Consider the following 288,358-nt stretch of genomic DNA (forward strand, 5'->3'; position numbering starts at 1 on the left):
TGCCAGCTTGGTGTCATCTGCAAATTTGATGAGTTCCCCATCTATCCCTTCATCCAAATCGTTGATGAAGATGTTGAAGAGTACTGTGCCCAGAACAGAGCCCTGGGGCACCCCACTACACACTTCCCTCCATATAGATGCAGTTCCATTGAGAACCACTCGCTGAGTACGGCCGGTCAGCCAGCTACGGATCCATCTGGTGGTGGTTCTGTCTACCCCACATTTTTCTATCTTGTCAAGTAGTAGGTTGTGATCTACTTTATCAAATGCCTTACTGAAGTCCAAGTAAATTATGTCCACGCATTCCTCTGATCCACTAATTTTGTCACTTGGTCAAAGAATGCAATAAGATTTGTCTGGCATGATCTATTTTTGACAAACCCATGTTGGCTTTTAGTAAGGACTTTGTTTGCCTCTAGGTGTTCGTTGATTCGTTGTTTGATTATCTTTTCCAGGATCTTCCCAGGTATTGAGGTCAGGCTGATAGGTCTGTAATTTCCTGGATCCATTTTTTTTCCTTTTTTGAGGATGGGAACTACATCAGCTCTTTTCCAGTCCTCTGGTAGTTCCTCTGTGTTCCAGGATCTTTGAAAAATATAGTTCAGTGGCTCCGATATTACATCTGCCAGTTCCTTGAAAACTCTGGGGTGTAATCCATCTGGTCCTGGCGATTTGAACTCATCTAGGCTGGACAGGTGCTCCCTAACCATTTTCTTGCCTATCTTAACTTGTGTTTCTGTTTTGTTTTTTATGGCACTATTTTTGATAGATTGGTCTGTTTTTTCCCTTTGTGTAAAGACAGATGCAAAAAATGAGTTAAATAGTTCTGCTTTCTCCCTGTTGCTTGTCACCTTCTTGCCACTTCCACCCACTAATGGACCAATCAAAATTTTCACTAGTTGATTCTAATTGAAAGTAGCCCTTGATATAAGCTATTATAACTCTAAACTCCCATTCTTATGTAACAATAGGATTTACATTTAAAATGCAAAGTCTGCTGTGAGGACACAGCCATTGTGGTTTAGAAATCATAGTTTATGGCTTAATATATGCCAAGGCAATGCTTTTTGATTTTTCAATAAATTCTGATTAAACAAATATCCCCTGGCTAAATGTGATATGTTAACACAGCCCATTTCTCTTATTCTTTTCCTATTCAGCCTTTTGCTAATATCCAAGGAGCACTCTTCAAAAGCCCCTAACTTGATATAAGGTTAATCAGGAAACATGGTGTTAAACATGTGGGGGTATTTTTAATCACAATTACAATAAATAGTTTCATTCTCAACATGTTTTGGATGAAACAAATATTAGTTAAATAATAATTATTTAAGTAACTCCACCTTAATTATGCTAGGTATAGCTGATATGGAGAACTGCTTTGGCAGTCTTTCAAGATCCCGCTCCATTGCTCTACAAGCAATAAAGATCTTTTGAGGTTCTTCTTTCCTGTCTTTGCCAGTGTCCAAGAACTTAATATTAATCTTGAAATTCTGCCAAAACAACTCTCCATCTTATACCTAGCATAATTAAGGCAGAGTCATTCTGAAGCTCTTACACTGCAAGATGGCTGGATTATTGGAAGGAATAGGAAGGGAGGGAGATTTAACTATGTTCCCACAAGGAAACTCATAGGGAAGGCAGCAAGAAGTTGGAAGTCAAAAGAGACAATGAATCAACCAAAAAGGGAACAAATAGACCAAAATATCTCCCTACCAGCACCCAGATGAACATAGCTTAACTCCAAGATTAATATCAGAACAATCAAATAAGATCCTAATCAAAGAATTGCCAGAAAAGCCAACAGTAAACAACCCAACCAGGGAAAGCTGCTAGAATATAAACTGAGACCAAACCCACTCCTTATTAGCATTAATCATGTTACCTAGTTTAGGTAATGAAAAGTCTGCAAGAAAACAACCAAGCTCAGAGAGCACCAAGGACCCCTCATTTCAACCTGAGTTACAAATATTCTCCTTTATTGAAAGTCACTCCCACTGCTTTTTTGCCCACTAATGGTCTCTTTCTCTGTTTGAGGAAATACCTCTGAACTGATGACCTAATGGGACACAGTTGTCTAGTTCCACTGTAAACCAATGCTCTATCTACTACAATACTAAAATATGAGAATCTTTCAAATTTTACTGAAATAAAGCTGTTGCACCTCCATTAGCTGGCATAGCCAATAATGTAGCATGGCAGTAGTAGTAGTTGAGGAGCAACTGTAGGCCCACACATTTCTATCTTTGATCTTCATTGGCTGAAACTAAACATCTGTTCAGATTTCAGAGACTTTCACACCCATACAGGAGATATTAAGAATGTTAGTTTGAACAGGTTGCACTCAGCCATTGAATAAATACATGTTAGCAGCCCAACCTTCTCTTGAATTCAAGGTAAAGCTTGAATCACACCTTGCAAAAAAGTTAGACTAATTGGGCAAAATCTGCAATTGCAGCACTCGTAAACAAAGTGATTACAGAGAAGAAATACCACATTCTAATAATGCTAAGTTTGCATTTTGCTTTATGCAACCCAGCACAATGTAGTTAAAGTACGGTAATTTCAAAGTAAACATTATATTAAAATGCTAAAGTAAAACTCCAATAATATAAATTAATATCTGTCACTCTGAAACTTAATGGTCAAGAAAATTGTTGGCAAACTTCAGTAAAATGCCATTTATTTAATGAATAAAGTCCACCAAAAAAGATATGGATAGTTAAGAATTCTTTGTTTATAGATGTGAAGGGAGTCCAGAACACAAATAACAGAACAGAACAACAGAATAAAAGAAAATGAAGGCAGATTTATCTTTCAGAATAAGACTGAATAATATCATATTCTAAAAAGCGCAATGATTTATGAAAATTTTCTTCAACTGGATTACCCCCTCCCCTAAGAACAATAGATTATTGTACTACCACATTTAAAGACAAATATAAAACCTGTGAGTTTGGAAGATTTACAGATTCCATGAAAAAAATGAAAAGCTTTTTAAGAATTATACCATAGTTTGAGAGAGAAATTGTTAGGAAATCAAAACTTCATTTTAATGAAGAGTACAGAAAGAACACGGTCTCAGTGCCAAGAAAAGGATTAGATGAAATAACAAAAGATCATAAGGAGAGCCCTGGTGGATCAGTCAGAGATCCATCTTGTTTTGCATCTGGGTTCCCTCGGTGACTAAGCAGCTACATCCAAGAGAAACCAACAAGCAGGCATCACAGCAATTAACTTTATTGCATTATAGTTGCCAGAAAGAGATATTAGACAACATTCTGCTTCTGAATGGGAGATTCCATATCAATGTTAGGACTATTAGCCATTGATAGATTTATGACATATTGGTCTGATCCACTTTTGCAATCACATAAACCAGATTAAGCAAATTTAGGCACACTGGGAATTCTTGGTGGATGAAATTGTCAGGAATCAAGTTTTGACTCCAAAGCATGTAATAAAATATTACAAGTAGGATGTAAATGATGCCATTGCCCTGAAATTTGTAAAAAGCTCAAGCTTCTTTAATACATAGTAGAATGTCAACATGTTTGCATTTGTACAAAATCTATAGTATTTCTTGCAAATACTTTTCAAAGGATGCATGACCCTGTTAACAAGATGATTCAACTATCTTATTTTATAAATATCCAGATATACTAACAAACTTTTGACAATCTCCTTGCTAAAGAATAACTTACACATTTCTAAAGAGAATATAATAATATTGGTATTAATGATGTTTTGCCCAGAATGAACACTGCTCTAGAAAATGCTTGATATCTATCTAGCATTACTATTGACTGTTTTTATTGATATTTCTATTACTATATATATTACTGTCATTACATCTGTCTGTCTGTCATTATTGTATTATTGTAACAAGAGAAATGCACGAGTTCAAAAGATGGTTTGAAAAGAAAGCCATAGGATCTCATTTGTGCATTTCCAAGGTGGGCTGGATTGCAAGATTTCTCACGTAGCAAATAGTGATGAAAGTATGTAAATATTTCCATCTGTTGGCACAAGATATTTTAATATTTTAATTGGTTCAAGGAATGAGAAGAAAATTGATGAGAAAGGGAAGAGATTATGGTGAGGAACAGAAGTGATACAAAAAGCTTGAGGGCAAGTGGAGGCAGCCAAAATCAGAATTGCGCTGATTGTACAGGTTTGCTGAGGCCCAGGTCGAGGAGTTTATGTGTGTTAAGAGTCAAATGAAAATGTGTCAAAGAAACCAGGAAGTGCTTTAGTTACGTCCTTGACAAGGAAATTTCCAATACACATGTGGCCTTTACACAATAAAGTTTTTATTTGCAATTGTAAAGCAATAAAAATAAATATTATTGTTACCAGCAAGCATGTTGGTCCTTTTTGTTCTTGCATTTTGGAGGGTGGGATGTCTTTCAAATAGGAACTAGGTAAAAGTTTTTTAAAAATAAAAATTTAAAACAAATTGGATGTACATAGAATTCTAAACCAGATGGTATTTTCTGAATGTGGAACACTGTCATTAATCTCTAGCTTTTAATGATGGACACTTAAGATGGAAAGATGCTGCCTCAGACTATTGATATAAAACCCCAAAGTGTTGAAACTGAAGGATAACATTCACATGGTTACACCTGATTATCATCTTGATTTTTAAAAAAATCAAGGAAGCTAAACTATGTCTAAGTTAGAATACTTTCTTGTTACTAAGATAATCCCAGGGAAAAGTAATTCAGCTGACAGTATTCTGTGGTATAGACCATGGAATTTTACTAGTTACTGTTATGTCCCGAGCCTTGCAAACGGCTCGGGGCGTTTGCAGGCAGTCCCGGGCAGGTACAAAGGTGCCCGGGACCAGACAGGCTGTCGTCAGCACCGTGCGCATGCGTGGGTGCTGGCGCGGGAAAAGTATCGCATTTACCCGGGAAATGTCTATATAAGAAGCTGGGAGGTTTTGGGAGCTGCTGAAGCCATCTACTTGTGAGCTGAACACAGAATAAAGGAAACTGAGAACTACAACTGCTTCTCGTGTCTTCCTTTCCGCGAGGGACTCAACACTGGCGACGAAGGTGGGATTGCCTTACATCACCTGGAAAGGAAGAAGTGTAAGCTTACCCAAGTGAGTCCTGAGCGGCGGAACGGCGTTGACTCGGCAGCTACTTGCCAATCCAGTGCGCATTCAGGGGTAGGCTGGCTGATAGACCCGTCTCCTGAAGATGGCAAAGGTTGGAAGGCTTTCGGAGTTCGACGTCTCACATCCAGAGCGGTGTGAGTCCTACGTAGCCAGGGTGGAGAACTACTTCAAGGCAAACCAAGTGAGGGAAGAGAGCTTGAAGGCTGCCACCCTGCTTTGTGTCTGCGGTCAAGACGCCTTCGAAATCGCAGAGAACCTTGCAGCACCTGTCCCATTAGAGTCTGTCAGCTATGCAGATCTAAAGAAGCTATTGAAGGAGCACTTCCAGCCCAAGATGTCCATCATCGCATGGCGCCACACCTTCGAGCAGAGGGATCAACGATCCGGAGAGTCGGCCAAAGAATACATCGCCGCATGGAGGAAGGCCGCCAAGCACTTCGAGTTCAAGGACCTCGAAGAACGACTGAGGGACCAATTCGTGTGCGGCTTAAGGCATCGAGATCTACAACAGAGGCTTTTCGCCAAAGAAGAACTGTCCTTCCAAGATGCCTTAAGAGAGGTCACCGCAGAAGAAGCAGCAGGCGGCGCCGTCAAAAACATGCGGCCGATCAGGAACAGTCCAGAAGTTGCATCCGTGCACCAGGAAGACGTCCAAGGAAACTCCGAGGAGGATCCGGACAAGGAAGTTGACCATCTCCACCCCACGAAGGAAGGAAATCAGAAGGGAAGCTCTTCAGCTCCACTCAAGTGCATCGGCTGTGGAGGTCGCCACAGGAGAACCGACTGCAAGTTCCGCTCCGCTACCTGCCGGGCATGCGGCAAACAAGGACACATTGCAGCTGTGTGTCTGGGCCGACGAAAGGTACAACCTCAGGAAGAACTGCGCCTGAAAGGTACCGGGGTCCCCAGCCAGAATAGGGTAGGTTTTTGCGCTTCGCGAAGAAGCATCTTCAGGACAGGCACACACAAGCCCATTAAGAAAAAGCTGTCACTTAAGGTGAAGCTACAAGGGGTTCCATTAACTATGGAACTAGACACAGGGTCTGCCCTTTTAATCATCTCCTTGCATACATTTAGGAAGATTTGTTCCGGTAGTGGAACTCAGGCCAAGTTAAGGCCTTTTGACATTGTGTTAACAGATTTTCAAAATTCAAGAGTGTGTGTTAAGGGGGAGGCCACCCTTAACGTACAGTATAAGAATTTTGAAGGTCCACTAGACATATTAGTAGTAGGGGGTGAACGAACGAGTCTCATAGAACTCGATTGGTTTGAAGCCTTGGGGATACACGTCACGGGGCTCAACAGCTTACAAACACTCAACCTACAGGAAGTCTGCAAAGAATTTGCAGATGTCTTCAGCCCCCAGCTGGGCACATTCAAGGGAACTCCTGTGTCCTTAAAACTAGACCCCACTGTCACACCCATTAGAATTAAAGCAAGAAGGGTCCCTTTTGCTTTAAAGAGTAAAATTGACACTGAGTTAGACAAACTGATCCAACAGGGAATCCTAGAACCTGTTGATTCCAGCCCTTGGGAGACCCCCATTGTCACGCCTCTAAAGGCAAATGGGGACATTCGCATTTGTGCTGACTACAAATGCACTCTTAATAAGGCATTGCAGCAACATGCCTATCCTGTTCCTGTGGTCAGTCATATTCTGGCCTCCCTCAAGGGGGGGCGCGTTTTTGCAAAGCTTGACCTAGCTCAAGCGTATCAACAGCTGCCTGTTGATGATGCTGCTGCTATAGCTCAGACTATTGTGACCCACAGGGGAGCCTTTAAGGTAAAAAGGCTACAGTTTGGAGTGAATGTCGCTCCTGGGATTTTCCAAAGCGTAATGGAAAACACACTACGGGGCATACCGGGGGTTTGCCCCTACTTTGATGATGTCTTAATTGCAGGAGACTCCACACACATTCTAGCTGAAAGGCTAAGGGCTGTTCTGTTAAGATTCAGGAAAACAGGCCTCAAGCTCAAAAAAGACAAATGCAAGATTGGGGTGCCTTCTACTGAATTTCTGGGGTTCAAAATTGATGCTGCTGGGATTCACCCTGCTGAATCCAAACTAACTGCTATTTTAGAAGCACCTAGGCCAAAGTCTAAGGCCGAACTTCAGGCCTTCCTGGGCCTCCTGAATTTCTACAATTCCTTCCTTCCACATAAAGCCAGTGTAGCTGAGCCTCTTCACAGGCTACTAGACAAGCAAGCAGTGTGGCACTGGTCACAAACACATGAGGCTTGTTTTAACGCTCAGATAGACAGGGAGGCTCTGGCTGTTGTTGCTGGAATTAAAAAATTCCATGATTTTCTATATGGCAGGCATTTCACGGTCTTCACTGACCATAAGCCTCTGCTGGGACTGTTTACCACACGTAAGCAGACTCCCCAAATCATTTCCCCTAGAATGCTTAGGTGGTCTATTTTTTTGTCTGCATGTGATTTTTCTTTACTCCACAAGCCTGGGAAAGAAATGGGCCATGCTGATGGCCTCAGTAGATTGCCTCTGCCAGTAGTAGAAGCTGACCCTGCGCCAGCTGTCAACATTCTATCTATCCAAGCCTTGCCGAGCTCCCTCTTAGTGCCAGGGATGTTGCCGCTGAAATAGGTACATATCACACACTTTCACGTGTCCGTTCCTGGGTTTTGTCTGGTTGGCCTGAGCACTGCCCTAGTCCTGAGTTTCAGAGTTTCTGGTCCAAAAGGAACGAGCTGTCCCTTTCTCAGGGTTGTCTGCTTTGGGGAAACAGAGTTGTCATTCCCACCTCAATGAGGACTAGGGTCTTAGAATCCCTCCACGAGGGTCATCCTGGCATTGTTCGTATGAAGGCTCTTGCGCGCAGCCACTTGTGGTGGCCTGGTTTAGATAAAGATATTGAGGCTAAGGTGCATGCATGCCACCTGTGCCAACGATCTCGCCCAGAGATGCCCCAAGCTCCCGTGCATAGATGGGAGGAAACACAGTCCCCATGGTCTAGGGTGCACATTGACTACGCTGGGCCCTTTCAGGGCCAGTTCTTCTTGGTCCTTGTTGACAGCCATTCAAAATGGCTTGAGGTTGTGCCTGTCTCATCCACCACCACTGCAAAGACTATTCAGGTACTGAGGGGGATTTTTGCTGCACACGGGCTGCCAGATGTCATTGTGTCCGACAACGGCCCTCAATTCACTTCCTCCGAATTCCAAGCTTTCTTACAGGCAAACATGATTCATCATGCCACGTCTGCACCCTTCCACCCGTCCACCAACGGTATGGCTGAACGTATGGTGCGCATCACAAAGGACGCATTGAAAAGACTCACCTACGGGGACTGGCATCACAGGTTGGCTGACTTTCTCCTTTCTTATCGCACCACACCATCCACTTCTACAGGGAGAAGCCCAGCTGAACTTCGTTGGGGGCATCAACTTACTACTAAACTTGACCGGTTGCATCCGGACAGACTGCCTTCATCTACCTCACATCCTAGGGCACCTAGACAACTATTTGTGGGTGCCCCGGTTTGGGCTCACAATTACGGGCCTGGTCATACATGGGTCCCCGCTTCTATTTCCAGGGTCACAGGTCCTCTCTCCTACGAGGTAGCCCTGGACAACGGTCGTGTCCTGCGTCGGCACATCGACCAACTCCGCCCTAGGCGGGACCTTTCAGATGAGACTCCTGGGTCTTTTCCAGGGGGGGAGGGGGACCCTTTGGAGCAAAGGGAAGGGCACGAGTTGCTGCCCATCTCCACTGATGGAGCCACTGATGGCCCATTTCAAGCTTCCGCAAGTGCTCCGAAAAGGAATTCATGGAGCTTACCCACACAACAGGCACTCATGCCTACTCCAGCCAGGGAGTCGCCCGGGGGGCATACTCACTTTCCACACACATCACACAACACTCCAGTCACGCCTTTCGCGCACGAATTCTTCAGACCTTGTTTTGCTCTACTGCTATCATTAACTCTCAATAAAAGTTCCTTTTGAAACGATGCCTGTTTCAAGAATTCTGCTTTCTTGGGAGACCTAGTTGAGGCAGATCCTTACATAAAGCTAGGTCTGAACAATTTGAGCATGAAAGATTATATTGTATGGCACCTGTGGATTGCTATATGTTCTGTTGTTACAATAGGGATATATTTCAAAAGGCAACTGGAGTTTCTTGTCCGGTTATCAAAAAAGTCCAGTTGCCTTTTGAAAAGCACCTTTGGGACTACCATGACCTGTAAGATTGAGAATTTCCATAGATAATAGAATACATATAAGGATACAGAAAATACTTTTGTCTAGATATTAGAAATTTTGTTATTCTCATAAAAATATATTTTGGTATTACCTGATTTTTTTTACTAAGGAATCATACAATTCTCTTTAATTTCATTTTAGCCAACATTCATTGCCATACAACTTATCATATATCCATTTTTGGAGGTTATTGATTTGAATGTTTAGTGAAATAATTGAAAGATGACTTGACCAATGAAGAAAAAAATATGCCTAAAATAAACCATTTTTTTTGCTTTTTTCCTCTTTTTGTTCTAAGCCTAGTATTTTGTAACTGCTCTCTGAAATTTCAGGTTTTAGAAATCCTTCACTTCATTCAGCCCAGTTCTTCTTAATATAGATTTGATCAAAATGCCTTTATCTCTAGTTGGTATGTAAATTGACCATAGATGTACACTTGTTAAAGAGGGATGAGGCAAAGGATAAGGATTTTAAATATTTTTCCACTGGGGAAGAAGGCTCCTCTATTTTATACAATTGTGCGTGTATATAATTAATAGTGGGTTATTTTTCAGTCAAAACCAGCATGCAATAGGAAGTGATTTGTATCAGAATCCTTCCACATATAGAATAGAGATTTTTGTGAAGAAGGTGTAACCAGGGAACTACAGACCAATCAATGTGACATCAATACTTGGAAAAATTCTAGAAAAGATAATCAAGCAGTGGATTTGTGACCACCTAGAAATTAATAAAACAATTAATAGAAACCAGCAGCAGCTTGTTAAGGTTGTTTGCCAAACAAACCTATTCCCTTCTTTGATAAAGTGACTAAATTAGTGGAGCAAGGAAATGCTGTGGATATTGCATACTTAGACTTCTGTAAGATAAAAGTAGACCACAGCCTATTTTTGGTAATGTGCAATAGATGGTATCATCACCAGCTGGGTTCACAATTGGCTGCCCAACTACACTCAGAATGTAGTCCTCAATGGAACTACAACTACAGAGAGCAGGCATATCAAACTTGTGACGTTATGTGATGTCGCACAACATATTGGAATGTTTTCCCCATTGCTGGCAATGGGGTGGGCGCGGTTTCTTCATGACATCTCCGGCCCATGGGCCGGCAGTTTGACACCCCTGACATAGAGGAAAGAATGCAGTGAAGTATCTCAAGATTCTGTCTTGGGCTCAGTGCTCTTCAACATCTTCATAAATGATCTGGATGAGGGGATAGAAGGAGAGTTCATCAAATTTGGGGGGACACTGGGGGGAATTGCTAACACTTTGGAAAATGAAGATGGACTTGAGATTCAGAAGGATCTTGATAGATTTGAGCATTGGTGCAGTTCATTGGTTAGAAAATCAGGTCCTGCACTTAAGCAGGAAAAACCAAGTATACAGTATAGAATAGGCAGTACCTTGCTCAAAAGTAGTAACTATGAGAGGGATCTAGGTGTCCTAGTAGACCATCACTTAAGTATGAGCCAGCAGTGGGGTGCAACTGCCAAAAAAGCCAATGCAGTCCTAGGCTGCATCAACAGAGGGATAGCATAAAGGTCATGAGAAATGATAGTATTGCTCCATATTGCACTAGTGAGGTCACACTTGAAATACTATGTCCATTTCTGTGGTTGCCACAAATATGCTGACACCCTAAGAGTGCAGAGAAGAGCAACAAAGATATTAAAGGGTCTGGAAGCTAAACCATTCGATCATAGTTAAGGCAACTAAGTATGTCTAGCATAATGAAGAGAAGGTTGTGGGTACATGATAGATGTGTTCCAGTAGTTGACGGGCAGTCATAGAGAGAAGAGGGAGTTGACTTATTCTTCAGAGCACCTGAGGGAAGAACAAGGACAAGAAGCAATGAGTGGAAGCTGAAATCCAACTTGGAATTAAGGAGAAATTTCCTAACTGAGAACAAGTAATCAATAGGTCAGTTTACCTCCTAAAATGGTGGTGCTCCATCACTGGACATTTTTAAGATAAGATTGAACATCCATTTGTCTGGGATAGTATAATCCATTGGGCAGGGTTTGGACTAGAAGACCTCCAATATTTCTTCCAGCCTTATGATTTTATGTTCTATGTTTATATCTAACAGCTTTGTTATACTGGCATTACTTTTAAAGATAACATGGTCTATATTGGCACACAGTGTGATAAAATTATCGTATTTCTGCAATAACAAAACTTAGAATTAAAATAATCGGTCTTCATTGAAAATTACTAAGCATACTGTACAGCAAACAAGGAGGACATCACATATCAGGCTAATCTTATACTGGGAATATAGTTTTTAAGAAAAAAGTTAAAATATTAATTTAAAAATACCATACAACAGGTTTAAATAAATGTAAGCAACAGTTTCCAAAATTTTAAGAAAAGGAAAAATGCTTTATTACTGATTAATAGCTGGGGACAATTGAAGGGAAAGGGAAAATGAGTTACCAGAGGTTCCTTCTTTAAGATTTTTTTAACGTTTTTTAAACTTTGCTTCAGTATTTCATTTTTCTATATCTACATTACTTTTTGTTATCAGCTTGAAGAATGTAACAATGTAAAGTTGTTTTTGTTGAACATGAAACTTAACTATATGTTTATAGTAAACATAGTAAAGTTTCATGTTAAAACAAAAACAATCAAGGAAAACTAGTTTAAACATTTCATCAGCTTTTGTGGTTTTCCAAAATTGCTACTTGAATTGGGTCAAAAGTATCTATTCATATTCTGGGAATATTTAATCTGACAAGAATGGACAAAGATTACAATAGTTTACAACAGACTAGAAAACTGGTTTTGAAGATTTTTTGAGGATTTGTCTATTGACAAGAAGGTCACCAACCTAGGGGCCAAGCTTTGGACATTACTATATAAATAATTGTCAAGAATAATGAAACAAGTTGCCTCTTGAATTGAAGCAGGTGTCCCAGGAAAAAAGTTGAATAGGTGATAGCTGATAGCCACCAGCAAGATTAACAAAAATGTTTAAAAATATGTCAAATAGATGTTGGAAATGTAAACATAACATAGGCACGTATTATCACATTTGGTGGACATGTGGTAAGGCAAAGGCCTATTGGAGAAAGATTTATATGTGGTTAGAAAAAATATTGGGTGAACAAGTGGATTTTAAACCCGAACTTTTTTTACTAGGTATTATGCCTGAAAAGACTAATAAGCAGAAATTATATTTAATCTTAAACATTACTACAGCAGCGAGAATAATTTTTGCACAATACTGGAAGAATGAAGGACTGCCATCAGAAGAAGAAATAATCAGGAAAATATTGGAATGTGCAGAGATGTACAGATTAACTATGAAGTTGAAAGATAAAGAAGTTACAGACTACTATCAAATTAGGCACCTATTTTATTCTTGGCTAGAGGAAAGAATGAAGGATTAGGAATTGAACATGTATTAGCATAGCAAACTCCATACAACTTGTTGATTGGAAAAAATAACATATGTTGATAAAAAAAAATCAATAAAATCTTTACTCAAAAAAAAAAAAAAAAAGTACAGATTTGGTTCTCCAGCACTGTGACATTTGATCTAGCAGAGCTCTAGTAAATAATAAAGTATACATTAAAGTATGCTGGTGAAAAAAGTAAGGTTCTACATTTAGGCAAGAAAAACCAAATGTACAGGTATAGTATAGGCGGTACGTTGCTCAATAGTAGTAACTGTGAGAGGGATCTCGAAGTCCTAGTGGACAATCACTTAAATATGAGCCAGCAATGTGCTGCAGCTGCCAAAAAAGTCAAGACAGTGCTGGGCTGCATTAACAGAGGGATAGAATCAAGATCACGTGAAGTATTAATACCACTTTACAATGCCTTGGTAAGGCCACACCTGGAATACTGCATCCAGTTTTTGTCACCACGATGTAAAAAAGATGCTGAACTCTAGAAAGAGTACAGAGAAGAGCAACAAAGATGATTAGGGGACTGGAGGCTAAAACATATAAGGAATGGTTGCTGGAATTGGGTATGTCTATTTTAATGAAGAGAAGGACGAGGGGGGACATGATAGCAGTGTTCCAATATCTCAGAGGCTGCCACAAAGAAGAGGGAGTCAAGCTATTCTCCAAAGCACCTGAAGGCAGGACAAGAAGCAATGGATGGAAACTAATCAAGGAGAGAAGCAATCTAGAACTAAGGAGAAACTTCCTGACAATGAACAATTAACCAATGGAACAACCTGCCTCCAGAAGCGGTGAATGCTCTAATACTGGAAGTTTTTAAGAAGAGACTGGACAGACATTTGTCCGAAATGGTGTAGGGTTTCCTGCCTGAGCAGGGGGTTGGACTCGATGACCTCCAAGAACCCTTTCAACTTGATGATGATGATGATGATGATGATGATGATGGGTCCCAAGAGACATATATAAACATATTCTCAGGTCAAAAGGTATAGAGCAGGGGTAGGCAACCCGAAACACTCAAAGAGCCACTTGGACCCATTTCCCATCGAAAACAAAACACTGGGAGCTGCAAAACCCTTTTGATATCTAAAATGAAGATAACACTGCATATATCCTTTTTTACCTTTATTATAGGTGTGTGTGTGTGTGTGTGTGTGTGCGTGCGCGCGCGTGTGTATAAAATAAAGGTAAAAAAGGATATATGCAGTTATCTCCATTTTAGATGTCAAAAGGATCTCTCTCTCTCTCCCTCCCTCTCTCTTTCCATTTTCCTCTCCCTCTCCCTTTCTCTTTCTTCCCTTTCTCTTTCTTTCCTCTCTTTCCTCTCACTCTTTCTCTCTTTCCTTTCCCTCTTTCCTCTCTCCTCTCTCTTTCTCTTCCCCCTCTCTCTTTATTCTTTCTCTTTCCTCTCTTTCTCTCTCTCTCTCTTTCCTCTCCCTCTCTTTCCTCTCTCTAATTGTGTCGGATATGCACTGAGAAATCTATTTGCAGATTGACAAAAATGTAACAAGAACCTATTTATTGTATATAATGTTTTATTATAAATTGTGAATTGTATATTGCATCTGTACATCTGCTGTGGTTTTGTTATGTGCAAATTTCAGCATGAGTTTCATTAAGGTTTTCACTTGCTTTTCTATTGTTTGGGGGAGTTTAAAAATTGTTTTGGGTTTGTTTGGGTTTTTTTTGGCAGGACACACACAAAGACCCAAGTTTATATTTAAAAAAAACTAGGGAAAAAATAGACAAGCTAATACACCCTTTCGCTGAAGAAGGGGGAAGGAGGGGGAGAAGGGAGCAAAGTTTTCTGAGTTCTCATTGGCTACCTGTAAGCCCAAATGAGAACAGCATTCCCTCCTCCACGTGCCTTTATGCCAGTGCTAAGCTCAGGGTGAGTGCGTGCGCGTGTACGCATGTGTGCGACTCCCCGCTTCCCCCACCCACCTTTGTCCTGCTTTCTATTCCCTCCTTTTCCTGCTTTGGAAACTTTCATACTCCAATCCTCTGGATTGGCACCATCTAAGCCGCTGCTGCTTGCTTGATTCCTCTCCCTGGCCAAAAAAATCATCTTCGTCCAGCCCCTGAATCGCCCCCACTCTTTTTTTTCTTTTACTGTTCCCTCTCCCGCACTCCAGTTGGTTTTTTTGTGTATTTAGGAAGGAATTTTTAATAGACACTTTTTATATTAAAAGAAACCTATATATTGAGTGACGAGGCTGCCTCATGTGCTTCTGTTAGCTGTTTGGTTGGATGCTGCTTGGGGGATCTGGGGGGGCAAAGGGGGAGATGGCTTCATGGCGAAGGCTTCGCAGGGCACTGTTGGTGGGCGGGACAAGCAAGGCGGCTGTGAGGCTTGCTCTTGGCTGTGCCCCGCAACAGCTCCAGGGGAATTGAGCCCACTTCCCAGTGCTGGCATCCAGGAGGCTGATGTGGCTGAGTTCGCGCTGTGACAGAAAACTAGCCAAGCACTGCAGGTGTAAACGCAGCCACGGCAGCAGCCTTTGCACATGGGGTGGCTGAACGCCGGGCCGAGATTTGGGGTGCTTGTAAGGCAGCGTCCCTGAAAAGCAGAGCCTCTCTTTTCCCCCATTGACTCTCCTGCTCTAAAACCTCCAACCCCTCCATTCTAGCAAAGCGCTGCCTGCTTTCCTTTTTTCTCCTCCTTTCCCTCAGTCCCAACTCAGTTCAGCGGGATGGATGAGATTTCTCCTGGCCCGCATTTCAGAGGCGTGATTAAATGCACAACAACAAGGATGCCCACAATAATTGGGCCACAAGGTGCAACTTCCCCCAGGAGGCAGAAAGAATTTGGGCAAGTGGCATTTTGGAGATCAGGCCAGAGTTCAGTTGGGCCCTCGCAAGGCGCAATTAGGGCTGGCTCTTTGGAGTCCTGGGAGCTTGACTCATGGAGGAAGCCAGCAGGGAGCCCACAATTAGCGAGCCCACCAGGAGGCGGTTGAGGTGGACACCCCCACGGCAGTCAGGTGGCCCCGGAGCTTCCCGCCGAGTCGGACGGGATTCCTGGCCAGCCGGCCATAGGGCGGGAGCAGCTCCCTCACCGGGGCTGCTTGGCCTCTCCATCCAGCTGGCCGTCCCGGCCTTCCCAGGGCCAAATCCTGCAGGAGGGTGAGCCGGGCCAGGCTGGGTGGTGGGAAAGGAGGCGCGCTGCGATTCACACAGCTTTGAGGGGGAAGTCCCTTCCAATGGCCAGAAAGCAGCACTTCCTCTCCTGCTCCAGGCATGGAAAAATGTGCAGAGGTCCTGGGAAGGTCAAGTGTGGGGGGGAGGCAGCAGAAGGTGCCCGGGGCACCACGGACCAGCCCGGGGAGACACATGGCTGGCTCGGCTGCCAGGGAGCGGCCCGGGGCTGTCCCAGGGAGCGATGCCCCCACTGCTGCCGGGACTGCCGCCCTGCCCCGCCCGGTCCAGCCCAGACTGGGGAGACATGTGCCTGGCTCGGCTGCAAGGGGACGGCCCAGGCAGCGATGCCCCCACCGGCCATCACCTCCACCGGGACTGCCACCTCCACTGGGACTGCCCAGTCCAGCCCGGGGAGACATTTGGCTGGCTCGGCTGCACGGGGATGGCCCAGGGAGTGATGTCTGTGCCGGCTGGTGCCCCAGTTGGGACTGTCGTCTGGCCCAGCCAAGTGAGACATGTGGTTGGCTCAGCAGCTCAGAGAGTGGCCTGGGGGCAGCCCAGGGAGTGATACCCCAGCCGGGACTGCCGCCTGGTACAGGTAAGCCGGGGGGGCACCACCTGCCCCACGGCTGCTTTGCAGCAGTGCTCCATGGACTTGGAACCCCCTCCCCCTGCCACTGACCCTCCATCTCCGATATTGCTTGGTGAATGGTCGCGCTGGCTGGGCATTGCAGGGGCTGCTCTCCCTCAGGGGTGGGCTGACCGGCTCAGCAGAGGCTCTGGCAGGCCACTCACAGCGGGGATCTCGGGGCTTTCCCATGTGGCCAGCCCGGGAAAAGGACTTCCTGGCTGCTCTTCTTCCAGGGGGCGGGGCACCCGGACACAGGGCCAATCAGGAGCCCTGCGAGGGGGCAAGTCCACATGAGAGAGAAAGAGAGAAGGGAAGCACAAGTGCTTCTCTCTCTCTCCTTGTCTCTCTGCAAATGCCAGAGGAGGCTCTGGAGCCACAGGGGATGGCTCAAAGAGCCGCATGTGGTTCCGGAGCCATGGGCTGCCGACCCATGGTATAGAGGTATACTTGTTCAGTTGTACTAAATAAATTTGAATCAATACCACATGAAACTGTATGCATGTATTGTCTATTGGAGATTTTAGATGAGTTTTCATAGATCAACGTGACTTAGAAATCCACTTTTTTGGATCTTAAAATTGGAAGTGTGTTGTTTCTTCTAGATTAAAGGATACTGTAATTTATACCTTGCAGAAAAATTACTTCTTTTCTGATATACTGTATACGTATTATAGATAGGCATGTGATTTGATCCTTTTGAACCTGCATAACTGAATGTGAAATTCAGAACAACTTTACCTTCTTTTGGAAAAGAAAGATTTCTAGAACTCATACAAATTTGATTCAGGTCAGATCAAGGAGCTTATTTATTAGCTGCATCACATATAACATTCTGATTATAATCCTCTTACAATCTTGTTCTCATTTATGTTTAATTAAGTATTTTGTACATGAAATCTTGGCAAATCTAGTAGGCAGTTTTACGTTATATGACATCATGACATTAACTGCTTTTAGCTGATTACCTAGATTTTATTGTAGTAGTTTATTAATAGACCTGGGCTTCCTTATTATTCTTTTTTCTGATTTTATTTTAGCATTCTGATTTTTAGCTGTTCACACTTCAAATGCTCATAGTAGCATAGAACAAAATCAGTTAATTCTAAAGTATAGATCATTTGAAATGTATGTTTAGATTCATAGGTATCTGCTAAATTAAAAATATAGGGAGGTATATTTTAAAAATACAGGGAGGTAGTCAAAGTGTTAGAGAATTGGACTAGAATCAAATCTCTATTTATTTATAAAGCCCATAGCTGTATATTGCTCTACCTCAAAAAATCTTTACTGAAGTGAAGGAACATGTAATTAACTCTGACGTATTATGAGGTAGAATGAAATAGCAAATAAATATTTGTTTAATAAATTAGAGAAGAAACCATCAGGTATATAATTATTTTCAACTTTATTTCCTCACAGTACAATTATAGACCTTTCTGTATGAAAATATTGTTCTTCAGCTTTTTCCTGATGAAATGTCATGAAATTAGAGTATAGTAAATAAATGATTTCCACACACTTCTTAAACAGAAGCTTTCCTCACTACTCTTTTGTTCTTTTTTAGAAAAGGAATGAATTGCTGACTATGTTTACTTATTTTAATATGACATGCAACAAGGGCCTGCCAAAAATTTGACCTTTAAGAATGCGTCATGGTCTGTTAAAAACTATAGAACTGTCTCTATTGTTTTCCCTCAGAACAGAGTTCCATTCTGATGAGGCTTTAGTGTCTTCATTAAAGGCCAGAATGAGTACAAATGCTCACATTAAGATTATTTAACTTAGCACAACCAGTATTGCTTCTGTGACTCTTACTTTCTTCAATGTCTTGCTATTATAATATATAATACATTATATCACATTGTAGAAGAGCCAGGTAAAATAAAAACTAGGGGCATCTTACTAAGCCAATTTAGGAAATTAGTGTATTACAGTATATTTTGAAACACTATTATCCCACTGCCAGAATCTGGCAATAAAATAGGTTTATCAATAAGATGTTTTTTACATAAAACCTTATACATGTAAGGGTAAGAATAGAAGTGCAAAGTTCCTATTACAACTTTTAATAAAGTCCAAAGCTCTAATAGCATGAAAAAAACTTGAGTCGATTTTTTTCAGCCTCACATGTTTGTTTATTCATGTCTGAAGAAGGTATGCTACATGACATAATTCCCAATATTCTATAAACAATACCACACAATTCCTGGACAAGCTCAAATATTTACATATTGACAAAGATGAAACAATGATATCATTTGATGTTATCACATTATTCACATCGGTAGATCTGAACCTAGCAATTTACCTAATCAAAGAACTACTGGACAACATACAACCACTAAGAGGACCACTCACAACAGAAAACACATGCGATCTCCTCCAGCTATGCTTAACCACCTACTTTAAATTTGACAGAGAGATCTATGAACAACTGAAGGGATCGCCTATGGGATCTTCTATATCTGGCCTGGTTGCAGAAGTTATCACACAGAAAATCAAAGAAGTTGTACTTCCACAAATAAATCCCAAGCTATGGGTATGTTACGTGGATTATACCTTTGTGATAATCAGTCGCAACCTTGACCAAACCTACTAAGGAATCAACAACATCTTCACAGACATTTGATTTACAATAGAACCTGAGAACAATAATGACCTGCCATTCCTGGACATCCTTGTTACTAGAACCACCAATGGCCAACTTCTAACATTCTTGTACAGGAAGACAACACATAGAGATCAAATCATCAACTTCAACAGCAACCACCCCAAATGCCACAAACAAAGCTGTGTCAGAACATTGTTTGGGAGAGCAGAATCCCATTGCAACACCAAGGAAGCCAGATCAGCAGAACAAAAACACTTATACAAAGTCTTTGAGAGAAATGGATATCCATGAAACTTCATCTGGAGATTATTACAGACAAACAATACAAACATCCAAAGCAACACAACAACTACAACAGGATCAACAACAACCAGATGAATCACAATTCTCTATGTACAGAATGTTTCAGAGATGATAGCCAGACTACTACACCAACATGTCCTCATAGTAGTCCACAAACCATCCTCAACACTCAGACAGACCCTGTCAAAACCTAAGGAGCAGACAGAAACAAACCAAAAATCAGGCATCATATACTGAATCCAGTGCACCAACTGTGAAAAGAACTATGTGGGCCAAACAGAAAGAAAGTTATCTACCAGACTACACAAACACTTTCTGATTATCAAAAGACATGACCCATTATCCCTCATGTCCATCCACAAAGATTCAAAAGGACACAAGTTTGATTTAACCAGGACTACAGTTGTAACCCAAATGAAATCAAGGGAAGAAAGAGAATTCCTTGAAGCCTGGTTCTCCACCAATAAGTCAATAAACAGACACATTGACATCAACCCAATCTACCAAAGTAGAAAGAATTACTTCAATCCCAAAGGAAGCATTTTAAAATAAACAAACAGGTACCCCACCACACAGCAATAAAAATTACAACCTCCCCCACAAGAAACCAGACCACATTTCAACAACAACAACAGTTAGCCAGCCAACCAAATAACCTAAAACCAAATCATGACTCAGAGGCAACCAAACGAACAAATACGATTTGCATCACACAGACAAAACTTAAACAGCAACAACAATGAGCCAATCAAACAGACCAAAACAGACCATGACTAAGAAACATCTGGACAAATAACACACACACCAATTTACATCACACAAAAATGTATTTAAAGGCTAGTGCTCTGACAGATGAGCACAATTCAAAGCACACTGAAGATGTCCCTCCTGAATGGAGATGAAACATTTGCAGCCAAATCACCAAGCTCAGAGATCAAACCAACAGCCCATGTAACATAAAATTTAAAATATAAAATTAAAAATTAAAATATGTACAAATTAAGCAGATCTTGCCCAGAAACCAGCAACATTAATTGTATTCTGGGACTTCCGGTTTAGCGTTCGACAAGACGGGTGGAAGAAGCCGAGGGTCTGGCTTCTTAGCCTGATTTTGTTCTGCCCGGCAACCCCAAGGGGTCGGAAAGTTGTCCTGGAGGGGCAACAAAGAAGGAGGGATGCCTCCTTGGTATCAGTGAAAATGAACATACTACCGAAAATATCATTCTTATTCCAAACAACATCTATAAAACATGAGAAAAAATTCTTTGAATACTTAAATTTATTAAACTTGAAATTTATTTGGCAAGGAAAGAAAGCTAGAATTAAGATGAAAATGTTACAAGATGCCAAGGAAAATGGAGGTCTTGGTTTACCAGAGTGGTTTTTATATTATCAAGCATCTGCATTAATATGGGTAAAAGAATGGATAACTCTTAGAAATGAAAGGCTGTTATATTTGGAGGGGCATGATTTACAAATGGGGTGGCATGCTTTTTATGGTATGGGAAAAATAAAGTTCATAAATATTTCCAAAATCACTATATAAGAAATGCATTATTAACAATGTGGGGAAAAATAAAATGCAAAATATATTTGAAAATTCTAAGGTGGTTGTCAACAATGGAAGCATTTGTACACTGAAATTTAGAAAACTTTGAAAAAATCTATAGACATATAGAGATATTTTAAAATCTAAACAAGAAATGGAAAATCAGAGTATCAATTTATCATGGTGGGCACATTTACAAGTGCAAGCTAGATATGATAAAGATATTAAACTGTATGGATTTTATAAGGAACAAACTGTGTTTGATAAGACGTTAACTTCTGATGAGAAACTAATTAAGAAAATGTATAATTTTCTATTAACTTTGAAAATGGAAAGTGAACAAGTTAAAGAAACAATGATAAGATGGGCGAAAAATTTTGGATACAATATAGAATTAGAAAAATGGCAAAATTTATGGGAAAGAAATTACAAACTGACAATGTCAACTTCCTACAAAGAAAATTTATATAAAATGTTTTATAGATGGCACTTGCCACCAGCAAGACTAGCAAAAATGTTCAAAAACATGTCAGATAGATGTTGGAAATGTAAACATAAGTCAGGCACTTTTTATCATGTTTGGTGGACTTGTGACAAAGTAAAGAGTTATTGGAAAAAAATACATACCTAGCTAAAAAAGATGTTGGGAGAACATGTAGATTTTAAACCTGAACTTTTTTTTATTAGGTATAATGCCAGAAAAGACTAACAAACAAAGCATATATTTGATTTTGTATGTCACAACAGTGGCAAAAATTATATTTGCGCAATACTGGAAAAATGAAGAAATACCATCAGATGAAGAAATAATTTTAAAAATACTAGAATGTGCAGAGATGGATAGACTGACTATGAGACTGAAAGAAAAAGAAGAAACAGAATATTATCAAACTTGGGACTTATTTTATCGATGGCTAGAGGAAAGAATAAAGGATTAGCAATTAAATATGTATTAGTGAATATAAACTCAGACAGCACGTTTGTTGAAAAATTATTACTGAATGTATGGGGAAAAAAACAAAAACTTTTACCAAAAAAAACATTAATTGCATTCTGTTGCATTGCCATGAGGTTCTCAAGTGTACACTATTCAGGGCACAAAGGGCAGGTATACATATGTGTTGTTGTCTGCATGTCATCACAATCAAAAAGAGCAGAAGCAACTGGAGCCTCACATGAACAACATCTGCATATTTCAAACCACCCTTATTAAGAAGTTATAATGCTGATGAATTATAGCATACAAGACTGGGTAGAAAATGGATGTCACAATTAATAGGAAGAAGTGTCAAATCATCTAGAGAGAGAAAAAGAGAAATGTTAAGGAACATAAATTTTCAGAAGAATGAATTGCAAAGAGTATGGGATGTTCTTTGAACCAGATGTCAGAGTTCTGGTGGTACACATGAAACACAAAGCACAGTCCGAAATCACAGGCCTTGGCATTCATTTTATTCACTCCCAATGAATCAACATAGATAACTCATTCCAATTTTTTTATTCCTATGTATAGGGAATCAATTTTAGTTAGTTTTATGGAATTTATCATTGTTCTTTTTTCATAACATAATGTAGAATTTACTAAAAAGCCTACCAATTATTTACAGAAATTTTTCAAATATTTTATTTGAAATAATTGCCAAATAATTTATTTTGGCAATAAACCAAGCTTCTGTATCTTGTGTCTTGTTCTACTTTTATTTGTGTAATCATTAACAGTAGTTTTAAACTATGTAAAGCATGACCCAAAAGAAAAAGTGTGGAGAATAAGATTTTTTTAAAAAAAAAATCAAACTCTTCAGATTAGGTGAAAAGAAGGCTATGTTACTGTGGTCGATTTTAAGCTCTGGCATTTTCCATATCATCCTCCCTAAACTGAGCAGGAAGATTTGAAATTAAAACATGACCATGTTCAGTTTAATGCATCTGAAAGCAAACTAGACTTGGGCTAAATAAGCTTGGGCTGTAAGGAGTTTCTCTCAAGAGTTATAGTCTCTGCTGCAACAGACTGACATAGATATCCTCCCAGAATCTCTATCTAACAGAGCTACAGTAGTCACTGTGGTAGCAATACTGTATTATGAAGCCAGCAACCTAAATTCTGTCCAGCCATGATCGATCAAATAGCAGCCATTGAAACAAAAGTGCTATAGATCAGCAACCGGGCTGCACAAACAAGCAAAGCCCCAAACATGGGATACAGGTACCACACAAAACCATGGCCCCTCCGGACCGTGGAAAAATCTCTCTCCACATAACCTGGTGTCCAAAAGGTTGGGGACCTCTGCTATAGATCATCCAGAGCATACTTATTGTAACCTTGTAAGATTGGACAGTTGTTACTTTCAGAAAATTCTTCTTGATATCTAACCTTGACTTCTTTGTGGTTTCAACTCATTGCTTCTTGTTTTGCCCACAGTAATAATAACAGAGAATATGGTTCTTGTTTTACTCACAGTAACAGAGAACAAGAGAGCCAGTTTGGTCTAGTGCAGGGGTCTTCAAACTTAGCCTTTTTATGACTTGTGGACTTCAATTCCCAGAATTCCTCAGCCATTGTGCTTGGCTGAGGAATTCTGGGAGTTGAAGTCCACAAGTCATAAAAGGGACAAGTTTGAAGACTCCTGGTCTAGTGGTTAAGTCACCAGGTTAGAAAGTGGGAGACCGTGAGTTATCCTGCTTTAGTCATGAAAGCCACTGGATGATCTTTGGCTGGTCACTCTCTCTTAGCCAAACTCACCTCACAGGGTTGCTGTTGTGGGGAAAATAGGAAGAGGAAAGTGTATTGGGTATGTTCACTGCTTGTAAAATAATAGAGGCAGGATTCAAATAAATAAATAAAACTGTTCCCTCTGCTATATGGTAATCCTTTAGGTAAATGATCACTACTGCCGATATCATATCTCCTTTCAGCATTCTTATCGATAGACTAAATATACCTGATTTCTTTCTTCTCAGGGATTAGTTTCTCTTTACCGTCTTCACCTTGCTGAAGTTGTTAACATCCTTTTTTAAAAGGATTTTAAAAAACACAATGCTCAGAACTATTCATAGATTTTCAAATGAAGCTTGGCAAAGTAGTGGATGATCGGGAACCCAGGCTTCTGTTAATAGATCATGAAATAGGAGTTGCCTTTTTAAGCAACTGCATTACATGACTGGTTTTTATTGCAATCTGTTAGAACACCCAATTGCTTTTCACACATATTACTAACAAGTCAGGTCTCTCCTATTCTTTACTTTTGTTTAATATTTTTTCTCCCCAGAGACAAAACTTTATATTTCTCCCTATTAAATTTCATCCTGTTCATTTTAGTCTGGTATTTAGGTGTACATAGATCTTTTTTCAACTTCTAAAATGATATTTTAGAAGTTCTTATCCAAAGAGATATTAGTTCCTCTGAAAGTAATTATTATTCTTAGGCATGTGCATTCTAATGGGAAAGAACAAATTTTAATTCATATATTTTGTAAAATGTTTCCAGAAAATATTTTCTTGCTTGTTTGGGATGAAGAGTGTTTCCAGTAACAAACAGTTCTGAATCACATATGTTCCAACCTCTGTGAACTGGGTTAAAAGCAAAAAATACAAAGAAACAGTTCAGTAACATCCAGAATTGAAATCTGCCAAGCCTTAATTTTTGATTGAAGTATTGAACTGGAATGCTTTTAAAATTGCTTCCTTTATAAATTAGAAGCCAACTATTTTTAAAATTTAATGCTGAGAACACCATATCCCATAGGATAATTACCAATTCTCATAGCAATATGATCCAGATGCTGTATAAAAGTACTTTTTCTATTATGAAGGAAGATAATGTATGTAGCTACTTTTTTTTCTAAAAAAAATTTATTTTCAATTTTGCAATGCATTACATTCATAAAAATACTTCAGATAAAAAGTAAAATAAATTGATACACACAACTTTCGGTATTGCTCACCCATTTCCCCCCAAACCGCATCCACCCTCTAACCTACTTCCCTCTTTCCCTCTTCTTCCTCACTCTCCCCCTCTCCTCCTTCTCCTCAACCTTCCTACTTGCTTCTCCCCTTCTTCCTATCTTCTCGCTCCGGATGTGGTCCAGGGGAAATGCCCGAGCAATTTCTCTCTCTGGATTAAAACATCAATATTATATACAATAAAACTATTTCTACTTATCTGAACTACTTAAACTTCAACCCATCCTCCCCCCACCCCCACCCCCTCCCCCACCCCCCTCCCCCTCCGACTTCCCAGAGCCAAGTACAGGTTTATACAAACGTATTAAACATAATCTATTTAAGTTTACTAATTATACAATAACCAAAATCATACTAACCCTTAACTCTCTTCAAACTTTAACATCATAAATTTATAAACAAATTCATTACTCATAAAATAAGTGAAACGTTGTAGTTCCATACTTCTTCTGAACATATTCTATCCATCTTTCCATACATTAAAATATCTCTCTTGTGAATGTTCCTTTAAATAAGCAGAAATTTTAGCCATTTCTGCTAAATTAGAAACCTTAAATACCCATTCTTCTAAAAAAGGCAGAGAATCCTTCTTCCAGTATTGACCCACCAGTAATATGTAGCTACTTTTTTAAAACTACAGCCCAGAATCAGTTTGACCCAAAAATGCTTCACTAAAATTGTTTTACCAAAAATAAAGTTCAGAGGATAACATTTATGGCAGCAAAGAGCAGCTGCAGAGTAAAATGTAGAAGTATACAGATAGAAGCAAGGATGCACCTACATGTACATCAACTGTATTTATGTAACAGCTATTTTCCTATAAATACTTGGGTATCTGGAAAGAAATTTGGTAGGAGGAAAAGACAATTATATTTCACAAAAAATTGCAAGATCAATTCCAACATAATAAAACATCACTGGACTCTGCTGCTGAACATTTGGATTCTCTTCCAAATAATCCCTCAGAACTCCTCTAAAGATTGTAGTCATACTGTATGATAATTTTGAATGTGTAGATTTTTTTAAAGAAATAAGAGAATATGCAACAATGTTGAATAATTTTGAAATATAAAAACGGATAATGGTCTCGAGATATCACAGCCAACTTTTTAACAAAATGTTAAGAGTTAGAAATACTAAGCTAGAAAATATAAAGTAAGAGTTGAAAATATTAGCATTTCTACAAAAAAGTATTTCCAAGCCACACTGGTAAATAATTGAAACCTACAGTTCAAACACAGTATAGCATAAACTCTATACTGTTTGCTACAGGCCTAATCTGTTATCATTTGTCTAGCCAATTTTGTTTGGAAACCAGACACTTTGAGTTCTAGTCCCACTTTAGCTATGAAAGTCAGCTGGATGATCTTGGGCCAATCACTCTCTCTCTCAATCCAACTCACCTCACAGGATTGTTGTGGGGAAAATAGGAGGAGGAAGATGTGTTAGATATGTTAGCTGCCTTGAGATATTTATAAAAAAATAATATAGGCAGATATAAATAAATAAATAAATACATAATTTAAGGTACTCTAAACAGCTTCAGACTAGACCTGATTCCCAAGGAGAGGTCAGCCACCACCAGTTCATAACATTGTAGTTCTATTTTATCTTTTTTTCTTTATTATTATTTTCTTCCTGGTAGTAAAGTGAATAAGCAAATGTATGTGAATAGAAAATTATCATCAGTATTTCTCATGAAGTACTGGCTGGGTGGGTTCTAATACTGTAAAGCTCTCAGAAACATGAGTGGATTTATAAATGGAAGATTAATTCATCTGATCTGCCTGTAAAATTTCATAAGACAGAGTACAAAATTCAAAATAGAAGCCATGTCCAGAAGCACTCCTGAAGATGTTAACATGCCTTCTACCTGATCTGTTTGCCGCTGTCTCCTGTCATCAGTTGAGACCTATTTTGAGCCTATTATAGTTCAAGATACCAAAGAAAAAAATAACTAGAGGTTTTTAAGAAGAGATTGGACAACCATTTGTCTGAAATAGAGTAAGGTTTCCTGCTTGAGCAGGAGGTTGGACTAGAGCACCTCCAAGATCCCTTTCAACTCTGTTATTCTGTTATAATATCTCTCCATTATGCTTCAGTTGGAATGCTCTTCATCTAGAGCATTTCACTACATATCTGCTTTGATGTTTTTATTTGGAGGGCATTCAAGTTATAGATTCCTTTTTTTAATTCTCAGAAATGCCATATACCCAGTTTTGGGAACTGCAATCCGTACAACTGGAACACACCAAACTGAGATGGATTATTGTAATTTCCTTACCAGTCAGTTACATTTTTATAATGTCATGCCTAGTTTAGGGGTTTCTTCCTTGCAGATTTTATGAATAACATGGACCAATCTTTGTTTTAGGATAAGCAATTCAACTTTTGCTAATATTTCTATTGTAGGGTTTGGGAAAGCAAATAATCAGTTCTCTTTTTATTTCTGAAATCACACTATACTTTTCATTTTAAAATGGAAAAAAAAACAATTATTAACTCTCTTGACTTCATTTGACCATTGGTATCCCATATAGTAGACATCTGAATTACATCATGTCTATGTCTGCTAGGGTGATAAATTGAGAAACAGTTGGCTCTTAAACCAAGGAGCTCAATTTCCATTAAGATATGCTAAAGGTATTTAATAAAAAATGTCTTTTCCTTTAAAAAATGTATTTTCCATTAATATTGTTTAGTATAGTATTCCATATCTACCTGCTTCCATCATTTTATGGCTGCCTAGAATAATTCATATAATAAACTGCAGCTCCTTGAACAAATGGAGGAAATTTTAACTGCCCAAAAATCTTAATTGTCTCATAAATAAAACTGTGATATCTATTACTCACTGGATGTTTTCAGCCACTCAGTTGCCATTTTATGAACTGAGGATGACCTGATGTTTGGATGGAGAATGTTTGTCTGAAATAACCCTTACAGGGTTAATATCCTGGTAATATAACAACTGTATGATCTGCTGGTTTTATAAGATAATTACTCATAACAAAAGTAGTAACCATATATTTTCCTAGATTAATTGGCTTATACTGAGTATTAACTTTGCAGTAATTGTACTTTAGGAACAAAAATAATTCCCAAATTGGTTTATGACAGTATTTATGGCCTATAAATAATATGCTTTATTATCATTGCTATTTTCTCTCATAACAAGAATAAATTTTTGAAAAAGCTTATTCTCTTCTACATTAGAGTCAAGAACTCGTTTAGAAAAATCATGGGGCTGTCTTTCTTGACTAAGCTTTCACATATCTCTAATTTAGATGATCTGTTCAATAAAAAACATAGTCTATTAAAAAATGGTTGTCTAAAGTTGAAATAAGGAATAATTAGACATAATGTTTTATCCTTAGCTCCAGAAAGACAGGATAAAGGGTTTTATTCCCTTTATAAGTTATAAAATTGAAACATGTAAATACTATCTTTGAAAATGGATAGCAGATAAGTGAAAAGCAGATCTGAAATTATAGTCACTTCTCCCAGACTCTAGAAAGCAAAAAATATATAACTATATTATAAGGTGGTCAAAAGCATTTCTACAAACTTTCAAGAAATCCTAAATCAAGATTAATTCTCATATAATAACAAATGAAGGAAATAACTTTAAAACATTCCTAGCTAGGGAGATTTGTAAAATAAAGCTCCCTTTCCCCCCAAAATGAGCTAATTTTTATTTGTCACTAAATAAATTGCATTTCCGTAGTTCATTTTTTAAATGAGATAGGAATAATATTGAACAGTATGAAATACTCTCCCCCCCCCCCCGACCCAATGCCTGAGAGATAATAAAGCAGCAGGTCAGTTAATTTCAGAGAATTTTCCATAAGTTAGTACCTGAAAAAGTCAACCAGAATTTGATGTGAGATGAACTCCTTGATGATCAAATGGCATTATAATCTGGGACAGGTTGCTGTTTTCCAACTGCTTTTGCATCTTTTTATATATTTATTGTTAGTTTTTTATAAAGTCTTTGCTTTGTTTTTGTTTTTCTATCATTGGCCTAAAATTCCATTGTTCTGATAGAATATGGATGATAAATATATAGCAAACAAAATATTGCTTTGTTATATTTTTCCCCCCTTTGGGTGGCATTTTTCTGCTATATAAATAACTTCACATTAAACATGCTATTTTATTCCTGGAAAAATAGTACTTCCAGCTATTGTATTTTCTATAAGGTCAGAAGGAAGAAATCAGACAACATATATTTTGATTGGTTGTTAGATATGTAGTAGATTTCAACTGCCATGCTGACAATTTGCTGTCATTACAGTATCAGATTGAGGAGTCTGTCACAATTCATCAGCCTTGAACTGGATTTTACTAACACTAAAAAACAAATACTGCTACCTGACATTTATGCAAATAAGGGAACATTTGATACCTCAGATTCAATATCTCAAAATGACTTAAAGAGTAAATATCATTCTACCAGACTGAAAATCTTATGTTATTAGACATGAATTAAAATGTTTGTGATTTCCAAAATTGTTCAGATAGCTTATATCATCTCCCCCCCCCAAGAGGGTGCTTTGCATTTGTGTTGAATTTTAACTCTCATAATCAGTAAGTAATATGCCTTAGAAGCTGGGGATAATGGGGTTGATGTCCAGCAAATCTGGAAGAAGAACATCAGAGAGGTAGAGAGGCAACTCCTTTCATAAGGTGGATTACCTTCAATATCTTCTATTATTGGGCAAGAAGGAGGAAGAACATGACTATTTCTGGAAGTTTTTAAGAAGAGACCGGACAACCATTCATCTGAAATGGTATAGGGTTTCCTCCCTTCCAACTTTTTATTATTGTTGTTGTTGTTGTTGTTACTGATCATCGCACAGTCAGCCAGATGTACAGACTGGATTTGGAACTTTTGTCTACCTATTGAGTCGCAGGATGGAAGCAGTTCCTAGTAAGGCCGCCTTTTGCAATTGACTAATGGCAAATTTATCAATGCCAATGGTGTTCAAGTGGTGCTCCAGTTGTTTTGGGATTGCACCCAAGGCTCCTATTACTATTGGTACTACCCTTGCTTGCTTTTGCCACAGTCTTTCTACTTCTATTTGTAGGTCTTTGTATTTTGTTATCTTCTCCAGTTCTTTCTCATCTATTCTGCTGTCTCCAGGCACTGCCACGTCCAGTATCCAGACTTTTTTGTCTTTCTTATCGACAGTTGTTAAGTCCAGGGTGTTACGTTGCAGGTGCTTGTCTGTTTGAATTCTGAAGTCCCAGAACAGTTTAATTTTATCATTTTCTATGACTTTCTCTATTTTATGATCCCACCAGTTCTTGCTTATAGGCAAATAATATTTCTTGCAGATTTTCCAATGTACCATTGTTGCTACTTTGTCATGCTGCTGCTTGTAGTCAGTCTGTGTGATCTTCTTGCAGCAGCTTACCAGGTGGTCCACTATTTCTTCACCTTCTCTGCATAAGTGGCACTTACTGTCTGTTGCTGTCTTCTCAATTTTGACTTTATATGCATTTGTCCTTAAGGCTTGGTCTTATGCAGCCAGAATTAGTCCCTCGGTTTCTTTCTTCAATTTTCCTGCTCTTAGCCATTGCCAGGTCTTGTTATTAACTGCTTTCCCAGCTATTTTTTTAACGTACTGGCTGTGTACTGCCTTGTCTTCCCATGTACTGTATTCTGTTCTTCATTTGGTCTTTCGTGTAGGCCAGTTTGGTCTCTCCAGTTGTCAGTAAACCTTCCTGATATACTAATTTCAGTGCATCTTCATCATTGTCCTTCAGATATTCTTCCAAAGCCATTTTTTCTTTTTCAATCATCTGATGTATTTGCAGCATTCCACGCCCACCTATTTGCCTTGGTAGATAAAGTCTATCAATGTCACTGTGTGGATGAAGGGCATGATTCACTGTCATTATTTTTCTGGTCTTCCTATCCATTGCTTTTAGTTCTGCTTGAGTCCAGTCCACTATTCCAGCTGTGTATCTAATGAGTGAAATTGCCTTCATGGTGTTGATAGCCTTCATGGTATTTCCTCCATTGAGTTCGGACTTTAAGATCTTCTTCACTCTCTTGATGTATTCACCTCTAATCTTTTTCTTACTTCAGTGTGCTTGATGTTGCCAGCTTGAAGGATACCCAAGTATTTGTAGTAATCTTTCTCATCCAGAGTCTTAATATTATTTTCGTGGGGCATCTTGATTCCTTCAGTTTTCACTATTTTTCCTTGTTTGATAGTAAGTGTGGCACATTTGTCCAAGCCAAATTCCATTGCAATATCTTGGCTATATATACAGACAGTGTTGAGCAGTGATTCTATTTCAGATGGTGTTTTTCTATACAGCTACAAGTCAACCATGTAAAGGAGGTAGGATAGTCTGCCAGATGTTTTTGATGTTTGATAGCCATGTCTTGAGTTGTTCAGTATTGTTGACAGAGGAAACAGTGCAATAACAAATAGTAATGGTGATAATGATAATGAATCTCCTTGAAATATTCCTCTCTTGATGTTAACCTCTCCCAGTCTCTCACCATTGATCTGCATCTGTGTCTTCCATTGTGCCATTGATCTTTGCACAAATTCTCTGATGTTTCTACTGACTCCTGTTATTTCTAGGCATTTGATTATCCAGTCATGTGGTAGAGAGTCAAATGCCTTTTTGTAGTCAATCCATTCCACATTTAGGTTGGTCTTCCTTTTCTTGCAGTTTTCCAAGATCATTTTGTCTATTAGGAGTTGATCTTTTGTTCCTCTGCTATTCGGGCAGTTTCTTTTCTTCTCAGGTGGAAAGAGATTATTTTCAACTAGATGCTGATGTACTGCATCAGCCACTACACTAGTTAGCAATTTGAAAATTGTTGGTAAGCAGATAATTGGCCTGTAGTTGCCTGGTGCTGCCCCTTTTGCTGGATTTTTCATTATTATGTAGGTTTTCCCAGTTCTTAGCCACTTTTCAATTTCTTCTCCTTGTAGTATATTGTTGAACTGCTTGGCAACGAGTGGGTGTATAACAGTTAGATGTTTCAACCAAAACCCATTATTATTATTATTATTATTATTATTATTATTATTATTATTATTATTATTATTATTATTATTATTATTCTATTGTTGCAGGGAGCAATCTATCATTTTCAGCTTTCACTCTACATTTTATTGGAATTCATGGTGAAAGATTGCTTTTCTTGTGTCAGGTGCAACCAGAGAATTTCAGGGAATGACTTCCTGATCTTGGAATACTCTGCCACCAGACCATTTTAGTAAGCTACAGTAATAACCTCTTTGTTGTATGATCAAGATGCTTCTCCAGGATCATGAAGATGACCAATTGAACTGACAGTTGAATCACACTTAATTCATTAGTTACATGTATTCCTGCATTGAAGCTCAAGGTAATGGTCCACAGTATTTCCTTCACCTATTTTTCCCACATCAAGCAAATGAGGTATGTTAGTTAATTTCATAAATTAAATGGCCCCATAAGTTTTCATGGCTGAAGCTGAACTAGCCATGGCATTAAACTAGCTTTCTCTTACTGTTCCTGAGAGAAGCACGCCGATTAGGAATTTGTAGTAAGTCACACAATACATGTATTTTTTCCCAGCATATCATCTCCATTCTTGCATATTCCAACTAAGACTGCTTTGTTCTGTCTAATAAAACTATAGTTTCTATGAATGAAGATATTAAACAATTTAACATATTTTATGTTTTATACCTATGTATGGACTCCACAAGCATTGTACTACTGACTTGATGTGATCCTCAAATATTTTGAATGATGATATGGGTTAAGGGTTAAAAGGTTAAGTTTGGGACCAGTGTGTAAAACTTCCTGTCCATAACTGTTCTGAAGTCTACATATCTCTTATAATTGTATTATCATTATATAATTCTTGTTATTATTTACTCAAGTACTTGAAAAAGATACTGGCAGAGAATTCTTGTAATTTATTAGTCTCATCTTGTGCACAGAATTGATTAAAAACCTTTTATTTTCAAAGAAATTGAATGGTATTTCATAAAATACAGATGCTTATTGGTGAAACTTGTTTTATTAATCCAGTATGGATATAATAAAGAAATGAAATCTTGCTAAGGCCAGCACCTTAGAAGCATAGACTTATAAACATAACCCTAAATAATTTTATTCAATGATTATTTTTCTCTTGAATTTGAGTGGTACTAGTGTACACTGATAATGCAAGCTTTTGCACCTTTCTCTCCCCCACCCCTGCCTTCCCACTCTGATTTCTGTTAATTCTGTGCTTCTTAGTAAGGAGAATTGCCTAGCAGTTTACTTCATCTGTGGCTGCTTCCTCTAGTCACTCACACCCCTGCAGTTCTGCACATATTATATCCAGACCTCTGCTGACTACTAATGAAAGGGTACACACTTTTAACAATAGTGAAGAAATCATTAAACGCTTTTAGATTTGGCAGAATTGGTATTTTTTAGCTGATTCACAGCAATACACCCACACACCAGAAGCTGCTATGCAGCAGTTGGCAAAGAGGAATTAGCTTCAAAGATTCTGAATTAAATAATTTTTAAAAATAAAGAGCATGCAAACCCCCCCCCCCCGTTTTAAGATTAGCAGTCTTCTGCTCTTCTCTAGGCTTTAGGGAACATTAACTTCCAGCCATGACAATGGTTTTGTTTGTACATGCTAAGTTTCCAAATTACAAAATAGATACTAACAATTCAAATCAAATAAAGGTGAGAATACTTTTAAAATATTTGGAACCTCAAAGTTCCATACACAATATGCTGCTTCCTAGAATTGTGATCCTTTCCTTTCCTGATCTCCCCTATTGTGCGCATGAATAAGCACAAAAATAGCAGTACTCGGCTAACTACAGCTTAAAATACTTCATCTCACAAGACACCGATGAAAATAAAAACAGCATGCTGGGTAGATGCAAAGTACAATGTGTATTATTATGACTCAATTCCTCCACGTCCCTTTTATCCGTCAGCAAAGCATCTACTTTGGGATGAAAATAGGGGCACACAGCTGCCTGGGAAGATGTGCCCCTTAATCCTCTATAAGTCTGCAAAATGTATGGCTAGTAAAAGTTATTCTCTATACTGTCCAGTTGGACTAATGTTGTAATGGAACTATTTTATCAGGGAGACAAAGTGCCTGGACTTAAAAATTGTATTAGCAGGGGTAATAGCACCATCTACCATTCTGCTCAGCCTTCCCTATTTCTTAAACTTGGCTGCATTCCTCACAGTAGCTGGAAGCAAAATAGACAGTACTTATGTCTAAATACTTTCAACAGCTATTCTTGCTGCAGTTCATAGGGTGGGGCATAGTTTTGTATTGAATGGGAGTAAAAGTTACTAGGAATTAAATAAAAAGAAAATTATTTAAAAACCCAATTTTTGCAATGTCTCAAATGTTTTCTTATCCTAAGGGAAGCACCCCATTTTTTTCCTTAAGAGTTTTCTACCTTTTTCTCATGGTGTCTCAGCATTTCTTTCAAAATTCTCTAAGTGGTGTTTGTCAACGCTGCTAACATCAGATGTTCTTGCTTTGACAATAGATGGAAATGCAGCCATTTTTCACTATTGTTTTTAGAGTTAGTTGATGTTGGGAGGGGGAATGTAGATGAGAGCCCAGCTAGTCTTAACAATAATAACTCAGCTGTGGGAACCCAAGGTCATTGGGCCCAGAGCTGATAGAGTTTTGGCAGGCTGGAGAGCTGGGAAGAAAGCCAGCTAAATTGGGGAATATGATTTATGACTGTTTATTGGAGGAGGGAATTGTGCTTTGTTACTTTGTATCCAGGGGAGGGGAATTTAGTTTTTGGTTTCGACTATGTAGTGCTGAGACTTTGTTTCTCGAATAAAAGATTCTTTAAGGTAAACAATACCTCAAAGTTCTTTTGAAGAATTTCATCTGTCGGAACCATGACATTAAACCAAAAACTACAATTTTTACCTTACTATCTTGGGGTCCCAAGCCCCAGTCACTGTCCCTAGAATTGAGGGATAGACTGACAAAGATTCGGGAAAGATCTCAACATGGAGAAGGAAGGAGTGCCTGAAACCAACATCCTGGCACTGGCTGCTACCTCAAAGGAGGGAGCGCAGGCCAGCACGCTGGTGGAGAAGGAACATTTTCAAGTCTCTCAGATGGGGGCAACACCCAAACCACGAGGACAGCTGATCTAGTCATTGAATGGACCTTGCCCAATGGAGATTCTAGACACTTTAAGACGGCCTTGCCACAATCAAGTGCTTCAAAGGCAGACGAGGTCGAGCTGCAAAGAGGGGCTTCCTGCAAGTTGTGTTCCCTGGACCGGTGGAGAACCACGAAATTGACTACTGCTGAGGAATCTAGTGAGTGGAAGTACCTGTCAGCAGTCTGTAGTCAATCAGTGGAGAAGTTGGTGGAAAGTTTTGAGGAGCTAGAGATGAAAAGTGGAGAACAACCCTCCCATTCTCCATACGAGAGCGATCATGATGATCGGCAAGGCAGCCACCAACTCATGCCACGGGGAAACCCCAGTCCCACCTATGCAAGTCAAGCAGCTTCCCCATCCTCGAAGCCACCTACCATGGCCTCCAGTCCCGCGGGGAGAAACAGTTCCAGTTGTCGCCCCTTCAAAAGCCCAGATCACTGCTGGCGAGATAAGAACCTGAGCCATCACCGAGACAACTGAAGCACGGATTGATGTGCTTACTGGCCACTCAGCCTGGGGCCCATACAGCAATGAGAGATGTTGCAGCCCCCACAGATGGGAGGCCAGCAGTCGCTGTTGGTGCAGCAACCGAACTGGCAGTGGACGCAGCCCCTGAATGTGCAGCAGCAGATGGAGGCTTTGTAGCAATCGGGGTTGATGCAGCCACCAGGGGTTCAGCAACCACTGGAAGTACAGCAGCAGCAGTGGGGCTGGCCACCATCTCTGAATGCTAAGGGGCCTGCAACCAATGGGGATCCAGCAATAACCACCTCTGGGGCCACAGAGAGGCCTACAACTGGGGATGCCAGAATCACCCGCAGGTCAGTAGCAGTGGGGGTGCCAACAGCCCCTTTCCAGCAACCACTGGAAAGCCTGCAGCAACTGGGGATGCCATTTCAGCAGCCGCTGAGACCGTTGGGGATCATACAGTAATTGGGGATGCCACAGCCACCAGCAATGCAACAACAGCCTTGGGGGTGGAAACAGCCCCCAACGTGCAACAACCACTGGGAGGCCTGCAGCAACTGGGGATGCAGCAGCCACCATGGAGACACCAGCAACCATTGGAGGTGCAACATCCACAGTGGGGAGGCCAGCAACCACTGGGAATGCAGGCTCCCTGGGGAGTGCAGCAACCACTGATGGCGCCACCTCTTAGAGCAGTGGTGGAGAACCTATGGCACGCGTGCCAGAGGCGGCACTCAGAGCCCTGTGGGCACATGCACCATGCCCTGGAGATGGCAATCATCCCTCTTCAACCAGCCGCCCACTAACTTGCTGAGGTCCCATGTGGCCAGATGCATCCCAGCACCCATGCGCTCGCTGGCCTGTGTCTGGGGGCTGATGGTGTGAAGCAGCAGCCACCCCAGCCCCTGCCTCACCTCGCCCTGTGACAATGGCACCGCCGCCCTGCCTCACTTTGCCTTGCCTCATCATGCAGGACGAGCTTCCTGCCTAACGCCCCACCTGCCAGAGACCCCCTGGATCTCCCCTAATCCTGCCCAGCCTCCACAGGCATCCCTTGCCACAAGCAACATCAAGGTGATCATGCCTACCTTGGCCACACGCACCCAATCTACCATGACCACCACAGCCATACCCACCTAGTGGGCCATGCCCACCTGGCACCTGGTGATAAATAAGTGGGTTTTGGGTTGCAGTTTGAGTGCTCAGTCTCTGAAAGGTTTGTCATCACTGTCTTAGAGCAACCTTCGATGGAAACCCAGAGAAGCTGACCTTTCTTCAACGAGGTGCATTCTCACTTGAACTGCTGTGCCTATTTCTACCTGAACCCAGACGATGTGGTTGCGTCCAGCTTAGAAGGGGAAGCATCTGAGTGGCTGAACAACTTATACAAGTAAGCACCTGAGTTGGGGATCCCCATCTCTTCCTCCTAGGACTGAGAGCAAGGTTCGAGGACCCATCCATTGCCCTCAAAGCGGAGGAGCAAGTCCACAAGATAAGGCAAGCCAGCAGGCCTGCACTGGAATATGTATGTTTTGCATGATAGCCAGCCAAATAGAGAGGTGGCCCAAGCAATCCCTAGTTCATCACTTCAAGGAGGGACTAGATGACCACCTCTCCCAGGCTTGTGTCTATTGAACAGTCCCTAATCAGTTGCAAGAATGGTACCAGGCAGTGTAAGACTGGACGTCCAGCTTGCCCGTTGTAAGAAGTCACCTCCCCCTAAGAAGGCACCTGGACCTCTTGTAGTGGCAGGACAGACTCACTATGAAGTAAAGTGTATTCTTGATTCTAGAATTTTTAAAGGGAAATTGCAGTACTTAGTGCAATGGAAGGGATATCTGTTGTCTGAGGCCACCTGGGTGAAATCTACCAATGTAAAAGCTGATAGACTTATTAATAGGTTCTATAAAAAACACCCTAACAAACCAAGAGGCAACCCCTAACCTGTGCTTTTGTTTGCATTACAGGATTTGTCCTTTTTGTAAGGGGGGCCCGGATGTCAACACTGCTAACATCAGATGTTCTTGCTTTGACAACAGATGGAAATGCAGCCCTTTTTCACTATTGCTTTTATAGTTAGTTGATGCTGGGAGGGGGAATGTAGACTAGCCCAGCTAGTCTTAACAATAATTCAGCCATGGAAACCCAAGGTCATTGGGCCCAGAGTTGATAGAGTTTTGGTGGGCTGGAGAGCTGGGGAGAAAGCCAGCTCTTCAAGCTAATTGGGGAATGTGATTTATGACTGTTGGAGGAGGGAATTGTGCTTTGTTACTTTGTATCCAGGAGAGGGGAATTTAGTTTTTGGTTTCAACTATGTAGTACTGAGACTTTGTTTCCCGAATAAAGGATTCTTTAAGGTAAACAATGTCTCAAAGTTCTTTTGAAGAGTTTCATCTGTCGGAACCATGACAATGTTTTTGAGTTTATCTTGTTGCTGGAGGAGATTAATGAAGTTACTGTAGAACTGACATTGTTTTGTTAAAGATCTGTCCATCACTCTTCCCAGCTTGGGGGAAAAAAAATTGTGGGAGGAATTCCCTTGAATATTTTCCTTTAAATGTAACTAAAGCATGGAACCCAGGAAGGAGACAAACTGTTACAAAGAAATCTGTGTAATAAAAACCAGGACATTTATACATACAGTTACCCATTATGAACTTAACACATATGAAGGACCATATTGCCCCAAGAGGATTTCACACATATTTACTTCACTGAAATAACATAAACTAACTTCATTGCAGTCATTAAATAGCACAAGGTCACTGAAATACATTTTGAAACCAAAATTGCTATCATTAATTTACTACCATGAAGCTGGTATAAAAGTGCAGAAAAGAATATTTTTAACAACTCTAATTAGAAATAATTAAACATACACAAAATAGTTAGAGTTGTTGGGTGTCAGGTGGCATATACATTTAATAAAGTATAAATTGCTATTATTAAAATACAGGGAACTGACATTGGTCAGTCTAAGATTAATGCATGAAAAGATTTTGCAGCAGATTATAAAGAGGTGGATTTAAAAATATTTTGAAAAAAAATCCCTTTTAATCAGAATTCATCATGGATTTATCAGGAACAAGACTTGCCAGACTAACTATATCTCATTTTTTAGCAGTAACTTGTATGATATGTATTGTGAGCATTTTGTGGTAAAGATGGATGGCTAATACCTTGGAAGATATACTATAAAAAATTCACACTTAGGAAACAAAGATCACATACATAGATATTGTGGGAGAATCTTGTGACAAATATTTCTGAATTGTAGATTGCATACTGATGAATAGTTTGAAGTGGCTGAAAAAAAAGCAAATGCATCCACAGAAGTATACATTTTCAGACCCAAGGAAATTATTCACATTTTATTCTAAATTGGTAGATCCCATCATACATTTTATGTTCAATTTTGGGCATCACACTTTAAGAAAAATTCAGAAAAACTTCTAAAGATTGAGATGATAAAGAGGACTTTACAAGCCTATGAAGACTTTAATGATGAATTTCATCTGGAAGGATACTTGGTAGTTAAAAATTCAATTGCATTATGTTGCTTGAAGCACAGGAATATGTACTAACTCCAGCATACCACTTCATAAACAATAACAACACACTTTTCTCATATTAATTTTCTGCCAAGTGAAAGAACAGATACTAAATAACATGTGAGAGTTTAATGCACATCTGTACTGCCACTTATGGACTCATAACATTGGAGGCATTACTTTTCACCCATCTCATATCTATGCTATCAAAAAACCAATCTAATGTGATGAACTGTGATCCAAAACACCCTTTATGTTATAATAAATGGGTTATCTATGAAATAATTTTTTAAAAATCTGCTGTTCACTTCAAGCCCAGCATGCTTTGAAAGCACCTTTACATAAAGAAATGACCTTTATATAAAAGATATTGCCATCATAAAATATTGAGTATAGGGATTTGTATAAAAGTGAGATAACCAAACTGACATTAAAATTTTGTCATCTATTAAGATCAACTTGTAAGCTGAATTTGCTACTAGTTTGCAGGATACAAATAATGGAAAGCCACTGCATATGTTTTGATAGTTTGGAGGATTTTGCAGGATTTCTGTGATATACAGCTGTTTTCTAATTGTTAATTCATTTTGAATAAAGCTTAGCTAACTATTATTATTTCACTAGCAAGAAACTGAGAAGTACTATAGCGAAGCTCTAGTGTTACAGAATTTGATGACTGAGAAATATGAAATACTGACCGGACAAAAAATTCTGGTAGCAGAACAATGCACACACAGCTCTTTCATTGAGTAATTTATCTATATTTCTTAGAATTTCCTTCTATTTGAGGGCACTGCTTAATTTTACTATACATTCCTTATGTCATTATTTTATATTTCCCCCCACTTTTTTTAAAAAAAGTCTATGCTAGTAAATTGTCAACTAGAAAACTACACCCCACACAGAAATTATGCACATACCAAGCCACTGTTTATTATTTCATAGACATTCCAATTTATGTTTAAACATATACAGTTATCTCAAGACTGGGTAGCAATCCACATGCACAGTAAGATTTTCCTTCCCCACTATGGTCTCTTCTGCACATCCCTCCCCCCAGAACAAAATCTGTGGAATAACATGGGATGAAGCCAACCAGCGGCAACGAGGCAGAGAAACTGGACGATGTTCAGAGTGTTGCCTATGGGTAATGTCAAGTTATTTTTGGAGGAAACTAAGATATCAGTCAAGATGACACAGTGATATGTCAATATTCGACTGGCACATCTTTCACAATCCACCTCAGTGAGATGCTTTGCCATCAGAGAAACTGCCAGCTCCCCCTTTGCATTTCAGCACCCATCAATATGTGCATAAAAGTGCTTTGTACTGTACTAGAATCCAAATGCATATTTTGGTTAGCCTGTGTGGCTCCTTCCATTCAATACTTTAATAAAAAAACTGAAATCTTTGTCCTGTAGAAACTACTAGGATTTCCTGAGCTTGTGACACATCTTTTTTTTTAAAGTAACAATTCTGATTGTTTTGGAGTTCATACTAACCACAACCTATGCTAAGACATGTTATGAAGAAAGGGGAAAAATAATAAAGAATTCAGTAAGTTTGCTCATGTAAACATTTCTTCAACATCCATGAAGTTAACATATTTGAAAAAAAAATGATTAAAAATAAAATAAAAACAAAAACACTTTTAGGTGATCCAGAGATAAACTGAGGAAGAATATATAGCCACAGATATAAAAATGATGAGTTCAAGTTTCACATAAGAGATTTAGTTATCTTATCCTAACAAAGCTGTTAATGAAAATCATAGGAAATTTAGCAAAACAAGTATTTAATTACAATGCCCAAATTTCTGCAACAAAAATGGAAAATTCATGTTTGGAATTACACCAGAAACTTTCAAGCTGAAAAGAATTTCTGAATTTATACTGAGATTTAAAGCAATAAGTAATCTTTGTGTAAGTTACAAGTATGATTGTCACATGACAATCTATTATGTGTAACATGATGATGGGGAGGAATACACCTCCAGCTATTAGCCTGCTAAGGCATCTGAAGAAAAGATGCTTCAAGACATGAATTTGCTATCAGACTTATTTCCCTCAAATATAAGGATTTATTTGCAGGCATATGTTATGGACTCAGTTCCTACAACTTCCAATTCTAAGAAAATCCTGTTGTTTATTTGCAGCCAAGAGACATTTCTTTCACCTTATCTTTTGTTTCTATACCTGTTTTGTTTCTCCAAACAGGAACATAAGAATCTGTCTTATACCATGTCAGATCATTTCTCTAGCTAACGTATACCATGATAAAGCTTTTTTTCCAAGATTCTTTTGCAGGCGTACCTTAAGTTTCTGGGACTTTCAAAATGTCAAACATGGTTCCTTGTTGCAAAAGATTTTATTCGGTTTAGATAAATCCTGCATTTTACCAAGGAGCTGAAGCACTCCCTCCTCTCTTTTCAACCTTAATCTTCATAGAAGTCACTTAAGCAGTTGGTAGCTGATATTATGTGGTTTAGGTCTACATTTTCTATATTAAAACATAATTACCGTGATTGCAAATAAAACTGTAATGGTTTGCCATTCCTTATAATGCATTATCACAGGAAGGCAATTTAATCAGTGAGGAGCTTAAAAAAATACCTAGTATATATTATGAGATGTTGCATATCTATTATTCAACCATAAAAGAGGTAAAAAAATCCATCACCTTAGAAACGATCCCATATGTTTTACATTGATTTCTTAATAAACGGATGACAGTTCAGAAACAGTTACATTTTTCCTATATTTGAAGCATCACAGTATGGAGCTGCCAAAAAAAACCCCAAACAAACAGGGCAAAGCTTTTCAAGAGGGATTATCTTTGGGGGATGAGTACTCCTGCTTCTCCCCGTGATACGGAAAATCACTGTACCTGTAGTGATTTATTGAAGTTTTTTTAAAAAAAATAATCAAATGATTGCATGCACATACAGAAACACAAGTGGTATTTGCTAATTAATTCCCAATTCATTTGGAACATTAATACTTACAAGGAAGCAGGAGGACAAAATGGGAATGTGCCATATACATTTACATAGAAAAAATGATTTGATGTATGAAATAAAAAAATAGTCATCCAAATTTGCAATGCTCAAATACTCAGACCCATGGTTTTCTCTAGTAAAATTAGTCTGGTGACCAATATACCTGAGGCTCTTTTTAATATTTATCTATCAGCATTTTAACTGTTCTTTGAGAACAGAAAGAACTGAGCATAGTTGGTTGCAAGTATTTTGCAGCCAAGCCCTAACTTGCTTACTTTCAAATAAGGAGTTTAATTTAGTGGGATTTGTTTCTGGGCTAATAAGCTATTCTTCTAACCAGCAATACTAGAATATAGCTTCCATTGCTGGAAAAGTCCTTGTGTGTCAATTATGTGCAACTCCTTAACCAAGCATTCTTGGTTAAAAGCCATGGCTTTTCCTATTCATTGTGTATCTTCTTCAATTTTAGTTAACATTATGATTTCAATATTGTTTCCAAATTCAAAAGCACCCTGTGGTCACTTTGACTGAAAACACATGCAATGCACATGTAAAATCTGCAAAATAGATGCCAGTTTCCCTTATAGTGGTGCTTTAAATAATTATTCACCATTTAATATACGTTCAATCTCTTCCAGTCTTTTCAGTGCAGCAACTCTTTTTTTCTCTATCTCTTTTATCTCTTTTGTCGATTTCTTTTTTGTCTCTTTGTCTGTAGTGTTTTTATTTCCATGTTTTTTGGACTTCCTTTGCTCCTTGCTGACATTAGTGTTTGTGGTCTGAGGGCTCTTCTGCTCTTTTTTTACCTCTTTCAAGTGTTCAGATGGAGTTTTTTTTCCTTCCACAGATGCTACTTTTTCTGTATGAGTCACACTTGTGTCCCCTAGTCTGAGGGAAGCAATTTTACTTCGGACAATGCTTAAATGGCGTTGGATGTATTCCTCATGTGGGGCTAAGGCCAGTGTTTCCACTAAGCATTTTTCTGCCTTTAATAAGTCTCGCTCTTCAAAGTAAACCACACAGAGGTTGTGTTTTCCTTGCACATTGTTTGGGTCCATTTTCAGAATTTTCTCAAAACATTGTTTTGCTCCCTGTATATCTTTCTTTTGGTTCATCAAAATGTCTCCCTTCAAAATTAAACCTTTGGTATGATCTGGGTAGTACCTCAACAACTCCTCCAACACTGGTAAAGCTTTCAGTTCTTTTGCAGTCTGAGAATAAAGCAATGCCAAGTTGAACAAAGCACTGCGGAAGCCTGGCAGTAACTTTATGGCTTTTTTCATCCACATCTCGGCTTCATCATCTTTTTTATCATCCATTGCAAGCATGCCTAAATTAAAATAACCATTTGCATCTTGAGATTCTTCTTTTATATAACTTAGAAGTCTCTTCTTGGCTTCAGGCCTAAGGCTGGCCTCACCTAATGCAACAAAAGAACATTAATATGGACTATCCAGTGCTGTACAAATAGGACAGTATTAATAGTCTTTGTTACTTATGCTTGTAGTTTTAGATTCATGATACTATAAATTTTACAATTTGATATAGGATCCTTCTTAGAGTCTGAAAGATCCAGAGGAAGCATATTATATACCCACTTTTTTCTCCCAACATCATTACAGTAAATTTTTGGTCCCACTGAGGTAAATGGATTTGGAAACCAAAATAACTATATAATGTTTGGGATTTCAGTTAATTAATTCCATTGCTTTGAATGGAAAATAACAACTGATCCTTTCAAATACTGAAAAATAATTGGTTGTGGCCCAGGAAAATTACCCCACTGCTTCCATCCCAAAGCCTTTAAAATTATTGCTTCAAATCTTGTTTGTATCCCCACACTGGAATATAACTTATTAAAATAATTTATTAGAGATACATCTCACCTTTCCTCAGAACTCAAAATGGAATATATACCACTTCCTCCTCCCTACTTTTCCCTGTAACAGCAACACTATGGGGTAAGTTTTGCTGGGAGACAATGATTTTCCATGACAAAATGTTCCTTGAAGCAGACTCTCCTAGGTGCCTATACAGTATCTTAATCACTGCATCAAAAATCACAATCATTGCAGAACAGCACTGAAGACACAATTCACCATGCAATGACACTGTCTTGTGTTTAATTGTAAGGGATCCATTTCTTATAAGCTAGAATCTGACTTAAGAGAGAAGATTATTAATATGAAGGAACTCAGTTCTTAAAATATATTCTTCAAAGCCAACATTTTAGACAAACCATTCTGAATGGGAACTATTTAACTTGCTTAGAATTTGTACTCCTGAAATAGGATTGTGTTCTACAAATTTGTTACTTATCCATTTTTGAAAAAGCAAACTTGATTATTCATTAAATGAGTATAGCATAGATTTTATAATATCAATTTGTGATTTTATAATGCTAGAGAGTCATTGATTATTACTAATTTTGGTTTGACCTTTTGTTAATATGTGACATATATCAATCATGTTGTTTTAGTTTTGGAGTTTTTCATGTATTTTTTTCCTGGTTTTTCTTTTTTGTATTTTTCCCAATAAAACATGATAATAAATAATAATAAAATATAATACAACTTTTAAAATTTTGCTTTAAAGTTCTAGGTATACATACCAGATTCTTGCATTAATAGTGCAGAATTGAACAAGGCTAGTTTGTGACTAGGATTCAGTTCTAATGCCTGATTGAAGTTCTTCAGAGCTTCAGATGGATCTTTCAATTCAATATAAACAATTGCCAAGTTATACCATAAGTCTGCATTGCTTCGATCCAATTCAAGAGCCCTTAGGTAAGCTTCTTTAGCTTGCAAAGGTTTGTTCATCTTTAGAAGCAATTCACCTCTGTTGAAAATCAAAACTTTAAATTATATGGTTTCCATTCCCTCCATTTTCTTGCTATTAAAATAGCACTTGCTTTAGACAATAGAGCTGCCTACTCACATTTGACATTTCATTATGAATATAAGATTATAAAGTACCTGCTAATGTATGCCTGTTTGAAATCTGGCCTCATGCTAATGGCTTGACGATACAATTGGTCTGCTTCTTCAAGACGAGACTCATTTGCCCGAATCAGGTTTGCAAGGTTTATGTAAACATTCAGATGGTTAGGAGCAACTCGCGCAGCATATTTTTTACCTGGAATAATCTGACAGCAGAAGAAATTGTATTATGCTTGGAAGAGCATTAACCATACATTTATCAAAACTATAACACAATGAAAGCTATAACAGTTTCAAAGACTGTAGTTATGAAATGAAATGCCTAAAGTATAATTAGTTTAAAACTAAGTACAACTTTCATTTGAACTGAGAATACATCTTTCTAATACAAAAGCAAGCTGAAATATAACTGCAGACAATTAATAACCTACAGTATATTTTTATTTTTTTAAAAAAATAAATGTTATAATATTATGAAAATACAGACAAGACAAGAAAAAGGCTGAACTAGACTGATTGCTAAAATTTCCAGCAAACTAAAAAAGAAAACTCCTTGTGACCCCAATATCTTTTGCTTAAAAAGACATTCCAAATCTAATGAAACTTCCCAAATAAGCAGTTATTTCACTTACCTGTGGCATCAATGATTTTGCAACTAAATAGGATTCTTCTGCTTCTCTGGTTCTGTTTAAATTTTTGTAAGTTCTTCCTACATTCATATGAGCACCAATATCATCTGCAAATTGCAAGATAAGCAATACCTTCAGTTCTTTCTTATCATCTAAAATTCCAGTCTCAGTCACAACAATTTAAACTGGAATCAAATAAATATTAAATCCTCCCCACTCCCACTTCCATTTTTTCCTATTTAAAATATGACTGATATGACATACATTCAAGAAATTTCAAGACATTTATTTGATAATACAAAACCACAAGAATTTTGCAATGTTCCAAGTACAAAACACAAACACACATATTGTACACATTACAGAAAAAAATATGGTTGCTTTATTGTTGCTTGGGCCTCTTGGCTGTTTAATTCAGAGGCAGGCAAAGGATGCTTTTAAGTTATCTCTGGATTCTGTCAGCCTAGGTCAGTATGACAATGATGAGGGATTACAATCTGGCATCAATTGGAGTGATGTACATTGCCGCCCAAGTTACTTTGATAAATACAATATTCCTATAATCTCATGTAGAGATCTTTCTTGTAAAGCATTACCCATTTCTTTTTAAATTACATTGTTAAGGACTGAGCATGAAACTTTCTGCACGTAAAACATGTGCTCTGCCCCTGAACTACAGTGCTTTCCCTTAGGAAAATCAGCCATGAAAGATTAATATGCAACTTAATAATACCTAGATGGAGCAGTTTTTAAAAAACATTACATTTAAGGACTCAGGATGCAATCAAACTTTTCATACTTATATAAGTTCATAAAATTTTATATGTTTCTAAGATTTCACACTAACATTTATTTCACTTACACAATTTATGGTATTACTCCAATGTATCACCCTAGGTAGTTAACAGAAAAACACAAAATAACATTTCCTAGTAAAATGCAATAATTTGAGACCACAATAACCTAGCTAAGAAGAGTCATCCTATCATATTAGCTCAGAACAAATTTCTGCTTAAAAAGAGGGGTCTTCAGGACTTTCTGGAGTGCCAAGAGAGGGAACAGACATATCTCTGCAGGCAACAAATTCTACAATGTTGGAGCAACCAAGGAGATTGCTTGTCCTTCTGGACAATGATCCTTCCATCTCTTGCAATGACAAGAAAAAAAAAACAACCCTCAATGGTCTTACAGATAAAGTGATCCCAAATGCCATCCAGTGTAGCAAACATAAAATAGTTATTAACCTGTAATGACCAACATAACTGCCTATATCAGTGGTAATTGCTGAGTTGTCTTCAAAGGCAGCACCTTCGAGGGAGCACTGCAACATGAGTCATTAAAGCTTTCTGGTCCATGTTGCAGTAGCTGTATGCCAACTAATGTTAGGCAAAGTCTTTGTGGTTATAGGGAAAATATTATGCAAAGAAAGTTCTTATATTATTGCCTTTCATGCTAGGTATTTCTTACAACTCACCTGGCTGCACTTGGGTGGCCTGTATGAAGAATCTCAATGCTCTTTCAAAGTTCTTTTCATTTTCTAAAGCATGACCCACATTATTCCAGAGTTTAGCATTGTTCTTATTTACCTGAACACAGAAAACATGTCAGAAACAAACAAGTCCTATGCAAACTGAATAATTCATTTATGAAAGCATAATCTATTGATGTGGAATGTTTTAAGGATGAGTGTATAAGCCTATGCATGTACTAAGAAAATGTATAAAAGCTTTATGGGCACTCCATTAATGTTAGAGACATTTGGAACTGAACTCATTAATTTAGAATCTAAAATGATAGCTTCAGATATTTAGAATCTTATGATAGATAGTACATTGCTTATTTCCCCAGCTACATGCTTTCCAGGTGCACGGATGTCAACTTCCAGAATTCTGTACCTGTCATGGCCACAATGAGAATTCTGGCAGTTACAGTTTGCATCTCTTAAGACATCTGATTTGGAGAAGGCTGCTATAAAAGATTGAGATGGTATGATAGTGGATACAGTCAGAAAAATTGTGGGTGGAATCAGGACAAAAGGAAAATTTGATTTTCAGTAAGTTAATATTACTGTCTAGAGGCACATTTAATAATTTCTAACTTCCAACACACTAAAAATGACTGGGCAACAGAAATTTCTCAGTATTACATATACAGTTTTAGCTGGAAACACCTTAGAACCTCTGTTTCAGTAGAATGACTCGGATTTTTCGTCTACAGGCAATCTCTACTGAATGCCACAATTGGCACTGATCAATCATCAGTTGTTAAGCAATGTGGTTATTAAGAGAAACATATGTGTCAGTTCCCAAATTATATCAGTTCTGCTGTGGTTTAGAAAATAATCTGAAGTCCTTAAGCACAATGTCATATAACCATGACTTGTAGATTTTCCCTGGCTTCTCCGTTGTTTTGCTTGTCAGAAGCCAGCTGAGAAGATCACAAATGTAAATCACATGATTAAGGGATGCTGCAGCTGTCATATATGCATGCTGGTTGCAAGGTGCTCAAATAGTGACCACATGACCACAGAGACACTGTGACAGCCATAAGTTCAGGGACCAGTTTTAAATCTACTTTTTCAGCAATGCTGTAAGTTCAATGCTCGCTTAGCCAAGGACAACCTACATTTATTAATTCCCAGTATCCCTCCTAGAGAGGAAGGGAGAGCTCTGAAAACTAAGATATCAGAGGCTGTCAAACCTGAAGTATTTTTTTTCCTGACACAAGTCCTTCAAGAATGCATTACGGTCAGAAATAAGAGTTCAGAATAATAATACTGTACCTTTAAAGCAGACATAAACAATGTATATTCCGATTCCCAATCCCAGTTCCTCTGCAATGTTTTTAAGGCATGAATGAACAAAACCAAAGACAAACAAATCCATGATAGCTTTCTCAGGGTACTAGCAAATAAAAATGAAAAAAAGTTGTGGTTAATGTAATTCCTGAATTCCCAGGCTAACATAGACAGCATATTTCCCAATAAGGGCATTTAACTCATAGAAGCTCAGTTTACAATTCTGGATCCAATTTAACATTAACCATATTTTCACAATAAGCTGCTTCAGGAAGCAGAACAGATGCTGATAGGAGAAAAAGCACTAAGGCAGTTTGCTAAATGCAATGTCATTTTGCATTTAGCACTTTATTACAAATAAACAGTAATAAGATATAAAGAGATAATGAAACCTATTTAGATGGAAGTTGCTTCTGTTATCAGTATAGCTACTGACTATATTTGTCATTCAATCCATTGAGCTGTTCTTAGCTTGTTTGAATCATTAGAAACTTGATGAATTCCAGTAGTAACTAAATATCACTACTTTGAAAAATAGGGCTTATTATTTGGAATAACTGGAATCTAGACTTTATTACCAAAATGAAGAAATACAGCTGCCTATACATAACTGGCCATATGAAACACTGGAAAGATTATCTATCTATCTATCTATCTATCTATCTATCTATCTATCTATCTATCTATCTATCTATCTATCTATCTATCATTATAGTTTCAACATTCATTTCTAGTTTGTTGCTATGAAGGCATAAAAGATAATGGAGAACAAAACCATGAAGGCAAACCTACCGTAAATTTTATTTCAGGAAGCAATATTTATTTATTAGAGAGTGCTTGCACTTAAAGCGGTATATAAGTCTCATAAATAAATAAATTCTCATTCTTAAGAAGAAAGCAATGCAAAATAAAGTATTTGTTTCTTTGAATAAAAAAAGAAGTCAAACAACTGATGATCACTTTCCCTCCAAAGGAAAATCAAAACTCTACTTTAAGCCCTGTCTGTGAATTTACCTTGGATGTTTAATATAATAACTATTTGCACAGCTATAACTGAGGGAACAGAAAGATCAAATATTTTATTTTAGAAATACATCAGAGTTGACAGAGCTTATGTGTTAACAAGAAAACATATTAAAAGTTTTGTTTTATAATTACTAATTAAAGCAATAATAATAAACAAAAAACAGAGACTTCCAGTTTGCCATCGTGGTGCCACGGACGCTGGAAGACGAGCTCCATCTTTCGTATCTGGTTTCATCCCGCTGGGGGATCCTGGAAAGGGTCAAAAATTGCCCTGTAGGGGTGATGAGCACGGAGGGGACCCCCACTTGATTGCAGGAGGGCGGCGGCCCTTCTGTTGGATCCAGGGAAGCCTTCCAAAGTGGCGGGGGAAAGACTGGCCTTAGCAATATGGCTTATCACTAAGCTGCTAACAGCCAAAGTCAAAATCACCACCAAGCACCTTTAAAGCATTGCGGATGAAACTGGGTGAGATCTGATCTTCTCTTTAAGACTTAAGTATTTTTTCCTGCAAAAGCTGCCCAAAGTATATTTCCCCCTGTGAGGAGAGAGGGAAGTGAATTTCTACCCGACCCTCTAAGAACTACCCAGGGGAAACAGAGCAACTATAAGAAAATTTTTAATCTAATTGGATGTATATGCTTTTGAAACTTGGGGATTAAAAGTGTTCCTACTCTTACTGGAGATGTTTGTTTTTATCTAAAAAAAAAAAAAGAAATAAGACTTGAAAACTATCATAAAAACATTGGACTTAAAAACTTTAAATAGCATTGGTGACATCTTGTGGCAAAGTATGTATTGCAACTTGTTATTGCATAAAAGAGACTTGGCTTGAAGCCCAGACTCCAGAAAAAAAACTTCTCTGACCTTGACAGCTATCACCTGTGAAAAACTCAGCTGCAAAGAAGGAGCTTTTGGGCAGCATATCTGGCCTGTTTGAACTATGAATGTAAATTTTTACTGACTTTCAGAGCTATACATGGGGAATTGCTTTCCTATTTCTTTACATGAGAAGCATATGTTATCACATGAGATGATGGAATACCCTGGACTATAAACTCTTACTTGACAAACACTTTCTACTATAAAGACTACCTATAACATGTGAAATAGATGTTCCATATCTAGCTATCAAAAACAAAAAACTATTCTTAATGTTTGATTCTGAAGTCTTCGACTTAAGATACTATCAAGAGAATATGGATGAAGATCAGGAAAAAATCCTTTCCATGTTGAAATCAATACATGAAAGCATTCTTTCAGCTTGTGACAAAATAAGATGCAACATAAAGGAACAAGATGCCAGCTTAAATATACAAACCCAGATCTTGACTACAACCAAAGAACTAACAATGCAAAAAATAACAGGAGAAGTGAAACAACTAAATATTAAGACAGAGGACTCAATTGACCAACAGATCCAGCCAATGGAAAAATCAGAAAAGAGAGTGACAACACTGAAAATGAAAAAGACTTTTTACAAAAATCAGAAGAAATTTGAGGAAAAGGAAGAACAGATTGAATGGAAGATAAACCTATCAGGACAATTGTGGGAAATTGGAGTAATAGGGAGGCGATCTAATGAATACAAATGGGCTAGTTCTTCCAAAAAAACTGCAACCAACTGGTCTTTCTTATTCCAAAATAATATATATAATAATAAAGGGAGAACTATTTGATGATCAAAAGCATTGACATGGACGGTTAGTTGGCAAAGGAAGAAAGCCAGAGTAAGGCTGAAGAAAATAAGGGTTTTGATTTATTAGAGGGTATTTCATATTACTAATTAGAGGGTTGAATATGGTGGAAAATAGATAATTTTTAGAAAATAAAGTAACATTATAATTTAATATGTATGATGTGTAACAATACTAATAGACTTTGGTATGAAAAGGGAAAAAGGGAGAAGTTGAGATAAGGGAAATTTTGGTCACCTAATATAAAATATTTGGAAATCAGTTGAAAATAAGAATTCTGTTTGCCCAATATGAGATAATAGATATTACCAGAAAAAGAGAGAGAGTATTTGAGCTTTTAAAAATTAGATCTAAACCAAAAAAATATGTATATTACTGATTTATTGGTTAACCCAGACAATACATATAATGGTTTTGCTCTATTAGAGCAGACATGTCAAACTTGCGACGTCACATGACATTGCGCAATGTATTGGGACTATTTTGCCGGCAATGTGGTGGGCCCAGCTTCTGCGTGATGCATCCAGCCTGCGGGCTGGCAGTTTGACATCCCTGTATTAGAGGGTATACTGTATTATTAATTAGATGATTTAATATAGTAGAAACTTTCAGAAAACAGAACGAGACTATATTCAAATAGATAAGATGTGCATTTAGAATATTAGATTTTGTTATGAAAAGGGAAAAAGGAAAAAGTTGAGATAAAGGAAACTTTATCTTGGAAATTATAAGTATCATTTGAATATTGACGGGAAATTAAAGCTTGGTAAGAAAGTAATAACAGGACATTGATTGTATATAAGGATTGAATGCAAACACAATTAAAATATGTATAAGCTAAAAATTATTGATAAATGTAACAAAGATGTTTTTACTTAGTTGATAACAATAAGAACTGTATTAGCCTAATATAAGATAGCCTAAGATAATAGATATTAAGGGAAAAAGAGAGGAAATATCTGATGTTGTAACTTGAGATTTATACTAAAGATTTATGTATGTTATTGAACTATTGATTAACCCAGTCACCACGTTGCTTTTTAAGTACTTAATTGTAAAATTAGAAAACTAATAAAATATTATTAAAAAAACAATAAACAAAAACAGTAAGAATTATTAAGACTGAATTATTCGGAAAAGATCTCCATTTTTAACACTAAAGAAGCAAAAGCAAAAGCAAACCATATAAAATTTCAAAAATAAAAAACTGCAATTGCTGAACTATCAAAGCATTTTTAAAAGCCCTTAATTTCTCTCTCAGGTGCTATAAATCTTTAAAACAAGCAGATGTAATAATAACAGGAAGTAAAGAAAACAGAAAATAATGCAAGGAAATTTAGAAAATCCTTTTCACTTACTCTCAAGTTAAGGCAGGGGTGTCAAACTACCGGTCTGCGGGCCGGTTGCATCATGCGGAGGCCGTGCCCACCCCAGCTCCAGCAATGGGAAAAAGGTCATGATATGTCGCAACATGTCACGTGACATGGCAAGTTTGACACCCGTGAGTTAAGGGATCCCCTTAGGTTATTTTAAAATATTTACAGCATTACATAAAGGGACTGATACCATGACTGAATTGATGAAATATAAAATAAGAAAAGTCTTGTAAATCATTTAGAAAAGTCTTGCAAATCATTGTTTTCAAGAAACATTTAAAATAGTACTGTAGAGTGTTCTTTTTAAAGGTTCAGATCCTGAACACTCTGGGAAATTTCAATTCTAATTAGTTTATTTGTTTTATCTACAGTAATTGGTTTATTTGTTAAAACATTAATGACAACTTTAAAAAATATAACAGTTTTTGAGATATATTTTTCTCCCTTTTCTACATTTTGCTGATTATGATGTGGAAAAGAGGGTAAAAGCAAGTAAAGATATTAAGCCACTCAGATAATTCTTCCATGTAAGCAATTTCACATTTAGTCACCATTCATGCCCCCTCCCTTTTCCCCAAGCAATAATTTTAACCTACCTGTTACTTGACAGCTTTTTCCACCCATGGGCAATTAGCATGCAGAATCCCATGCTGGGAACATATAACACTCGTTCTGCTACTACGAAGCCAACAGGGAAAAAAAGGTTTGATGCTGGGATGAATGGCAAAATTATTAAACAAAGAGCCTAAAAGAGCAAAAGAAAAAACATACACAAACACTAGCTAGTAACCCAAAGCAGAAAAATACTTAAGCATTATATACACCTACAGCATATATGTCTGTGAAAGAGACACTGATTTAATTTTACATTTATATCCCTATTTTCTTTTCCTCTAGAGTTCTGATGGAATTGGTAACTTGTTATTCTATGGCACTTATGAAATCTAGATTTATCTTGTGTTCCTTCAAAGTATGTCTACAAAGCATGTCTTTAAAACTACTTCTTAAAAGCTATATAAACTCTATTACTTTATAAATCATATACAGATAGTTGACAGTTCATTTAGTGAAAAAAATGACTTATGACAATTTTTCACACTTATGACCATTGCAGCATCCTTATAGTCACATGATCAAAATTAGATGCTTGGCAATTGGTTTGTATTTATGACGGTTGCAGTGTCCTGGGGTCACATGATCAGCTTTTGCAACCTAATGCTGATGCTGACTGTGTGTGTGTGTGTGTGTGTGTGTGTGTGTATGTATTTATGTGTGTGTGTGTGTGTGTGTATATATATATATATATATATATATATATATATATCTGTGTATGAATATATAGCCCATATATATGTGTGTATGTATATATAGCCCTTTTTATGTAGCAAATAACATTACTTGGGCTCCACTATAACTGTGATCAAGATAAAGCATAAAATTATCCCAAGGACTCCCCTTTCTATTTAATTGTATTTGTTTTCTTGGATTATTGCTAGAACAGCAATAGTTGTTAGAAAGTAATCAAGCGACTTCCAGCATTTTTGCTCCTGAAAGTTTTCATTTCATTCATAAATCAAGCATTGGATGGGGGTGGGGTGGAGGGGAGAGTCCTTTAATCCAGAATCTATCCAACACTGTTAACTGCGTTGTTTTAACCTTGCAAAAGAGCCCTGCTGTCAATAAAGCCCATATATATTACAAGAGCCTCATAAGCACAGAGGAGCAAAATCTGCAGATACAAAGTTACACTGTGAAATAGAGGCTCCAAGAAATACTTTTAAAAATTCAGCAAAGAAATAGAATATGCAACCCATTCTTGATACATCCAACGTTCCTCACAATTTTAACTACCGATAAACAATGTACCAGCTTGATGAAGGCCGACAACATTTTCCTGAGTGCTGAACTACCGCAACTCAAAGTGTTGTAACAATCAAGGACAAAAAACAATGTAGGGATGCAGTGAGAACAATAATTAACTCCATACAGAGAAAATTATGTACAATAATTAATTCCATACCTACAAAAAATAATTATTGAAATGTACCCAGTGCTAGTATAGCACAATACAACATGCAACAGAACTTAGCTAATTCAATCAAAAGTGGTGATAAATAGGATCACTATTTTCATATATGCAGCAAAATTGACTTGGGAATATTTCTATCATACTGAACTGGGACTGAATTGTAGCTGCTGAGAAAGAAAAAATCAAGTCTAAAGAAAATGTGCTGAATGAAGAATAATCTAATTCAGTGTATATTTAAACCTGTCTGTCTATTAGCAAGTAATACAAGAGGAGCTCCACCTGTGGAAAGAGTGAGAGCCAAAATACTACAGGTCTCATCACTACCCTAGGCCACTGTATCTGGGCTGTGTGTTTGAGATGGAGGATCCCCCCAGGTAAGGGAATCGGGAAGCTGGGGTTAGGGAGTTAGACAGGATCATGCCTTTGCATCCTCTCTTAGCCCATTACTCCTGCTGCTCCCTGTGATTTACAGAGAGTTGAGGGAGTTGAAAGAGGGTCAGAAAACACCTACAGGAGCACTTGAAGAAACCAAAAGCGAGCTTGACCAAACACAAACTAAGGTCACTATTAAGATTTATCTCATGATTGCAGGAGCAGAGAAGTGTAGGATAAAATCGCTTGGATTCATTCCCAATTGAATACCAAGCATGGTGCAAGTCCTATGGAGATGCCCGGAGAATGGACTTACCCAGTTATCTGGGAAGGGTTTGATTCTGTAGGACCTGAGAAAATGGATGGGATCATCTGGAATGTAAATGCCATCACCTATACATTAATTCCATACCCCTACTGGCTGGTAAGACTGCCCAGGAAATAGATGGTGAATTCATCCATGTTGGCAGGAGTGTTCCTGGATCTTTTTAAAGATTCTCTTCAAGAAGCCATGTTACTATACAATTATGGACAATTTTTGTCCAATCTTCAACCTCCCCTTTTTAGGGAAGATGGTTGAGAAGACAGTAGTCTTACAGAGGAAATGTATTGTCTGGATTCTCTTCAGTTAAGTTTCAGGCTCAGTTATGGGACTGAACTGGTAGTGGTTACACTCATAAGATGATCTCTGGTGGGAGCAGAATGGAGGTTGTGCATCCATCCTTACTCATTTTGACCTCTTGGTGAATTCTGATACCATTGACCATGCTATCTTTTTAGGCTGATTTAGTGAGTTGGGGATGGGTGGCACAGTTATGTGCTGGTTCACCTCCCTTCCTCCAAAGTCGGTCCCGATCAGTCTTGACAAACAGCCCCATAATGTCACTTACCATTAATACAGTCTTGGAGGAATCCCCAGGATACCAGAGACTGAAGACTACCAAAGTGCCCAAAAAACAGAAGAAGGTGACAGTGGCAATATTTCGTACATCTAGAATGGATTCTACCAATGGGATGGTGCCCATTGTCCAGTCACAACACAATTCAGAAGGATTTAAAAGCAGCCAAGCATTTACTGGAAGGAGGTAACTGAAAGTCAGCTGCCTCACAGGAGATGGACTTACAGCAGCTGGGTTATCAAACCTAGAAAGAGAAAGTTGAGGTGAGATGCAGCCATATGACATGGCACATAACAGGAGACATGTTAAATTTCTGGACTAGATCCAGGATCAAGTGAAAAAAGTATTCTGTGAAATGGATGATCTAAAGAGAGAGGTTGGAGAGAAAATTTTGATATTTTTTTTCCAATTCCCTCCTCCTTCCTCTATAATAATGCTGAAGGCAGAAGGCTCATTCAAAACAGTGTGCAAAATGGGACAGTAGAAATGGTGAAAATTGTGGCACAAACCTATCTGGACTCATATGCTCTTTGCCAAGGGAAGGAGTCCTTCCATTCATGAAGGGTCAAGCCTTAGTTAGAATTCTTGCAAAGCTGCCTTGACCTTTCATTAAACCAAGGAAAACAATAATTTATGCATTTCTGTAATTTAACAGATACAAGCTGAGGTCCAAAACAAACAAATTAACCAGTTAATATGTTTAAACTGGGTTAGACAACTTCTTAAAAGGTGGTGCAAGCAGAACCTTACTGGGTTCATGATTCATGTATCATGTACAAGCCCTGAACAAATTGGGAGGTCAGGATGCCCAGCAGATGGCTTTGCTGCTACAGACATAATTAACTGCTGGGATCACTAAGGAACTTCTATTGCATATACTCTGGACTGCAAAGTGCTATCCTGTAGTCATGCTTGTAATATTTTATGAGAAATATGTTAAAAAGCTCTCTTTTCTGCCAAGCCTTGTTTACAGAAATGTTTCTGCTTTTTGTTTCTGCTTTTTCTCCTCACTCCTTCTTACTGTAAACGGTTTTTACATTTATTGCTTTACTGTATAGTTTATATGTTATAAACTGCTTTGAGATGCTTTTATGTAGTAAATAGTATAAATTGTATTAAATAAAACCACCACATTAGTGGACTATAGGGTATATTTAAGTCCACTCAAAAATTATGCAAATAAATACTCAGGATAGGGATAGCAATTAACTCAAAAGCCAGCAACTGCTTGGCTGAAAGCCAGCAAGTGCAGAGCAAAGAATCCATTAAAATATGGAAAAGGGACCAAGGTATAAACTGTTAAGAATATAAGAAAGAAGAATAGTTAGGTTGACAGAGAAGCCTCAATTGTTTAATACAATTTCAGTCTATTCTGCAGTAGACATTCTTATCTAACTACAGCACGTCAAAGGTCTGAGAACCTCTGCTTCAAACCTGCCATCCAAATTAAGCTGTGAATAGTTGACATCTGAAGATCTACAACTGAATCCTGGATCAGAAACATGACAGAAGAGGGCTGCATGCATGCACCCTATCTTTTGCAGATGAGCAAACCTGAGACTAGCAATGTATACTTTACCCAATTTCAATCCCTATACTTACAAGGTAATCCCTGAGTAGGCTTTTGAGTTTGTTGAAACAATAAACAAAACAAAAGAGCAAAGAATGGTTAATGCATAAGTAAGATAAAATATATATCCTGAGTGTGAAGGAGTAGAAATACTTATTCAAACAGAATATTTATCTACTTTTCCCCAAGTTCCTTCTCTATTACAAATAGTGGAATTTACCTTGTAAACACCGGTAACTGGGATTGAATAATTTGGACTCTGATCACAACAAGTAGTAGGGTACTGAACATCAGAACTATCAGTTTCAATAGCATTTGAAGCATACAGTAGGGAATGCTGCCTTTGCCTTGAAGAATTTGTAACACTGTATACCAAAGAACTGGCAAAGTATACTGGACAGGGAAATAAGAACATAAACAATATTCAAATGAATCTTCTGACACCATGTATCACACAAGCAAACTTCTTCAATATGATGCAAGCCAAGTGTGCAGGTCTACAACACCCCAAATTCCCAAACAAGGTAGCAGTAATTCTGGGGACTTCATTCAACGGAAACTCACCAAATGGAAAAAAGAACCTTCAAACAGGATTCAAAAGCCTTTCTGCCCCCTTTATTTCAAAGGAAAATCTTTAAACAAACTTTTTTCATGATTAATGTGACCAAATGTATTTAAATTTTATTCACTGATCATACTGAGTTCTGTCATACATCAAAATATTTTTCAATTCAATAAGCTATTAATGTTATATTAACTGCCAATACATTTAACATAAATCCAATGTTTAGTGCATTTCAAGTACCCGTTAACACAACAATGGCTGTTATGCATACTAGGATGCTTAGGTCAAGCCATACTCTTCACATATCTTGTCTCGTAGGAAATAATTCATGTCAGCTCCTAGATTTAGAACAGCCCTAAAAAGTGGGTTATTATATTATGACTAATTGTACCAGAGCCTCCTCTGAGGTTTGCTTGTTCTGTACTGATCCATTTCTTTTTCACTGGCTTGGTTATCATGGAATGGCCTCCATCTTAAAAAAATATTATTTATAGGGTTGATGTTGTCAGAAGCCTCTTCAATGTTTCTTTTCAGGGCTCTGCCATTCTAGTGAGGGGGAGGTTTTTCTCTGCTGGGAGGGGGGCTTGTGACTGTACTTTCTCTACTTTGTTCTTCCTCAACTTTGATGTATCTTTTTGGGTGTGAAAAGGGGAATGGAATGTGCCAGGGGCCAGGAGCCATCTGCCTTATCTCCAGTCTGCTGCGAGATCCAGTGAAGCGCCTGGGAACCATCCCTTATCAGCTCCAGTTCCCATAACAACTTTGTACCTGTGGATTGGCTGGATGCGAACTGGACAGTTGGGCTCTGGGATGGGGTTTTGTGAAATGAAAGTTTTAATGTAGCAATTCGCACGGGAAAACTTTAGATCTTGCTTTGCTCTCTTGCTATCACTATCTCTCAATAATTTTGAAACAATGCCTATTTCAAGAGTTCTGCTTTCTTGGGAGGAATAATCGAGGCAGGATCTTACATTAAGCAAGATCTGCAAAAAGGACAAGCCAGAGAGGCAACTACCCTACTGTGAGGACCTTGCATCATGTCCCTCCATGGCAGTGAACAAGACAAGACCGAGTGCCGGAGAGAGTCCGCTGCAAAGACCCACCAAAAGAAAGCTCCTCCGAATGGATGGAAGAAATGGTAAATGAAGAAAGCTCCACGAAGCCAAGATGGTCAGTTGGAGTAGGGAAGAGAGAAGAGTGGAAAGATAAAGCTCAGCGAGTAACATTCACCTGAGGCAGGTGGAAGAAGGGCTGGAAGTGGGAGATGGAGCTGCTTTCCAATGATAGGGACAAATCCGAAGGAGAGCAGGAGTCGATTAATCAGATCTTGAAACAAGCCATGCAACACATGGTGAAAGCCTTTCAGGACCTAAAGTCAAAATCCAAATGACACAGGAGCAAAAGGAAGGATCAACTGGAAGAAACCAAATGTGGGAGGAGTCGGGAGCGACCAAAGCCACGGCGGGGGCAACTGGATCTATGGAAATGGTGGCAGCCACCCCAGTGGCATAGCAGCCTGTAGCTCCCGGAGGGAGGAATGCTCCACCAGCCCCTAGAGGGAGAGTCCTACCGGACGAATAAAAACTGGTACCCCTAGGGGTGATATTTGATGGAGACCCCCAGCAATTGGGCTTCTTCCTGGCTCACGCATTCATCTACATGCAAGTGTATGAGAGAACCCTCCCCAGTAGAAAGCCAGAGTCAGGGTCATCACCCTAGCCCTGGAAGGAACTGCAGCCCGATGGATGGTTACCCTGCACAAAGTGCAACATGCCAGAGCTCTGAAACTTTAACCACTTCATGACCGCACTGAGACAGAGTGGCTGATCAGAAGGCACGGGATCGAATCAAGACTGTGAGGCAGGGACATCAACCGATAGCTGAGCTCACAGAGGAGTTCCAAGACCTGGCATGCCACCTTAACTGGCCTTAAGACATCTTAATCAGCTGTTTCCAGGATGGGCTGAATGATGATCTGTACAATGCATGCATGGGTAGGGATGCCCCGTTCCATTACATGACTGGTGCTTCCTGGCCGAAGAGGTAGAGATCGACCAGCACAACCCGTACCGCTCTGGGAAAATGTGAAATGGCCCCGCAGGAGAAACAGCAAAAAACCTTGGCTGTGCCCTCTGGCTTGACAACCTGCTTCAAGTGTGGCAAAGAGGGTCATCATGCTATGGAATGCCGCAGCAAAACTCTGTTCAAAAGAGGTGATCGGCAATCTGGAGAAAAGCTGACTAAGACCAGCTAACGTTAGAAGACATGGCCTTGAGAAGCGCGGAGGTTGTAGAGTTCCGTCCCACCCCAAAATCAGGGGGCGGAACTCCGACTCCACCAGAAGATGAACCCAGGATGCCAGAAAGTGACTATAATGACTCGTTGGTAAGTAACCGATCACATTGATGACTATGCCCATAGAACTATTAATTCCGGGCAGAGAAGGAAAAGTAACTTTGACTGGAGAGAGGGACGATTGAAATTCCCCAGAGAAAAAAAAACCTTACCAAGCAAACGAATCCACTTGGGAAGGGAACAGATCAGGGAGATAGAAGCCATTTGAGTCGCAAGGCCATGCAAACCATACCCAGGAGCTACCGGGATCTGGCTGAGATTTTCAGTGAAAGGGGTTTGGACGAACTGGCCCCCCACAGGCCCACAGACTGTGCTATTGAGATCATTCTTGGGGCAAAGTTACTAAAACCAAAGCTATATTTGATGACACTCAGGGAATTGAGCAAACTATGTAGGTTCATCGACAAAAACCTGGCCCGTGGATTAATACAGCCAGCCAGACCCCGGGTGGCTGCACTGGTGTTGTTCAGAGAGAAGAAAGAAGGGTCTCTTTGTCTCTGTGTTGACTATAGAGGTCTGAATGCTGTATGTGTAGGAAATGTGTACCCTCTGCCTCTCATGAAAAATATACTATCCCACCTATTGAAAGGAAACATATTTTCTAAATTGGACCTGCGGGAGGCGTATTATAGAGTTAGGATCAAGGAAGGGGACAAACGGAGAACCGCTTTCAACTTCCCCCTCAGTTGTTTTCAATTTAGAGTGCTCCCTTTTGGTCTGTTAGGGGTCTCAGCCATATTTATGCAGCTGATCAATGAGATGCTCCATGAGCATCTGTATAAGAGAGTTTTGGTGTACCTGGTGATATATTAATTTACACCAAAATGAAGACGGAACATGTGAAGTTGGTTCGAGTGATTCTAAATAAACTCCATGTGGCTAAAATCTATATGAAATTGTCAAAGTGTGAATTCTATAAGGAGAAAATCAATTACCTAGGCTACAGGATTTCGCACAATGGGATGGAAAAGGACCCAGAAAAAGCATCTGCTGTCTTAGATTGGGTGGCTCCCCACACTAGAAAGCAACTACAAAGCTTCCTGGGCGTAGCCATCTCCTGAAGAAGACTATGGAATGTCAAATGGTATTTGAAAAATTAAAAAGATTTTTCTTGGCAGAGCCAATTCTGAAGCACCCAGACCCAGAAAAGGCATTCATAATTCAGCGGTGTTACTCCAAGAGAATGAAAAGGGAAAACTGCAGCCCTGTGCTTACACCTCCAAAGAGTTACCAGAGACTGAATAACATTGGCCAGTTTGGGAGAAGGAAGCTTATGCAGTACGCTGGGTCCTCCTGACCTGGAGATACTTTCTGGAAGGACACAAGATTCCTTTCCAAGTATGGACTGATCACAAAAATTTTGAAGCTCTAAAGACACCTAGGAAGTTGTCCCCCAAACAAGCGTGGTGGGCCCAACACTTCCACTGGTTCAATTTTACTCTCCATTACTTGCCTGGGGGGGGGGGAAGAAAAGAATTACTTAGCTGATGCCCTATCTAGAATGCCGCAATAATAACAGCACCAAAGCAGAAGTAGTCAAACCTCTATTACCAACCCAGCAATTGGCAGCACCAGTCGTTACAAGATCACAGAAGAGAACCCTCACCCAACTGAATGGCGCTGCCTCAATAGTGTTCAAGCAGGCTCTAGAGACAGAGGAATGGTTCTTAGAGCACAAGAATCTCTGCTCAATGCAGGATGGACTGGCGTGGATGGGAGGAAAACTGTATGTCCTAGCTATGCAAAGACTAAAAACTACGCAGGCCTCCCATGACTCAAAACTGCCAGGACACTTTGGGTTTGTGAAAACCTTTCATCTAGTAAAGAGGTAGTTCTGGTGGCCATCATTGAAAAAGGACATTGGAAGTTATGTAGCCAGCTGCCCCATCTGCACTGCAGCGAAACAGAGGGAAGGACAAATGCCTGGCTTTTTACAGCTGGTGGTGAGCCCTTTTTACAGCTGGTGGTGATCTGAGAGAGATCTTCATGGACTTTATTGTGGAACTTCCAGACAGTGCAAGGGAAACAGTTATTTGGGTTGTGACTAATTTATTCTCAGAGCAGGTCCATTTCATCTCATGCCAGAAGATCCCAACCACCAGAACCTTAGCTAAAATGTTCCTCCAACATACCTACCGATTACATGGAGCTGCCCAATGCATAATTTCAGACAGAGGTGTCCAATTTACTTCCAAGTTCTGGAAGGCCTTTTTGGACCTTTTGGGCACAGAACAAGACTTGAGTTCTAGTCATCATCCTCAAATGAATGAGAGGACAGAATGACAAAACTCAGTTCTAGAACAATATCTTAGTTGTTTCATCAACTATCAACAGGACAATTGGACCGATCTCCCACCATTTGCTTAAGTGGCATATAACAATGCTATCCATTCTAGTACTGGATACACTCCCTTTCAAGTAGCTACAGGGCAGATGTTTAAACCAATGCTGGAACTGTCTACTAATGAACCCACCATGCCTTCCCTTAAGGAATGGATGAAGCAGCTACAAAACACATGGCCAATAGTAAGGAAAGCTTTGGATGAAGCTAGGGATGGCTACAAAACTCAAGCAGATTAAAAAAAAGAATAGACCCCTAACCTTTCCACATTGGGGACAGGATTTACCTATCCACTAGGTCCCTGCAGTCACTTCAACCTTCAAAGAAGCCAGGTCCTAGTTTGTAGGGCCCTTTCCCATCAAACGTATTATAAACCCTGCCACTGTAGAGTTAGAACTCCCCAAACCCTTAAGACAAATCCACCCTGTGTTCCATTGTAATTTACTAATACCAGAGATAACTTCGCTTTTAAGGTCAAAAGTTCCTCCTGCACCACAACTTATTATGATTGAGGGGGAGCAACATTTTGAAATCAAAGAGATCCTACATTCCCATACACACTGTGGGGCTGTCTAATATCTGGTGGCTTGGAAAGACCTTCCAGCCTCCCAAAATGAGTGGGTACATAACATATTAGAGCCCCTAGATTACTCAAAGATTTCAATGCTCATTACCCAGATAAACCTGATTAACCTATTGTTCTCTTTTTCCTGCCTAAATGATTTTTGTTTCTACAGATGAACTTCTCTTTCTTTTAAGGGAGGCAATATGTCAGAATCCCCTTCAATGTTTCTTTTCGGGGCTCTGCAATTCTAGTGGGAGGGAGGATGTTTTTCTCTGCTGGGAGGGAAGCTTGTGGCTGTACTTCCTCTACTTTGTTCTTCCTCAACTTTGATGTATCTCTTTGCATGTGAAAAGGGACATGGAATGTGCCAGGGGCCATCTGCCTTATCTCCAGTCCATTGTGAGATCTGGTGAGGCGCCTGGGAACCGTCCCTTATCAGCTCTGGTTCCCATAACAACTTCGCACCTATGGATTGGCTGGACATAAACTGTGAAATAAAAGTTTTAATGTAGCAATTCATCGGGAAAACTTTAGATCTTGCTTTGCTCTCTTGGTATTGCTATCTTTCAATAAAAGTTCCTTTTGAAACAATGTGTTTCAAAAGTTCTGCTTTCTTGGGATGAAAAGTTGAGGCAGGACCTTACAGATGTAGTTATACCAGGAGTAATGGGGTACAGGGGAAATAATTTTAATAGATAAGAACTGGGAGGTCTCTATATTACTTTGTTAGTAATTCAATAATAGGAACAGAGTTTTCATTTTGTACTTTTAGCTTTGGACAAAACCTATTGGCACATGAGATGTCATTGGTATCTTGCATTTGCACATGCTTTGGGACTCAAGTGAGGTATGATCTAGTCTAATGTTTCAAACTTGACAATTTTAAGATGTGTGGATTTCAACTCCTAGAATTCCCCACCCAGCACGTTGACTTGGAACTCTGAGGGTTGAAGTCCACACATCTTGAAGTTGACAAGTTTAAAAAACCCTGATCTAGTCAGTCTGGAATACATTCAAGTGTCCTCCTTTAGCACAAGAGCTCCCAGATAATCTTTATGGTACTATTCTGCAATATAAATGTTGGGACTAAATTATTCATCTAGATATATTTATTAAACCTAATAAGTGCTCCTGTGAATGGAGTGTGGTATCACCAACTTGAATAAACACATCTAAAGGGAATCATTCAAATTCCATAGCCAAGTGTCTCCAAGTGACAAATTTTAATTTCAGATTTGAAATTGAATCAAATAAATTCCTTACCCCTTGAGCAATAAATACTTCATAGACACAGCATATCCCCACCACTGTTACTCCTTGTTCCTTACATAATGTAGCAACAGCCACCAAAAAAACTGTTGCTGCAATAGGAGTCCATACTGCAATGTAAAATACAAAAAAAGTTAGTCTTCATGAAACTGGGAAAAGCAACATTGCAATTCAAATGTCAGCCTGCAAATATTTTCTCACTCTCTGAATACTGAATGTACATTGTCTTGCCAGATGGTTTGTTGAAGCCTGACCACATTTTATAGCTATTTAGGAATAGAACTACCATCTTATACTGTAACAGTCATTTGTAGATGCCATGCCAAGGTATAGCTCTCTAATCTGGTGCCTTCCAGAGGCCTTGCCACAACTTCCAAAATCCTTATCACCTTTGCTCTCATTTCTTTAAATTAGGCTTAGGTGACCTTTTACAGATGTGGGCTTTCCTTAAAAATATTTTTTATTGTGAGACATGTAGTGGCAGAGTTGCAGTAAGGAGTGATTGATTCCAGTGCTAAGGGTATGATTAGACATATCTCTCTCTGGCACCTCATATGCTTTCATTTTAATATATGCTTCACTCTTATCCATAAAACATGAGAAAAGGAAGGGATAGATCTGAACTGACTTGTTACACAGTGATTTGAAATCACACAAACCACTGCAGCTTCCCAGTCCTACATTGAGGGTGGGGTGGGGAGGATGAATTATTGAGCACTCATTGTTTGCTTTACCTATTGTGTTTTCTGGCCCTCTGGATCTGGTATAGGACAGAAAAGCAGCTAGAAAAAAGATTGAAGAGAGAAGCTCTGCTCTGCCCACCACACCAGTTACCTAAATAAAAGATATAGCAATAGAAATAATTTAAACAAAATGAGATAAAGTATTAAAGTAATGGATAATTTATATATGTATGTATGTATGTATGTATGTATGTATGTATGTATGTATGTATATGTATATGTATATATGTATATGTATATATGTATATATATACGTGTGTGTGTATATATATATGTATGTATGTATGTATGTATGTATGTATGTATGTATGTATGTATGTATGTATATATATATATATATATATATATATATATATATATATATATATATATACTTGTATTGGAGTTCTGACCTTCCATTGTTTTGAAGTATGCAAGGAGAGAATTAGACTGCCATCATGTGGCTAAACAAGGAAGTGTCCATATTCTAAATTAGCATAAATAAAACAAAGACACTGTGGTTAAGCCCAACTCCTGTTGACTTACATTAACACATCCAGTTGCCCTTGCCTTTTTCCAGGGTGCTTTTCCAACTCTCAGCCCTCATCCCCAGATTAATCAGGGCTGACTTATCCCAAAGGAGATTTTTCACAAGGCAACTGGACTTTCTTGTTTTTCTTTGATGACAATTCATTTCTCATCCAAGAAGCTTCTTCAACTCTGACTGAATGGTGGGAAATGGAAGGATTTATACTTCTTGCAGACAGCTGGTCATTTGCATTCTTTTAGAGAGTCATTGAGGCTACCTGGAGGTATATCTGTGTTGTCTGGGTCATCTGAGTAATGCAAATGGGTGTACAGCCTTCTTGGAACTGTTGAAAGGACTGTGTTGTTAGACTGGAGATAGATATTGTCAGATCCCTCGCCCTCTGTTGAGAGAGGGCTGTTCAGTTTTGATATAGATGGCCTTTTTGACCCCTCTTTCAAACCAGTGGTCCTCTCTGTCCAAAATGTGGACTTAACTGTCTTCAAAAGAGTGCCCTTTGTCTTTTAAATCCAGATGGACTGCTGAATCTTGCCCTGATGGGTTTGTTCTCCTATGTTGTGCCATATGTTTATGAAGTTGTTGTTTTGTTCCCCAAATGTATACAACTGCACATAGCTGACTCCAGGATTTATATTTATCAAATGTCTGCAAGGAATATAAACCATTCCCCACCATCCAGTCAGAGCTGAAGAAGCTTCTTGGATGAGAAGCGAAACTTCTTCAAGACAAACAAGAAAGTCCAATTGCCTCGTGAAAAAGCACCTTTGGGATAACTATGACCTGGATGACTGAGACTCTCCATAGAAAGGGCTGATTTGCTTGGCTTTAACTTGCAGAACTTAGGAAGAAAACAAGTTGCCATATCAGAGATGTTTTATTTTTAGTCAGAAATGAATCTTGAGGAAAAATGTGCATTATCCCAAACAAATGTGACTTAGAATAAACTTTTCTTTCTTTCTTTCTTTCTTTCTTTCTTTCTTTCTTTCTTTCTTTCTTTCTTTTCTTTTTCTTCCTTCCTTCCTTCCTTCCTTCCCTCTCTCTCTCTCTCTCTCTCTCTCTCTCTCTCTCTTTCTTTTTTTTTCTTTCTTTGACATAATTGGATAGGTGGGAAAGAGAAAATAGAGTAGGAAGTGACTGGCTCATTCAGAGACCAATAATGAAGGAAAGTGTTGATTGTTTGGTCAATATGTACTTAGAAAATGGCAGTTTACTCCCTAAAGCGCACTTCAAATGCATTAACACAACCATGTGGTACCACACCTGGAAGTAAAGGATAGGTTTTCTATGACTATTTAAGAACTCTCCAGAGTTTGAACTACCAAGATTTTTAAATTTACTTACGGCTTCAGTATGTATGGGATGTACTGCAAATAGTAAAGATGCAACCAAACTGCTTTTGCTGTCTAAAAAAAGCTTACAGACTTTGAGGAAGATGATGCAAACAATTGCATGGAAGATGATATTCAGGAAGTGGTAAGAAATAGCATTTAATTCACTGAACAGATAGTTTAAACGAAATGTGAAGACGGTGAACGGTCGATACGACTTGTGACTTCTCTCCTAAAAGACAAGCAAAAGAAATAAACAACATCACATAGATAAAAAGGAATGAAAGCTATTGGTAAAATGGAAAATTCTAAAAAAATTTTTAGAAGCCTAAACAAATAGTATATAAGTCTTGTTTGTTAAAATATGTGATAGGGGGTTTAGGGTAAAATATGGATAGGTACAATCACATATTTTAACAAACAAGCTACTGTTCGGATCATAATAAGTAAATCTCATACTCAATCATTTTTAAAATATGCTTAACTATAGCTATATTACTAAAAATTAATAAACAAATAAATTCATCTATTTAAATAAACATGAATAACAAAATCTCAACAAGTCGTAACTATCAACATTAACAAATAAAAATCACTAAATCACTAAAAATAAAAATGTTGTCAACCTATTACCGTATATGCCGGCGTATAAGCCGACTTCCGCAAGCGCTAAAATCGGCACCAAAGACGGGGGTCGTCTTATACGCCGAGTCGTCTTGTATGCCGGCATATAAGGTAATTAAAACTCGGTTAAAAATCAATCATCTATTCTAAAATATTAAGTCCTTTTCAGATTCTAACGTGTCTCTAACCATTGATAAAATTTTTCGCAAGTTATAAAATAAACAGTCATCTTTTTTTTTCATCTCCAATGTTAATCTATCCATTTCTGTACATTCTAAGATTTTAGTAATTGTAGCCTGGTCAGATGGTAGATTCTCATTTTTCCAAAATTGGGCAAATACTATCCTTGCAGCTATTAAAACATGCAGTATCAAATAATAATTTTCTTTACCATAATTAGGTCTTAATATTCCTAACAAAAACAATTCCGGTTTAAATTCTATCTGCATTTTCATCATCTTTTCCAACCATCTATGAATCTTAGACCAGTATTTCTTAGCATTAGGGCATATCCACCAGGCATGGTAATAAGTGCCTGGCTATTGTTTACATTTCCAACAAGTATCCAAAACATTTTTAAACATTTTCGCTAAGTGAACTGGTGCCATATGCCATCTGTAAAACATCATATATAAATTTTCTTTATATGCTACCGCTTTTCTAAGCTTAATATTTTTATCCCAAAGTTTTTGCCAGTCTTCCAAATCTATAGAGTATCCAAAGTTCTTTGCCCATACTATCATTGTTTCTTTCACTTGTTCTTCTTCCATCTTCCAATTTAAAAGAAATTTATAGTTTCTTAATCAAATTCTCATCTGTTTTTAACAAAATTTTGTCTAATGGAATCTGTTCTTTATAAAATCCTGTTGATTTTATCTTTTTTGTATCTTGTTTGAATTTGCAGATAGGACCACCATGTCAAGTCAATACCTTGTTGGTGAAGAGTTTGCCCATCCTTAAGTTTTCCCTCTTTGTCCAAAATATCTTTATAACTAACCAGTTTATCATAGTTAATCAGGTTTGGATAAGCAAATGCTTCCATTGTTGAAAGCCACTCAGGTATTTTCATATATATTTTATGTTTAATTTTCTCCCATTCTGAAAGTAATACATTTCTTATCGCATGATTTTGAAAATATTTATGTGCTTTAGTTTTCTCATACCATATAAAAGCATGCCAACCTAGTTGAAGATCATGTCCCTCTAAATAAAGCAATCTTTTTTTTCTCAATAAGTCTTTAATATCTTTATGATCAAGATTTGTATCCTGGTCATCCTATATGCTGTAAAATAAAATTAATAGAAAATAAAATATCTATTTTTTGTAAAATATCACTGAAGGCTGAAACGAAAATTTTGAAGTGCAAAGTAGGTCTATGCATTGGTTCAATACTTTATAAAAATGCTTTAAGTGTCTTGTAGATACTATTACCTCAGACATGGGTGTTCCCCAGAAGTCATTCAAAAAAAGATTTTTAATTGGAGCTGAAGGATGCAAATCTTTATTGTCCAAAATGGCAGAAACATCATCAAAAACAAAGCCACAAAATAGACTGTTCCAGTAGCAAGCAGCCACTACTCCAAATATTAGTGCAAATTCCTTTGGGCTAACATAAGCCATCTTCTCCAGAACACAAACAAACTATCTGTAAAACAAATTTTTAAACATCTGCTTCCATCAACATAAATATACACAGTGAAGATTACCTGAAAAACAGAAGATTACTGCTTATCTATATAAGTAAATAAAACTCTTTTCACAAAAAATGGACAAGTTTTAGCATAACAGCTGTAGCTTTATATCCTAGCAATACTGCTTGCTAGTTTCACTAGCTTGCACACAGATTTCAAAAAGTGCTAACATCTGGTATTTTGCTAATTATGGTTTTGGAAAAAATAGTTCAAAAACTTGGGCTGGTTCATAACTGCTTAGAAGAGAATCGTCTATTCCAACAATATGTTCAGTAATGCTTTGGGAGAAAAAAGAAGGAAAGCTACTACCTTATACAAGCCTACACACTGAGCTTCACTTCTAAAGAGATATGCATGTGTTTGTGTTGTTAGTCTCAGGAATTATAATATGCTAATTCCTTCTCTTCCAATGATAAGAAAAGGAAGTTTTGACTTCAAAAGAAATAGTATGTTATCCTTAGGGACCAAATCACCTATTCTGAACTGAGTTACCTTTCTTTGAACTGAGATATCTTTCCCAAAAATACTAATTTCCTCCTTTAAGAGTTAATCCTCTTAAAATTAACTGTTTACCAGATTGCTGGCCACAGGTATGGGCACACAAATACATACAACACACTTCCTATATATTGGAATAAATAGCAAGGGGGAAAAGAGCATCAGGTGATTATAGATAAAAAATTTAAATCAGATATATTACTTATTGATCAGAAAGTAACATATAGACTTCCGGTTCCGGTACGCGGCGACGCCGGTCACGTCTGGAGACTTGTCTCCAGTCTGGCTGGGTTTTCTGCATCGGTAGACCCCTTAGGGGGTCGAAAGTCACCCTGCAGGGGCGACCACCAAGAAGGAGGCTTGCTGGTGACTTCGGGAGAGCGGCAGCTTCTCCTGTGGCTCCAGCTATTTCCTTAGGGCTGATGGAGCAATGATCATCCTGCAAGATGGCTGATTATCCTGCTGTACCAGCCGAAGTCACAATTACAGCTAAGCGTAATTAGACAACCGCGGAGGTTTCGGGTGAGACCCTTTTTGACCCTCTCTTTTCCTTATTTTGGATTTTTTTACTACCTGTAAAAACTTGGTTGGAATTATTTCCCCGTTTGGAAAAAGCAGCTTCTGAGAACAAAGAATCTTTAAAGACTACATTTTATTTTTATTTATTCTGGGATACAGAAAAAAAAAACACGCTTTTTCAAATTGTATTAGTAGTTAATATTGGAAGATTATTTCTTCCTCCACTCTTTCCTTTAAAAGATAAAAAAAGGGGGGAAAATGGTGTCTGGAAAAGTTTTTTTATCTACTGAGGACATCTAGTGATGAAAAATTAATATTGTGAAAGATATATTATGGTTTGGAGAAGATGGATTGATTATATTCAGAAGAAATATGAAGTTGAAAAGTATTATCTTGCTTTTGAGTAGATTTTAGATAATTATTAATAGTTTTAATTATATTATTATTTTTGACTTAATTTGTTAATATTTGTATTGAGAAGGAGTTAAAGTGTCTTATGGTTTTGATTGATAGTATAGATGGTTTATGTTAGTTGGATTACATTTGTTTATTAGTTTGTTTTACCCTGTAATCAGCTCTGGGAAGTGGGGGATGGGGAGATGGGGTGGGGGGTTTATATTGTAAGAAATTTATAAAACTTTTAATAAAAAAAATTAATATTGCAACTGTGGAATAGTATTTGGAAAGAAGGAGCTGACCTTCAAACTATTCCTGGAAAAGATAACCTGATGCAGCTGTGAGAACTGAGGGGGTGGACACTGTTTAATTACAGCCTTCATTAAATAAAAAAAAATAAAGAAAAGATTTTCTTTATCCACTTTTAAAATGAAGAAACTTCACTCTTACTTAAATTGCAAGCTTATATTGGAAAAGATTTACGAAGAGATATGTGCTATAAGGAAAGGGATTATTACAGAACGAAGAGTCAACTCTACCCCAAACTATCAAACTGACTTTCAGATTACATCTGTTTATTCTACAAACCAAAACCTACCGGAAGAGGAATCAAGGGAGATTAAAGAGGAATTTGCTACAACGAAAGAGATTACTACAGAACTAAGAAACATAAATTCCTTCTTAAATCCTAAAAGTGACTTTCTGACTAATCTGACTATTCTACAAACCAAGATACACTAAAAGATGACCTCATGGAGGATACAGAGGAACTTATTTCACCTTACAAGCATCTTATCTATATTTTTGAGGATCAGAAAAAGCAAAGACTGAGATTTGAACCTTTAAAGCACCAAGGCTTCAAGAATAAGAGAAACAGAGGTCCATTGCAGAGGATAGGAGGCTTATTACTGCCTCAAATGGCATCACAAGCAACAAAGAGAGACCCATCGGTTGGAAGGGAAGCGTTGGTGTGGAAACCTGCTTGGTAGAAAAAGAAGCCCAGAATAAGACTGAAAATAGAAACTTAAAATTATATATACTGGATTTAAAGCATTTTAGAATTATGGACTAAGGATTAAGCTCTTGTGTTAGAAATAAGAAAAATGGGTGATTATTAGAATACATATCTATATAAATAAAAATGTAAATGTTCGTTTGTTCAAAATCTTAAATCTCTGAAAGTTCTTCACCGATTGCTTTGAAATTTTGACACAATGTTGCATTTGAATACGCGCATGTTTTTATATACCTACTATTATATAGATGTCACACCTGTGACAGGTAAAAACATGCTTTTTTTGAAAAAGAGTGCCACAGAATGAGCCACAGCAACGCGTGGCCGGGTACAGCTAGTATTAAATAAAGTAAGAATGTATGTTTTGGAATAATAGGTTTATATGTATGAAAATTATTATATAATGAAATGAAGAAAACTGAAGAGGTGTTCTAGATCGGGATTGAACTAATAATGAATTGAATATTATTTTAATAAGATGATGTGTTTTATCTGATAATATGGATGTTATTAGGTCTGATAACTAATTGGATGAAATTAGAACTTTGTTTAATGGACTTAAATGATTTAAAGTTGAGATTATTGTGTTAGCCTAAGAAACTGATTGATGGATGGATTAGATATGTATAGGATAGATTAATATTTTATTTTAACTGGGAGATAGTAGTGGAAGGAGGAATAAATAAGATTTATGATGAAATTAAAGAATTAGGATAGATTTGGAAGCGATACCTGAATTGATAATGTACTTATTTAAAGTTAAATTTGATTATGGTCTTGTAATTGCATAAAGTTGTAAAACAGGTTTAGGATTAATAGAAATTTAAGTTAGAAATAGACTATTTTAAATATATAAGCTATTTGAGGAAAATAGAGAGGGAATAGTTGATGTATTGATTAAGTACATATGTTTTGTTTTTGGATTTTTTTGATTACCCCAACACCACGGTATGTCTCGAGCACTTTGTATTAAAATTAAAAAATCAATAAAAATTGTTTAAAAAAGAAAGAAAGTAACATATAGAATTTGCAACGGAAATGTATCTCCTTTGAAAACATTTTACAGGTAATCCCCGAGTTACGAGCATTCACTTAATGCTCATTTGAAGTTACGCAACAAGCACTCCCTAGTGTTTACGAGCAAGTCCCAAAATCACGAATATTGCAGCACCACAGCAGTCATTCGTCCTTACGAATGACTGGGCTCTGCAACATTCCCCCTATTCCCCCTCACTCCCTACAACTGCTTCTCCCTCCCTTCCTGCCACGCCAGATATACTCACCTTGCAAAATTTGTCTCCTCTCTGCCACAGTTTCTTTCCCTTTGAGGGAGAGTCGGCTTGGAAATGATTTTTGCAATGACAATGAAAGCTCCTGGATGCCGTAATATCACACGAGTTCAAACACAAACACATCATGGCTCCCAAAAGCTTCCATTCTCGGGGGGGGGTTTGTTTGTTTTGTTTGCATGCCTATGGGGCAAAGCATGGAATTGGAGTCAGCCAGATGCAGAACCTAATGCTGTCTGTTGCCCGGGTGTGCTGCTCGCTCACGTGTACTGGCCTTAGTTTGAGGGCAGAAACGAAGTCTTCAACTGAGTGGAGAGGCATTGTGGAGCCAGGCCACTGCTTCTGCATCTAAGCAGCTATGATCCCTCTCCCCAATCAGCCACCCACCCCACCCAACCTACTCCTTATCTGACTGGCTGGCTGGCACAAATCCTGACTACTCTTCTCCTTGTCAATGTCTCCACTCAAGCGGCAGCAGCGGCTTCAGTTTCTTGGCCCCATCTGAGTGGAAGAATGCCGAGATGCAGCAGCAGGATTGCTCTCAAGAAGACCCGGATGCACTGCTCACTCATGGACAGCCTTATTGAGAGCAATGCCTCTGCTGCGCCTCCGCTTTTTTCCACTCAGAGCTGAGAAACCCAAGCTGCTGGCGGCAGCAGCCACCTGAGCAGCCATGATCCCCTCTCCCCAGTCACTTACCCCACCCGAACTACATTGCCTGGTGAGCCGGCTGGCACAAATCCTGACTGCTCTTATCATCCTCGGCAATCAAGTGACGGCAGACAGAGATTGTAAGCTCCATGTGGCTGCCAATGCACACTTAGAAATGGAGCAAAAGGCTCGGTTTCTCAAGTGCAACATTCCAGGCCTACAGAGCTTGCAGTCTCTGTCAGGTTTCCATTTGGATAAAAAGTGTTTCAGAGCTTATGGAGCACTTCAAAACCCAGGGATTTGCTGCATTTTGAAGCACTCCATAGGCACTGAAACATTTTTTATCCGAATAGAAACCTGACAGAGACTGGAAGTTCCGCATGACTGCCAATGGGGTGCTTGAGAAACGGAGCATTTTGCTCCATTTCTAAGTGTGCATTTGCATGCAGACAGAGCTCCCCAAGATATCTGTTTTGGTGAAAATTGTTCCAGCAGTGGCAGAAAGAAGTTGGGGGCAGGAGCAAGAGATAAGTCATTGCAAACACTGCGAGAGTTCAGGCTCCTATTCTCTGCAAAACAGCATCGGTGCCTGAACTCGCATGATATTGTGGGCACCCAGGAGCTTCCATCGTCTCTCCTCTCCCTCAAAGGCAGAAACTGTGGCAGAAAGGAGACGGATCTTTTCAAGGTAAGTGAATCCGGCGTAGCAGGAAGGGAGGGGGAAAGCATGAAGTATTTTAGTGGGTCGGGGAGGCCATGGGGGTCCTATTCCATCACTATGGCCTTCCCCACCCTGAAATACCTCATGTTCACTTAATGAGCATGAGCATCTTAATGAGTAGGGAGAGATCTCATTCAAGATATGAGATTCATTCCCACGAATTCTCCAGTGACATTCATAACTCGAGGACTACCTGTATTGTGAAAGATACTATATTAATCTACCAATATAATAATAATACTTTAACTTCTTAGATTTCAGTACTTTTCATCTAAGTACCATAGCATAAGTATTTTTGTAAAGTTTATAGATCCTATTAAACAGATTAAAAACTTTAAGTTGACTTATTAAAACATAAGTAAGACTGTTTACTATGGATGGACCTTTCAGACCATATAAATCTTTAATCTACTAGTAAGTGCTGATATCTTGGCATCCACTGAACTATAGCAACTGTTGATATTCTTTCTGGATGTAGTATCGAAATCAAAATCCTTAGATTATCCAGTGAATCAGCAATTGCTGAAAATATATGGGCACTTGGAACTAGTTATACTGATTGTAACCAAATAAAATACAATAGCTCTTCACATGAAAAAATATTAGTAGACAAATATATCTTACCAGAGGATCGTTTACTTAAAAGTGAAAAATTATCATATTAGTCTGAACATGCTTCTTATGATAGAACCTTAGCTAGGAGGTAATCACTTATATAAAATTATATAAACTCAGTCTCCAAAGAAAGGTGAGAATTATGGTCTTAAATTTATTACCTGATTATTCTATCTTGCAATAACAGAATATCAAAATGTACATTTTCTTTTGCAGAATGAGATCAATCACCATTATAAAAATAAAGTTTTCAAAAGGATTGTACAAACATTTGATTTTATCAGTAATCTTTATTTAACATTTTGATTCAATCTGCTCACCAAGATTTTTATGCCTGAATTAAAATAATAATGCACAATGGAAAAAAATTCAATCATGCATTTTATCTTAGAATTAAGCAATGATTAAAGAAGAATTAGGGATGAGTATCCAAAAATCAACATTTTTATATTTACCTTATCAATCAAGCATAATATTTTTTTCATTTATGCATTTTCTTCATGAGGAGCCATTTCTAAAATCTTTTTTCCAATCTATAGTATTGTAAGTGATCTGTTACAGTGTTTATGGATCTTTACTAGAACAAAGAAAAAGGAAAATAAGACCAGTCTTAGGAAATATATTGAGATCAATTTCATTTAAGCCACCATAACTCAGTTATCTTAAACTGTTGGAAGTACAGAATATACACACTCTTAAGCTATGCAAAATATTGCATGACAACATTAAGATTATCCAAGAAAATAAACTGAGCAATACTTGTGTTTAAGCCAGTTCTAATATTAATACTGCCATTTAGTGACTTCAATTGATTCCCGTAAAATGGCCACAGAGAAACATAGTTGCTAAGTAAACCATGAGACACTGCATGTATTGAGATAGATACATAGAGGGAGATGCTGAGAAGATCACTAGTTGCTGCAGTCTCAGTCAGATAAAGATCTCTCATACAGTCTCCTATGCCTGACCCCCTTTTCCCATTTTTTGCCCCCTCATAGAGGAAAGTGATTATTTAAACAAGCTATCTCTTATTGAGTTGTTTTCTCCCCAGCTCAGCCTCTCCTAACCACAAGTTAACAAGCTCAACTGTGACCTTAATTAGTTGATTAGAACCCTCCTTCTGGATGGCTCCCTGTAGCTGATCAGATCTTAAGCCAATCTCACCCTTATTGCTAACTGGAAGAGACTGGTCCAGTTCAAATATAAGAGTATCAGATTTTCATCAGAAGCTCAGTGTGAAGCAACCTTGGACATATACTAAGAATGGCTTCCTTACTGTTTCTACCGTCTACAAAACTTATTGTTAAGCCTAGAAGATGATTTTCTGCCTATCTCTGCGTAAAGTGATGCAGTAATCATCCCTGGCAGTTTCTGCTACTTTGGAGGAGAAAGGTGGGGGTAAGCAGCATTGAATGAAAAAAATCTCATGTGCATACCCAAGTATCATATCTATCACTACCCGTTTCTCACATTCCTCTCCATTGCTTTATCCATCATTTAAAAATGACAAATTAATGACGTGATTTCAAAGAGCTTTGCCTTTAAAGAAAGAATGATTAGTGAAAGGGCTATGGTTTGCGACAGAGTATAAACTTTGTATGCGAAAGTCTCCCAAACTTTTCAGTGTCTGCATTTTCCAAGTAGTAGATGACATGGAAAACCTCTCCCTTGGAGCCATAAGAATATTGCCAAGTATAGTAAACAATAACGGATTAGCAGCAAGTCATGTTCCTATATAACTTGTGAACTATCAGATATATTCTAAGTGTGATTCACAGTGACCAGTTGGAAAAAAAAAACAGTATATAAGAATAAGAATAAATCTAAATGTCTTTTCCAAAGGGTCCAAATCACCTTGTGTATAAAAACCACAAAAAGTATAATTGAAAAACTAAGTTGTTCTTCATTTTTATTAGAAAAAGTAGGAATTTTATAAGAACCAACAGAAGCAACTTGGTTCAATTTACACATATAATTTGGCTTAAAACAATGAGCTTTTCTTGGTGCATATTTTTTAAACACAACCCAGATAGCTATACAAGACTCTTCATTATTATCTTTGCCCACTCACTGAGAGTATGTGTGCATGTGAATAGGCTATCTCTGCACAATGGAAAGGAAAAATGTAGGCAGATATACCTGGAAGGATAGAAGGTAAGGCAATATATATATACTAAGAAAAACAGAAAAAAAAATCCTCAGCTTAATTTCTTTTCTTTATTTAATTGTTCAGTAGAAAAAATCCATTTCCCATTAGGCATGCAGAAGAACTAATTTTTTTCCTGTCAAGAAACAAAACAGTTTTAGAATATAGAAAATACAAAAAGAAATCATGCAGGGTTATTATGTAGAGCAGTGGTTCTCAACCTGTGGGTCGCAACCCTTTTGGAGGTCGAACGATGCTTTCACAGGGGTCGCCTAAGACCATCGGAAAACACATATTTCCAATGGTCTTAGGAACTGAGACACTAGTGAGAATTTCTGCTCAAGGCTATTTCTGCTAACCAGCTCGGGCAAACAGGAAAGCAGCCACCTCAGCAGCATGGCAGGGCTGCGCTACCCATTGCAGAGCAGTTACTGCCGCGTTGCCATGGCTATGAATCTCCTGCTTGGCGTCTTTCAGGTCCTTGCCTGGCTTCCATCTGGGAGAAGCGCAGGGCCAAGGTAAAAAAAAAAAAAAAAGCCTGGCGAAATACTCCCGAGGGGTAGCGTCGATCTGTAGCGGGAGGTGAAGGGACGGTGGGTGGGAGGGGGTCGACCAGAAGGGAACTGAGTCTGATAAGGGCAAAAGTTGAGCAAGGTTTTCCCCCTCGCCCCTCTCTCCGCCTCTCTTTGTGCAGCGGTCTCTGGCTGCTGCCTTCCCAGTCGCCGAGAAAGGGAAAAAAAAGAGCCGTGAGCTCTTTCTGCCTTGCTTAAAGCTTTTTTTTTTAAACGACCACTCGTTCAGAACTCCTCGAGGCTTGTTTGCATGAGCTTGTGGCAGATCAGTAAAGGGGTGGGGGAGCCAAACCGTCCAAGGCGTTTGCACCCTGAACATGTGGATGCTGCTTTCATGACTTGCCACCACCGCCCCCTCTCTTTACGCCCTGCTCTGGCAATGCGCTGCTGCTGCTGGCTGAGCTGAGCTGCGGTGCCAAGCTGGTCCCCACGCCTGGTTGCCCGGCCACTCTCCGCCCCCAGCTGCTGTCCGTGCTGTGCTGGAGCCTTTCCCACGCCACCCGGCCCACCTCCCTCACCATCGGAGGCCGCCTCGGCCCTCTGGCGCCCAGTGCAGCCCTGGGACTGGTGGGCAGGAGCGGCTCCTTCCTGGCTCTCTGGGCCTTGGAAGCGGCCAGGCGGCAGTGATGCCCGCATGTGCGTCAAAGGCCAGCCAGCCGGGCGGGGAGAAGCGGCGCCTTCCGAGTGGGAGCTGGTGCTCCAGCCGCGCCCCTCTTACATGCGACGAATCAGGGAAGGGTTGTGGCGGTGAAGGGCTGCGCGGCGTGGAAAGGGGCTCCTGCGACCCCGCCACTGCGATGGCACTTAGGAAGCTGGAGGGGCGGGAAGGTCCTGGGGGGGCGGCTGGGGGGGCGGCTGGGAGAGGACAAGAGTGGGGAATGCTGGGAGTTGCAGTTCATCACCATCTGGAAAAACACGACTCTCCAAAGATCAATCAATCCTTCCTTCCTTCCATCCATCCATCCATCCATCCATCTCCTTCCCTTCCCCTTCAATCTCTCTCTCCTTCCTTCCTTCCATCCATCTCCTTCCCTTCCCCTTCAATCTCTCCTCCTTCCTTCCTTTCCCCTTCAATCTTCCTTCCTTCCCTTCCCCTTCAATCTCTCTCTCCTTCCTTCCTTCCCCCCTCAATCTCCTTCCTTCTCCATCTCCTTCCTTTCCCCTTCAATCTTCTTTCCTTCCTTCCTTCCTTCCTTCCTAACATGAACATCAAAAATCAAAATCTAACATTTATTAAAGGGGACAGGATACAAGTCCTATAACAAATAAAACCCTCTTCTAAATGGGCTTTCTGACAGCAAGTGTAGGATAATGTGATTATTCTTACCCTATTTTATGTAGTTTTCAAAAGGTTTTATCTGTCCTCCTGCCCACAAATCTTATCAATGCCATAGCATGGAAGAATACACATTAAATAGTTTCCTCACATGTAATGGTGTTTTTTTAAAGACAAGTTTTCTTGGTTTTTTGATTTTTAAAACAAAGTACTCAAGACACACCATGGTGTTAGGGTGGTTAAACATCCACAGACAAAACTTATATACATAATTCAATCAATACATCAAATATTCCCTCTCTTTTTCCCTTAAGTACCATATTTTATTTGAAATAATCCAATTCTAGCTTAAATTTATTCAACCTAAACCTGTTTTTAAAGCTTTATAAATTTACACTACCATAATCAAAATAATTTTAAGTACAAACATTATCAGTTCGGGTATCCCTTCCAAATATATTCTAATTCCTTAATTTTATCATAGATCTTGTTTATTTCTTCTTCCACTAACATCCCTTATTTAAAATAAAATATTAATCTATCCTATACATATCTAATCCATCCATCAATCAATCTCTTTAAACTGACAAAATAAAGTCCAACCTTAAGTCATTTCAATCCCTTTGACAGAATTCAAATTTTATCCAGTTAATTTTCATAACTAATCACATCCATGTTATCAAACAGATCATCTTATTAGCTTAACTCAACATTACATAATAATTTTCTTACAAATAAACCTATCATTCTAAATTTTTTTTTAAAAAACCCACATTCTTAATCAATTTAATATATATATATTCCATTAATCACCCCCTTTTCTCTTACTTTTTAAGCTGAAAAGATAATATCAAACCTTAAATCATTTCAATCCATTGGACATCAAACAAACAAATCATCTTATTAAAAATAATAGTTTTCATATCAATAAACCCATCAATTCAAAAAGTACATTCTTAGTCAATTAAACAAATATCTTCCATTAATTGCCCATTTCGCTTATATCTTGCTCATAATCTTAGTCCTTAAATCAGTCCATAATTCTAAATTGCCTTTAATTCATTACATAAAATTTTAATTTCTACTTCTTTTCAGTAGTATTCTGGGCTTCTTTTTCTGCCAGATAGGTTTCTATAACAGAGCTTCCTTTCCAACTGATAAGTCTCTCTTTGTTGCTTGCAGTATCATTTGAATCCATGTAAGCCATCTTGGCTTTTGCATTGGCCCTCTGTTTCTCTTAACCATAAAATTTCGTTGCTTTAACATTTCAAATCTCAGTCTTTGCTTTTCCTGGTCCTCAAAACCTTAGGTGAACTGCTTATCAGGCAAAGTCAATTTCTCTTTATTCTCAGTTAAGTCCTCTTCTTGTATAGTCTGTTTTATAGAATAATCATAAGTAGTTTGAGAGTCGATTTTGACGTTTAAAGGAGAGATTCTGGCTCTTGTTCTGTAGTAAACTATTTCTTCTTTAGCCTCATAAATCTTTTCCAGAATAAGTTTACAATTTAAGTGTGAATGCAGCTCCATTTTAAAAGTTATTCAGCTTTTTTCAATATTAGCTTTTGGCCAGTAGATGTCCTTAGTAAGCTAAAAAATCTTTTTCAAGAATCATTTTTTTTCCTTTCTTTCTATTTTTTAAGGAAAAAGTGGAGAAAGAAATACTCTTCCAATGTAAGATAGTAATAGCGCTCAGCAAGAAACAAAATAATAGGATAAACTGATAATATAGCTCTTAAGAAAAAAAAAATCGGTACCCCAGAACATGTATAAAAAAGAAGTAATCTTTAAAATTTTGTTTTACGCCTTTCTTCCGAAACAAGTAGAAGCTACTTTTCCAAGCAAGGGAAATAATTCCAATGGGGCTCTTACAGGCAAAAAAGAAAAAGAAAGAAAACAAAGTGGAAGGAAAGATAATTCAGGACGGAGAGAGGGAGGAAAGGTCTCACCTGGATTCACCACAGTGGTTCTTTATGCTTAGATGATTTTCTGACTTCAGCTGGCACAGCAAAGCGATCGGCCATTTTACTGACCGATCTTCTCCATCGGCCCTATGGAGTTAGCTCGGACTGTAGGGGGAGCCGCCGCTCCACCGCAGCTGAGCAAAAGCCTCGATAGTGGTCGCCCCTCCAGCGTGATTTAAGACCCGCATAAGAGTCTACTGGTAGAGACAAAGGCAGCCATCAAAGAGTGAAATCTCTTCGTGTGGCTGAAGCTGCCTGATCTGGAAGCGGAAGTGCATGTAATGGTGTTGTAATACCCATTTGGTTACATAGGGCTATGCTACACTGCAAATATCTAGATATCCATGAGATGGTAGCAAAGAGAAAGGAAAAACACAAGTGCTCAACTGAATTTTCCATTCCTGGATAGCCAGAGTACAGGAAACAAAAAGGCTAGTCAATTTCCCACTGCTCCACAATGAACCAGAAAGGCAGTCATGTGTATAGTACATGCTCAAATAAACATACTTATTTTTCTGTATATTACTATAACTTGTTTGATTACCTGAATATCAAACTATCCATGAATTCCCGCCCAAAAGTAACATTTTTATATAAATTTATGTTCTAACTTATCTGAATTATTCATATTTTTTTTCTTTAGATTAGTTCTGAAAAACACAAGTAGAGACAATCCAGTCCATATCACATGGCTATTGTTGTGGGGAATACAGGAGGAAGATGATGTGTTGGATAATGTTCACTGCCTTGAGTTATTTGTAAATTTGGGGTACAAATAAACGAGATAAGCGTGTATAACCAACATATTTAAATCCCATCCTGTTAGCTCATCTTCAAATGATTTTCCAACGCATCCTTAGTAAAAGGAGGTAATTTAAATTTTAACTTTTTACAAGTTTTTTTATACCTCCTTTATTTTTATAAATAACTTAAGGCAGCAAACACACCTAATATTCTTCCTTCTTCCTATTTTTCCCACAACAACCCTGTGAGATGACTGACAGAGGGCGACTGCCTAAGTTCACCCAGCTAGCTTTCAAGCCTAACATGGGTGGGATTTATTGAGGGTTTTTTTTAGGTTTCATTGATCAATTCTATTCCTGAAAGCATTTTCGGCCTGTAAAGAGGAAACATTTTATTGCATATGAATAGTGACTTCAAGTACATCTTAAAATCCTGTGGTGGTGTTTAAATATCTGATGAATTCTTTGCAGCTCCTCAAGATTCCAGAATACTGTAATTCCTGATTGTCTCATTCTATATGATCCTGTCCAATTTCCAGGTATTCCTGGTCTTTTTCCTTTGCTCTTATATACCACAGGAATCTCTTTACAGAAAAGTAACTTGAATTCACAAAATGAGTGACATATAAATTTAATAATAAAATTTGTAATGAGAAAAAAGGGGGCAGAAAGGTCTGTTTTTATAAGCTCAATTGCAAAACTAAATATTCAATGGCAGAGGTCTTAAATTGCATCTTAACTAGTATATTAAACCAACCATGTCTTTCTATTTCCCTTAAGTAATCCAATATTGCTGAATGCTCAAATAGGGCATATGGTACCATCCTTCACCTATCAGATACAGTCACTAAAATCCAGATAAGGATAGTATAATTGCTGGCAGACACCCAAGTAATGAAGATTGGCTCCAATTTTATAAATCACCAACAGATGACAGTACTGACAAACTAGAAACTCTGATGTGTTTCTCAGTTCCTATTTTTTTCTTTACAGTTATGAGAAAAAATTGTGTTGTCACTGAAACTAAACCTGCAGTGAGTACTGGTCAGTGTGCTTTAGGCAATGCATTGTGATTGAATTTTTGACAGCTAATTAAAATTTACTGCATAATGCAGATTGATGACAATGACTATTAAGCACTGTGCATTGCTGGGCCCCCAAAAGTGTAAATATTGGTGAACTAGGAAGAACTGATATGTTTGATCAAGAATAAATGAGCAACTTATTATAGCAACCCACAAGTTTAAATGAGCAATATTAATGAACTGATTGAGGACAATCAGTAGATTATGGAAAGGAAAATTGCTGTAAAGCTTGGCATTTCATAGAATATGTGTTGTTGAATATTAGAAAGTTTGTGCTAGATGGGTTCCTTGTATGCTGATGAGAAAGATGAACACTTTGAAACTATAAAAATGGAGGTGAGGAATTTCTACATAACATGACAGACAACAAAACATGGGCACTTCGTTATGACACAGACATAAAGCATCAGTCCATGGAATACTGTCATAAAACATTTCCAGCAAGGGGAAAAAAACCTCTAGGCTTTGGCAGAAAAACTCATGGGTACAGGTTTTTTGGAATGCAGATGATATTATTCATAAGGATTTCCTCACGATATATGTGGGTGACACTCAAAACTATGAAACAATATGTTCAGAAGAAATATGGAACTACAAAGTTTCATTTATTTTATGAATAATGGATTTGTTTATAAAATTATGATGTTAAAGTTTGAAGGGAGTTAAGGGTTAGTATGATTTTGGTTATTGTATAATTAGTAAAGTTAAGTAGATTATGTTTAATATGTTTGTATAACCCTGTACTTGGCTCTGGGAATTCGGGGGGGGGGGCGGGGGGAGGGTGGGTTGGAGGTTAAATAGGTCAGATAAGTAGAAATAGTTTTATTGTATATAATATTGATGTTGTAATTTGGAGAGAGGAATTGCTCGGGCATTTCCCCTGGACTGCATCCGGAGTGGGATGAGAAGGTAGGAGGAAGGGGAGAAGCAAGTAGGAAGGTGGAGGAGAAAGAGGAGAGGAGGAGAGTGGTGAGGAAGAAGAGGGAGGAAGAGGGAAGTAAGGGAGGAAGTCAGAGGGAGGATGCGGTTTGGGGGGAAATGAGTGAGCAATACCGAAAGTTGTGTGTATAAATTTATTTTACTCTTTATCTGAAGTATTTTGTATGAGTGTAATGAAAAATGGAAAATAAAAACTTAAAAAAAACTATGAAACAATTAAGCAGAGTTTGGAAGCATAACACAAGAAATAAATTTGTTGCAACATACTTTAGGCCTCACACCTCACAAGCCACCAAGAGACAATTGCAAAGTTGTATCTAAATCTTACCTCATATCACATAAGGTTCAGAATCCATGCCATGTGACTTCAATCAATTTCCAAAGTGAAAGGAATATCTTTGTGGGTATCTAAGTCAAATAAAGTGCTGGAAGGAATTGTCAGGACCTGATTGAAAAGACAAAGTATGGAGTTCTTTGTGATGACTTTAAGAAACTATTCCACCATTGCCAGAAGTATACAACAAATGGGGACAATGTGAAATAGTGAATCAAGTAACTAAAGAGCTCAGGAAAATATAATTTTAAAATATCCTCATTTAAACTAAAGTTATGGAAGGAGGCACTGCTTCTAATTAAATTCTTATATTTTAAAAAATAGTTCAATGTGCTCTTACAATATGCCTCTTTTGGTGAGACCCAAAAGAAGCATCTGAAGGCAACCTGTAGGATAGTAATCTTCTAAGGTAATATCTTACTATCCTCTGTCCTCTCCCGTATTATCATACTAGTTTTTCTGGGGTAGCTGTACAGATTTCTGAACAAAACTTTGACCAACTATCATCTATATTTCTATTTTTTAGAATTTCTATGGGTCAAGAATAATTTGCATAAGATTACATTGATAAACTTTTGGACTCCAAACATTACTTTCTTTTTAGAGTAAACAATAAAATCAGATGGGGCGGGGAGTCTGGCAGTATGATGTGTATTCATGCCAGACTACAATACTTGTTCCAAGAAGATATCCATGATTTGTCTTTTTATTTCTCCTTTAAATTTTTTTTAATATATTTCAAAACATCTTTAATGTGGCATGTAAAGCTATTTTTTTTCAAATGAAAAAAAAATGAAAAGATGAAAGCCTTTGGGTTCCTGTAGAACAGACCAAAAGTAATTGAACTGTATCTTGAATATTCTATACAGCTATAAAGTACCCTGCCCTGAAGGCAATCAACTCTATGGTACTGGAATTGAGAAATATACTATTTTTGTACTGACTGCTAGGTGTTCTAAATTGCATTAATTGCTTCAACATTTTACATATGCAGTTAATTAGCTATGTACTCATCAGCCTGATTGTTAAAAAATGTACTCATGGGGCAGCTGTAATTTGCTTACTGGCATTTAGGACAGAACTTGAATGGCTGATGTATCCAGAATATTTATATAAAGCACTGATGCTGTTTTATATAGAATCAAGCATTTGGTTCAACTACTAACTAATATTGTTGATGCTGGCAAAAAAAAAAATTTCTAGTATTTCAGGCAGACCTTTCCTAGGATTTCATAGGCAACCTTCTTATCCTGACTATATACTGTATCAGTTTTTGGTTTTGTTTTGATTTTGTACCTTTAAGTCAGTGTTGGTGGTGATTGCCTGTACAAGTCCCTACAATTTTCTTGGCAATATTTTTGGAAGTTTGCCTTCTTCCTGGAGAGAGAATGACTAGCTGAAAGTTCAAACAGTTGGCTTCACCTCTAAAGTAGAATTAGAGTTGATATTGTCCTGGTTTCTAGCCTGGTACTTAATCATTAGCCCAAACTGGCTCTCTACATTGAACTAAAGCCCCCAAATTCTTTTCTGTTGAACTTTATCTCTAATTATTTCATGGATATTTCCAGGTAGCTCACTTGGCACCAGTTAAAAAATGGTTAGTCATAAGTTTCTTTGGGGATTCCCCCCCCCCCCCATTTTCCCAGTCTAGCCTACATTCCTGAGTCTCCCACTTAGATACAAATCAGACCTCAATCTCTTTAGAGGCTTTTTTGAGTTAAGAGCAAAATCAGCCAGGTCCAATCATTTGCTGAGGCCTTAATAACTACAGCTCTTATATTTTCCAGGCTTATAAAGAAGCTAACAAGTGAATAAATATGAATAAAGAGAACAATGTTACAAAAAAAGTTGAACTCTGTTTGAAAATGTAGGAAGATAGAACAATGAAGTCCAATATATCTGAATGAAATAAGGAGCCCAAGATAGACAAAATGTGTGTGTGTGGGAAAAGAAACCCAGTAGCCAGAATAACTTTCACATAAACATATCAGATTCATGCCAATATGAATACTGTAAAATACACATGCCACTGAAATCTAAATTGTATTCAAGAGTTAAATTTTGCTTATAAACTACCACTTCAGGATACTCAACTGCCTAGCCATTAAGTAATTAATGCAGGTAGAAGTATTTCTTCATCCCACTTCCAAATCACTCAGTCACTAGCAGACTTCATACTCTTTTAAATTGGGTAAATAATTCTGATTAATATACTATGACAAGTACACACAATCATTACAAAATATAAGTGATACACAAAGTTTGCAAAGACAGCATGTTCCAACCTAGCAAGTGTCATACTTTTGCCAAAGAAATAAGCTATAAATGAAGCAGGCAGATCAATTTCAGTAGTGCTTTAATCAAGCATTTGGCCCTTCAAAGTGAACACTAACAGTACTGCATTGTACAATATATGAAGTTGGGCCCATATGAATTATGCAGCTAAGTAACACTTAAGTAGAATATATCTATAGATTCTGCAAAGCCCACAAAGATACCATTACAGTACCCAATTCAGGTCTTTACGTGTGACGCCTGCTAGCCTTTTTGGAAATTAATAACAGGTAAACGAGGGGATGTGTTCACCTTAAAGAGAAACCGAACGCAACCTACAAAAGATCAAACAAAATCATCCCTTTCGGGCGTAAACTTCACATTTGACGGACAAGTTCTGGTGTTTTCCTTCTCCGCGTTCTTTTTCTTTTCCCATTACCTTTGCACGGAAGATCAGCACGCGCGTAAGTTACCCAGCTTCCCTAAAGATCCTCATAGACTCTGTCCCCACGTTTCACTCCGCAGGACCCTCTACTTGGGATTGCCGCGGATGAACCCCTTTCCCCGCCATGACTTACTCCGCAGCAGCTTCAGACTTAACTCGCCATAAGACCCCCAAATCAGAACGAATTAACAACTGGAGACTCCCTCCTCAATTACGCATGCGCAAGCATTCATTCTCTGTTCCCTGTGGAACGCTCGACAAGGAGGCTTTCGGCCACTCCCCCACCTCCCTCTTCCCAGCGTTCCAAGCGGCGGATATCGCAAAGAGATTGTCTCCAGGTCGGTGTGGGGCTGACTGGGGCGTGTAGTCTTTCGTACGACGCTTTCCCTGGAAACGGAAATACTTCGCTCCTTAGTATTGAGCTGTCCATGCCTTTTCCTTTCCCGTTTGTGCGAGGGTCCGTTAACTCCGTTCCCTAAGGAGCGCGGGTCTCTTTATTGCCTGGCATTCATTTTCTACCCGTGCTAGATAGTGCTGTCCGACTCGGAGCGTTTGTAAACGGTTCGTCGAGCAAAGCATTTTGGGACTCAGAGTTTTCTTGGCGGACTGCCCTCTGGGCATTGTAGTCCCGCGGGAGTTTTGACCGGGCGCTCGTGCCAGTGGAAGCGTATCCGGCCTCTTGTGAATGTAGGCGAGGGTTGTTTGATCACGTTGCCTAGCAGCGGTCGTCCCCACCTTAAACGACTACGGATGTCAGCGAGGGAAGACAAAGGAAAGAGGCTGAAAGGTGGGAGGATAGGCGGTGGAAAGTAAGCGAGTCAGCACAAGGGGCGGCTCAGGGACCGTGGAGAGGCTTGAGGAGATACGGGGACTGATTCCGCTTCTAGTCGGGGTTGAGGGAAGACCGAGTTGATGCTGGGATTATGCCAGGCACCCTCCGGTTTCTGACTGAGCCTTTCTGATCTTTTGAGATATTTAAACCTCTCTTTCCGGGAGGAACAGTCCTTGGCGAGCGAGATAGGGTGGTTTTTATGTGGCTAACGTGCCGTTTAGGCCGTCCAGTCCTCTGGTGTGGTCCACATACGTGTGAAAGGCCTACGTGTATTCTGCCTCTGGCGGAATGGCTACTAATCCACAATGCTTTCGGCATAATAGACTCTCTCCCTCTCTCCTGTAGCATACATAATCTTAAAGCAGCGAAAAGTTTCGAGCCCCCTCCCTTAAGGCCCAGCCAAGTTCATGGGAGAGAGAAGCATTGGATGGGCAGAATAGACCAAATCTCTCCTGATCTCATGTTTTCCTTCTTGCACATTATTTGATGAAAAAGGAGAAAAAATGGTATCTTGGAGAAAATGGACCATTACGTTCCAAAACATTAAAACATTTTCAATTTGTGAAGAAAAGGTATTATAGAAGCCATGTGAAGAAACAGCAAATAAAATAACATGGGGAAAAAATTCTTTTAGCTTCTCCATTGTTTATAAAAAATGCCTGCAAAGAAACAATATTGATTGCAATTTTGACTGGTTGATAATTGTAAGACCCCTGGACAGAAAAACTGCTATAAAACACTGCTTTTAATGTTGCTTTGACAATTGGAAACACATTGGATTACAAAAACCATATATAAAGATAAGAACTATATAAGATTTTGTTGTTTGGATTTTAAGATTGGTTGATTTGACAAAGCTAATTACAGAGACTATAATGTTGTTCGTCCATCGATTTCAATGAGGACCTTGACATCTTGTGGATTATGGGCCATCAACGATGTGTCCGTAGGTGGCTGATAAGACCGATGTTAGCACGGAATGTTCTGCCACATACTGAACAAAGAAATGTAGACACTGTTACTTCAGCATTTACAGCTCTGGCTTTGCAGAGTGCTCGTTTCTCTTATGCCAAGATTGTCCTTCTGTGTTCATATGTCTGGCAACCCTGGTACACCAAGGTGCTCCATGTTGGTTGATCATGTGCCAGAAGTTCCCAAGAGTTGGTGTTAATATCCAGGGACTTGAGAGAGGCTTTCAGCGTGTCTTTGTATCGCTTCTTTTGTCCCCCATGCGATCATTTTCCTTGAGACAGCTCACCATAGAAGAGCTGTTTAGGGATGCGATGATATGGCATCCTTACAACATGGCCTGCCCAGCGCATCTGGGCTTTCATCAACCGAGTGTAAACTGATGATAGGCCTGCTCTGGAGAGGACATCTGTGTCTGGTATCTTATCCTGCCACCGGATCCTCAGAATCCTATGAAGGCAAGTCATGTGGAAGTAGTTCAGTTGCCTAACGTGCCTCCTGTACACTGTCTAGGTCTCACTAGCATACATCAGGGTAGTTAGCACTGCTGCCTGGTAAACTTTAAGCTTAGTAGCAAGGCTTATTCCACGGCAGTCCCACACGTTAGTCCGCAATCTGCCAAATGCAGAACTTGCTTTGGCAATTCTACAGTTGACCTCGTTGTCAATTGTCACTGCACGGCAGAGAGTACTACCAAGATACGTAAATTGGTCCACTGCTTGCAGCTTTTGTCTCTTTACTGTGATGGTAGGCTCTTGATATTGGGCTTTTGGAACTGGCTGGTACATCACTTCAGTTTCCTTCATGTTGATGAGGAGGCCAAAGTTGTCACAAGCGGCTGCGAATTTGTCCATGCTAGTTTGCATTTCTTGCTTTGATCCTGCATTAAGGGCACAGTCATCAGCAAAAAGGAGATCTCGTAGCACAGTCTCCTTTACCTTGGTGTCACCAGGGTTACAGAGACTATAGTATTGGTGAAAGACTATCAGGAGGGGGGAGACAAAATGGATGTTGCATACTTAACTAAAAGTGACAGGAAACCACACCTAACATTCCCTTCTGAAGGCCCCAGCCTGGAACATCAGGGATCTGCAGGAGCAATACTCCAAGACAAGGCAAATACTTTCCAGGAGGAAATGTATGTAATGCTGTGACCGATTCAAATGACAATTGTTTCAAACCATGATGAGATTAAAAACAACTTTGATGATATAAATGAGCACATTTCCAACCTAAACTTAAAATTACAAAACTCAGAAAACGACAATAAAGAATGAACGAACAAATCAAATAACAGAACATAAACCAGAGGAAAGTGACCCAAATGGGGAAACTACAAATGAAGAGAACCACAGCTTAATACAAACAAAAGAAAATCTGCAAAATTTTGCCATAACAATGAAAATGGAAAAGATATTTTATCTTTCAGAACTTCAAAACAAACTTAAGGATAAGAAAGAAGATCTAACAAAATGGATTATACAGCTGCCAGGAGAATCATTAGAATTTGGAAGACACAAAACATACATTCTACTTAACTTGTCTTTCCTATTCCCAACAATATTCATAAAAATACAGGAAGAATCCTCTGGCAAGCGGAACATATGGACATGGAAAGTTACATGGCAAAAGCGGAAGGCTAGAGTTAGATTCAAGAGACTCAATTCACCAGATAGAGTACTATATGATCAAACACTTGCTTGAATATGGTTAAAATAATAGATAAATGTTGAATATAAAGGGCCCTTGCAGTAAGAGGGATAAGATATATAAGTAGCATAATATTTTTTATAATATATGAGATGTAAAAATATTAGGATGGTGTATGAGAATGAAAAGTTTGGATATTTAAAGGTAATTAATTTTGAGAAAATTATGACTGATAAGAATGGTCTGAATACTGAGGGGAAATTAAGCTTAAATAAAAATCTTGAAAACAGGACTCATAGTGACTTAATAAGATTACTTTTACAAATATAGTTGAAACATAAGCCGTTGAGAAAAGATGTTGCATGTGGATGTTATTGTTATTGGTACAAACACAAGAAAAATGTTTATATCCAATCTTGTATGGAAAGTATTAAAAATTATATTCACTTAATATTGACAACTAATATATTGATTATGGAACTATAGAAATTAATTATTGTTTTTAAATATATGAACCCAGACAACACACAGTTTACTAAAGATAGTTATTGTAAAAAATCAATAAACTATATTAAAAAAAACCTATCAACAGATTCCACACATTGTAAAACTTTGTAGAAAAGAAAAGCTGCTTGATGTGAGAGGAGTCTATTCATTACTCATTCATTCATTTATTCACTGATTCTTTCAGTTATAAAATGCTTACTGATATGAAGAAAAAATGAAAACAAAAGAAAGTGGGAGGGAGGAGTTGAATAGAATAAGCCAAAAGCTTGATGACTTAGAGCTATAGAAAGTTTCCTGTCCTCAGGGTTACAATTGCTTGTTGAGCAGTGCACTGCTGTCTATACTGCAAAAAGCAGTAGAGCGCTTAAGATATGAACTAAATTTGATTTGATTTATATTTAAATTTAACATATTACATTAACATTTGTTGTACATCTCAAAATGACACTGAAATTTCAAAGCCTTACACTGCAAGGTTGACAGGTTTAAGCATGTCACAAAACTCTGAAAATGTTCTATATGGTTATAATATTATGCACATTCTTAGAAATAATCTAATTGAATTTAATAGTACTAGTTTAGAATAGAATAGAATAGAATAGAATAGAATAGAATAGAATAGAATAGAATAGAGCTGGAAGGGACCCTGGAGGTTTTCCAGTCCAGCCCCCTGCTCAAGCAGGAGAACCTACACCATCTCGGACAGGTGATTGTCTAGTCCAGCGGTTCTCAACCTATGGGTCATGACCCCATTTGGGGTCGATCGACCATTTCACGGGGGTCGCCAAGCAAGGGTGTCCGCCATTTTTTTCCCCTTTTCCAGCAGCTGCCTTACCTCCCTTGGGCTGGGCCAGCTGGTGGCCCAGCCGGTGGTCGGCCTGCTCCGTCTCTGCTGCTTGCCAGCTATGCCTCGGCCGGCGCAGGGGACGGCACCACGCATGCGCGGTGCTCCCGGGCAGGGAAAGACCTCGACTTACGACCGATTGGGTAGTCCTCGACTTACGACCGGTTGGGGGTCACGGCATTAAAAAGGTTGAGAACCACTGGTCTAGTCTTTTCTTAAAAATCTCCAGTGATGGAGTGCCCACGATTTCTGGGGGTAAGCTGTTCCACTGGTTGATTGTCCTCATTGTCAGGAAGTTTCTCCTTAATTCCAGGTTGCTTCTTTCTTTGAGCAGTTTCCAACTATTGTTTCTCGTCCTTCCCTCTGGTGCTTTGGTGAACAACCTATTATGTCTGGAATACTGCTATTATGTCTATCAGTTTAGATAGAAACAAGATTGGTAAACCTAGTTATAGATGCTTTAATAGGTACAGACATATAGAACTAATTTGTGCAAAGGGATTTTTGAATCTGTGGTCTTCCCAATTAGAGAATTCCAAAACATCAAGGATAATTGTTCTGAAATAGTATTTCAGATATTGTAGTTATCGCTTGCATTTATTCACAATCTGCCCCAAACTTTATGGTAATCAAATATTTTATTAATACGAAGATTAAATACAGTTAAAACAAGGAAATGGTAAGGGAACCCCTTAACATATTATCAAGTCCAAGAAATAGAATACATACAAAAACTAAAATTGGATCATTTTCAAATTTTCTTATTAATTTTTACAGTTGCCCCCATCTCAACTTATGGTATTCCTAAGTGAGCATGTTGAGGACCTGTAAATGGAAATAAAAATATTTTGGGTGCATAAATAAAAATGTTGGCTTTTAGTCTTAAAATATTTAACTCCTTGTATTTAGTAACACTTCATTTGAGAATCAATGTGGTAGTTAAGGGGTTCGATTAAGAAAGGCAAGATGAAGTTCTATTCCATTCTTGGTTAATGGAAGCTTAGTGAATGCCTGTGGACCAATAGCCACTCAGTCTAAACCTGCCTCATAGAATTATTGTTAATGGGGAAAGTACTGTTGTTAGATGTAATAGCTTACTAATAAAAATACTATAAATGCTATACTGAATAATTCTGATAAATGTAATGAAACCTTTTCAATGTGATTAATTTTTTTCAGAAGTAAATGAATATTCAGGATGGCACCTATTTTGGAATGGAAGAAAATTATGAGAGTAGATCCTGATGCTTTGCCTCATCAGGAGGAACTAGCAGATAGTTTGTTTGAGACTGTGGCCAAGGTACTTTGCATGATATATTCAGTATGTCAGTAATTAAAAGTATTTAATATGTACTTCTCAAATATTTATATTTTATATATTTTAGGTTGATGGTAATGCTTTGAAAGATGAGACTCCTGCACATTTAATTCAACTTTTTAAAATTTCTCAATCATTAATGAAGGTCAGTACTGATATATCATTAAGATTTCTAAATAACATTTTTATAAACATTTATTATAATACTTTATTTACTTATATTCAATATAATCCTAAGTGTCTAGCAATGATCAAACCATTATGAATACATGAAAAATACTCCCACAAAAATACATTGTATGCCATCAAGATATCCCAGTAATCCTGTACTAAATTACACATATGTTGTGCTCAACTCCTATCCCCATCCAGCTTTTGAGGGAAGAGTTAAGTCTTCATGGCCCTCCAGAAAACTAACAGGGTAGGGGCCTTCCAGATCTCAGGGGAAAGGCTGTTCTATAGCATAGGTGGTTGCTGCAAAGAAGGCACACCAGATTATATTGTTTAGTAAAGAGGACTGGAATGTACCCACCTTATCTGATGTGGTGGGATGGATATATATCCACAGGAAGAAATAATCTTGTAGAATATAGATAATTTGGCTCTGTGCCATTCAGGCCTTTAATTGTGATAACTAGTGCTTTGAATTGCACCTGGAAAGAAACTGGCAATCAATATAAACTCATTTCCCAGTAATCTAACACAGACAGACCTCAGAGTGCCCAGAACTATATGTGCCACTGCATCCTGGAGTAGTTGAAGCTTCCAGGTGGAGGTAAACGCTATATCTGTGCTATAACCTGGTCTACATCCAGACTGAAAAGAGTCCTGATAATCTGCTTTTCTTTAATAATCCTTTGAAACCGAGTGCCTAGCCTTTCAACAATTTTCCCTTAAAATTTTAAAGTTGGAGATTGAAATTTGTTCAACCCTGTCAGATCCAAGCATGGTTTTTTGAGAAGCGGGTAGCCTGTTGCTTCTTTTAAGGCAGGCAAACTCATCCCTTCTTGTAAACAGATGTTAACTTCTATTTATATCCAACTATATGCCATCTTCCAAAAACCTTAACTAGCCAGGAGGAGCATGATGCACAACTCACAGCTTCAAGGACCTTGTGCATTTCCTTAGGACCTGAAAGTCATCCCACACAATGGAGCAAGATTGTGCACTTATTTCCATAGGACCTGCCCAACAGGAGTCCAGCTTAGAACAAATCCAAATAACTTTATCCAACAGATTCTTTGAATAGCCCTCACAGAGGCCTTTCAGGGGCACTCCAGACTCTTATTTACCAGAAAAGACTGGTTATGTGAAACAAGGCCACTGATGATGTCAACGCTGTAACATTGGATGTTCCTGCTCTGACAACTGATAGAAATTGCAGCCATTTTTACTTTGCTTTTAACATGCTTTTTCTTCTGTTTAGAAATTAGGTGTTGAAGGGGGGATGGGGTGAATGCTTGAGCTCAGCTAGCCATAATAACAATGCAGCTCCATAGGAAGTCAAAGACACAAACCGATTTCCGGTTCCGGATCACAGTGCTTGCAGCTGCGCGAGAAGACTGCTCTCCTCACCAGCTGATTCTCCGCTGTCAGTAGACCCTTAACCAGGTCGAAAAGCCTCCTTGGAGGGGCGGCTATCGGTGAGGAGGTCCTCATCGTCCTTGAGAGAGTGGCAGATTCTTTCAAGGACCGAGATTGCTCCTTTGGGCTGACAGTGGAAAGAACGGCCAGTAAAATGGCCGTTCATCTTGCCGCTGTAACCAGAAATCAGAACATCTAAGCACAGGAACCACCGTGGCTGAGCCGAGTGAGACTTTTTCCCTTTCCTCTCTTGGTTCTCCTTTTTTTTTTTGTGCCTGTAAAAAGCACTTTTGAAATCATTTCCCTGGTCTGAGAAGGCGGCGTTGGTGAGTGTGGGAAAAAGAAGCTTATGGATTGAATTAATTTAAAGTGACTTTTTTCTCTATTTTTATTTTTTTTTCTTCACTTTGGGGTCTTGGAAAACTTTTTAATATTGAATCTGCTATTGGACTTGAATTCTCCTTTTTTCTCTGTGTTTCCTGATCTTGTTTATGAGATTCCTGGTCTGTGGGAAAAGATTTTACATTGTACTGAGGACACCTTGTGGAAAAAGTGAAAATTGCAACTTTCTCTTTTATTCTGATGATCAGACTGACCTTGACTTTCAGATTACCATAAAAGGAAAAATACAAAGAAAATTAACAGCTGTACTGGTGGGGGTGGACATTGATTAAATGTTTTCTGAACATAGCCTCTACTAAATGATACAGACTGTTTCTAATTATTTTTAAAATGGAGCAACCCTTGGTTCAACTTGACTATAAATTTATACTGGAAAAACTTTACGAAGCTACTGATGAAATACGTTCACAAATAAAAGAATTTACTATGGAAATAAAAAACAGAAGTTCTGCTTTGAATCTACAAATTGACTCTCAGACCTTAACTGAGCACTTTATAGATCAAAAAAACAACAGAAGCGGGATTAACTAAAGGTAAAGAAGATTCCATCCTATTTCATATGCATGCTGATGAGATCTCCGAGGAACTAAAAAGGATTGCAATTAAACCACTTAACAACCTTAAAACCAACTGAAATGGACAGACAAGCCCAACGAACTGAGCTATGGTAGCTTGGATAAACAATTATCATCTACAAAGTTGGACACAATTGAGCCAGCTATTCAACAGTTTCAAATGTGGAGATTTGACTTCTCAAAACAACAAGGGATTACTTACAAAGGAGCTAGGTCTCTAAAATGGAAAACAAGACATCTCTGTTTGATTCAAAGGATACTACAAGGCATAAAGAGTGACTTGTTCATCGATATACAGGCCTTGTTATGGCATAAAAGGAAAGCTAGAATAAGATTTAAGAATGTGACAAGGTTTTATGTAATGGGTTTAAAAGGCTTACTAGATATGGATTGATTTATGGCTTAAGACAGTTAAGAGATCAGATTGAATAAAAATTAATTAAAGGTTTGAACTTAATAAGTTGTTTTGTTTATGTATTAATATGTTTTGGATATAGTAACTTTGGGAGGACGTTAAAGAAATTTGATATAGATATTGAGGGATTGATTGTTAGATTATAAAAAATAATAGAAAGAAAGATATTTTTTCTCTTTTCTTTTTTTGTTTTTTTTCTTTGCTCTTCTTTTTCCTTTCTGATTTGAACTAATATTTTCTTTTCTTATTAGAACTGATAGTCATTTTGTAATGGAAGAGGAATAAGAAAAAAGAAGAAATGATATTAATAAATGTTTATTGAATATGTTAAGGGAAAAGGTTAACCCGAAGTGTTAACTAGGTATTTAGATTAGAAATATGGAACATAGCAAGTGAAATAGTCAAACTTAACACAGGATCTGGATTTGTAGATTTATTTAGATGAAAGATTATTGAGGATTGTTATGATTGATTTAGTTGTATTGAAATATATCAATTTGAATATGTCATTAGAGGGAAAAGAGAGGAGGTTTTTAATGACTTAATCTGAACTTTATGAGTATGACTTTGTTTTGTGGACAATTGATTGCCCTGCCACCACGCTGTTTAAGCACTTGTTTGTAAAATGGAAAAAACAATAAAATTTGTTTAAAAAAAAAAGGACACAAACCGATAACATTTTGGTGGGCTGAGGAGCTGGGGAATGAGCCCGCGCTCCGGGCTAATGGGAGAATGTGATTTATGACTGCTTCGTGGGGGTGGGACTTGTAACTTGTTACTTTGTATCTGGGGGAAGGGAGTCTAGTTTTGGGTTCAACTATGTAGTGCCGATATTTTGTTTCCTGAATAAATGTTCTTTAAGGAAGAATTCTTGCCTTGAAGTTCTTTAATGGATTTCATCTATCGGAACCATGACAGGTGGGTTATCTGCAGACACAATAACAAGGAAAGTCCTAATAAAGATTATCACTTGTCCCTTTTTAGATTTACTCTTCTTGGCACCCCTTGCATCATTTTATCTCCTAATGCTTCCCTGTAAACGGGTACGGAGATTGTGGAATCCATAAATAGAGAATCCACATTGGCACGATCCAGTCTGAGTCCTTCATTACAAGCTGTGAATAAGGGCTCCATTGAACTATATACCAGAGCTTTGGGAATAACCTGTGGTTCCCTCTGAAAGCTTATGTTATCCCTCAGTTGCCTGGACATGCTAGTTGAATAGCCTCTTCCCTCTTGCACTATAATTCCATAAGTAAGCATTGGAACGTGTTCTGTTTGTGTTTATAATATTCTTGGAACCTCTAAAATATTTACAGATGTATATCAATAGTCCCGTAGCACTTTAGAAAGTAAACCCACAAATATTAATAGAAATGAGCATGGTTTGTTAAATATTTAAATACTGTAATATAAAAGCAATTATGAGGCTAGAAGTAGTGAAGAAGGCAAGTGACCTAAGAAGAAAGATTTCCTGAGAAGCGATGAGAAAAAACAACAACATTTGCCTTTGCCAATTCATGTACAGTCATTTTGTAGGGGTAAATCTAGTAGTTGGATAAAAATGGGACAAACACACTTTTCCATAATAAATATAGAGTTGTAGTTGTTTTGGATTAATAAAAATACCTCTGAGGGTTTTTTTTTTAACTTGTATACCCTTCTGGAAGGGTATAATTACATAAAGCTTATTCTTAGATTTTTGGTATGTTTATAACTTGTATCATGAGACTAAAATGTCTCATGGTTGATATTAGGGGTTTATCTGTAATAAACTATATCTTCTTTTAAACAACATTATGTTTTGATCCATGTGATTTTATTTTGTTTCCAGCAATTACTAATATTTTTTGCATTTTTTCTAATAGATGAAAAATCAAGAAGTAGAACTGGCTCTAGAAGAAGTTGAGAAAGCTGGAGAAGAGCAAGCTAAATTTGGTAACATTTCTATAGATACATAATATGTAAACATCTTCACACTTTTGGGAGAAAAATACAGAAGCATCAATAGAGTGGAATTTCCAGTTCCATAAAGAATTCAGAATTCAATCTTCTAGGGTTCATTGTTTTGCTTTTACTTTGCTGTTAGTTTTAAAACGTTACCTTTTACTCAGTTGGATCTTTCCTGGTACGATTCCTTATTACAATTAGTTTCAACAGAAATATAACTGTTTCATTTATTGTGTTATTCTCAGTCAAATAAGGAAACATTGGAAACATACATTTGATGATGACTAATGATGTTCAACTTCTAAAGCTGGGCCCAAAGCATCACATAATTTCAACTTAAAGTGAATTGAATTTTCAGTTTATAAAATGAGGAAAAAGTTTCTTTAAAATAAATTGAGAAATGTTAATGGTCAATTGAGTTCACTCATTTTTAATTCTTTGAAAGAATAGATAAATATTAAAAATGGAATATGCAAGGTTCAATTATGAAACATGGTACCCCTACATATAATATAATTTATATTATATGTAGATATAATTTACAATTAAATTTTATTCAAAGGAGGCGCTGTTTTTGATGCTACTAAAGAATGTGATCAGTTTTATTCTAGGTCTCATTTCAGTGTTTTGCTCATTATATTTTGATAACTTTGTCTTTTTTTATGCAAACAGAAAATCAATTAAAAACTAAGGTGATGAAGCTAGAAAAAGAATTAGAGGTATGTTTAAATTTCAACTAATGTAAAGATTGAATATTACTTTTGAGTGAGTTAAAATATCAGCTTTTAATAGCTTTATGAATCTTATTATTAATCTGTCTAATCTGTATGGCATTGAATCTTCTAGGGCTACAGCATGTTGTGAGGCTTGGGTTTCACATTTTACAACTGGTAATTTTAAATCCTGCAATTATTTAATTTGCCCAATATTTAAAAATCTCTGAGCTGGTTACAAAATTACTTAAAACATTACTACTTTCTAAAAAAAAACACACCACTTTTTAAATTAAAATAAATAAAATGTATCTGATAAATAATTTATAGCCTTTTGAAATAAAGTATTATCTTGAAAGAATTCTCATTATTTGAAATCATAGGTCATATATGGACAATATAAAAAAATAGGATCCTATTACATATTTTAGAAAACTTTCTTGAATTAATTATTAATTGAGAAATCAGACTTTGGAACATTTTTTAAATATAATGAAAAGTATACTTGCAGAGAATATGTTGAATCATAAAGTAAATATTAATAGTTTGGAATTTGATTTGTGCTGCAGTAGAAATAATGAATTATTTCAATATCTGATATTTACTAGTTATTTTTCAATATAAATTTAATTTAGATCCCAAGATAGATGGTCCCCTTAGAGTAAATAGCTAAATCTGATCTGACATTGTTCAGTTGCAAATTTACTATATTTCAAAAAGTTTCCATGAGTTTTATATTGTTTAGAATATGTACTTTTTATTTTCCCTAATATAATTAAATATATATAACTAGTTTTATTTTAATATTTGCTAAGATAGCGCAGCGATCCACTGGAAGCCGTGATACTCGATTTCTGCGTGATGAAATTCGCCAATTGGAAAAACAGTTATCACAAAAAGACAGAGAATTAGCAGACATGGAAAAGGACCTAGAGAAAGAGAAGAAAGCTAATGAGCAGGTAAATTATATTAATCTCTACAAAGATTAAAAACTTGTTATGAACAAATTAATGTTGAGAATAGCAATAGAAATTGAAAAAGAGCTAACAATATAAGATTTTTAAAAAGAAAATAATGTAAATTTATATCAACATAGTGATAGATACTATAAACTCAGGAAAACTAAAGCTGTGTAATATCTACATAGAAGAAGGGCCAATTGAGTCAAATAAATTTACAGATAACTGAATAAAAGATTTTTATCTGAAATTCTTTCTCTTATTGGCAATACTGAATATTATCTATACTTCTGATTTGAAAAATACATCTGATTATAAATACAGTGGGTTTTTTTTAAATGAAGCACTGGAAGTGTTTCAAAATCGTAAAATTATAAGAAACAATCTAATATGCATAGTGAACTGAAAGAGATGCTCTCAAATTTACTAGTTTCAATAGTTCCTATGTCTACTTTAACAAGTTAATATTTTTAGTGCATTATGTATAAATAAGAAGCAGTAACTATATTTGTGTGTCTGTGGAACTAAATAGAGTTTATTCCCTACATAAGATTGCAGATTGACTGCACTAAATGTTGGAATTGGTGAATTTTGAAGACATAATCACTTCTGCTACTGTGTGCTTCTGAGAAAATACAGCATTATAGTTTTAGTAGACTGGTTAAACAACCTTTTGGATTGAAATAGAGGGGTTTTTATTTTCAGTTAATGATTTTTATATATATAGGTTTTGCAAATGTGAACAATGCTAATATTCCTAAAAAAAAGAGACATGTATTATATTAGGATCATACTATATAGTTTCAGCTAACCAATTTGTCATTCTAGCTTACTCTTCGAAATGCAGAAACAGAAAATGAAAACAGCAAATTAAGAAGAGAGGTTGGTATGCCAATATAATTTGACTCAAAATATTTTTTTTAATTCCTGGTGCCTTCCTTATTTCCATCTTTCCTTATTTGTGCTATGTATGCTTAACCTAAAGATTTCTAATTTCTTAGAAGACAGGCCCTTTAATTTAGTTTAATTCAGTCATATAAAATATTCTGCAATGACAGGATTATTCTTTCAATCTAGATAATTTCTGCTTCAATTTATGGATTTTCTTCATTATAAAGGCGTATAATGTTATGTTATTAATGTGCTTGCATGGTAAGATAATGTGTATTACTTCTTTCTTTATATTTTTCTCTTTTCTATTCTGCCTGCTATGTTTGATCTTTTAAATTTCCCTCTTTTTTCTTGTTCTGCTCTTATTTATTTAAGAAAACAAGAATGAAGAAAAAGGTGAGGATTAGTGCTAATTAGTGTGTTCAGTGTATTAGCTTGTTTTCAGTAACTGAATTTTAAAATTAGATTCTTTAAAGGTGAAAGGGACAATTAGGCTATCAAGCCCCTGGCCATACTTGGTGCATCAATATAAATTAAAGTATTTTGGGTGGCCATTTAGCCTCCACTTGAATATATCCAATGAAATGAAGCATGTCTGGTTTATTACTTCTAGTTCCCTTAGATCTACTACCAGTAGCATATTTTTTGATTTCAGAAAGTAGTAATATCTTAAGCAGTTTTGTATTTTAATTCTCTGGGTTTTTTTGCAGAATGAGCAGTTTCGTCAGGATGTAATTGACTATCAGAGACAATTAGAAACACAAAAGGAAACACTTCTCTCAAGAAGAGGAGAAGAATCAGATTACAGGTCACAGTTATCAAAAAAGAATTTTGAGCTTGTTCAATACCTAGATGAAATTCAGGTAAATTTCAAAGTGTTGCTCAGTAGAACAAAATAATCAAACCTGACTCTTAATTTAAAGGAGTGCAGACCTTATTGGTTTATTTTGGGTTCTATTGTTTTTTGTCTAAGAATAAGAACAAGGTATTTTATATAATATCAAAAGATTTGGCATGTTTTTCTGGTGTTCAGGATAGTAAGCTAATGACTGGCAACTAATATATTATTCACAAACATATAAAAATTGTATTCCATGCAGATGTTAATTTTAGAAAAAGACATTTTGTAGTTCAAATTGGAGAGACAGAGATTTAGATTGTGAATGTGTGTGTTTGTATACATATATATGAATTACCATATTTTTAAAATAAAGAGTACTGAAATATCTGTAAGGGGAATAAAGGGGTGTAAATATCTTCAGGGAAGTCAGTAGCATAAATCATGATCAAATCTAGTAGGGAAAGTCTTGCCAATTTAGTACAATCAAAATTAAACTAGTGGAGGTTTGTCCTATATAGGGAAACTCAGAAGAAAGTTTAATATAAAATGAAGGGCTTGGTTGTTAATTAGAGCATAGCATGTCAGCCCATCACGCTAGTGAGAATATATTTTTTTAGGTGCCCAAAACATGCCAAAACCCATATTTTGTTTCATGAACTAATTGTAATTTTTAGTTTTATGGTTGGATGTCCCTGCATTTAAGAACTGTGCTGATGATCAAAGTTGTTATTATTATCTTTTAGACTTTCTTAGAGGACAATTTAATATAACTTGATCAATTTAAGAATTGCTTCTTATACCAAAGCATACATTTCATGGAAATATGTCTGTTTTACATTTGTAGAATTTGACAGAAGCTAATGAAAAGTTGGAAGCACAGAGCCAGGAAATGAGGAAGAATTTAGAAGAATCTGTGCAAGAAATGGAGAATATGACTGATGAATACAATAAAATGAAATTTATGGTGCAACAGTCTGATATTGCTATGGACCAGCTAAGAAAGGAAAAGGAGCAATTTAGGTTACAGGTATGAGGCACCTTGTATACCTAGAAGCAAATACACAAAGTATTAAAATTAGAATACAAAGGATCAAATGAGTAATGTTGATTTTAAGAGTGCTAAATAGTACCAAATTTGAAGTTTCATTTACAATACATTTGCCCATGGCCTTATCCATTGAAAAAGATATCAGTATATTTTACATATAAATTGTAAGAAAGCAACTAGATTCCAAGTATGTGTACTGCAAAATTCCCATTGATAATTAGTCTGTCAATAGCTTATATTATGAATTGTATCTCGATGGTAATATGCAGGTGCATGAGTTGACAGAGCAACTTAAAGCAAAGAATGAAGAAGATGACCCTCTTATGGCAGCTGTAAATGAAAAAGTGGAGGACTGGAAGGTATTTTGCAATTAATATTAACTGTATTTTAGCAATTTGTTTTGTTTTGTCATAATTAAGATTCTTTTTGTCTCCTTTTACCTTGTAGAGAATTTTGGCTTCCAAAGATGATGAAATAATTGAATATCAGGAAATGTTGTTGACTCTGAAAGAGAAGCTGAAAATGGCCCAGATGGATGCTGACAAGAGCAATATTCTTGCCCTCCAGCAGGTATCCACACATTTGTGTGTGAAATAAATATTCACATTATTAGAAAATATAATGCAGTAATTATCATCACAACCCACTTTTGTATGGCCATATCGTAGAAACTTATTTTAGAGAGCTAGATTTATCTATGCAGGATTTCGAATATTTTAGCACTAAATTCATTATCTTTTAATAATTTTTTTCCATAAAATGTGCTATATGAGCTTTAAAATCTGTTAACATAGATCATTTGAAGGTGAAGCTGAAGACAATAAAAATATTTGATAGGGAAGTCATTATATGTTTTGGAAGTTAATTGCTTCCTTAATACAGTACATTTTAAACTTTTGAGAAGGGATGGAATAGGAGAAGTGAGGCATTGCATAGTTCCTTTTTGAGTAAGGAGAAGTAGGGGAAGCAGTTTAATTGCATGGCCTCAATTATTATTTGCTTGTCCCTCTCTTCCAATGATATGTTCCCAACTCTTGTCCTCTCCCTTTCAATCTCATACCAGCTTTTCCACACATAAAATTCTCCCTGTAGCAGTCTATTGTCTATAGGAGGGCTCATGGTAGTCATCATGTACAAGTAATGCATTAGTTTACCCCGAATTTATGATAAGCTGAAATATATGTACCTCATGTCTATTTAGAAGAAAATGAAATGAGAGATACCATTTAGCTGTGATTAATTTAGCAGACATTGTCATGAAGTTGTAAGCTGTATATTTTATTTTTATTTCTCTGCTTTATTTTTTGCTCCCTTTGCTTATCCTTCTAGACAATATCTGAACTCTGTATTGTAAGTACTTTTGTCTTTCTGTTGACCATTTTGGTGTACTTTAAGAGCATGTTACATGTGTTATTTATTAAATACAAAACTACTTTTTAGGGTGTGCAAGAAAGAGACCGTCAGATCAAATTGCTCACTGAACAGATTGAACAGTATACAAAGGAGATGGAGAAAAATGTATTGATCATCGAGGACCTGAAAAGAGAACTCCAGAAAGATAAAAGTAAATATTTGGAATAAAATTATTGATTGAATTTACAACCAGGGTTTGATTATAGCCGTAATTGCTAGTCAAGAAGGCACATTGGTAATCAGTTCATGTGCTGACACTTAGCTATGAGTAATATTAGGTGGGATTTTGAATTTGTTTGTTCAGAAGGGAGGATAATTTTTTTCAGAGTATATACTTAATAATGCATTTAGGAACGTATTTCAAGATAATTTACTCATTCTCTTATTTCATGAACAAATATATATTTTTTCAACTTTCCATTCAAAGGCTTTATTGGCCATGTATCAATAAAGTTTTTCAGAAGTTGTTGCTTCTTTATTACATTTGTAAGCCTGGAATTTATGTCCCTGACTCCCTTGGATTAAAATGTTATAGTGGAAGGGAAGCTGATTCTTTTTAAAGAATTTACCGATTGTTAATTTTCTACTATATTTATATTTTTAATGTCACATATTGTATATATGTTTCACCATTCAATTCTATAGGAATATTGACTAATTAGACATTTATATTTTTATTTCAGGCGAGCTATCAGTTACTCATCAAGATCGTATTGGAGAAATGCGAGGAAAATTACAGATGCTGGAAGAAAAAATCAAGGAAACTGAAAGGACAGCAGAACTTGCAGAAGCAGATGCAAGAGAAAAGGACAAAGAACTTATTGAAACTCTGAAGCGAGTGAAAGATTATGAAACTGTATGTCTTTTGATCAGAGAGAATATCTTCCAGGCAGAAGCAGTCAATTTTCTTAAAGCTGAGAGAGGTGTTCCCTCCCCAGTAAGGGGAGGTATATAACAGCAATTGAGGGGACAGGAGCTGGGGATGTATTGGGCCAGAAACAAATTCAAGAACATACTTTTCTTATGCTATTCTTTTTTCTATTTACTGCACCCATTGTTTATCTGTTATTCTTGCACATGCTAATCAATTCAGTCATTTCATTATACTATTCATGCAGTTACAGCTTGCATACCATCCTTTCTCTTACAGTTATGCACATACTACATCTACAGTGGGGCAAAAAAGTATTTAGTCAGTCACCAATTGTGCAAGTTCTCCCACTTAAAAAGATGAGAGAGGCCTGTAATTGTCATCATAGATAGACCTCATATGAGAGACAATATGAGAAAACAAATCCAGACAATCACATTATCTGATTTGGAAAGAATTTATTTGCAAATTATGGTGGAAAATAAGTATTTGGTCACCTACAAACAAGCAAGATTTCTGGCTCTCACAGATCTGTAACTTCTTCTTTAAGAGGCTCCTCTGTCCTCCACTCATTACCTGTATTAATGGCACCTGTTTGAACTTGTTATCAATATAAAAGACACCTGTCCACAACCTCAAACAGTCACACTCCAAACTCCACTATAGTGAAGACCAAAGAGCTGTCGAAGGACACCAGAAACAAAATTGTAGACCTGCATCAGGCTGGGAAGACTGAATCTGCAATAGGCAAGCAGCTTGGTGTGAAGAAATCAACTGTGGGAGCAATAATTAGAAAATGGAAGACATACAAGACTACTGATAATCTCCCTCGATCTGGGGCTCCACGCAAGATCTCACCCTATGAGTCAACATGATCACAAGAACGGTGAGCAAAAATCCCAGAACCACACGGGGGGACCTAGTGAATGACCTGCAGAGAGCAAAGGCAACGATCAGTATCACACTATGCCGCCAGGGACTCAGATCCTGCAGTGCCAGACGTGTCCCCCTGCTTAAGCCAGTACATGTCCGGGCCCGTCTGAAGTTTGCTAGAGAGCATTTGGATGATCCAGAAGAGGATTGGGAGAATGTCCTATGGTCAGATGAAACCAAAGTAGAACTGTTTGGTAGAAACACAACTCGTCGTGTTTGGAGGAGAGAATGCTGAATTGCATCCAAAGAACACCATACCTACTGTGAAGCATGGGGGTGGCAAAATCATCTTTTGGGGCTGTTTCTCTGCAAAGAGACCAGGACGACTGATCTGTGTACAGGAAAGAATGAATGGGGCCATGTATCGTGAGATTTTGAGTGCAAACCTTCCATCAGCAAGGGCATTGAAGATGAAACGTGGCTGGGTCTTTCAGCATGACAATGATCCCAAACACACCGCCCGGGCAATGAAGGAGTAGCACTCCGTAAGAAGCACTTCAAGGTCCTGGAGTGGCCTAGCCAGTCTCCAGATCTCAACCCCATAGAAAACCTTTGGAGGGAGTTGAAAGTCCGTGTTGCCCAGCGACACCCCCAAAACATCACTGCTCTAGAGGAGATCTGCATGGAGGAATGGGCCAACATACCAGCAACAGTGTGTGCCAACCTTGTGAAGACTTACAGAAAACGTTTGACCTCTGTCATTGCCAACAAAGGATATATAACAAAGTATTGAGATGAACTTTTGATATTGACCAAATACTTATTTTCCACCATAATTTGCAAATAAATTCTTTCCAAATCAGACAATGTGATTGTCTGGATTTGTTTTCTCATTTTGTCTCTCATAGTTGAGGTCTACCTATGATGACAATTACAGGCCTCTCTCATCTTTTTAAGTGGGAGAACTTGCACAACTGGTGGCTGACTAAATACTTTTTTGCCCCACTGTACATCTGTTTTTAACTTGTTAAGTTTGCATTTAATAAATGCAAATAAGCAGGTAAAGGAAGAATCTTTGTCCTGGAACTTTTCTCTTTATATCGCCTTCCAAATTTTATTTGCTGGTTGAAGAATATGCTGAAACTGATTTTGGAAGATAATTAATGGACTTAAGGTCATAATTCCAGTTTCCCAGATATTTTATTATATGTTTTATATGTATTTCTTGATATTCAATTGATAATATTAAACTATTTTCTAATCTGTTCTTTTCCAAGGGAATATATGGCCTAGAAGATGCTGTTGCTGAAATAAAAGGTTTAAAAAAGCAACTCAAAATAAGAAATAGTGAAATTGAATCATTAATTAAAGAAGTTAATAAACTTGAATTTAAAATCAATGATCTTCTTGATGAAAATGAAGATCTTCGGGAACAGCTAGGTATGAGCACATCAGATTTATTAGATAACTTGATATTTAAATAATATATTTAGCATGTTTTGATTATCTTGTTTTCTCCAGAGTTTTTAAAGCTATCTTGAGGTATTGAACCGATACTTTCTTCATATGCGAATTTGGGCAACGTGTCTTCTGCTTGTTTGTAGAGAGATTAAAGCAATTTTATATTTTGGTCTGGATTTTAAGGGCATTGAAAAGGTGCTTAACAGATAACACTTTTACTAACATTGGCAGTGTTATCAAATAACCCATTGTGGATGCATCTGCAGCATGGTAGGAATTGGGAGTGGAATGAAAAGTGAGGAATTTTTTAACCATATGGAGGGATTTTTTTCCTTTGGATTTTGGTCTTTATTTTCATTTTATTAAGTTTACATATTGTTATTAATATTAAGGAGCACTATGCCAAGTAGGTCAGTTGGATTTGTCTAAATTTACTTCACTGTATGTGTGTATACACAAACGTGTCTATGTATGTGTCTATAAATACACATGTATGTGTATTCTATATATGTACACACACACACATACATACATATATATTTATATATATAATATCTGTTTAAAATGTTCAGTTGGATAAAACAGTGAATCATAGGACAATCACTTTTGAATCAATGGTTAGCCAAGGTCATGTGATCATCTTTCCAAAGTTGCCTCCAGCTTCCTACAAGGAAAGTCAATAGGGAAGCCAGCAGAAGTCAAATGTTGCTCCCGTTCTACTGATTTTTCCCCCATCTGTAGTCACACTGTTTCTCTGTTAGGGTAAGGAAATATCTCTGAAAAAGACCCAAGTCATGGGTGTTCTACTTTATGTGTGTGTTTATGTGTGTGTGTGTGTGTGTGTGTGTGTGTGTGTGTGTGTCTGAGTGTATGGCTCCCAAAACCAAGAAAGACACATGGAGTTGCTTCTAAGCAGTTTCCTTTATTCCTTACCTATGGATAGAAATCTTGTCAAAATAAATAATTACTTACATCATTAAAGATATATTCTCAGAACTTCTAGGGAGGAACTATCTTGACCCTCTTTCTCTCAACAAATATCTAAACTTTGCTGTCACTTGCTACCCTGGGAATCCAGATTATATTCTACTCCAGTATATGTTTGTGTGTGTGCAGGTATACACATATGTATGTACACACATATACACACACACATATGTATGTACACAGATATCCACATACATATTAAGAATTAAGATTATTTTCCTTTATTGCATAGAAAATAAATACACATAAATACCGAGAGAATAATTAGCTCAAATTTTAACTGTAGGTGCTGTCTGCTGAGCTTGGTGGTTTTCTTGCAGATGTTTTGTTATGCAAACTAAGTAACATCATCAGTGCTGTATCAAAATCAGACAAAACCAATAACCTAATAATAAATGGTTAAGTCTAAAAGAACTAGCCCAATGCTGCTACTATGATGAAAGGGTGGTCTGTTTTTGCCAGGTTTAGTAAAAATCTGCATTTTCAACATAACTGAATTTAGAAATGAATATCGAAGGACAAAGAAAATGAATACAATGGCTGAGGCTTTTGCTCAGTATAGATACTTAACTAAGAAAAAATGAAAAGTGTCAACAAGTTCCTATGTGGGAAGAGATACTCTCTCTCAGTGCATCTTGCCATATCATCCAGTCCAGCAATTTCATAATCAAATCTACAAATAATCCCTAATGAATGCTCTGTTGCATTTTAGGGCTCGATCCAAAAACAATGATTGATTTAACTGAACTGAAAAAGAGCAAAGCATTAAAACAACAGCAGTACAAGGCTGAAAATCAAGTCTTACTGAAAGAGGCAAGTAATATTTTTCACTTAATGCTTTTCATAAAAATTAAAGTACAAAGAGAAATAATGCCATTTAAATTCAATGCAGATTGAAAGATTAGAAGAAGAAAGAGTTACCTTGAAACAACAAATCCGTAAATTGGCTCAGGAGAAAGGGAGAAGAGCTGCAACTTTAGGTAAGCTGGTACTTATTTTTTAAAAAATAATTTAGTGATGAGATTAATAATTGGTTTTTCTATCATTCCTGCTCAATCAAATAATATTTTCCAATACAGGAGTCAGACTAAATAATTCTAAATAACAAAATCACTCAGAATCACTTTGTATAGCAAGAGGGTGGCATACAAATTTAATAAAAAAGAAACAAATTCTTAGTTTTATTGAACATGTTACAAGTATGATGTAGTCTTTCATTGCGAACATAGTATTTTCCATTAAACTATATAGAAAAGAATTTGCTAAACTTTAGTACTGTGTCTGATCTGTTACTAAATGTCTTTTTATTTAAGTAGTTGTTCTGTAATCTACATCAGGTTAATCAGTGTTGATAGTTCCTGTTTCTGCTTTATGAGATTCTTCACTTCTTTTACATAGTGGGATAAAAGTTTGAACTGCTATCTTTTATACATTGTTGACATCTCCTGCCAATCTAAGACATCCAAACATTGAGGATTTTTTATACTTTCTTTGGTAAAGTCTATTTCTTAACTTTTACTTCTCAGATCCTCCCTAAGTTAATTTTGTCTGAAAAATTTGTTCCAAGTAGGACTGGATGCAGATGATCTACAGCTGATTGATAATTTTACTGAAGATTTGAAGATGAAAAGAGAGAGACCTGAGTTAATGAGTACATCTAACTTCGATAAACTTAAAACAAAGGTAGTCATTCTTTTGAACTTCCATTTTGACTGAATTTCTGAAAGTATACAACTTTGAAAAAAACTATACTCTATACAAGAAAATATATTTTAAAAACTGTTTCATAATGTGTAATACTTTGTTATTTCCTTATGTGGCTGAGTAGAATATTAAGCATTATTCATTTTGAGAATACACTTCTACATATATACATACATGCATGCATGCATACATACATACATACATATATATAAATAAAAGAAAAGAAAGCATACTTTAGGATAAAATAATTATTTGATTTTCTGAAAGATCTGTGGAATTAAACTGAGTTTTTCCAAGTCTATCTGAAAAAGTGAAAAAGGTTTCTTTTTTCATTCTCAACTTGCTCCACAGGTACAAGTGGAAGATAACAGTGATAGTTCTAAGGCTTTTACAGTAGATGAGCTTTACAATTCACTAGAGCAAACATCCACAGAAATTCTAGGGACAGCTTTATGTTCAGTCAGCAATAAGAATTTGAACAGCATAGATTGTTCAGTTTCATTTTCTGTGCTGGAAAGAACTGAAAAGGATGATAAAAAGCATATACAAAGAGAGGAAAGGGAGATGAAGAAAATGGAAGCTTCTTGTCAAGCCCAAATGCCGTTGTGCTCTGTACAGAAACTATTCTTGGATTCTTCTCTGTTCAGGAAGCCTATGTCATCCTATATAGTGCAGGAAATCCTGTTAAAAAATGAGAAAGACAATTCTGAAGTAAAATTGATGGATTTGAGAACAGATTTGCAAGACACCGGCAAAGACCTATATTTTTCAGAATCGTGGCCGGTAGAGCTCTTGGAAGGAGAATTTGATTGTGATCAATCATTGAAGGCATATCAGATAGATCGAGTTGAAAATCTCATAAGACAGCTGAGGAGTGAAATAATGTTCCTTAGGTCAGAGGTGAGACACCTTCCTCATATATTTTTAGGTTACTACCTCATAGTACTTATCATAATTATGGCTAGATCATAATATTTATTTGAATAAATTGTCATTGCCTGAGTGGCATTAACTGGAGAGATGAGCATTTCCCTATTTGCATAGCAGAATTATAATGACGCTGTAATAAGATTGTGCTAAGAAAGAAAGGGGAATGTATAACATAATCTATCTGTAGATAGGACAGTCTGTTAGATTTATCCAGCAAGACTTATCTTAGTCTATTGTATAAACATTTTGAGAAAAAGAGATTCAAATAGGTCCTGCCTTCATAATTTCATTAATACAAAAGGGGTAAGGTGTTTCTATCTTTATTTTTAATAGTTTGTGGCCAAATCTCTAATTCTTTGTTCCTTGCTTGTGCCCTACAATTAAGGAGCTTAATAACTTGATCATCTAGAACAGGGGGGTTAAACTTCTGACCCGTGGGCTGGACACGTCACGAGGAAACCGTGCCCACCCTATTGCCGGCAGTGGGGAAAAAGTTCCGATACATCGCGCGATGTCATGTGACATTGCGAGTTTGATATGTCTGGTCTAGAAACTCTTTAGTAATTACTAGATAGGTAACCACAGGTTGACAAGACATAGGTAATATTAAAGCTTTTTGATGCTAAAACATAGATAATGATGCACTAATTATTACTTATTCTTCAGAATGAGCAGATATTAAGAGACTTGTTTGCCAAGAACACACTGAATAAAAATGCAGAGCTAGAGCTTGACAGATGCAGGAGCCAGAAATTTGAGGTAGTTCAAGGTTCCAAATATAATATAAAAAATCTTTGTGTTTTGTAGCATGATAAGTATTAAATTATTTCATATTTTGTGACTGTAATTACTGCCTTGCCTGTAGCATTCGATTGTCAACCGTATATTCAAACATACTGTATCATATACATTGTTGAAAATGTATGACATATGTTTTAACTGTGATTCTTTAACTTCTTAGTTTATTAACTAATTCAGCTTTTTAAAATGGAATTCTGTTTTTTATGCTTATATCATTTTTGTTGACAGAATGACTACCTTGCCAAAGAATTAAATGAACGAGAAAAAAATTTGGAACAAAACAGGATTGTAATAATGAAATTGAAATCCAATTGTAAGCTGCATTTTTAATTTTTTAAATTGCTTTAGTCTAAAGTAAAAAAAATGCATTAAAATGAAAAATACATACAGAAAATTGCTCAGTTTTCTGAGTAACATTGATCAATATTTTCATTATATTAATAGAGACATTTAACAGGCAAAAAGTGAATATTGGCAATCTAAAAGTGTTATATATAACCCACTTTCCTTTTTTCAATAACAATAAACTAGGTTATCCCAAAAAGTAAGTTAACTGCATGAATAAGGGTCAAGATTCTACTTCCTTCTCAAATGTTTTCCAAATATGTCTTGCAAATTTTAATGTTGAAAGTATAATAGAATTATGGCTAAAAGGGAGTCAAGCTTCTGCCTTAATATTAGATGAATATAGCTTTCTAATTGTACACATAGTAGATTTGAGGCTTGTTCACTTACAGTCAGTAGAGAAATAAATGTCAAAATAATTGTTGATTGGTAAAGTTGAAAGCTAGGAAAGTTGAAACTGTAATTTTAATAAAGAATATCTAAAGGTTTATAGTTCCCATAAGAAATGTAACTACATGTAAACTGCAACAGTTAGCGGATCAACCAAAATTAAACTTGGTCTCTGTTTTAAATCTTGCAAACCTTTGCATAAACTAGAGGATGGCAAACTCTGCCATAAGGGACTTTATGCCATGAGAAATATCCTCAGTGCATAACAGTAAGTAGTAAAGAACCCTAAAATGAAATCACAGATAAAATCATAAAGCAACCAAACAAAATAGAAATTGTGTTATCAGTAAACCAATCAATTGTGTTTTTAATAATTTTCTAAAGCTTTATTAAAACTAATCATATTTCAGGAAGCAGGGAATTCCATAGTATTTGCATCATCACAGAGAAACAACATTTGTGAGCCTCCACACCCCTAATCAAATGTTGCACCCAAACTGCCTTCACAACTGCCAACAATTGGGCTGTTGCTTTCTAGACTAACTGAAAGTTGTTTATGAATTTCAAATACCAATATAGAATAGTACAACTAAGTGGCAATAAGGAGTCAAGTCGCTGTTTCAAGCATTAAAAATGCATATGCATGTGAAAAAAAATTTCCATGGTGTCCAGATGTGAACAATACGCATTGTAATTGTAGTGAAAGAGTTAGTACAAGAAAACAAGCACCTTCAACAAGGCATGAAAGAAATTTTACAAGCGATAAAGGATATGCAAAATGATCCAGGTGTGAAAGATGGAGAAAATGCTCTTATGATTCCTAGTCTGGAGCGGTTAGTAAATGTGAGTCTCTTGTTTTATTTTAATTATTTAGCTTAATTGAATCTCTCCCATTATTCAATGGATTTCATGTTATAAAAAATAGCACATAAAATGAAAATATATCAGTTATGCCTCTTGCTGAATATAACTGAAAGTTTTACAGAATTTGAAACAAACTATAGCAACAATAAATCCCTATAAGTGTTTACAGGGGATTTACAGGCCCGCTGGCTGAGGAATTGTGGGAGTTGAAGTCCACAAGTCATAAAAGGGCTAAGTTTGAAGACCCCTGGTTTACAACCTCCTGACAGAATTCCTAAAAATGGGATCCTCCTCTAAGGTCATCTAGAAGGCATGTACCATCTTTTCATGCCTAAAGTGAAATGTTTGGGATTAGGATCTAACTGGAGGAGCCAAATGTTTTTACCCTTATCAGAAGAGACTAAAAAAAAAGAGGTAGTAGGCAGTTGCTGAGAGTGTTGCAGTCCATTCTGCAAAAATATAAACTCACCATACTTTGCATTGTAAATTATATATTATAATGGTTATGGAAGTAAGGTGTGCATCAGCAGTCTTTCATGAATTTGCCCATAGCCCTGATCAGCAATATTAATACCATGCTGCTCTACCTCTGTATTCATACAACTATACAAAATGTTTCATATGCTCTAAAGGCAGAGATAAGTGGACTGAATTTTACTAAGCTGTTTGAAGCTGTTTTGTTAGTGAAGATAAGTACAAAATAATGGCTTGGGGTGAGATAAAGACAAAGATGAAGGCTTGCATAAGGGACCAAAATCAATTTCCTGCCCAGATCGCCATATCTTATCTTGAAGAAAAAATAAATTTCTAGTGAATGTTTTTTCCCTTTTAATTTTCTTGAAAATCTTTTGGAAATAGTAATGCCTAGTATTTGCAGTTTGCATATAGATTGATTCCCTTTGTTTTCCTCATTCCTTAGAATTTTTTCTCTAAGAGAGTTATAGAATAGTGCTGGTGTCTGTTTTCAAATGTGATATGTTTTTTATTCATTGCACTTTGGAGATATGTTTCATGTCATCATAGAAATCATTCTTCAAGATTTTAAATTAAGCTCTATTAAGCTATAGAGCAGTGGTGGCGAACCTATGGCACCCGTGCCAGAGGCGGCACTCAGAGCCCTCTCTGTGGGCACGTGCGCCGTTGCCCCAGCCCTGCCTCTCCCCGTGGCCCCCTCCTTACCAGCAGCTTTCCCCGGAGGAGAGTTGCCCCCAGGCACGGCCCGCACTGAGCACCGCAGCCAAACACTTGGTAGCTGGGCAGCGGGGACAGGACTCCGCCCTCGCGCCCCATCGTGTGCTGATGATGCTGCAGGGTGCGGGCAGAGGGCATGGCTGCCATGGCGCTGCTGGGCCGCCTGGTCGATCTGCAGTGTGCCATGGAGGTGGTGGGTGGCCTGGTGGGTGGGGTGGGGGCAGGGCAGGGCAGGCTGGAGCAGGGTGGCGGGGCGGGGCAGATTTTGGGCATTCGGTCTGTAAAAGGTTTGCCATCACTGCTATAGAGCATTAAATAAATTTACAACATATTAGGATGAAGTTATTAGATGGGTCTCAGATATTTTATTATTTATTTATTTGTATTTCTGAACCACTCATCTCACTTAAAAAGGGATCCTGATTAGAGTACAATAAAAAATAAAAAACTTTAAAAAATTAAAATATAATTAATATTAATTATAATTATTTTTTGGGGGGAGGAAGCAAAAATAATTAAGATCTGTTAAAAATCAATTGAGAAGGCAAAGAGAGGGCTCTCAGGGCATTATCTAGCCCCAAGGCTGCATACTTCTTTGGGCTCCCTCTGCAAGGCTGCAGAACCTTGTTTGAACTCCTGTTTGAAAGGCCAGGAGAATGGGGGCCTGCCTCACTTCTAGGGAGAGAATATTCCACAGGACAGGGACAATGTCAGAGAAGGCTCTATTTTTAGATTGTGCCAGTCAGAATTCTTTAACTGACAGTTTACATAGCATACCTTTCTTGCCTGACCAGGTGGAACAGGTCAATGTAATGGGACGAAAGCAGTTCTGTAGGTACCATGGCCTTATTTAGCCTTATTTTAATCTATGAATCCAGCAAGATCACTTGTTATAGTTTCAGATGATAGGAATCATAGTCCCAAACTTTTGGAGAGCACTAGTTTTTTATCTCTCATACAAACACACACACACACACACACACGTACATACATACATACATGCATTAACAGATCCTGTGGAGTACTTGGATAACTAATAGATTTCTATTGTTTGGGGGAACTGAAAATTTTCCATAATTTAATTGAAAATACTTATTTTTGTGATGAACATTGTTGACAGGCAATTGAATTAAAGAATGCAGAAGGAGCTTTTGATGCCAGCTTGCATTTGAGGGCTCAAGTGGACCAGCTGACAGGCCGAAATGAAGAATTGCGCAAAGAATTGAGGGAATCTCGAAAAGAAGCAATAAACTTTTCTAACCAGCTAGCTAAAGCAAATACAAAAGTATGTATGTTACCTTGGCTTTCAAAATGATCTCTGCTACTACTGGAAAAAAGTCTCAGTCAGAGTTATTTGTGTTGCAAATTGTTTTTAATGGAATTGCTTTGTTGAATGTTGTTTGTTTGTCTGTGGGCTGCATTACTGAATTATATCTGTTGTGACTGACATAATGATGTTCCAGGTGTTCTTCTGCTGGACTTGTTTGAAAGCTGTTAAAATATATGAAGCTTTACATATAGTGTGATTTGGTACTATGGAGTTCCAGGGAAGGTTTTCTAATTTATAACTATGGAATTTTCCAGTAGTGTTAGTGAGATGGGCTAGATAAAACTTCAAAGATTTTTGAGATTTCCCCCCCTGCATTGTTATTTTCTAATGTTTATTTTTCAGATTGCAAATCTAGAAAATGAAATTGATATGCTGAAAAAATCAGAAGGTGGCAGCATAGTATTTAAATCACTAAATCTTCCAGAAGGGATATCTCCTTCTAGTGTGAACATAATTAATTCTCAGAATGAATATTTAATACACCTTTTGCAGGTAAGTAAACTAAATAGCATATATATTTTTATATGTCCAACCTGTCAGATTTTTTTCCATATACAGAAACAAAAGTTCAGGAAGAAGATGCAAATAGGGTTTCTTCATTCATGAGAGTTAAACTTAGTAGCTTTTCAATTAATATTTTTTCCTAAAAACTAATTATAGACAAGTATGAATGCTTATTATACAATACATATAAATTTATATGTATATTACACACAAACACACAAAATAGCATGCGCATAGGATGTTTTGTTAGTAGATGCTTATACAATTAAAGCCATTGTTGTGAAGCATTAATTCACTAACTTCATTAACTTCAAGAAAACAATAACATTGGAACTGAAGTAGAGAGTTATCATATTTTTAATATAAGTGTATTATTAGGAATTTGAAAATAAAGAACAGCTCTTCAAAAAATTAGAAGAGGCAATAGAAGAATATAAGAGAAAATTTGCAGTTATCCGCCATCAACAAGGCTTGCTGTATAAAGAATATCAAAGGTATAGTGATTTTTCCTTCTGATTCTTTTGATTAGAAAGTCAAAATATCTTTGTTAATGGAAGAAGTGAGAATTTTGTCTGATAGGTTTTTTGAGCTAGCCTATGACATAATAAATTCAACTCAGTTTATTAATAGTTTTTACTCCTTTATGGTTCATATTGCCAAATTACAAATTTTAAAACTGATACTATTGTGTCAAAAAGGAATATTTTGAAATCATGACAATCTTAGCTTTTTTCTATCTAAGATTGTTGAACAAAAAATTATTCATAACTTTTTAATCTAAACTATCAAAGCTAGGCATCCACCTAACTTGTTAAAAATATATTTTACAGGTTGATAAAAAGAAATTGCTTTTAAGTATGCATGCATTTATTTAAAAGCTTCTCTCTTTTTTAGTGAAAGAGAACACTGGCAAGTTGCTAATGAGAAAATACTACAGGAAAAGAAAAGATTGGAGTATCAAAAGGAGGAAGATGATATAAAAATAAAGGAATATACTGTAAGGAGATTATTTTCATTTGGATGTAGTAAATTTTAATTTACATGCAAACAAGAGAAAATGTTAACTATAATCCTAAGAATATCATTTAATTAGCTTTTTTCCTACAGTATTAGCAAGGGATCTTTGATTTGCTGAGGTTTTTACTTTTCCCCATACTTTATCACACAAAGAGGAATAGAGAGCAAAAGCTGTTTTCGTAGCTGTTAATGTACTTAGTTCTCTGAATAGATTCTTTTGGAAAATACTTGGGTCTGAGGGAAGGTGGAGTAGATTGATGGTGTGAATAAAGCTTCATAATCCAGAATGTTAATTATTCATGAGTAAAATGCTTACCAAATGTTGACTACAATGTCTATAATACTGGAAACTTCCCACAGGATTTATTAGATGCACTTGAAAAGGATAGTGATGATACTAAACAACTATTTGTGGATTATAGTAGAAAAATAAATGTTCTGAGAGTCAATGAAAGATCAATGACAAGACAATACGCAACATTACTTGAAATGGAAAGGCATCTTCGCAAAGAAAATGAGAAAATGAAGACTGAGATGGTATCAGTGGAGGTGACGGTTCGAGAGAAGATTGGATCTTTGCAAAGGTTCAAAGTATGTGTTACTTTATCCAAATTTGTTTATCTCATTGTATGGTTCAATTACACATAAATTGATTGGTTATGTGTTATCAAGTTCATGAATCCGGTATGTTGCTGTAGTCTCTCTTATAAGATTCCTGAAGTGCCCCCTGAAGTTTTCCATAAAATTCTGATAGTTATCTATAATAGGGTCATTGCATTTAATGATGGACAGGGCCCTTTGAGATACTGAGAGTATGAGGAGACTTTGTATAAAGGAAACTCACAACCAGTCAGTTGGAAATTCTGCTGCCTGGGTGAGTTCTCTGTAAAATAGGCAGCACTGCTGGAGCAGGTTTTGGTGCTGGAGCTATTGGTATAGAGGGTTCTGCATTTGTTGGCTCAAATGGAGCGTCATAGTTGATATATTATGCATTTTGACTGACACATTGCATATCTTGGTTTCCAAACCATCCTGGTGGCATAGAACAGCATCCAAAGTCACTTGGTCAGCTGCTGTACTGGCCTGCAGGTCAGATTCCATTCTGGTGGTTTCATTGCAATCCATTGACTAGATTAATGTCATGCGCAAAAGACAAGGGCCACACGTTAAATTCCAATTAAATTGATTTATTGTTCATGCCTATGCACAAAAATGCAGTTGACTAATGGTTAGCACTATTTTGGCACTAGATTAGGATTTATTTATTTGTATTTGTATTTATTATTTTTACAAATAGCTCCTTCCTCCTTCTATTTTCCTAACAATAACAACCCTGTGAGGTGAGTTGGACTGAGAGAGTATCTGGCCCAAAGTCAACGAGCTGGCTTTTATGAAGGTTTGGACTTTATCAGCTTGTGGAAACATAGAAACTCTAGGCTGATTCTTTCTTTGACTCCACCCCAGGCTCTGCCATTCCTACAGATATATTTCTAGTAACTCTTGGAATAATAATTTCCTTGGGACCATTGACAACATTCTCCTGAAATCAGTATTTAAGCTTTTATATTTTAAAAAGCATTTTCTCTTTTTAATTTAGGAAATGGCAACTTTCAAGATAGCAGCATTGCAAAAAGCATTGGATGACAGCGTACCTCTAAATGATCTTGAAATGGCTAATAAACAATATAATGAGTTAACTGCTAAATACAGGGATATGCTTCAAAAAGATAACTTGCTTATTCAAAGAACAAACAATGTGGAACGCCTAGAGGTAATATTATTTATATTATATTACTTTGAACAAACTTTATATTGTTCCCTTCATCCTTCATTTACTTTTCAAGCTATTAGCAAATCCATTTGGATGCTTTATTATCAACAAGAATTAGAAGGGGATCTTTATGGAGTGGCCCCATGAAACTGCTGTTAAAGTCAAAGTATATTTCAGTCAGGCCAACATAGAAAAATCAGTACTATAATTACATTTAAATTATATTTACAATAGAAAAATAATGTAAATTTACATTTTCTTTCATAGCATGAGAACACATCTTTGAAAAATCAGATAGAATCTTTAAATAAGGAACTAGAAATTACAAAAGAGAAACTTCATACAATTGAACAAGCCTGGGAACAAACAGCAAAACTTGGTAAGCACATAGTTAGGGTAAAAAGGTATGGTAATGCATTTTACTCTTTTTCTGTAAAACTAAATATACAAGTTTGTATATTTTTTCTTTTTTGCTTGGGAAGTAATGGAATACCAATTTCACATTCTAAGTTTGGCAAGAGTAAAATTCTTAATTACATCCATGTATTGAGTTGAAAAAAAGAACACAGGTTTTAGTTATATCTCTGTTTCTTTTCTCCTGTATTAGAATGTTAACATATGTTAGGTGCCTTGTCCTGTTTGGGAAAGTTGGTTTCTTCTGTCTTCAGTGAAAAAATGAGGTATCTCAAACTCACAAATGGGATTAGATCATCAACAAATTATTAATCTACTATAATTGAACAACATTATGGTTAAGTCACTTGGGTCATATTCCTGCTTTCTTTTACATTAAAAGAATAAAGATTTTGGAAAATTTAATATATTCTCTATAACACTGTTATTACGGTATATTTTATTTCTATTCAAGGTATGTAGTGCATGTGAGTAGCATTTTATTGTATATGATGATGATATTATTATTGTTATTAGGAGACAGTACTACAGACAAAGCTACAAAGGCCATAACCAACAGTGAGATTGTTTCTATTTCTAAGAAAATTACTATGCTTGAAATGAAGGAACTAAATGAACGACAGAGAGCAGAGCATTGTCAGAGAATGTATGAACACCTACGAAATACATTAAAACAAGCAGAAGAACGTAACTTTGAACTAGAAACAAAATTTGCTGAGGTAGTTATTAATCTTTATTTACATAGCTTGCATAAAGTGTTTCATACAATTATAGATTGCTGTTTTATTTGTAATTATCTGTCATTGAATTATCTTGTTGGTTTTTTAAAAAAATCATGGTGATAGAGACTTTTAGGGACTATTGATTAAAATAGGGAGCATGTACATGCTCAAATTTTATACTGATGTAAAAGGTGCAGTAAGGTACGTATTTACCTGTGAGTAGCTTCCAGTGAGCTCAGTGAGCTATATTTCAAGTAAATAGGCAAATGATTATACTGTAAGTGAGTTTTGCTTTTGGAATCTAAGTAGATCTCGTTGTTGCTTCAGATTTCTGCCATTCATTCCTGCCTTTTGGATAATGGATTGGATGATCCATTAGCTGTGATTGCGATGGCCCTTGTAGAACAAACAGCAACATCAAACATATTTAATATATTATGTTATGTTATCTTATGTTATGTTATCTTATGTTATGTTTTAGGTTAGGTTAAGTTATGTCATATTACATTTATTATATAAATTATTTTTACAATGCTGCTGGCTACATTTGATATAAAAATCAAACTCCTGCATGTATTTCAAAGAGAAATGTCTTATGCTGTAATCTAATATCCCAAGTTCTAACAATATAAACAGCTATCAGATTAAATATATACAATACATGTCTTCTCACCTCTTGTCAGTAGTATTAGATTTAGCCTAGGCCGTACTCACTTTATTAGATCTTTATTTCAGTATTTGTAGAGAGTATTTGAAGATTTTATACATAATTCCTTTATTAGATAGGCATTTGTAAAACAGTATGCTTTGAAATATATTCATCTTTATTGTAATCAAATTAAAACACTGTTCCTAGACTTTTTGGCAAATATGCCATACGTTGAGTGAAATATACAATAGATATAGACAGATTGTGTTTTGAAGTGAGTTTCCTTCTAGTTTAATAAGTCAGAAGGAGTTAACAGATGCAACTGGAAAACAAAGATTTAAATCCTAAGCCTTAGTCAGATGTCGATGTTTTATATCTTATTCTTCATGTTTAGGAATGTCATAAAAATGTACATGATATAACTTGTCCAGCTGTATGTTTAGATATTGTTTTGTATTATCTCAGTAAAATTCATTTCAATTTGATCTTTCTTAGCTTACAAAAATCAACCTTGAAGCACAGAAGGTAGAACAATCTTTACGAGATGAACTGTCAAACAGTGTGAGTAAAGGAATAAATGAGGTGGATAAACGTCGAATAATGGAGCTAGAGAAAAGTGAAACTGAACTCAAGATTGAAGCATCAAAGTAAGTTTTAAACCGCATCCCTTTGCTGAAAAAAGAGGGAGTGTGCTGATAATTACCCAGCAGATCATCTTTTTCCTATATATGTATGTCACAAGTTCTTTTTAATGGAAAAATTTTAAGACAGGTTTTTGTTAAATTAACTTTTTTTTATTCCCAAACTCTTTTACAAACTTATGAAGCTTGGGGATTATTATAAAGAAAGCTTTCATGTGTCTCTTTAGAAAATATTCTCATTCATTTTATTAATTTTTAATTTAATATAAAAGAAAATCAGTTATTGCAAACTGAAGGAGTCAAACTATTTACATAATACATTCAAGATTGAACTCTTACAGCTTTTTCTGTTCTGGTTCTGAGAGCCATTTATGAGCAGAAAGAATAGTTGGTACTGGTATATTGTTATTTTAATAGTCCAATTTTAGGCCTTTTTTCTGATCTTGCCAACTCTTACAGTATCTTTTATTTCTGCCATAAGGTTAAGGGAGCTTTCTGATATAGCTAAGACACAAGTTACTGCACTGGAGAATCGGCAACAATTGAGAGATAAAGAAGTAGAATCACTTAGGATGCAGATTTTGGACTATCAGGTATGATTTCTGATACCAGCATAGTTTTTAATGCTCTTTTTAGTAATGTTCTTTTAAACACATTTAATTTATTTTTATTTTATTGGATTTTAGGTACAATCAGATGAAAAAACTCTTATTGCAAAATTACATCAGCATATTGTGGCACTTCAGGTTAGTGAGGCTACAGCTATAACTAAGTTGGCAGCTGCAGCATCAAAACTTCAGAAGACAGAGATCGCTAACATGCGCTTAGAGCAGAAACTGGATGACAAACAGCAAGCGTTATATTATGCAAGACTTGAGGGGAGAAATAGAGTCAAACATTTACGCCAAACTGTTCAGTCATTACGGAGGCAATTTAGTGGTGCTTTGCCCCTGGCTCAACAGGAAAAGTTCTCCAAGACTATGATTCAACTACAGAATGACAAACTTAAAACTATGGAAGATATCCAGCAAGCTCAGCAGGAACGTCGAAATGCAGAGAACAGAGCAGTGGAGTTGGAGATGAAATTAAAAGGAATAGAAGAACTAGTAGCCACTTTAAAAGATGCAAGAGGAGCCCAAAAGGTTAGATATTCAGTTTTAAATTGAAAGTTTTTATATGTAATCCTGCATATGCCAGATCAGGCTTTGGATATTATTCTCATCATCCATACCTATTTGAATGGTGTTGTATCCTTCTTAGTGGTACATAGTGATTTATATTTCTTTTCTAAAGTCATCTTGTTAGTTAGGGCTAGAAGATTATTAGATGTGCACTAAACTTTGTATAGGTACATCAAGAATTCCATTTCAAAGCCTTTAATTCCTTTCTGAAAAACTATAACAGTTGTTCAGTTCTTGACCATTATGCTACTTTACTGGAATTAATTAATTGTGCCATTTAAATTACTGTTGAGATTTGACTTATTATAAATTAACAGGTAATTGAGTGGCATGTGAAAATTGAAGAACTTCGCCTCCAAGAACTTAAGCTAAATCGTGAATTATCCAGGAAAAATGAGGAGATTAAATATTTAAAAAATATCCTCTCTGAATATGAACAGACAATCAATCATTTGGAAGAAGAAATTGTTCAGCAGGGCAAGGTACAAAAAAAATACCATTGTCAGTTTTTTTCTTAAAATAATTAATATATTCTTAAGAATGTTACTGTTGTTAATCTTTCATAAAAACATTTTTTGCGTGTAAGTTTATTTGTACCACTGTACTCTAATGGTGTCATTCCTAGATGTCATTCTTCATGTAAAATTCTGATCTATTGTAGTTCCACGAGGAGCGACAGATGGCCTGGGATAAAAGAGAAGTAGAATTAGAACGTCAGCTGGATATATACGATAGTCAGAAACAGGACATATTAAGTACAGCTCAGAAGGTAATTACATTGATTTAATGCCATATAATAGAACCATATTTGGGGTGGGGCTGCTTTCTTTATCTTCCATTTATTTCTCTCATTTACAGTTTAATGAAGCTGCAGGTACAGTTCCAGATCCTAGCTTGCCTCTTCCACATCAGCTTGAGCAAGCTCTTAAAACAGTTAGAGAGCAAAGTCGAACAATTCTGGAAATGCAAGTCACCTGTAAATCTGTAGAAGAGGTAATAGAACTACTCACCTAATTGAATCCTCTGCTTTTAATGATGTTATCAGATCAAGGGAGAGGGAGAAAATTATCAGTATTCAAGCGAGCTGAGGAACTGAGAGTGTTTTTAATTACTTTTCACAAATAATTAACAATACTTTATCACTTCAACAGTATATGGCTGGAAACCTGGATGTTTTAACCAGAAATTCTCGGGTTTTCCTAAATAAAAATGGAAAAATAGAAAATATTGTTAATGAAATGTCAGTATAACTATATGAACTTAATTTGATTTCTTGATAAAAGCATTTTAATTTTTGTGATTACCCTTAGCTAGTAGGATGATCAAATTCTGACCATTTAAGCCTTAATATATTTTACGATAGTTTAACTTATCAACATTAGTTGATAAATTAATGTGCCTTTTTATCTATGATGACTAAATACAAAATAAATGTATTACTACTGGCATTTTTAATATTGTAACTGGCTCTGATTCTACAGGATCTAAGCACAATAAAATGTTCAGCAAAAGATAAAATTAAATATTCCTACCAAAAACTTTACCAGCTAGTTCTTATGTTATTTTTTATATTTTATATTTTTATATTTTCTATTTCCAAAACTGCTATCTAGAAAATTCTGAGTTCCTTCTCTTGCAGTTGCCTCCGCTATCATTACCATTCCACTTTTATCCATACCACCATAAACCTGCCTCCCTGCTCTTTTGCTGGTATTTTTAACTTGAAGAAAGTTACAGTTAGAATTAATAATAATAATAATAATAAATAATAATAATAATAATAATAATAATAATAATAATGATGACTTGATAGGTAAACAAAATGCCAAATCCAGTCTGAACATCTGGCTGACTGTGCGATGATCCATAATAATAATAATAATAATAATAATAATAATAATAATAATAATAATAGTAATAATTATTATTCTGCATGCATGTTAGACTTAAGTCTGATTATATCACAATAGAAGTATAATTGATTGAAATGTCATGTAAAATGTTCGTATTGCTGAAAGTTCTTTTTATAACTATTTTTTCAATAATATGGATTTTTTTGGTTTCAGAAGCTAAAAGAAAAAGAAGCTGCTTTGTGGAAAGCAGAGCAAAACATCTTGTCACGAGACAAAGTCATAAATGAACTAAGACTGCAATTGCCAGCATCATCTGAAAGAGAGAAATTGGTAGTACAGCTAGATCAAATTGATGATTATACCCACCCTCATGCTCTGAAAATTGCACACCAGACCATTGCAAATATGCAAGCTAGATTAAATCAAAAAGAAGAAATTCTGAAAAAGTACCAACATCTTTTGGCCAAAGCACGAGAGGTATTATAATTTAGAACACTTAAATAAAAATGAAGGTGGAATATTTAGGTTTCATAATGGAAATTGTGAATAGGCTTGGAAAAAAACTTAGTATACCAATACTTTCAGTTGGCATTTTCTTAATATTTCAGTTTTTTTTTAATATTGTGTGCATCGTGAAAAATACTCCTAGATAGGCATACAAAGGAATGAAACTAACAGGTTAGTAGGGATGAAGAAGAAAAAAGAAACATAAATAGGTCACATATTAAATTTATATGTAATCTTATTTTGAAAATGGAAAATATGGAGAGTTAGTTTGGGTTTCTTTGTATTTCATAATAAATCTGATTTAGTATTTGAGTAGTTTTGGGAGGAATAAGTCTGCAGAAACAAAATGAGTCAATCACTGAATGAATTGAATAAATGAATATGTCTGCATATATATGTGTATGTATATGTGTGTGTGTGTGCATGCATATATGTATGTGTATAAAATCTGTTTTTATTAATTAGATAAAATAGTGCAAATTATCAGTAAAGTCTCTTGTTAGAAGAAATACAATTGTATTATTTAGGAACAAGAAGAAATTGCAAAGAAACATGAAGAGGACCTCAGAGTTCTGCATCAGAAATTAGATGTACATGTTGACAGTTCCTTTAATAAATTCAAGCAAACAGCTTTAGTAAGTATAATAAGTTTCATTTGTTTATAAACTAAATGCTTATGATATAAAGGTAAAATGGGAAAAATTTGTGCAGTCAACCAGAAGTTTAGAGTGGATTTGGCATTTTTGTCCACTTTTGAGACCTTCCCATGAACCTGGGATGAGGTGATATTGTTTCATGGTGTTCAAGGTATTGGTGCAGGATGTCAGGTATTCAAATAAAACTGCCTTTTGCAATTGACTGATGGTGATTTTATCAGTGCCAGTGGTGTTCAAGTGGTGCTCCAGTTGTATTGGGATTGCACCCAAGGCGCCTATCACCATTGATACTATTTTTTTTGTCATAGTTGCACATTATTGTTATTATTATTAGGCTAGCTATTGATGGAACTAATGGGTAGAGTTGACACTATTAACTTTTGATTTGGAGCAATTCATGTGAGTAAATACAAAGAAATGGACAATATTTGCTAGTATGGACATAAATAACAATAACTTGTATAGGTACTCCTCGAATTACAACAGTTCACTTAGTAACTGTTTAAAGTTACAACAGCACTGAAAAAAGTGACTTATGACCATTTTTCACATTTATGACCGTTGCAGCATCCACATGCTCACGTCATTTATATTTGGATGCTTGACAACTGACTCATATTTATGATGGTTGCAGAGTGTCGGGTCATGTGATCATCTTTTGTTACCTTCTGACCAGCAAAATCTGTGAGGAAACCAGTCACTTAACAACTGTGTACTAATTTAACAACTGCAGTGATTCACTTAAGAAATATGGCAAGAAGAGCCATAAAATGGGGCAAAACTCACTTAACAAATTTCTCACTTAGTAACATAAATTTTGGGTTCGATTGCAGCCTTACATTGAGGACTATATATATTTATAATATAGGTATCTATATTAAAAATATCATTTCTTTGCATTTTGCATTTGTTTCTTTAGTATCAGGAATAAGATCTGCGATCTGAAGAAAATTATATCATCCTAATGATTTCTTTAAGGAGAATATTTAAATCTATTGAAATTCTTGTAACTTTGAAAGTTCCTAATTTTGACATGTGTATGTTCTGAATTGAGAATTATATGAGCTAAATTAACCTCTTCTTACAAATGTATTGGCAAGAAACTTTGATTTTTGATGTTAAAATGGTAAAATGAAATAAACGAGTACAGAAAAATTTATTTCAATATATTTGTTCTGCAGGAGTTGATTCAAAAGCCTTCTTTAGCTGTTCCAGCAAGTAAACATTTAATTCGTCTGGCAGAACTGGAACAAACTATAGCAGAACAGGACAGCTCCCTTAATTCCCTTCTCAGCAAATTAAAGAAAACATCATCTGACTTACAGAAGCAAAAACAGATAACTGCAGTAAAAATCAAGGAGTTTGATAACATCAGGGCCCAGTAAGTCTACACTGCATGGTTAGTTTTTAGAAAAACTTGACTGATTGTCTTGATTTATAATGGAGTCTTGTGTTGCATTGAATAATATTTGACTATTTCTTAGTCTACCTGGCTTTGCTCAGTTTAATAGTGGAATTCAGTTTTATATAATATTTTGTTGTACTAGGCTTGAGGAGAAGCATCAAGATAGAGTTAAAAAACTACAAGATGAAATAGAAGAATTAAGGAGTTTATTGTCAAAAATGGGAAAAGAACTACTGAATGTAAAAAGTGAGTTGGAAATGCAAAGAGAAGCAAATAACAGGTCTCCAACAACTACAATGAAGAATCTAGTGGAGCGACTAAAGAATCAGCTAGCTTTAAAAGAGAAGCAACAAAAAGTAAGTATGATTATTTCACATTTTTTTTGCGATTGTGAATCTAGGGAAGGGAAGGGTACAATCATTAACAAGCTTTTTGATAAAGTATATTATGCAAAGACAGACAAAACCATTTTATAAGCCATAACTAAAACTGTAAATGAAAACAGAAAAGCTACCTATCTGCCAACACTTTTACAGAGCTGGCAGACTTCAGTGTTTCTATACTGGTGTAGCAATTCTTTCTTTTGTTCTCCTACTTGGTTTGCATGATGATTGCAAAATAGACATGGTGCTTTCATTTCTTTTTCTTCCAACCTGTCCAGTGCCTGAGAGATCATGAGGATGCTGCAAAGGTTGCAACTGTGGAAAAAAGGGTCAGTGCTATTATAACTTTGAATGGTCACTAAATGAACTGTTGTAAGTTCAGGACAGCCTGTATGTATGTATGTATGTATGCATATATGTGTGTATGTATGTATGTGTATATGGATAGACAGACAGACAGATAGATAGATAGATAGTCCTCAAATTACAACAGTTCATTTAGTGACCAAAGTTTCAACAGCACTGAAAAAGTAACTTATGATCATTTTCCACAGTTGCGACCTTTACAGCATCCCCATGATCATGTGATCAAAATTCAGATGCTTGGTAGCTAAGGTTTTTCTGACAAGAAAATCAACGGGGAAGCCAAATTCACTTAACAATCGGGTTACTAACTTATAAACTGCAGTGATTCACTTAACAATTGAAGTAGGAAAGGTCGTAAAATGGGGCAAAACTCACAACAAATTTGTCACTTAACAACAGAAATTTTGGGCTCAATTGTCATAAGTTGGGGACTTGCATATATATGCATGCACAAACACACACAAACACATATGTCTCCCACTTAAAATCTTTAACTCTTGTCAGCAAAAAGAAATCTGAATTTGTAATATATCGCAGTAGTGACTTGAGCCTACTTAACGCCCCTAGGTGGGGGGCTGCAAGGCAAAAGAGATTATAAAAAGTAGAACTGCAGTATAGCAATCAAAATGCTAAGGTGCAATCAATCAGACTGTCTGAAAAACTTTCTCTCTCATATATATATATATATTTTCTGAGGTTTTCGCGGGTATTTGTATGTAGGTCTTTGGTTGTTCGGGTTTTCTCCCGCGTAAAATTGGAAGTGTCTTGGCGCCAAGACACTTCCAATTTTACGCGGGAGAAAATCCGAACAACCAAAGATATACATACATACATACATACATACATTATATATATATATATATAATATAATATATATATATATATACATACACCACACACACACCACACACACACACACACACACATATATATATAATATATATATAATATATATATATTATATATATATATATATATATATGTTTTCTGAGGTTTTCGCGGGTATTTGTATATAGGTCTTTGGTTGTTCGGGTTTTCTCCCGCGTAAAATTGGAAGTGTCTTTGGCGCCAAGACACTTCCAATTTTACGTGGGAGAAAACCCAAACAACCAAAGACCTATATATATATATGTATATGTATATGTATATGTACATGTAATATATATGTTTTCGTATATGTTCACGGGTACAGCTATGCAGGTCTTGGCGTATTCAGGTCTTTTCCCATGTAAGATTGAGAGTATCTTGGCGACGTTTCAACGAGGTCCCACTTATCTTCTTCAGGCTGGGGTCTTCGGCTTCGTGCTTGTGCGCACGAAGCCAAAGACACTTTGCTCGCACAAGCACGAAGCCAAAGACCCCAGCCTGAAGGTTTACTTGGGGACTGCATATATATATATATATACATATATGTTTTCTGAGGTTTTTGCGGGTGTTTGTATGTAGGTCTTTGGTTGTTCGGGTTTTCTCCCGCGTAAAATTGGAAGTGTCTTGGCGACGTTTCGACGAAGTCCCATTCGTCATCTTCAGGCTGGTGTTTTCAGCTTCGTGCTTCGAGGAGCACGAAGCTGAAAGCACCAGCCTGAAGATGACGAATGGGACTTCGTCGAAACGTCGCCAAGACACTTCCAATTTTACGCGGGAGAAAACCCGAACAACCAAAGATATATATATACATACACACACACACATATACATATACATATATATATATATACACACACACACATATACAATATATATATATATATATATAATATATATATATATATATATATATATATATGTAATATAATATAATATAATATAATATAATAATATAATACTGTATAATATACAGTATATATAATACTGTATTGATCCTGGTTCGGCTGCGCTGGCTGGCATCGGTTTCAATTTCGCCATTCTTCCTCCCCCCGCCAGCCCCATCTGTCGGTCATATCCGTCCTGCAACGCACAGATGTCCAACGACATTGCTAGGTCACTCCCCCTGCTGTCATGTTTGGTTGTGCTGTCAATCTGCCGTGTAGTTGCATTGGTTGGTAATCCTCTCACTGTGGATGCCGGCCAGCACAGCCGAACCAGGAGATCAGCATAGCGGTTTCTAGAATGAATATACCTGGGACTCAAATAAAATAATTATATATATAATTATATACATCTATACATATACATATACATACATACATGTGTGTGTGTGTGTAGGTCTTTGGTTATTGGGTTTTCCCCGCGTAAAATTGGAAGTGTCTTGGCGACGTTTCGACGAAGTCCCATTCGTCATCTTCAGGCTGGTGCTTTCAGCTTCGTGCTTCGAAGCTGAATATATATAATTTTCCGGTGAAACCGTCTAATAGAACAGGGCTTTTCAACCTTTTTACCAATTGTACCACTTTTAGGATATGGCAGTATTTGAGTACCACCTAGCAAGGTGTCAAAAACTTGATGACCAAAAAAAAAAAAAACCTGTTCAAAGTTGTAATTGCACTGAAATGACTTATGACCATTTTTCACACTTATGACCATTGCAGCATGCCCAGGGTCATGTGATTTATATTTGGACGCTTGGCAACTGATTCATATTTATAATGGTCACAGTGTTCCAGGGTCATGTGATCCCTTTCTGCAACCTTTTGACAAGCAAAGTCAATGGCAGAGCTGCTGGTGGCCAAGTGCTAAGGCGGGACTTCCTTTCCTCCCTCCCTTCCCTGCCTCCCTTTTTCTCATTCCCATCTCCTTCTGAAGGAAGAATTTGAAAACCCCGCCCCCATATTTTCCCTCTTCCATATATTGATCAAACAAGGAAAGGCCTCCAGAGACAGAAAAGACAAGCTGCTCAGTGAACTAGCTTAAAAAGGCACATTTCCCTTTAAAAATTAGCTACTGACTAGAAAGGAAAGTAAGGAATGTAGCCGGCACTTAAGGAAGAAAAAAAATGCAAGTACTAGCTGCCAGCTAAGGCAACCTCCCCAAATGGCTCCATTCATAAGTAAAGGAATGCTACAGACAAAATCCATTCAGGAGAAAAATACTTCAAAATCCCTTGCAGCAAAACTTACAGCTAGCAACAACACAGCAATAGAAGCTAACAGGAGACATCAGCCATCAGCCAAATAGAAATTGCCAAACACTCCTTAAGAACACAAAACCCTCATTGCACAAATCCCAGAACTTCAAAGTCACAAAAGCACATAATCCTTCCACTCTCCATCTCCTTCCCTCCTCCATGCCTCACCTCCAGTCATTGCTGCCTTTTTTCATTCCTCTTGGAGGGTGACCCCTCCCCCGCTGCATTTCTTGCCTGTTTGCTGCTGCCAGCACAGGTAGTTGCCACAGCAGTTGTAGATCAGCTCATGGCCAACCTGCTTGATCTCCTCTCCCTCCACCCTCCTCCTCCCCTTCCCCCTCCTTCGGTGCAGCCTACTCTGCCTCCTCCCGAGGCTGCTGCTTTTTTTCTCTCTTCCTCTCCTGCCCAAACTGCCTCCTTTTATAGGCTCTCCAGTCTCCGCCCCCCTCCTCCTTTCTCATGGGGGAAGGTGAGCCAGAAGAGAGCCTGGGGCCTTTGCAGCTCCAGAGGACTCTCTCACTGTAAATTCTTGCCTGTACTGGTTCTTTCTCTCCCCCACTACACTTGGCTAGGCAGGGCTGTGTACCACCTGCCACTTAATAATGTACCACAAGTGGTACGTGTACCACCGGTTGAAAAGCCCTGTAATAGAATACCTGGTCTACTGCTATGATTACTTTTGCCTTTCGGCCCCAATCTAGAAGCGTTTTGCAGGCTCAAGTCGCTACTGTGATTAACTATTTCTGTAAATTTAGATTTTTGCCGACAAAGAGTTAAAGGGAGACTAGTATAGCTATTTCGAGCTGTTTAGCTCTCATCAGCTAGCCATACCCTTCTGAGATTCGAACCTGGGCCGCTTACATGTTAGGCAGCTATATTAACCTCTAGGCCACAGGCTCTCCTCACGTCTGTCAGCTGAACCAGGGAGGATACATACACACACACACACACATATATATATAACATATATATGTATGCAATTATCCTAAAAGTTTGCCAACAACGTCGGATAGCTGCACGCTGCAGGACGGACGGGACTAGCGAACAGGGCAAGGGGGAGGAGGCGGACTGGCAAAATTGAAGCTGTATATGTATATGTATAATAGTACATATAAATAAAGTAAAATTTTCTGTAGTCTTATCTATTACTTTTTGAGTTTATTCCAAAGAAGTCACTCAAACACCTCAGCCAGAAAAGGTTGCAACTCCAATTCTGGGTTCATTTATCTTTACAAATACAATGACAGTTAATTTTTTTGTTTGCAGAGCTTATTCTTTTTAACAATATTTTTAGGCTTTGAGCAAGGCACTTCTGGAACTCCGAGCAGAAATGACAGCAGCTGCAGAGCAACAGATAATTTCTGTAGCGTCACAAAAGGAGGCACATATGAATGTTCAGCAAATTGTTGACAAGCACACAAAGGAATTGAGGGTAAAAAGGAATTAGCATGATTGCACAATATTGCTTAGTTTGTTTTCATACCATAGTAGTGTCTAGTAGGAATATATCCCACTTTGAAAATTGTCACAATTGGAATGTATGCATATTAAAGCTATACCTGCTCCTCATTTAGCAACTACCTTAGTAACCGTTCGCAAATATGGTAATTTAAAAAATATTTTCTGGCCAATTCATACATTTTGTTCATCTGACATCAACACTTGCCAGAGTGAAAGCAATATTGGTGGAGCATATGAGAACTTAATCTGAATAAGGTAGCAGCAACCAGCAATTCTCACACTGGCTTTCCTTCAGTTATGTGTTAGTTTTTTAATTTTTTTAATTTATTTTTCACTTTTCTGTACTGCCCAACTCCCTCAAAGAGAGACTGTGCAGTATACAATACTTAGCGACTATTTTGTTTAACAACCAAGTCACTGGAACAGAAGTTTTTCATTAAATTAGGAGTGGATATATTTGCTTTATTAGGTGGGATTTCAAAATACAGTGTCTGTCTGTCTGCCTATAAACTAAATCAAATATTGGGAAATAGAAATGTAATTCATTTTTTTCTTTTTGTCCTGGTGGCCCAGTACCTCAATCATTTTTGGAGTCCAACATCTTTGATATTGGACATTCCAACCTGTTGAAACATAATTGTTCTTTTATTTAAAAAAATAATTGAAGGAAAGCTAGGAAATCGTTGGTTCCTACAAGTTTTTCTTGCTAAAAAATAAAAACTTAATGGCAATTGTTAATAAAGGGATCATTAATACAAGAGGCAAGCTAGAATAAAAAAATGGGGTATCAGTACAATTGTTTGGATAATTCTGAAACTTTGAATTGAGAAAGCATATGAGTGATTACTATTTATTCAAATGTTTCTGCTTAAGTTATTAACAGTTATCTGAGAGTTTCTGAAGTACATCATCAAGCTTATCAGAGGGCATACATCTTTCTGGGTTTTAGATTCACAGTATTTACTTTGAAATGGTTATTTGATGCAGAAATATCATTTTCTTTGATCAAAACATATCTATATACACATACACATACACACTGACCGATGACCTCTGGCGAGCCCGGGATAGGGGTCATTCCTCTATCTTGGTGCTTCTTGACCTCTCAGCGGCTTTCGATACCATCGACCATGGTATCCTTCTGCGTCGTCTCGGAGAAGTGGGTGTGGGCGGCACCATATTGCGGTGGTTCTCCTACCTCTCTGACAGTCGCAGTCGATGTTGGCGGGCGGACAGAGATCGACCCCTAGGCGCCTCGATTATGGGGTGCCTCAGGGCTCGGTCCTGTCCCCCCTCCTTTTTAACATCTACATGAAACCGCTGGGTATGATCATTTGGCGACACGGGGTAAGGTATCATCAGTATGCGGATGATACCCAATTGTATATCTCCACCCCGTGTCCTTTCAGTGAAGCAGTCGACATGATGTGCCGGTGCCTGGAAGATGTGAGGGTCTGGATGGGGGTGAACAGGCTTAGACTCAACCCGAGTGGCTCTGGGTCTTGCCCCCCAAGGGTCATTCTGATGGTCCATCATTAGTCCTGGGGGGGGGAAATTTACTTCCCTCAGTGCAGGCACGCAACTTGGGTGTCCTTCTGGACTCACAGCTAAATTTGGAACAACATCTATCGGCTGTGGCCAGGGGGACTTTTGCCCAGGTTCGCCTGGTGCACCAGATGCGGCCTTATTTGGACCGGGAGGCTCTACTCACGGTTACTCATGCCCTTGTCACCTCAAGACTGGATTACTGCAATGCGCTCTACATGAGGCTACCCTTGAAGAGTGTTCGGAGGCTGCAGTTGGTTCAGAATACAGCCACGAGAGCGATTGTGGGTGCACCAAGGTACACCCATGTGTGACCTATCCTCCGCGAGCTGCACTGGCTTCCTGTGGGTCTCCGGACACAATTCAAGGTGTTGGTTGTCACCTTTAAAGCCCTTCATGGCTTAGGACCAGGTTACTTACAGGACCGCATACTGCCGCATAGTTCCCAGAGACCGGTGAGGTCCCACAGATTGGGCCTCCTTCAGGTCCCGTCGGCCAGACAATGTCGGCTGACGGGCCCTCGGGGAAGGGCCTTTTCTGTGGTGGCTCCGACGTGGTGGAATCAACTTCCCCCCGAGATTCGAACTACTCCCACCTTGCCGGCCTTCAAGAAAGCCATTAAAACTGTCCTGTTCCGGCAGGCCCGGGGTTGATGTCCCCGGGGGGGCCGGGATACGATTGGGACATGCTGTGTGAATGCACTCATTTTTACTGTTATATTTATTGTTTTAATTTTGTACGCCGCCCTGAGTCCCTAGGGATTGGGCGGCATATAAATTTTATTAATAAATAAATAAATAAATCTATAACAGGTTAAACAGGAAAAACAGGACCAAAAGATTATTATATATAAGATTATATTATATATTATATTATATTATATTATATTATATATCAGGATCAAAAGATTATATATCTGTTGAGGATTGGCAGTGGGGGTGGGGTGGGGAGGTTTTTGATTTTTATTCCCCCCGTTTGCTGGGTGGTTGCAGCAGGTTTTGGTCACCTCACATGACCCTGGGACACTGTGACTGTCATAAAAATGAATCAGTTGCCAAACATCTGAATGTAAATCACAAGACCCTGGAGATTCTGCAACATTCCAGCTGATCGGCAGTTCTTCTGGGCTCAGCAGAAGTGCCAGGATCAGTGCTGCTTTCCAGCTGATTAGTGCTTCTTCAGGGCTCAGCAGAACCACCAGGATCAGCGCCAGCTCCAGCTGGAGCCTGGTGCTGATCCTGGTGCTTCCACTGAGCCCTGACAGCACCGATCAGCTGGAAAGCGGCACTGATCCTGGCGCTTCCGCTGAGCCCTGACAGCCCTGCAGCTCCAGCCATTTCTCGCTCAGGCTTGTGCGGTGCGGCCACCGGTTCAGCTCATTCCCCTCCCCCGCTACCACTTTTCTAGGATGGTTGTGTACCACCTGCCAGGTGCCAATGTACCACAGGTGGTACCCGTACCACTGGTTGAAAAGCCCTGATCTAGAGTATTGCAGTTCAGTTCTTCCAATGGGCTAGCAGTTCAATTTAATTACATTACATCTTTAGCCAGGAAATAAAACAAAAGAAAAAGAAAAAAAGACAAGTAAATTAAAAAAAAACCAAATACCATGGTTCACAAAAAGTTTGTGAATATTTTGAATTTTTCGGTATGATACTTTTGACTGGTTTGTTTAACTGGGTTGTCTTTATCTAGTTTTAGGATTTATGAGGAAAACAAATCACATTGGAGCCTTTTCTAGGTCTTGTAGAATATGTTCTCCAGCATGATAGATGTAGCATCCACCGATTGGGTAATCAAAGCCCTCCTGCTCAGATTTAGACTAAGACCAAACTTTAGCCACGCCTCCCTTGGGCGCTCCTTTCCCAGTTTTGTCTTAGTCTATGCTCAGAGAGGATACAGTTTTGTTAGCTCCTCAGCAATTGTTAGTTTAAATAGCGTAGCATTAGGATTGTTAATATAGCTTCCTGTAGTGTACTCTTTACATAATTTTTGTTTTTTTAGTAAAGGATAGTGAATTAGCAACCTTGGAGATTTGCTTTCCAGAGGGCCTAATTGGCCTCGTGGATTGTCGGAGCTTTGCCTCTGAGGCGGCTTTCAGCTCAGAGTATCTGTTCAGCACACCAAGGGAGGCTTCCCTTGTGTCTGATAACAATTTTTATTGCCAGCGTTTCTGGAGAATTCAGCCGATTACCAGAGCTTCTCTCTTGCCTCATGGCCACGAGGCTCTATCCAGGATCGCACAGAGACTCCCCCAGGCTGCAGAATCGCAAGTAGTTTGTGGTGCCTTATAGCTGTAAGGGGGAAAGTGTGTGTAAGGTTCCCTCTGTCTTTTTGCCTGCCTGAACAGGGACTTCAAAGACGAGGCCGGAGAAGCTGTCTTACAGCTCTGACTAAGAGAGGCCATTTTTAGGCGCAAAGAAAACCTGTGGCCGCCATTTTGAATTTGGTGCTGGGCGTGGTCACCATTTTAAGGTTGCTGTTTGCCTCCAATTCAGGCCTAGCATTAGTGACTCACTGCGTTGGGTCCTCTTGGGGGTTTAGCTGTTGTTTTTTCGACGCATTGCTTCTCAGAGATTTGTTACAAAAATAAAATAAAATAAAAATAATAACAATAATAACACCTATTATCTTAAATTGTGGGGTTCCTGACCTGTTCTATTTAGCTCCCGGCGCTGTGCTGGCAGGGCCCAGCAGACAGTTTTAGACAGCTGTTCTGGCTGTTTGCCATTGTGGTTGTCTTAGGGCATGGGAAGCTTCCCTCACGGACAACTTGATCTGCGTAGTTACCCCCACCTGGGCACAATGGCAGATGGTGAGTCTCCTCAGGCTTTGCAGGGTTCTGATATTCCCCCCATTCAAGCAAAACGCAGATCCTCTGATTCAAATACAGGGGGGAAGAAAAAAGCTAAAACCAAGCATTTATCAACCAAATAACCCTCCAAGACTGCTGAGTGACAGGCCTCGAGGAGACACCAGGCACTGGAGCAAGAGGTCTACAAAGCACAAAGGCTCAGGTCCAGAGAAGCTGAATTGGTTCCCCCTGCTTCTCTGGCCAGCTCACCTTATGAGCCCTCACTGGTGCCGTCTTATCAAGCCCCCAGGGCAGGGTCTCCTCAAGGGGGAACTGAACAGGTCAGTCTATCTGCCCCTAGACAACATATCCCTACATCCCCTCTGCCAGGGCCTTCCATTTCTCCTGCTAACATTAGTACGCATACTCCTGAGACCACCGCTGCTGGTGTGCCTTCAGCTGAGTGATCCTTATGGGCTCAACAGTTTCAGAGCTTTATGCACCAGGCCTTCAATCAATTCATGTCTTCTTCCTTAGCAGCTGGTCCCTCACAGGTTTCACCTTCTCCACTCTTGCCCGCAGACCGCACTGGACGTCCCCAGTCAGCGGGTTCAGGTATTTCTGAGACTTCATCTCAGTTTGGGGAGACTGAATCTGTTGACCTGGTGACAACTGAAGGACCTATGTCTGAGGATGAGGAGGTAACTCAGGATCCAACCCCAACATCGGGGCTTTTTGATCCAAACCTATTCAAATCTCTTTTGTTAAAAGCCTGCACAACAGCCAACCTGGTCTCGGAGCAGGAACCCAAGCTATCTACCTCGGCTGCACAAGAGTCAAACCCTTTATTTGTTAGAAAGTGGTAGAGGAAAAACAAGTTCCTTGTCCAGCTGTTTTCCACGAGACGGTGGAAAAAGAGTGGACCTCACTGGCCACCCTACCCTCTCCTAGCAGCACAGAAAAGAGATTATATAATGTATCTTCTGCATTCTCTTCCCTTCTAGAGGTTCCCACAGTGGACGCTCCATTAACATCTTTGTTCTCCACATCCACTGTTCCTGGAGACATGGCCGAACATCTCAAGGCAGAAGATAAACGTTTTGAGTTTTCTCTCCGCAGGGCTCACCAGGCCTCTGCCTGGGCCATCAGGGCATCTTCGTCCTCGTCCTTTTTCACGAGAACTTCTATCATGTGGCTCCGGGAACTACAGGCATTAATTCCTCCAGACCAGGTACGCGCACAACATACTCTAGGTAAACTAGTAACAGCGGTGGAATACATGTCAGATGCTTCCCTCAACTCCACCAAATTTTCGGCCAGATCTATTGCAGCCACAGTTACGTCCCGCAGATTCATGTGGCTCAAACAGTGGAGGGCTGACCTAAAGTCAAGATGGCGTCTTGCTACAGACACCTACAGTGACAAGAATTTATTTGGCCAAATCCTAGAGCCGTACCTGGTTGAAGGGAAGGATAAGAGAAAAATCTTAGCTCATCCGTCCAAGAAGATGGATAGGAGACCTCAACAAGAATTTCGCAGGCAGTCCTTCAGGGCCGGAAGTTCTTGGGAATGGAGGCAGCCCTTTCGATCAGGGCAGTCCTGGGATTGGCCCAGAGGTTCCCGATCCTTCTCCCCCAGACAGGATTGCCAACAGGACCGCCAGAATTCAGGAGCCAGGGGTCAGTTCCAGACCAAGCGACCCTTCAGGGGGGCGGGAGGCCGTCCATTCCGAAGGTCTAAGTGACGCCAGATTGGACCCTCCCATAGGCGGACGCTTAACCCTGTTCAGCGGCACTTGGGAGGTCACCACAAACGATACCTGGGTGAGAGAGACCATAAGATTCGGTCTAGCCCTAGAACTAAAGTCCATACCACCAGACCGTTTCCTTCAGTGCCCCGCCTCAAGACATGCACACAAGGCCGACCTAGTAGACACAGCAATATCACACTTATTAGAAATAAGAGCCATAGAATCAGTTCCTCCGGAACAAAAAGGAAAAGGGTTCTACTCCATTCTCTTCGTGGTTCCCAAGCGCTCGGGGGGATGGAGAGCGATATTAGATCTAAAGGGACTCAACCGCTTCCTAATCTACAGGAAGTTCAAAATGCAGTCCCTCAAGTCCATTCTAGCAAATGTCAGGAAGGGAGATTACCTCTCCTTCATAGACCTGACAGAAGCCTACCTTCATGTTCCTATCAGACCACATCAATGCAGATTCCTCCGCTTCTGCCATGCAAACAGACATTATCAGTACAGGGCACTTCCCTTCAGTCTATCCTCGGCACCACGGGTATTCACAAAGATACTGGCAGTATTAGCAGCACATCTCAGATTAATACCGGTAAGAGTACAATGTTACCTGGACGATATAATCATCCAGTCCAGTTCATTCCACACTGATCAACTAGATCTACAGACCACAATAGAGACACTTCAGAGACACGGCTTCTCAGTAAATTTCAAGAAGAGCCACACCACCCCTACCACTCGGATCTTGCATCTAGGGGCGGTGATAGATTCAGACCTATGCAAGGTCTACCTGTCCCAGGAACGCAGGGACGGTATCAGATCCTTAGTTCGCAGGATCCAGAGAGAGAAGGTAGTTCCCCTTGTCCAGTTGTCACAGCTGTTGGGGAAGATGATTTCTTGCCTAGGAATAATGCCGTGAGCCAGTCTTCATTCCAGACATCTACAATGGTTCCTGCTTCCCTTCCAGAAGCGGAACATGAGTGCCTCCACACGGAAGGTGAGAGTTCCGTACCACACTCTACAGTCACTCAGATGGTGGGGGTCACCAGCCATACACAAGGGGACATTCTTCAAGGAGCCTCACAGACTTATCCTGACCATGGACGCCAGTCTGTTCGGTTGGGGAGCGCACATGCAGACACATATGGCTCAGGGTCAATGGTCCAAGCACGACCTCACGGACAATATAAATTGGCTAGAACTAAGGGCAATAAACCTGGCTCTTTGCCAGTTCTCCAACATAGTGAAGGGGAATCATGTCCTGGTAATGACGAACAATGTCGCAGCCAAGGCTCATATCAACAGACAGGGAGGGACCAAATCTTGGTCCCTCATGCAGGAGGCCCTAGCATTGGGTCTGTGGGCAGAATCTCATCTGAAATCCATCAGAGCAGAACACATTTCCAGGGAGGAGAATCGTCAGGCAGATTCTCTAAGCAGGGCGACGATAGACCACTCGGAGTGGCGATTGGAACCAAACATCTTCAGGGAAATATCGGAGAGGTTCAGGAAGCCTCAGGTAGACCTGTTTGCTTCGCCAGCAAATGCTCAGCTTCCCAGGTATTTCACGCGGTTTCCGTCACGGGGGCGGAGGGAATGGACATATTACGCAGCAGATGGCCCAAGGGACTTCTATATGCCTTCCCTCCACTTCCCCTGATTCCAGCTGTCATCAGGAAACTCCTATTAGAGGGGGCAGAATTAATCTTGCTGGTCCCACATTGGCCAAGGCGTCCTTGGTTTGCAGATCTCGTGGACCTATCGATCTCCCCACCTTGGAAGATTCCAGCAGATCGCATCTCCCTCAGTCAGGGTCAGCTCCAACATCTGGACCCGCAGTGGCTTCAACTAGCCGCTTGGCACTTGAAAGGGAGAGCTTAACTAGACAGTCCTATTCGACTGGAGTGATTGCTATAATTCAAGCCTCCAGACGTCCCTCCACTAACAGGATCTACGATGCCACGTGGAAACGTTTGTGTGCATGGTGTAACACCAGGAGGGTCAACCCACTGGCTAGCACCATTCCAATATTATTGGACTACCTTTTAGACGGACTAAACAGGGGACTGTCTCACAATACCATCCGTAGGCAGATCGCAGCATTATCCACGGTCCTCATTTGCGAGGATCAGGTACAGCTATCTCATCATCCAGCTGTTACGGCCTTCCTTAAGGGAGCCGTTAATACAGGTCCCCCTGTAGTACACAGATATCTCACATGGGACCTGCCAAGGGTTCTGCAGGTTCTTACCAGTTCACCATTTGAACCCATCAGATCTTGTTCACTACACTTCCTTTCATTGAAAGTAGCCTTTTTGATAGCCATCACCTCGGCAAGACGCATCTCGGAACTTGCTGCACTCTCGATCAGGGAGGATTTTTGTGTTTTTCTGGATGACAGAGTGATCCTAAAATTGGACCCTTCTTTCATTCCGAAAGTCAATACTAGCTTCCACAGGTATCAAGATCTGATTCTTCCGGACTTTTGTCCGCGACCTTCTCACCGTCTTGAAAGATTGTGGCATACATTAGATGTACGCAGGGCTTTGCATCACTGTGTGAAGCGAACCGCTGCATTTCGTAGATCGGAGGCCTTGTTTGTGTCTTTCCAACCTTCTTCCATGGGTCTGAAAGTATCATCCTCGACCATTGGTAGATGGATTAGGGCCTGCATCTCTCACGCTTACAGGACTCAGTCTCTTCCTGTTCCTCCTCGCATCACTGCTCATTCTACACGTAGCGCTGCTACATCTGCGGCCTGGTCCACTCAGGCCTCGATTGAGGAAATTTGCAGGGCAGCCACCTGGGCTTCCCCTTCTTCATTTATAAGGCATTACAAGCTTGATAAATTCGCTGCCTCAGACGCATCCTTCGGCAGAAGGGTTCTGCAGCAGGTAGTCTTTATGCATGAGCCACAAGCCTAGACTTCCCTCCCGACAGGGACACGGGTGGCTTTGGTATGTCCCAATCGGTGGATGCTACATCTATCATGCTGGAGAAGGGGCGTTGTCTTACCTGAACGCCTTTTCTCAGCATGAAGATGTAGCATCCACACCCACCCTTAACACTTAGTCTAGGCAGATTTTTTTCAGGAGGAGCTACTGTGTCGGACCTAATGAACGCTTCGCCTCAACAAAACTGGGAAAGGAGCGCCCAAGGGAGGCGTGGCTAAAGTTTGGTCTTAGTCTAAATCTGAGCAGGAGGGCTTTGACTACCCAATCGGTGGATGCTACATCTTCATGCTGAGAAAAGGCGTTCAGGTAAGACAACGCCCCTTTTTATCTGTTTCTTCCTGCAGTAAGAATGGCTGCATTTGATATGCAACTAAAATCTGGGCAGAGGTTTTCCTGGCCATGGTGTCCATTTTCTATTCAAGCAGGAACCATTAAACTAGCAAACCCTCTTAGAGATCCTCTTCTCAGATAAAGCGAATTGTAAAATCATAGTAAAATTGTAAAATCATAGTCAGAAAAATTAGATAATATTGGAAAACTGGATGCAGTGATAAAAAAACAATTTCTAGTTTTGAATTGGGAGCCATAAATACAACTGAATTTTCCTGTGTTTTGCAATTAGGGTAAGATCCTATCTTCTATTGTCAGAAATTAATGCTTTCAACCTTTTTTTCTATGAATTTAATGCTATCATTAATTATTTGGTTGTCCTGAATAATAATTAATATATATTAATTTCTTAGGGTCAGATAGAAGATTTAAATGACCAACTTTTGAAACATAAAGATGCTCTTAAATTAAGCAAAAATAAGGAGAGTTCTCTGTTAGATGATATGGATGATTTAAATCAAGAACTTCAGAAAAAAATGAAAGCCTACACTAAAGTTCTAAGGGAGAAAGATGATATTGAAAAAGAGAATGAAGAACTGAAAAAGCAGAATAAAAGATTAACTAGTTCAATTCAGGTAAGTAATCCTTTTTGCCATAGGATATTTTTTGTGTTATATTTTTTTAGCACTACAATTGATCACTACAAGTGATAAACAGGTCATTCTGCATTCATGCAGAAATCTGCTTAGGGCACATTTGTTAAGTCATCTAGGTCATTTTTAAGCTTGAAGAATACCTTCATATGTTTCCTGCATCTTGTTTTATGTCATTTCAGTAACCGAAGTTCCAGCTACATATATTTTATAGTTTAATATAGTTAAACCATAACTATAGTCACAAACTATTAATGTCTAGGCAATATCCACTTTTTTCAAATGAACTTGCAAAATTACTAATTATGAAATACTCATACTTGTCAGACTGTCCTTATACTAATGCTTAGTACTATATCACTTGTGATGTACAGAAACTATAACTTAAGCTATTCCTTATTTTTCAGAGCAAGGCTGATGAGCAAACTCTGATAGATGAACTTCAAAGAAAAATAAAAAGAATGGAAACAGAGCTTGGAAAGAAGAGTGATGAATCAGAAAAAAAGAATCCAAGAGAAGAAAGGGTGTTGAAAGTATGATATAAATTGTCTTTAGCCAATATGACTTATCTCTGACATGTTATCCCCCCCCACATATTTTGTAATTATATAGGTATTTGTATTGAAAGGAATGTTATATATAGTATTTGTTTATGCATGCAGAGGCACATATTTTCAAGAAATGTATGCTTCATTAGAGACTGATAACCTTTAAAGGGGAAGATTGTTCAATTTGTTTTTCTTCACTTTATAGAGCCCAAGAGAAGAATTAATTAGATGGGAAGAATGTAAAAAATGGCAGACCAAAGCCGATGGGATGAGAAACAAGCTAAAAGAAAAAGAAAAGGAGATAGAATCCCTAAGCAAACAGCTTAACACAATAAAGGAACTTTTTTCCAAGTTAGTTTTATTTTTACATTGTTATTATTTATGATATCAAAACTCATTGCAGTTTAAATATATTTGATAAGAATTGATCTATGAAAAATATTTTCTGAGCCATAATATATTTTTCACATTAGTAAATACATTTTACAATCTTACTACTTCATCAGAAATCACCACAAGGAATTACTAAAAATAATCATTAACAAAAACTGAAATTAAATATGGTGCAAAACATTCATCTATATAATTCAAAGTAATATATTAACTTGAATAGCATCTTTTTTAGCAAATTGCTTCTAGAGCACACATTGGAGATACTTTTATAAACAGTGTTTTTCATTAAAAAAATGAAAATGGATAAAGTTGCAAGAGGAAGTAAACTTTTCAAGGGTTTGTTTGTTTTGCATTAATAAAAATACATATTTCAGGGGTGAAAAAGAAAAAAACGCTTTGCAAAAGAAACTCAAAAGCTGCAGTGTTACTGTTGATCATGTAATAGGAGTCAGAGCATCTGAATCAGAGCGAGAGTTGGAAGAGCTTCATAAACGAAATATGGATCTAGAAAATGAGATTGTTCACCTGAAGTAAGAAAAAAATCAGTTTTATTATCTTAGACATTGATTGAAGCGGTTGTTAAGCAAAATGTTTTGTGACTGCCCATGTAACTGCTTTGCTCAATGACCACAATCCTGACACTTCCGTTTGCTGATGCTAAGTGATGGTGCATGTTGTTAAGCAGATAAAGTTCTTGGTAATGAGTGTGGGATGCCTCAGAAAGGTGTGTGTGTGTGGGGGGGTGTACTAGGAAGTTCTGGACAGTAGCTGAAAATCCTCCTTGCCAAAATCCAAGCAGGATTTTCAGCCCAAGAAACACTCATGCACAGACTGCACCAGGCTACTTAAAGGTGCCCCACCTGAGGTAACTCATGATTCTTACCTTATTGTCCTGGTTCTCTGCTTTCTGATTGTCTTGTCTCCAGGGCACAGGTCGGCCCTGGAGACAAGACAATCTTTGAGCCTTCCCCTGTGGCTCCCAGCCTCCTCTGCCTTTGCAGAGAGAGACAGAGACAGAGAGAGGCAATTGCACTTCCCTGCCTCCCTCCCTCTCTCTCTCTCTCTCTCTGTGTGTGTGTGTGTGTGTGTGTGTGTGCGTGTGTGTGTAAAAGAGAGTGCACTCACAGTGTTCTCCGAGCTGAAAAACTTACTGGGCGGAGCTCCTCCCTTTGCTGCGTCTAAGCAGGAAGCAGGAAGGGCAGGAGAGAGCTAGCTAGCCCAGCTAGGCTGACTCAGGAATTCTGGGAATTGAAGTCCATGAGTCATAAAAGAGATGATGTTGCCTACCCCTGAGCTTGTTGGACAACAGCTTGAAACTTGCCAGGTGAGCAGCAGATAGGAGAGGGGGAGAGAACGAGAGAGGGGGAGGGAGAGAGAGAGAGAGAGAGAGAGGAAAGAAAGAGAGAGAAAGAAAGAGAGTGGGGGAAGAGGAGTGGCAGACCAAGGGCAGATAGAGAGAGAGGGAGGGAGAGAGAGAGAGAGACCCTTTTGACATCTAAAATGAAGATAACACTGCATATATCCTTTTTTTTACCTGTGTGTGTGTGTGTGTGTATGTATATATACACACACACACACACACACACACACACACACACACACACCTATAATAAAGGTAAAAAAGGATATATGCAGTGTTATCTTCATTTTAGATGTCAAAAGGGTTTTGCAGCTCCCGGTGTTTTGTTTTTGGTAGGAAACGGGTCCAAGTGGCTCTTTGAGTGTTTTGGGTTGCCTACCCCTGCTCTAGGGGCTGGCTGAAAGAACTGCCTGCCAAAAGATGTCAGCTCCCTTCTTTGTGTGGAAGGGAATATCTTCAGCAGGAGGCAGGAACCAAGCTCAGATATTCATTTCTCCACCCCACTGAAGGAGTTGAGCTCCTCTGATGAACTCAGCTATAGCTCATGAAAGCATATATCTCCAAATAAATCTTGCTAAATCTTCACAATTTGGACTGGTGACTAGGTCTTTAAGTAAAGCTTTCCTTTGACTTACAGTGTCAGGATACAATCCCAAACAGCAAGGAAATTTTCCAGAACTTGAGTCAAGTTATATACTTCCCTCATTCCTTTGCTCTTTGGAATGCTCAACCTGATGCTGGGATAATTAGAAAGAAGGGAATTAATGTTTGTTTTTACATTCACTGGCGAGAAAGGGATTACTAGAGAGTAAGCAGGCACACAATGGGGAATACACAACCCTAATCCTAATTCTTGCTCTTTGCCTAATGACGTGCTTAGGAGGCAAATAAAGCCTTTAGTGTAAAACTTAAATTTTAGGTAGCAGCTGCAGCTGGCTGAAAGGTTTTAATCAACTAAGACAGTGGTGGCGAACCTATGGCACGCGTGCCAGAGGTGGCACTCAGAGCCTTCTCTGTGGGCACGGGTGCTGTTGCCCGGTCCTAGGCCTTCAGCTGGGTTTTATAAAACCTTTTCACTTTAGGCCTCCGCCGCCGTGTGCAAAAAAAAAAAAGGTTCAATCAATCAGTCAATTCAACTTCTCATGGGGAAAAAAAAGATCTTGCAAAGTTGGAATTGATTGATTGAACTTTTTAGTCCCATCCAGTCTGCCGTTACCACTGCAGCCACACCCAGCCAATGGGCCACACCTACCAATTGGCCACACCCAGCCAATGGGCCACACCCACCTGGTACCCAATGATGCATAAGTGGGTTTTGCGTTGCAGTTTGGGCACTTGGTCTTTAAAAGGTTCGCCATCACTGAACTAAGGTCACAAAGCTGAGCATGTTAAGTTGCAGTTAGCACTTTTAGAGATGCACTGCAGAGAAAAGCAACATAAGAACAGATAGCTTGTTTAAGAAATCTCTCCACTCTGTAAGGAGAGGGGTAACAATTGATGAGGCATAGAACAATGCGTACTGACTAAGTATAATGGTGAAAGAGAGAAAGAGATGCTGTGAGTGATCTCAAAGTTACTTTTTCATCACTGTTGTAACTGAGTGAATGTTGTCTGAGGAAGTCACTAAGTGAGGATTACTTGTACATATTTCTGTACTAACTTTTGCTCCTTCATTTAGGGAGGTCAGCAAATGGAGAACAGTTTTGAAATTCATGTATATATATATATATATATATATATATATATATATATATATATATATATATATATATATATATATATATATTAGATATAAGACCAAAAACTCGACTCTTGGGTACATGCATGATAAAATCCAAAAACAAGTCGATCACCAAGAGAAACAATAAAAGAGTTTTAATAACCGAGCTTTCGTTGGGAGTCATTCAACATCGTCAGGGCTCTAAAAGGTAGGCACTGGGGATACGCTTTTTATAAGATGTTAATAGTCTGCATCCGGCTTCTAGAACGTGTTAACGGGCCCAGCTGATTGTGCTGTGCCTTAGATGTTTCACATACGTCATTATGTCCCATTTCCTTCATTCGACCGTGTTTTTCCCATTAGCCCTAGGGCTGAGAGGAATCCCCCTCCCTTTACATGCTGATTGTCTCCCTCCTCCCTCGCTCCACTGTGCACGAGCCGAGGGGGGAGGTTCTCCCTTCCCCTCATCGTTGAATCCACCCATTACTGGTCGGGGTGCCATCATCCTTCTTATTCCCCACCTTACTATCCTCCTCAATAACTACCAGTCCCATATCACTGACACTACCTTTCCCCCCCACCATCTCTTCCACACGTCTGTCCAGATATCTCCTCCTCACGTGTCTGTCCGGATGTCTCCTTCTCGCACAGGCAACGGCGCACTGTTCCGTGCATCGTAAACCAACCCCCCCCGTCTACCCCCACCCATCGGGAAATCCCCCCGTTCAAGCTGGCTGGTCACCAACTCAACGTTCGCACTCTGTCCAGGAGCACTGGGGCTCATGTTTGCGGTGTCATGGAGGGGCGTTGGCACCACACTTCCCCCCCCTCTTCTCTGTTGATCTTGCAGCCCATGCCTGCTCCGACATCCAAGCCGGTTCCAGCATGGTGCTCTCGGCATCAAGTTCATTGGAAGGGGATCCCCACCGCTATTCTCAAGATCACTCTCCTCCGTCTTCCGATCTTTCATCGTTAGCATCTTAACGAATTCATTCCCAATAGTCTGCTGGCCGCAGGGGGTGTCTCAATCCATCCTCTGGGGTTCGTCTACTTCCTTCCGACAGGAGTGGGTCACCACACCCTGTCTCCTCACTCTGTCATTCGAGGGAGTTCCATAACGTTGATGCACAGCGAGTGAGGGAGGAGGGAGACAATCAGCATGTAAAGGGAGGGGGATTCCTCTCAGCCCTAGGGCTAATGGGAAAAACACTAACGGTCGAATGAAGGAAATGGGACATAATGACGCATGTGAAACATCGAAGGCATGGCACAATCAGTTGGGCCCGTTAACACGTTCTAGAAGCCAGATGCAGGTTATTAACATCTTATAAAAAGCGTATCCCAAGCGCCTACCTTTTAGAACCCTGACGATGTTGATGACTCCCAATGAAAACTCAGTTATTAAAACTCTTTTATTTTTTCTCTTGGTAATCGACTTGTTTTTGAATTTTATCATATGTGTGTGTGTGTGTGTGTGTGTGTAGGTCTTTGGTTGTTCAGGTTTTCTCCCGCGTAAAATTGGAAGTGTCTTGGCGACGTTTCGACGAAGTCCCATTCGTCATCTTCAGGCCGGTGTTTTCAGCTTTGTGCTTCAAGGAGCAATGTGTGGTCTTAGCTGTTTCTTCCTTTTAACTGCCAGTGGAGGTATGAACTGATTGGGTGGGAGCTTAGCTGTGTTCTGATTGGGTGGAGGTGTGTTCTGATTGGTTAGGGGTTTGGCTGTGCTCTGATTGGATGGGGGGTTGGCTGTGCTCTGATTGGATGGGGGAGTGTTCTGTTTGGGTGGGGGCTTTGTTGTGCTCAGGTTAGTCTCAGTTGCAGGGGGTTTTAAGATGGTGGGCTGCCTTGCTATTTTTTGGCTTCGCATTCATGGTCGTGCCTCATCTTCATGGTGGGTGTCAGTTTGCTTCATGTATGGATTGGAGGGGTTTAAAGTGGCTACTGATGCAGCTGTGGTCTGGCTTCTGGTTTGTGGTCGTGCCTCATCATCGGTGTGGTTTTGGGTTTGCTTTTTGCGTGGATGTGTGGTGGTGACATCCTGTGTGGCTTTTGTGAGTGTGGGTCTGGTGTCATTCTTTGTGTTAGGGAGTCGTTTGTCAATAAGGGTGGGTTTCCAAATGGCTGGTAGGCGGGAGGTATCATCTCGTTTGTTCAAGCCATCGAGATAGAAAAACGCCCACACAGCATAAACAAGCGAGATGATACCTCCCACCTACCAGCCATTTGGAAACCCGCCCTTATTGACAAACAACTCCCTAACACAAAAAATGACACCAGACTCACACTCACAAAAACCACACAGGATGTCACCACCACACATCCACGCAAAAAGCAAACCCAAACCCACACCGATGATGAGGCACGCTCACAAACCAGAAGCCAGACCACAGCTGCATCAGTAGCCACTTTAAACCCCTCCAATCCATACATGAAGCAAACTGACACCCACCATGAAGATGAGGCACGACCACTAACACGAAGCCAAAAAATAGCAAGGCAGCCCACCATCTTAAAACCCCCTGCAATTCAGACTAACCTGAGCACAACAAAGCCCCCACCCAAACAGAACACTCCCCCATCCAGTCAGAGCACAGCCAACCCCCCATCCAATCAGAGCACAGCCAAACCCCTAACCAATTAGAACACACCTCCACCCAATCAGAACACAGCCAAGCTCCCACCCAATCAGTTCATACCTCCACTGGCAGTTAAAAGGAAGAAACAGCTAAGACCATCGCTCCTCGAAGCACGAAGCTGAAATCACCAGCCTGAAATGACGAATGGGACTTCGTCGAAACGTCGCCAAGACACTTCCAATTTTACGGGGGAGAAAACCCGAATAACCAAAGACCTACATATGTATGTATGTATGTATGTATGTATGTACGTACGTACGTATGTACGTACGTACGTATGTACGTACGTACATACATGGCAACTTTGTATTTTTGCCAAGAATTATTCATTAAAATGTATGTAAAGTCAGTGGGAGTCCAATTCAACTCAAAACTTTTTCTTTTTATCTAATATTTATTTATGATTAAATCAACTTTTATCATACAACCTTATCACAGTCACACAAATATAAGATGTGAAATATGAATCACTTGTCAAATTGTGCAGTTCTTAAATAATATCTTTCCATTTGTATATCAAGAACACAATATGCTGTCCCTCGAGATACTGTTGTAGAAGATTTGCACTTAAAAAACAGATATCTACAAGAAAAATTACTAGTACTAGAGAAACAACTTCCCCGAGACACTTGTTCAAGGCCATCAGTAAGTTAATCTTATAATAATGGTTTTTCAAGATAAAATTCTTTGCTATGATAGATTATAAGTTCCCATGATTTTGACAATGTTTTATGATTGTGTATTTTAGTACAATATTTTATGATATTTGTTATTTAGAGAGCCAGTTTGGTGTAATGGATAAGGCATTAGGCTAGAAACCAGGAGTGTGAGTTCTAGCCCCACCTTAGGGACAAAGCATCTGGATGATCTTGGACTATTCACTTTTCCTCAACCCTAGGAAAGAGGCGATGACCATCCACTTTTGAAAAACCTTGCCAAGAAAAGTGCAGGGAGTTGTCCTGCAGTTGTCCAGAATTGGATATGATTGAAGGGAAAGGAAAAATGTATTATTTCATTTATGTTGTTTCTGTAAACTATTCAGCTTGCTGAAATATGATAGATTAGTCTTTTAAATAATAGAGTATAGATTTACTTTTTAGACATCTTGGGTTTTATATGCTGCCTTGGCAAGATCATGTTTTGAATAAAAAGTGCAAATAAGTATGAAGGGATTATATACAAATTTTCTTTACAGTAGCAGTTGCTTCCTTGCTTCTTGTCAGAATTCTGGGTAATATAGCATAATATAGTAATATAGTTGGGTTCCATTTGTTCTTTAATACTATTGTTATTTGTAAAATATCTTAAAATGCCAACTATTAAGCTTTTAAACATTTATTATAACTTAACCTTCTTCTGAAGACATCAGGGATAGGATCAGATGATCAACATCAGAAAGAACAAGAGCTTCAAAAGGAGAATCTAATATTGTCATCTGAAAATATGGAGTTACGATTCCAGCTAGAACAAGCCAATAAGGACTTGCCAAGATTAAAGGTATATATTTTTATTTTATGAATTTGATGTTCTGCAGAAAATTAATATGTTTCAGATTTTTTAAAAAAATGTATTTGTAACACTTGCTCACGTATATCAATAGATCAATTTCTCTATACATGACTATATCTTAGATTAAATTATTGGAAATAAATTATTTCACAAAGATCCTTTTATGAGATATGACTATCATTGTAGATCACACAACAATAGCCTTTGCTTTGAAGAAATTTATATGTGCATCTCATTAAAATTAATCTTGATCAGGCATTTAACATCAAAATATTTGTACGATTTTTGTTTAGATTCTGGATTTACCTATTGAATTCTGCTGAGTATATGGTTCCTTTTCTCTTAGTTATGGCATTGGTTTTTGTATTATTTTACTGTGATTACAATAAAGTGGTTTTATTACTCTTCCTCCTTTTTCCAAAAGCTTTGAAATATTGAAATGTCTACTGATTAGCGAGAATACAATCTTTCTGAATTATTACCCTGAATAACATAATATTCACATTCTTCTTTCATAGTGTAAATTGTCTAATTCAAAAGTTAACAGATTCTTGTCACAGAGTGACATAGTTTTGCTTTGGTATCATGAGTGTAAATAATTACAGTAGTTAAATACATAGTGTAAATCATTAGAATTATTATTAACAATTAAGTATTTAGTATATAACTGGAAAGAAGTTCTTTGTGAACATATAATCCTTTGTTGCATGCATCCAGATACCTTTGTAATAGAATGGATATTGCAGAGAAAGCTAATTTCTTTATTCATATTTTGAATTTTCCATTTTACTATATTTTTATTTTTAGAAGAAGTGTTCAATAGAATGAGATTATCACTTTATTTTTTCAATAGAATCAAGTAGCTGATTTAAAAGAAATGTGTGAGCTACTGAAACGAGAAAAGGGAGAAACTGAACGGAAATTAGGCAATGTCAGAGGGGTAAGATTATATGATAGAACTTGTAAAAGAGATACAGGAATGAATCCTATAAATACTACGTACTTGTATTAACTGCATTAAAATATAGAAGACCTTTGGCTTTCAGCAATGAAGAGTTTCTTATCCCAAGGTAGAGAAATATGATTTGTTTGCCTTAATAGCAGAGCATGAGATTTACTAAAAACTGAGACAAAATTTAAATAGGAATAAAAATAATATATCAAATACTATATATGAGAATTGTTTTTTTTTACATGTTACAAAAATATAATTTTTTGATAATTCTGTCTTAGTACATAAGAAGGACTGTATCATGTCAAAAAACTAGGAGATTCTACTCTCACCAAATTCATCAGTATTCATTTAGGTAAATGTAGCACTCCAGAACCAAAAACTCCTTGGATACTATGTAGTAGATCACCATCTCATAGTTAGCAATAGCACTTAGACTTATATATCACTTCACAGTGCGTTACAGCCCTCTCTAAGCAGTTTACAGAGTCAGCCTATTGCCCCCAACAATCTGGGTCCTCATTTTACTGATCTTGGAAGAATGGAAGGCTGAGCCAACCTTGAGCCGGAGAGAATTGAACTTCTGGCAGTCAGCAATAGTGCATTCTAAACACTGTGCCACCACAGCTTTTAGTAGCTAGTCCCATCCAGCCTGTAAGATTTAGCTAAGTTTTCATTATTATAGTATAGTTAAATGAGTCCACAAAGCCTACAGAATAAGTTATAGAACATAGAATCTGATTATAATGGAGCAATTATTTGTAACCCTTAGCTTCTGTTTGTTCACATGAGGGGATAAATCATCTTTCCATAGATGTCCAGGCTGCAATATCTCCTAGCTGTAATTAAGAAAAATGATTTTTCCCATAGTTGCATTTAACTGTAAATTTTAATATTATAAGAAGACAGTATTCTTAACTATATTAGAAATCCGTGAGAATGAAGTAAAATCTGCACGTTCAATTTTTTCTGATTACTGGGGATATTAATATAGTAGGTGTAAATGACTTCTCATAAGTTATGCCTTGTAGAGTTTCTTTGTCACAATATGAAGCCAAAATAGGTTTGCTTTCATCTGTGTGTTTCACTGCAAAAGAATTTGTTCACACTGCTCCTGCAAGTACTTCACATCCTGCAATGTTACAAAGAACAAAATAGAGAAATAGCTGCTAAAGTAATTGGTTTGCAGTTTTTATTAAACCTCATATCCATATTATGTAACTATAAAGTGATAATACCATTTATTCTAAACAGTACTATATAATATTGAACTAAATGTCTATATCAAGGAGATATCACAAATAAAAAATATACAGTTAGAAAATATTTTCTTGGAGCCTATGTAATAAAAATGGTATTTTTAGATTAATAGATAATATGATATAATATAATATGATCTCTTATTTATTCATGTAGGCTGGAAGAAGTGGAAAAACAATTCCAGAATTAGAGAAAACAATTGGCTTGATGAAAAAAGTTGTTGAGAGAGTCCAAAGAGAAAATGAAGAGCTAAAAAGGGCACCTGGAGTAGTCTCAAATGAAAAAGTTGCCAGACTTGAGCAAGAAAATGAGGACTTAAGGGTAACATATGCTATTTTAAAGACTTTTTATTTTAATATTTAATCTGAAAAATATACAGTGATTATGAAGGTTGTCTCCTTACTCTTGAGCTTATAAAGATCTCAAGACCTGGTTGAGGTCCTTGGGATCCCAGAACTCGTGAGGTGGCTCTCTTATTAATATCCCTTCATTTATGATTTTTCCTCTTTTAGCTCTTCTTTTAGAACTTAATTATAAATTATGAGTTTGGAGTACCCTAATCATTCTAGAAGTTGGATAATACAATGTACCGTACATGAAAAAAAAAACATTTTTTTTAAAGTATTTTAAGTGAATACAATATGGCTCTGTAGAAATTGATAAGAGCTTTACCATATACAAATAGATACTATGCTTTTTAAGATTTTAATAATATGAATAATTTGTGATATAATATTCCTTTTTTCATTTATTTTTAAAATACTAAGTCTGAAATGGAAAAACTGAAACTTCACTTTGGAAGTGAACTAAGTGCACGTTATGAACTGAAGACTAAAGGCACAGAAAAAATCATTGCTGAAAATGACAGAATACGTAAGGAGCTGAAAAAGGTAACTATATAACATTGTATAGATATTGTATAAAACATTTTCAATATAGCTTGATTCTATCTGGGGTTGGGTAACAACATTGGCTTGCATTTTTGAGGAAGCAACTTTATTTTTTAAAAAATATTGCTATAGATTATTAATCTATACATTATTATTTATAACATTTGAAATTATTCCAAATATTATAAATAAGCATGTCTCAGTCTTTCCCATTTTGAAAACAGAACCCTTAATCTTGATATAGAAACAAATCATGGCTTCAGATCCTGATTAGTAAGGATTAGTAAATTAGAATAATTAAACTAAACCACATTTTTTCAGATTTAATGGAAAATTACTTTCAAGAAATAGGATTTGTTTTGGCATATGCATCAATGATAAGACAGGAACTTGAAGACATAGTGTTCATTCCAAGCTTAGTTTGGAAACATATTTCAATTTGTTTAATATATTTTTTATCTCAATAGGAAGTAGAAAATGCAGAAAAACTGCGAATGGCAAAGAATAACCTTGAAATAATAAATGGGAAACTGAATGTGGAATTGGAAGAGACAACAAAGAAATTAAACTTAGCAGAAAACCGAATCCCAAAACTTGAAGATGCTGACACCAAGAACTGGAAATCTATTGTTATAACAAGGTACAGGTTGCTGTTTGTTAACAGCCATTCAATAACCTAAATTGTGACAGCATTAAATGAGTGGTACTTACAACCAGTCCTTGAAGTTTCAGCTTTTACAGCACTTCCGTGGTAATGTGGATGTGATCTGGGCATTTGACAACCAGTTCACACAGTAGTTGTAGCATCCCACAGTCACATGTTCACCATTTCTGACATTCTCTGCTGGTTTCCTACAAGCAGAGTTGTGGGGAAGGTGACATGGAAGATTGCAAATTCTGCTGCTATTTTTTCTCCTCAGGAAGCTGGCAGAAGTCACGATCCTCACTGAACGGCCCTTGATTTTCACTTAACAATGATAATGGGGATTATCAGGATTGCTATTGCTGAATGACATGCTCATATGATACCTTGCTTTATGATCACATAATTTAGCAATAGAAATTCTGGTCATCATTATAAAGTAAGGGCTAACTATAGAACTAAATAATGGAAAATATATATATCCATTTCCCCCAAGATTTCAAAAACTGTTAATTTATTTTTCAAGTTTATTGGCACTTTTGAATAAGTTTCAAAATTTGGAAACTTATTGTTAATGAAAAACATATCAATTAATAGCAGATTTTTGCATCTTTGAACTACATACTTCTAATCTAGAGCATATGACAAGGTCCTTTTTGTTATTTTGTACATTTAAAAAGTTGATTTGGAAAGCTATACAAAATGTTCTTCAGAGTAATCATGTTGAGCTGTGATTCTGTGTTATTTATTATCGATGTATGCATTTCTGTCCACACTGCATCTGTTCAATATGAACAATTCAGTATGTATCGTGTGTCATGTATGATTTAATATAATTGATAAATCAATTGATATATCATATACAATCTTATTTTCTTGAATAGTGGTTTTTTTTTAATGAGGCAATAGGAATCAGTATTGTCCATTTTTATTTTTTTTTTACTTTCAGGATGTTTGAAAATAAACTCAAAGAAATGGAATCTGAAATTGCCAGAAAAAACCAAACCATTAGTGATCTTAAACAGAAATTACAAAAGCCAACAGAGAGTGGAGAAAAGAATGAAAACTATATTGAAGACTACCTTAAAGCACAAGTAAGATTTTATTTTTATTTATTTGGTGCCTTCAGGTCAGCTGGCAAGTCCCTTCTGTTTTCCTTGCACATTTTTTTTCAGAAATGGTTTGCCATTGTCTCCTTCCTAGGACTGAACGTGACTGTGGTTGAGTTCGGACCAGAACTCACACCTTAACTGCTATGTGAACTAAAATAAAGTTTAGTGTGGACATAATGTGAAAATGTGGTATTTATATTTTAATGCAGTTTCTTCCTTTGCAAATGCATTTTTTTTCCTTTCTGGTTGGTGTCTAGGGGGCAAGTTATTCTATTCCACTCCTGGTTCTCTGATTACTGGGGAAAACTTCCTAGAATGGGCATCTCTGATAAGGAGATTAAAGCTTTATAAATCTTTTTAGAATCCTATCCTTTAATTGTTCCTGATTGGCATGGATTATTTTATTGTATACTGCTTTTAATCTCTTAGTATTGTTTAATATAGAGTTGGGATCAGGCACACATGCAAAAGTCACAGAGGACATCTGAAGGCTCATTCCTTCATAATTGCTCATTTGCTTCATTTTGCAAAACAATTATCCCAGAGTTTTTTAATACAATTTTTATATCTTTGGTGATGAGATTAAAAGTAAGGATCTCTATCCCTTAACAGGACAAGCTCCTCTTCTGCAGTAAACTTTTTTTATCAATTTACAAATTAAAGGATGGCAAAAAAGAGAAATTACATGTTTCTTCTGCAAAAGCTTATTTACCTCATTATTTTACTTTTGTTAGCTGAAAGTGACACCCCTGAAAATATCATTTTATTGACTTGGTGTGTTAAATTGGCCGAGTATCAAAATCACCTTGTAAATTTCAGTCTATATGGACTTTTAAATGGGCTTTCCTCTACTTCAGTCCAATACTTGAATCATTGCACTGAAGTCTATTCCATTGTTTACCTTAGAATTTTCTCATAGTGAGAAGTTCCTAATATTAAAATGAAATCTTTCTTTTCACGTGAAGGCTGAGGTCCTCAAAAGTGTTCCTGAGGATACCAAAACAGAGCAAGAATATGTCAGAGAAAATCAACTTCTCCGGTAAAACATACAAAATGTTCCCTTTATAAAAACAGAACAAAACATTAGCAAAAGCTGCATAGACTTCTGCTCTTTATTGTTTCTTCTTACAGATTAACTAATGATCGTTTGGAAAAGGAAAAAGCAGAACTAATTTACTTGATGGGATCTTCTAGAAATCAAACAAAACTTAAAGGAGATGACCTTGCAGCTGGTAATATATAAAATACTTAGTTGTATTTCTAACTAAACAGACCTTTCAAAGAACCATTAGCAGAATTTCATTCATAGAGAAAGGCTGCCAGCATTCTCACCACAGTTCCCAACAAATTATTTCCGATAATCAAGAAACTTTGCTGCATGTGATAAGATCTGATAAATGTTTATATTTGGAGGTGGGAGACAAAATCCAGTTATTATAAGAGACTAGAAGTAAAATGTTTTTCACAAGAATAAATTGGAATAAATAACATGATTGAAATTCTACTCTTTGGAACATAAAAAGTTAAATTCAGTGATTTTGCAAATCTATTCTACCAAATTGCTTTAAAACCTAATAATCTGTGTGGGTGTTTAGATCTAATGTACTCAAATCTTTTATTGCTGTATCAGGGATTGTGTGATTTTCCTAGAGCAGTGATGGCGAACCTTTTAGAAACTGAGTGCCCAAACTGCAACCCAAAACCCACTTATGCATCGTCAAGTACCGGGTGGGTGTGGCCCATTGGGTGGGCGTGGCTGCCGTGGTAACGGCAGACAGGGTGGGACTAAAAAGTTCAATCAATCAATTCCAACTTTGCAAGATCTTTTTTTTCCCGTGAGAAGCTGAAATTGACTGATTTTTTTTTTTTTTTTGGCACATGGCGGCAGAGGCCTAAAGTGAAAAGATTTTATAAAACCAGCTGAAGGCCTAGGACTGGGGCGACGGCACGCGTGCCCACAGAGAGGGCTCTGAGTGCCACCTCTGGCACCCATGCCATAGGTTCACCACCACTGTCCTAGAGCACGTGAAAGCCCCCTCATCTCTTTCCTGTGCAAACATTAAGTAGAACCAATGTTAACTATGATTAAACATTATCTATATGGCCAAGGTTGCCATGTTAATTACAATTAACATAGTCATGGGGAATTCATATAAGGTTTCAGAAGGCCCTTCCCTAGTTATGCCAGTAGCTCTTTTGCATAACTATTTCCAATCAATTATCAATTACATTAGAATATTATATAGCTGTTCTCAAACATACTTCTTAGATATATGAAAATCTATGTGTATTCATTTGTATTTATATCTATAAACTTCTATTTGAATATTTAGAGAAGACTGGAAACTACAAACTAGTGGCGGAAGTAACAGACCTCAAGACACAGCTTAAATCTTCAGAAGTGGAACAGCAGCGACTTCATGTTAGTACTGTAATTTTTCAATTCATTGGTTATTTGCAAAATATCCATATTGATAGGCTTAGAAAATATTGATGCATTGAAATCGATCATTATATAGCATTACATTGCTAAATATTACAGCAGTCACTTTTCAAGTTAAGCAAACAAACTTTTCAAGACAAATTTCTTATATTGGATTGTAACTGCAAAAAGTAGAGGCAAAATGAAGTTGATGTTGTGATAAATACAAACTATTTAATTCTTGGTTAAATCGATCTTTTGTACTAGAAACCATTTTTTATAATGTCAGGTTGTAACTAAAATGCAAATATGTATGTTTTTATTCATAGGGCATGAAGAAACCAAGAACACTTTTTGAATATAGAAAAAATATAAAGACGTTATATCTGTTGAAATTAATGGATTGTGCTGAGCATATTTGTTTGTATGTGTGTATGTATTAGGATTAATATATAGTTTTTTTTCTCATTAGGAAGAAATAAAAAAACTTAAAAATGAATTAGACCACTTTGATCCAGCCTTTTTTGAGGAAATCGAAGATCTAAAATATAACTATAATGAAGAAGTTAAAAAGAATATTATCTTAGAAGAGAAATTGAAAACAGTTTCTGAAAAATTTGGAGTTCAAGTAGACATTCCAGGTAGAATTTCTATTGACTAAATAATACTGAAGAAATGTTTCCAAGAAACTTGCCAATACTGAATGAAACATTTGACACAGAAAATGAAGAAATACATCTTTATGAGTCAGGTATTTTTTTTCTCCACTTATTTTAAAGTCAATAAAATGTGGGTTATTTCTGCTGTGTGTAACTCTTATACAATTTTTTTCAAGTGCCTACCTGATTAATCTGATTGAATGCTTTCACAGGCTCAAAGACAAAAGATTAAAGGGATTATAATAATGTAAAATTGCTAGTTTTTTTAATTGTCCTAATTTATTAGAATTATTATTTTTCTATGTTTGAATGTATAAATTGTGAATAAAACAATATAATACATTCCTAATTTAAAATATTTAAGATAAGTTATGTTGAATAAAAGTGTTACAAACTTCAAGATCATTTTTCATTAGTTAAGATGTTCTTGAATACGATAAAATGCTGCTTTGTTTTGACAGGACTAGAGTTGCGTCTCCTTATATCTGCTTCAGAAAATTAAATGTTCTACATCAGATTTTAGGAGCCCCAAAGGGGCCATAGAAGAATAAGTCACTGTATAAGCAGATATCTGTTCATGATCCTAATGTAAATAAAGTTCTACTACAAACGTTATAAAGTTATTTAAGATGTGAAGGATCTTAGCTAAACATTTTAAAAGAGACGCCAGAATGGGGAGTTGCTTCCTTAACTGTTCATAATTAATGCAAGTGTTCCTTTCTATAAAAATGCATAGAAGCAAAGAATCAGACTGATTCTATGTATTTTAAGTAAAATGGTTTACTTACAATATTCATGACTGATTAATATTGAAACATTATATTCTCCAATACTGGTAGCAGCATATAAACTACAAGATCTTGCTATGAAGTTATATAGTTTCTATAATAATTTCTAAGTTTCCATCTTTTTTTAATGCCTTCACTATATAGAATCTACTAAGGTTAAATATTACTGTGCCAGCAAAAATGGACATACTATTAGGTTTTTTTTAAAAAATGAAGTATTTGTACATTTAAAACTAAAACAACCTGTGAGACTAATACTTAACTTTCACTGCTTGAATAAAAACATGTTGTGTATTTCACATTTAGGGACTGAAACAATAAAAGTGCTGATAAGTTAAGGTTTTCTTTATAGCTTCTACTAGTTTGTCCAGTTATGTATGTATATATGTACATACATGTATGTGTGTGTGTGTATATATATATATATATAATTATAATTTTACAGTCAAGCATGTATAGACATAATATAATTTATATTACACTTCAACAAACATTTTACATATCTTTAGCTTATTATAAATGAAGAAGCAAACATACAGATGGTTCAATGTTTTTTCTGAAGAGACCTGGTCATAAGTCACTTATTATATCTCTAAGACTATTAAATCTGTGTCCATCCAACTTTGAAAAATAATGAAAAAGAGTCTTTGGTTCAAAATTGTACTTGGATCTACAGAAAGTGACAGTAACTGGTTTTGACGTCAAAGAAGGATCTGCAATTGGCCAGGATAAGCCAAGATGATGTCTGTGAAGCTATTTAAAAAAGAAAGAAAAGCAGTTAAAACATTGATTTTAATGTATAATCTGTATAGCCTTGTTTAATGACAATACTTGCAGAAAAGTTTGCGTAGAAACAAGCAAAGAAATAAGACTATGAAAAGTATTTGAAAGAGGTAACTTCAAAAAGCCCGTTACCACAAGGATTAAAGCAGCTATGTTCTTTGAAAGATAGATATATATTCTATGTTTTGAAGGCTTTTCTCAGCGCTTTCTTTAACTCTTTGTACATGTGTGCAGTCTTGGCATATATGTATATTTGGAGGTAAGAGTAACATTTTAATAAGCTCCAGGACACTAGGCTTTCTGAACATTAAAGAAAAAAAAATCACAATTCCTCAATGAAACTTGCAGGATTACCTTGATTAAATTTCCATCACGACAATGCCACACAATTCCTTCTATCTTGCCCTCTTTGCATCCATCAAGCCAAGTTAATATATCATTGCGATTTATTGATGGTGCATTTTTAATCTTAAATGTTCCATGTAGTACAAGAAGGTGTACAGGATGTTTCTTGTTTCCTAAACCTATTAAAATATTCAGAAAATTATAACCAGTGTATTTTATTTTATACAAGAACTCCTCACATTAATCTGAATTGTTCCTTCTCCAAAATCCTATTATAATACTTGCTTCCATAATATATTTACTTCTACCACTATATGTATCTAGGTTTTTTATTTATCTTGTCTAAGAGGTCACTTGGATTGAATTGTCTAATATTTTATTACAATTCTTTATTTCATCAAAGTCATAGAGCAACATATGTTATTTCTACAATTGAATACTTTCAGAAAATAACCTTAATACTCCAATTGGGAAAATAATTTGGAAAAGTTGCTTCATAATTCATTGGTGCATGTACATAGCACCTGTCTGCAACTCTTTAAAACTGTCATATATGGCTGGCCTTTAAAAGGTCCATGCTACTTTAAACAGTTCCAGACAAATATCATGTTCACACTTTGAAACACTGGATTACCTTTCTAATTAACTCTATTATACATTTACTGTTTTGTTTTTCTACATTATTACATTTGTAATTTCAGTGTAACGGTTTTGCTATATTGTCACACTTTTTAAAAAAAATGAGTTGAAGTGCTTACCATACGGATTTGCATTAATATTTGTTCCAATAAGTTCCAGCGTCTGCTCTGCAATCTCAATTAAAGGTACTGGACAGATTTCTAGAAGATCAGGTTCTTCAGCATGATGCTTCAAAATGAGAGCGAGTTCATACTCGTAATCAACAGCAGAAGAATGCCAACAATATAGTTTGCTGTTTTTTTCTACTGGCACCCAACCTGATTATTATGAAACACAATGTCAGTATTGACTTGAGATTGATTGACCTGACATATAAATAAAAATATTAGTGAGATAAATATACATTTTATTGTATGCAAAAAAATGATTGAAAAATTACCACTAATCAGCAGAGGAATTCTGTTTATTTCAATTCAAAAAGGAAAAACTCCATAGCTTACTCTTGTGTTTGAAATTCAAAAAATCATGAAACATGTTTTTTTCACTTGGAACACAGGGGTATTCATGATTAAGTACTCCTATTTACTCAGAAGTCAACGAAATACATGACTTATAAAAACTGTGACATTTAGAAACCACCACCATCAATAATTTAAGAACAAAAAGCAAACAGCCCACTATAATACACTTTTTAGGAACAACCCTCTCACTTTCAGAGTAATGCTGGCCAGTGTATAGTTAAAAATTTTAAATTATGAATATGTATGTAAAACAAGGATTCTCATGATAAGGATTAATATTCTACTCTCAATTTGGCTAGAAAATATTAACGCATGATTTGTTAACCTACAATTTTTTTCAAATGGTATCACAACAATATGAAACTTGTAAGAACTAGTGCAACTCTTGAAACTTGAATGCTTTACAGATGTGTGAATTTCACCTCAAAATGCCCAACCAGCGCAGTCAGTGCTGGGAATTCTGGGACTTGAAATCCATATATCTGAAGAGTGCCTGGGCAGGGGAAAGTTGATCTTATGGTTATGGCAAATAAATGTAAGATTGCCACTATCGTTTTTTTTGTAATTAGTATAATTGACAGCATAAATAATTTGAAAAGAATGGAATAAATGAATCTATTTTTAGTATAATGTAGACCTCAGTCCATTAACAATTTTAACTCTGAAGTTATGAACAATTCTCAGGAGGGGAATATATATTTTCCAGGTAGCTGCTTACATATTGATGTTTCTTTTGCTTGTATTATTGCCAAATGGGAAGCTGTTAAATGAGAACCCTCGGGATAGGATGTTTTGCTCAATTCACCTGAATTCACCTAGTTTCCCTTTGCCCCACATAATTTATCGTTAAAATGGAAGGGAAGTCTTAATATCATTGATAAAATGATAAAGGAAACAAAATTACCTAATATTTTGTTTTTTGAGGGGGGAAAATAAACTTGGAAGTTCATGAAAGAAAAGTTCAAAATGAAAGATAGGAATATTTTTCATGATATATTTTGAAGATGAGGAAAAAATAGGATTTTCCGAAAAGAGATAAAAAGAAGAGCACGCAGTTCCTTTTCTTCTGATAAAGTAGGCAGAATTAACTTTGTACTTTCCAATTACAATCCACATTTGGATGTCCTTTACTAGATACCATACCATTATTACTGACTTAATTTAAATAATTTCTAGACTATTTTAAAAACAAATCTATAGGAATGATTTATAACTACACTATAAATAAAATCTTTCCTAAAGATGAAAGATTAAATAAATGACTTTAGAAGTTTAGAATAGAATTCTCATATTAAATAATATTTTTATACCTGGAATGTGTCCATTTTCATCAGGAAAAGGCTTTCCATTGTAGTACTCTATGTCCTTGGCTGGAATCCAACATTCAGGGACAGACCTGAAATCTTCTTCAATATTCCATGTAAATCCTATAGGCAAGAATATGAACACCACCTTTGTAAAAGTTACCATCTATCTTCTGCCTTTGAACAGGTTTACAATTTAGGGTAAATAATGAGCAACAGTTTGGCAATGGCAATTCTGGTTTTTTTGTGTCAATTTTCGATTGCTATTACATTGCAAATATGACAACTGCTAATCTGCATCTACTTTTGCTGTCCCATTTAAAAATTTTGAAGTGTATTTTCATTAATGTTATTGACATAATGACAATCAAAGGATCTTCAAACTACTTTATTTAATATATGGCATATCATACATTCAAACTACTAATTCATTTTAATAGGGCAGTCGTACATCAGAATTTGATCAAAACATTTTAACATACTGTTAATCAAGAATTAATATTCTCTAGATAATTCTTTAAGGACAGAGGGAAACCTAACATGAAATGCCTTCATTATCACTTTTTTATGTTACAATATATATTTATCAGAAAAATCACCTACCTTTTGAGTGTTCTGCTGAATACATAAACTGTTTAAACTTCTTCTCAGCTTGCTTGTTCGGTTTTCTATCAAGTCGGGCCCAAAGATAGGGATGACCTACAATGAGATTGAAAGTTTGATGCTTTTTTCAATTATTTCATAAACCAGGTAATCTGAGGTCTTGTTGAAGCACATATATCTCCAGAAATAAGCAAACATGTGGTATGACTGTATAAAAAATATTTCATACTTAGATTCTATAAGTGGTTGCACCATTTTGAACTGAAATAACAGCAATCAAGCATAACCCAGATTTTTCACTCTACATTTTTGCTTTCCTGAGTCTTCTAAGAGTGCTTCAATTCTGACTATCAAAGTATTATCTACGTATTTCCAATTGTTAGTGTTTTGACTTCTAGCTATCATACTTTTCAATCTTCTCATCCCTATATTTAGTGACAAGATAAACAGAAATGGAAATTAGAATCATCCTTGTCACATACCCTTTCTCAACCACTGTTGTTCCAAATTCAGTAACTTATAGTAGCTCTTGCGTTCATTGTAAATGTTCTAAGAATGATCACATGTACTGTTAGTTTTAATATATTTCATATTCAATCATGATTCACAAAATCAAAGATCTTGCTCTATCCAGTGAGACAAAGGTAAACCTATTTCATGTACTTCTCTTGCTTGTAATTATCTTAAGCTAGCTATAGTCTATGCATGACTATTTTTCTTAGTAACATCTTCACAAAACGTTTGCTTACATCAGAAATAAGTGCAATGGACAAGCATCTGTAAATTTTCTTCTGTCTATATTCCTTCCTTCCTCCCTGTTTTTTTATCTTTTTTGTTCATTCAACATCTTTACCATAATTAATTGGTTTTTTATGTTTTGATCTTGTTATATATCTTATATAATTATCTCCAGATCTATCATTGAAGTTTGACACTTTCACAGATATTTTTCTTAAAATCATTAGCGCTACTGAATCCTTCCATTAGATCAAGGTAACAATTTCCTCAAAAAAGACAATATATTTTATTAGACAATCCTGTTGAAATGAAATGTTTGTTTGTAAACCTTGCTTATTACACTCAATGAAATTCATCATAATAATCCTATGATTATTTTAGACTTAAATATGCTTAGCTGGTTTATGATATTTGTTATTAAACGCAATAATGGTTAATTAAGGACAAATATTTTTATATTAAGGCGGCATACTACAGACATATTATAGAATATTAAGTAATATCAGTTTCACAATATTAGTTTCTGTCCTTAAAATCCTTATAATAGATCAGAATAGTATTATAAAGTATTACTGAATGAAATTTTATACAGAAGTGAACATGCATATTAAAAATCATTATTTAACAGCAAGATGTGTAACAATAAAAGAAGATAATTATGTAAGACTGCTAAAACAAAATTGGATTTGGAAAAGTGGAGGAACTTCCAACTTTCAATATTGGGGAGAATAGCAACAGTGAAAATAAATATCTTACCAAATACTCTTTTTATTTCAAACGATCCCTGTAAGGCTGGGAAAAGCCCTTTTTGATGAACTGAATACAATAATATTGAAATTTATCTAGCAAGGGAAAAAAGCTAGAATCAAAGTGAAAATGCTACAAAAAACAAAAGACAGTGGAGGATTTGGACTGCCGGACTGGAGGTTATATTACCAAGCAACCATTCTAACATGGCTTAAAGAATGGATAATGCTTAGGGATAAAAGACTATTGTACCTAGAGGGGCATGACCTGCAAATCTGTTGGCATGCCTTTCTGTGGTATAGAAAGAATAAAATACATAGATACTTTCAAAACCATTTTATAAGGAATGCACTTCTTTCAGAATGGGAAAGAATAAAAGAAAAAAAATATATTAAGATACCCGAATGGCTTTCAACAATGGAAGCTTTTGCTTACCCAAATGTAATTAACTACGATAAAGTTATGATTTATAAATATATTTTGGACAATGAAGGAAAATTGAAAGACAGACAAGAGTTATAAGAACAAGGTATTGATTTAGCATGGTGGCCATATCTGCAAATTCAAATGAGATATAAAAAAGATGTTAAAACAATGGGATTTTATAAAGAACAGACAGATTTTGATCAGATAGTATTAAAAACATGAAAAATTGATTAAGAAACCCTATAGATTTCTGTTAAACTTAAAGATAGAGGAAGAACAAGTAAAAGAAACAATGATAAAATGGGCAAAGAATTTTGGATATAATATAGAATTAGAAGATTGGCAAAAGTTATGGGAAAGAAATATTAAATTAACTAAAGCAGTGCCATAAAAAGAAAACTTATATAAAATGTTTTATAGATGGCATATGACGACAGTGAGATTAGCAAAAATGTTTAAAAATACTTCAAACAATTGTTGGAAATGTAAACAGAGACCAGATACTTATTATCATATCTGGTGGACATGCCCCAAAGCAAAAAGATTTTGGGTTAAAATACATTTATGGTTGGAGAAAATGACTAAAAAACAAATAAACTTTAAACCAGAATTATTTTTGTTAGGAATAATAGGAGCTAATTATGAGAAAGATTGTAGATATCTAATACTACACATATTAACAGCAGCAAGAATGGTATTTGCCAAACATTGGAAAAACGAAAACTTACCAACTGAAGAAGTACTAAATAAGAAAATTCTAGAGTGTGCAGAAATGGATAGATTGACTTTAAAGATAAAAAAGACATGGGAAACTTTTAGAACATGGGAAAATTTTTATCAATGGCTAGAAAAATGAGTTAAAGAGAAAGGAATGTGATATGTAATTTTGAATCTAAATTAGTAAGAAGGCTATTGAATGATGAATTAACATATTGTTTATGGTAATTATATCTATTATTGTTAGTTAAATACATGTACCCAGACGTTATGCTATTTGCTAAATATTGAAAATGTTATTTGGAGAAACCCAACCCTAACCCAAACCCTAATCCCGACCCCACCTTATCGCTAACCCAATAAAAACTAATAAAATCTATACAAAAAAATCAATGTCTAAAAAGATGGATAGCTTGGATATTTCTGTTCTTGTTTACGATTACTTCACTTTTCATATTCTCACCTAAGCAATTCTCCAATTCTTCAAAATACTATCTAATACTGTTGTTTAACAACAATTTACATTTAGTCTAAAAAAAAAGAAGACCCTGCACTTGTAGGGAAATGCCAGGAAGAAAAAAATGGTTGTAAGATGTGTTGTTTGAGTATAATGGTCTTCAGGTAAATACTGCAAGATAAAGCTCTCAAGATATGGCTATATTTGGAATTTTTTGGGACAAGGTAGCCATCTAAGATTAACATTCAGGACCTTCATAGCCAAACTTCTATGGCTTAGACAGCATATACTACCACATAACTCTATGTTGACAGCTACATTATATTATTCAAATTGAAGTGTTACTAGGAAACTAAGAGCCATGCTGAGCAACAGGACCCTGTTGTCTGGCATTTTTCACTACATGGAAGAGGAACATCCTAACATTTTGATTTAGTTACAAAAATGTGCATGCTACTTGTTCATATATATAATACCTAGTCCAATAACATTTTTAATTTAATTCTTCTATATTACCTTTGTATGTAGTTATATAACAGCAAGTTCCATCCACCTTTTCTGTTGGGATTGCATTGTATATATCTGCAGCTAAAGCCTTCTTACTAATAGAGTTGGTGGCCAACACTTTAAAAGACTGAAAAGAAAATGGTCATTGTAAACTTTTAGGCAAATGTAGTCTTCTTTAAAACTTTAAAAATTTCTATCAGGGTTTTTTAAAAAAACAAATTAGGATGACCCCAGTAAATTCAAACTGAATCTGTTTGAAATTAGAAGCATAATTAGCAGAAAATTAAAAAAAACGGGTGGAGGTGGAATGTTTGTTGTAATAATATGTTGGGATAAAGTTAAATCTTCTGAAAAATCTATTTATTCAAATAGCTTTTATGAAATAAATGTATTAAATCAACGGATGATAGCTGCAAGTCTTGTATCGGCAGAAATCATTGGTGGAGCAATATTCTACCAGCTAAAGAGTAAGCCAGGATGCATTATAATCCCTGAAAAATCTAGTCCCACAAAGAGGTAGAATCTGAGGAAGTAAATTCCAATTTACCAACTTCCTTTTGAAGTGTGAAGGCTATTTCACGGCTTTCGCTATTTTTAAAGTATTTGCACCTTTAAAAAAAGCCCATAAGTAACTAAATAGTTCACATGGATGCCGTCCTGTGAATTGATAAATCAAACTTGGCAGAGATTTTGGAAGAGGTGAAGCGACTACACCTCTTAATGCAAAGTCGTTCCTTGCCGGATATCCGCGGTAGTTTCACGTGGCCGTGGTGCAAAACTGGGCGAGAGAAACCGGCGCGAATAATTCTTGGGTGCAGATGCAGCAGGTTGTTTTTCGCGCAGTCAAGCTCGTGTCTGGTTCTACTAAGACCCGCGATGGTCCGGAAAAATCAATATCCGATTCTTTGCTTGAGACTTCCCAGTTTTTTTTCTGACAGGCCCGTGGCTCTCCTTCACCCCAGCGGGTAACTCCGACCCCAGTACCTGGCGCTCCCGCTTGGCCGAGGGCTCCTCCTTCACTTGAGTCACGAAGAGGCAGGGTACCTTCTGCTGTACCGAGCCCAGGCGGCTCATGGCCCCAAGAACGCGTCCCTTCACCCCCTGCAAGCGGGAAGTCTCCAATCCTCAACTGCTGCAAGCCGCTTCCCAGCCAACCTGGAGGCCGCCTCCTTGAGCGGCGACAGACGAGGCAGGGGTAAGTCTCACTGAAAAGATTTCTGGGAAATGTAGTCCAAGGCCGGAGAGAGACACCCTTGCGAATGATTTACTCGCTGAATTAGAGGAGGTGAATTCTTTTGATCGCAGTTTTCATCCATTGTTCCTCAATCAACCTTTACTAACCAAGTTACCATCCTGATGTATTAAACTACAACTCCCAGCCAGCACGACTAGGATGTTAATCTGAAAGGGAAAAGATAACGTAATACACGCGCTCCAAATAACCACTTCTTTGTTACAACTTTAAATATTTTAGAATTTTAAGAACTGACCTCGATCTTAATGGTTTAACCTTTAAAACATTTCATAGATTTAAAAAAATGGTTCGTATGAAGAATTCATGCAGATGCATTTGTGCAATCAGAAATTATTATTTAATAAGAGAAAAAAAATAAAAATCATGTACCTTGCAATAAAATGAAGAATGCTTATTGTTTTATATCCTAAAATACGTTAGCCTTTAATACCTTTGTTTTCATATCAAAATATTCTGCCATTCAGAATCATTTTCCAATTACTTTAAATATTTGGGAATCAGTTACTATCGTTTATCAATGAAGAATATACATTATTTTTAGAATTCACCTGCTTGCATTTTACATTGTATTGTTCTTTGATACAATGAAATTTAGGGTGGCAACTTGTATAGGACTAAATAAAAAATCCAAATCCAATGCTAGATGGCAGTATAAAGATTCAAAGCAAATTTTTTTCTGCCTTCCAGTGGTGCTGGTGTTTTCAGCCCAAAGGTGGCATGTCTACAGTAGTTGAATTATAGTTCAGGAACAGCAGTGTGAATGTTTGCACTCATTCCTTGTCAAAAATGGCCAATACTGATTTTGCAATAGTACCTTACAAGGGTTAAAACAGAAAAATTCACAGGCACCCAAAGATAAATAGCCCCAGGCACCGAAAAATGGCACATTGAATTTATCTATTTACCTGATCCAAATGCCTGGGGGGAAAGCCAGGTCTTCAGTGCCTTACAAAAGTGTAAGTGTAACTGAGTTGGTGCCATCCAAATCTTCAGGGTGACACTGTTCCACAGAATTAGGCTTTTATCTGAAGAGACATTCAAAAATGCTGCATTCATTATACAGAGGCCTTCTTTGAAAAACTATGCATGGATTCTGTAAGATATAAAAGCAGTCTTAAGTGTGAAGCCATTGATTCATGAACATTCCTTGTAAAGTTTCTGTCTGTGCATTAATACCATTCTTCCTAAACTGCTTTGAAATAATAAAAATAATTATAATTATTTCTTATTTACAATATTTTACAAGTTTAATTATTACCATTTCTAAACATTTATCTCTGGAGTAGCTCCTGTATACTTAGCTACATTTAGATCAGCAATTGTTTATTTTTATTTATTTATTTATATCTTCAGTTATTTTTGTAAATAACTCAAAGCACAAACATACCTAATACTTCTTCATCTTCCTATTTTCCCTACAATCCTCGGAAGTGTATTGGGCTCAGAAAGCGTCTGGCCCAAAGTTATCCATCCAGCTTTCATGCTTAAGGAAAACCTACTGCTCACAGAGTTCTGGTTTCTGGCCTAGTGCCTTAATCTAGTGGACAAATTGGCTCTCACATTCATGATTATTTTCAGGTTCCTTGAAAAATAATATTTTAATATGCTCTTCAAATGCTTTCCCTTCTTTGAAAAAAAATAGCCAGTTCTTGAACTCTAAATATAATTTTTTTAAACAAATGTGAATTTACAAATTAATAACATAAATATTGTGATGGGACCTGGACCTACTCAGCAAAAATAGTGTACTGCTCTGTTATTCTATTCATGTCTCATATATTATAACGAATCTTTTCCTTATGTTATCTAAAACTTTATGATTAATTCTTGATTGTTACCCACTAAGAACTGATTATAAATGGGTTATAAATGAATGCATGAATATTTAAGTAAATAGATTCTTTGTTACAGAAATACGTAGAACTAATGCAAGCTGCAAATATTAATTTATTTTATTATGCAGTGAAACCAATTGGCTTACTTTTACATGGCATCTTTATGGTTTCCTTTATGAATATCTAGTACAATGGTGGTGAACTTATGGCATGCGTGCCAGAGGCGGCACTTGGTGCCCTCTCTGTGAGCACACGTGCCGTTGCCCCAGCCCCACCTCCCCCCATGGCCCCCTCACCAGTAGCCTCCCCGGAGGAGAGTTGTCTCCAGGCGCGGCCTGCATGGAGCAGTGCAGCCAAGGGCATGGCAGCCAGGCAGCAGGGACAAGACTCTGCCCTCATGCCCTGTAGCGCTTAGATGATGCTCTGGGGCACAGGCGGAGGATGTCGCCATGGTGTTGCAGGGCTGCCTGGGCAATCTGTGGTGGGCTGTGGAGGCGGGTGGCCCTGTGGGTGGGCAGGGGTAGGGCAGAGCGGTGGTGGAGTGGGTGGGCTGGGAGATGGAACAGGGATGGGCCAGGACGGGACAGTTTTTGGGCACTTGGTCTCTAAAAGGTTCACCATCACTGATCTAGTACATTGCACTGCATGAGTGAATCTGCTTTAGGAGATCCTGTAAACTATATTGCAAATGTTTTTGCCACTGTTCAGTAAATCCTCCTCCCTGCCACATGAGTGGAAAAATCAAAGCTAACCTTTTTGGTTGGCCTTCTCGGGATATTTTTTTCAATATATCTGTGCTTTTCTCTCTAACAAATTATTTTTCTCAATCCAAATATCCCCAGACAATGAGCTTTTCAGAACCTGCATTTAAACTGTGCTAAAGTAACAATAAGCAAAGAACTACACTTATTTTCTTGCAGTTAAGCATTTACCCATAGCCAAACATTCTGTGGCAATATTAGTAGTTATTCAAAGACTTAGCAATGCACATGCCATTAATAACAGGCTTTGTACTACATATGTGTCTATTATGCTATGACCATAATAAAGATCTTATAGATTGATATGTGTGTTAATAGTATATATGATGGCAGATAAGCTTAGAAACCAAATCATTTAAATAATTAAAATTCTGGCAAATTGGGAGTTACTGATATAGAAAGGATGAGGATATTTATTCTCCTTGTCTCATTCTCAATTCTGTCCATTAAATATGAGTTTCAAAAATTCTCTTAACTGAGTTCTATTTCTTTCATACATTTATGTTATGTTGGAATAATCAGATGAGTAGACCATGTGGAAATTGCTATCTTCTTTCCTGTTTTCCAGCACTTAGGAACAATGAAGATAAGTGAGCTTTCCCAGTTTGAGGGGTCATATGATGTCCTTTGTGATGATGTCATAAGAACTAAGGTAACAATGAAAGAAATTCTGGAAGTTTGAATTTGTGCACTGTCTAGCAACCACTTTCAATTTGTGAGCTCTTCAACAAACCTTAAGAAGGTACCGTCTGTTTTACAATTAGTATAAGAAGCTTTTTGATTAAAACTTTCAACTGGAGATTTCCCTTTAAGAGGAAATAGAACTTAGATCCTGAATTCAGCTGTACTCAGAACAAAAGGGAATATTCTTCCCATACATGTTGATAATTCCAGCATTTATGCTGAGATCTTTCTAAAGACAGTGGAGTAGAAGCACAAGAGGTGAAATGACAGAAGTTGGGGATGACTGTTTTTTCTATGTTCATTCAACCTGTGCGAAGGTAAATACTGCATAATTTATAATGGATTGCATCTATTATATTGTCATGTGCCTCCCAGTTTTCCAAATTGTAAGAAATGCCAGGAAGACTGTTGCACAGTCAAATTCTTCTTCTTCTTTTTTATTAAAAGTCATTTGCAATTACTTTCACTGTATATATAGTTCATTTTTATGTCTGCCATTGTATACACAGAAAAGTGACAATAAAGGTTATCTCATTTCATCTCATCTCATCTCATTTTATCTTATTTTATCAAACTGCAGCCTGAATTACCTTGGAATGAATGACCATTGGAGATTTTTCAATAATAATTCTATAGCACATCAAAAGGAAATTGAAATTCCTTCAGCAATCAGTAGTATTTCAGATTGAGCCATGGCTGCAGCAACTTTCCTTTATTCTTCCAAAGTTACATCTACATTCCACAGATTTCTCTTAAATTCTCAATCTAATCTATTTCCCTCTATCTGCTTCTCACATGTTTAAATCTGCCAATAATTTCCATGTTTTTCTTTTTTCCCCTTTTTAAGCCTGCAAATTCTTTTATATTTAATCTTCATGAATGACATATTTATTCAGAATTCTAAAAATTGATGTCTGCATAATTTATTTCCCAAGGATATTAGCAAATTTCAGTATACATTTATAATACCCCCTTTCACTCTAAATAGAAAAAAATAGACATTTCTATGACCTTTTCTTAGATTTATACCTACCATTTTCTCCCTCTCTCTCTCTCTCTCTCTCTCTCTCTCTCTCTCTCTCTCTCTCTCTCTCTCTCAGTGGGTGGTATATAAATAAACAATTCTACTGTTCGAGTCAATTTCTAGGACTTAGTATATGATCCTAGATTTACCCAGTGAGATAAAGAAGTTTATAAACTGTTGTTCTAAGACCACAGATTATATATTATTTCCAGTATAGGTGGGCTCTTTTGATTGTTTTGAACACAGAATAATTTTCTGGTTTATATGTCTAAGTAGGGTAACACAGGTAAGGAGTGGGGTATGATGCAGCAGTAAAAAAGAAATAAAGTAAAAAAATACTGATAAATGCTTCAGGAGAGTTTTAGCAATCAGAAAGAGAGATTTATCCCAGTACTCATGAAAGATGTGAAAATGCAGCATTCAGATTGGATTACAAGAAAGTAAAAAAAAAAATGTTATCTGAAATGGGAAGATATTGCTGACATTCTGGGAAACAGTGATAACATTATTTAAAAATCAGAAGCCTCTGTTTTTGACTGCTGTCCTCGGTTATCTTTTTGACACCCCCAGAAGTACCCACTTCAAACCATTCAAAAGAAATCCCCAGTTACATGGAAGCCATTTTCCACCAGTAGTTCTCACTGTGAAACTAACTTTCCTGGACAATTAACAACTGCAGCAGAAGCAATATATAGTCCTTTCTTAACACAGACATCTGAAATGCAAAAATCAAACTCTACACCAAGGACCCCTCATGCCCTCTATTTTATTTATTTATTTATATCCTGCCTTTATTATTTTGATAAATAATTTGAGATAGTTCACATCCCTAACACTTCTTCCTCCTCCTTTTCCCACAACAACAACAATCCTGTGAATTGAGTTGAATTCAGAGAGAGAGTGACTGGCCAAAAATCACTTAGCCAGCTTTCGTGTCTAAGGCAGGACTAGAATTCACAGTCTTCTGGTTTCTAGCCTTAACCATTAGACCAAACTCTCCATAAGTGCTCATGAAGACAGACTATCTGTTTCAGAAGAAAGATCTGGATATAAAATAGGTATTAAACAATATTCAAATTGTCCTGGTTGTAGGACCTAATCCAAAAATTTCTCATACCCAATTCCTCAAATTGTCCTCTGAAATCATATTATCATGTTGATAATTCTATGTTATTCTCACCACCTCTAAATTTGAAGGGTGAGAAGCTAATTTTGTGCTTGGTACTAGATTCCTAAATATTTTTTCTACTTATTTGCTTGCTTTGAAATCTGTAGCATGCTAAATAGCAATAAAGTTACTCCTCTTGCTGTTAATGAAGTTCACTGTATCTTCTAGTTATTATCCATGATGGAACATCTGGTTATTACTTAATTTTATTCAGTTTACTTGAGTGAACATTGTATGGTAGCTGAGCTTACTTGATAATATATAAATTAATTTGTAAATTCTCTGGGATTTCTATTTATATTTTTGCCAGAGTAGAAAAATCATAATGCCAAACTATAGTAAATTGCTTGTGATCTAGATAGGCTAAGGTCTGCCTTCTTTCACATGTTTATTCAGACTTTACAACTGACATTGTCATCTACCCTGCTTTTTAAAATTAGATGGATATGATTGGAGAAAGATGTTTCATAAAGATGAAATCTGATTATTGATTATCCTGCTTGATTCAAATTCAAACACTAAATCAACTCTTTAGTTCCACAGGTATTAGAATGGATTTTTTTTTTTTTTTTGAGAAATTGTATTAGTTCTGCTGACTTTTTTTCTGATTTTGTTTTACTGGTCTTCTGTTATTTTAAAAAGAGTTGTTTCAGTTGTTTTGTAACCTGAAAAATTATTTAAAATATTTAAACAGAGAAAATGCTATGTAGCCAAATTTTCAATCCTCTCTTTTTTCTATATCCAGGGATCAAAGTGCAGGTTCCGTCACTGTGAAAAAGCCATTGGCAGTGATATTGTGTGCTCATTATGGAGAGAGGGAAAATGTTCCCATCAACTTTGCAAATTTAGACACATGGAAATACAGGTAGTTGTGATGCAAATATATTAATGGAAGAAAAATAGACACTGGCTTTCCTGTTTTAACATTTTCATTAATACACCCAGTACTATAAGAAGGTTCTATAGCAGTACTCACTGTTTGGACCTAGATTGTTATTTAAGTGAAACATTTTTGGATGGGGTTGAAATTTTAATATGCAGTTGTTTAGTGTGAAATATAAAACAGTCCTTCCCCACAGTGAAGACTCTCTGTGCAGCAACTATAGCACTTATAATAAACAAGAATTCTAATTGTTGTTTGATACCTATTTGATGCCAATCAAATCTTTAGATTTGAAAGTAATCCAAACAATTTCAGCAAAATCACATAGTATATAGCAGTGGGGATCAAACTGCAAATGTTAAAATGCAAAGTCTTTTTTTAATGCTTTGTTCCATTTCTATTCTTCATAGTTTAGATTATGAATTGCAGAATTTCCTTCCTGATAATTTCTATTGAATCATTAAATATGGAACCATCCATGTTTTCTTCTATAGCAAAAATACAACAGCATCTCATGCTTCTGGGAAACACAGCCTTTAGGCTGTGTGAGGATCAGTTGTGTCTTCCATCACAGGAAACCTCGTAATATTAATGGACTTTTTTTGCCCCCTAGTAATGGTGAGTATCTTTTCCATATTCTAGGAACTGAAATAAAGTCAATTACATGTGTTTCACTTCTATATTATTAATGAGCAACATCCTACAAGTAATTAGTTTTTATATATTGAATCAAAGTTCTTATTCATAATCTGATTAGAATGGGGTCAATCTTTGTTTTTAAGGCTGTTCTCACAGCATATTATTATTAATATAATAATTAATACAGTGCCCGTTAAAACTGTTAAGAATTTTGCAGATAACAGTATTAAAGTTAATGGGAACCAAAACTTTGTTAAATCTGGAATTCACTTCTCTATGTTCAGACTTTTTGAACTATCCATCCATCCATTTGTCTGTCTGTCTATGATTTGAATTTATATGGCCACTCAACAACTGTAAAAATAAAGCACATAACAATAGAATAATATATGTATATTCAGCACCTAAGATAAACAACTCAACTACAACAAATCAAGACAATTATTGCATGGGTTCTTTCACATACATAATTCCTCAAGTTCAGCGATACATTTTTGTATTTAAGCCATTATAGAAGGCCAGCATGGTCTGTATCAATCTAATCTTGGTAGAGAGGTTTAGAATCATTTTTGTGATGTGCTTCCCTTCTGGCAGAGAAGAAATGTTTTAGTGGACCAATTAAATGAGCTAAAGCAGTGATGGCGAACCTTTTAGAGACCGAGTGCCCAAAAACCGCCCTGCCCCCCAGTTGGCCCCCTGCCCCGCCCACCTGCAGGGCCACTCACCACCTCCATGGCCCGCTGCAGATCGCCCAGGCAGCCTTGCAGTGCCATGGCAGCCATGCCCTATGCCCTCACCCCACAGCATCATCTGCATGCGATGGGGCGCAAGGGCGGAGTCTTGTCCCTCCTGCCCAGCTGCCATGTCCTTGGCTGCGCTGCTCACACGGCCGTGCCTGAGGAAGACTCTCTTCCGGGAGGGCTGCTGGGGAGGAAGGGGCTGTGGGGGAGGTGGGGCTGGGCAATGGCACGCGTGTCCACAGAGAGGGCTCCGAGTGCCGCCTCTGGCACACGTGCCATAGGTTCTTCACCACTGACCTAAAGCAAGATAGTTTATCGTTACTGATTGGGTTCCTATCAGTTTCCTATTTACTGCCTCTTTTGACGGTAATTGCCATTTTGGTTGTTCTGTATCACATTTTATTAGAAACATGGTTTGTTTCTACTGGTGGAGATGGATAGCTGTAGCTAATCAATATTTTACTGTAGCTAATCAATATTTTACTGTAGTTTGGCAGTGTAATGTTTCAAGGATCATTGCTACCTCCTCCCTCCAGGAAAATGAAGTTAACACTAATAGAGGATGGTCTTCATTTTGTTTGCCTGATGTAATTTGGCTTTAGCATCCACTTCCAAATATTGTGTTGAGCCCTGGACTGTGTTTCCAAGGGATGTCAGTTATGTGATCGGAAAGGACATCAAGGTTGTCTGTTTTTTGTTTAATTCCAGAGGAAATCTCCTCCTAGAAAATTTCTTCTATGTATCTTCTGAATTGCCACAAGTTTGTGCTGATTGGTGAATGAAATTAGGGGAGGCCTACATCTTGATAAACCCTTAGATACAATGGTTAGATTATAAGACTAAGTGATACAAGGTTCAACAGCAACTCACATTCAGCTAAGTAAAGTTGAATTGCCTTGATTGAATGTAATTATATATTAGATTGGGGTCTTGGGCATCTTAGGCTCTAAACTTCGACACATTTATAGGGCTTCAAATTCAGCTGTGAAATCTCTGGAATTTCTGCAAAGTTATGTTTAGTTTCAGGAGACATCTTACTTACTTTTTTTTTTTATTAAATTTTTTTAAAATTTTACAATAAAAGCCCCTTCCCCAATCCCTCCCAACCCACCCCAAAACCCTCCCCCAATCTTCCCAGAGCTGAGTACAGGCTTAACTAGAACTTAAAAGAAAAAAAGTTTTAAGCCCAAATAAACCTTAAGCAAATATAATTACACTCAATAAACAAGTTGTAAAATACTTTAACTCCATTATATATAAAAAACAAAAAGAGGAAAAAAAAGAAGATAAAAAAAATAAAAAATTAAAAAATAATAATAATTACACTTCTAGATAATATCTTAAACTTTAAATATAAATTATTCAAAAGCTAGATAATATTTTCTTATATCATACCTATATTGTATAAAATTTATCCATCTTTTCCACACCAAGAGATACTTCTCTTGCGATTGATCTTTCAAGAAAGCCGAAATTTTTGCCATTTCCGCTAAGTAAGAAACTTTAAAAAACCATTCTTGCAAAGTAGGCAAAAATTCCTTCTTCCAATATTGCCCTATTAACAACCTAGCCGCAGTAATTAAATTTAACATTAAAATAATCTCTTTGTCATCACAATCCGGAACAATACCCAATAAGAACAATTGTGGAGTAAATTTTATCCTTCTTTTAAAAATTCTTTGAATATTCCACCATATCTTAATCCAAAAAGCTTTTATACTTTTGCATGACCACCAGATATGATAATAAGTAGCATCCAAGCAACCACATCTCCAACATTTAGGCTGCAGGTTTGGATACATACAAGACATTTTTTGTGGATCAAGGTGCCATCTATAAAACATTTTATAAAAATTTTCCCGTAAGTTTTGGGCTTGCTTGAATTTAACATTCCTCACCCAACTAATCTCCCATGTATCTAATAAAATCGGTTCATCAAAATTTTGTGCCCACTTAACCATACAGTCTTTAACTAGCTCTGCTTCTGAATCCAATTCCACCAAGACACCATAAATTCTTTTAATATGGGTTCGACTTTGATCTCTAATTTGTTTTAACAAATTCTCATCCTCTCTAAGCAAGCCCACCTTATAATCTATCTTCCACCTTTCCAATAGTTGTCTATACTGAAACCATGAATAAATAATATTTTCTTGTGCTAATTCATCCATAGATTTTAATTGCCAATTTTTACCATCCCACTTAAGTAATTGTGTATAAGAAATAGTATCCATCTTAACTCCTCTCCTTATTCCTTCTATTGCATGCCATGGAATAGCCCATAATGGAATTCTTGAATCACTTCTATAATATTTCTTCCAAACCCGAAGTAAAGAAATTCTTAAGATATGAGATCTAAAAACCCTATCAACCTTTTTATTATAAATTAAATAGGCATGCCATCCAAAAAGTAAATCCCATCCCTCCAAAAGGAGTATATCTACATTTGTTAGATTAACCCAATCACTGATTGATGTTAAGACCACAGCATCATAATACAATTTCAAATTCGGTACCTTAAGTCCACCTCTCGTATATCTTGTAAAATTTTAAGTTTTACTCTTGGTTTTTTCCCTGCCCAAATAAATTTATTGCCACTCATCTAAATTTGCTTCTTTCTTTAAAATAGGTATCATTTAAAATAAAAAAAGAAATTTTGGCAGAACATTCATTTTAATCACTGCTATTCTCCCCAAAAGGGACAATTGCAGCTTTTTCCAATTGTCCAAATCCTTTTGTATTCTAACCCACAGCGTTTCATAATTATTTTTATACAGTTTTGCATTGGAAGCAGATAGAATAACACCCAAATATTTTACCTTATTAACGACCTCAAAGCCTGTCAATCTAACCAAGGTCTCCTTATCCAAGTTGGTCATGTTCTTAGGCAATATTTTAGTCTTATTATTAATTTTAAAACCTGAAACTTGTCCATACTGATTTATCAATGGTAACAACTCCGTTACGGAATAAATTGGTTGAGATAAAGTAACAACCAGATCATCTGCAAAGGCCCTTAGTTTATATTCTTTTTTATTAATTTCTATTCCTTTTATTTTCGATGATTCCCGAATTTTGATCAATAAAATTTCCAAAGTTAAAACAAACAGCAATGGGGACAATGGACAACCCTGTCTGGTCCCCTTTTCAATTGAGAATACCTCTGATAAACCTCCATTAACTATAAGTTGTGCCTTTTGTTTTTGATAAATGACTCGAAGAGCCTGTAAAATTTTATCTCCAAAGTTCATTTCCTCAACCAATCTTAACATAAATTGCCAATTTAATTAATCAAAAGCTTTTTCAGCATCTAAAAATATCAAACCTGCAGAGATTTGGTTGTTATTATCCAAATATTCTATTAAGTTAATAATTTGTCAAACATTATTTTTCATATACCTTCCAGTTATAAAGCCAGTTTGATCCATACGTACTAGTTGATTCAACACAATCATAAATCTATTAGCTAAAATTTTCGAAAAAATCTTATAATCTACATTCAAAAGAGATATAGGTCTATAATTCTTTGGTAGAGTAAGATCTTGGTCTTCTTTTGGGATCAAAGATATAAAAGCTCTACCCCAAGACAAGGGGGTCTCTAAACCCTGTAATATATTATTAAAAAGTTCCCTTAAAGGTTCTATCAACTCATCTATCAAAGTCTTATAATAAATTGATGTCAATCCATCAGTACCAGGTGCTTTACCTAACTTTAATTCTTTAATTGCTGTCATCATTTCCTCTATAGTAATCAATCCATTAATTTCTTGTTTCTGATCTTCTGTTAATTTAGGAAAATAAGCATCTTGTAAATATTTATCTATATCTGAAACCTGTACTTTCCTGCCCATATATAATTTCTTATAATAATCTAAAAAAGATTTCTTAATCAATTCCTTCTGGAGTACCAATTTACCATTATAATTTATTTTATCTATAATTCTCGACTTCTGTTTCTTTTGCAGTTGATAAGCCTGCCATCTCCCTGGCTTATTAGCGTTACAAAATGTGTTATGTTTCATATACAATAAATTAGTTGCAGTCCGATCTGCCATTAACATATTAAATTGCGATTTAAGCAATTTTATGGATTCCTTAACCTTCTCATCTGTAGGATTCGAAATTAAAACTTTTTCTTTTAATTTAATCTCATCTTCCAACTCCTTACGTTTCTGCACCTGTTTCTGTCTATAAGTCTTATTCATTTGTATCAAAACCCCACGCATGTAAGCTTTACTTGCGTCTCATACCATTGACATTGAAGTTCCCTTATGCATATTTAAAATAAAATATTCCTTTAAGTGCTCTTTAAGTTTCTGAACATTCTTTTCTTGTCTAAACAAATTTTCATTCAACCTCCAAGATCTCCTCTCCTCTTTTTCAGTATCCAATTCCATCCACACTGGACTATGATCTGTCAATGTCCTTGGAAATATCTTTACATTCTTTACCCTAAAATATAAATCCGTTATGATCAGAAAAAAGTCAATTCTTGAAAAAGATTGATGTCTGTCCGAAAAAAAGGTGAAATCTCTCTCTTCCAAATTATGTTCTCGCCAATAGTCTCGCAACTCCCAGTCCTCTTTCAAATCAAAAAAGGCCTTAGGTAATTTGGCCTGTTTAAAAGAAGTAGAAAGTCCTTTTTTATCTCTATATGTATCTAAAACTCCATTCCAATCTCCCATTAATATAACAGATCTATAATCCAGTAAAATCAGTTTTTGATATAGCAACCTATAAAATTGTTCCTGTTGTTGATTTGGTGCGTACAAACCTACTATAAGTATTTTCTTACCATACAATCCCACTTCAATCATAACATATCTCCCTTGAGGATCAGAATCTACTAAACGAGCTGATAAATTTTGCTTAACATAGATAACTACACCCCCTTTTTTCCCAAGAGCAGAAGATACAAAGTGAGATCCCAATCGAGCATTAACTAAATATTTTTGATCCTTAGAGATAATATGCGTTTCCTGCAAACAAATAATGTCATTATTATGTTGCTTCAAATAGTGAAATATTTTCTTTCTCTTTTGAGGGGAATTAAGGCCATTAGCATTCCATGTCAGGAGCTTTACCATCTCCCTCATCCAAAAGCCTGGAGAAGACTGCTTGAAGATCTGCCATTGAAGATTGTACCAAAGATCTCTTAGGTCTTGCTCCTCCCACAGGCTCAGAAACAAATTCTTGTGGAACTTCTTTAACATCTTTCTTCTGTTGTTCCTTTTCCTTATGTCTATGCGCTGCCCGAGTCATTCTTTGCTCTTTCATCTCAGCTTGTTGAAACCACTCAGCCTGTGATTTTCCAGCTTTCATCAATACAGCTTCTTCAGACTGCTGTTCAACCTCCTTCCCATCCAAGACTTTAAACATTGTAGGTGGTGATGAGTGTGCTCCCAGGACCGAAATATAAAACTCCTTTGCTTTAGAAACAATATTAAGTCTATAGCGTGTCCCCGCATGGCTCACCACGATTCCAATCGGAATATCCCATCTGAATGGCATCAGCCTTTTTTTAAGTTCATCTGCTAAAAAAGTAAACTCTTTTCTTCTTCTTAAAATTTTAGATGGGATCTCCTTTAAAATTATAACATCTTGTGCAGCAATCTGAAACCTCTTATTGTAAAAAGCTTGTATGATTTCATTGCGCAGAGATCTTTTCCCAAAGTAAATTACCACATCTCTTGGCAGATTTCTTTGCTTTGCAACCCAGGAGTTAACTCTAAATATTTTTTCAACTTCTCTAGATATTTCCTCTTTTTCTCTGCCCAAAATCACAGCAAAGTCATTTACTACCATCTCTCTCAGGTCCTGTTGCATGTCTTCTCTCAAGCCTCTGATTCTTAAAGCAAATTCCATCTCTCTATATTGAGACATAACAATTTCATCTTGAGAAATTTCCACCTTTTTTTCCATTCCTTCAAATTTTTCCTCCAACACCTCCACTTTGTCTGCAACTTCTTCAACTCGAGAGTCCAATTTTTCAACCACAGAAGCAAGTCCTTTTAAAGCCAAAACTATATCTTGCCTCAAAATACTATTATTCTCCGCTAAAAGCTCTTTCACTTCCCCTCTAATTTGAGATATAGCATTTCCCATTATATCTTGCATATCTTTTACCATTATTGGTTGCAGAGGAGGAGAAGATGGTGGTGTAGCTTTAGGTTGTTGTGCTGGTAATATCGCAGGAGAAGAGGCCACCTTAGGTACTGTAGAAGTCACTTGACGCTTTGAAGCCATCTTCAAAGATTTATTTCTTCTTTCCTCCTTGAAAATAATACAGAAAAATACAAAAAAAAATCCCTTAAAAAAGTAACGAAAAAAAGTTAAACAGAGAGGGAAAATACTCCTCCTAAAACCCAGATCCACCTTCAAAAAATCATTCAAATCCGTTCCGTTCCATTCCAATCACTTAAAAAGAAAAAAACCTGCCGATCGCCATTTTACTTTCCCTCTCAGCAAAAAAGAAGAAAAAAGGGGGGAATAAAAATCAATCTTTAAACTTAAAATCCCCCCCAAAAAAAGTAAAATCCTCTATTCAGCTCTGTCCGCTTTTAAGATAACTCACCAGATCACTTTAACAGCAGAGGTGGGAGCGGCGTCTTGCTTTGTCCCTATAGAGAAAGACAGCTGAGAAGCGGAGACAATCTGAACTCCGTGGGAGCATTGTTTTCTCCCCCCCCAAAAAATTATTTGGGGAATTTCAGAGGCTGTATGATGATACTACCCTCCCTCCCTTTGCCCGGGAAGGAGGTTTTGAACCGCAGAACAGCTTACTTTTAACATTTGGCATTCTTTTGTGAGTGTACTTGATGCAATTTAAACAGTCCTTTTAAATGAAGCAGTTATCCTTGGGAGTTTTGATATAGTTGCCTATTTATAATAAAGAGTGAATATCATTTGGTTTCACTGTCATTTTATTGCTACTACTGATATTTTAAAATCAGTGCTTCCCAAACCTGAGTAAATTACCCCAAATTGGGTAAAAGTGTTTTTTCTTTTGATAACAACACCCACAAACCCATTAAACATCACAACAGAGACATAAAATGTAAAGATTGTCATGTGTGCTAAAATATATTTGAAAATCTCTATTCCTATCAAAAGGAAAATCAATGAAATTACCAATGGTAATCTGTCCAAATGACTTAAATTTTGTTCAATGAATACTGTTTGTATAATACAAGTAGTCCTCAATTTATGGCCATTTGTTCAGTGACTGTTTGACTGTTTGAAGTTATAACAGTACTGAAGGAATTGTGACAGGTCCTCAAAGTTTTGTAAGACTTTCTGATCTGAGGACTTCCGGTGGATAGCGTCGATGATGGCGGCTACCTTGTAGCCGTCCTCCTGGGAGAGCGTGAGAACCGCGGAGTGCAGCAGATACCAGCTGTCCCGCGGCTCGAAATCCCCCTCCTGGGCAAAGGGGGGGGAAGAGAATCACCCGAATAGAGGTAGAGCCTCTCAAACACCCCAGGAATTTTTTTCTTGGCGGGTGAAGAGAGAGCTCCCTCGGAGTTCGGGCTGCCTCCGCCTCCCAGCTGTCTTTGTTCCTTTGGGAACAAAGTAAAACGCTGCTATCACCTCCGTGCTTAAAGAAACTTGGTGAGTTATTTTTAAAACGGACAGAGCTGGGTAAAGGATTGAACTTATTGGTTTTTATTTGATTTTTAGTTTAGGTTGACTTTTTTTTGTTTGGCTGGAGAGTGAAAGTAAAATGGTGATTTGAAAGTTTTTTTTTTTTTCTTCCGGAAGAAAGTGAGTCAAACGGAATGTTATGGATTATATAGCTTTCTTTTAAACTTTTTTCCTTTTTTTAAAAGCTGGATTTGAGATTTTTTAAACTCTCCTTTGTTTTTTTTATTCTTTTTGAGGATATTTTTTATTGCTTTTCTTTTTTTTAAGAAGGAAGAAAGAAGAAACAAGATCTTTTGTTCTTTTTTAAAAATGGCTTCAAAGAGACAAGCAGCTTCCACAGTTCCAAAGGTAGCTTCTTCTCCTGCGATTCTACCGGCACGACAACCTAAAACTATACCACCACCCTCTCCTCCTTTGCCAACAATAACGGTACAAGATATGAATGATATAATGGGAAATGCTGTATCTCAAATTAGAGGGGAAATGAAGGAGCTTTTAGAGCAGAACAAAATCCAAATTAAAGGGGAAATGAAGGAGCTTTTGGAGCAGAACAATTCTATTCTGAGGCAAGACATAGTTATGGCATTAACAGGACTTGCTTCTGTGGTTGAGAAGCTAGACTCTAGAGTGGAAGAGGTTGCAGACAAGGTTGACATTCTGGAAGACAAGTTTGAAGGCATGGAAAAAAAGATGGAAACTTCACAAGATGACATTGTTATGTCTCAGTATAGGGAAATGGAATATGCTTTAAGAATTAGGGGGCTAAAAGAGGACATGCAGCAGGACCTGTCAGAGGTTGTGGTAAATGACCTTGCTCTTATTTTGAATAGAAATAAAGAAGAGATATTTAGAGAAGTTGAAAAAATCTACAGAATTAACTCTTGGGTCGCAAAACAAAAAAATTTACCAAGAGATGTGGTGATTTATTTTGCAAAGAGATCTCTGCGTAATGAAATCATACAAGCTTTCTATAATAAGAGATTCCAGATTGCTGCTCAAGATGTTATTATTTTAAAGGAGATCCCATCTAAAATTTTAAGAAAGAAAAGAGACTTTGCCTTTTTAGCTAATGAGCTTAAAAAAAGAATGATGCCATTTAGATGGGAGATTCTGATGGGTATTGTCGTGAGCCATGCGCGGATGCGTTATAGACTCAATACAGTCACTAAAGCAAAGGAGTTTTATAGTTCGGTCCTGGGAGCAGGCTCACCATCATCTATGATGCAGAAAGGTTTGGATGATAAAGAGATAGAACAGCAGTCTGAAGGATTAGGTGTGATGGTTCCTGGAAAGCTACAGCTGGAGTGGTCGCGACAAACAGAGATCAAAGAGCAAAGAATGACCCGTGCAGCACACAGACGTAAGGAAAAGGAACAACAGAAGAAAGAAGTTAAAGATTCTCTTCAAGAAATTGTTTCATTGCCGGTGGGAGGAGCAAGACCCAAGAGTTCTGCAGCACATTCCTCAATGGCAGATCTTCAAGCAGTCTTCTCCAGGCTTCTGGTTAAGGGAGATGGTAAAGTTCCTGACCTGGAATGCTAATGGCCTTAACTCCCCTCAAAAGAGAAAGAAAATCTTTCATTACATAAAGCAACACAATAATGATATTATTTGCTTGCAGGAAACACATATTATACTTAAAGATCAAAAATATCTTGTTAATGCTCGCTTGGGATCTCATTTTGTATCTTCTGCCCCTGGGAAAAATGGGGGAGTAGTTATTTATGTTAAGCAAAATTTATCAGCCTGTTTGGTAGAATCTGATCTTCAAGGGAGATATGTTATGATTGAAATTGTTTTATATGGTAAGAAAGTACTTATAGTGGGATTGTACGCACCAAATCAACAACAGGAACAATTTTATAGACTGCTACATCAGAAATTAACTTTGTTGGATTACAGATCTGTTATATTAATGGGAGACTGGAATGTGTGTTAGATACTCAAAGAGACAAAAAAGGATCTTCTATCTCTTTCAAACAGGCTAAATTACCTAAAACCTTCTTTGAGTTGAAAGAGGATTGGGAGCTGAGAGATTATTGGCGTGAACGCAATCAGGAGGAGAGAGATTTCACCTTCTTTTCAGATAGACACCAATCTTTTTCAAGGATTGACTTCTTTTTTATCACAACTGATTTATTTTTTAGGGTAAAGAACGTTAAAATTTTTCCTAGGACATTGACGGATCATAGTCCAGTTTGGATGGAGTTGGTCGATGAAAAAGAGGAGAGGAGATCGTGGAGGATGAATGAAAACTTATTTAGACAAGAAAAGAATGTCCAAAAATTAAAGGAGCATTTAAAGGATTATTTTGTTTTAAATATGCATAAGGGAACTTCAATGTCTATGGTATGGGATGCAGGTAAAGCCTTTATGCGAGGGATTTTGATACAAATGAATAATGCTTATAGACAGAAGCAGATTCAGAAATGTAAGGAACTGGAAAATGAGATTAAATTAAAAGAAAAAACTTTGATTTTAAATCCTACAGATGAGAAGGTTAAAGAATCTATAAAATTGCTTAAATCACAATTTAACATGCTGATGGCTGACCAAACTGCAACTAATTTATTGTATATGAAACAAAATATATTTTGTAATGCTAACAAACCAGGGAGATGGTTGGCATATCAATTGAGAAAGAAACAGAGACAGAGAATTATAGATAAAATAAATTATAATGGTAAATTGGTATATCAGAAGGAGTTGATTAAGAAATCTTTTTTAGATTACTACCAAAAATTATACAAGAGTACTAAAGTACAGGTTTTAGATATAGATAACTACTTAAATCAAGCCAACTTCCCGAAATTAACAGAAGATCAGAAACAAGAAATTAATGGTCTGATTACTAATGATGAAATTGAGATGGTGATTAAAGAATTAAAATTAGGTAAAGCACCGGGCACGGACGGCCTGACATCTATTTATTATAAAACTTTGATACAAGAGATGGTTCAACCTTTAAGAGAACTTTTTAACAATATATTACAGGGCTCAGAGATTCCCCCGTCATGGGGTAGAGCTTTTATATCTTTAATTCCAAAAGAAGATCAAGATCTTACTTTACCAAAGAATTATAGACCTATATCTCTTTTAAATGTAGATTATAAGATTTTTGCGAAAATTTTAGCCAATAGGCTCATGAGGGTTTTGCATCATGTTATACACACAGACCAAACAGGTTTTATAACTGGAAGGTATATGAAGAATAATGTCAGACAAATTATTAATTTATTAAAATACTTAGATAAAAATAATCAAGTTTCCGCAGGATTGATATTTTTAGATGCTGAAAAAGCTTTTGATCAAGTGAATTGGCAATTTATGTTAAGATTAATTGAGAAAATGAATTTTGGAGGAAAAATTCTACAAGCTCTTGGTGTTATTTATCAAAAACAAATGGCACAACTTATAGTTAATGGGGGTTTGTCAGAGGTTTTCACAATAGAAAAAGGGACTAGACAGGGATGTCCATTGTCACCATTGCTGTTTGTTCTAACTTTGGAAATATTGCTGATTAAAATTCGAGAATCACAGCAAATAAAAGGAATAGAAGTCAATAAAAAAGAATATAAATTAAGAGCTTTTGCAGATGATTTGGTGGTTACCTTATCACAACCTATTCATTCTGTAGTAGAGTTACTACAATTGATACATCAATATGGACAGGTTTCAGGTTTTAAAATTAACAACAATAAGACTAAAATATTATCCAAAAATATGACTAATCTTGATAAGCAGACCTTGGTTAATTTGACAGATTTCGAGGTTGTTGATAAGGTAAAATATTTGGGGGTTATTTTATCTGTCTCTAATGCAAAACTGTATAAAAATAATTATGAAAAGCTGTGGGTCAAGATACAAAGAGAATTGAAAAATTGGGAGAAGTTGCAATTATCCCTTTTGGGAAGAATTGCGGCGATTAAAATGAATGTTCTGCCAAAGTTTCTTTTTTTATTTCAAATGATACCTATTTTAAAGAATGAGGTTAACTTAAATGAATGGCAGAAAGGTATCAACAAATTTATCTGGGCAGGGAAAAAACCAAGAGTAAAACTTAAAATTATGCAAGATACTCGTGAGAGAGGTGGACTCAAGGTACCGAACTTGAAATTGTATTATGATGCTGTGGTTTTAACATTAATTAGTGATTGGATTAACTTAACAAATGTAGAAATACTCCTCTTGGAGGGGTGGGATTTACTTTTTGGATGGCATGCCTATTTAATTTTTAATAAAAAGGTTGACAGTGTTTTTAAATCTCATATTATAAGGATTTCCTTACTTCGGGTCTGGAGGAAATATTATAGAACTGATTCTAAAATTCCATTATGGGCCATACCATGGCACGCGATAGAGGGGATAAGGAGAGGAGTTAAGATGGATAGTGTTTCTTATGCACAATTACTTAGATGGGATGGTAAAAATTGGCAGTTAAAATCTTTGGAAGATCTAGCACAAGAAAATATTATATATTCATGGTTTCAATACAGACAAATTGTGGATAGATGGAAGGTAGATTGTAATGTGGGTTTGCTTAGAGAAGATGAGAATTTTTTTAAACAAGTAAAAGATCAAAGACGAACTCACATTAAGAGAATTTATGGGGTGTTAGTAGAATTGGACTCAGAAGCAGAATTAGTTAAAGAATGTATGATTAAATGGGCACAAAATTTTGGTGAACCAGTTCTATTAGATACTTGGGAAACTATTTGGGTGAGAAATGTTAAATTTACACAAGCTCAGAATTTAAGGGAGAATTTTTACAAAATGTTTTACAGATGGCACCTTGATCCACAAAAAATGTCTCGTATGTATCCTGACTTACAGCCTAAATGTTGGAGATGTGGATGTCTGGATGCTACTTATTATCATATCTGGTGGTCGTGTAAAAATATAAAAGCCTTTTGGATTAAGATATGGTGGAATATTCAAAGAATTTTTAGAAGGAGGGTAAAATTTACCCCACAATTGTTTTTGTTAGGTATTGTTATTGATTGTGATACCAAGGAGATTACATTGATGTTAAATTTAATTACAGTCGCAAGGTTGTTAGTAGGGCAATGTTGGAAGAAGGAATCTTTGCCTACTTTGCAAGAGTGGTTTCTCAAAGTTTCTTACCTGGCGGAAATGGCAAAGATTTCGGCTTTCTTGAAGGATCAATCGCAAGAGAAGTATGTTGTGGTATGGAAAAAATGGATAGATTTTATACAACATAAGTTGGATATAAAAAATATTATTTAGTTTTTTAATAATTTATATTTAAAATGGAATATTTTGTTTCTTTTGTTTCTCTTTTTTTCTTTTTTTTTCTTCTTTTTTCCCTTTTTTATTTTTTTTTCTCTTCCTCTATTCTTTTCTTTGTTAAACATTTATTTTTTGTTTTTTTATATATATACTATTGTTAATTATTTTATAATTTTTCTAATTAATGTATTTAGATTTTTAACTAATGCTAGACTCAATTATGGTTTATATTTTTTTCTTAGTTTTTTTGGTCAAATTTTAATTAAGCCTATATTCAGCTCTGGGAAGATCGCGGGTGGGAATGGGAGGGTTGGGGAGGTGGGGGGGAAGATTGTTTTGTTTTTGTTTTTGTAAAATTTTAAAAAACTTAATAAAAATTATCTTTGAAAAAAAAAAGACTTTCTGATCTGTAATTTTGAGTAATGAAGAAAAAAGTTTGAGAAGCACTTATCTGATTCATACCCATCAACCAGGGTTCTAGGATGCTTAAACTAATTTTGCCTGCTCTGGTACAGTTCTCCAAACATTTATGCAGAAAAACAGTATTGCAAGGATACGTTAAGTATTCAGCACTCTTTCCTGTATAATATTCAGAGAAAGTGGGCTTGAGAGGCAATATGAATAACTGATGTACTGCATAATGCAGGAACTTCTTGTTTGTCTTTTAAAAAAATGGTATAAATGTTTATAAAATGTTGAAAAGATAAATGTTGCATTTTATGGCAATATTAAAAGTATGGTTCCAATATAATGTTATTTTCTGTATGGAAAAAAATAACATGAGGAAAAGTTGTGCTTTAATAAAAAAGGCAATTGAGTATTAGAAGAAAGATCTACATATGGAATATGTCATAAATCTCTTCTGCAAATTGCATGAGAGGTGTTTTTTTTTTACTATTATTCTCAATGGAATCTATGTGAACTGTGTTTTAGAAAGAAAAGTCATTTCCTCCATGCTAGTTTTAGCTAGGTAGGAAAATGGTGGAGAAGAAAACCCCTGCCTAAATAAAGCATGTTAAGATTTCAATAAAGGCAAAAGATTTAGGATTTTCCAGAGTTGTAGAAGCTTAAGAAAAGGAAAGATTTGATGCATATATTAATTGTGTGCAAACATTTCAGGAAACTGATTGCAAAATAGTGCCATATTTACTTGATGAGAAGAGTCTCATGTTTTGATTAGGGAGAGGGTGTTACATTGCTTTCCCTAGGAATAAGAGTTCCCTTCTAAGGATGTACTTGCAGGTTAACCTACTAAGAATATGGGAATTTAGATTTGGTGTTGTAATTCTTTCCCTCTGCTGTCTCTTTATGCCTTCTTTTTGCCTCATCTCCACACCGTTAATTTAGTTCCTACCTTTAGTTTCCTACTAAAGATAGTCCTCAACTTACAGCCATTCATTTAATGATTGTTCGAAGTTGCAATAACACTGAAAAAATTGGCTTACGATTGTTTGTCACAGTTACAACCATTGCAGCATCTCCATAGTCATGTATTCAGAATGTGGACGCTTGACAACAGGTTCCTATTTATGATGGTTGCAGTGTTCTGGGATCATGTGATCACCTTTTGCAACCTTCTGACAAGCAAATCAATGTGCAAGCCAGATTCACTTAACAACTGTATACTAACTTAACAACTGCAGTCTAGCACTTAACAACTGTGGCAAGAAAGGTTGTAAAATGGGACAAAACTCACTTAACTGTCTCACTTAGCAACAAAAATTTTGGGCTCAATTGTGATCATAAGTCAAGGGATTACCTGTACTCCCTTCTCTCATACCACCGACGTCCTGGTTCTTTAGACCTCCTCCTTCTCTTCCATATGTTTCTTCCTTTGTTTTTGTCTCTTCTCAAAAGAAAGAATTCAGGTTTCTGTGATTCTATGGGTGGTCATGTATTGTGTATGTAAAAAGCAGCTTATATGAAGATAGGAAATCAATTAATTTTGAAGATGTGCTTTACAGGCAATATATTTTAATTATTATTTTTTGGTTCTAGCTCTGTTCTTTTTTTGCTATGGAACTGTTCTTTTCACAGATATCTTTTTCTGCTATAGTTTTAACTAATTGTATGATTTATTTATTTATTTTGGCTCTAGTAGTTTTACTTGTGAACCACCAAGTGTCATTGGGAGTCCAGCAGCCTACAAATTTAATACATAAATGATTGAGCTGTTAAAGTTGTCAAATTTATGACACGGCCTGAAATATTAGAGAATATTACGATGCTGATGAAAAACTAATTTTGTGACAAATGTCTGCATTTATAAGTTTTGCAGCATCTCTCTCTCTCTCTCTCTCTCTGTCATGCATTCATTATTAAAGTCAGTTTATTTTATTTACTTAATTAATTTCTGTAGCTGTCTATCAACTTAGTGACTCTGGGCAGGTATGCCTTGTTCTGCAGAATTAGTATGCATTGTCCTGTGCCTGAGGCACAGGATAGATTGCCTAAAGAAGTAATCTCTTCCTCAGATGCTTTTCTCCACAGAACAATGTATCTCCAAAAAGCGTAACCACAAGTTAACAAGCTTAGCTCTCTAGTCTTAATAAGTTGATTAGAACCCTCAGGCTGACTGGTGCCGCTGCCTGACAATCAGAAGACCCTAATCAGGTTCTCACTAAAGGCTGTTGTTTGTTTCCTAAGCAGCTCACATCCGCAAGTGGGCTGGACAAACAATGCATTCCTTTTTATATATATTCCCACTGTATGCTTGCTTATTCTCTTGCAGTTCCTTTCTCTTCAGAGAATGTATTTCTTTAAAAAAAAAAATTCTTTTCTTGCTAATTATCCCAGGACTGGGGTGAATACTCCGAGGGACAAGGGAGTGAGGAACAAGATTTGCCCTTCCATCTAGCTTCCTCATGAGTTGAGTTCTGGAAACCCAATTGGGCACACTCAGCTATTTGCGAGTATATTCTTCTGATGCTGTAAGAAAAGGAAAGCCAGTGTAAAATCATAAGCACAGTGTGGTCACATGATTTTCACTTAGGGACCATTTAACAATTGAGTTGCTAGAACCAAATGTGGTTGCTAAATAAGGACTACCCTTACAAGTCATTTAATTATTATATTTTATGCTATTATAATCATTTGGTTGCATTTTGTCTGCATGTATATCTATTTTTGTCTATCTCTGGGCTCCAAAGAAAAATCAGAACTGGAGGCAATTAATGTTTTGATGGTTGATTATAGGGAAATTATAGGGTTGAATGGGAAATTGAAAAATATTTCAAGAAGACAAAGTCAACCCAGGAGCTAAGCTGGACTCGAAGGTGTTTTTATATTTTACATTATGTTTATGAGTATATAATTTGAGGATTGCTTTTAGCTAAAAACAGGAATTCTAAATTTATAAATGAGGAATCTGGCCATTGCACAGGATTTTTTTACGTATGGGTGAGTTTGGTTTACTCCTTTTTTATGAATTTAAGATCATCTTAAATTCAGGACTTTTCCTTTCAGACAAGAAATAATTGACCACTAAGGCAATAGACCTTTTACTCCTTACAATATTAATAATATGGCTTTGTTCATTTAGTTGGGGGCTTTATCATGGATCTAGTCATTATGAGTTATAAACCATGGATTATAGATTAGTACAATGCATGATTAGTCAGAACATAGTTGAAAGCCAATGCTTAGCATGATCTTTCATTTTATGTTGCCCTTTTGCGATATGCAATTAATTTTGTATACTTTGGGGAGTGAATAGCATCTTCAAGGCATGTTTTTCTTTCAGAGTTTATTTTCTTTGCTGTTGCCATAAACATATCACACAATAAATTTCACTGAAGCCAGTTAGAATAATATGTATTAACTGTCTGGAACACTTAATGAACCAAGGCTGAAATCCTACAGGTGCTTAATAGAAAGTTATTCCAACTGAACATGTAAAAATTTTCTCCTATGTCATTGTGAATAGGATTACATAATATTAAGTTAATCAATTTATTTATTTGGTTAGTGGTTCAGGTGATCAAATACATTCTAAATATAATTATCAAATTTTGTTTTGACTTTTGTGAGTCTGCTAAACACTTCAAAGTCTCAATTCAAAAGTTTTATACTGAATTTAAAGTTACTTCCAATAGATTCTACATTGCAAGGGGAAGTTCAGGAAGGAATTTTGCATGCTGCTCAAAATCAAGATTCCACAAAAGGTCAGGAGAATTCATTAAGGCCTATTCATCCTCCACTTATTATTACCATCAATCTTGAGGATGAAGAAGAGGAAGAACAAGAAGAAAAATGTAAATATTTTTCAGACATTCATGTTTATCTACATGCTGTGTTTTAGAAAGAGATGAAAACTGAACCCCAACCTGAGAGAAGATAACTTAGAATGGAACTCAGAATGAAGCATTCTGAAATAACTCCCCAAGTGCTCTCTGAAGGGTTGCATAAGGATTTTTCTATTATTATTGTTTTATATTTTGTGAGCGGCTCAGTGGCTTAGAAGTGGAGCTCTCATCTCACATTCAGGAGGCTGTGAGTTCAACCCTAGGTAGCTGCAGATATTTCTCTCTCTGGGCGCAATGAGTAATTGTCTGCTGTGAACTCATAGGTGTCAGGAAGGGCATCTGGCCAGTAAAGGTTCAACTCCATTCAGTCACCCGACTTTGATGCAAGGAAGTACAGGGTCGTTAAAAGAAAAAAAGTTTTATATTTTGTCCAGAATCCTCAGGAAAATTTATCCTTTTTTTTTACTTTGAACTTTCTTTTGTCATTTTGTCCCATTAATCCACATTTGGCCCTCTTTTACTAGCTTTCAGAGACTTATTCAACTGATGGACAGAATCTCAAGACCTTTTACATATTCTCTCCAACATTCTGTTGAGATGGAAAGACTAAGAAGGAAGAGAAAGCATAGAAAGCATAGATTCTGGAATTATTTCCAAGTTCTTCTCAGCAATGGCCATTAAGAAGATCTCTGTGTTCTTCCATGTAACAAAATAACATGGCTCATGCATGTGCTTTTGCTTTCCATTTGCATTGTGCCTTTGTTTCTATGTGTGCAGTGGAAAGATTAAGGCCCACTGCATACAATCTGTTTTGGGACATGTGACTCAGAGAGAATGGGGCCTAGAATGGAACAGTTAGTAACATACCAGCCCAGTGTATATCTCCTTCTCCATAGGAGCAGATTTTTCTCACTTGAGGGATTTTTTTTCTGGAATATTTTCCTCTGCAACTTTGGCCAGATGTGGCCCTTTTTCAAACTTATAAATTCAATACTTGCCCCACAGTAAAATGTCCTGAGCCTCTTTACCTACTTTTTCCCTATGTCCAGTTGGGAAGGAAAGAATGAAAGTGGAGAATAGGAATTCTTTAGAAAAAAATAATCTAGCTTTTCCTTTTAAAACAATTCTATTCAGTCAATAAAAGAAAGATTTTATTTTGTATTATAAATATAAATGCAATTCAGATTTTCTTTATATGGCACAGGAAAAAGCCTGGAAAGAATTTTATTAGAAATAACTTTTAAAATTGCTCCATACAGATGCATCTTATTTATTGTCAAAGACACCAGAAGATATAGAAGAAGAAAAGGCAATAAAGGAAATGTGCTATAAATCTGGTAAGAATCTTATTGTTATATCAGCTAAGAACATTGGTGCATTTTTTTAGCTGATATAACAACTGCATTTTTTTTCTTTTGTCTTTTTGTGGATGAAACAGGAGAATATTATAGAATTCAGACTTCTCAAGAAAATCATTTAACAAAAAATTCTTCAGTACTGGAGAATGAGCTCATTAAACCTATGGAAACATGCAGAGAATTACAAGAAGGCAAGGAATAGAACAACTGAAGTTTTTAATTTTGAAACTTAAATGTTTTATCTTTTTAAAGATAAGAAATATTCATTGTTAAAAATCTTGATTAACATTGTTTAGAGATAGAATCCAAGTTCAATCTCTGGAGTTGCCAACTAAAAGTGCCAAAAGATGTCACAATGGGGAATTTGCCAGTTAGCTGAGTAGAAACCTGTGTTAAGTATAGAAATCTGCTGCTAGTCAGAGTTGAAAATATTGGGTTGTGCCAAGAGTGTAACTTATTTCAGCTTTATAGCAGGCTTTGCACAGCATGTTATTTCAGAATAAGTGGATACTGCCCAAAATGGGCTGATTTTTTTTTTTTGTGTGTGTGTGTGGAGGAGAGGATTAGAGATGGGGATTTGAAAAGTGATTTGGAGCCTCCTGTCTATTAGGCTTGGGACCTTCTGACTATTGGGTTCTAGAGGCCAGAAAAGGGGACTTGATAGTCAACATGTTTTAGTGTTCCGATTCTGAATTACATGAATAAATAATATGATCTCGTGTAAGACAGCTTCCTATGAATCGTTGTATGTAAAAAAGAAATACAACATAGTCTTTTTGTTTGTCTAGTTAAAGTATATTGAATATTTAGATGGGTTGATGCAAAGTTATATTAGTCTTATTACAATTTACTATAATATGTGAACCTAACCTTACTCCAATTTCAATTGAGCATTATGCAATTAGTTACGTGTACAAAAGTGCTACGATGGCTTTTTAAAGTATTAAAAACACTTTACATTATGATTATGTTCATTTTTTTCAGATATTTCAGTCATGAAATTAGGTAAAATATTATTCATTAGTCATATTTTACTAATTGTTCCTAAGAAAATTCATCTGAGTATAGAAAAAAAATGATAAGTAGAACTCAGTAATTCATATTTATGATCCCCATATTGCCAGTAGATGGGGTCTAAAGCTTATAGAACAGTAGCTAATGCTATGATAATAGCTGTCCCTACAGAAAACTATTCCTATTATATGCAAATTTTCTCTTTCACCATTCTAGGTGATGGTGTTGCAGTTCCATCAAAGTTTAACATTATAGAAAGGCAAACAAAAATAACAGCCTCAGTAGACAGTTGCTCTAAATCTGAACTTAGTGCCTTTGAAAATGGAGGTAATTATTTAAAATACAATTTCTACATTTAAATTCTTATAACTCACAATGATAAGTGTGCAGAAACCTGCATTCAGATACACACCCACACACATACACACACACAAACTACCTAGTTTGCAGAAACTGTGCTCAGTCTTTTTTCATTTTCCAATTTAATGAAGCAATGCCATCTGTCTTTATTTAATTTTATTTAAAGAAGTTTTGGGATTGTTTGCAAGCTACATTTACCTTCTCAGGCTGCAATTTTTGTACCTTTTCTCTGTTGAAACCACCAACAATAGAGACAAAGAGGGAGAGGGAGAGGGACTTGGGATTTGAATCAACATATTATAAAATCACCTGCACTGTTGCTCCTGAATAGAGATGTGGCAGGTTTCAGAACAACAGAAAAGGATTCTCCATCAGAACAAGCAAGATAATATTGGGTGGCAGGTTGGGAGAAGCTGCTGAATAGATCTTTGAGAAATAAGAGCCCCGAGAAAGGATATTGGTGTAATCATCTGTAAGAAAAAAAGAATATGGAGATGAAGAATGTCCATTCAATTATTTTCAAGCATCTAAGTCCTCATGTGCTTTGTATGGAGTCAGTAACTACAGTACTGCGGTGTTATTTCCCAGTCAAACAATAAAGTTATAAAATAAACTTTAGCCCCTTTCAGATGCAATGCCCCAAATGTCTAATATGTGAGCATTCCTGATAAGCTTCATGTCACTTCTTGTTCTTGCTTTTGGATGTCAGCCCTTTGTAAACCTTCACTGTGGTTGTTTGTAAAGAGAAGGCTACATAAAGTATACAGCTATATGTACATTGGCTTCCCTATAAGCCAAGTTCCTGCTTTATTAGGACAACTTTATGTTATTCTATTGTTCTTATATGATGATTAGATTTACATCCTCCCTTTATTTCTGTATAACTCAAAGCAGTGTACATAATGTTCTCACCTCTTATTTTACCCAAAAGAAAAACCTTGTGAGGTGGGTTGTTTCCTCCTTGTAGGCAATTCTTCTGAATTTACAATTGCAGCAAAGAAATAGCATCATTTGAGTGATGGTGGCAAATGACGCTTAACTTATGGCTCTATGCTGAGAATTTTAGGTGCAATATCAACTGACTATGGCTATTGATTCCAAAATGTTCCAACCTCTTCCTTTCATGTTAGATGAGGCACGTGTTTATAGTTTGTTTAAAATAAGCAGAAGGCCTTTGAAAGGAAACAATAAAACATCTCCTTACAGGTTTGCAATATCAGCACAATGATTCCAGCACAAGGAAGAATTATTTCCATTTGGGCTTTGCATAAAATCCATTCATGGTCATACTATTGAACTATATTTAATTTTGCTAGTTTAAACAACTTTGTTTCATGTGCATATTTTGCCATTCGTTGCTTTTCCATTTAAAGGGGAAAATGCAGACATCTTGAATACTTTTTGTTTATTTATTTCTTTTGTATGTTTCTTGTTATTGTTACATTTTCCCTGATAATTCTGTGATATACCTGTTTCTCTGTAGGAGGTGATTGTTACTTGTCACAAAGAAATATATTTGTTGAAGGGATACAAAACAAAATGTTCAATGGAGAGAAACAATTTACCATGCTAAAGTGTTTAAACGTTAAAGGTATTCAGAACTTATGTCTCATGTTTCTTTTTCTCAATGGGAAAGTAAATGTGTGTGCTTTCTTAAAACATTCTGGCAAGGGCTTTTACTAAAATATATCCCATAGAAATTGCTAAGTTTAGAAGTATTGAAAAAAAGATTAGATCCCACTCAAAAAGGTGATTTGAGCCATGTATTGCTTTTGTGATGCCATAATTGGGGAACCATCTTGATATATTCTCATGCTGGTGGCATTGTATCACTGGATGAGGATATGACACTTCCACAGAAGGAATGCTCTTTCAGAATGGCAATCATTACTATGTTGTTCTTAAAAACACTTCTGCTTTAATATTGGAGGGGATTTTTGGCAAGCTTCTCTTACAGTTCGTGGTAGTTTATCATAGTACTGTACTAGTATAATTAGGTTTAACTAATTGCTGTATGTGCTATCAAATCAACTCTATAGATAGAACTCCGGGTTGATCTATCTCCAATCAGGCCTTTCAGATCTTCCAATTGTGCCCCATTTTAGGAATATTGTAGAATAAGCCCCAAATAAGGCTAACTTAGCTAAGACACAAATATAAATTTTGTTTTATCCAACTTGCATCATCATTAGCTCACTATAATCCCTGGTCACTTGTGTGCTAATATTAAGGGAAATGGAAACTGCTTCTGCTTTTGTTTGCTCCAGCCACTGCTCATATACTTGGGTGAAATATATAAAAATGCTAAAGAAAAGTAACAATTGAACTACTATTATAATAGCAATAAAATTGGAGAGCTCTAAAGATTGACAGTAAGTCCTCTGTTCAATACTGATTTGAGCAAGTGCTTAGTTATACTGACTTCTGGATGCCTTTGCCTTTTTTGGAAGGAAACATGTATACTTATTAGCCATTAAGTAGAACAATTAATGGGCAGATATATATCTTTTTTTATACTTGCAGCTATTAGCAATGATTTGACCTTGCTCCAGGGTGAACTGTTTTTGTCAGTTTAAGAACATTCAGACTCTGCTAGGAATTTTTGTATTTGTAGGTCATTTTATTTGCCAGTTTGGCAACTGGAACTGAATAGCAATAGTCAAAACAACCACTAAGACAATACCTATAAATAAAAAATATGCATTTAATATTGATGCTATAAATATCAGAGCATTATATTTCTTGGAAGAGTGTTTAAAGATTGTTAAAATTATGAATAGAATTCTTGGATCATGAGCTAACATGGGAACAGAGGCCGCAAATAATCCTTATGTGCCAAGCCACATAAGCCAAACCATGATTTCTTTGAAGCTTAATACGTTGCATAAGCCTACTAGAGTGGTTTATTCACCAAATCATGTAAAACAATGGCTTAGTGGAGTGGGTAGATCTATTGGCTTCCTTTCTAATCATCACTGTGGAACAACACAATCCTGACTTTTTTTTTTAGCTACCAGCCATACAGAAAGCATCAAGAAGCATCATTTTAAGGGAGTAAAGAAAAAGAAATGGTTATCTGAGGACTCCAAAAATCTGCCTACCCCTTTGACAGCAAAAGGTATTTCAGAGGAACTGTTTGAATCATTTCAAATAGCACGGTCTGCCCTATTTTACTATTTTCCATCATAAGATATAAGATGGAGCTCTCTATTAAGACCCAGTGTTTAATTTATTTTTTCGTATGAGCGATGGACAATTTATAGTCCTCCACAAAGTGCTGATCTGTTGTAGGTTCATGGAGGACTAAATTGGAATGCATTTCCCATCCTTGCAGTATATGTTGAGCCCCGAGTAGCTTCTTACATGTTGGGGGGCAATATTGATTGTTTTATTATCTCTTGCAGCAATGCATACTTCAAACTCTAAAAGTAAAGGGAATTGCCAACAAAATGATCAAATCAAGAATGCTGAGAATGCCTCTTATGTTCCTTCTCAGAGAGCCAACGGGAGAAGTATTTCCTTGAGTGCTCCAATGGCTGGAAGGTCACAAAATCTCACTTATGCTAAAATTGGTGTAGCCAAAGAATCCAAAATGAATTTATCTACAGGTGAGCATTTAGCTTCATAAGATCTCTTTCTGAAATGACTGTCAGTTTTTTTTCTAATGAGATGGTATGCTAATTAAATAATAGTATTGTTTCATTAGTAACAGTCTTATCTTCTGTCTGTTGTTTTGTACATGAATTTGAAACAATGACATTTAAATTTTATTAACTGCATAAATTGTTTTTGGAACTAATTTTGAGAAAGATTTATCTAAAATAATTTAAGTAAATTGTTACTTAAATGAATATGATTCCAGTTTTATACAATGTCTCTGCAATTAAGTTTTTGCAATGAGGAATGAGGTTACAAGAAACTGGTCATTTAAAAATTCTGCTGTTATGTTAATTTTCTATTAAAAATGCCTAACTGTAAGTGCTATTCACTGAAGTATATTTACTAAGAAGGCAAACTGTAGCAGTCATTACTATTTTTTAATATTGTTTGTGATTATTTTGAAATCTCACTTTACATTAATATGTCATTAATTCTGTTTCTTGCTCTAGTTATTATGATTTGTGTCTAAATGTTAGTATATGAAATATTTGCCCCAATCCTTAGTGCACGGGTGTCAAACTCACCACATCATGTGACGTGTCGCGACATATCGCAACTTTTTTTACATTGCTAGAGCTGGGGTGGGTGTGGCCTCCATATGATGCAACTGGCCTGTGAGCCGGCAGTTTGACACCCCTGCCTTAGTGTATCATGTAAATGCAACAGTTATGGTTTGCAAACTATGGCCTGTGGCTTAGTCCACAAGCCAGGATTAAATAAATCAGACATAACTTAAATAAACTCAGCTGCAAAATTCTTTCCTCTTCTTTAATTCATGTAGAGATGTTGAGAATTACTTTTCATTGATGTTAATCATCTTTTTTCTAGAAATAAAAGAATACAGGGGAAGTTTTAGTTCAGATTTATCACCTCTTGCCTTGTTATTATTTATTTATTTATATTATTATTTATTTATTATATATTTATTATATATTTATTTTCACAATGTAATTTTAATCTTAATTCTGTCATGCTTCTAATCTCCCTGTTCATTTTGTTATTTCATTTACTAGTTTTATTTTTTTATCTTTTTTTAAAAAAGATCAAAAATGGCAAATAACATTTAAAAGGAAAAAAATATGTAGATAGCATAAAGGATTAGTAATAGAGGACTGGGACACTTCAGACTCATTATAACATACTCTACTTTTGTCACTTCCAGGAAAAAAAATATTTACATTTTCTCTGTAGCAGTCCATAACACCAAAATTGAATCTTATTATGAGCTTTTAGAGGTTTATATTCTGTAATTCTCAGCAATATCATCCCTTCTGAGAAGTGTCTTCCTAAAGCTGGTAGTTTTATCTTGTACAAACTAGAAAAATATATTCCATGTTATTTAAGATATTTTGATATTTCTAGAAATTGTTATTTCACTTTGTTAAATTGGTTGCTCCAAATATTATTAATAAAATTAAAACCAAACTTTTCAGAGGAAGATATTTTATTGTTTGAAGAAGATTTTCAAATAGTTTTTGTTGCATTCATACTTTATATCACAATTCTGTTTTAATGTTGTAATAACCTTTATATTAAATTTAATATTTGTTATTTTGTATACTGAAATGTAGTAATTTCTTAATAAACATTATCAATGCTACAGATTTATTTTTCTAATATTTTATGCTGCATTTGGTTTATTTGTTGTGCTTTTTTGTTCAATCTTAGTGCAGTAGCACAACATGCTTTACATTTTTTCACACTTAATGAATTTTATTTATACACCATATTTTAAAATGTGCCTTCCTATATATTTTTCAAAAAAAGCTAATACTGAAGGCTGTACTAGAGAATTATTACTTGGCATCCTTGAAATCCTGGCAAGTGCTTGGTTCCAATTAGAATAAAGCTTCCATGATATTTTGAATACTGTAGTTGGTTTGGGTCACTGCTGGGAAAGAAATTTTGATTTGATTTGAACTCTCATGAACAATTGCTGATTTAAAACACCCTTATTTAAAAATGGAAGAATTTTTTTTAAAAAAATAAAATGGGCAAAAAGTATGTTACTCTTAATTATTAATGAAACTTTCATGATTTTTGTAAGACTACAAAAAGAATATAAATTGCATAAAACAGCTAGTTATCAACATGTTCAGTAAAGCTTTTATGTTCTGTGTTTAATCTGGATGCCATAGCAGCCTTTCATTTTCAGTAGATTTCAATAGTTTTTTACAGAAGCTAAACCAGCCATCTTATATCATCACCAATGTAAATATTTCATAAAAATAGCTTTGAATAATATAAAGAAATCTGGAATACTTTCATTTCCTTGTAAATGTACATTCTCGTTTGAATTGTTTAAATTGTATTCACATATTTTCTATTTTAAAAATATTTCATTTATAGCTTTGTAACATAAAAAAAGTATTTTAAAAAATGATTTGTGCTACAAAATCCAAATTACTACTAGAAGTTAAAAGCTTAAAATGTTCACCATGTCTTTGCTGTCATCTAGATATCATCCTGATGTTTCCAGCTCAGATTTGTAACCCTGAGACAGAAACCAATTAATGTAGGTTTGGAGTTTGGACCAGTCACTCTCTCTCAACTCAATCCATATCACACATTGTAGAGATAAAAGGAAAGGAGATCCCCGTCTACTTAATTCGTTTATTTTAATGCATTTTGGTTCCTGAAGAATAGACAAAATATATATCTAACCAAAAATGCACTAAAATAAATGAATTAAATACACAAGAAGATTTCTTCAAAAATCTTGTTCACAAATTCAGGTTAAATAGAGAATACATTTTCTTATAGAATTTAAGCTAGTTTTCAATAGGATTTTTTATTATGTAATATCAGAAAATATTATAGTAACAATTCTGCTACATTTGCTTAAGGAGAATGACAGAGTCAAAGTTATAAAAGAGAAAAATTAAAACTATTTCTTTTCTTTCTTTTTCTTTAAAGAGAGGTGTGCTTCGGCGTATAATATACCAGCCTGGAGAAAAAGAAGCCCGCATTCTAAAATATATACTAAACCTGAAAAAATGCATTCAGGTATTTATAAGGTGATAGTAATATACTGCAAGTGTTAAAAATGAAGCAATCAAGAATATGGAGAAAAATTTTTAAGAGATCAAAATATTTTTTTTTCCTATTGCTAATGGAAAAGGAGTAAATTCATGAAATACAATGCTATCTAAAGTCTAGCTACAGATCAGCCTTGTCTGTAGTCCTTCTTTATATAAATCAATAATTAAAACTTGACTAAGGAAGAGTTACTGTACTTTACAAGTAAATGTGGATAATGCAAGTAATAGATGAAGTAAGTCCATTAAGATATGGCAGCTTCAAATAATTGCTTTCTTCATGTTCGTGAAGCCCCATTTTTTAATATAAGATATACTAACAGCTAGGAATCCAGATTATATTATTAATGTCATGATCTATGGTTTGTTGTAGAACACCTTGACTCTATAACTTTCAGATTTTATATTATTGCATTTTTAAACTTTCATATGTTTTCATTTCAGAGCCCAGAAGAAATGGAAGTAGATAAAATGGAGGTTAATTTTAAAGAGAAGAAAGAGGGAATAAAGAAATATTATATTGCTCTTCTATGGTTTGCCATAAAAAGAGGACAAAATATTCAAATTCAAATGATTTGGTTATCATGAAATCCAACTGGAGATCTAAGCTGACAAAAACATTCTAAAATTCAGGAAGTATATGTGCCAAATCATTTACATTAAAATATGTAAACAAGCCATCTATTTCTGAATCAATAATTTTACTGTTAACCTAGACTGAAAGTTTTACTGTTTGGGAGTAAGTATAGGCTTCATAAGTGCTTTCAATCCCATGTGAGAACAAGCACATCTCTATTTTTCAATAAAGCCATTTATTTTCCAGGCTTTTGTCAAAGTCTGAACAAAGTTGAGCTAATTTGTTGAATAGCAGAGAGTACTGGGCTCTTTCTTAATCACTTTCGAAAGGGTGCACAAACGCCCTGCTTAACGTTGCCAGAAAGATTGGGTGTTTTCTCTCACAGGAAAAGATGTTTAGGAAATTTTGCCTTTTTAAATAGAGATTAGCACGATTTTAATGACAATGGTACTAATGAGGGGAATACCATAATGTGGAGCTACTGAAAACACCGTGATGCAAAGATGACATGATCAGAATTAAATATGCTGATTTATATATGCTGATTACTCTCTGGAAGAACACATCTTCCTTTAACAGCCCTGTATGCTTAATTATAGTATACATTACTTCCCCATCCAGGGATTAATCAAATCTGGATTTAGCAAGAAGATTGCTTCATATATTTTTTAAAGTACAGGAGCCATAAACTTAATTACATTATAGAGAATTCAGATTCTACATCAAACATACATTTTTCAAGTGAAGCATCACATATAGAGCGTGTTGTAAGATGGGTACAACAAGATGTGGCTTACAGTCACCAAATCTCATGGACCCAGAAAGGGATACAGCTGGAATACTAAACTTAAAAATGCAAAAGCATTCCTTGCTGCAGTAATCATCTTTGAACCAAGTTGTAGCTGATAATTAAGGAAATTATCCAGGTAGACCAAAGGGAAAATTAAATCAAACCCTTCTAGATAGCCCCAGAAAGTTACTACAATTTATTTTATCAAACATTGGTGAAAACTAGAGAGACAAGGATTGAGTATACAGTTAATAACATTCGTCTGCACACATTCTATCCATATAGAGGAAAACTACATACGAGAAAAGATAGAATACTATCTTTGTGTCCAAATAATGTAACACTTTCAACTGATGCAATACCAATAACAGAGATACAAATTTTGAGAAACACTGAAATAACATGGCAGAAGGAGTAGGGATAGATGATGTCATCTCTTTAACCAGATCTCTCTTAAACACACTTGACACTGTTTTATTCAGGACTATATCTCTGCCATCTATCATATTTCCTGCAGCTGATTTGCCACTCTTATTGCCACAAGGTAAATCTTAATAGAATCTCGTACACATGTTTGATCAGATATGTTCTTTGCCTTCCTCCAGAAACATCCCTTTACTCTGACGTCCTCAGGTTGGAAACTGAAAGGAAAGCTAGCCTATTTTCCTTTCTCCATAGTAACCAAATTGCAAGTTCCAATCACCTCTCTTACAACTGATTATCAATGCTTTGCCCATGCCATTTTATGATTTCTCTGCACTTTCCCTGCCTACAGGATCCAACATAGACATTACTTATCTATCTAGATAACATTTCTCTGAAGGAGAAATTAAATAATGCTTTGTCTTTTAAAATCAATTATGAATGAAACAATTTTGGCCATTTTGGAAATGTAAGTCTTCTAAAAACCTGGGGTATCCTCTGGAAAATGCCAATAAAGTGAAAAAATGCATAATATATTTAAATGAATGATTTTTTTTTTAACTTTAACAAATCATTAACCATTAGAGGGCAATAGTACCACATATAAAAATACTAGTAGCCTGAGCAATAGTAAAAGAATAGTAAGATTGCCATCTACAGTGAAGCTTGTGTGCAGATATTAGTTTGATTTCTTATATGGGCTAAACTGAAACTTGCAGAACATATATCCACAAAAATTGAACTTGTTCTCACGCTTCCTTTGCACTTGCTTGTAATATAATATTTTGGAGCAGCTAATCTATTTTTTCTATGTTTATTTTTATATTCTTTGAACACTGTCATAAAAATATCAACTAAATATACATTTTTACACATTTCCATATAATTTTATTATTACAGCCAAAGGATAAATCAAACATCCAAATAAAACAAAACTAGACAGAGCCATCACAAGAGGACATAGCAATGCAACACAATGATGCAATCAATGGGCGACCAAGGTCTGCCTAGTTTTACAGGCAGTATATCAAAAACAAGCTATCTTCAAAAAACTTAATCATACTGACCTGACACTAAAAATACAATGAGTGTAGTCTAAAACTGGATAAAGCACGTAATAAAATAAATTTTAAAAGATTATTAAAAAGATCTAAAATGACTATGTTTCTGGCGAATCCCCAATGCTGCTGCACAGAATCTGGCCACTTGTGCCGTGATCTCTGCCTGCTCATCCTTAAATAGCCACTGGAGATAGATACTTTCCGAACAACCAGGATATCTATCAATTATGGGAAGGATATGGTTTTTCCAAATGGCTCTGTCAAAGGAACATCGAAGGAGTATGTATCCAATGGTTTCCACCTCTCCTGAGCCACAGGAGCATTTCCATAGCTACCTTAGAATTTATAAGAAGTGTATGAGACTAATTACAATTATCTAGGTAACCTGACAGTTCATCTTTGATATAGAACATTCATAATGATCAATGATACAATATCACTGAGCATATAATAATCAGTTGTATTCAGCTGCAGCAGCTTTTATGCCCAGAATATGCTTTGTCTGATAAAAAAAAAAACTAAAATAATAATTCATTGGCTAATTTGTAAGAAATTATATTCCAGCATCATCACTCAACAGATTTGACTTTTTCTTTTTACTTTGCCTGCCAAAGAAATGTGCTGTTCTTTGCTAATGTTTATGCTTATATATACTGTGAGGGTGCTGCTGGCTTCTGAAAACAAAACAAACAAATCAACCAAAGTTGCTAATGCTTTTTAACTGCATGAATAACATTAACATTCAGCAAAAAAAATAGTATTCAATGAACAAAACTAGCTAAAATCAAAATCTATATTTTAAATGTATCCTGAGGTAAAAAAAAAAAAATCAATAGGCCATAAGAGCATGCATAGAGGACACGTGCACCAAGGAACATAGGAATTGTCTGCCTGCTCACACCAAGACCTATCTTAGTTCACATTTTGTTGCTCACGGTTGCCAACCAAATGTCTCTAGGTTGCTCAAAAATAGGAGATGGAGAGATGCCATTGTCCCCTTTCAGCTGTATTCAATACCATGTCACCAACATGGAAGTAAAACTGACTTACCTGGAATGATAGCTTTTGGGAATAAATAAATATATCAGATTTGTTTTACTTTCTAGAGGAGGTCAAAGAAGAAAATAGTTTTAGAAGGTCCCTTTATAAAAAGTCAAAATTATCACGTTTCAGGCTAAACTTCTTCTGGTGTTATTATGGAAAGACTACAAAAGAAATTGATCTACAAAATTCCAGCAATAAGATTAGATATTGGAATATGCATGCCACAAGTTCCCTTTGGAACAATAGCACAAAGATACACGTGGGATTTCTTTTAGTTCTTAACTTTGATTTTCATCAGCCCCAGTCAATGTGGTCCACGACAGGCGATATCAAACATATTTTATGAGAAGTGACTGCAAGTAGCTGTCTATAATATTAGATGGACACCAGATTGCCAACTTCTGATATACATAATTTTTCACAGCAACTCAAGAAACACTTTTTCTCAGACATAGTATCTGCAAATTGTAGCCCAATAACCCATTCATGATCAGTTCATACTTGCACTTGTTTCTATAGTTTTTAAAAGGAATTGTTTCCCTCCCTCTCTGAAGAAGCCACAGATCATTCCTATTTTTCCCCCCACAAGGTCTGTGTCCTAGCACTCAATTGCAGTTCTTCCTTTACTACAAGAAGCACAACTGAAGTGCTAGGATCATAAATACCATTCCAGTATTTTGCTTTTTAATTTTAATGTAGCAGGTGAAGAAAAATGTTAAATGTTAAATACTTAAGGTTGCATAAAGGGAGTCAACTTGGTCTAGTGCTTAAGTCACCAAGCGAGAAACCAAGAGATTATGAGTTCTAGTTCCTATTTAGGAATGAAGCCGGCTAGATGATGGGCTAATCACTTTCTCTCACCCCAACCATCTCACAGGGTAGTTGTGGAGAAAATAGGAGGAAGTAATATTGGATATGTTACCCCCTTGTGTTACTTATAAAGTAAGGCAGGATAAATAAATTGCCCCTTAAAACTGCAAACCAATACAATACTTCTAATTAGCAGATTAGAGTAGCCACATCACTTTGCTATGCTGGCTAATAATAGGGTCACTGTGCAGGCAAAGAAACGCTTGACATAAAAGGAATGAGACACAGAGCCCCACATTCATAAAACTTAGTGATGCAAGTCCATGTGCCATTTTACTGCTTCAAGGCAGACTAATGCAACTTTGCGAGAGAAAATGTCTCAAAAAGATAAATCCTGGTGAATTGCTCTGTTAAATATAATTAATAATAATAATAATAATTATAACGTTGGAAGGGACCTTGGAGGGTCATCTAGTCCAACCCCCTGCTCAGGCAGGAAACCCTATACCATTTCAGACAAATGGCTGTCCAGTCTCTTCTTAAAAACTTCCAGTGTTGGAACATTTACCGCTTTTGGAGGCAGGTTGTTCCACTGGTTAAATGTTCTAACTGTCAGGAAGTTTCTCCTTAGTTCTAGGTTGCTTCTCTCCTTGATTAGTTTCCACCCATTGCTTCTTGTCCTACCTTCAGGTGCTTTGGAGAATAGCTTGACTCCCTTTTCTTTGTGGCAGCCCCTGAGATATTGGAACACTGCTATCATGTCCCCCCTCATCCTACTTTTAATTAAACTAGACCAGACATGTCAAACTCGCGGTGTCATGTGACATCGCACAATGTATCAGGACGGTTTTGCCATTGCTGGCAATGAGGTGGGTGTGGCTTCCGGATGATGCATCCGGCCCGTGGGCCGGCAGTTTGATACTGCTGAACTAGATATACCCAATTCCAGCAACCGTTCCTTATATGTTTTAGCCTCCAGCCCCCTAACCATCTTTGTTGCTCTTCTCTGTATTCTTTCTAGAGTCTCAACATCTTTTTTACATCGTGGTGACCAAAATTGGATGCAGTATTCCAAGTGTGGCCCAAGGCATTGTAAATTGGTATTAATACTTCACGTGATCTTGATTCTATCCCTCTGTTAATGCAGCCTAGCACTGTGTTGGCTTTTTTGTCAGCTGCAGCACACTGCTGGCTCATATTTAAGTGATTGTCCACTAGGACTCCAAAATCCAAAATATGTGGCTGACAGTAATAGTGACATCTAAATGTAATTTTAATTAATATAAATCAAATAAAATTTGCTTTTCCTGCCTTCACTTATACCTTTATGAATGTGTTTTGATTCCAGATGGTTCCTTCCAGGAATATAACAAATATTAATAATGCTTGATTTTTTTTATCCTGTTTTTTGTTGCTGCCATTAGTAAAATATTTTAAAATTACAGGTAGTCTTTCTATGACCAAAACAAAGACAGGGAACTCTGTTGCAAAGTGTCAAGGAAGACATCAAGTATCAAGTGAAACTGACAGATTTACATTCCCACTTCCACTGCAGTTATTAAGGGAATTACCTTAAATTGTTAAGTGAGACATCGTGTGATGATGATGGGCAGTGTTACTGCTGCTTGTCAGAAGTCAGTTGAGAAGCAATCATGTGACCACAGAATGGTTAAAAATACCTGTTGGTTGTGAAGCACCTGAATCTTGATTACCTGACCATGCGAATACTGTGATAGTCATAAGTGTGAGGACCAGTTGTAAAATTACTTTTTCAGTGCCTTTGCAACTTTGAATGGTCATTAACCAGGGCAGTTATGAAGCAAGGTCTACCTACAGTACACAGTTTATCCAAAAGCATAAGGGAGTTGTATAGTCCAGACAAATTACTAAATTAAGATTATGCAAATAGACTTTATTTACACAGTTTGGATTTTCAGTCCTTTCTCCATTTCTTGATGTATCTTCTGTCTCTACTCAAATATCTCTTGATCTTTCTGAAGAGAAAAGGAAGGGATAATTTGATTCCTCAGTTGGCATCACATTTAGTGGTAGAATGACAGCAATAAATTGAAGCTGCTGAAAAAAGCTGTTTAAAAAAACATTCAGTGTTTTTTTTTAATAAAGTCATGAGGGGAATTTTTGAAAAGACTGTAGACATTCTCCCATTTATTTATTAAATTTAAATGTATTACATTCATTCCTTCAACAAGGTTGCAGTTAACTTCAGTATCAGGTCAGGCACAAGATTGTGTGATGAAATCACTTGAAATTACTCAAATGTATAACCCCAGTTCCTTTACAGTGAAGTGATGGACAATTTTTGTTAACTAAAGTGCACATTATGTTTGCATAATATTATATTGCTGTTATAGTAATACAACTCATAATACACAAAAATTCAGATTCAGTAAATACATGTGTTATTTCTGTTGTGCTTTTCTCAAAAAAGTCCTTTCAAGTCATATACATAGGCATAAAATCATGTTAGTCAACATTTAATTCCATAGTGGAATAATTCAGATAGAATGAAATGTCAGAACTACTGTAGAAACTACAAAGGATCTCCATGAAACCAGATATGTTTTATTTACTGCTTCAACAACATGTTATGACATCCTTTGGATGAAACAGTAGCACATATAGTTAAATTTGAACTGCCCCTGCCAAGTTATAATTCCCTTGCTTATTTTCTCCTCCCATCCATGACAAGAAAGCAAGCACCAATTGCTTTTCTTTCTGTGGATATACTTTTTGAGGACTGATGAAGGAAGGGGGGAAAAAAACCCAAACCACAATCACAACAATTTTACAGTCCTTTCTATCACTAGAGGGAAACAGCAGCTCTGATGTCAATTGTACCCAGTAAAAAGAACAATAGAAAGACAGCTACAAATGCACCTCATGGAAGAAAGGAAGGAGGGAGGGAGGGAGGAAGGGCATTTCATTGTTCTACTAATGAACTAAAGAAAGAAATAACAGCAACAAAGGATCAATCTTTCAGAGCAGTCCAGCAGAAGTTGAAACAGAGAAATAAAGCATAGCAGATGGACTAGATCAGTGGTGGCGAACCTTTTAGAGACCGAGTGCCCAAACTGCAACCCAAAACCCACTTATGTATCACCAGGTGCTGGGTGGGCGTGGCCCATCAGGTGGGCGTGGCTATGGTGAAAATGGTAGGTTGGGTGGGTGTGGCCAGGATGGGCATGACCAGGGTGGCGTGGCCAACTAGATGTTGCTATGGTGGGTGGAGCAGTGGGCAGGAGGGCATCTTTCTCAGGAGGTGGGGGGCATGGGGGAGGCTCCTGAGCCCCACAGCTCTTCCAAGGAGGTGAGGAGGGGCTGTGCTGGGATCGGGGCTCCTCATGCCTTCCGCTGCCCACCTGTGCTCTTCTGCTGAAGATGCTGTGGCTCTGCTTGCCTGGCAGGGCGGGGGTGCGCTCGTGCACGGGGATGCACATAGGGCTGCTGCCTCACTTTCCATTCCATGCCATGCCAGGACTGGGCGCGGAACCTCCTCACAGCTTCTTCTCCCGTGGACATTGAGAGCACCCACCCCACCTACTGCTCATCCCAGGGCAGCTGCCACTGTCCCACACTCTCCAGTCTGTCACCAGGCAGCCAGGCATGCCGGGATATCTTCCTTTGGGCTTCCTCGGCTTCTCCTCCCTTCCACGTGGGGGCTGGTCAGATTCCCCCCATGGGCAGCTCTGTGCCTGTCCCTGGCCAGCCCTCCTCCTCCATCCTTCTGCTCCTTCTGTGGGCAGACCATGGCTTACCGAGCCGGGTGCACCTCTCCCCACATGCGTCCTCAGGCAGAGGAGCCAGGCAACCACTGCTGTTGCTCCCCTCTGGCTTCCATCTGCTGAGGCCCAAGCTCGGCACACCCAGCTGGCTGGTGACAGGCTGAAGAACGCGGGATGGCGGCAGGTGCCCCGGGACGAGCAGTAGGTGGGGTGGGCGCTCCTGATGTGTGCAGGTGAAGAAGTGGCAAGGAGGCTCCATGCCCAGTCGAGCCCAGCCCTGGCATAGAAAGTGAGGCAGCAGCTCCACGTGCTTCAGACCCAATCCTCATAGAGCGCTCTTCTCCTGCTTCCCTGACCTGGTTCCTTATATCCACCCAGCTTGTTCTGCGGTCTCATGGCAGTGGCATTGGGTAGGAAGCAGAAAACAGGGCTTGTTGAGGATCAAGCTGTGTTTGCCGCTGCCGCCACTCTCGGAGCCGGCGATCAACAGGGCCCCATCACGGGAGGACTTGGGGGCACTGGGGTCGAGCCCTACAAGCCTACCTTCTTCTCACCTGAGCTGCCCAGATACATGCCCCTGTTGCATGACTTCCACAGAGGCACTGGTGCCGGCACAGAGGGCGATTGCATGTGCGAGTGGGACAGCCACACATGGCAGAAACACTGCCCAGAACCAGAGGCCGGAGGTGCAAGCAGGCTCTGCACCAGCACCACCACCAGTGCCTGCAATCTGCCCAGCTTCCCCTCTGGCCCCAGGCAGCACTTCTGCCATGTGCAGCTGTCCCGCTCACGTGTGTGATCGCACTCCACGCCGCTGCCAGAGCCCACAATCTGTCCAGCCTCCCCTCCAGCCCCGGGCAGCACTTCTTCCATGCATGGCTGTCCCGTTTGTGCGTGCAATCACTCTCCACAGTGCCACCACCACCAGCGCACATAATCTGCCTGGCCTCCCCTATGGCCCTAGGCAGTGCTTCTGCTGTGCGTGGCTGTCCTGCTCGCATGTGCGATCACCCTTTGCCCCAGCAGTGTACAGGAGGCTGAGGCAAGGCAGCTCCACCCACACTGGCCACCACTACTGCTCTGTTGCTGCCACTGCCACCACTGCCACTGCACACGAGGCTGAGGCAAGGCGGCCCCACCCACCCCCGACCGCCATTACTGCTCTGTCGCCACAGCTGCCACCACACATAAAGCTCAGGCAAGGTGGACCCATCCACCCCCGACTGCCATTACTGCTCTGCTTCCGCCGCTGTCGCTGCACACAAGGCCAAGGCAAGGTAGTCCACCTGCCCCTGACCACCATTACTGTTCTGCTGCTGCTGCTGCACACAAGGCAGCAGCAGCAGCAGAAACCACCCTCTCCCAGACACCATTACTGCTCTGCTGCCTCCACTGCCCATCGTCCTCCTCCTCCCCTGCATGGCCGCCCGCTGAAACCTACCGCTGTCGGCTCGTGCTCGCTCGCTTGCTGTCCACTCTGACTCATGCTCATCTCTCGCTGTCTGCAGCAAATGCTGCTTCCGCTGAAAGTTGCTCCTTTTATAGCTTCTTGCCTATTCCCAGACTGCGCATGCATGGAGAGGAGGAGGGAGCAGCTCAGCCCAGCAATGGCTCACGTGCCACCAGAGATGGCTCTGCATACTGCCTGTGGCACATGTGCCATAGGTTTGCCACCATGGGACTAGATTGTCTACCTAACTTGCATCAGCAGAAAGGGGGAAGCAGTACTTGAAGAGAGGTTAAAATAAAAAAAAACCTCAGATGGAAGTCACTTTCCTAACAGACTACAGGTCTGTTGTCTCATTGTCTTCCTTCCAAAATATCAGGTGGCCTAGCCTCATGGTAGGGCAAGCAGGAAATGTAGGCCAGACCCCAGATTAAAATTATAAAAAGGAATAATTAAGTATTTGATAAAAGAGTACTTGATGTTTTCTTTTAAAAACAGAACATCTGACCAGCAGTTTGAGTAAAAAGCAACAAGCAAGGACACAGACAAAGAAGCCATTTTTTTTCTAATGAAATGTCTAAGACATAAGAAATATAATTAAAAGGCAGCAATATAGTTTTAACCTAGCAGAATTCATTCCTCAAATTCCTTCAGAAAGTTAAGAATGAACATAAATCTCGTTCAGCAGTACAAATTAAGTAAGAATACACCTTATCTACTTCATGAATTTCTAAAATTCTATTTCTTACAGGGGTAAGAGAAAGAAAAACTATATTTTTGAGAGAAGTCTGCACTTTGAAGTCCATGAGTTCCAACAGCTTATGAATAACATCTCAAATAACACCACTGCCATATTAGTGACATTATTTCCCTTTGAGATGTATCTCAAAGAGATGCAAAACTAAGAAAAAAGTAGACAACATAGAATACATGGGAACTGGGTCACCAAAAGTAGTGCAGTGAAACACAAGAAGGATTTCTGAATAGCAAGCTACCTTCAGTGTTATTCATTTCTCAGTGCCATGTTGAGAAAAAAAACCCAAAACATCTGCTCACCAGTTAATTGCTTTTGCCTGACTGAAATGAAACATGAATATTTAATCAGTTCAAAGAAAAAAAGTATGAGAAATGAAGTTTCAGCAGTGTTTCAGCAGTGCTTGATTCATTCACACAAAGCATTTTTCTTTGAACTCCTATTACAAATATGACATTTTCAAGGAATTGCAGAATTAGTAAAACATAGGATTTTTAATTGGCATACAAACCAGATTATCCGAATTAGAAAATCTTTTTCTTATTCATGTTTGTATTGCATTTTGCAGGGTGCGGAAAATTTAATTATATAGTCTCCCATAAGGTCTGAAGTAGCATAATGCAGGGGTCTCCAACCCCCGGTCTGTGGACCGGTACCAGGCCGTGGCATGCCAACAACCGGTCCGCACAAACAAGCAAAGCCCCATCCACGGGATGCAGGCAGCAGACAAAACCACACACCTTCTAGTCCACGGGAAAACCTCTTTCCATGGAACTGGTTCCTGGTGCCCCAAAGGTTGGGGACCTCTGGCATAATGGAAAGGTACAAATGTAATTTTGATTCAGATTTATTTGCTGTCAGATTGGGGCATTTCTGTTCCCAAAGGATGTTGAAGTAATGCAAAAGCTAACGTTAAACAGAGCCTCTCAATCAATATTCAACCAATGATATGGTTGAATGGTAATTTGTGCATATCCGGCAGCACTAAAAAGACATAGTCTCTTTTAAAAAAGCCTCTTAAACGCTTTTGTAAGGAGAATAAGAGAAAGAGAATATGATATATGGCTGATGATGCATAATCAAATAATAGTTTTTTATAATGATTTAGTCCTTGGCTAGATTAGCCTTTTTTTACACCAATGTATTATGAGAAATAGCCACTTTAGTTGCAGCTGTTTTAACTAAAAAGAAAAAAGGTGAGAATCTTGTATGTTGTAGGAAACTGAATAGATGTTTTACTCAACATAGCTATAGCATCCACATTCTGGAAGCTTCTTACAGTAGCTGCCTTTTTGGGTACACAGGATGTTATGGACATGGAACTGTAACAGAATTCAAAAAAATTGACAGATATTATTAAGATATTGAATTTAGTAGCTGGAACAATAAGATGTACAATAGGTCAGAACACACAGTTGTAGGTGAGTAGTAAGACTGAGAGTGCTGACTCAAGCATGATGCAAGCTACACTATGATTGGTTGTTGATGTAAAAATTCAGAGAAGAGCAACTAAGATGATCAAAGGCCTGGAGACCAAAACATACAAAGAACAGCTGCGGAACTTGGGTTTAGCTAGTCTAAAGAAAAGAAGAAATAGAGGAGACATGATAGCAGTATTCCAGTATCTGAGGGGCTGCCACAAAGCAGAGGGGGTCAGGTTGTTCACCAGAGCACCAGAGGGAAGGATGAGAAACAATGGTTAGAAACTGATCAAAAAGAGAAGTAACCTGGAATTAAGGATAAACTTCCTGACAGTGAGGACAAGCTTACTCCCAGAAATTGTGGGTGCTCCATCACTGGAGATTTTCAAGAAGAGACTGGACAATCACCTGTCTGAGATGGTATAGGTTCTCCTGCTTGAACAGGGGGCTGGACTAGAAGACCTCCAAGATCCCTTCCAGCTCTATTCTATTCTATTCAAGTATAAAAGGGAGTTCTGTATACTGCTTAGCTTGCATCCTGATATTCCTATGTTCCTGACAATCTTGTGTTTTGTTTTTGTTGTTCTGGATGTACTTATTACATTTATATATAAGAGACTACAAGTTTGTGTTAGTGTGTCTGACTTCATCTAGACAGCTAGTGTGCAAATCATTAACAGATATAATTATATATTTATTTATAACCAAAGGACCTGACTAACAAAATACAAACATAACTTAAAATTTTAACATAAAACAGTTTACCACATAAAATAAATTGTTATATATTATTTATCACATAAAACATATAAAATCTCAAGCTCAATTTATTAAGACCTTGTTTTGATAGCAATTGTTAATTTTTTTTGTCAGCATTTTAATTTTAGGATTTTTATTGTAATAATTTTAACATAATCAGAAATAACTCTTCCTGTCTTGATTTTAATTAGGATAGATAATAATGTGCTTAAAACTCTTGTAAAACTCACAATGCAATAAAATATGGTTTGTAGTTTCAAGATTAGTTCCATTACAAGGATAAAATGCTGGGAAATGGGAAACTTTTGACACTTCTACCATAAATATTTGATGGCAACATATTTCATCTGACTTTTGAACATTTTTCAGAAACCAATATTTAGTTTTATCATAGTTAATTTATATGTAGTTAATTAACTTGCAATATCTGGCTAGTGTCTTGATGTTTCAAGCCCAATCTAATAGCATCAACTTTATATAATAAAACACAAATTTTCCTTTAGGCCAGTGATGGCGAACCTTTTAGAGACCGAGTGCCCAAACTGCAACCCAAAACCCACTTATGTATCATCGGATGCCGGGTGGGCACGGCCCATTGGATGGGTGTGGCCAATTGGGTGGGCGTGGCCCTTTGGGTGGGCATGGCTTCAGTGGTAACGGCAGGCTGGTTGGGACTAAAAAGTTCAATCAATCAATTCCAAAGATTGCAAGATCTTTTTTTTTCCTGTGAGAAGTTGAAATTAATTGATTGATTGAACCTTTTTTTTCCATACGGCAGTGGAGGCCTAAAGCAAAAAGGTTTTATAAAACCCAGCTGAAGGCCTAGGACTGGTGTGACGGTGCGCGTGCCCACAGAGAGGGCTCTGTGTGCCACCTGTGGCATGCGTTCCATAGGTTCGCCGCTACGGCTTTAGACTAATAATAAACAATAACCATCAAGCTGAAGTCCTGTAGTCTCTAAATTTACATTTACATTGAATAGCATCTATATTTCTGGCGTTCGAGCTAGAATACAACTTTGTCTTACATTTTATTTATTACTATATTGCCTATAAGTAATCCATTGTGTTGCATGTCACTTGCATTATACTGTCTTGACATAATATCTGTATTAAATATGTAAGCTGCCTTTAATTTAAACTGAAGTTTGATTCTATTCTCAAAATCAGAGGCAACCTTAAAAACCTATGAAGGCACTAAGTAATTTGCCTTCAGGAAAATATAATATTTTGAAACCAAGTAGGCTAATATAAAATACTAGGTAATTGTTGATTTGAGAACTGCTTGAACATTTGTTCAAACATTGTGTTCTTCAGGGTAGGAGGCTAATTTTTCATTTAAATATGTAGCATAGAGTTTTTCCAAGATTGATAGCAAAGTAATGGGGCTGTAATTAACAGGGACTTTCATCTTTCCCTTCCTATAAAGAGGAACTATTACAGTATAGCCCCATTCCAATCAAAGGAGATTAAACCAGATTTATTTGTTGTAATAAATCAGGCTATTAGTAAAGGGGCCTCTTTAATCTAGATTATTTTTCAGAAGCTTGATAGGTATATTATCCTGACAGGGAACCTTACCAGATTATATTTTTGAAATAAGTTCCACAATTTCTTTTTCAGACACTGGCTCCCACAGTGGGAAATTAAGTAGTTTTGATCAGATGTTATTTGCTATGTTCACAATAAGATGCTCCTGGCCCATAAAAATTGATTTCAGCATTTCCCCCAGATATTAGATTGTATACAAAAATCTGGGACAAAACTCTTAAAAGTAAATGTTTTAGAGTCTTTGTAATTAATAAAGAAGCATTAATCAATTTTTATTTGGTCATAGACCAGCAAATAAAGAAGCATTTATTAACAATGACCATAATCCGTCTCTGCTTTCTGTTTCTTCAGGTGTATTAATAGTTTATCTCATTTCTTCAATTCTTATTAATGCAGAGCTCAGAGATCCAGGTGCTGTGTACTAAACTTTCGATATTATTTGTTTGTGTGGTGTATGCATATCAGTGTTGACACATGGTAACTGTCTGGACCATAAAGTTTAGATCATTTTATTAAAGTTTATTATAAGAGACAATACAAATAGAAACAAAAAATTGAGAAAGTTAAAGAAGAGAAGTGTAGAAAGAAGTGAAAAAAAAGAAAAACATAGCAACCTGACTTTTTTTTCAGTGCAATAGAATACAAAAACAGTTATACCCTCAGCCTTTTGTTTTAATTTTCAAGTTATTTCTATAACATTTTAAAATGAAAGAGAAAAGGCATCTTTACCCATTAATCACTAGTCAGGAATATAATGGCTTGCTCAATGTTCAAATGATCCCAATATTATTTTCAAACTTGGAAACTGTCCTATCTGTAAACAAATCACTAGCCTATAAGGACAGGTCATTTACCTAGGGTCTGTAATCCGTGCTCTTCGGGCAGAAATTAGGTGTCCAGTTCAGCCCCTCTACTCTAGTAAGCCTCTATGCTATCAGCCCCCTTCACCACAAAGATCCTGCAGGAGAAGGGCAGTGTGGACAACCGTGGGATCTGGCAGGGTGAGAGCTGTGAACCATAAACACAAAGCTTTCGCTGTGTCCCTGCACAACAGTTACAGTGCCCTTGCTGACCTTAATAGGGACATTAAGGAGACAGGTAAAGGTATTTGTGAAGATAACTCAAATAAGCAGGGGATTGTGGTCCGAGATGAAGAACTAGATTTTGACAGGGAGAAGTGTGAATCAGGTATTGCACATCAGTCATGCAAGAATAGAAAGGCTCCCAAAAAGAGAAGCTACCTTCTGGTAGGTGATTCAATTATAAGGGATGTAAATTTAGGAAAGGACACAGAGGCTTTGAAAGAGGTCAGGTGTCTTCCAGGTGCTACTGCCAGTAGGGACAAGAAGCGTATTTCTAAAATAATCAAGAATGGCAGCAAGGACTGTGATGTGGAGGCTATTGTACATCTTGGCACTAATGATCTGTCCCAAAAAGATGTACTCTCTGTGCAGAATGATTTCCAGAGCTTGGGGAAGGAACTTAGCAGAATAGGCTGTAGGCTTACTTTCTCAGAGGTTTTACCAGTGTATAAGGAGCAAAACGGAAAAGGCCAGCGCATAGCACAATTCAATATGTGGCTAAAGGAGTGGTGTAAAGGGGAAGGCTTTGGATATATTAGTCACGATGTCAGTAGCTGGTCCAATCAAAAGATGTACAAAAGAGATGGCTTGCATCCATCAAAAAAAGGGACTGAGTTACTCGGCTATAAATTCACAGATTTTCTGGAGGGAAATTTAAACTAAACAGCGGGGACAGGGAGTTAATTGATATGGAACAACCCTATCCCTGGCAATTTAAAAACTATAGGGCTATCAGTGCATGTAGCATAGATGTGTGTGTGGACAAGAATACCAACCTTGCTATCAAGCAAAATGAAGCCTCTAATAGCGTGTGCCACATAAAGTGCACTAACCAAATAGGTGATAAGACAATAGGGGAACTCAGGCACCACACGGATTATGTAGAAAGGAAACACAGGGCCACCCACAAAGGACTCAAATATTTATACACCAATGCACAGAGTATGAACAGCAAACAGGGTGAACTAGAAATTCAGGTTAATGAGGGCAGATACGATATTGTTGCCATTACGGAAACATGGTGGGATGAAACCCACACATGGAACACACAGCTAGAGGGATTTAAATTATTTAAAAGAAACAGACCAAATAAAAGAGGAGGTGGAGTTGCTCTCTATATAAGAAATAACTACATCTCCACAGAAATAGAGCACAACAATGATAAAAACTGTCTTGAATGCATTTGGGTCAATATAAAAGGGGGGGGAATGACATTGCCATAGGTGTATACTACAGACCACCCAACCAAACAGAGGAAATAGATGAACTTTTTGCTAGTCAGCTAACTAAGGTATGTAGGAAGCACATCACAATAGTAATGGGGGACTTTAACTACCCTGACATCAACTGGGAGACAAACTCCGCACCAAGTGGAAGATCAAACAGGTTCCTGGCAAACCTAGCAGACAACTTTGTCTCCCAAAAAGTAGAGAAGGGAACTAGGGGATTAGCCATTTTGGATCTAATTCTCACTAACAGAGATGAAATGATAGACGGTGTTGAAGCCATAGGAACCCTGGGAGGAAGTGATCATGCAATATTAGAATTCAACATTATAGAAGCAAAAGCAATAGAACACAGTCAAATTAGAGTCTTGGACTTCAAGAGAGCTAATTTCAATAAACTTAGAGAGGGCTTGGGAAGGATTCCATGGATGAGAATCCTCAAGGGGAAAACAACTCAAGAAGCTTGGGAAATTTTGAAAAATGAGATAATAAAAGCACAGTCTAGCACAATACCAACAAAGAGGAAAAACAACAGCTCTCAAAAGAAACCAGCATGGCTGCATAAAGAACTCTCTGACAAATTGAAAGATAAAAAGGACAAGTATAGAAAGTGGAAAGAGGGGAACATAACTAAGTCAGAATATCAGCAAATAGCCCGAGCCTGCAAAGATGAAGTGAAGAAAGCCAAGGCTCAAAATGAACTAAGGCTTGCGACCAAAGTCAAAAATAACAAAAAAAGCTTCTTTCAACATGTAAAAAACAAGAAAAAAGTGAAGGAAATGATTGGTCCATTAGTGGGTGGAAGTGGCAAGAAGGTGACAAGCAACAGGGAGAAAGCAGAACTATTTAACTCATTTTTTGCATCTGTCTTTACACAAAGGGAAAAAACAGACCAACCTATCAAAAATAGTGCCATAAAAAACAAAACAGAAACACAAGTTAAGATAGGCAAGAAAATGGTTAGTGAGCACCTGTCCAGCCTAGATGAGTTCAAATCGCCAGGACCAGATGGATTACACCCCAGAGTTCTCAAGGAACTGGCAGATGTGATATCGGAGCCACTGAACTATATTTTTCAAAGATCCTGGAACACAGGGGAACTACCAGAGGACTGGAAAAGAGCTGATGTAGTTCCCATCCTCAAAAAAGGAAAAAAAATGGATCCAGGAAATTACAGACCTATCAGCCTGACCTCAATACCTGGGAAGATCCTGGAAAAGATAATCAAACAACGAATCAACGAACACCTAGAGGCAAACAAAGTCATTACTAAAAGCCAACATGGGTTTGTCAAAAATAGATCATGCCAGACAAATCTTATTGCATTCTTTGACCAAGTGACAAAATTAGTGGATCAGAGGAATGCTGTGGACATAATTTACTTGGACTTCAGTAAGGCATTTGATAAAGTAGATCACAACCTACTACTTGACAAGATAGAAAAATGTGGGGTAGACAGAACCACCACCAGATGGATCCGTAGCTGGCTGACCGGCCGTACTCAGCGAGTGGTCCTCAATGGAACTGCATCTATATGGAGGGAAGTGTGTAGTGGGGTGCCCCAGGGCTCTGTTCTGGGCCCAGTACTCTTCAACATCTTCATCAACGATTTGGATGAAGGGATAGATGGGGAACTCATCAAATTTGCAGACGACACCAAGCTGGCAGGAATAGCCAACACTCCAGAAGACAGGCTTAAGATACAGAAGGATCTGGACAGACTTGAACACTGGGCACTAACTAACAAAATGAAATTCAATGGTGAAAAAAGCAAGGTTCTACATTTAGGCAAGAAAAACAAATGCACAAGTACAGCATAGGTGGCACCATGCTCAATAGTAGTAACTGTGAGAGGGACCTCAGAGTCCTAGCAGACAATCACCTAAATATGTGTGCTGCAGCTGCCAAAAAGGCCAACACAGGGCTAGGCTGCATTAACAGAGGGATAGAATCAAGATCACGTGAAGTATTAATACCACTCTTCAATTCCTTGGTAAGGCCACACTTGGAATACTGCATCCAGTTTTGGTCACCACGATGTAAAAAAGATGTTGAGACTCTAGAAAGAGTACAGAGAAGAGCAACAAAGATGATTAGGGGACTGGAGGCTAAAACATATAAGGAACGGTTGCTAGAATTGGGTATGTCTAGTTTAACGAAGAGAAGGACAAGGGGGGACATGATAGCAGTATTCCAATATCTCAGGGGCTGCCATAAAGAAGAGGGAATTAAGCTATTTTCCAAAGCACCTGAAGGCAGGACAAGAAGCAACGGGTGGAAACTAATCAAGGAGAGAAGCAACCTAGAACTAAGGAGAAACTTCCTGACAGTGAGAACAATTAATCAGTGGAACAGCTTGCCTCCAGAAGCAGTAAATGCTCCAACACTGGAAGTTTTTAAGAAGAGACTGGACAGCCACTTGTCCGAAATGGTGTAGGGTTTCCTGCCCGAGCAGGGGGTTGGACTAGATGCCCTCCAAGGTCCCTTCCAACTTTACTATTATTATTATTATTGTCTAGTGCCACTCTTGTTCCACAATTGCTGAAAGTGAGCTGGAAAATATGCAAAAACATCTTTACAGTAATCACCACAGGAAAATGCAGTATGGCTGGAAGATAGTTGTGCTTGGCATTGGTGGAAAATTATGCTGCAAATAATTTAAATTGCTTCATAATAAGAAAGAATGGGAAGAGAAAAGATGATAAAAAGGTGAGAAAAGAAAATTGGATAGAAGCATCAAGAAAAAGAAGAAAATAATCATGCCTCAATTTCCACTTCATGCAGTCTAAGGAGAACTGTTCAACTAAGGAGAAATTTCCTGACAGTTAGAACAATTAATCAATGGAACAACTTGCCTCCAGAAGTTGTGAATGCTCCAACACAAATAGTTTTTAAGAAGAGATTGAACAATCATTTGTCTAAGATGGTATAAGGCAGGGGTGTCAAACTGCCAGCCCATGGGCCGGACGTGTCATCTGGAAGCCATGCCCACCCCATTGCCGGCAATGGCAAAACTGTCCTGATACGTTGTGTGACGTCACATGACATCGCAAGTTTGACATGTCTGGTATAGAGTTTCCTGCCTGAGTAGGTGGTTGGACTAGACGACTTCAAAGATTCCTTCCAGCTCTGTTATTCTGTTATTATGTTCAATCATAAACCAGGTGGTTCCCACAGTAAACTACCTCAAAATTAAACAAATCACATCATAGTGGCTTAGTGTAAGTTATGAACTAGGGTTTTATATCTCACAACAGAAAATATTCAGGGTTTCAGAACTTAGTTCATAAAACAACAAGGATTACACTTACATTTTATTATAATCACATAAATTAATAAATATTGCAGGTACTCAAGAATAATGTTACTTTTTATATAAGAATAAAAATAAAAAATATTACTCACTTAAATGATTTTTATATAAAAAAGAGAAATAATTTGTTTAAATTCTATGGATAGAACACATGTAAAAAGTCTGTTTATCAGGTTGCTAAGATATGACATTGTCCTAATGTTACATAAATCAGTCTAATCAATTGAGAACATGAATAGATAATTTAAAATTAAAAAGTTACAGAAAATCATTCCTCTCTTGGTTCCAAATAATAAAAAGCTTCGTTTTATTAGATAAATCTTTTTATTAAAAACTGGAAATTGAGAGCTGCTAGTTATGTAAGTATGAAAATGCTATTAGCAGTACTTTTGAAGAAATCACTATGAGGTTCAAATCCACAAAAGCCTTTCAGAGTGGGTCCATGTTGTCATGACAAACTGGCTGTGCTGAAAAACTGACTGTACACTGAAGCAAACTCTGTGACCTCTGAAGCTAGCTCATATCTCCTCAACTCACATTCCAGACTGCTTTTGAAGCTGCACGAATGGCTCCTTGGAGATAATTCAAAAGTGGATTGCATTATTTTGGACTGCAAATGAGGGAAATCAAATTTAAATGCTCTGAATGAAGAGGACTTTTCACAGAGAAAGATAGGCATGAAAACATTTCCAAAATACTGCAGATTTTACCACTAGATGTCACCACAACCATTGGCATGCTAATGTCAGAATAAGACAAGATTCTGAGGAGAATATGAGCCCCAATTACCTGAAAACAAGTTCCATTGAAAACAATGAAAATTATCTTGGGGCTGGACATTTAGAAGATTTTTTTTATTGTGGTTGGAAAAACAATATTATTCATTTTCTGATCATATTTTTTCTCAAGGCTAAGCATACTTTAAATTTAGTTTAAAAAAGTGGTACCACAAATGTTTCTGGAAAATCAAGAACAACTAACAAGGAACAACTAAAATAATGCATGTTTCCCTTAGTTGTTCTTGATTAATTGATCTTAGTAATATTACAACCAATTATAAAATGTCTAAGATAAATTCATGATTGGGTATGTTACTTGAATAAGTCATGCATATATGTATTAATACACTCATGCATAGACAGTTACTACTCATGTAGTAACTAAGGTGTTACAATAGAACTGGGGAAAACTATGTTGTAGTCTTCCATTAGGGGTGGAAGCCAGCTGGCTGACTTTGAACAGTAGGAAAAATATATTCAGTCTCTGAAAACCAAATTCTTGAATGAGAAAGACAATAAACTGAATACAGAGATGAGGGGATTGAGTTATTCACCAAAGCACCTGGGGGAAGGACAAGAAGCACCAGGTGGAAGCTTGATAAAAAGACATCCAAAGTGGAATTAAGGAGAAATTAATTGCTCTCACTGTCAGGATTTCATTACTCAATGGAACATCTTGTTGCCCAAACTTGTGGGTACTCCATCATTGGAAGTTTTCAAGAAAAGATTGGACATTCATGTGTCCAGGATGGTATAAGGACTCCTGCCTTGGGCAGAGGGATGAAGACCTTGCAGCCCTATGATTCTATAATTCTAAGGACTCTAAGCAGAATTCAGCTAACCATTAAGACATTTAAAAGAAGTTGACAGAATCTTTCAGTTTTCCATTTACTATTTTTTTCTACATTTGTTTTAGAACAAATTGAAATCTAGATTACATTAATAAATGAATTTGACAATATTAAAGTTCAGAGGTGACTACAATTAAACTTTAAGTCTTTAAATAAATACTTACTTGCACATAAACACTTCTTAAATGGATCAGTCCAATCTACTGAACCAAAATTCACTTTCACCCTTTTGTCTTTGACAATAGTAAAATTATTCACAATGGGTGGTTGGAAAGATCATCATCACCACCATGCATTTCAAAGCAACTTGGAAAATAGTAGGCAAAAATATTTGTCAGCAAGAATCAAATTACTGGCAAAGCATTCTTCCCTGATGCTTCTCTTTTTTTTAAAAAAAATGACAGTTTTTTTTTAGGTCAGTAATTCTTTCTTAGCCTAGATTGTAAAATTGAAAACATTTATCCACTAACCAGCAGTGAAACAATATGATAGGTTATGTTCCATAACCTTCAGGTATATTTCACCTTATAGTGGTATGAGTCAGAAACATCATCATCATCATAATCATCCACACATACATTTTGTTCTTATGATGATCAGTATATTCTTGTGATATGGATATTGTTCTATTCTAATAAAAAGAACACAAGTTCAAGAGTGGACTACTCTACATTTATAATGTCAAGATGTATGTTAAAAGTGAATTAGATTTTGACACACTGATCCACCTGCTACAGATCTACAGTGAAGATAATGGGATGTCAGACTAGAGAAGTGTGGCCTGATAGTAGTAATGACAGGGAAGGTTGTTAAGACTGAATTACCAGTGGGCTAAGTAGCCGACATACAGACACTTACAAGTATGTTGGTATCCCACAGTCACATGGGAGAAATGAAGAGGAAGCAAGGAAGACAACAACATCTAAGTCAGTGGTTCTCAAACTTTTTAATGCCGCGACCCCCAACTGGTCGTAAGTCGAGGACTACCCAACTGGTCATAAGTCGAGGACTACCCAACCGGTCGTAAGTTGAGGATTTTCCCTGCCCGGGATCGCTGCACATGCGTGGTGCCGCCCCCTGCACCAGCCGAGGCATGGCTGGCAAGCGGCAGAGACAGCGCAGGGCAACCACCAAAAAAATTCCTTTTTGCTGAGAGCAGGGAGACACAAAAAATATTAAAGTCTCTATGAGTTAAACCAGTGGTTCTCAACCTTTTTAATGCCGCAACCCCAACCGGTCGTAAGTCAAGGACTACCCAACCAGTCGTAAGTTGAGGACTTTCCCTTCCCGGGAGTGCCGTGCATGCGTGGTGCCGCCCCCTGCACCGGCCGAGGTGTAGCTGGCAAGGGGCAGTGACAGCACAGGGCAACCACCGGCTGGGCCATCAGCTGGCCCAGCCCAAGGGAGGTAAGGCACCCTCCGGGCCCCACATGTGCCAGCAACCCTCACTGCGCCTGCCGGCCTTCCACCTCCCACCCCTGGCCCTCTTTTACTTACATTTTGAGTAGTTGCTCAGCAGGGAGGGGTGGAAACTTCCAGCTTGCCTTCACTGTAGACAACTTGCAGCACTGTTTTCAGAATGGGACTTTTGGCGGACTCAGCAGGGCAGAGACAGCCTGGACAATTCCTATTGGCTTTTGAAAGCCAATAGAATTAGACTGTATTCAAGAGAGTCTATTCTATTGGCTTTCAAAAGCCAATAGAATAAAAGGGAGTAGCATAGCTAAGGAAAAGGGGAAAAAATGGCGGACTGCGTTGTTTGGCGACCCCCATGAAATGGTCGTTCGACCCCAAATGGGGTCCCGACCCACAGGTTGAGAACCGCTGATCTAGGTAACACCAAAAGATAAAAGAGGTCCTAAAGAGCCAGCTCAATGAGACGAACAAGATCCATGTCACTGTATTTCCTGACCGTGATCAGATAGTCACTGGTATAGTGAGCTGGCCAAAGGAGAACATGGAGGCTGCTGATGTGAAGATCTGGAAGCTCCTCACAATATATGGTAATTTCCACCCCAAGTTCAAACCCAGAAACTGGACACTAGCCAGAAAGAGGGCAAGCTGAGTTTGGTGAGTGTCAAAGCCACTGTCCTGGACAAAACCCAGAGCACCCAGGAGTACATCAGTAAGATGGCATTCAAAGATTACCTACTGCTCAGGTACTGTAGCAGTAGACATGGGAGAAAGAACAAGAAGAGCAAGTGCCATGTCAAGATGAGCCGAGGTGGCGCAGCAGTTAGAGTGCAGTACTGCAGGCCACTTTAGCTGACTGTGTTCAGCAGGTCAGCAGTTCAAATCTCATCAGCTCAAGGTTGATTCAGCCTTCCATCCTTCCAGGGTAGGTAAAACCCAGATTGTTGGGGGCAATGTAAATATATATATATACATTGCTTACTGGTGTACACCACTTAGAGAGTACTTGCACTTAAAGCGGTATATAAGTCTCATAAATAAATAAATAAATAAATAAAACCTGCATGAAATGTTCCATTGAAAGATAGCAGATGTGGCTGACATTCTACCAGTGGTTGGAAAAGGATGGACTAAAAGATAGCTCTCCATAAATGCAGGGGTCACTAGATACTATAGGATTTGAGGTGCAATTTGTGCAGAGAGGCCTGAGACACATTTCAACACATAGTGGCAGAGTGTAAGATGCAAACAGAGACACTATATACTGAATAGCACAACAAATAACTGGCATTATGTAGAGGAGCATCTGTACAGGTATGAACTAGATGCTCCTAAGTCTAGATGGAAGATTCCACAGTAGGTTGTGGAGAATAAGAAAGCTAAGATCCAATGGGATTTCTGGATCCAGATAGACACAGATATTGATCAAACACGCAGACTTTGTGGTAGTGGACATAGGACCAAAGATATTGGTGATGATAGATGTGAAAGTACCATGGCCTGAAGAAGGAAATAGAGAGGATATGGAAAGTAAAGCCCAACATGGTTCCAGCAGTGATAAGAGCATTAGGAGTTGGGAGAGTGGCTCCAACAGAGCCCAAGAACTTCAGAGCTCTCTGTCCAGAAGCGTGCAGTACTCAGAACAGCTAAGATACTCTGCTGAGCCCTCAGATTTTGAGATCCCTGATAGACCCAAGACTGAGGAAGACATACATACACAGACACACACACATACATACATGATATGTATATATACACACATACATGTTTATGATTAAAAATGAGAAGAGGGTAAGATTTGTTCTATTCAGTGGAACAGAATGGTGGATCAAAAATTGAATGGATGGATGGTTATGTAAAAATTATTATTAGTAAGATATTCCTGGCAGAGTAAAATATGTACAACTGGATGAATAAACAAATGAAGAGTTTTCTAAATGAAAGAATATAGCTAGTACATTTACAATATTGAAGCATAGGTATTTGTCATTTGTATAATAAATAATAAATCAAAACCTCAAGCCTCAAATTCCGTCTATATAGAGATACTGAGTGTGTATGTGTGTGTAGGGGGGTGTACATTTTTTACATATTGTACTTTCTTTCATTTTGTTGAAGTAACCTTGAAAATATCCTCTCTTCTTCAGTCTGCTATTTTTAAAGAAGTTTCACATGTTAATATTTCTTAAATTGCAAGTCTATATTTATTTATTTAAAAGATTTATAAAGTCATTCCTTTTATATAGAACTCTATGGCTGCTAATCAGGAATTAAAACAACATCAATAATAATACAATACATAAATATATAAAACCATATACATTAAAAATCTAGTACCAAAGTTATATTTCTGATATATAGCCCCTCATAAAATCTTCTCACCCATCCCACCCTAGCTCAGCGCTTGGGGGAAAAATTAGGCCTTCAGTGCATACTGTATTATACTGCATACGTGTATATTGCACAAGATAAAAGAAGGAAAATTGTTGACATCTTCACAAACCTAGTCTAAATTTGTGAACCGGAGCAGATCATCAATCTTCTTAGAGATCCTAGATATTTTATATCAGTAAAGCAAATAAGAAGATCAAAGATGACCATAACGAGAAGGAGGAAACATACCACAAGTATACTAAGCATAAACTTCCAATTTATTATTCAGAATATGAGTAATTTTCAAAGTTAAGCAATTTTTTATTTCTATTTTTTAATTATTTATTTGTAAAATGAGTATGTTACATTGTTTTAAGAGTCTCAAAACTCAGTGGAGCCTTTTTCTTTATTTCCAAGCACTTTTCAGGGTTTTTGTTTATATGTGCTTGCTCATTTGAATCATCTTACCTCCTGGCCACTGCCTGAACAAGCCTCCACAGTGCTCTTGGTGAGTTTTTGTAGTTTACCATTGCCTGCTCCTAGGTCTGAGAGAGAATGATTGGCTCAAAGACACCCAGCTGGCTTTGTGCCTAAGGTGGAATTAGAATTCACAGACTCCTGGTTTCTAGTTTGATGCCTTAGCCATTGCACTAAATTTGCTCCCATCTCTACCAAGTTATACTACTGATTTTTGGTGATTGATAGTCACATTTAAACACTTCAGTCAGGAATGGGGGAGCTCCCAGCCTTGCAAAAATGATGTTCTAGAAATTCATGTGGTTTGGAATTTGTTCAGTCCTGAGCATGTAGGAGATCAAGCAGTGCTCATCAATACAAAGGAGTAACTAATACCTTTTGAAACAAAGTGAAATCATGCCCGGTTTTCCTAATAAAACTGGGAATCCTGTATTTATTATTAGGTAAGAGTTGTAGCATATTTTAGACTAATATAAGACCTGCAGCCTTTTCATTGATATGAATTGCTATATTATCAAGGAAAACTTTTTGAGGACCATCATAAAACCCAGGGTCAGATAATTATGCTTTATGATTAATAGCTCATCTATTCTACTGAATGACAAATTCAGTAAAAAAAATGACTATAATTTTATGATATTTTATGATAGGTGGTGAACCAAGATGTAGGATATTTAGTTTTTTTATTTTTATTATGGGGCCTCAGTGGGAGTCATCTGCAGTTCTCTTTCAGACAACAGACTTCATGATCAGCATGAAAAAAGATGAGAGGGAATACACTTTATTCACAGAGGTATCAGAGAAGCATACCAGAGTTAAAGACCATCACAATTATCTGCCACAAATTGAAGGCTCTTTCCTTTTGCCAAAAGATATATTAAAACTTAATATGTTTATATATTACCAACACAAGCTACTTACTATACCTAGTTAAAGAAAGGCAAAATAAACATTTGAATAATGAATGAATAAAAACACAGTTCTAATTATTTATCTTAAAATCCTTAATTATTTTAAAGCACTAGGAATTATTTTTAAATGTACATGTGGTGATATGAAAAGGAAAAGGCATATTTAGCACAGCTAAATGGGTCTTTGTCCTACCTCTGGAATTGCACATTTATTTGACCCAGAAGATCGCTAAATGCTGAACACTTTTGGCATTAGGTAATAAAATAACATTTGAATTAAATCAGATAAAATTAATTTACAAAATGTCAGTTAGTAAAACAATTAGATTCATTCTGCTTAATGGCTTTTTGACTTTGTCTTTGCTGAAATATAATCATACTCTTATCTAGCACCACTAGAAAAGCAAGCACTAGGTTATCTGGAGCATTTAATAACATAGATAATAATTCACACTTCTTACCAACTTTAATATATTTGCTTCCCAGAATTCTCCTGGATTTTCTAGGCCAGTATAAAAGTATGGGTAAATTTAACAGAATACAGTTCCTTTGCAACCTTGACGTATACCTCTAATCCTAGCCTCCATATACAGATGCAGTAAAACATTCAGACAGGCATTTGGTGCATATATACAAAAAAATTCATTTTGGGGATTCAAATTATGTATTAGCCACCTTAAGCTTGTATGAGTGTGACTCATGCACTTTTCAATCTATGTTTAGACTGCAGTAGCATATTCTACACAGGGCTTCCTTGAAGACAATTTGGAAATTGCAGTTGGTTCAGAATACAATGGTTGGACTGCTGGTGAGAATAAGTTGCTTTAGAAGTACTCAGTGGTTCAGCTGGTTCACACCAGTTTGGCAGAACCGATACCTAATTTTTTTTTTGACTGAACCGGTAATAATAAATCTGTATTTTCTGGAACACATTTGGTTTTCGATCAACTTCCTTCCAAGTGTGTGTGTGTGGGGGAAATCATCCCCAAAAGTCTAAGAGAGGAGAGATGAAACCAAATGGAGACATGGCATCTTCAATCATGTCGGCTGCCCGCCAGCCTCTTCCCTTTCACTCCCCTCCCGAGCCAGACTGCCATGCTACAGAGGATGGGCCATACCTGGTCCCTCTTCACTGTTTCAGAGCCAGGGGGAGTGACAGCAAAAGGCTCTGCCACCGCTGTGCCACAGCCGTGTCTGCCACAGGAGGGGCTTTCTTTGGTCCCCACTGCCCCCTCCTCCACCAACTCTCCCTTGCCACCTCCCTCCACCGGCCCTGGTATCCCACTACCAGCCCTCTGTCACCACCACACTTTCTTGCTGCACTTTCTTGCCACCCTTCATTGGCCCGCATCTCCCTTCTCCGTTCTGGAAATGGCAGCCCCATTTTCTGCCATTTCTCCTTTCTGCAGAAGGGAGGAAAGCAAGATGCTTTGTATGGAAGGATGCTATGGTAAGCTCTGGGAAATTTACACCAGCTGAAGCTGGGTGAGGAAAGCCAAGCTCCCCTTTCCTGATGGTTCTGCAAAGCCCTTGAGGAGTGGATCAGACCAGCCCTGTGGGAAGCAGATCCGCTCCTCAAGGGCTTTGCAGAACCATCGGAAAAGGGGAGCCTGGCCTTCCTTGCCCAGCTTCAGCTGCCATAGTTTTCCTGGAGCTTACCATAGCGTCCTTCCTTACAAAGTCAGCATGATATAAAAAAGATGTTGAGACTCTAGAAAGAATGGAAACTAATCAAAGAGAGAAGCAACCTAGAACTAAGAAGAAATTTTCTGACAGTTAGAACAATTAATCAGTGGAACAACCTGCCTCCAGAAGCTGTGAATGCTCCAACACTGGAAGTTTTTAAGAAGAGATTGGACAGCCATTTGTCTGAAATGGTATAGGATTTCCTGCCTGAGCAGGGGTTTGGACTAGATGAACTTCAAGGTCCCTTCCAACTCTGTTATTCTGTTATTATGTTCAGTCATACACTAGGTGGTTCCCACAGTAAACTATCTCAAAATTAAACAAATCACATTGTAGTGGCTTAGTGTAAGTTATGAACTAGGGTTTTATATCTCACAACAGAAAATATTCAGGGTTTCAGAACTTGGTTCATAAAACAACAAGGTTTACACTTACATTTTATTATAATCACATAAATTAATAAATATTATAACTACTCAAGAATAATGCTACCTTTATATCATTATTATGGATCATCGCACAGTCAGCCAGATGTTCAGACTGGATTTGGCATTTTGTCTACCTATCGAGTCCTTACCCAGGACCTGGGATAGGCAGATGTGGATGTTATTACAGATATCGTCACAGGATGAAAGCAGTTCCTAGTAAGGCCGCTTTTGCAATTGACTAATAGTGAATTTGTCAATGCCAATGGTGTTCAAGTGGTGCTCCAGTTGTTTTGGGATTATTATTATTATTATTATTATTATTATTATTATTATTATTATTTATTAAGCGTCCTTCCTTTCCTCTCTTCTGCCAGAAGGAAAGCGACAGAAAATGGGGCTGCCACTTCCAGAAGGGAGAAGGGAGACACGGGCCGATGCAGGGTGGCAAGAAAGTGTGGACCAGCGATCGCTGCATGGAGGAAGGAAGGAAGGAAAGAAGGATGTCAACGCTGCTAATATTGAATATTCTTGCTTTGACAAAATATGCAGAACTGTCTGGTACTTTTCGAGTTAATTCAGATGATGCTGGGAGGGGAGATAAAGAATGTGTAGAGAGTAATTACGGGTTTCAGAATGGAAGTGAACCTTTGCCTCCCCAGGCTGGTTGGAGAACGTGATTTATGACAGCAAAAGAGGGAGGGAAAATGCTAGCAAAATAACTGCTCTAGGGTGGAGATTTCAGATCTTGGCATCCATCCATGCCCTGCCGACACTCTGTTACCCAGTAATAAAGGCTTTTTAGGATAAACAATGTCTGGAAGTTCTTTGAAGTGTTTCATTAGTCGGAACCTTGACAAAGGAAAGAAGGAAAGAAGATGTAAGGATACCCAGGGAGATAAAGGAAGTTACCATAAGCTACCTTTCTCCCTTTCTTTCTTTCCCGGGTGGGATGGAGGCAGCCACACAGGCTGCTGCTTTGTGCAAGTGGGTGCGACCCTGGTGACCGAGGCTCCTCAGGGCCACTTGAGAAGTTTTGTTCCTGGGTGGTGGTGGATGAAACTGACCACCCTGTAGCAGTTTTCCACCTCTGCCTCTTCCTCAGGCAGCTAACTCTGCCCCCCCCTTTACTTTTCATGTTCAGGGAAGCCTGTGCATTTGCGTGTTCTTAAATTGCTCTTCAGGCAGAGAACCAGTTGTTAAATTATTTGAATCCCACCATTGGAAATACTGTATAACATCTGTGATACAGTCATTGCATTGGTTGCTAATAGGTTTCAAAATCCAATTCAAAGCATTGGTATTAACCCATATAGCCTACTTTTGCCTTCTGCTTTCTTCCAGGACTGTCTCACTCAGCAAAAGTGCATATGATTTGGAGAATCTTTAGGTCCCATGAGAGAGAGAGAGAGAGAGAGAGAGAGAGAGAGGAGGAGGAGGAAGAAAGTCCCAGATACAGGCTTCTCTTGACATCTTAACATACTTTTTTTTCTGAGATTTATTTGACCCTAATTTTGTTAGTATTTCAGAAAAAAATAATAAAAACAGTTCTGTTTCAATAGGCAGTTGAGTGCTAGTGACAGCTGCTTTTTTGTTTTGGTTAGATTTTAATTTTGTTATTGTTTTTACTTATGCAGTTTTTGGAGAGTTTGAAGGACATTTGGTTCTTGCTACATATTTGAAGGAAACAGTTGTTAATTAGTGTAGGGCCTTCAATTCCATCGACATGCATTGAGTATTCATCTCAAAAAAGGATGCTTTTCCTAGTTCACCTCTGCTCATCAGTCCATAATTTAAGAAAAGATTTATATCTTCAGCGTAATAATTTCCACAAATGGAGCTGAAAAAGATTCTTAAGTATAGTATAGTCTACACTATACTTTTTTTCTCATAGAACGCACAGAACAGAGTTCCAGCACCTTTTTTGGATGGAATCTTGTAGGGTAGGCAAGGCGGGTTGTATGACATGTGTGAGTTCCAGCACCTTTTTTTTTTTTTACAAAAAAGCACTGTAAATAAGAGTGTACACCTCTTTTCCAATATATATATATATATATATATATATATATATATATATATATATATATATATATATATATTCCCTTTAGGAGTTTAGGTAATATGCATACAGTATATTCTGTAAGCAAGTTGTTTGATGCATTAATATGGATCTCATTTCTTACATCTTTATTTTTTGGACACATGCACAGCCTTACATTTTGGCTGTATACGCAGGCTAGGAGTTTGGAATGTGCTAAGGGCTCCGTTACTTGGCTTTACTATTAGTTGAGGGGTCCTTGGTGCTCTCTGAGTTTGCTTGTTTTCTTGCAGACATTTCATTACCCTAACTAGGTAACATCATCAGTGCTAGTAAGGAGTGCTGTTTGTTGTGGGTTTGTATTCTGGTGTCTTGCCTGTCTGTGTGGGTGGGGCCGGTCTTAGGGATTCTTTGATTGGGCTGTTTACTAATGACTCTTTGGCAGTTTCTTGATTGGGGTATTGCTTACTTGACTGTTGGTTTGAAGGTGACCTTGGAGTTAATTTGTGCTGATCTGAGTGCTTATTATTGGTGGGGAGGTGCTGGAGTCTTTTTTTCTTTGGGGTTGATTTGTCAGAGTGCCAGGCTTTTAGAAATTCCCTGGCATTTTTGGATTTGGATTTGGCCTGGTCTAGGATTGTCACATTTTCCCAATTGAAACTTTAAATCTGTCTGTATGTTGTGAAATTAAAGAATTTTCATCATGCCTTTTGACTGCTAGTTGGCGTTCATGGATGCGTTCTTCCAGGTTTCGGCCTGTTTGTCCTACATAGCAGTTGTTGCAGTTCTTACACTGTATGTTATAGATGAGTCCTGTTTCTTTTCTTCTGAGGTTGCTGGGACTTTGAGTTTACTTGGGATGTTTTGAAGGGACTTAATTGGCTTACGTGCTATGCTGATTGCATGTGATTGTAGTAGTCTGTTTGCAGTTTCTGATATATTCTTGATGTATAGCAGTTTAATTCTTTTTAGGGTTTGTGTTGGTAGTGCTGTATTGGGTTGAGCGGTCAAGGACTTTTTCATGAAGTTACATGGGTATCCATTTTGTTGGAATGTGTTGTATAGATGCTCCATATCCTTTTTCTGCTGTTCTGGGTTGCTGCAGTGAGTTTGGGCTCATTTAAATAAAGTCCTTACACAGCTTCTCTTGTGGGAGGTTGGGTTGTTGCTTTGGTAGTGGAGTACCTGGTTAGTATGGGTGGTTTTTCTGTAAAGTTGCGTTTCTAGTTTGCCATTGTGGTCTCTGCTGAACAAGATGTCTAGGAAGGGTAGGAAATTGTTTCTTCTTCTGTAGTAAACTGGATTCCTTTAAAAACATTATTGATGGTTCTGTGAGTTTTCTCTAATTGGTCCTTTTTTATTATGGTGGTTTCATCTACATATCTGATCCATATTATCGGTTGTATTTGTGGAAGTGCTATGGCTTCTAGACATTGCATGACAACCTCCGCTATATGTCCTGAAAGCAATGATCCCATAGGTGTCCCTTTAATTTGCTGGTAAATTTGGCCATCAAATTGGAAGTAGGTAGTTAAGTTCCATAATCCTGGGTTTTTTGATCTTCATGTATTCAGTTAAATCAGGTGTAGTGTGAAGCAATATAGTCATGGATACTTTGGCTAATTTTGGATCTATAGATGTGAACAGGGCTGTGACATCAAATGAGACTATGATTTAGTCCTCATCTATCGTCACATTCCTGATTGATTGAAGACACTGTAGTGGAGAGTTAATGGAGTGATGGCTTCCTTTTGGGAGATGCCCAAGCTTTTTTGTTAGTTCTTTTGCAATGTTATATGTAGGGGTCCCTGGTAGAGATTTATTATTAGTTGATTAATCATCACAGCTGATATTTGTACCTACATATGAGTCAATTGCCAAGAATCTGAATTTTAAACCCATGATCATGGGGATGTTGCAAAGGTCATAACTGTGAAAAATAGTCATGTCACTTTTTTCAGTGCCATTGTAACTTCAAACAGTCACTAAATGCTCTGTTGTAAATCGAGGACTACCTATATTTGTTTTGTGGATGTTTTAATTATTTTGATGTTTTTGTTAATTATTTTAGAATTTTAGAATTGTAAACTACCCAGAGTCACTTGGTTGAGTTGAGCAGCTATAGAAATTGAACAAACAAACAAACAAACAAATAGCATTATGTAAGTGCTTGTTTTGAAGCAATCTTGTATAAGGAATTGGACTGATATGATCAGGTGGTCTTTCTTTATTCATATGTGTTGGAATGCATGTAGTACATATTCCATAGCCCAGATAGATACTTTTACAAGATAGAACTGATTAGTTAAAAAGGAAAGAGATAGTTTGCATTGAATCTTAAATCTCTGGATAGAATGTGATCAACCTAGAATCAATCTGCAATGGTGCAGCTAGAACCCTACTGTCAGCAATGAGTTTTCTCAAAGCTAAAGGGATGTAAATAGAACTTTATTTCAATACCTCTTATGATTGACAATAAAGTTTTTAAGAAACTTCACACAGTTGTATGTTTATTGAATCTGATTTTCTTACTTGTTGCCTCAGGGTGAAAAAGTTATTTAGCTTTACTAAAGTTTGATTGCATGGCAGCAGATATATACATGACTGAAGTGTACACCCACACATACAGACAGAATTTTGGAAGTCATTTAACAGCTTCCATTATATTTATGCTAGAATGGGGACAAATATGTCAAGATGAGTATTTAATGCTACATGCAAACTACTATTTTCCTTTGCATATGTTAAGGCATAATTGTACAGAAAAAGTTACTTAGCAATGAGGCTGAGTAAGTTTTGCTCTATAAATTCCTGTATGTCTGGCTAGAAAAAAATTACTTATTAAGCTTTGTGTATTATATTATTGTACTGTAAACCACTATCATCTTTCAGTCTTTTATCTGCATTCCTACTTGTAATAATTAAGTTAGAGGATAATGTGAATTGTCTAACATCTGTTAAGGAGGGGAAAAAGACAGCTACTACACACTAGAAACAAATTTTCCTTTAAAAATATTTTTAGCAAAGGGTCAATTGTCTGGCTGGCAGTTTTTGACAAGATATGTCCTCAGACCATCTCCAGGTGTTGCTTGCTAAGGACTTGCCTTATTAAAAATATATCTGTCAATTGTCAGATGTTGTGACCAAATCACTGTTAAGAGGAGCTATCAAGCCATCTCCAGGTGTTATAGTTTACAATTCATGTCCTTTAAGAAAAGTGTATAAAAGTGTCAAAAGCCTTGGACATTTTCAAACTCAATATAGACCCAAAGTCCTAGGAGTGTGCTGCACAACTATTGATTCCAAGAGATCTATCTATTGCTGTTTCTGGATTATTGGAAAGCTAAAGGGACATGGACTGGTATATATTTTTCTCTGCAACTCTCCTAATAGTTATTCAATAAAATCCTTCTGGCTTTTCACCCAGGTTTAGGTGTCTTTGAATCCTAAATAGCTTATTGGCTCCTGTCTGGACAATCCAGGCTGTTATGCAGAAAAAAGCTAACATTCGTAGACTGCAGGATCAGAAATAATGGATTTAAGCTACAAAAAGGTAGATTCCAATTTAAAGGAAAACACTTTCTGATGTTAAGGCCAGTTTGACAGTGGAATCAAATACTCTAATTCTAATTCTAATTTTTAGCATACAAGTGGGACAGAATTGAACTCAGAAGCCTAGATGGCTTTTTCCAACTATATATTTCTACACAGCTCTATTTCTTTTTTTATTTCATGGCTGGCAAAAAGGTTCTAGTAAGCATAACAAGTATAACATTAGGACTTCTGTATCTGTGTTACAGATTAAATAACTGACTGGACAGATTCACACAATTAATGAAAAATTTACTCCTAACTATACAGTCAGCATATCAGTGAATTATAGGTAGTCCTTGACTTACAACAATTCATTTAACTTCTGTTCAAAGTCACAACAGCACTGAAAAAAGTGACTTACAACTGGTACTCACACTTGCAACCATTGCAGAATCTCCAGGGTCATGTGATCCAAATTCAGGTGCTTGGCAACTGGTATATATTTATGATAGTTCCAGCATCCTTGAATCATGTGATGGCCATTCATGACCTTCCCAGTTAACTTCTGACAAGTCAATGGGGGAAGCTTGATTTGCTTAATGGCCACATGATTCACTTAACTGAGTGACTTGCTTAACAACCATGGTAAAATCCAGCATGATTCACTTAACAACCTCTTTGTTTAACAATGAACATTCTGATCCCAATTGTGGTCACAATCAAGGAATACCTGTAGTAAATAGCAAATGAGACCATTTGGGACCATTAGTTCCTAATTTTTGATCAATAAGTAGGTTTGGATACCTCAGTCTCAAACAAAATGTAAAGCTGGATGTGTTGATAAGAACTGTTATTCAGGAAGCTTGAGAAATTAACATTTGGAAAATTAGATTAAGTCCACTAGAAGGCACAGATAATCAAATTTTCTGTCGATATAGATGATGTGGATAAATTGTGCTTATAACAGGAATTCACTGACTCACAAACATGTGGGAACTGATATATATATTTTAAAAATTCTAAAATTTCTCCATCATGCTCCATTTTGCAAGCCAATCCAAAATTCTTCTATCATGAAAAAAATGTGCTGTTTCTATTAGAAATTAAGAAATTAGAAATTAAGAAAAAAATAAGATACAGGATTTGAAGATAATCTGAGCTGTCTCATAATAACTTTGTTTTCATGTATGTCATTTGCAGGTTTTCTTGCTACTTTCCATACTGGCATTTCTACATTTTTGACATAAAGCTTTCAGTGGTCCAGCCTAACATGCAGAATCTGAAGGAGCTATTGATCACAAATTCATACAGTTGAAAGAGAGTAAAAGAGATCCGTTCTTGTAACATCTTACAGACAGATCAGGGGAGGACAGAGGTCTCCTTATTTATAGAACATATGGATGACTGAAGACTGAGAACTTGGAGAACATGGAGTTGCAGAAAGAGTGCACTCTCATCAGTAAGTGGCTATTAATAATTCCAATAGCTGAGTCTGAGTTCTGTGTAGCAATGCATTTTTCTGCTCTTAGTGGTGAAGTTAAAATGTATAAAGTGATAAAGGCAGTGTATAAATTTTGGAGTGAGGGAAAAGAGAGCAGGGATCAGTGACTTACACTTTGCAGAATTGAGATGTATTTATTATTCATGTTGTTTTCCCATAAATTTATATGTATATATGCCAAGAAATCTAATATGCTGACACTGACAGTAATGAATCTGAAATATGGCAAACAATAAAAGCATACTTCAAAAATGATTGCATTTACAGTCAGAAATAAAATATTAAGGAGTAAGAATTTGATACAGCAAAACATATAAAACACAGTGGTGCTCTTTGGTTTTATTGTGTATGTTGCACATTACAGAGCCCCAATGGAAAGTGTCCTGACCTACTTTCATATGGTAATTACAGCTATTCAGATCTTTTTTAAAAAAAGTCTCTGTCCCAAGGTGAAGACAAGATACAGTACATAAAAACACTGAGGTTCTGCAGTGAGAAAATGGCTAGAACAATTCTGGAAGAAGGAGCATGAAACATGGATTTTATTGGAATTGTTGCAGGAACAGAAGGGCTTGAAATGATAGCAACTGATACTACCCAGGTATCAATGCCTGCACATTATTGTTGATACCCCAGTGGAAGGGATGGGTACCATAGCTGTAGATGCTAATATCATGGAAGACATTTTAAATAGTTTAGAGTAGGGAATAAAAATTACAGGATGAAATTAAAGACAAATCAGTCTGATACATTCAGAAAACAGAAATCGGATGAACATGTTTTAAATGGATGTTTCAGGCTTAATAACCATATCTAAGAAAAAGATCTCAGAAAACTATTTAGATTACAACTGAATATAAATCGGCAATATAATATAACTGGGGAAAAATAGATATAATTTTATGCTGCATTAGCAGCAGGAAACCTTAGCCTTGGAGCAGGAGAAAGGATAGGATACAAGTATCTGAATGAACTGAAGGAGACTAAGGCATGTTCTATATCACTTCTAAGAATAGTATGCAGGATTGTTGATTTAAATTCTTGGAAAATTCCAACTGAAAGTTTAAAAAAAATCAATAATGAAGAACAGTCTCATAATAAAAACTATTATTACCTAAGAGGTAGTGGGTGTCCCTTCAATGGATACACAGTGCGTTCAGAAAGTATTCAAACCCCCTTCACTTTTGTCAATTTTGTTATGCTGCAGCCTGAGTTTACAGTTGTTGAAATTCACTTTTTGTAAATTTATTAAAAAGAAAAAACTAAAATATGACATTGGCATAAGTATTCAGACCCTTTGCAACAACACTTGAAATTTAGCTCAGGTGCCTCCCATTTCTCTTGATCATTGCTGACATGTTTTGACACCTTGACTGGAGTTGACCTGTGGTAAATTAAATCAGTTGGACATGATTTGGAAAGGCACACATCTCTCTATAAAAGGCCTCACAGCTGACAATGCATACTATAGCAGAACAAAAGCCATGAGATCAGAGAAATTGCTTGCAGAGCTCAAAGATATGATTATTGCAAGGCACAGATCTGGGGGAGGCTACAATAAAATTTCAGCTGCACTGAAGGTTCCTAAGAGCACAGTGGCCTCTATAATTCTACAATGGAAAAAGTTTGGCACAACCAGGGCTCTTCCAAGAGCTAATCGTCTGGTCAAACTGAGCAATCAGGGGAGAAGGGCCTTAGTAAGAGAAGTGACCAAGAACTTGATGGTCACTCTGACTGAGCTCCAGAGATCTTGTATGAAGATGGGGCACAGTTGCAGAAGGACAACCATCATTGTATTTCTCCAGTGAACTGGGCTTTATGGCAGATTGGCTAGACAGAAGTCTATCTTCAGTGTAAAACACATGAAAGCCCATTTGGAGTTTGCAAAAAAAAAAAAAAAAAAGCACCTGAAGGACTCTCAGATTGTGAGAACAAGATTCTCTGGTCTGACAAAACTAAGATCGAACTGTTTGGCCTCAATTCTAAATGTTATGTCTGGAGGAAACCAGGCACCACTCATCACTTGCCCAATACCATCCCAACAGTGAAGCATGGTGGTGTCAGCATCATGCTGTGGGGGTGATTTTCAGCAGGGACTGGGAGATTGGTCAGGGTTAAGGAAGCTGAATGGAGCAAAGTTCAGGGATATCCTCAAAGAAAACCTGTTCCAAAGTGCTCAGGACCACAAACTGGGCCAAAGATTCAGTTTCTAACATGATAACAATCCTAAGCACATAGCCAAGACAACACAGGAGTGGCTTAGAGACAACTCTGTGAATGTCCTAGAGTGGCTCAGCCAAAGCCCTGACCTGAACCCTACTGAACATCTCTGGAAGAACCTGAAAAGGGCTGTCCACTGACGGTCGCCATCTAACCTGACTGAGCTTGAGAGGATTTGCAAGGAAGAATGGCAGAAAATTCCCCAATCCAGGTGTGCAAAGCTTGTGACGTCATACTCAAAAAGACTCAAGGCTGTAATTGCTGCCAAAGGCATTTCAACAAGGTACTGAATGAAGGGTCTGAATACTTACGTCAATGCGATATTTCAGTTTTTCTTTTTAATAAATTTATAGACATTTCTAAAATTCTATTTTTTATTTAGTCATCATGGGATACTGAGTGTAGATTAATGAGAAAAAAATGAATTTCAACAACTATAGAATCAGGCTGCAGCATAACCAAATTGATAAAAGTGAAGGGGGTCTGAATACTCTCTGAATGCACTGTATTTATGCAAACAACAGCGATTTGTTGTGCTTTAATTTACAATTTTACATTGAAGGGAGGAGGGATTGGACAAAGTAAGTTAGGTTAAATGGTCTCATATTAATATATTAACTTTACTTAATACATCTAAAGCAGTGGTTCTCAACCTGTGGGTCGGGACCCATTTGGGGTCGAACGACCATTTCACGGAGGTCACCAAACAACGCAGTCCGCCATTTTTTCCCCCTTTTCCTTAGCTGTGCTACTCTCTTTTATTCTATTGGCTTTTGAAAGCCAATAGAATAGACTCTCTTGAATAGAGTCTAATTCTATTGGCTTTCAAAAGCCAATAGGAATTGTCCAGGCTGTCTCTGCCCTGCTGAGCCCGCCAAAAGTCCCATTCTGCAAACGGTGCTGCACCAGTTGAGTAGTCCTCGACTTACGACCGGTTGAGTAGTCCTCGACTTACGACCGGTTGGGGGTCGTGGCATTAAAAAGGTTGAGAACCACTGATCTAAAGTATAATGGAGCAATTCCCAAAAGCAGAACAAGTTAATATTTGAATCAAGCTGTAATTTTAGCACACTTCATGTAACATTCTGTATCTCCTTTTATAATGCTAGTGTGGTTCCCAGATTAATAAACATTCAGGAGAAATAATTTAGTTGCAAGAATTCTCAGTCTTGCTATAAAGATTTAATGCTTAGAAAATTTTGTGATCATCATGCATCAAAAAGCATTCAGAAGCTACAATAAGTCCAGAAGGTAACACTTTGAATAGTTATGGGTGTGCTTAAATATACTATTCTAACATCTCTGCTTGAAGATACTTATGGGTGTCCATTGGCTTTTGGATGCAATTCAAGGTTCTAATGTTCAACTTTAACATTCTCATCATTTAGGATCTGGATATCTATGGGACTGCCTTCTTCCACTCAGCCTGGATCCTTTCTCTCAGGGGCTGCCATCTGCAGAATCCTCCAAAACATGTCTTTTCATTTGCAGCAATCCTGTTTTGGAATAGCTTGGTCCAGTGTTTCTCAACCTTACCAAGTTGAAAATGTGTGGACTTCAACTCCCAGAGTTCTCCAGCCAACCAGCTGGAAAATTCTCGGAGTTGAAATCCACAGATCTTCAACTTGCCAAAGTTGAGAAACCCTGGCTTGATCAAAATAATCTGTTTACTCCAGGCTTTTAGCATGTCAGTTAAAACGAGGCTGCTCCATCTGGCCTCAGATCTGGAGTGTTATGACTGATTGCTCCATCTGGTGAGAAAGAGTGTTTATTTTTTAGTCCATTGACTATAATATTTCCAGCTTTTTACATTTTTCTTTTTCTCTGTTCATTTGTTATATTATTTCCATTGCCTTGTTAAACTATTTGTTTTTAATGTAGATATATGAATATGGGAAATGAATCAGCTTCTACTGGAGCAGTTTATAAGTCTGGAAAAATAAATTAAAAATAAAGAATTTTTCTTTCAGTTTTGGCAGGTGCCAAAACACCTGACAGGATCATGCATTCACACTGAGAACAAATCCTGTGTGCCAAAATCTGGCTGGATTTTATAGATGTTCTTCCCATAATAATGACAGCAAAAAAATGTAACACTGCAATAGTAGGCATTTCAACAATGAAACAGCAGTTGTGTCTGGCAAATTTCATGCCTGAGATAATATCCATGTGATTGTCTCTGAGAAAATGATCTCTGTGAATTGGTACTTCAACAAATTGCTTAGGAGAGACCATTCTAGGTGCTATAGAGAGCCATAGCAATTAGGAAATGCAATGGTGGCTACACATCTCTTTAAGCTCTTTTTGTTCTTTCAGAAACTGAAACTAGTATCCTGGTTTGCATTTAGGTGCTATATGATGGTGGTAGATGGTGACAGTCAGTTTGGTGTACTGGTTAGGACATTAGCTAGAGTCTATGAGATTGTGAATTCTAATTCTGCCTTCGGCAGAAAGCCAATTGGTTGACCTCGGGCCTTTCACTCTCTCTCAGCCCTAGGAAGCAGCAAAACTTGCCAAGAAAATGACAGGGACTTGCCCTGGCAGTCACCAGAAAACAACAATGGCTCAAAGACACAACAATATAATAAGACCTTGACATCTGGTATCTAGTCAGGGTAAGAGTACAAGATGTCTGATTTCTATAACAAAAAATATCTTCATTTTTGTTTCCCTGCAGTTTTGATCTTTATAATCTGTTATAGCAAAACTTGTTATCAAGGGACACAGGCAAAATATGTATCCAAAATAGTTGTACAGCAGGGATAGTTTGTCTACAAAAATGCCACATTTTAGGAAATAGAACATAGACATTTAATAGATGGGGCTATAACAATCAGAAACAGAGGGGAAGAATATAAACCATTCAGAGCAACTGCACTCATGGGCATTTTCTTTACATTTGTTTTATTAGTTTTGATATTTCAGTGTATCAGTCTTAATCATTGTTACCCAGTATTGCTATGATTAGTCCTGAAGCCACAACAGTTGGTGATGCATAAAATAGACTTTATACCAACTAGAGATTTTCTTTGTTGAAAACTAGTTTTTAAATATGATTCTTTGTAAAGTAGGTTAAACTTCATATTAAATTGTTTCTTCTGTTCAGTCTAGTTTTAATTTGTTGAAGTCGGTCCTAATTATGTAGAAATATCCATATTTAAATTGAATATATAAATACCTAGCTAAAAAAATTCTACTGATAAAAAACATAAAAACTGTTGTATTTTTTTCTTCTTCTTGGTTCTATTTTTGAAATTACAAATTTCAGTAAGTCAGCACTTTCAATCTTTTTAATGTAGCAGTGTGAAACAGTTAAAGCACACTACTTTTGTTTTAAGTAGAAAGATTTCCAGTGCTATAATTGTCATTTTATAATAAAAGCCTTGAGTCATATGCAAAATTGTTCTACAGTTTGGCATGGACCAATGATAGCAGAATCTTAATTTGCTGTTTTCCTTTCCATACCACTATCAGAATGAGTAAAATGTAATGAATAAAAAATAATATAAGTAAGTCAGACACCCATCTGTATAATATAAGTTTGTATTAGTTTCCTAAAACACTAGTTTTGTACAAGCAATAGCAATATAGGCAATTATTGCTTGTTCAAAATGATTGTGTTCTTATTTTGAAGGAAACTATTTGGAATCAACAAAAATCACCTCAACTATGTATTGTATTGTCATATTGGTGACAATATCTAGAACCAGCAGTTTGACTGTGTATATTAACCATATCAGAGGGAAATAGTGGGAAATCTTTGACAGTCTTGGAAGGCTAAAATGAAAAACCTTCCTACTCTTCCTTCAGGTATGCTGTTATGAAATATGATGTAAAGAAAAGCAGAGATGATAAATGATTGAAAAGTTTTCTTTCTTTTTTTTTGTCAACAAGATTATGGGAAAAGTCTGCTAGTGTTTGTAGAAAATCTGAACATATATAGCAGAAGTTGAGGAGAGAACAAAAGAGCTCAGACCATTTTTTACTTTGTGAATAATTGAGCTTTTGAAATGCTATTTCAAATATTTATTCGAAGAGATTTTCATACCTCTCATAAGAAGACTGTGTTAAATTTAGGGATTAATTTTTCCAATAATTTGAAGGAAATAATTTTTTTTAAAAATGAACAATAAGATGTGTAAATACAGAATTTCCCAATTAATTATCTACACACTATTATATTCCATAATTGCTTAATCCAATAAGTTTCAACTTTAGTTTTGAAATATTCCCTGATTTCTTCTATTGGCTTAATGAGTACAAAATGTGAGAAGGCTATACATTTTATTCTACTCTACTCTACTCTTTGAGGAACATGGTAGCATACCTTTTCACGTAGCTATGGAGTCTTTTCAAAATTTAACATGATTCCAGTACATGCACCCACACACATTATGAAAAATATATACTAAAATGGCGTTGAGAGATGTTTTTTTTTTTCTGAGTGTATGTGAGGAAGTTGAACGGGCTTTTGATACTTTATTACTTTTTTATTCTTTTTTTTGCTACAATGATTTTGGATTGCTTTTTTTTTTTTAAAGGGGACTTTGGGTGAGGTATTTCCCCCTTTTTTGGGTTATTTTGTTACTTTTTGGGGTATTTTGGATTTTTTCTTTTTCAAGAGGAAGGAGGAAAAGTTTTTAAAATGGCTTCAAAGCGTCAAGTGATTTCAGCAGTGCCTAAGGTGGCTTCTTCTCCGGCAATATTGCCAGTGCAACGAGCTAAATCTAGATCATCACCACCTTCTCCACCTATACCACCACTTACAGTAAAAGATCTCCAAGATGTTATGGGAAATGTTGTATGCCAAATTAGAGGAGAAGTGAAGGAGCTTTTAGTAGAGAGAAATAATATTTTGAGACAAGATATAGTATTGGCTTTAAAAGGACTTGCTTCTCTTGTTGAAAAGTTGGATTCCAGTGTTGAAGAAGTAGAAGACAAAGTGAATTTATTGGAGGAAAGATTTGAAGGGGTGGAAAAAACGGTGGAAACTTCACAAGATGAGATTGTTATGTCTCAGTACAGAGAGATGGAGTTTGCCTTAAGAATCAGAGGACTGAGGGAAAATATGCAACAGGATTTGAGAGAGATGGGTGGAGGATAGATCAAAAAGTGGGTTTGGTTAGGGAGGATGTGATTTTGTTGAAACAAATTAAAGACCAAAGTCGAACTCATATAAAAAGAATTTATGGTGTTCTAGTGGAATTGGATTCAGAAACAGAATTAGTTAAAGATTGTATGGTTAAATGGGCTCAAAATTTTGAAGAGCCAATTTTATTAGATACTTGGGAGATAATTTGGGTGAGGAATGTTAAATTTACACAAGCTCAAAATTTACGAGAAAATTTTTACAAAATGTTTTATAGGTGGCACCTTGATCCACAGAAGATGTCTCGCATGTATCCAAATCTGCAGCCTAAATGTTGGAGATGTGGTTGTTTGGATGCAACGTATTATCATATTTGGTGGTCATGTAAAAATATAAAGGCTTTTTGGATTAAGATTTGGTGGAACATTCAAAGAATTTTTAATAGAAGGATAAAATTTACACCATAATTGTTTTTGTTAGACATTATTGTTGATTGTGATGATAAAGAAATTATTTTAATGTTGAACTTAATTACAGCGGCAAGGCTGCTGATAGGGCAATATTGGAAGAAGGAGTTTTTGCCTACTTTAGAAAAATGGTTTCTTAAAGTTTCTTATTTATCTGAAATGGCAAAAATTTCGGCTTATTTGAAAGATCAATCACAAGAGAAATATCTTTTGGTGTGGAAAAGATGGGTGAATTTTATACAGCACAAATATGAGATTAAAAAGTATTACTTAGCTTTTGAATAATTTATGTTTAAGGTAACGATTAGAACTATTGTTTTGTTTTGTTTTTATATATTGGAGTTAAAGTATTTAAAATTTTGTGTTTTTTTTGAATGTATTTATAATTGTTTGATGTTTATTTAAGTTGTAAGGTTTTTTTTTTAGTTTTTATTAACCCTGTATTCAGCTCTGGGAAGGAGGGGGGGAGGGGGTGGGTGGGAGAGGGGGATTATTTTATTGTAAAACTGTAAAAATTTTCAATATTAAAATGTAAAAATAGAAAAAAAAAGAAAAATATATACTATCAAGATACTAATTTATATTCCCCTTAAAATCATAAACTAAAACACATGCATTTTACCGAATTCCAAACTTAATGTTAAATGCTTAAGACACTAATTATAGCACTATCATAACATTGTTTGCTTAGTCATGGTCATCCATCTCTCTTCATTCACCATTTCTGAAGCAGAATCTCTAAAGAGGTCCCTAAAGTATGGATAAGTACAAATGGATGAAAGCAGAATTTTAGGTTGCTTGTCCTCAAGATATCTAAAACACTCAGTTAAGAGCAAAAGCCAACTGTAAACTATCACAGCTTTTAAAGCATAGATGTACTCTTTTTGGAATACAAAACAATATTCTTGCAGACATTTTTGGGTAAGCATATTATGTCTGGGTTGCCAAAAATCCAAATCACCACTAATTGTCAGCATAGTTATATGAAAAAAAAAATCTCATTTTGGTCCCATTGTTCAGATTTTTTGTTGGCTGGATATTTTTGCTGCCCTAATTTAGGCCCAACATAATTAGCAAATGTACTTAGCCAGTGATAACCTTGACTCTTTAAAGGTGTGTTTAACAGAGGTTAAGCATTATTATCAATCAACTATTCAGTTTCATACTGTGATTGAGTGATAAATTGAGTGATTCTCAATTTATTTACTCATATTAATTCCACTAGTATACACATGCACATATTTAGGATATAGCATACATCTGATGAAAATAAGTGATACAGAGAAGCATAATTTGATTGCGATGTTAAATCAAATCTTTCCCAGTAGTTTCATGAAGTTTTTCTAGATAGTAGCAACCATCTTTCCTTAACTTCTTAAGTAAAAGGAGCATGGCAGCTCATGAGGTTAGAATGGTGGGCTGCCAATTGGCAGGCTTGTGTTTGAGACCGATTGCTGATGCTGGGCAGGGTGAGTTCCCATCACATGCTACAGCTCTCCTGACCCAGCAGTTCAAAAGCAGACAACCAGAATGGAGGGACTTCCGGTGGTTAAAGTGGTAGAGATGGCGGCTACTTTGTAGCCGTCCTCCTGAGATGGTGTTTGATCCGCGGAGCACAGCGTTCATCAGCTGGCCCGCGGCTCGCAATCCCCTTCCCGGGCGAAGGGAAGGGGTAGAGATCGCATGAATAGAGGTAGAACCTCTTAACCCTCCCTGGATTTTTTTATTTTAGGGGGGTAAAAAGAGTGCTCCCTCGGAGTTCATTGCCTTCTCCGCCTCTCAGCTGTCTTTGTTTCTTCGGAAACAAAGCGAAACGCCGCTACCATCTCCGTATTTAAAGTAACCGTGAGTAATCTTAAACCGGACAGAACTGTTTAAAGGATTTTATTTATAGTTTAGTTTTATTTTATTTTTATTTAGTTTATTTAGTTTATTTAGCATGTGTTGATTTTTTCTTATTTTTTAAGCTTTTTCTTTTTCTTCCCGGGAGGAAAAGTGAGAGTGAAAGTAAAATGGCGTTTTGAAAGTTTTTTTTTCTTTTGAAAGACGGACTGGTTGAACTGTTGTTTAATACTGCTTTCCTTTTTAAGTTTTTCTTTATCTTTTGGGAGCTTTTAAATTGATTCTATTTTATTCTATTTTACCTTATTTTTAACTTTTGGACTATTTACTTTTTATTGGTATTTTTATGAAGAAAGAAAGATAAATTGAAATGGCTTCAAAACGACAACCAGCTACTACAGCTCCTAAAGTAACTTCTTCTCCTGCTACCTCTACTGTGCAACAACAACTTAAAATAATACCCTCAGTGCAGCAACCTAAAACTACTCCACCCTCACCCCCCCCATCTGGCACATCAGCACAAGACATTAAAGAAATAATGGTAAGTGCTGTGTCACAGTTTAGGGAGGAAATGAAGCAACTTTTGGAACAGAATAAATCTGAAAGCAAGGAAGAAATGAAGAAAGAGATGAAGGAGCTTTTAGAACAGAATAATACTATATTGAGGGATGATATACTTCTAGCTTTATCTGGAGTGGCCTCAGTGGTTGTGAAGCTGGACTCTAGAGTGGAGGAAATTGAAGAAACAGTAGAACTCTTGGACTATAAATTCCAAGATATGGAGAAAAAAGTGGAAACTTCACAAGATGATATTCTTATGTTCCAGTATAGACAGATGGAATATGCTTTGAGAATAAGGGGCCTGAAAGAAGATAAAACTCAAGATCTGATGGAAATGGTGATTAATGACTTGGCTGTTATTTTGAATATAGACAAAGATGAGTTACGTGGGGAAGTGGAAAGAATTTACAGAGTTAATTCTTGGATTGCAAAACAGAGGAATCTGCCTAGAGATGTGGTGATATACTTTGCTAAGAAGTCCTTGCGAAATCAGATTCTGCAAACTTTTTACAATAAAAGATTTCAGATTGCTGCTCAAGATATTATTATTTTAAAGGAAATTCCACCTAAAATTTTAAGAAGCAGAAAAGATTTTGCTTTTCTAGCAAATGAACTTAAAGCAAGACAAATGCCATTTAGATGGGAGATTCCGATGGGCATTGTTTTGAGCCATGCGGGGACACGTTATAGACTTAATACAGTTGCTAAAGCTAAGGAATTTTATAAAACGGTCCTGGGTGCAGGCTCACCTTTGCCCATGATGTATAAAGTCCTGAGTGATAAAGAGATGGAACAGAAATCTGAAGATACAGGTGCGATGACTGCCGGACAGGTGGTATGGATGTCTCAAGCAGAGGTTAAAGAACAGAGAATGACCCGTGCAGCACATAAACGTAAAGAAAAAGAACAACAGAAAAAAGAAAAAGAAATCAAAGAATCTACTCAGCAAATTGTTTCAGTGCCGGTGGGAGGAGCAAGACCCAAAAGTTCTGCAACTTATTCTTCAGTAGCAGAATTTGAGGGGATCTTCTCCAGGCTTAAGGCCAAGGGAGATGGCAAAGCTCCTGACTTGGAATGTTAATGGATTAAATATACCTCAAAAGAGAAAAAAAATTTACCATTATTTGAAACAACACAACAATGATGTTATTTGCTTGCAAGAAACTCATATTACATCTAAAGACCAAAAATACTTAAACAATCCTCGTTTGGGATCTCATTTTGTATCTCCCGCCCCTGGGAAAAAAGGGGGTGTGGTAATTTATGTTAAACAGAACTTATCTGCTACCCTGTTAGAATCAGATCCTCATGGAAGATATGTTATGCTTGAACTTGGTTTATATGGCAAGAAAATTCTTATTGTGGGGTTGTATGCACCAAACCAGCAACAGGAGCAATTCTATAGGTTGTTACATCAGAAAATAACTTTGTTGGACTATAGATCTGTGATTTTAATGGGAGACTGGAATGGTGTCTTAGACATACAAAAGGACAAAAAAGGCTCTTCTACTTTTTTTAAACAGGCTAAACTACCTAAAGCCTTCTTTGACATGAAAGAAGATTGGGAATTGAGGGACTATTGGCGTGAACGTAACCTAGAAGAAAGGGATTTTACCTTCTTCTCAGATAGACACCAATCTTTTTCAAGAATTGATTTCTTTTTGATTACAACAGACTTATACAACAGGGTGAAGAATGTAAAAATTTTTCCTAGGACATTGTCTGATCATAGTCCAGTATGGATGGAACTGTTTGCTGAGAAAGAAGACAGGAGATCCTGGAGGGTGAATGAGAATTTATTTAAACAAGAAAAAAATGTTTATAAATTAAAGGAATGTTTAAAGGAATATTTTGCTTTAAATATGAATAAGGGAATATCAATGTCAATGGTGTGGGATGCAAGTAAAGCTTTTATGCGTGGTATCCTGATAAAAATGAATAACTTGCATAGACAGAAACAGACTCAGAAACGTAAAGATTTAGAAGAGGAGATTAAATTAAAAGAGAAACTTTTAATTTCAAATCCTTTAGACGAAAAGGTGAAAGGAGCTTTAAAACTGTTAAAAACACAATTTAACATGTTGATGGCTGATCAAGCTGCAACCAATTTACTATTTATGAAACAAAATACATTTTGTAATGCTAATAAACCAGGGAGATGGTTGGCTTATCAGTTAAGAAAGAAACAGAAACAGAGGAATATAGATAAAATAAATTATAATGGTAAATTGGTCTATCAGAAAGAATTGATTAAGAAATCCTTTTTAGAATACTACCAAAAATTATACAAGAGTGCTAATATTCAAACTACAGACATAAACAATTATTTAGGTAAAGTTAACTTTCCTAAATTAACAGAAGATCAGGAAAAAGAGATTAATGGCTTAATTACTAAAGAAGAAATTGTTACAGCAATTAAACAACTGAAATTGGGCAAAGCGCCGGGTACGGATGGGTTGACATCTATCTATTATAAAACTTTAGTAGAAGAGATGACTCAACCATTGTGTGAATTGTTTAATAACTTATTACAGGGTTTAGAGATCCCTCCATCTTGGCGTAATGCATTTATATCATTGATTCCAAAAGACAATCAAGATCTTACATTGCCTAAAAATTACAGGCCTATATCTCTTTTAAACGTGGATTATAAAATCTTTGCAAAAATCTTAGCTAATAGGCTTATGGGGATCTTGCAGCAGTTTATACATAAGGATCAATCGGGTTTTATAACTGGAAGGTATATGAAAAATAATGTTAGACAAATTATTAACTTATTAGAGTATCTAGAAAAGAATAACCAAGTCTCTGCAGGCCTGATATTTTTGGATGCTGAAAAAGCCTTTGACCAAGTGAATTGGCAGTTTATGTTATGTTTAATTAAGGAGATGAATTTTGGACAAAATATATTACAAGTATTATCTAATATATATCAAAAACAGACTGCTCAACTTATTGTAAATGGGGGTCTGTCAGAGGCTTTTGTAATAGAAAAAGGAACAAGACAGGGATGCCCGTTATCTCCGTTATTGTTTGTTTTAACATTGGAAATTTTGTTGATTAAAATTCGGGAGTCTCAAGAAATAAAAGGAATAGAAATTAATAAAAAAGAATATAAATTAAGAGCCTTTGCAGATGACTTGGTTGTTACTTTGTCTCAACCTACTTGTTCGGTGGTAAAATTATTACAATTGATTCAACAATATGGACGTGTTTCTGGTTTTAAAATTAATAGTAATAAGACCAAAATATTAGCTAAAAATATGACTAATGGTGATAAACAGGTTTTAGTTAACCTAACAGATTTTGAAATTGTTGATAAGGTAAAATATTTGGGGGTCACATTATCTGCTTCCAATGCAAAACTGTATAAAAATAATTATGAAAAGCTGTGGATGGAGGTACAGAAGGATTTAAAAAATTGGAACAATCTACAGTTATCCCTTATGGGTAGAATTGCAGTTATCAAGATGAATGTCCTGCCAAAGTTTATTTTTTTGTTTCAAATGTTACCTATTTTAAAGAATGAACGTAATTTAGATGAATGGCAAAAAGGTATTAATAAATTTGTTTGGGCAGGGAAAAAACCAAGGGTGAAACTTAAAATAATGCAAGATTTTCGTGAGAGAGGTGGACTCAAGGTACCAAATATGAAATTGTATTATGATGCTGTAGTATTAACATTGATCAGCGACTGGGTGAATTTAACAAATATAGAAATACTTCATTTGGAAGGTTGGGACTTACTTTTTGGATGGCATGCCTATTTAATATTTAATAAAAAAGTGGATTGGGTTTTTAAGTCTCATATTATAAGAATCTCTTTGCTTAGAGTGTGGAGAAAGTATTATAAAAGTGACTTCAAAATACCATTATGGGCTATACCTCGGCATGCCATAGAAGGCATAAGGAAAGGGGTTAATATGGACATGGTCTCTTATGCACAGTTACTTAGATGGGATGGCCAAGATTGGCAGTTAAAATCTTTGGAAGAATTAAGGCACGAAAATTTAACTTATTCATGGTTCCAATACAGACAAATAGTGGACAGATGGAAGATGGATTGTAAAATGGGCTGGCTCAGAGAAGATGAAGTTCTTTTAAAACAAGTAAGAGATCAAAGGCCAACCCATATTAAGAGAGTTTATGGGGTTTTAGTGGAATTGGATTCAGAACCTGAATTAGTTAAAGATTGTATGATTAAATGGGCACAGAATATTGGTGAAACGATTTCAATGGATACCTGGGAACTTATTTGGATAAGAAATGTTAAATTCACACAAGCGCAAAATTTAAGAGAGAATTTTTATAAGATGTTTTATAGATGGCACCTTGATCCAAAGAAAATGTCCATTATGTACCCTAATCTGCAGCCGAAATGCTGGAGATGTGGACATTTGGATGCTACTTATTATCATACTTGGTGGACGTGTAAGCATATAAAAGCTTTTTGGATTAAGATATGGTGGAATATCCAAAGAATTTTTAAACGGAGGGTAAAATTTACTCCGCAATTATTTTTACTAGGTATTGTTACTGATTGTGATGCTAAGGAGGTTATATTGATGTTAAATTTGATTACAGCCGCTAGGCTGTTAATAGGGCAATATTGGAAGAAGGAATCCTTGCCTACTTTGCAAGAGTGGTTTCACAAAGTTTCGTATCTGGCAGAAATGGCAAAGATTTCGGCTTTTTTAAAGGAGCAATCTCAAGAGAAATTCTTTGCAGTATGGGAAAAATGGATAAATTTCATACAATATAATTTGGATATGGAAAAATATCATTTAGCTTTTTTATAACTTGTAATGATTGTTTTTTTTTTCTTTCTTCCTTTTCTCTTTACGTATTATTACTTATATATATATATATATATTTTTTATATATATGTTCTATTTTTCGTCTACTTTTTTCTTTTTTCTTTCTCTCTCTCTTTTCTTTTTCCTTTTTTTTCTTTTTCTTAGTATATATTATTCATTTTAAAGCTTATGTTATGCATATTATTATTACATATATTATTATATATATTATTATTATGACCTTTATTATTTTTATTAATTATCTTATAAATTGTAAACGTTATTTTTTAAAATTTGTTAAATAATCCTATACTCAGTTCTGGGAAGTCGGGGGGGGGGAGGGTGGGGTGGTTTGGGAGGGGGGGGATGTTTATTTGTAAAATTTTTGAAAAATTTCAATAATAAAAAAAAAAAAAAGCAGACAACCATGAGTAGATTAATGGGTATCACTCCAGTGGACAACTTCACGGGGATATGAAATGAGCTCCCAATAGATGTGCCCCAGGTAATGTTGATATCTCTGGCAAATCTTTTCACCACAGAAGCACGTCCAACATGGGGGAAAAAAACTTCTTAACTTGTGCTGATTTTACATTAAATAATATGTCAATATACAATAGGTTTTGAAATAAAACATATTTGAAAACAATTTTATTATGTTTTCAGGCAATGTCTAATTGCCCAGTTATTTCCTTATTTTGCATAATAAAAAATACTTGATATTTATCTTAAATATACTACCATTTTGCAAAAGGCCAAGAACTTTATTTCTGTAGTGATTACTGTTCTGCTCTGTGTGTTGGTAAGGCATTGAGATGAGGCAGGAGTAACAACAGTTGCTTCTTTATTTAATTTTCAACAGAACAACACAAAATGGTGCGGATCCCTTTTATACCCCCTTACAGGGAGCAGCATCAACCAATCAATGCAATGTATCTTTCCCGCCTTGCACATGCACAATAGGCTGGAGACAGCCTGTCTGGCCCGGGCAGCCACATGGTCTGTCTGGGTCTCCCTGCAGCTTCCTGCACCTGCTGTGTCAATCACAGCTCAGGACATAACACCCCTCCCTCTTAATTCAAAAACACATAGAACTTACTATTTTACATTAATACAAATCTAATACCTTTTCAGTTCTTTTGAGCATGTTCTTATTTCTAAGTACACTTAATCCTGCCCACCTACTAGCAGAAATTTCACATAGTCCTGCAATACTTTGATGAGCCTCTGGCCCGCTCTGATCTTCTTGGAGAGGTTACAAGTGCCCAGTCTACAAGCTTGCCCGCCAGGCTCGAATGCCTATTAGGTACAGGTGAACCCACATCATGCTGACTGGCTGGGTCCTGTAAACCCAGATCAGAGTTCCTTGGTGGGGTGGAATTCCCTGAGTCCATGACAGACCCCTCTTGGGAGCAATGTCCCATAGGCACAAGGCCAGCAGATGGAGTGGCCTAAACAGCCGGTTGTGTGCAATTTTCCATGGACCCAGTGCCAGAGACAGGAGCCGCCTCATTGGCAAAACCCCTATATGCAGAGTGCGAACCCCCGCTTTTTCAGGAAGACTGAGATCCACGATCATCATCGTGGTCCTCCTCCCCCCAAGAGCAGAGTCAGGAGTGGAAGGGTGACTGGGCAGCCTCCAGCGCAGCTGGTCAATGTGCCGACGAAACACACGACCATCTTCCAGGGCCACTTCGTATGACAGCAGCCCAGTGACTTTGCAGACCACTGCTGTCACCTAGAGATGTCCGGGACCATAATTCCTTGCCCAAATCAGATCGCCCACTTGTAGTCTCCTAGGTGCCCATGGCTGTGACACCTGTGAAGCCACCCGGTCTGGGTGCAATCTGTCCAGCTTGGTAATGAGACGGCAACCCCAGCGGAGTTCAACTGGGCTTTTCCCAGTAGTTGTGCAAGGTGTGGTGCATTGGCAAAGAAGAAAGTCAGCTAACCTGTGATGCCAGCTTCCGTGAGTGAGCCTCTTCAAGGTGTCTTTGGTTGTGTGCACCATGCGCTCATCTTGGCCGTTGGAAGCTGGATGGAAGGGTGCCAAAGTAGCATGGCGAATCATGTTGGCCTGTAGGAAAGCCTGAAACTCAGAAGAAGTGAATTGAGGGCTGTTGTCGGAGACAAGGACATCTGGAAGCCCATGGGAGGTGAAGATGCTCCTCAACACCTGGATGGTCCTGGCAGTTGTCGTAGTGGACACTCTATGACCTCTAGCCATTTCGAGTGACTGTCCACAATGAGGAAGAATTGCCTCTGAAAGGGACCAGTGTAGTCAATATCAACCCTCGACCAAGGAGCATGTGTTTCCTCCCACCTGTGTACAGGACCCTGTGGCATTTCAGGCCTGGACTGTTGGCAAACATGGCAACCCTGGACCTGGGTCTCAATCTCCTTATCAAGCCCCGGCCACCAGAGATAGCTGTGCACAAGAGCCTTCATCCGGACTATGCCCGGATGTCCCTCATGCAGAGATTGCAAGACTCTAGTCCTCAATGAGGTTGGGATCACTACCCTGCTTCCCCACAGGACACAACACTTAAAGGTGGATAGCTCATGCTTCCTTTTCTAGAAACTCTGGAAATTAGTGCCAGGACACGTGTCTCGCCGTCCTGACAGCACCCATGTCAACACACATGTTAGCGTGTGATCATTGGCAGTTTCTACAGCCACATCCCTTGCATTGAAGGGAGACTCAGGCAAATCCTGAATAGCTAGTATGTGGTTATCTGGAGCAGGATCTGATTCTACAAGCTGTAGAGGCAACTGCTAAGGCCATCTGCATGGCCCATTTCTTTGCCTGGTTTGTGAACCAGTGAGTAGTCATATGGAAAATTGACCATCTCAACATTCTAGGAGAAATTATGTGTGGGGTTTTGCTTGTTTGTTGTAAACAACCCCAGCAGTGGCTTATGGTCTGCATAGACTGTGAAGTGGCAACCATACAAAAAGTCATGGAACTTTTTTATGCCAGCCACTATGGCCAAGGCTTCTTTGTCTATCTGTGCGTAATTATGCTCAGCAGATGACAGAGACCTAGAATAGTAGGCTACAGGGACTTGTGTCCCATTAGCCTTCAGGTGACTTAAGACAGCCCCAATCCGATAAGGGGATGCATCTCAGGCTATACACACTGGCAGTTGTTCATTGAAATGAATGAGAACAGCATTTGAAGATAACAATGCCTTGACCTCTGCAAAACTGCTTTCATGGACTTGTGTCCACTTGCATGGAGCCTGTTTGTCCAAGAGCTGGTGTAATGGCTCTGCCACTGCAGCCTTGTGAGGTAGGAAGGAGTGATAGAAGTTTAGAAGCTCAAGGAAGGCTTGAAGCTCACTCTTCGACTTGGGGCTTGGGGCCTGCTGAATTGCTTTGAGCTTAGATTCAGCAGGATGGATGCCTTCAGCATCTATATGAAACCCCAGGAATTCAGTGGAAGTGATTCCAATTTTGCATTTGTCTTGCCTAAGATTCAGCCCCACTTTGCGAAACTGCAGCAAAATGGACTGAAGCCTCTCAGCCAAGTTTTCGGATGATTCCCCTGCAATGAGGACATCATTGAAGTATGGGCAAACTCCCAGAATGTTACGGAGCGTTCGCTCCATAACGCTTTGGAAAATGCCAGGGGCTACATTCACCCCAAACTACAGTCTTCTGACTTTAAAAGCTCCCCAGTGTGTTATGATCATTTGGGCCTCAGCCATTGCCTCATCAACCAGTAGCTGTTGATAGGCCTGAGCCAAACCAAGTTTGGCGAAAACTTGGCTTCTCTTAAGCGAGGCCAACATGTGGCTCACCACAGACACTGGATAAGAGTGCTACTGTAATGTTTAGCGTGCATTTATAGTCAACACAAATGCGGACTTCCCCATTGTCCCCATGGACTGCTATCCAAAATACTTTGCTAAAGCAGTTTGTCCAGCTCGATATTAATCTTTTGTTTCAGTGCAAATGGCACCTGATGAGGTTTAATCCTAATCAGGGCAATGGATGGGTCTAACCACAAAGCAATTGGAGGCCCCTTGTACGACCCTAGTTCTGGGCTAAAGACATCAGCAAACTCCTTGCAAACTTCTGCAAGGCCTGCCATTTGCAAGCTGTGTAGCCCAGTCACTTGAATCCCAAGTGCCTCGAACCAATCGAGTCCAATTAGACTCGTGCGATTGCCCTCTACCACAACAACATCCAGGAACCCTTCAAATTTCCTATGCTGAACCTTGAGCGTGGCCTCCCCTTTTACCCTGACTCGGGAATTCTGAAAATCTATTAAGACCAGATTCAACGGCCTGAGTTTAATTTGCTGGCCGCTTCTGTAGTAGATTTGCTTAAGGGTGTCCTGGGATATGATTGACAGAGCTGAATCCATGTCCAGCTCCATCATTAAGGGGACCCCCTGCAATTTGACTTCAATGTGAAGCTTCTTCTTTAATGGCCTGTGGGCCCCTGTGTTCCAAATGCTCCTGCGGGACGTGCAGAAACCCACCCTATTCTGGCTGGGGACCCTGATACCTTTCTGAGGCAATTCTTCTGAAGGATGGTCTTTTGTGCAACCCAAACAGATGTTGGCTATATGGCCTTGCCTGTCACATGCCCTGCAGATGGCAGAGTGGAAACGGCAATCAGAGCGTTTGTGGCGGCCTCCACATCCAAAACACTGAGGGAATGGAACTGCCTTGTCAGCTCCCTTGTCGGTTTGCTCTTGGAGCCTTCTCTCTGCTGGCTGCTGTAGACGGTCGACCTCCTTTTTGGAATCAGGATCAGCTACTTCTCGAGCAACCTCTTGATGGATGGATCCTGAACTCGTAGAATGCTTGGAAAGCTGCAAGGCCTTGACTGCTCCTCCTGCTGCTTCGTCGGCCGTGATCTCCCTTAATGCATCCTGGAAGGAAACGTCTTCCTTTGCAAAAATCTTTTGTTGCAGCTCACGGTTCCTCAACCCACAAACTAGATGATCTCAAAGTCTTTCCTCCAAGTCTTTGAACTCACAGGGCCTAGCAGCTTGTCGCAGCGCAGCAATAAAGTCTGCAGCAGATTCTCCTGGCCTTTGGTCCCACTGTTCGAATGCGTGACGCCAGGCAATCATCGATAGCTTTAGTTCAAAATGTTCCCTTAACATTTTCTTCAGCTCAGTGTAAGAGATTGATTCCAGAGGTGCTGGGGCAACCAGATTTTTGGCAATATCAAATGTCACTTGCCCACAGACACATAGTAACATTGTGGCTTTGAGCCCGTATTCCCAAACTTGGTTTACTCAGAAATAGTTTTCTACTCTGGCGACGTATGAGCTCCAATGTTCAGGGTGAGCTGTATCGAATTTGGACAAATGCCCTATCTTCGACATCGTTACTTCTTAGTGGCCTCGTTGGCTTGTGAAGGGGTTCCAGGACGAATCTTGCTGGGCTCTCCTCCAGCATCCTCGTACTGACAGGTAGAGTTGCACGAATCAGAACGCCAAACTTCTAAGCACTTCGGGCCTTCTGTGGTGAGTCAGCCTATTTTCTTTTCATTGTTTTCTTGTAGCATGATCCCACCTTCATTGCCAATGTTCTGTTCTGTGAGTTGGTAAGGCATTGAGACGAGGCAGGAGTAACAATAGTTGCTTCTTTATTTAATCTTCAACAGAACAACACAAAATGGCACAGATCCCTTTTATACCCCCTTACAGAGAGCAGCATCAACCAATCAATGAAACATATCTTTCCCACCTTGAGCACGCGCAATAGGCTGGAGACAGCTTGTCTGGCCCTGGCAGCCACATGGTCTACCCGGGTCGCCCTGCAGCTTCCTGCACCTGCTGTGTCAATCACAGCCCAGGACATAACAATTACGTTTCAACATTTTCAATTGGGCATAGAACTGATTAACAGCAGATACTCCTGCTATTAAATTCAGTCATTCATGAATTTACTAGAAGGATTATTCCTGAGCCAAAAACAGGCTCAGTTTCCTATTAAGAGTAAACCACTAGTGTATGTTAAAAACAAAAACAAAATCCTTACCTATCTGGACAATCATGTATGACTCCAATTGCTGCAATACAGCCTCAGCAACAACGCTCGAAATGGGTGATCCCATGGGGGTACCCTTTATTTGCTCATACATCATGCAAAATGTATGAGCAAATACCCCCATGGGATCACCCATTTCGAGCGTTGTTGCTGAGGCTGTATTGCAGCAATTGGAACACGTAGTGATGGCACAATATTGTCCAAAATTCTGGGCCCGCTATGTGGACGACCCTTTCGTCATTATTAAGAGGAGTCAGAAAGCTGACTTTGTAGGCACACTTAATTCGGTGTGCGTGGACTTGCAATTTACAGAAGAAGAGGAACATCAGGGCAAGCTGGCATTTTTGGATGTTTTAGTCCAACACCAGCCGGATGGGACCCTAACCACTCGGGTCTACCGCAAACCCACGCACACTGACAGGATTTTGCATTATAACAGCAACCATCCAGTGGCCCACAAGATCAGCTGTATTAGAACCCTCTTTAAGAGGGTTGACTCCCACTGCAGTACAGCCAAAGCAAAAACAGAGGAAAGAAAACACCTTTTCCGTCTCTGTAGGCACAATGGGTACCCCATAAAATTTATTAGATGCCACAGTACTCTACCGAAGTACTCTACCGAAGTTACCCCAAGATCCATCTATTGGGGTACCACCATCTCAGACAACTTGTATCACCCTCCCTTACATCTGCAACGTCTCAGAGGCTACTGCCAGGCTATTGGCACCTCATGATATAAAGGTTGCACATAGACCTGACCGGACGTTGCGTTCCTGCATTATGAGACCTAAAGACCCGCTCCCCGTTACTGAGAAGTCTGGAGTCATCTACAAGATTGATTGTAGTGACTGGCTAAGCAACTATGTGGGGAAGACTTCAAAAAGGGTCAGAACAAGAATGCAGGAACACAAGCTGGCAATAAGAAGCAGTACTCCCAGATATTCACTCATATGGCAGAGTTTGGTCATAAATTTAATTTTGATGGTGTGAGGGTAGTTGCCAGTGATACCTCTAAGAGTGGTAGGTTGCTCAAAGAGGCCTGGTTTTCAGACAATAAGTCAATCAATCGGCATGTGGACTTATGCCTAGCATACCAGGCCATGAAGGTGTGGGAAACATGCACACGATTTGGGAGAAAATATTTGAACAACAAAAATTTTGAGCACCTATCAGATGAGACTGGCAACAAGGAAAAGAAAAATTTGCAATTTGAAGTCCCCTCGATTGACAACCTACAGGTATGTCCACCACAAATTAAGAAACCTATTGATGCCAATGGCCCATCCCTGGGTGCCCTGGATATCCCCGCACACCATATCCAGCATTTGGAAACACGAACAAAAAACTTCCCAATTGATATAGAACAAGCCTGTTGCCTTAATAATCATACTGACCCCCCTGTCTCCAATGATACCTCTAGCATAATACATCTGGTTACTAACACATCAAAAGTGTGTATGAACTCAAAAAGGGAAATGATTACCACAAACGATGGTGGAATTACATCCTCACCCCTCTGCCGTGCTGATCGGAATCACCAAGACGGAGACATGCTCCCGAAAGACGCATGGAGGATCGGCGTTTGTAACCGCCCTGTCACGGTGGTAGTTACACGCTCCCAGAGAGCGGCTTTACAGAAGCTTGAAAGAGAGGCAACCGGATTGGGAATTGCACCGGACCACATGAAGGAGGAATACGGAGGATATCAAGCACATACTAAATTAACTCAAACACCCCGGAGAGCACTTACAATAATGAAACAAGGTGGACCTTGGACTCAATTAGATGACACGCTGGGAGCAGTGGGGGGAAATAAGAGCACGGAAGGGGTTAATCATGAGGACTGTGAGGGTGCTGGAGGGACGATAAGAGTAGATGCACTGAAAAACGAGGACCAAACTGAAACCCTCGGTATGAAGAATGGTGATAAATGCACAAATAAGTATGATGTGTGCCGAAAGAGTGGAAGAGAGAAATGCCTCGGAAAACACAGGAGGAGGGGCCAGCTTGATAACGAGGAGGACACTTTAACTCTGGGAAATACACGCTGCCTTCCCAGCTCAAGAACTAAAAGGGGTGGGGAGAGGGGCGATCATGCAGATGTAAGTAGGGATCGTAAGAAAGAGTCATCAAATATTGAAAGTGAAGTTAGAACCAATCAGCTGGGACCCGTCACGAGGTCCATGTGCAGAATGTGGGGGCGGCTGTACTCATAAGCAAGTTTCCTTACTGGTTGGTTTGTACCGTACGATGGTGGCAGATTCCTAGCCATCAAAAGCTTGGTTTTATCTATTAAAACTGTACTGTTTTTATCTCCTGGTGAATGCCTTTTTTATCACTATGCATATACCCAGGAATCGTTATTCTTTGATTTTTATATATCAATAAAAAAGGAAGCTATCACCAGGAAATAAAACACCAAGGTTTTAATAAATAAAATCAAGCTTTTGATGGCTAGCATCTGCCATCATCATCAGGATACAAGCTAGCTAGTGAGGACACCTGCCTATATATATATATATGTATATATTAAAAATAGAAATCTCTATAGAACTCCAAACAAGATGCTAATACCACCACTATTTATCGTTATTCCAAGGGGAAATACACATGATCATATAATAAAAGAAAAACAAAAATGGGAAAAAGTTAGGGAAAAAATCAATACAAGAATTATTAGAAAATGACTTGATTTCAATTTCCTTCCCATTATACCATGATAATTCATCATCTTCATAATTTTACTCATTGTCTGTCCACTGCAGAATGAAGGCCTCTTCCTCATGTTTCCAACCAATATGGTCCTGAGCTTTCTTTTGCCAATTGGGCCCACAATACTTGCTGATCCATCAAGCAAGTCAATCCATCTTGTTTTAGGTCTCTTTTGTGGACACTTTTTAATCAAGTGGGATCCATTCTATACTGCCTTAGTCCACCTGCCATAAGTTGTTCTTGCTATGTGTCCAACCCATTTACATTTTAATTCTTTTAGTTTCTTGATGATATCATATACTTTTGTTTGTTCTCTAATCCATGTGTGGGTCTTTCTATATTGTCTTGCGATACTGAGCATTTCAAATTAATTCTGATTAAAGTCCATATGTCAACTGTTTTCTCTTTAAAAATTACCTCTGTGTAAGAATGCATGGTTATGTGATGTATGTCATGTAGGAAAGCCATTCTTATTGAAATTTAGTCAAGCTTTAGTGTCTTTGAATAGCTTTTTAACATTGAGGGTTTTGCAGGTCATCATTAGATGAGATATGCTACTGACTGGACAAAATATTTGAGTCCCTACTAGCAAATCCTGACAACTGAAAGCAATTACTTCAATAATGAGAAAAGTTAAATTACAAGTTAAAAGTTAAAAACAAAATGGTTTTGAAGAGTATTTTTGGAGTAAAAATATGACCAATGTTTTTGTGATCCTTGTGATTCCCCTCTGATTTAAGAAAATCGCTTTCAATTTCACTTTGGAAGGGAGGGATGTTTTATTTTCAGGCTGCATTAGTCACAGTACAATACCATGACAATTAATGCTGAGATAGGCAAGAGGACTTTATCTTGGGACTATAAAGATGAATTTTTTAAAAAACAAAAGTAGCCTATATGAATTGTTTATTGCCATATTTATGCAAAAATTGATATAATTTTGCAAACTAAGCAGCCTTATGGATAATATTTGAGTCTATTAAGAAAATGTATGCAATATTCTTATTTAAATTCCTGCATATCTGCTTATCCCTGTTTTTCCACTTGGCTTGTAATTGTTGGTGCAACATAGAAAAACATTTTAAAAGACATCTAAGCCTGCAAAGATGACGTGAGGAAAGCTAAGGCTCAAAATGAACTAACGCTTGTGACAAAAGTCAAAAACAACAAAAAAAAGCTTTTTTCAACATGTAAAAAACAAGAAAAAAATTTAAGGAAATGATTAGTCCATTAGTGGGAGAAAGTGGCAAGAAGGTGACAAGCAACAGGGAGAAAGCAGAACTATTTAACTCATTTTTTGCATCTGTCTGGGAAAAAACAGTCCAACCTATCAAAAACAGTACCATGAAAAAACAGATTAGAAACACAAGTTAAGATAGGCAAGAAAATGGAAGTGAGCACCTGTCCAGCCTAGATGAGTTCAAATCACCAGGACCAGATGTCAATACTATGAATAATGCAAATGCAGGATTTATTGAACTGCATGCCAAACTATTTACAAGATCATTTATTAAGAATATGTAGGAGAAGCAGCTTTTCACCAAGCTTCTCATGCTCCTCTTGTCTATTAGGATAAGAGTTAGAATTCAGATCTATTAACTCACCTTTTAACCCACTCCTTTTATCCCTGCTCTGGAATCATATCATTTCATTGCCTTAGTTTTAGCTTTTAAAGTTTTATGAGCATCAAGAGTGAAGAACCAAGAATACTAACATGCCTGGCAGGCATAGTAATGCAAAAAAGACAGCAGTAAACAGCATCATAGAAAAACTTTAGAACATCTTGAAGAAGATAAGCAACAAAAATACAGGTCTATCTGAACAACAACAACAAAAGACACATAAGTCTATTTACAATAGATGACAAGTATCATGCCATATTTGACTGGGACTCTGACAAGCTCTTATTATCTGATAAGGATTTAACTCTAATAAGGAAAGGAGAAGTAGCCAGAATGGAATATAAGATTGATAAGATTTTTTCTCTGAACCTTGGCAACTTTAAGTTCCAAACTTCAGACCTTGTCTTCAGTGCTCAGGTACTCCCATCTGCAGTTGGAAGGGCTCTTCTAGTTGGTTGCCAAGGTAAGAAAACATTGCATTAGAGGTTAATACAAATCTGTCCTTACTTGCAAAAAGTGCTTATTGCCCACAGTCATATCTATATACAATCAGCTCTCAGAGATCAGCAAAATGGTACAGTAAATGACAATAAACACTAGTATAAGAAAGATTCCTTAGCTTTTCAAAGAAGGGAAAGACAGCTAATCAAAATGGAGATATGGGATGAGCACAACTGATGAGCAATGTTCAAAGTTTAGCACTAAAGGACTATGTAAAACATATGTACTTCAAGTAAAGTCATGTTATACATGGAAATTAAAGATTAAAAATTGAGTACAAAAAGTGCTATTCTAAAATCTCTCACATAATTACTCAGATGTAAAGTAATGCAAAATGAACTAACAGATTTCCCTAACCAATTTCCCATACTGTCAAGACTTTAAGAAATACCTGTGCCATCACTTCAACAACCAGTACTACCCCAAATAATTTTAATATTCAGCATCATTTACAGTTCTTTGGAATTGTTCCAATAGAGAATTTCAAAGTATCTGTGCCCACTCTTTCCTTTCTCCCAGAATGCTTGCCAAGGCACAGTGGGAAATTGTCCCACATAATACTCTTCAGAAAATTTCCATCAGGCTGAAGAAGGCAGATAAATTTGATTCCTGTTATACCTTCTCAGAAAGAGCAAATGAACCTAATACAGGACATTGATGATATCATATCAAGTCTACAAAATGTGATATTAACCACCAATTCTTTAAAAGACATTCAACCTCTGCATGCAGATGACGTTCCCCTCTGCCAAAATAGTCTTTCCTCTATATATGAATTATTACCAAGCTTTGTAGGTGAGACTGCTCCATTTAGCAAAAAGAGGAGACGCTTCAGTATAAATCAATTGAAAGTTGAATTAAAAACCCCCACAGGGCCCATAAGTAGAAATCATGGAGCAATAAGAGAATCTCTCATGCATGCTAATCCAGACATCCATTGTGATGAAGAAAACCTTATATATAGCCCTAAAAGCATCCTCATATCATACTATAAAAGAGCCATATGGAAGTTTACCAATATGCACCTCAAACTTTATAAGTAACTCTTCTCTTAGCAAATTATCATGATTGACTAACTCATTGCTCAACAACACCAAATGAAGCCAAAAAAATGGAAGAACTATTGGACAATGCCAATTCTGCCACCAGAGAGTTAGATTCTCAGAAGTAGCTACAGGATGTATTTGAGGTGAACGTATTGTACAATCAGCTTACCCAGTTATACAATGTTGTTGTAGGCTACTTTGAAGGGAATTAACCTTTTAATTTTTAAAGAGACCTTTAAACTATTCCATATCAATTTGGAAGCACCTGGACTGGACATTCCTTCCTGGCTTGAAGATCAGTAAATAAACCAAACACAGAGATCTATTCTTCAGCCTAGGATCATCTATATCCCATGAGACTCAAGAAACTTTTTTCTAAGGTCTGTTGCAGTGATACCTGCAGAAGCACTTCAATCCCTCACTTCTGATAAATTACTACAGTAATTTGGTAGGGTGGATGTAAGTGAGCAAATTCATCTATCATTTAAGAAACATTTTTTTTAACACTGGACAGCATTCTGTAGAAGGAAAATATAGATTTGCACGGACAAACTTTTTGTGATCTAAAACCATTTCTGTTAAGATCAGTTAAACAAGCACTGCACTTGAATTAAGCATCTAGCAGGCAGCATTTTGAGTTAGTATGCAATTTTTTAACTTACCCCTTTAAAAAAGCTAAAGTAATACATGAACAATTATTGTATTTCCTTTCCAAAGTGTTAGAATGCTTCCTAGTGCAACAAACCAATGAAAGAATACCGATTTTAATTTCTTTTGGGGTAAGGAGAAAAACCAAAGTTAATTAGAAAATATTCCAAAGGAAGATAATTATGTGAGAAAGTCCCAAATCCTATGAAATTTGATGAATAAGCCAGAAGATTGTGGAATAAAAATGCAAATGCTATTTGGAAGCACTGTAATCTCATATTCACCTGGAGACTTACATTGTTCTACATATTTTCAACAACATCTTTAGCCAAACAACAGGGATTCCTAATTTCCAAAAGCTTCTGCATATTAGACATTTAGCAGAGTTCAGGTGGTCACAACTATAACAAACTTATTAACTATTTTAAAGTATCTACTACTTTTAGTTTTCTTACTGAGGCTGTGACAAATGAAGTAAATATATATATATATTTGCAATTTGTAATCTTCCTGTTAAGATTTCAGAATTTATATTCTATGGTTTGTATTTTATTCCTGTGTTACTTTTAACTGTTAATATGATGTGAATGTGGCATATAATAAATAAATCAAGTTTTTTAAGATTTTTTTTTCTTTTATCCTTGAACATATTTAGCTTTTCTAGCCACTGTCTCTTATTACATATTTTTTGTAGGGTTTGTCTTCTGAACATCGGTCAGTTTTACGCTTCCAGAAATCAACCATAATTAAGTTGTCATATGTTGTAATTAAAGGGATAAATTAAAGGTAGTAAACATGGAATGCCAAGAGCTCCGCAAAAGTCATTTAACCTGTCTGCCTTTAAAGATTCCCCCCCAGTAGTGAATGTGGGAGTGGGTGACCTATTGGATGAAGTTTTCTTTTTCTTTTTTTCTTCCAGCACTTATGTATTATTTTGCATTGTTTTTTGCATTTTTACTATGTGGTCCTTATTGATTTTTTACTATTATTGAATCTAATAATATATTTTTGAAAACATAATTTATTGCATCCAAAACTGACCTCCTAATCAAAACATATCAGTATTGCCCATGAAACACTAAGAAAAAAAATAAATCTCAAATAAACTTTAATGAAAGTAATTTGCTTCATATTGGTCAAAAGGCTCAGCTGATAATGGAAACAATTGAGGACTTCAGATAGTGAGGTTATTTACATCTCAATGATCTTCATAGGCTTTAATGAGTCTAAATAGATTTCTGGCATAATCTCATCTTACTTTCAGACACGCAGAATTTACTGCTTCCTGTGGCTATTTATTCAACTAAGTAAATGGTGATATTGATTATTATTGTTTAAAATGTGGATTTTTATGTAACCAGTTTTGATTGCCAGCAATAGTCTTTAGTGGAATGAGAGCTGTGTGACTAATAGTTGCTAATTTTAAGTGGCTTTTAATTTTTTTTCGTATTTCTTGATTTTATATTATTTATTGGTTAAATTAGAGCCCAAAATTTTATCTAGGATCTGAAGGTGATGTACCTAATACCGCTTATTTTTATTTCCAACAATAATTCTATGAGTTGGATTGTAAAATAGTGACTAATTCACAGTCATTCAATGAGCATCTTTGCCAGATATGGACTTGAATCTATGTTTTCCTGACAATAAACCAGTTCCCTTATGACTTAAGTAGATCAAGTTGCTTAATTGTTAATATATAAGCCTTTCATAATTAGATTGTTCTTAAGAATCTTCACAATACAATACACAAATTAATGTAAGATAATTATATTTGTGTACTGAGTCCTTTGTATTCCATATAACATCAGACATTATTCTATCTGATGTAAATAGAACATTTAGACTGATGGGTTTAAAATTAATGAGCCATTTATTCTCATACTGTGAGGATAAAAATGAATCATGAACAACTTCTCCAATCACCAACCTAAATTATGAATCCAAATCAACTTTAGTTTTGGAGGACATTGCTGTTCTTTATTTTTCCTTGAAGACATATCTTCATACTAATGATATCAAAAGTAAAAACTGAATAATGGATGTATGATAAATAGATAATATGCTTTTGCAAAGAATTTGATGAAATATAGGAGACTTAATGTTGCTAACAGATAGCCCACCAGCTTTCTTAACTCTCCAATAGCCATGCTCAGTCATTGGTAGACATTTTGTGCTCATAATATAAGTGCCACAGAAAACCCCTTCTTACTCAGGTTAGCCAACAAGCTCATAAGGTAAGGGCTGCAGTTTTTACAATGTATAAATAGGATTTGTGTCTTTATATCCATTGGGGGAATTGGATTGAGATAGCAATTTTTCCTGCTAAAAAAGAGGAAGTAAGAAACAGGAGTTACTAGGAATATGCAGTGCTTTGGATTTTTTTTTATTCTTTCTTTATTATTTTTTTATAGCTAACTCAGGCAAACATACATAATCCTTCCCACTTTTATTTTCACCTTTAAAGCAATCCAGTGTGATACAGTAGGTTGGACTGAGAGAGGATGAAGGCCCAAAGTCACTCAGCTGGATTTCATGTCAGCAGCAGGATTAGGCTAGCATCTTAACCACCACACCAAATTGACTTTTGATTTGAATCAAAAATTTGATTCCAGAAAGGTGTTTTGGAGCATGGGGGTACAGACTTTTATGTGGTATCTGGTCTGCAACTCTTTAAAACAGCCACAATTTTCATTGGGGTTATTTTGTAATCCTTGTGAAGAACTATATGTTGCAGAGTCTCACATACTTATGAAACTGTTTAAGAATTATTATACTACCTGTATTAATTTAAGGATTAGCTCTATACTATATCTAACTAAAGGGACCTATTTATATTGGTGGGGATAACACTAGATGTAGTAAAGATACCCATCAGATTTCAAAAAAGTATTCATACTTAAAACAAGGTCATGTAACTGAATGAAAAACTAGTTTAAAATCATTAAAACCATTTAGATTAACTAGAGTCCACCTATCATGTCTCACTTTAGTCCTAAACAGTAATTTAATGAGTCTTACATTGATAAATTGAACCATGTAGGTATAATTACTATAATTTCCTATTTGTAATACTATCTTAAAGCTTAATGAAGTTTTATAATTAGTAAATGACATTACTATTAATGAGTTTTAACTTAATGGAATGAACTGAATTTAAGGATTGGAGTTATTTATTTCCATTCAGGGATCTGACCAGTGTTGGGATTCAAATATATGAACAACTAGTTCTCTGTGTAGATGTTGCTTCCAGAAGTACATTCTGGGCCTGGGCAACAAAAAATTAGCTACCAGTTCTGCCAAAGTGGTGCAAACTGGCTGAATCCCACCACTGAATCTGACCATTTGCAGGTAAATTCTAGGGTTTCAAAATACTTTTAGCATTTAACCCCTATTGTATGTAGTAGGGCAGGGCTTTTCAACCAGTGGTACGGGTACCATCTGTGGTACATTGGCACCTGGCAGGTGGTACGCAATCATCCTAGAAAAGTGGTAGCGGGGGAGGGGAATGTGCCAAACCGGTGGCAGCACCACACAAGCCTGAGCAATAGATGTCTGGAGCTGCAGGGCTGTCAGGGTTCAGTGGAAGCACCAGGATCAGTGCCAGGCTCCAGCTGGAGCTCGGCGCTGATCCTGGCACTTCTGCTGAGCCCAGAAGAAATGCCGATCAACTGGAATGTTGCAGCCTCTCCAGGGTCTTGTGATTTACATTCAGATTCTTGGCAACTGATTCATATTTATGATGGTCACAGTGTCCCAGGGTCATGTGAAGTGACCAAAACCTGCTGCAACCACCCAGCAGATGAGGGAATAAAAACCAAACACCCCCCCACCCCATCCCCACTGCCAATCCTCAACAGAAATGCTCACAACAATGAAAACCTCGGACAGGACTGGGTGGGCAGGCAGGTGTCTTGCTCGTCTGTGGCTTGGGGGGCACTTTTTTCAGTGTCATTGTAACTTCGAACAGTCACTAAGCGAACTGTTGTAAGTTGAGGACTACCTGTACATCATCACTTTTTTCCTTTTGGGGGGGGTCAAGTTTCTGACACCTTGCTAGGCGACTGATGGTACTCGGATGTTGCCATATCCTAAAAGTGATACAATGGGTGAAAAGGTTGAAAAGCCCTGTAGTAGGGAGCCTGGGTTTGCTTCAAGATACGAAGGGGGCAATCATTTTGCAATTGGACAATAAGCTGTATTCACTGAAAAATTTTGGCTAAGGTTCATATGCTACAGTTAATCACAGAATACTTACAAATCTGGTTTGAGCCAGTTACAACATTTGAAAAACACTTGTGAAAGTGTAACATTGCTAATCATACAACCCTGATCATTTAGAATACTTGCTCATTCTGCTGCAGACTTGTAAATTTCTTCCTTGTTTTACAGCTGAATGGTACTGTGAAACTGGTGAAATGGTAACTGTTCTGTCAGAATAGATAGAACAGTTGTGTAAATATGGAATGAATCCATTCACCTTTCAAGGCTGATACTAGATTGTTCAGAAATCTGTTATCTCAAAAGGGAGGGAGGAAGGAGAAATCTTAAAATTATATTCTGAGCTAATGTGTTTAGCTAGATTTCTGCATCTTGCAATAGACAGTATCTGTCTGTCTGTCTGTCTATCTTCATCATCATCTTTTTCTTTGATCTCTATAAGAAAGCAATGTATGAAGGAATATTGAGATGGTATAATTTTGCTGATATCTAATTCCTGAATAAGCATTAAATTTTTGAACTCTGACACTATTGGTCAACATAGGTTAAATCTGAGTAGGAGATGCACTCAACAAGATTCATCAAGTTTGAATGTCACAGCAAATAGGTCTATGACTGAGAGAGGCTGTGAGTATAAATTTTGATATGTCCAAGTACTAATCCAAATATTATTTTTAATTACTGATTCATAATAAAGAAAAAAAAAGAAAGGGAACTTACATTTCAGAATAACAGAGTAGCATTTTCTAAACTGGTTCATGAACTTAAAATTTCAATTTAATCCTTATGATCTACACAACATGTCATTATGCCATGACATGAATTTGTTTCATGCAGCTCCTTAGGAAAGGAAGATGACTCTTAAAAGAAGATTGAAAAATAAATGTTGTTTTCCAATGATGAAGTAACTCAAATTTAGGTGGCAGAGGTTGAATAAAAGAAATTAAACCTATCAACTACTGAGATTGCAGGGGAATATAACTAGAATTGCTCTGTTAGAAATCTTTATGTATTGACAATCTTTATAGTACATTTGAAGAGGAATTTTGCTTAAAATGTTTTTGTTGGTCCATTCATTTTAAATAGATCATAGTTTTGTGCAAGGTTCCACTAGAAGACTCTTTTTCATGGATGGAAGGCTATTCTAGCAGATGAATAAGTACCTTGAATTAAGTGCTCTGAAATAAGACACCCCCTCTATGTCCACTTGTAGCAATTCTAGAATTTATATATCTAGTATAGTTAGACTAACATGAGTTCATGCTGTTTAGTTACATGGCTAATACAAATGTATGAAAGAAAATGTTGATATTCCAATTGATTATAATGGAAAATATTTTTAAAACAATATGACATTTATAATATATCTTAATATGAAGCAGAGCTTTTTTATTTAAAAGCTACACAAACATATAGAATTAGCTTTACCAATAACCCTAATAACATTTAAGTCCTATTCATTAATCATTTGGTATTTGTACAGTGCTCTGCATTTCAAATAAACAGGGACTCCTCCTATTCTAGCTTCCTTTTCCTATATATGCATCATTCAACACAGGCCAGTATTGGTTTCAATCATCAGTTATTCTATTATATATTCAGGTAAATGTCAGCAGCAACAGTTTTGTTTTGTAAAAAAAAAGAACTCTGATGAAAAACCATAGCTTTAACTGTGATTTTCCAAAACTAGCAGCCTCCACATATTTTGGGATTAGTTTTTCAATAATTTCCCACGATTGTGGCCAAAACTGATTGGAAATTCTAAGAGCTATAGATTAAACAAACACTTCTCCTTCCCAAAATACCTTGTCTATCTGCAGTTGGCAGAAGCTATTGCAGATTAAAATTATTGTTAACCATGTAAAGGAGGACAGAGTAAATTAAAAAAAAAAAAGTATAGTCCACCAGAAAAGCCAGACGATCACAAGGCTCAAAGGGTATGTCACAGAACATCCAGGCACAAATCCCAAAGATACTTTTTGTTTTTCATGAGGCAACTGTTGCCTCATGAAAAATAGCATCTTTGGGACAACTATGGCCTGGATCTCCATAGACATCCAGGCACAAAGCTCTATGTAGGAGCTTATATTCAAGAGGAAGCTCTGGAATGGAAATCCCAATGGGACACTACTTCGGCATATAAAATCTAAAGAAAGGATGGGAAAGGACATGTCCTTGACAGAGTTGCCTTGCATATCAAGGGGGTATAGGGTTCTATAGTATTGAATGGACCCACTAGGTTTTAGTGATTAATCTGGCTCAGTCATGTTTCCAGCCTTGATTCACATCCCTCCTTAAAGTATCAGATGAATGATTTGGGGGTCCTCCAGAGGGTTCTTATCAAACATTTGCTGGCAGAGCATTGTAAATCATTTCAAGATGGGAGGCCCTGGTAGCAATGATTCATGCCCTCACCACCTTACTAATAAATGATTGTAGTGCATTTTACATGGTGCTCCTTTTGAAGAAGATTCTGAAGCTGATCCAAAATATGGTGTCTATCTGCAAATGTAATTAGTAGTCATTCCACAGTCACTGCATTAGTAACCAATTTGTTTCTGGGTCAAAATGCTGGTGATTACTTTTAAAAATTTACATGTTTCAGTTTCCAGGTTCTTACAGATCTGTCTTTCTAGGCTAATGTCATGGTTCTGACAGATGAAACTCTTCAAAGAACTTTGAGGCATTGTTTACCTTAAAGAATCTTTATTCGAGCAGCAAAGCATCAGCACATACATAAGTGAAGCCAAAATCTGAATTCCCCTCCCCTTAGCACATAGTATCAAACACAATTCCCTCCTCTAATTAACAGTCATAAATCACATTCTCCAATTAGTTTGAAATGCAGGCTTTCCCTCCAGTCCTCCAACCCGTCATTTCTTATCATCTCTTATTTCAGAAACCCTGAGTTCACACACTATTACAATATTGTTATGTCTAACTAACTCTTATCACATTCCTCCTCCTCTCCCCCCAGTATCATCTAATTCTAAGAGTAAAGCATAAAAAAGAAAAAGGCTGCATCTCCCTATGTTATCAAAGAAAGAACATTCGATGTTAGCAGCATTGACAGCTAGATTTAGTGTATCTAAAAAGGGAACAGAAAGTGTTTGCTGGAGCCATTTCTCTACATGGAATAACTACAGTCATTGGTGGCAGGGGGAGACATGGTACAACCATATAAAAACATTGAGAAACAACATTGATAACATTAAAAAAAGGATTTTCCCCCTTCCATTCTTACAAAGTGAAAATAAATGTAATAAGATTGAAGACTGATAAAAGGAAATACTTTTTCACACAAAATTGGATCTCAATATCTTTTTCCTTTATAGCTTGATCTTCCAAAGTTATTGAGTGAAATTCATTGACAAAATGATTGATTTGTTTCTATTCTTTAGTCCATAAAATATATTATTGGATTAAGCACTGACTAGAGAAATGAACTATTGTAGGCTTTGTTGTGGGATATCTATTGCAGGGTGAATCAGAAGAACAGGGGACTAATAGGGCAGTGATCGTGAATCTTTTAGAGTCTGAGTGCCCAAACTGCAACCCAAAACCCACGTATGTATCATAATCAGAAATAACTCTTCTTGTCTTGATTTTAATTAGGAAAGATAATAACCTGCTTAAAACTCTTGTAAAACTCACAATGCAATAAAATAAGGTTTGTAGTTTCAAGATCAGTTCCATTACAAGGATAAAATGCTGGGAAATGGGAAACCTTTGACACTTCTACCATAAATATTTGATGGCAACATATTTCATCTGACTTTTGAATATTTTCCAGAAACCAATATTTAGTTTTATCATAGTTAATTTATAAGTAGTTAATTAACTTGCAATATCTGGCTAGTGTCTTGATGTTTCAAGCCCAATCTAATAGCATCAACTTTATATAATAAAACACAAATTTTCCTTTAGGTCAGTGATGGCAAACCTTTTAGAGACCGAGTGCCCAAACTGCAACCCAAAACCCACTTATGTATCGTCGGGTGCCGGGTGGGCATGGCCCATTGTGTGGACATGGCTGCGGTGGTAATGGCAGACAGGGTGGGACTAAAAAGTTCAGTCAATCAATTCCAACTTTGCGAGATCTTTTTTTCCCGCAAGTAGTTGAAATTGATTAATTGAACCTTTTTTTTTTTGGCACATGGTAGTGGAGGCCTAAAATGAAAAGGTTTTATAAAACCCAGCTGAAGGCGTAGGACTGGGCCGATGGTGCATGTGCCCACAGAGAGGTCTTTGTGTGCCACCTATGACATGCATGCCATAGGTTCGCCACCATGGTAAAAGGGGATGATACCAGCAGATCAAAACATGCATGATTACATCATGGTTCAACCACTGACATTGTGATGAAAGTTCCATCACTCCCTGCCTTCTTCCCATTTGTTTCCCTTCTGCAGAAGATTATGTCAGGAATACTTATCTTCTGAGCCTCCAGCTCATCTAGTTCAGATGTTTGTTCTCACAGTGGCCAGTCAACTTCACAAGGAAATTTAATAATCTCCAGCAGAGGTCCTCCAGAGGAAATCACACTGCCATCAAGGCCAATAGTCATTAATCCCCATCTGTCCTATGACTTCCAAGATGTGGAGTGGGGTTGGGGGCTTGTTTGATTTATACAGAACTATTTTCTACCATGATCCCACCCCATGCTCACTATACTTCTTTATGGAAATGAGGAAATAGTTATAAGACTATAACACAAAACCTTTATGGATATATGATTTGTTGTTAATTTCTTGTATGTTATTGTGGCCCAAAATGCTGGAAATTACCATTCTATAAACTCTAGATACTTCAGGGCGGCAAGGCAACACCTATTAGTAATATCCAAGGATTTGTTATTTGATAGCAATAAATTAAAATGAGGGATTATCGTAAACCATTGTATATCATCAGGATTTGAAAAAATAGAATGACAACATATTCTTTGTCAGAAACACATTTATTACAAGAAATTGTCCATTTAAGGGTTTTTTTGTGAGTTAATACAAAAAATGTATTCAGAAAGAGATTCAGAAAAATAAATTGGTGCACTGCATGGGTTGATATAACAGGTTTTCAGCTGCTCACAGCTGAGACCTAGCATAACATAGGTCAGTACAATTTAATGCAAAATCCATTTCTGCCCAAATAACTCACTTTAAGAAAAACTGTTCTTTTTAGATCTATTTAAAATGAAAGTGAAGAAATGTTTCTGTGATTTATTTTCCCCACAAATGCTCAGTTTCAGATTCTTGATGTAAAATAAATCAAGGAATTTTCATTTGTTCCATTGATTAAAAATAAAAGTTAGGACAACTGTAGATTCCTCTGCAATGTGATTTATATAGGAACATAGAATGAAAATGCTAAGAAAATGCCATTGTGACATATTTACATTGCTGAAATACAGGTGAAAAAAATTGAGGAATCTCTGATGAGCTTCTATAAAACAACTAGTATGGTTCTTTTCCAGCATGTTAAATTTATTTGATTATCCAGCCAAAGATATATGGAGAAACAAGCTTATGCTCTTCCATTATACAACTATATATGTGAAGAAGTTACTCCATCTAGACATGTTTCCCAAACAGTTTTGCAAGGTTCAATTCTGCAGATTTCTGGATGAATTAAAAGCTACTTAGTATTCTGTAGAGCAGCTTTTCTGAAGCTGATGCCCTGCAGTTGTGCTGGATTGTATCTTCTTTATGTCAGTTTTGTGTGTCCATGATTGGATGGGAATGTTGGAAGCAGTCATCCAGCATATCTGGAGAGCATCAAGTTGGCGAAGAATGGTTTAACTCAGTGGTTCTCAACCTGTGGGTCGGGACCCCATTTGGGGTCGAACGACCATTTCACAGGTGTCGCCAAACAATGCAGTCCGCCATTTCCCCCTCTTTTCCTTAGCTGTGCTACTTCCTTTTATTCTATTGGCTTTGAAAGCCAATAGAATAAACTCTTTGAATAGAGTCTATTGGCTTTCAAAAGCCAATAGGAATTGTCCAGGCTGTCTCTGCCCTGCTGAGCCCGCCAAAAGCCCCACTCTGCAAATGGTGCTGCAAGTTATCTGCAGCGAAGGCGAGCTGTCTGGAAGCTTCCACCCCTCCCTGCTGAGCAACTACTAAAAATGTAAGTAAAAGAGGGCCAGGGGTGGGAGGTGAGAGGCCGGCAGGTGCAGGGAGGGTTGCTGGCACGCGTGGGGCCCAGCGGGTGCCTTACATCCCTTGGGCTGGGCCAGCTGGTGGCCCAGCCGGTGGTTGCCCTGTGCTGTCACTGCCCCTTGCCAGCTACACCTCGGCCAGTGCAGGGGGCGGCACCATGCATGCACGGCACTCCCGGGAAGGGAAAGTCCTCAACTTACGACTGGTTGGGTAGTCCTTGACTTACGACCGGTTGTGGTCGCGGCATTAAAAAGGTTGAGAACCACCGGTTTAACTCATAGAGACTTTAATATTTTTTGTGTCTCCCTGCTCTCAGCAAAAAGGAATTTGAATTAAACTTTAAACTATGTTTGAAAGAAAATAGTTTCTGTACAGAATAGCCTCAAAAATCAGTTAATAATTATTGAAATCCAGGAAGTTGTTGATATACTGTACATTCCTGGCATAGAAATTTTCACTGAAGAATCAAGCAGAGCAGGCTAAGACATCAAGCACACCTAACTGGCAAATTCAGACTTAATTCTAGACACAAGACAAAATCATGTCCCATTGCACTTGACTCTGCACCTATGTAGCCTAATCTACAATCCAGTGTGCAAAAGCATCATTACTATCTGTCTGAGAGACAAAAACAAACAATTGTTAAGCTCATCTGAACATGAGACATGAGCAATCCATATGAAATGTTATGTAGGAATGACCTTGGGGGAGAGAAGACAAGAAGAGCAACCAAGGAAATGATCATATAGAAGGCAGTTGAGCACACAACAGGAATGTGGTTGGGGCAAGAGCATCAGAAGGGACCCTTCCTAGTTTTTTGGGCTGTAAAAGAAATGTGGGGAGAGAACTACATTCAGATTTTCAAGATTCTGTTAATATAATTTTCCAATAAATTAGAACAAGCACATCTATCCATGTTTTTTGCCTGGTATACCTTGCAAGGCAGACATCATGGTATCTGGAACCCTAATAAAGGAAGGTGCCAGGTTTTGTAGAAAGCTGTGTTTACATTTAATGTATAATAAATAAAACCCTTCTTTAGATCTGCCAGCTGGGCCGTCACAAAGAATAATGCATGGAGCACATGAAGCACAGGAAGGATCTATCCAACTTTAGGCTCTGAATGCATGAACCAGTGATGTGTTACCAGTGTCATAGATAACACATAATTATCCTGGATATACTAAAAATGAGAATTAATTAATTTGTTTCTTAGCATTGAAATGCACTTATACATTGTGTGTGTGTGTGTGTGTATGTGTATGTACAGGAGAGAGAGAGGGGGGGAAGAGGGAGAGGGAGAGGGAGAGGGAGAGGGAGAGGGAGAGAGAGAGAGAGAGAGAGAGAGAGAGAGAGAGAGAGAGAGAGAGGGAGAGAAGCTACTCAGCTGCTATTTATTGGTGAACTGATTTACTGTCAATATCATATGAGACAATGAATTTATACTGACATTTTACTAGCCATGCTGCTAACATCTTCAGAGCAAATCTGAAACTGAATCTGGCAGCAACACATATTCACTGTCTCACACAACAATATCTGGAAGACCTTCCACTACCAACTAATTTTCATTTTGATCAATTCTTACACTTTTAGCATACATACATAGACAACATCACACTATTTATTTTCAAGCTAAAAACATTATGCAGAGTATAGAAAAGAGGGAAGAAATAGTAAGCCAAAAAAATTAAAGGGATGAGATAAGAAAAAGAAAGATGGCAGAATTAAAATTAGTTTATACCAACAGATTCATATTTTTCTTTTTATCCTTACAAACCATCCTTTCTTTTCCCCATGTCCATACATGACTCTATCACCACTCTTAAAAAAAATCTATCACCTGTTTATTTTTTATCAAAAGTTATATCCAACTATAACTTTCCCTAATTCTTAACATTCATTCTTTAATATATTCATTTTGTAAATTAATCTTGATTAATTCTCTCTGTAAGAACAAAGTACCTCAACATTTGTCTTTTATGCTGGCTGCTTTTATATTCAACCCATACTGAAGGAGCACCCAGACATTCTTGATCTCTTTTAACACACACTTTTCTTAATACGCTTAACCTACTGCATTCAATTTATTTTTTACTTTTTAAATATTTTATTAATTTTCTAATTTTACAATCATAAGTACTTAATAAACAATGTGTTGTCTGGGTCCACTGGCAATTCAGTGGTACATATTAACTTTCTCAGTCTAGTTCCAATACTATACCATCCAGTGCTTCCTTGATCATCTCATCTTCCAGTGGTATGTATTTTTCCACACTGGGCAAATATAATTCTTGTTACCGTTAATACATATACAATTAAATATAGACATCTTCATCACATTTTTCTGGTATTGTACACAATATTGATAGTGTCAGTTTATAATATCTTTTCTAGCCAAACATAGCTCAATTGCATTTACACTAAGAATCCGTTTGTTCAACCAATATCCTGATTTTCCCGCTTTTTAAAAAAATTGATTTCCCCACAATGTTCAAAGTATCTCTATTGCTTATAATTTTCTTATAATAAATTATATTTGGATAACCAAAGGTTTTTCTTATTCAAACCCTTTTAGAATTTTCATATATTTTCATAACAAAATATAATATTCTAGTTACAAATCCTATCCCCATAATTATAATAATACTTTTATTTCTAACAGTTATCTATTTTCTTAACCATATTCAAACATCTGTTTAATAGTATAATACCCCATCTAATAGGTCAAAACCTCTATTTTCTTCAGTCTTAGTCTAGCTTTTTTCCTTTGCCAAATAACTTTCCAAGTCAGTACATTTGAATCATCAAGTAATTCTTCCTCTGTTTTTGTATATATTGTTTGGAATGAGGAAGAGAATTTGAATGAAGTATTTTTGAAAGAATGCTCAACCCATTTATATTCATTAAACAGCTTCCATCTTTCTCCTTCAGTTTTAATTTTCATTTCTTGTTTGTCAATATTCAGGATTTCTCCTAACAGCTTTATCATCCATTCAATCAGCTCTTCTTCCTTATCCTCAGATGTGTTCTGAGATCTTGACAAGCAAGATATCGTTTCCATTTCCAGTGTTACCACTGCATCTTCTAATTTTTCATTTGTCTGTATATGTCTGTTAATTCCTTCCTTTAGGTCCTCCATCTTTGGATCCATTTCTTCTAATTTTCCTTCTGTTTTCTGGGTTACTAGTTTCTTCTTTGTAGTCATAGTCTGGATTTGTAAATTTAAATTAGAAAATTGTTCTTTTATCCCCTTTTTAGTCTGATTATGAAATAAAACAATTGTCTGTTGGATTGATTTCAACATAGAAAGAATTTCTTTCTGAGATTCATTAACATTTTCTTGTTGGTATATCAAGCTGGGAGCTTTGGAGACAGGTGTTAAAGATGATTTTTTACCATTTAGGGCTAAGTATGGAACACTCATTTTGTTTTTGTATGTAGTCTTTATAGTCCAATAGGGTCCCCAACACAGATAAGCAGCCCAAGAGATTTTTTTCCCTTTTCCCATCTGCAAAAATGAAAGTTTCCAGGAACAACAAAGAAACAGCTCAAGAGTTTTTTCCCCCTTTTCCCAGCTGCAGTTTTCAAAAGTGAAAGTTTCCAAGGACAACCAAAGCCAAGTTCCTTTAAAAATAAATTGTAGTGACATAGTTCTTCACTAGATGTCATTAACGCCATCTTCCAGCTTTTTAAATCCAAACTTATATTATAAACTTTTCAAAAAAAGTCTCAAAAATACTTTTAGTCCCCAAATTTCAAAGCTATATATCTGTATTGGTTCCAAATTAATCTTGTAATTTTCTCTGTTTTTCCCCAAGTAATTAGTTCACTGTTTTTCTTTTCCTGAGGGAATGGGGTGGAACTTCCCCTTCCCTCTCTCATCGGGGGGGGGGGATTTTTGCTTTGAGTGATTTTTTCCAGGAAAAGTCTTAAAATCATAAAGAGATGATATAGTCTCACCCAGTTCCATCCATGTTGCTTCTTCCTGCTTGGGGGACCCTAGATGGGTCTGAAGTTGCCCCGGAGACATGACTGTGAAGGAGGGGCACCCCGTCGATCATGAAGCGATGGCAATCACTTCTTTTGATCTGGGGAAAGCTGTATGAACCCGACAGGAGAAAGGCTAGCATGAGATCAGTGTCTAGTCCAAGCTACTTGCAGCCAAAGTCTCAAAGCATGAACCTAAACATCGGTGAACAGTGCGCTTGGAATTGGTGAGAGTACTGATCTTATTTCTTTTATTTACTATTTAAATCCTTGAAAAGATTGCCAAAGCAAGAAAACCTCCAGAAGTGAAGGGAGGGGACTGTATCCCCATTCCCTTATAGATGGAAGTGGCGAATTAACATAAAAGGTGCAAAGAGATATACTAAAATTTGATTTAAAATATTTCAGTCTGGACAAATCTAGGAACTAAAAAACTGTCAAGATTATACCCTAAATAAATTCTTATGGAATTATAAAAATATATAACAAAAATAACTTTTTGATTGAAAGAAAAACTGAAAAAAGAAATAACTATTGACATCTAGTGTAGAATCAGAGAATAGAACACTAACAATAAGGACCCAGAAATTGGCAGAATGCCCAGAAACAAAAAAAAGTTGTTCCTTTGAATTACAAATAACCTTGAAGACAGCTGGGAACAAAGGAAGACCAGCTATAACAGGCATGTCAAACTCACAATGTCATGTGACGTATCGGAGCTTTTTCTCCATTGCCAGCAATGTGTGGGCGCAGTTTTAGGATGATGCATCTGGCCCGTGGGCCGGCAGTTTGACATGCCTGAGCTATAAGATTAAAAAGTGTTTGAAATAAAAACAAAACAAAATTCCTGGACTGTGGCTTAAACCTAAGAACTGCTTATGGAGAAAAAAAACTTTGGCTTTTTGGCTAATCTATTAGAGGAGAATTCACAGGAAGGATTTAAAGTGGCTTAATATACTGAATCTATAATTTTGACTGATTGATAAATTAACTTTTGAATTAAAACATTGATGAAAGATTATTTGAAGGGGGGGACAACATGGATACCACATACGTATCAAAAAATGACAGGATGCCACATTCAATATTTTCTCCTGAAGGACTTAACTTGGAAAATCAAGAGCCTCCAGAAGCAATACTTCAAGGCAAGATAAATACTTTCCTGGAGGAAATATATGTAATGTTAGGACAAATACAAATGGCAATAGATTCAAACCACGACAAAATTCGAAACAACTTTGAGGATTTAAATAAGCATATTTCCAATCTAAATCTACAATTAAAAAATATACAGGAAATAACAACAAAGGAACAAACAAATCAGACAGCAGATTACAAACTAGAAGAGTATGACTAAATTGACGAAATAACAAAGGAAAAGAATTACAATTTGACACAAACAGGAAAGAATCTACAAGGTTCTGATACAACAAGAAAAATGGAATTATTAAGAGAACTATTAAAGTTTGGGGGACAGAAAGAATTTATCTTACTTACTTCATATTTTGTATTCCCAACAACATTTGTAAAAATACAGGAACTGCTGGGTCAGCAGATTATATCAACTTGGAAAATTACTTGGCAAAAGAAGAAGATCAGAGACAGATACAAGAGATTTGACTTGCCCTACCAGATGGACTATTACATGAATAAACATTTGATTGAATATAGCTAAAAGAACAGAGAATTTCAAACATAAAGGGGCCTTATAACAAGAAGGATAATGAGATTTAAGTAATATAGTATGTTTTATAATATATTAAATGTTAACATAGTAGGTTGATGTAACTTTTATTAATATAAATTAATACTTATATTTTACTTATATAAAATATAAACTGATTAAAAAGGATGTGATATATAGATATTATAAGGCAGATAAAAATATAGTATTTTTTATAATGCATGACATAAAATATTGGGATGATGTACTTAAATGGGAAAATTTAGGCAGTGAGATGACTAATATGAAGAAATTATGACTGATAAGAATTGGATTGAATATAAGGGAATCTAAGCAAACAAAAATTATAAAAATAGGATGTATGCTGAACTAATGACATGATGGTTATGAGAATAATATACCGTATTTTCCGGCGTATAAGACAACTGGGCGTATAAGACGACCCCAACTTTTCCAGTTAAAATATAGAGTTTGGGCTATACTCACCGTATAAGACTACCCCTCTTCCAACGCACACCAAATAAAAATTTAAAAACAGCAGATTTGATTTCAATATGGTAATTTTAATTCAAATGCTTATGACATGCAGGTACTTAGCAGAAAAACTGTCATTTATAAACATAAGGCTGTCATCAAACATATAAACATAAAACAGTGCAAGTGGATTAAACTTTTCCTAATTCACTCTAAAGCTGAAAGGAAGGATAAGACAATAAAACCATGGGAGCTGCCATGCTGTTTGTTTTCTAAGCTGTCAACCAAACTGAACTGATGATGATAGGAGGAAGATAAAAAACAATAGAAAGAGCAAGTGCCGGGCAAGTCCCTGGCGAGTCAGCAACGCCCATCATAACTGCAAGCTATTTTTACAGGTTTTGCTTGCATGACAGTTTCCCTTTAAAAGCCTTCAAAATCATCCTGTTCATCATCTGATATCATAAAAATATCAATGACATGTTGTGGTACATTTGTAAGGCAGTCATCATATGGATCGAATTCCGTATCAGATGGTGTGGTCTCAGCTTCAGCTTCCTCTTCATCTTGCCACAAGTAGTCATCCTCCATACCATCTAATGAATTTGATATGTCACACTTCTTGAAAGACTTGATTACTGTTTCTGCATCAATATCATTCCCTCTTCCCTCTCCCTCCAATCCTTCCCAGCTCAGAAAGCAGCAAGAAGCGTGCGCACACACACACAACACACACACACCCGCATGCACACACGCCTCCTTTCTCCCTCCAATCCTTCCTTCCCACCCCGATTTCCAGCTCGGAAAATGCAAAGCGTGTGTGTGCGTGCGCGTGGCCTCCTTTCCCTCTTCCCTCTCCCTCCAATCCTTCCCAGCTCAGAAAGCAGCGAGGAGAAGCATGCGCACACACACACAACACACACACACACACACACGCATGCACACACGCCTCCTTTCTCCCTCCAATCCTTCCTTCCCACCCCGATTTCCAGCTCGGAAAATGCAAAGCATGTGTGTGCGTGCGCGTGGCCTCCTTTCCCTCTTCCCTCTCCCTCCAATCCTTCCCAGCTCAGAAAGCAGCGAGGAGAAGCATGCGCACACACACACAACACACACACACACACACACGCATGCACACACGCCTCCTTTCTCCCTCCAATCCTTCCTTCCCACCCCGATTTCCAGCTCGGAAAATGCAAATCATGTGTGTGCGTGCGCATGGCCTCTTTTCCCTCTTCCCTCTCCCTCCAATCCTTCCCAGCTCAGAAAGCAGCGAGGAGAAGTGTGCGCACACACACACAACACATACACACCACACACACACACACACACCCGCATGCACACACGCCTCCTTTCTCCCTCCAATCCTTCCTTCCCACCCCGATTTCCAGCTCGGAAAATGCAAAGCGTGTGTGTGCGTGCGCGTAGCCTCCTTTCCCTCTTCCCTCTCCCTCCAATCCTTCCCAGCTCAGAAAGCAGCGAGGAGAAGCGTGCGTGCACACACACACAACACACACACGCCTCCTTTCCCTCCTCCCTCTCCCTCCAATCCTTCCCTCTCACCCTGATCTCCAGCTCGGAAAGTGCGAAGCAGCGAGGAGACAGATTGAGACCCACAGGCATTTACCAGCCTGTGACTTCAAGTTAGCAAAAAGCAGCTGCAAACCACAAGCCTGCTAGAGGTGAGCCGCGGGGATGGATTGCTGAAACAAACAGCTTAGAGTTTAATTGCTCTCCCCACTGCCACTCTACCAATCAAGGACTCTTTTTGAGTGAGGGGGGGGAGAGAAAACTTGATGAGTAATATACCAAACCACATGTGTAAAGGAATAAAATAGAATACCCATATTTTCCGGCGTATAAGACGACTCGGCATATAAGACGACCCCCAACTTTTAAGAAGGTTTTTGTGGCCTAGAAAGTCGTCTTATATGCCGGAAAATACGGTAAGCTGAAAAAATGGTATATAGGGAGATTATTATTATTTGTATAAATATAAAAAATGCCTATACCTAATCATTTATATATTAAAAATATTAAGAATTATATTTTGGCTAAGGTTGAAGAAGGAAAATACAAATGGGAGAAGGGAAGATCAAAGAAATGTATTATTAATTAATATATTAATTATGGAATTATCAAATTTAATCATTATTGACTGTTAATTAATTATTACTGTCCTTTTTTTCTTGTTAAAATATAAATCAAGACAACACGCTGTACAGTAGGCACTGGAGATTGTTGTAGTTAAAAAACAATAAAATATCTATTAAAATAAAACAAAACAAAAAGTCTTCTGCTCCACATTTAGAACTTCTCAATACCTTCCCTACTTCTCTCATACTTTTATTATAAGCAAATTAATCAAAATTTTCAATTTATATAAATTCCATTGCACACCCACACACAGAATAATGCTAAAATAATAGTAGGAGATGACTAGGCTGAGCCCAAGGGAGAAATCAAACGTGTCATAAATCACAAGTCTCTGCATGCTCGCAAGAGATCTAAGTCCAGCTCACCTTGAATGCCTCTCTTATCTTCTCTTTATTTCCCTTAATGGCCAGTTGGCAGATTCTTATAGAGAGCTTAAGCTTGCAATAAAACTTTATACTCATTTGAACTTCCTGAATCTCCAGATTTCCCTGATGCTTGACAATAATACATTCAAAATGAATAATTTTTCCAAGCAAATAATGAGTACTATGCCCTCTTCTTTGGTTTCCAAATGCCGATGTTCTTCCTATATCTATCATCTCATTCCATTTATCCATACTTTTACAACGTAGACATATAACATGTCTAGTTTTCTTTCATGTTGTTCACCATTTTTACTGCCAAAGTTAAACTCTTCGGTATGCCATGATCATCACTAGATGTGCTACAGCTTTAACCTTTGCTACACATCATAGCTTTGATCAATCAAGGTTTTCACTTAATATTTTTAGTAAGATAGATAAAGTGCAGATAGATTTGTCAGCTTTAATTATATCCATACCACATGCAGCATTCCATGTTAATGGTAATAAGGTAGAATAATATAGAATAATGTGGAATAATAATAATAATAATGAAAAATCACTAAAACAATGATGTGTCTGCATAATTACTGGAATAAAGCTGTGTTAGCAATATGTGACTAACCAAATGCACATTGCATTCAGATACAATGTATGTAGCAGATTCTCCATTATGTGCCCGTGAGAAATGAATCTAATGTATTACAATGTAGATTTCTATGTGTGTTCCTTTGTTCCTGAAAAGGGAAAGTATAAAACTGTAGTTTGAACCCGCCCTCAGGAGTCAGAATTGCTGGTCTTCATTGCTTCTGAACCTGCGCAATAAATCTCTCTGCTAAACCCTCTGGAATTCGTAAAAGTCTCTCTCGTTTTCCACAAGAATTCTGGCACTCCAGATGGGACTTTTAGGAAGAGGCCGTTGACCTTCCAGATGGACTGCCCTGGTGGAGAGCCCCTCTCCTAACAACGACTCCTCCAAGCCGGCTCCGTGGCCTTTGTCTACAGGGAGACCTCAACGGGAAGGGAATTCACCCACCAGAAAAGCACTCCAGTCAAGGATCCACCCAGGGTAGCAGATGGGTCTTTAATCCTGGGAAGGGTCTGGAACGCCTGCAGGCAAGTATTGTGAAAGGGGATACCTGATCCCTTTTGGATCAGAAGAGGAGACTGATCACCCCATAGAAGACAATACAGCATCCTTAAGTCTTCAATAGGTAGGATTGTGTGGGTGGTTAAACCATCGCATTTTCTGCAGAGTGACCATTGGAATGTCCGGCACCTCAGGTCGGTGGTAGTGTGTTAGGGAGAAATGGGGGGGGGAACCAGACAAAGAAGGGCATTGATCAGACACCACTTCAGTGCATGTTAGGAAATTTCAAAAAGGGGTTTTCTAGGGATTATGGGGACCCAAGACCAAATTCAGCCATGTTAAAAAGATTCTGTGAATCTGAATGGACCACCTTTGGTGTAGGGTGGCCCAAAGAGGGATCGGCAAATCCCGAACTCATGGCACAGGTTCATCAAATTGTGACTGGATGTGGTCATTGGGACCAATATCTCTATATAGACCAATGGCAGATTAATATTGAGGAAAAGCCTTGATGGTTAGCAAAGTGTCAGATAGTAATTAGTAATAGTAGTAAAGTTGGAAGGGACCTTGGAGGTCATCCAGTCCAACCCCCTGCTCGGGCAGGAAACCCTACACCATTTCGGACAAATGGCTGTCCAGTCTCTTCTTAAAAACTTCCAGTGTTGGAGCATTTACTGCTTCTGGAGGCAAGCTGTTCCACTGATTAATTGTTCTCAATGTCAGGAAGTTTCTCCTTAGTTCTAGGTTGCTTCTCTCCTTGATGAGTTTCCACCCGTTTCTTCTTGTCCTGCCTTCAGGTGCTTTGGAAAATAGCTTAATTCCCTCTTCTTTATGGCAGCCCCTGAGATATTGGAATACTGCTATCATGTCCCCCCTTGTCCTTCTCTTCGTTAAACTAGACATACCCAATTCTAGCAACCGTTCCTTGTATGTTTTAGCCTCCAGTCCCCTAATCATCTTTGTTGCTCTTCTCTGTACTCTTTCTAGAGTCTCAACATCTTTTTTACATCGTGTGACCAAAACTGGATGCAGTATTCCAAGTGTGGCCTTACCAAGGCATTGAAGAGTGGTATTAATACTTCACGTGATCTTGATTCTATCCCTCTGTTAATGCAGCCTAGCACTGTGTTGGCCTTTTTGGCAGCTGCAGCACACTGCTGGCTCATATTTAAGTGATGGTCTACTAGGACTCCGAGGTCCCTCTCACAGTTACTACTATTGAGCATGGTGCCACCTATGCTGTACTTGTGCATTTGGTTTTTCTTGCCTAAATGTAGAACCTTGCTTTTCTCACCATTGAATTTCATTTTGTTAGTTAGTGCCCAGTGTTCAAGTCTGTCCAGATCCTTCTGTATCTTAAGCCTGTCTTCTGGAGTGTTGGCTATTCCTGCCAGCTTGGTGTCGTCTGCAAATTTGATGAGTTCCCCATCTATCCCTTCATCCAAATCGTTGATGAAGATGTTGAAGAGTACTGGGCCCAGAACAGAGCCCTGGGGCACCCCACTACACACTTCCCTCCATATAGATGCAGTTCCATTGAGGACCACTCGCTGAGTACGGCCGGTCAGCCAGCTACGGATCCATCTGGTGGTGGTTCTGTCTACCCCACATTTTTCTATCTTGTCAAGTAGTAGGTTGTGATCTACTTTATCAAATGCCTTACTGAAGTCCAAGTAAATTATGTCCACAGCATTCCTCTGATCCACTAATTTTGTCACTTGGTCAAAGAATGCAATAAGATTTGTCTGGCATGATCTATTTTTGACAAACCCATGTTGGCTTTTAGTAATGACTTTGTTTGCCTCTAGGTGTTCGTTGATAGAATGTGCTAAAATATATTTGGCAAACCAAAAAGCCAAACCTCAGACAAAAGCTAAGATTTTGAGCCAGGAAGACAGGGAGGAAATTGCCAGGATCCCGCCCTATGTTCCTAGAAGAGAAGAAGGGGGGATACATCAGCAAATTCCACCCCCTCCGGTTGAAAGAAATGAAGTCCATCTTCAACCAGAAGCCGGTGTGGAAAGAAAGATAAAAGAAGATAAAACCGTTCAGAAGAAAGACCAGGACTTGGATAGCAATGACAGCAAAACATCAGTTTCTAGTTGAACTAGAAGTAAAACAGGGGTCAAAACAGAAGAAATGATAGCCCCTTTAAGAGAAGTTTTGGTCCCTGGACCAAATAACATCAAATTAACAAGGCTTTAGCCCAGGCATTAGGAATTAAG

General features: G+C 37.3%; 4 protein-coding genes across 31 annotated transcripts; 2 read left to right on the forward strand and 2 right to left on the reverse strand.

Moving 5' to 3' along the window:
• Positions 1–38,224: 38,224 nt before the first annotated feature.
• TMTC3 (transmembrane O-mannosyltransferase targeting cadherins 3) lies at positions 38,225–87,246 on the reverse strand. Of its 14 annotated transcripts, none has more exons than XM_039365184.1 (17): positions 87,114–87,246; positions 84,256–84,372; positions 81,146–81,354; positions 75,661–75,782; positions 69,242–69,455; positions 67,199–67,417; positions 65,323–65,422; positions 64,583–64,698; positions 57,714–57,886; positions 55,915–56,167; positions 53,220–53,368; positions 48,513–48,633; positions 47,205–47,316; positions 45,734–45,837; positions 45,138–45,307; positions 44,774–45,000; positions 38,737–43,582 (listed from the first exon to the last, which is right to left on the reverse strand). In XM_039365184.1, exons 5-17 carry the CDS (start codon positions 69,428–69,430, stop codon positions 42,765–42,767), a joined length of 2,751 nt encoding a protein of 916 aa, XP_039221118.1. In that variant the 5' UTR covers positions 69,431–69,455; positions 75,661–75,782; positions 81,146–81,354; positions 84,256–84,372; positions 87,114–87,246; the 3' UTR covers positions 38,737–42,764. The 14 variants fall into 14 exon arrangements, with proteins under 14 accessions (XP_039221122.1, XP_039221127.1, XP_039221119.1 ...); XM_039365183.1 differs by having other exon boundaries at positions 81,146–81,357; XM_039365187.1 differs by having other exon boundaries at positions 86,975–87,130.
• A 28-nt stretch (positions 87,247–87,274) lies between these two features.
• Positions 87,275–158,615, forward strand: CEP290 (centrosomal protein 290). 8 transcript variants are annotated; one of them, XM_039365179.1, is made up of 55 exons: positions 87,325–87,767; positions 92,962–93,082; positions 93,168–93,245; positions 97,945–98,014; positions 98,699–98,745; positions 99,555–99,698; positions 100,527–100,580; positions 101,300–101,452; positions 102,275–102,457; positions 102,748–102,837; positions 102,926–103,048; positions 103,919–104,042; positions 104,575–104,747; positions 106,913–107,075; positions 108,796–108,896; positions 108,976–109,063; positions 109,654–109,766; positions 110,115–110,687; positions 111,384–111,476; positions 111,747–111,831; positions 112,954–113,096; positions 115,429–115,593; positions 115,981–116,130; positions 116,521–116,636; positions 117,037–117,139; positions 117,520–117,750; positions 118,757–118,930; positions 119,198–119,309; positions 119,861–120,063; positions 121,211–121,362; positions 121,838–121,949; positions 122,043–122,498; positions 122,855–123,019; positions 123,199–123,306; positions 123,396–123,530; positions 124,604–124,867; positions 125,425–125,532; positions 126,735–126,934; positions 127,101–127,314; positions 132,066–132,203; positions 142,019–142,240; positions 142,666–142,791; positions 143,012–143,157; positions 143,574–143,729; positions 149,437–149,560; positions 150,278–150,412; positions 151,278–151,364; positions 152,793–152,957; positions 153,404–153,526; positions 153,994–154,166; positions 155,119–155,263; positions 156,247–156,320; positions 156,413–156,513; positions 157,615–157,703; positions 158,176–158,615. In XM_039365179.1, the coding sequence occupies exons 2-55, from the start codon at positions 92,981–92,983 to the stop codon at positions 158,362–158,364; spliced, it is 8,061 nt and encodes a 2,686-aa protein (XP_039221113.1). In that variant the 5' UTR covers positions 87,325–87,767; positions 92,962–92,980; the 3' UTR covers positions 158,365–158,615. The 8 variants fall into 8 exon arrangements, with proteins under 8 accessions (XP_039221108.1, XP_039221113.1, XP_039221112.1 ...); XM_039365174.1 differs by lacking the exons at positions 87,325–87,767; positions 110,115–110,687 and adding an exon at positions 87,275–87,318; XM_039365173.1 differs by lacking the exon at positions 110,115–110,687 and having other exon boundaries at positions 87,327–87,789.
• A 989-nt stretch (positions 158,616–159,604) lies between these two features.
• Positions 159,605–168,143, reverse strand: CUNH12orf29 (chromosome unknown C12orf29 homolog). The gene is made up of 7 exons (XM_039365204.1): positions 167,922–168,143; positions 166,947–167,064; positions 163,346–163,441; positions 162,749–162,865; positions 161,037–161,234; positions 160,288–160,457; positions 159,605–159,903 (listed from the first exon to the last, which is right to left on the reverse strand). Exons 1-7 carry the CDS (start codon positions 168,009–168,011, stop codon positions 159,721–159,723), a joined length of 972 nt encoding a protein of 323 aa, XP_039221138.1. The 5' UTR covers positions 168,012–168,143; the 3' UTR covers positions 159,605–159,720.
• CUNH12orf50 (chromosome unknown C12orf50 homolog) lies at positions 168,000–204,788 on the forward strand. Of its 8 annotated transcripts, none has more exons than XM_039365200.1 (13): positions 168,000–168,132; positions 171,357–171,440; positions 174,410–174,529; positions 175,042–175,165; positions 192,915–193,073; positions 194,324–194,401; positions 194,503–194,613; positions 195,653–195,763; positions 197,280–197,387; positions 198,807–198,914; positions 199,201–199,404; positions 202,373–202,462; positions 202,939–204,788. In XM_039365200.1, exons 2-13 carry the CDS (start codon positions 171,369–171,371, stop codon positions 202,962–202,964), a joined length of 1,311 nt encoding a protein of 436 aa, XP_039221134.1. In that variant the 5' UTR covers positions 168,000–168,132; positions 171,357–171,368; the 3' UTR covers positions 202,965–204,788. The 8 variants fall into 8 exon arrangements, with proteins under 8 accessions (XP_039221134.1, XP_039221129.1, XP_039221137.1 ...); XM_039365195.1 differs by having other exon boundaries at positions 202,373–202,473; positions 202,939–203,172; XM_039365198.1 differs by lacking the exon at positions 168,000–168,132 and adding an exon at positions 168,188–168,222 and having other exon boundaries at positions 202,373–202,473; positions 202,939–203,172.
• The last annotated feature ends 83,570 nt before the right edge of the window (positions 204,789–288,358 follow it).

This window comes from Crotalus tigris, unplaced genomic scaffold, assembly GCF_016545835.1.
Source record: "Crotalus tigris isolate CLP2741 ecotype Arizona unplaced genomic scaffold, ASM1654583v1 scf7180000019971.1508617, whole genome shotgun sequence".
Lineage (NCBI taxonomy): Eukaryota > Metazoa > Chordata > Lepidosauria > Squamata > Viperidae > Crotalus > Crotalus tigris.

What these genes read in the sequence shown, in the direction of transcription:
- TMTC3 (XM_039365188.1), bottom strand. Translation starts at nt 69,430, where the DNA reads ATGGCTTATGTTAGCCCAAAGGAATTTGCACTAATATTTGGAGTAGTG. An exon ending in CAAAATCATTGATGCCACAG is followed by an intron (nt 45,308 to 45,733) that starts GTAAGTGAAATA and finishes TTCTGCTGTCAG; the next exon opens with ATTATTCCAGGTAAAAAATA. An exon ending in ACTATTAATGCAAGAATCTG is followed by an intron (nt 43,583 to 44,773) that starts GTATGTATACCT and finishes TTGTTGCATTAG; the next exon opens with GTGAGGCCAGCCTTAGGCCT.
- CUNH12orf50 (XM_039365195.1), top strand. Translation starts at nt 171,369, where the DNA reads ATGAAGATAAGTGAGCTTTCCCAGTTTGAGGGGTCATATGATGTCCTT. An exon ending in TACCCCTTTGACAGCAAAAG is followed by an intron (nt 198,915 to 199,200) that starts GTATTTCAGAGG and finishes TATCTCTTGCAG; the next exon opens with CAATGCATACTTCAAACTCT. An exon ending in TGCATTCAGGTATTTATAAG is followed by an intron (nt 202,474 to 202,938) that starts GTGATAGTAATA and finishes TTTTCATTTCAG; the next exon opens with AGCCCAGAAGAAATGGAAGT.
- CEP290 (XM_039365179.1), top strand. Translation starts at nt 92,981, where the DNA reads ATGGCACCTATTTTGGAATGGAAGAAAATTATGAGAGTAGATCCTGAT. An exon ending in CCTGTAAATCTGTAGAAGAG is followed by an intron (nt 123,531 to 124,603) that starts GTAATAGAACTA and finishes TTTTGGTTTCAG; the next exon opens with AAGCTAAAAGAAAAAGAAGC. An exon ending in AATGAGATTGTTCACCTGAA is followed by an intron (nt 143,730 to 149,436) that starts GTAAGAAAAAAA and finishes TTGTATATCAAG; the next exon opens with AACACAATATGCTGTCCCTC.
- CUNH12orf29 (XM_039365204.1), bottom strand. Translation starts at nt 168,011, where the DNA reads ATGAGCCGCCTGGGCTCGGTACAGCAGAAGGTACCCTGCCTCTTCGTG. An exon ending in TTCAGCAGAACACTCAAAAG is followed by an intron (nt 162,866 to 163,345) that starts GTAGGTGATTTT and finishes TCTTGCCTATAG; the next exon opens with GATTTACATGGAATATTGAA. An exon ending in TGAAAATGGACACATTCCAG is followed by an intron (nt 161,235 to 162,748) that starts GTATAAAAATAT and finishes CATAATAATCAG; the next exon opens with GTTGGGTGCCAGTAGAAAAA.